The 242,792-nt window shown below is 39.3% G+C and overlaps 6 protein-coding genes and 1 pseudogene across 8 annotated transcripts; 4 read left to right on the forward strand and 3 right to left on the reverse strand.

Annotated features, from left to right (window-relative positions):
- Positions 1-55,418: 55,418 nt before the first annotated feature.
- QPCT (glutaminyl-peptide cyclotransferase) lies at positions 55,419-81,549 on the reverse strand. The gene is made up of 7 exons (XM_045828108.1): positions 81,336-81,549; positions 74,053-74,199; positions 68,030-68,308; positions 63,940-64,116; positions 61,446-61,545; positions 56,961-57,077; positions 55,419-55,735 (listed from the first exon to the last, which is right to left on the reverse strand). The coding sequence occupies exons 1-7, from the start codon at positions 81,453-81,455 to the stop codon at positions 55,590-55,592; spliced, it is 1,086 nt and encodes a 361-aa protein (XP_045684064.1). The 5' UTR covers positions 81,456-81,549; the 3' UTR covers positions 55,419-55,589.
- LOC123812132 lies at positions 57,228-58,415 on the forward strand (annotated as a pseudogene).
- A 19,295-nt stretch (positions 81,550-100,844) lies between the features above and the next one.
- Positions 100,845-167,634, forward strand: PRKD3 (protein kinase D3). 2 transcript variants are annotated; one of them, XM_045827059.1, is made up of 20 exons: positions 100,845-101,013; positions 108,652-109,608; positions 125,963-126,101; positions 127,651-127,782; positions 129,035-129,192; positions 133,815-134,007; positions 137,409-137,486; positions 140,394-140,577; positions 142,269-142,392; positions 144,374-144,451; positions 145,596-145,872; positions 148,472-148,524; positions 149,775-149,847; positions 150,977-151,083; positions 154,925-155,086; positions 155,587-155,685; positions 157,992-158,259; positions 163,782-163,867; positions 164,737-164,933; positions 165,475-167,634. In XM_045827059.1, the coding sequence occupies exons 2-19, from the start codon at positions 109,321-109,323 to the stop codon at positions 164,908-164,910; spliced, it is 2,673 nt and encodes an 890-aa protein (XP_045683015.1). In that variant the 5' UTR covers positions 100,845-101,013; positions 108,652-109,320; the 3' UTR covers positions 164,911-164,933; positions 165,475-167,634. The 2 variants fall into 2 exon arrangements, with proteins under 2 accessions (XP_045683015.1, XP_045683014.1); XM_045827058.1 differs by having other exon boundaries at positions 100,846-101,013; positions 164,737-167,634.
- A 1,519-nt stretch (positions 167,635-169,153) lies between these two features.
- On the reverse strand, positions 169,154-182,658 carry NDUFAF7 (NADH:ubiquinone oxidoreductase complex assembly factor 7). Its single transcript, XM_045827060.1, has 10 exons — positions 182,549-182,658; positions 182,078-182,241; positions 179,463-179,543; positions 178,183-178,293; positions 177,018-177,231; positions 175,639-175,697; positions 174,840-174,950; positions 172,303-172,446; positions 170,027-170,200; positions 169,154-169,505 (listed from the first exon to the last, which is right to left on the reverse strand). Exons 1-10 carry the CDS (start codon positions 182,601-182,603, stop codon positions 169,290-169,292), a joined length of 1,329 nt encoding a protein of 442 aa, XP_045683016.1. The 5' UTR covers positions 182,604-182,658; the 3' UTR covers positions 169,154-169,289.
- A 49-nt stretch (positions 182,659-182,707) lies between these two features.
- On the forward strand, positions 182,708-205,011 carry CEBPZ (CCAAT enhancer binding protein zeta). Its single transcript, XM_045828088.1, has 16 exons — positions 182,708-182,913; positions 184,970-186,465; positions 191,209-191,440; positions 192,028-192,223; positions 193,817-193,905; positions 195,424-195,477; positions 196,023-196,125; positions 196,233-196,301; positions 197,785-197,851; positions 199,048-199,148; positions 199,981-200,038; positions 200,295-200,473; positions 200,870-200,959; positions 204,033-204,094; positions 204,188-204,269; positions 204,679-205,011. Exons 1-16 carry the CDS (start codon positions 182,758-182,760, stop codon positions 204,831-204,833), a joined length of 3,189 nt encoding a protein of 1,062 aa, XP_045684044.1. The 5' UTR covers positions 182,708-182,757; the 3' UTR covers positions 204,834-205,011.
- Positions 203,578-209,457, reverse strand: CEBPZOS (CEBPZ opposite strand). 2 transcript variants are annotated; one of them, XM_045828090.1, is made up of 6 exons: positions 209,368-209,457; positions 207,590-207,640; positions 206,445-206,560; positions 205,361-205,405; positions 204,853-204,937; positions 203,578-203,780 (listed from the first exon to the last, which is right to left on the reverse strand). In XM_045828090.1, the coding sequence occupies exons 3-5, from the start codon at positions 206,557-206,559 to the stop codon at positions 204,855-204,857; spliced, it is 243 nt and encodes an 80-aa protein (XP_045684046.1). In that variant the 5' UTR covers position 206,560; positions 207,590-207,640; positions 209,368-209,457; the 3' UTR covers positions 203,578-203,780; positions 204,853-204,854. The 2 variants fall into 2 exon arrangements, with proteins under 2 accessions (XP_045684046.1, XP_045684045.1); XM_045828089.1 differs by lacking the exon at positions 207,590-207,640 and having other exon boundaries at positions 209,368-209,453.
- A 6,330-nt stretch (positions 209,458-215,787) lies between these two features.
- SULT6B1 (sulfotransferase family 6B member 1) lies at positions 215,788-236,716 on the forward strand. Its single transcript, XM_045828625.1, has 7 exons — positions 215,788-215,974; positions 216,987-217,099; positions 219,507-219,596; positions 227,949-228,075; positions 231,677-231,771; positions 234,611-234,767; positions 236,586-236,716. Exons 1-7 carry the CDS (start codon positions 215,890-215,892, stop codon positions 236,714-236,716), a joined length of 798 nt encoding a protein of 265 aa, XP_045684581.1. The 5' UTR covers positions 215,788-215,889.
- Positions 236,717-242,792: the final 6,076 nt, after the last annotated feature.

Genomic DNA, 242,792 nt, shown 5'->3' on the forward strand with positions numbered 1-242,792 from the left:
CCCCCAAACACACACCTTGGCTTGTAGACTATAAACATTTATCAGATGAGCCCACTTTAAGGTATTGCTAAATTCTTTTGCTGGCAAGGATCTTGATTTCCACCAGGGACAATCTGCCTTAAAACAAGGTCCTTGAAAGAATTTACTCCAGACCCTTAGGGAGAAGAGCTGCCAAGTAGTTTCAGGGAAGAAATCGGTTGCTCTGGAAACAGGTTTTGACAATGGCTCTGTGTGCCAAAGGGCTGAACAGGCAGAGGGCACTGGGTTCCCGCCCCTTGAATGATACTTGAGGCTTTGCTCTCCAAACAGATGACTTCATTCCAACAACAATGGTTTTTTTTCCTCTACAGAAGTTGCCAGTTCATACACATTATAAAATAAATTCTCTCGTTGACACTGGAGTGGCAGGAACTACAAATATTGCTTTTTAAAAAGTGCATGAGTTGGAAAAGGTAAGCTGGAAAAGGAATGGAATTTCTCCCCTTAAAAGAATTTTGTGGTAACCATGGAAACCAATCACCCAATCAGCAATCACTTTGTCAGCGCTAGTAGTGATTAAGGAGGTGTGTGGAGCTATGCCTGACAACTTTATCTTAGAAGAGTTTACCTCAGTCTGAATAAGGTGTTTGGTAGCATGGGTCCCAGTAATGTCTGTCTTCTCTTCCTCCAGGAAGCTATGTCTCCTAAAGGAGGAAAAGCCCCAACAGATAACTGGTCTTTATCCAAAGGTTCACTGGGGTTTAATATCCCATGTCCTCCACCTCCCTTCAATGCAAACACTGAGGAGTGAGCCAGTCCACTTGTCCGCAGTTCAGTTCTGCCTGAGGCCCCATGGGCCATGGCTGTAAACACACTTGAAAGAGGTAGAGAAGGTGCACACAGTAACCCTATTTCATTATTCCTACCAACTCAAACCTTTCATTCCTTGTCTATCTCAGAGGAACTCAACTTTTTCTATAAAAGTCCAGAAAGCATACATTTTTGCTGGCTATGCAGGCCAAATAATGGCTCTCTTTCCCCTCCTCCACATACTCTCCCTCCTCCTCCCCCTCTTCCTCTTCTCCTCCCCTCCTTCCTCCTTTTATTATATCCCTTTAAAATGTAAAAACCACTCTTAGCTCTCAGGTTTGACCCATGAACCATAATTTGTTGACCTCTGCTCTGCAAGCTCTGACATCTCAGTTTAACAGAACGTAGGCCACTGTTTAGTCCGAGTTTCGGTCAACCAATCAATCACCCTGCTAGTTAAGCCAGCACATTAAGTCCAGAATCTCCGATAAATACACCCACATGAATAAATTCAGCCTAACTTCATATTATATTGTATTCTTTTTGGTCTAATTCACTTAGAATTTATTCTCACACATATTCCATACTCAATAGGTTTCGGGTGATACTCTCTTGAAGTACATACTTTCTCTTTATAGGTCAGATTTACATGCGTACTCCTGTACATGATGGGATCTGTCGTAACTCAAGAGGCAATGAAAAGTGGTACTGATGGGGTTGTCTCTCACAAAACAACAGGAGAGATTAAACAGTGTTTTCAGGGAAGGGAGAGATCATCTCAAACTTAGAAGGAGGGATTCATTCTGCTAGCAAGGAAGGTTCAGGAACACTTGGGACGGGTTTAAAATTTTCAGCTTTTTCTGAATCCACCCAGAATATCCTTATTCTGAAACTCAAGGTCCCACTTCTTCCCAATCAAATCTCTCACTTTCACGTAAGAAATGTGGCAAGTCTGTAGTTTCCATTTACACTGTAATTCTGCAATCCATACAATTACATTTTGAATTTGGCTTTTAATAATACTATTCCACCACTATGAAAAGTATAATGATCTTTTATAAGGCAACCATAGGAATTCTCTGATTCTCTAGCATAGGCTGAGAGTTTTAAACCCTGAGCTTGTCATTTTCTTTTTGTTATTCCTCCATTGCAGACTGAAAAAAGCATCGCATCCCATAGTCCTTGCAGTCATTATTACTGCATAATACTCAAGTGCAGCAAGTCACTTTGTCCCCAAGGACTTACTTTAACAGGAACTTTATTCCAAGTGACCATAATTAATACATTAATGATTATGCCACTGCATGCTATAGGCTAATAAAAGTACCCTATTTTCCTTTGGAAAGGAGTTCAGTGGTACATTCAAGGTCGAGGTCATTACCAATTCAAGAATTTGATTATTTATATAGTTCATTTAATAGGACTATTTCTATTAGAATCAGTCTATCCATGGAAGGAAGGAAGGAAGGAAGGAAGGAAGGAAGGAAGGAAGGAAGGAAAGGAGGGAGGGAGGGAGGGAGGAGAAATTACACCAGACATTTAAACAGAGCGGGTTTCATTAGAGAATTGGTTTCACAGGTACTGGAGAAATGAAAGAACAAAAGAGAGGACTAAGATAAGCTAGAGATGACAACTAACAGAAGACTATACAAACCTTAAGAATAGGTGGAGAAAAGAAAGAAGTTGGAATTTTCAAAACCGAGAAGCTCAGAAAAGGGATACCCACTAAGAAGCTGGGGTTTAGTCCTCTGAGGAGGTGGTACTTCCTGGCTACTGATAGAATCTCTCAAACTCAGGGGAGTCCCACGGCCCTGAGGAAAGAGAAACACCTGGCCAAAGTGATATTTCTGAGCAAGTTAGATATGGCTGGTTTTGACAAAGCTAAAAGAAACCAAAGACAAGACCAAATAGAAATCAGAAAGCAAGTCTTTATTCCCCAGCTTCTACCTCCTGTCTCCTTCAAGAGACGGAAATTAACAGAACCCAACAGGAAGTCAACAGGCACATTGTCTGGGATTGTGTTTGACAGAGTCCTAAACATCACAGAGCAGAGCAGAGCATTGAGGGTTTGGGGCTCAGGCAATAGGTCACTGATCAGCACAGACAGTGATGTGTTTCTAGGTTCCTTCTCTTTCAAATAAACCTGGTGTCTTCTATGATGCCTTTCAACTTGTTTTGCCTTTCCCACTCAGCATTTTACAATGCCACTCTTGCCTACCACACCTGGATCCAAATCTCAGACAAGAGAGCCACACCTACGAAGTGAAAATTCTGCTTCTCCACCACATCTGTGAATGACCACAACTTAATCTGAATTTTCTTACCTCACTTCTCTACTTGGTGTTGGCAGAGTGAGCTGAATTCTCAGGTATATCTGTTACCTCAACCATCAAACTATGTTTCTAAAATATATGTTATAGTATATATAAACAAAAGTACAATATCTGCTAAATAGAGTTTACAGACAAACACCACAACAAAAAGTTAAACCAAGGTCAGAGTGAGGCCAAGTTTATAGCACTCTCTATAAAATGAGCCTTGGAGTAACCAAGAAGCACTAGCTTGCATCTATCACACATAGTGATCAAAGTGGCAGTAGTAAAAGCATAATGAGCTAAGGCTCTATGTACTAGGCACTAAGTTATTCATGTGTATTAATCCATCACATTCTTCTATGCTTTGCAGTAGGAATTAATATTATCCATACATTACAGATGAGGTAATTGAGAAACTATCTCACACTAGTTTCATCTTCATATTAAAATATGAGCTATTAATATAATATGTATATCTATAGAATACACATATTTTGATAGATAATGTATGTATGCATATTTCACTTCCCAAGTCACCAAGATAAAGAACTTAAAGAGCTTGACAAACAATGTTGCACTGTGTGATGGGTGTTAGACACAAAGGAAGCTTTTGGCCATTTCTTTGGTCCATTTCCAGTGAAAATAGTGAGCGATGAATTTGCTCCAGATTCTGATTCCAGAACTTACAGAGTCTGGAGATAGGGGTGATCTGTCTTTGAGGCCTCTGTATTTATCATTTCTCAGAACCCAGCTCACAGACCAGGCCACCTGCCAGTATATGGTTAGCACATTGATGTCGACTGACTTGTCAGCCAGGTACCATGTTTTTTTCTAAGTCATAGCTTCCAAGCTATGGGAACATAAAACCACAAGGTTAGCCAAGAGAGCAATGAGACCTTTCTTTGTATACCACGCTAACGGCTATGGATAAAGGTATGCAATGTACTTTTGTGCACGGTAACTGGCAATCCAGAGCAGCACGATTCCTTACAATCAGATGTGTCTCTCTTCCAGCTCTTTTGAATTCACTTTTTATAGACAAGAACAGAATGAGTGAGAAAATGAAGGATATTTTGATATTTGTTAAAGAAATTAAAGCCAAGTTTCCTCCTGAATCATTTTGGAATCTTGCCCAGTGGGCAAAGGGCACATCAAATTAATTCAACTCTAAGAGCCTAATGCTTTTATTAGAAATTCTTAATTTCTAAAAATTGAGCTCAGAGGATTTTTTTCGGTTAACCAGTCATCAGTTAAAATTATATATGTGCCTACAAAAAGTGATGGAAAAGATGATTACATTTGCCTTAAAATTCAATTTTATACTTTCTTCTACTGGGATACAATATAGACTTGCTTCCTCACTACAAACTACTCACTACCAACTACACTACAAATTTGCCTTCTCACTACAAACTACTTTTTTTAAAAAGACAAAATGTATGAAACACGTCTTTTCAACATGGACTGCACACTACACAGGATTTGATCCCTGAAAGCGGGAAGGGACAAATGATATTGGCCCTAAAAATGCCCCAGCTTTCTATCTGGAGACTAGAATGTATGAAAGAAGAACCCAAGTAGAACACAAGATCTCACTCAATTAAAGAAATCATATTAGAGTTTGGAGAGTCTAGACAGCTTGAATTTGCAAAGCAAAGTATCAGAGAGGAGGGAGTTACAAAGAGAAATAGTTCCAGAAATCTGCTTAGGTGGCCCTTGAGTCTTTGGCAGAATATCCAGTTCCGCATATGTGTGGTAAGACTCCACGAAGCCAGGCGAAGAACAACTGTGAGTGAAAGAACAACTAACAAGGAGCTATAAGCTGAAATATTCCCAGAACTCATGCAGTGCTGGGAGACATCCAAGTTCTGACCAGTTATGGTGGAGAAATCTCATTGAACAAGCAGGGCATTTAGAACAGACTCTGAAGTATGGGAGCTAAACTGTCCTGGAGTGAAGCTGCTACAGACCTGCACTAAAAAACAAATCTTTGACAACTGTACTTGAACAGCAGTAAAATTCAAAAATTAAAAAATTAAAAAATAACCCTCAAAAGGATCAAGGTGATCTACACATAACTTAGCTGCCTGCCAAAATAAAGTCCAACAACTATTAAAAGAAGATACCAAAATCCACTCAACAATGTGACATTCACAGTGTCCAGTATCTCTCAAAAATAACCAGCTCTGCTAAGAAGCAAGAAAATGGGAACTGTCATCCCTCCAAAATTTGCTCAATAGAAGCAAATACAGAAATTCCATAGGTGACAGAGTTCACAAAGATATGTAAAATGACATTTTATTTTATATGTTCAAAAATTTAAAAATAAATAGAAATGAAAGAAAATATAATGAAAGTATAAATCAAAGACATGAAAGAGAATCAAATGGAACTTCCAGAACTGAAAAATACAATATTCAAAATAAAAATTTTACCAAGTAAGAGTATCAGCAGATTACACACTAGAAAAGAAAGTATTACTAGTCATGAAGACATCGAAATAGAAATTATATATGCAAATTAAAACCAAAATGAGATTCCACCTCACACCAGTCAGAATGGTCAACATAAACAAATCAACAAACAAGTGTTGGAAAGGATGTGGAGAAAAGGGAACCCTAGTGCACTGTTGGTGGGAATGCAGACTGGTGCAGCCACTGTGGAAAACAGTATGGAATTTCCTCAGAAAACTAAAAATGGAACTGCCTTTTGACCCAGTAATTCTGCTGCTGGGATTATACCCTAAGAGCCCTGAAACACGAATTCAAAAGAACCTATACATCCCATAGTGTTCACAGCAACACAATTTACAATAGACAAGTGTTAGAAGCAACCTAAGTGCCCATCAGCAAGTGAGTGGATCAAAAAACTATGATACATTTACACAATGGAATTTTATGCAGCAGAGAGAAAGAAGGAGCTTATATCCTTTGTGACAGTGTGGATGGAACTGGAGAGCATCATGCTAAGTGAAATAAGCCAGGCAGTGAGGGACAGATATCATATGATCTCACCTTTAACTGGAACATAATCAACAAAATAAAAAAGCAAACAAAATATAACCAGAGTCACTGGAGTGAAGAACAATCTAACAATAGCCAGAGGGGAAGGGGAGAGGACAGTGGGGAGAAGGGTTTTCAGGAACTACTGTAAGGGACACATGAACAAAACTAAGTGGGAGGGTGGAAGCAGGGGAGGGAGGAGGGTTTAGAGGGAATGGGAGGAGGGATGGGGAGGAGGGATGGGGAGAAAATACGGACAACTGTAATTGAACAACAATAAAATAATTTAAATTACAAAAGAAATAGAAATTATATAAAATAATGGCCAAAAATATTCAAAACTGGACATATATATATATGCCTAGAGGTCCAAGAGTGTCAACATAGCTCACACTGTAAAAACATTAGGAAAAACACATTAAGGTACATCATATTAGAATAGCTGAAAACTAGAAATAGAGAAAAAGCACTGAAGGTAGCCAGAGAGGAAAAAAAAAACATACAACTGGCACAGAAGAACAAAGATAAGAAAATCATTGACTTTATATCAGAAACAAAGTAAGCCAAAAAACAAAAATGGCATTCTTAAATGTATTGAAAGAAAGAAAAAAAGTAGACCTAGAATTCTCCATCCACAAAAAGTATTATTAAAAACAAAAGCAAAATAGAGACATTTTCATACAAACACAGGCTGAGAGAATTTATGATTAGCAGACCTATACTACAATAAATGTAAAAGGAAGTTCTTCTACAATAAATGTAAAAGGAAGTTCTCCAGGCTGAAGGAAAATGATAACAGATGGAAACTCAAATATACAAAAGGAATAAAGAACTCTGAAAACGGTTAAGTGTGCAAGCAAATATAAAAGAGATTTGTTTCATTTTTAAGCTTCTTTAAAAGATAACATATAATTTAAAGCAAAAATGATAACTGTATTTTGATAATACATGTATAGGTAAAAGGTATGACAACTGTAACAGAAAGGACGAGGGGGAGAAATGGAAGTAAATCACTTGAATGTTTTTACATTATATATAAAGCAGTAGTGTATTACTGAAAAGCAGACTATGATGGCTTAAAGATGCGTATTGTAAACACTGGAATGACCACCAAGAAAATAAAAGTATAAATATTAGCCAATATTAGAAATAAAACAAATGCTAAATTAATCCAAAAGACTCAGGAAAAGAGGAAATGGAGGAAAGAAAGTATGAGACAAATAGAAAATAAATAGCAAGATGATAAGTTCAATCCAAACATAATAATAACACATTAAATGTAAATGGTCTAAGCACTAAAATTACAAAGCAAATCGTCAGATAAAATTTTTAAAAAGACCCAATTATACCCTGTCTATGAAAAAAAATATTTCAAGCACACTGAAACAGCAACATCAATTATAAACAGATAAAAGAATATATGCCAAGCAAACACTAATCATAAAAAAGCTGGAGAAAATATATTAATTTCAGACAGAGTAGACATCAAGACAAGAAAGATCAACAGAAACAGATACGTTTTCTCATGACAATGTGTCAATCTTCATGAAGGCATAACGGCCCTAAAAGTGTATGCATCTAATTGAAGAGCTTCAAAATATATGGAGAAAAACTAACAGAAGAGAAAAATTAACAAACCTACATGGAAAAAAGATTTCAACACTTCTTTCTTAGTAGAACGAGTAGTTTTTTAATCCAGTAAGGATATAAAGGACCTGAAAATTCAATCAAACAACATCACTTAATTGATATTTTTTTAAACACTACGTGTAACATGGTCAAACATACATTCTTTTCAGGTTCAAATGGAACATTCACCAAGGCCGACGGACCTCTGGTGGGTCCTAAAAGAAGTCTCAATACATTTTAAAGAACTAATTGTATCAAGTATATTCTCTGAGCACAATGAAAAAAAATTAGAATTGAATAGCTAAAATGTAACTGACGGTTCCCCACAATTTTTGAAATTATATAAAATAATTCTAGCCCTGGCTGGGGTGGCTCAATGGATTGAGCACTGGACTGTGAACCAAAGGGTCACCAGTTTGACTCCCAGTCAGGGCACATGCCTGGGTTTCGGGCCAGGTCTCCAGTGGGGGGCACTTGAGAGGCAACCAGACATTGATGTTTCTCTCCCTTTCTTTCTCCCTTTCCCTCTCTAAAAATAAATAAATAAAATCTTTAAAAAATAAAATAATTCTAAATAAACCATGGGTCAAAGAAGAAATGCAAGGGAAATTTATAAATATTTTTAACTGAATGATAACAAATACACAGCATATCAAAATGTGTAGGATGCAGCTACAGCAGTACTTAAAGAAAATGCATAGCTTTAAGTGCTCACATGAGAAAGAACACAATTTTAAATTCAATGCTCTAAACTTCTCACTGAAGAAGCTAAAACTACCTAAATTAAACCTTAAATGCATAAGGAAGGAAATAATAAGAGCAGAAATCAACAAACTAGAAAACAGAAAGCAATACAGAAGTTGTGTGTGTGTGTGTGTGTGTGTGTGTGTGTGTGTGTGTGTGTGTGTGTGTGTGTGTCTCCCTGGGGATTAGCTGTCACATCATTAAGAAGAGGCCAAGGCCCCTGTGATGAGGAACAAAAACCTCCGACCAAAAGTCGAGTGACTGAGTGTGGAAGCAGATCCTCCAACACCAGACAAACATTCAGATGGCTGCAGCCTTAACCAATATCTTTACAGCAACCTCCTAATAGAGCCTGAGTCAAAATCACCACTAAGCTACTCCCCAAAATAATACCATTTACAATAGTATCAAAAAAGGAAAAATACTTAGATGTAAATTTTTTTAATTATGTAAGGTTTCTGTGCTAAAAACTACTTAACCATTTGAGTGAAATTTTAAAGCCCTAAATAAATAGAAAGACATACCATGTTTATGAATCAAAAGACTCAACATTATAAGTTAGTTTTCCTTGAATCCATCTATAAAGTCAACGCAACTCCAGTCAAAATCCCAAGAAGCTTTTAAAAAAGAAATCGCCAGGCTATTTTTAAAACTTACAGTGATATAACGCAAAACACCTAAAATAGTCAAAACGATGTTGAACAGAAGTAACAAATTTGGAGAATTTAAAGTGGCTCATTGAAGCATTAGTGTCATCCCTGAGTTACCATGTAATCTGTCCATCTCTCTAAGGCCACCATGCTGTGAGGAATCCCAAATTATGCCAGGTGGACAAAACACTTGGAGAAGCCCTGAGACTACATGGAGGAAGGGAGAAGGGGAGAGAGAGACAGGGAGAGAGGAAGGACGGGGGGTGGGGGGCTGTGGGGAGAGAGAGAGATGCCCAGCCAGACTCTAGCTCCTCAAGGCACCTGTCACTCCAGCTCCAGCCACTGCCTGACTACAACCTCTTGTGAGACCCCATGCCAGAACCACCCATCAGAGTCCTTTCCAGACGTCTGACCCACAGAAATTGTGGGGTGATTTGATATGCAGTACAAGCAACAGGTGTAACACCCCCAGCAATGTCACACTTGAGACAGTGCTCAAAATCAATGGAAGGAGCTGGTGTAATACCGTCATTCTTTTAACTAAGCCTAGAACTATTCCCCTTTTATCAGGCCCGCTGCTGCTGTGTAGAAATCAGCACACCTTCTTTCACCTGAGACGGACTAAAACCCACGCTAAGGGACTCCCTGTTACCCCAGAATTGAATTAATCACCAGTGAGATGGCCTGGCTCTTTCACAGGAGTGGTGATAGATAAACTGCTAAACCCACAAGCACAATACATCCTTCTTTTCTGCACCCTGGACCCATTCCGAGGCTACTGTAAGAAGAATTTTACCCAAAGTATATGGGCAAACGGGACTTTCCAGAGCCAAAGGGCACTTCAGAAACACGGGCCTGTTTTTCCTTTCTCGGTGAGGTTCATGATGTACATTATTATGTAAGACATGGCACTAGACCAGGAGCTGGCCCAAGCACACTTTGAAAAAGAATTCCACCACAAAATCCATCAATCTTGCTGCATCAGCATTTTGACAGACAAGCTGAACTTCAGGGAGGCCTGCCCACGGGTAGGCATAAGTCCCACCATGGCAGATAATGGGCAAACTGCCTTCACCCTGATCAAAATCTGTCCATGCATGTCTGCTTGGCAGCCAGCATGAAATAAGTCAAAGCAAACCAAAAATGTAGCCACAAAGCACACACACGCACACACAAACTCACTTCTTTCTTACTCACTAGCCAGGGGAAGAGCACAAATAGAAGTTAAATATGTGCATGTGTTTATTTTAAAGGAAGTGTTTATTTTCCAGTTTCCATAGGAAATAAGTGAGCTAATATTATCTTCCAAAAGTAAATACCTTCATGCAAAACTCCCTAAAACTGATACGAGGCCAAGATTCCTGCCGCAGCCTCCTCCTGCCCTCAGATCTCCAAATTCTCACACTGTGGTCTAAAAGCACAGATTATTAACAGAGAGGCACGGCTTTACTTCTTCCCCCAGCTCTTCTGAAAGTTGAATCAAGAGTCTTTTGTGTCCCTCTTGCCAGATCCTACTGCTTGAAACAGCAGATGAAATCTAATGGGAAACCAGAAATGTGAGGACTCCTAGAGGTTTGACCTTGTCAGTTCTCTTGGCCATGGAGAACTTACGCTGCCTATTAATCCCCTACAATCTCCTTTGGAATTATGTAAACCAGGAGGGCTGGAGTCTGGTTTTGGTCGTATTCTTATGGAGCCCTGTGGGTTTTGTGTTGCTGTGCTTTTAATAGTATTTGCCCAAATGTTGTCTTTGGGATTTGTTTGCCCCAGTAAAGGACTGTTATTAAGATCTTATTCACCAACCACTCTCTCCTTCATCAACACTACCAATACACTTTAAACATCATCTGCCTAGTTTCAAAAGAGCCAGATATTTCAAATGTCCATGTAATGATCACTATGTATTTTTTTATCACCAAAGGCACATTTTTCTAGGAAATGTAGTAAGCTCCTGACATTTTGAGGGGACAAGTCGGGAGACCTTCCCCAAGCCCAAAATCTCAGACACAGGAATGTTTATTCAGGCCTCTGGCTCTGTGTCAAGAGTCCTGAATTTCCTTTGTATGTCATCACTCTAACCACATTTTGACCCGGATAAATGCATATAAATGGAGAAAACATAACCAACTACAGACTGATACTCAGAAAAAGATTAAATTCTTAACGATAAGTATGAAGGGAGACCTGAAAGGATTCCAAGCTTTCTGCTCTTAATAAGAATTAAACTCATGTATGGTAAAGACTAGCTGAAAGCATGAGACTGACTACAGAATAATATTAAGGCTCTTTTATCATTACAAATTGCATATTCTGTTGTTGCTCAGTGTATTCGCTGGATGAATTCTAGCCTTGCTACAGATCTTAAAGCCTTTGCATGTGCCTGTCATTACAACATAAATGTCAAAACACTGTACATGTCACCCAACAGATACACTTGCAAACACTTAAAGAAACCAGAATAAGTAAGTCTTTAGGAAAGTACTCAAAAGAGCCCAATGGTGACATGGAAAAATTTTACTCAACCAAAATGCCCAACAAAGGCCACACAATTAAGGAAACGTTTGTCCATTCATTCAACAAACTATAAAGCAAATGTTGAAATTATTAGTGAGTAATCATTGCATTGTAGATGCCACAGTCCCTAAGAGCCCTGGGCACTTTAGGGAACATGACTCCATTGACCCATTTTACACCACTATTTCGGGAAATAATCCTCTTGGACAGCTGAGCACTCGCTAGTTGCAAGCACTGATTCTATTTGTTCAGCAAGTTCCAACATATTGGTACTGGAATGCTAACCTCATGATTGAGTTTTGTCAAGAAATAATAGTAGCTATTAATTATGAATTATTGGTATAACAGCCACTGTCTTCAAAGATTTACTGACAACCCTTGGCTTGGAATCCCAACTCTGTCACCGGTTGTGTGACTTTGGGAAAGACAAATGATCTAGTCTTTTGTTTCCTTGTTTAGAAATAAAATGATATAGCACCGCTCTTTGAGAGTGGTGAGGATAAAATAAGGCAGCACATGGAAAGTGCTGGGCTCTATTGACAGGTATTATTGCTTTTCTTATTACTTCAACATAAAGCCATTGCAGCTGCCTACCATTTGACTATTCACGAACATATAAATCAAATGTAATTTATACATAAGAGAAACATGCTATGTGACTTCCTTTGGTATTCATAATTCATGGTAGAAATTATGCGGTCTTTTTTCCCTAAGTAGAATCTCCACTAAGATGTTCTGTGTGCTCTGTGCCTCCTCACACCTGGGCCCTGAGGTTGTGGATGGATGTGTCATAGCATTCCAGACAGAGAAAGGAATACTCATCGAAAACCAAGTACATGGTGGGCACTGTTCAAGGCATGTATATGAGTTATTACGTTGCTATCTTCATTTTAAAGTTGAAGAAATAGAAGCTCAAATGATTGTGTAACTTGTCCTAGATTCCAACAGTGTAACTGACAGGATTCGTATTTGGATCTATTTAACGCCCAAAACCACACACTTACTGTTATGTTCGGCTGCCCAGTTTAGTTGGTTACCACAGTGTCACACACCATTGTTACAAAAAAAACGTGACTACTGTTTACTACCCACCATGGTTAGGTTTTAAATCAAGCCTAAGGACATAAAACTTTTGACCTCTGCGTCTTAAATAAAAAACCTCTTGAATTAAAACAAAACAATGGAAAATGCCTTAGTAATAATATCCGAAAAATCTTCAGAATGTGAGCTCTCAACTGGCTTTGTTTAGCGGAATGTCCCTGAGCAGAGACTAATGGCCATCTGGGGGCATCAGAGCGGTCAGTTTTGTCAGAGTGGAATTCACGAGTCTAAAGCTATGTGTTCTCTTTTCCTGGTCACTAAGTCATAGTTTAAACCTGTCATACTGACCCTTTTTGCAATTTGTGAACCTTCATCCCAACGGGATTACAGATTCTGATGAGGCTTAGTCTTAAATAGAAAAACAAATTAGTTTCATTCTTTCCATTTAGGAGTCATGCAGACAAAAGAAAAGGTGCCTGACAATACATTTTCTTTGTTCTACTACCCTCTGACAATGCACACTTCTCCAAAAAGCCATGACACACGGCTGGGGGTGGCCTGCCTCTACCATTATCACCAGCCCCTGCCACTTACCAAGGGCTAGCTCTTACTCCAGCACCTGGTGCATAGCAGGTGTTCAGTAAATATTTGTTCAATGGATAAATGAATGACCTGTGTCTGCCCAAATCAGTAAAGGAACTTGAAATCATTCCTTCCTGGTTTCCTCTTGGCTTTTCTTTCTACCTGTGAATCCTGCCTACCAGTCAACGACTCACAACTAACAGGTCAAATGCAGTCCCAACTTCTCATCTTTAAAGTTGTGACACCCACCTACCCCACAGATCTTGAGAGTACCAAAATAGATGAGACTGTCAGGAGCTCAGGGGCCACACTGTGTGCCCCACACCCTCCAGAAAGGAGCAGAGGAACTGTGTCTGATTTTCATCCTTGGGCTCATGTTGAAGTCATCTGAGAAGCTTTAAAAAATAGAAAGTCTAAGTCATGATCCAGTTAAATCAGAATCTCTGAGGACGGGGCCGGAGCACTAATAGTATGTAAATGTTCCCCTGGTCATTGGAAGGTGCAGTCAAGTTTGCAGATCATGAGACTGGAAGAGGCCAAGAAGGGGAAACAGCCCCACACTAGCAGGAAGAAGCATCTTTCTGTCTGAAAAGCGGGTAGGAGGAAGGGGTGCACAATATGGGGCAGCAGCAAAATGCCCTTTTTCGGCCCCATGGCCCTCGCTGCTGCTCTTGGCCAACCTCCACCTCCACCTCCCCCAAGTGGTCCTGGAGCAGGCTGCCATCTCATCTTGGACTGGGCAATGGGAATCCACCCAGGTATCCTCCTCTTTTAAAACAGAACCAGCCTCCAGGTCCTAATCTCAGCCCAGCATCCCAACCCCTCCTTAGAATGGGAAGTTCCAAGTGACAAGACCCAAATGAATATTGATGGATTGTGCATAAACCCAGGGCACTGTGGAAAGTCAGTCCTGAAGACAAGCTGGAGGAGGGAGCATAACCAGAGATTCCAAATGTCAGAGCTCCTTCTGAGGGAGTCACTGAGTCATCATATTGGGAAAAATGCCTTTGAGATCTAGCACGGTTTACAAAATACACACACACACACAATTTGGAAGCTGAAGCCCTAAGTTCACAGTGTTATGGGCTAAAGTTTTATGTCCCCCATAATTTATATGGTGAAGCCTTAAGCCCCCAGTGTGACTCTATTTGGAGCTAGATCCTCTAAGGAAATAATGAAGATTAAATGAGGTCAGAAGGGTAGGGCTCTGGTCTGATAGGATTAGTGTCCTCAGAAGAAGAGACATCAATTTGTGGGTTCCATCCCTAGTTTGCACATGTCTCTGGATTGATGTTTCTGTCACACCGATGGCCTCTCTCTCTCTCTCTCTCTCTCCCTTTCTCTCTCTCTCTCAAATCAATAAACATATCCTCAGATGAGGATTTAAAAAAAGAAAAAGAAGAAGAGACATGGGGAAACTTGGTCACTTTCTTTCTCTCTGCCATGTGAGGACACAGCAAGAAGACTGCTCTCTGCAAGCCAGGAAAAGGGTCCTCACCAGGAACTGACCCTGCCAGACCTTAATCTGAGACTTCCAGTCTCCAGAGCTGTGAGAAGCTAAATGTCTGTGGTTTAAGCCACCCAGTCAATGGTATTATGTTACTAATATGCCAACCTCAGACAAGTCACAACATCCCCAAGCCTCAGTTTCCTCATCAATGAAAGAGAGATAAATCCAACTTGTTCATAAGCATCAAATGAGGTAATGTATGTTTTAAGGGCTCTGTAAACAGTACAGTATTAAATAGGCATTAATCATTCATTAATCTCCATCTCTGTGCTCTCATATTTTAAGCCTTGTGCTAGCTGAGCGTTTACCACATTGTATGAGATTGAATTTTTTTTCTGTCTCCCCTCTAAGACTGTAAAATCCTTATGGCCAAGAGCCAGGCCTCATTCATTTTTGTCCCCGCAGTGCCAAGGCACACAGTCACTGCTCAAAAACTGATTATGCAACAATCCCCAGGTGGCATTAGATACTCTTTCTTAGTGTCCCATAATACCTCTGTACATGCTTCCGTCACTTGCATCAGGCATTAAAGTTATTAATTTTTGTATTTTTCTTACTCACTTGAGTATAAGCCCCTGGATGGCAGAAACCACATATTATCATTACTGTATCCCTAATGACCAGGTCAATGTCTGGTACCTAGTAAGAACTCGGTAAAAGTTGATGGAAAGAAGGAAAATGATGCATTCTGGATATTTGCATCCTTGAATTTCAGTGTTCACAGCTGCCTTGTATTCAATGCACCATCTCCAGGGGAACTAACTAAATGTCCTTTACCCAAATGTCTTTTTTCAAAGGGCTCCTAAAAGGCCCTAGCTCAGGCAGCTTTTTTATCCTATTATCACCAGCAGGGTATCTGAATGCACAGTTTTATCATACAAATCAATAGCATCCCCCAGAGAACCAAGACTAGTCATTTACACCTACAGCAGTTGCTATGCAACCACCCTCCAAAGATCAGGTTGAAAGATCCAGGGTTGAGGTAGTGATTTTTCCCACCTAAAAGGGACTGCAATTTGTACAGAAAAACACACCATTATACAGAGTCACTCAGTCTTCTTACAAAAGGAAATTTAACCACATCAGAAAGTATACTTCCTAGGCCTCCTAAACTATGCATGTATGGCCTTTTTATACACAGATGTGCATATTTAGCTACTGGAACTCAAACACACACTATATACAAATTTATGTAACTTATGAACATTTGTGTATTTGTATATATGTATATTAGAGAGTAAATAGCACTTATTTTATGCCAAAAAGTTCTAGAACAATCAAATCACTCCATCTCTTTTTACAGAAGTAAACTCTTTAAATGAATTTCTATTTTCTCATAGCCAAAAAAATTAGGAAATGCAATATATTTAAAGACAAAAATAAAAGAAATCATATCAAACAGCCTGGATAAAACCTCTGTTAGTATTTGCTATGTGGCTTCCAGATGCTTATACATACACATACACATACACATATATACAATATTCTTAATGTTCTTATGTATAAAAATCTGGAAAATATACATATAACTAAATATATGTGCATATATGTATTTAGTTCATATATATATATTTGCTAGAATGGAAACATATGCCTAGTTTGTATACCTCCTTTCTTTAAAACTTTACACCATATCAAGGATATATTTACAAGTCAACATATAATACCATTTTTAAGGCTGCACAATGTCATAGTTTAAATATATCATAATGTATGTATTTTCCTATTGTGTCTATTTTTCACTATTACAAATAATGTTGTGAAAAGCATCCTTATGCACACACCTTTGAAAATTCATCTGATTGTTTCATTACAGTTAATTCACGAACTGGATCAGAGATTATGCACTTATTGTAAGGTTTCTAGAACACTTACAAGCAAATAACTTAATAGTAGCTATTTATTCCCAAAACCAGGATTTTAAATCAATATAAATGGATCAAATCTTTGTATAACTTTAAATATTTTAAAGTAATAATCCCAGGTTTCGAGGACATATTATGATAAAATGATATTAAGTTTCTCCTCTCATTTTGCTGTACCACCCACTCTGCCCTGCTGCCCTTTGCCAAAGGGACCAGCCTGCCTTTCTTTGCTAAGGTAGTACTTCCTGCCTTCACTCCTGTAGCTCTCCCCGTTGATCTTTCTTACCTGTTGTTATCAGCTGCATTTTAAAACTAGCTATTGATGGCTCCTCCCGGGCTCACAGCTGAGCTTGAGGAATAGCTTCAGAACCCCACTGTGAGATCTAAAGTAGGTTCATGATTTATGCGCACATAAAAGGCAGATGTCCTAAACACATTTAATTTGGAGTGTATCGACTGTTGCCTTCCAAAAGACATGTTGACTTCTGTTCAAACTTCTTTCTTCTTTGTTGAAAAGTTATAAGACTAGTTTCCCCAGCTTCAAACTTGCCTTGTTTTTCAAAGTCAACACACATCCTTCTGCCAGAGTAATCTTAAGTATGCAGCTCTGATCATTTCAGATCCTGTTCAAAACATAAAGGCTTCCCACACCAATAAAATCCAAGCTCCTAAGAATGACATTCAAAATCCCTGCCATCTTACCCCATACCAATTATCAACCAAGTGTCTGCTAAACTCAAGTAATAGCAGATTCCCTTACGATAGCAAGGTCTGAGTACATAGCCTTTGCCTGTTCTCATTCAGGTAGCCTTCGTTTATTTCCACAATCCCAACTCCAGCCCTGGTGCTGAGCAGTGACTCAAAGAAGCTTTCTAATTCGCATGCTTCATGATCTTGATTCAACATGCAGTGGGTGGACTATTGTGACCAAAGATTAGTTTAGTTTTGTTTTGTTTTGTTTCTTTCATTTAAGATGTCAAAGCTCAGAGGCCAGTGTGACCACCCAGAGGCCCCTAGATCAGAAAAGCCTGGACCCCCAGCTAGGAATCCAGAGCTCCCTCCTGGCTCTGCCATTCACGTGTTTTATGATTTCTGAGGCTTGTCTCTAGGCCTCAGTTCCTCATCTATGAAATGGGGATAAATCCTACGCTCGTTCACAGGCTAGGTATAATAAGACAGGATATAATATATGCTGTTGTTTGAAATGGTTCTTAATTATGAAATGTAAGATATTATCATGGACACATCCAGCCGTTCTTTTAACACCACCTGGAGTCTCAGACATGGGAGAGATCAAATAGGGATAAAGAAGAAAGAAAAAAAATTGGCTCAAGGCACATGAGCTGGATGGAGTGAGAAAGCATGAGCTGGCCAGAGGCTGGAGCTGGTTCCTGGTCATGTTATTCTATGCTTTTAAACTCCCCCACACAGCCCGTCCTCCGCCAAAATACATAAACCTCTCTGAATTACACTCCTTCTCTTACAGGAGCAATTGACTACAGTTGGATGTGATTTTCTTTTGTTTGTTTTAATTTATGGATGACTAGGAATGCTGCCCTGCCTCCTTTTTTAAACACCCACCACTCCTCCAACAGAGGTCCTCTTCTGGGGTCTTAGTTTTCTGGTAAGATTTTTTATAAGAATAGTTACAGTTGGAGGCAGCTCCAAGCACAGCCCCAGGCCCTGAGGCTCGTTAAGGACTTGCCCCAGCTCAGCCTGGGGCAGTAAATCACTGATTCCGGGAAGACTGGATTGGTCAGGAGGGCAAGGAGCCCTTTCGCTGGCTCTAGGAAGGAAGGCCGCGCGGGTCTCATTCCAGGATGACAGCCCCCCATAAAGAAGAGTTTGAGGAATAGAGACGGAAGAAACAGACCGATAAATACGCTTTTCACCTTGTAGCCAGCACCTGTTACTTTGCTAACTTCTCAAGGAAGCAAGAGAGGGGAGAACCAGCTTTACTCAAAGATTGCTCAGGAAAGCATCTCGGCTTAGAGTCACTCACTTAAAATCCCCACAGATGACTTCTGTCACACCCCACCTCCCGATGAGGAGGTAGCTCTTCACTGACGCGCCCTGGAGAAGAGCAAATGACAAGATAATGCCTCAACCCTAAGTAGAACAATGGAACCACTTTTGGTTTTTTCCTGATTCATTATCAGTAGAGAACTGCACTTTTAAGACCAGCATTTTCCAAAGTTGCAACACATGTACACCCAACTTCAAAAGACAAAGAGAGTGTGTGAGTTTAAGAAAAGTTGACCACTTCCCTCCCTTGGAGAGTCTCAGTGCATAATGCCGTGCTAAATGCTCTGAAAGGTCCTATATTAAAGAACTGTGTTTATCTAAAATACAGCATTTCCCAGGTTTGCTTGCTCACAGAACCCTTTTATGTTATGTATGTAGGACCACCTATTAGTATTCTGCAAAAAGCATTGCCCTCCAAAAAAAAAGCCTACATTTGGCCATTTAGATTGAAGAGAAAGGTCTGTTTGCCTCCACAGCAAATCTTCTCAGTGTATAATTCACCAGAATAATGCTGACATTCATTCACTTGTCCCCAGTCCGTGGATGAGGAACTGGTGTGGTGACTCTCAACTCTTCTCCTTGCCCCCGACTCCCACCTCCCACCACCTCTCACCTCTCTTCTACCACATCTCCCCAGTGAAGGCGAGCTGAGGGTTTCATCGAGTTCATGCGGCCGAGAGCAAAACAATTAAATGGATACCAGCCAAAGAAATCTGTGAAGCAGATGATAATGTCCAATATACATTCAGAGCATTTTTATGTGGTTCTTAAATGGAAAGAAAGATCTCTCTTCTTTCGATCCTTCTGTTCATAATTTTTAACAAATGGGCTTCCTGGAATAAGCAAAGTTAGAGATGGAAAACAAAGATCTGTCTATGGAACGTAAGTTTTCGTGAAAGAGCGCATCCCTGAGAAAAAGTGCCAGGCCATTTGCAAGACCCAAAGGCAGAACCATTTTAACGTTCTCTGTGGAAAATTGTTCACAACGTATGGTTAAGTAAAAAAGCAAATTACAAAACTGTGTTTACAGAGTGATTCATTTTTGTAAATGCAGTGGACTCAATGTTTATTGAAAGGATAAAATACACATGAAAAGGAGACTGTGAGAGTCGATGCTGAATTGATGGTAGTTAACTCTAAGTGAAGGAATTTTCTTATTTCCTCTCCTTTTTTTTTTGCTTACTTATTTGTTTTAAGTTTTATCAAATAAAAATGATATTTTAACAATAAAATAATATTTCAGAAATGTTCTAATTGACACTTATGTTATCTGTGGAGAAATTTGTAATAATGAAGGCAGTAGTTTTCCTTGAGGAGAGGAAGGACCATGAGACTAGGCAATAAGCATTTGCCATAGACAAGATGAACTATTTGTACAGGGTGGGGCAAAAGTAGGTTTATGATTGTGAGTATGTAAAACACAGAGTTTGTGCTTGTATTAATATTTATTAATTATTGTATTATTTACCATGCAAGCAACTGTAGACCTATTTTTGCCCCACCCTGTATAAAGTAATGGCAGGAAGACAACTCTAAATACTGGGGACAGACAAGTCCTTCCCAAATCAGACCAACCAATGAGTACAGAGGTTTCCAATAAGATCCAAATCTCAATACTCAATACCAAAGCACAACATACACACCTCTGTGCCAGAAACAGAGGTATGTATGGGATGGAGAACTGAGAAGTTGGATTCTGAACAGAAATTAGAGTTTATTACAAAAAACAAAGAGGGAAATAAGCTAAAATAGCACATGGCCACCACAGTCTATGGCCACATTCGATTTATGAAATAACATCAAATCAGCCCCCCAAAAGCCATCTGAGAGGAGGCAGCTGCACATTTATGTTCCAGAGCTGAGACTCTGTCTTCCCCGTGCAGTGCTCACACTGAGCTCGGGTGGGCTTACCTGGTTGGCAGTATCCTTTGAGTATTGCCACACTTCAGTGCCAGTCTTGTAACACCTCCCTGGGGACGACAAAAGCACCACTTTGGAACCCTCCCAGACTTACCCCTTTGCATCCATTTCTGTGGCTGGTTCTAATTTCTATCCTTTTGTTGCAAAAACACTATAAATGCTTTTCTGAGTTTTATGAGTCATTCTAGTAGATTATCAAACCCAAGGGAGTCTGTGGGGACCATACATTTGTAGCCGGCTGGTCTGAAATGAGAGCAGCCTGGGGAACCCCCGAACTGACGGCTCATGTCTGAAGGGAGGGCAATCCTCCGGAGAACGGTCTTCTCAGATTTTATGGTTTACAAAATTGATTGCGAATATTTTCACTTTAAATCTTTTACATAAAATATAAATATCACAATGATTTCTTAAAATTCCTGAGTGGGGCCCCTAAGATAATATATTCATTATGACATGAAAAGGATGAAAAGGGTTTGAAAATGAAAATTTATGCAAATAATTCATTATGGGGTATTTAACCTTTATTTTCATTATATAAAAGTCAATTGGTTTTAATTACCAATGTATTTTCCGTTTTTTTACTCTGGAGTTTTTAAATTAACACTGGGGTTTTGGTTATAATGTTGACAGACGTGGTGATTCATTAGTTTAACTATCCTTACATGAAACTCCATAGTATCAGTGGTAGAAAATGAAAATGAAGTATTATTTAAAGGACTAAAAAGGATAAGCACTTATTCATTTCCTCTTATAAATTAATTGCACTACTAATTGCACTCCTTGTCAACCCCTTCTTCTCATTTTGAAGGATTTCTTTGTTTTAAATCAACCTATTGAAGTATAATTAAAATACTATAAACTGCATCTATTTAAAGTATAGAAATGATAACTTCTGACAAGCGAATACACACATGAAAACACCACTATAACCAAACTACAAAACATTTTCATCATCCTCAAAGATCCTTCCTTTTTTCCACCCCAGACTCCACTGATTTACTTTTTGTCCCTATAGATTTCTTTGCATTTTCTAGAATTGTATATATTCGGGATCATACAGTATACAATGTACGCTCTTGTGTCTGGCTTCTTTCACTCAGCATGACTTAAAATTCACTCATATTACTACATTTATCAGTGGTTCATTCTATTGAATTGCTAAGTACTTTTTCATCACATTTACATACCATTTTTTTGTCCAATCAGCAAATATTGATGGGCACTTGGGTTGCCTTCAACTTTGAACTCTCATGAATGATGATGCCATGAATATTTGTGTACAAATCTTTTCATGCACACAAGTTTTTACTTCTCTTGGGTAAATTCCTAAGGGAGGTAGTCTGGTTTGTAAAGTAAGTATATGTTTAACTTTTTAAAAAACTGCCGTACTCTTCCAAAATGGTTAAATCATTTTATATTTATATGTGCAAATGTTTTGCTCATTTTGAAGCTGAGCTGTGTGTCTTATTTAGTTGTAAGAAAAATTCTGTATATGTTCTGAAATTGAGTTATTTGTCATATATATGCACTGCAAATATTTTCTCCCTTTCTTTTTTCTATTTTTTTAATTTTAATCATTGTTCAAGTACAGTTTTCTCTCTTTTACTCCCACTCCAGCCCACATCTCCCTTTCCACTGCTTGCATGTTTATGCTCTTAATGGTGTCTGTGGGTGAACAGAAGTTTTTTTTATTTTAATGAAATACAACTTACCATAGTTTTTCTTTTGTAGTTTGCACTTCATGTGTTGTATATAAGGAATTCCTGCCTACCCAAAGTCACAAAATTTGCTCCCATTCTTTATTTTACATTTTTTAATGTAGTGTTGGCTTGCACAATTAGGTCTGTGATTGATTTTGTGTTAATTTGTATATGTAGTAAAATAAAGAATGATGTTTTCTCTTTTCGTGGAGACCAGTTACTCAAGGACCATTTGTTGAAAATCAATTGAACACACATGTGTGGGATTATTTCTGGACTCTAGTCTCTTCTCTTGATGTATTTTACTTCTGTTGATCTATATGGCTCTCTTTTCTCAAAAACCATAACTTTATGGTAAATCTTTTTTAAGGCAGCATAAGACCTTGAACTTTGTTTTATTTTTGTTTTTATTTTGTTTTTTTTCCTTACTTGCTTGAGCTGTTTTAGGTTATTTGCATTTCTAAACTTTAGAATCAACAATTCGATTTCTACAATAAGAATTTTTTTGTATTATCCTTTTTATACACACAGGTGAGCAAAAGTAGGTTTATGGTCGCATTGTGACAGTATTCTAAGTTAATAAACTATTGCAACAGTCATAACCTTTATGTCTCTTTCCATGTTTGCCCACTCCTGTAGTGTTGAATTCAGTTTACTCAATATTTTTAAGGATTTTTGAAGCTGGATTTATGAGGGATAATGGTCTGTATATTTTTTTCTCTTTGTCATGCTTTGGTATTGACATTATACTGGCCTCAGAAACTGAGCTGGAAGGTACTCTCTTACCCTCTATTCTCCAAGAGTTTGGGTTATTATTCCTTTGAATATTCCATGGAATTTACCAAAGAAATCATGAGCCTGAAGTTTTCATTGAATGAAAGTTTTTGATCGAATAATTATTTCCTAATGAATCAAATTCATTATTTCCTAATGAAGCTCCTCAGGTTTTCTGTTTTATCTTATATCAATCTTTTAAGGACTTTTGTCTACTTCACCTAAATCACCTCATTTTTGGCATACATCTGTCCACAATACTCTCTTATCCTCCCTTTAATAGCTTAAGATCTGTAGTGATAACTCTTCTTTTCTTTCCAGTATTGGTGATTACTGTTCTTGTTCTTCATCAGTCTAAGTAAAGATTTGTTCTGTTGGGCTTTTCAAAGAACCTGCTTTTGAATCATTTGTTTCTGCTTTGTTGCTCTTGTCTTCATTATTTCCTTCCTTTCTCATACTTCCGACTTACTTTGCTCTTCTCTCCCTAGTGTCTTGAGGGGAAATCGTAAGTCATTGTTCTTTTTTCTTCTCTACTTTAGGCATTTAAAGACACACATTTCCCTCTAAACACTTCTTTAGCTGCATCTCACCAATTCTGATATATTGTAGTTTCATTATTATTGAGTTTAAAATATCTTCTAATTTGCTTTGTGAATTCACCTTTGACCCATTAATGTTTGAAAATGTTTTTTAATTGCAAAATGTTTGGGATTCACCCAGGTATCTTAATGTTATTGGTTTCTAATGAATTTCATTGTAGTCAGAGAAAATACCTATACTATTTCAGTCCTTATAAGTTTATGAAGGCTTTTTGTATGGCCCCAATATGGTGTATATTGGTGAACATCCCATGTACAATAAAACACATGTGTATTACACACTAAAATGAATGTTTATTTTGTAATTGTCCTATTAAAATTCTGGAATTATCTTCCCACTTTGTCAACTTTTGCTTCATATATTTTGAGGCTGTTTTTAGGCACATACACATCTCTGTTTGTTTGGGTTTTTTTCTTTATCATCCCTTTTTAGCTCAAGCAATACTCTTTTTCTTGAGGTCTACTTTACCTGGTATTAATACAACCACCTCCGCCTTCAAATACTGTTTTCATAGCACACCTAGTTTCGTCCAATTATTCTCAAGCTGTCTGGATCTTTATATTTCAAATGCATCTTTCCTAGTCAGACAGAGTTGGGTCTTGCCTTTTTTATCTATTCTGACAACTTCTGCCTCTTAACTGGAATGTTTAGTCATTTAACATCACCACCACGAGCTCAGTCATTATAATCATCTCAGAGACACGGAACTGAGGCCTTCCCTGACAAAGGGATCGCAATGAATTTTAACCTGACAACAGCCACAAAGACCAACACACAAACATGTCCACTTAGGAAAATAAAGAGGGCAGTTTAAATTGATTTCAACAGAATGTTTGAAAACTCAGTAAACTCAAAAGAAACCAGCTGTGAGCTCCCCAGAGGACAAAATTCTCTGTGTGTTGCAACCATTATAATATATTTAACTCAATGTCATTGTCACAGCCCTAACAGCTTAATGGGTTTACTGGGTTCAGAAATCCATTCACTATTCAAACATTTTTGCTTTAAAACTGATGGATAAAACTGAGAAAATAAATTCCTCATGAAAATTGTCTGCACTAGAAATTGTAAAGAGACCAGTAATCATATCAAAAAGCCATTTTTTGTCCTGACTAAAATATATAAATCAATAAATCAAGCAAAATTTGTCTCTTTTCCTGTAGCTCTCAGGCAGTGGAAGTCAGAGGTAAATTAATGGCTTACACTTTTAGAGCTTCTGTTAAAAATGTGATGCAAATATTTTCTATTTAAAGATTCTTCGAAATGGAGAGTTAATTAATGCAAACAGGAAGTGTCAAATTTCTTGCTAATATGCATTTTTCAAAATGAATTTATTGCTTAAAAAAAAGAACGGCTTAAACAAGATTTTTCGGGAGGCTTCTGATTCTCAATGAAAAAATTATTCAACCCATCTTCAGAGGTGCTAGTTAAGATTCATGTCTCTCCTGAGCCTCCAGACTCTTCTGAGCCTCTGGACCGTGAGCGACACCCACCCCACACACATGCCAGCGCACAAAAACCACTGTGCGTGCCAGCTGCAGACCAGACTACAGCCTGACCTCTTGGCAGGTAGAACATAGCTACTTCCACTATTAACTCATCACCCATCATGCACCAGGCACTGTGCTGTGTTTTAAACAAGTATTAGCTCATTTAACTTCTTAGCAACCTTTCACAGGAAACCAAGGGTTAAGGCTACATGACTTGCCAAAGATCTCACACACAGTAAATGGCAGGGGCAAGGTTTAAAACCAATTGTTTTGTTTCCAAAACCTTTGCTCCAAATCTTCATGGTATCTAACTCTAACAACCCCACCATGTTGCAAAGACGCCCATTCCACCACAGAAGATACAAGGCCTCCAGTGCAAATATCCTTGGAAGAACCAGCACAGAAAGTATGATAACCCCACACAAGCATTTAAGATAGAAGACCTAATCATCTCTGAAAGGTAATTTGTTATAAAATCTAAGAGTGCTAGCACCTCAAAAGAAGAAGGGGAGAGGACGCAAGCAAAATTTAAAGTTTGATCTCATCTGAGCTCGAGAGCCTGACCTCCATTTCCCAGATCCTTGGACTCTGGAGGGTCCACATCTGAGTGAAGGCGGGGCCACTTACTGGCTCAGCAAATAGGAGAAGTCACCCAACACGTGAGGAGTACTTCCTTCCCTACCACAACACACACACACACACACACACACACACACACACACACACTGCCTCCACATCTAGGAGCCACAAGAGAGATTATCTTCAGGGACTGATTCACTTCTTTTCTTCAGACCTCGGTTCTCCAAAATAAGGTGGCTCTACCTGAAACGATCTCTAATGTTCCAACCTAATCTGACATTCTGTGCTGAAATAACCATTCTTGCAAGTAGATGATAAAAGCTGTATACATTCTCAGTCCTGCGGACCTACTATACAACAGTAGGACAACCTGTCCCCCAACAAGTCCTCCATTGGCGGGAGTGAGGACAGAGCCCCAAGAACTCTGCTCTGGCCTCTCACTATTTACACTCATCACTGCGCTGATCTCATCCAGACTTGTAAATATTCTGCTCTGTCTCTGGCAAAGCATGACTTATCTCCTGCCCAGACCTGTCCCCTGAACTCCAGACTTGTATAAAATAGCCATCACCACTTGGATGCCTAATAAACATCTCAAACTTACACGTTCAACACTAAGCTTCTGATATTTGCCCTCTAGTGTGCTCCTCCCCATCATTCCCGTCTCAGTTAATGCCAATTCCACCCTTCCTGCGGCTCAGATGCTTGACTCCTCTCTTTCTCTGATATCCTGCATCCAATCTCTTGTGGAATCCTGTTGACACAACTTTCAAAATGTACCCAGAATTCAGCTATTTGTTACCACGTCCAATGCTACCATCTTGGTCCAAGTGACCATCCCTTGTCATTTGGGGGTGCAATATCCTCTAACTGATCTCTTCACTTCTACCCTGCTCCCCCTAGAGTCTTTTCTCAGCAAAGCACCCGGAATTATCCACCTAAAAAAGCCAGATCATGTCATCCCCCTGCCCAAACTTTGCAATCGCTTCCTTTCTCCCTCATAGGAAGAGCCAGAGCCAGTCTGGCCTCGCATGGCCTCTCTGACCTCCTTTCCCTCCCTTGCCCCTCTGTCACTCACCCTTGTTCAGTGACCTTGTTTCTTCATTTGGACTTTACTCTTTCCTCTGCCTCGAATATGCTTCCACAAGTCACATGACTCAGTCAATCACCTCCATTAGGTGCCTTCGTATTGAAAATTGCAACCTTACCCCTGCGCACAGCAGTCCTCTCCCACTGTCACTTATCGTTTGACATTCTACACATTCAGCTGATATTCACTCTTTCTCTCTCCAATGCCTTACACTTTATTGGAGAAAAAAGAAAACCACTTTACTGAAGCATAATTGATATGTACCCATTGCTGTGTCTCCAATGCCTAGAACTGTGTCTGACACATAGTGGACATAAAATATTGCTAAATAAATTGTTTGAGATGAGCAGTATCCCTCTGAATTGTGGGTAATGAGCTAGGAGGAGTTAGTAACCACCCAAGCCTGACAACAATATCTGTGTCCAGTGTGTACTGATAGGTCTTCGTGCTTGTGCAGCACCGAGATGGGCAGCTGGACGCGTTGTTACAGATTGCACATAGCTGACCTGTTCAGTCAGCGTCCCCGTGAACTCTGAAGGAAAACTCACATTCACACCACCACGTCTCGGAAGCACACAACTCCTCGCGTCACCACGAGCCTGTGATCATTCATTTGGGCCTCTGTGGGAGGCATGGTGGACAAACTAATCCCAGATCACCCGGGAACTCCAGAGCTGGGTGTTGCACTCCCACCAGTTAGCTCCCCAAGAACTCAGCCTGTCTTCCTCATAACTGGCACAGAACAGGGACTCCAGGCCCAGAGTCGCTTGAGGTTGACTCCATCAGCGTGTGAGTAGCTTCCTTTTTTATGTCTCTCTAAGACCAAAGGCAGCCAATAATGTGCTTCATGCTTTGCATGATGCTGGGAGTGTGTGTGGGTTTGGCTTTGCACACAGGTTTGATTTCCTCATTTGGGCCATTTTCACACAGTGTACAAAAATCAACAGGATATCGGCTCAGAACGAAGGCTTAGCAGCTGAGACTTGGTGTTCCAATGTCTTCAAGATGAGGTGGCACCTCCAGCCCTGTGAGCTCTCTGGAGGCAGAGGTGGTGCGAACTGGAGGAGATGTAGGGATTAAACAGAGTTTCAAGTTTATTTAACACGTAACGTGGAGCTCTTTGTTTTTACATATCTGTCATGATCATGACCTTCTGTAGACCAGGGACTGGGCCTGGTTTAATTTGTCTTCCTGGGTACCTGGCCTTGTGCCGGGCCCCTGGCATGCTTAGCGAATCTGTTGCATTGCACTCAGCTGCGCGTAGCTCTCAGAAGGATTCTTGTTCCCCCTTTGAGATTAGGAATAATATTCTTTGTGCTTATCATTTCTAAATTAGTTACAACAAACAGGGATTGATTTTGCAATAAGGAAAAAAGCTGATGTCCTTGACTTTTTTCTCTAACAGAATACCAGCTCAGCCTCTGTGTTTCTCTCCAGCACAGCAAAAAAAAATGTCATCAGACAACTGAGGTTTTTGTAGTGTAAGGGAGTGTGTGCTGTGGTAGGAACTCATTACAGAGGCAAATATCAAAAGTATAAATTCATGACAGTCATTTTAACTGAGAGATTAAAGTACCACTGCTGAAGCAAGGAACTCTTCAGAAAGCCACTCTCAGAGAAGAAAGCACAACGGTTAGGATCCAGCCTGTGATGTCAGCCAAACTGGTTTCAAAGCCTGGACCTGACACCTGCTGGCTATGCAAACCTGCAGAAGCTATTCAGCCTCCCCAGCCTCAGCTTCTTCACCCCAGAGGTGGGCATAAAAATGGTGCCCGCTGTAGCAGGTCGCTAAGGAAAGCAAATAAAATAATGCCTTTAAAGGGTGTACCTAGCACTTAATAAGTGATCAGTGTCACAGTTGTTATTCATTGGACCTTCCCACCCCACCACGCCTTAGTCTGCTCCTCAGGCCTTGTTCTTCCCCGGGCTCGGAGGATCACGCCCGTCTTCGGGCCGGGCCGGAGTCTTCTCTCTGAGTGCACTGGTGCTTCTGCACTCCCGCCTCCCCTGATCCTAAGGAGATTCTGACTGTTGTGTGTTTCCTCCCGGCTTTAAGGGCAGGTCCTACTCTCCCCCTTCAATGTATTCTGACACTTCTCTCCTTCTTTCTGCTTTAACTCAACTAGAGACTTCACTGATGAGCTTAGCACAAGGGCTCTGCTCAACATTCCGACAACATTCCCTCTCTCTCACGGAATTTGGGGGGAGGGAATAATCGGGTGGAAAGTACACAGTTCCCATACACCTGTCTCCCCAGTTTTCCCTATTAACGTTTTGCATATATCTGTTCCTATCAATAAACCAATATTGATACCTTATTGTTAACTAAGGCCCATAGTTTACAATAAGGTTCACTCTTAGTGGTATATTCTTCCCTCGTCTCCTTTTTAGTCTGTTCTTTCCACAGATTCCCTACTTCCTGACCTAGTGCCCCCTTCCTTCGAAGGCCCTGCCCTGCTCCGTCGTTTGCCCAAAATACACCTAAGTCTCTGATGCCTTAGCCTAATCCCCTCTAGCTTCACAGGACGATGTATTTTCAAGGCAATCTCTTTACACATTTTAAAGGAGTGGGATCCCCACATACACATTTAACACAAGACTTTGCTGGCCCAGCCTATCCTATCTCCCCTCGAGTGAATCTTTCCTATGCAGAGCCCCCCCGGGGTTCCAGAGTCAACCAGCCTCCACATGTCTAATGAAGGTGGAACCCACAAGGGAGGGCAAATCGTTCTGCTCCTCATACTCTGCTCTGAGATGCATCCTTCTGCCGACTTACTCGCCCACACTCCTGTCCTCATCAGACCGGAAGGAGCAGAAAATGCAACGCACACAAAGGGCTTCTGGCCCCACCTTCCTTTCTTCCCAGAGTTCCCCTCATTAGCTTAACTAATTAGTTAATGAAAGAACACTTGCAGAACAAACACCCTAGGTTTGAAAGGAAAGGCCCATCGATATAAGGTGCTAGTCGTGATGCTGTCATCAGAAGGTGACATTCCCATTCTTCTCAATCTCCCTGTCACTCATGCTTACTAACACCCCAGGAGTCTGTCTGCAGGTTCAGAGATGTCCTCCTAGCAACAGCCCCAGCCCCCTGCCAACACTGGGGTTTGTCAGCAACTCCAACAAGACTAGAAACGCAATACCCGCCAGAGTCATAATGTTTGGAAGCTGATATTTGGGGAATGCATATTGTTTTATTCAAGACTTTCACATCCAATTTACTGGCTGAGTTTCAGGCCAATGGCACATTTAGGCTACATCAACATGAATCAGTTTGACTGAATTCGGTAAAATATGTGTGCATTTAATTCAGTCAGAGAGCTGTGTTCTCTTTATCCACATGACATCAGTGATGAATTCTTCTCTCTTTAATCAGTTGTTTTGACAAGCGTAGTCACAGATTAAGCTACCATTTTGCTTTTCTGCTTTACAGGACCTGGGTTAGGAAAAAAAAATCTTCGGGCACAACTTTTCAAATGGTATTTTCAAATTACAGAGGGGATTTGCCATTTCCTCACAGGCTAAAACACCTCACGGGTGTGTGTGTGTCACAGCGTTCTCGCCCCGGCTTGCACTGCACAAAACTTACAAGCCCCGGTGGAGAATTTGGGGCCAACTTCATCGTTAAATAAACCCTGGAACGCCCCAAGCAGGATCGTTAACTTGTCTCCACTACAGACGAAATGTCCAAACAGCCACCTTCCTTCTGCGGGTCCCCACAAGGGCTCTGGGTGTGCTCCAGAGCCCACCCCCTGGCGTGCGGGGACAATTGGGCCATTATATTTACATCAAGAGCAAGCAGCCAGCTCAGTTCAGCTCTGTACACAGGGTTGGAAAAAAAGGGGGTCACCAAATATAGACCACTGTGACAATTTATTTGTCTTTAGAGTGTTTAAGACACACAAGCAGACCCCAGCAGGTTATAAATGGTCAGCTTTGTGTAATTACCACACAAGTCTGTAAAGTATTCTGTGTGCAGTCGGTTCAGAAGCCCTACGGTGGGTCGCACCAGGTAGGTGGTCTTGACTAGAGCCTCCCTGTATGCGTACATGACAGCCCTGGAGATGAAGGACCCAACACCCTCTCCACATTGCGTTTAAAACAATTTGTATCAGCGTCTTCCTCAAGATGTTGGCTTGAAATTCCCAGTTTTTCCCCCAAAAATAAAATGTTAGAACTAATGACTCTTAAAACATCCAAAAGTTCTTGTCCAAATCTCAAATTTTCAGGAAAGAAAGCTGGTGGCCAGAAGGGTTCGCACACTGGTTGAGCCAGCTCTGTCCTAATTCCGGCTTTACGAGCATTTCGCAGTCCGGTTTCTTTTTAGCCCAGGTACTGCAAGGGATCACCAAACTGCTAACTACAAATGAAATGCGTCCTTGTGGGCCCATAAAGCTATTAGCAAAAAGGGAAGAAAGGAAGGAGGGAAGGAGGAAAGGGAAGAGGGAGGGAAGGCAGGAAGGAAGATTCAGAGCCTGGTTTTCCTATTCATCCTTTATTGCATGTCTTTTGCATAGAATACTGGGGGGTCTCCCTCAACACCCCCTCAACACCCCCTCCCCAGAATCCTCCTGCCTCTATCACAGAGCACTTATTTATTCACAATTCCTGAGGACTTCAACTAGATGGCCTGGCCCCTCATCTTCTCCTGGAGAGGTCAATGTGCCATCTGTCCCTGCAGTTTAGCACTGCATATTGCAGACAGAGACTCCTGGGGACAGTGTCTTAACCCCCAGCAGGAGGAGGCCTCCACAGTCCTGCCAAGCTTTAAAGTCCTGAATCACTGTGAGGGCGAAGTTCCATGCAAAGGCAGCTGCTGCCCAGGAAGACAGGGGTGGGCTCAGTGTGAATAACTGTAAAGGTTGTGTGAGTGACAGCTGTGAGCCTCTGTCTTGAAGACAAGCAGCTAAGGGACAGAAGCGTGGACGGAGAAAAACCAAATCTATACAAACACAGGAATAAGATTGTAAGATCACTTAACTTTGTATTTCAGCACTGCCAAGGACAAAACTAAGAGTAACAGAAGAAACCCAAAGCACCTGGCTCCTGCAGGAAGGGTCTGCTGCCACCTACTGTTGACAGAGTGACCAAGCAGTTCCAAAGTCAGGATGACACCGTAGGTTTTTTTGTAACTGCCCCATCCACCCTAGCTTGCTCTACCCTGCACCCAAAATGCAGACAGTCTCCAATAAGCCCCACAACCCAAGCAGAGTCAAAGTGGCTGCAGCTCAGGAGAACCTGGTGGTAGGAGGGTGTGCCACCTGGCACCCTTCTAAAGTTGTCTTCCTGTTAAGATCCCCGGGGTGTGTCCCCAACCAAGGAGCCCCACTTCTTCCTCTTTCTTATTCGTGGCCTTTTGCAAATGCTAAGCTTGCAAGATAAAGAAGGGAAACACTCTGGACAGGAAGAAGAAACACAGTCTACGCTTCTTTCCATGACAGCTGGGACCAGGGACAAGTCCCTTAACTGGCCTGACCTCTGTCAGATGGATTCTCATCTTTTAGTTTATAGTTTAACCGCCTTATAGTTAGGGGGTTAAATGAGCCACATGAGGGTCCACGGCTTTGAGTTTAAATCTCAGCTCCACCACTTGCTAGGTGGGTAACCTCTCTCCGCTTCAACTGCCTCTGAAATGCAGAATGGGGATAATAACATTGTATCAGTGAACTGAGACAGTGTACATGGGAATTAAATGTGATAAAGAATATAGTCATTAGCTTGGTGCCTAGTGGGAAGTGAAAACTCAATGCATGTTACCAGTCACATGGCCATTATCACCAGCCTCTTCTGAAGGAGAGGAAGGTGAAATGTTCATGTCTCCCTGAAAAGAATCAAATGCCACACATATAATTACCCTTATCACAGGTAGTCTGGATTGCCATTTCCTTTGGTCTATTTCACTCGGTGAAATAAAGGGCACGATCACCCTTATTTCACTTTGGGGTGCTAATGGAATCTGAGAAACGGATATTTGATCTCAATTCTCAATGGATTTAGAACAAAAGAAACCTGCAAAGCTCATATAAACGCAGAACAAAAGTCACCAAGATTTGCTGTGACTACTTTGAATCGTGAGCATCTCCTAGTGGTGCTTTCTCAGAGTAACTCTTAAAAGTTCATCTTTTAGACAGAGAGAGGGAGAAACTACAGCAGTCATTCAGACTTCCAAGGTAGACTGGGCAACACACTGAGACACTTCACTGGCTTGTTTTCTTCCTTCCTTCCTTCCTTTCTTCCTCCCTCCCTCCCTCTTTCTTTCTTTCTTTCTTTCTTTCTTTCTTTCTTTCTTTCTTTCTTCCTTCCTTCCTTCCTTCCTTCCTTCCTTCCTTCCTTCCTTCCTCCCTCCCTCTCTCTCTTTCTTTCTTTCTTCCTTGCCTTATGTTTTCTTTTTTCAGGTTTATTGAGATGTAAGTGGCATATAACATTGTGTAAGCTAAACTATACAATGTAACAATTTGATATACCTATATATTATAAAATGTTTACCACAATAATTTTAGTTAACACACCCTTTGCCTCACATAATTACAATTTTGTTGTGGTGGTTGTTATGGAGATAACACTAAAGCTCTACTCTCATAGCAACTTGCAGGTACACAATACAGTATTCAATACAGTCACTATACTGTACACTAAATACCCAGAATTTATTTCTTCTAATTGAAAGTTTGCACCTTTGACCAACATCTCCATGTCCTGAGCCCCTGAGTCCCTGGCAGCCGCCATTCTATTCTCTGTTTCTAGGAGCTCAATGTTTTTAGATTCCACATAAACGTGAGATCATACATCATTTGTCTTTCTCTGTCTGGCTGATTTCACTTACTGCCCTCAAGACCCATCATAGCACTACAAATGGCCGGATTTCCTTCTCTTGTGAATAAATTATATATGTAGACTCCCACATATTTATCTATCATCCTTCAATGGACAGTTAGGTTATTTTCATGTCTTGGCTATTGTGAATTATGCTGCATTGTTGAGGGGCTTCTTCCCTATTTTTGTTTTAGGGGTTTTACAGTTCAGGTCTTATATTTAAATCTTTAATCTAGTTCAAGTTAATTTTTGTGAGCAGTTCAATATAGGAGCCTGATTCCATTCTCTAGCATGAGAAGATCCAGTTTTCCTGACACCATTCATTGAGGAGATTCTCCTTTTCTCATTAAGTATTCTTGACTCCCTTGTCAAGTATTAGTTGACATATATGCACATTCTGTTGTGTTGGTCTATGTTTCTCTTTTTATGCCAGTACCATACTGTTTTGATTTCTATAGCTTTGTAACATAGTTTGAAATCAGGAAGTGTGATGCTGCCAGCTTTGTTCTTCTTTCTCAAGATTGCTTTGGTTATTTTGGCTCTTTTGTGGTCCCCCCAAAATTTAGAATTATTTTTTTCTACTTCTGTAAAAAATGCCATTGGAATCTTGATAGGGATTGCATTGAATCTATAGATAGTTTTGGATAATATAAACATTTCAACAATATTAACTCTTCTGATTCATGAACATGGGATATCTTTTCATTTACTTATGTTTTCTTCCATTTCTTTCATCAATCCAAGACAATTCATTGTTAAAGGGACAAACATTAAGTTTAATTTCTCTCAGAAAAAGGCACCAGGGAAATTGAGGGCCAGTGAAATTTCACCTCCGGCTTTCTGAGCACAAGATCCACAAGACACATGGTGTTTTGTGTGTCCCAAGCAAATCTGTAAGAAAATACGGCTAACTAGTAAATAGTCTCCACTGTCCCTTTGCTGTCTCCCACTCTTCCCAGGCATAATCAGAGCCCTATGAGACATTAACTCTGAAAGACCTAAGGAACTAGCCTTCAACATGTGGACTCCACTTCTAAGTTGGTCTAATCCTTAGAGAACATTGCTTTCCACTCAGATGTACACATGCATACTGCTATCATGTTCTCTAACTATCCCATCCACACAGCACAAAGATGTCCTTGGCAGTGTTCACAACTTTGTTTGCTGGTAAAAGTAGTGAGTGGTCACGTAAACACCACACATTTACAAGATGAAATATTGTGCAGCCATTAAAGTGTTTGTATCAAACTTGCTGTAACATGGAGAGTTTGTGCTATAACAAAGTTTATAAGGCAGGAGGAAATTTCGTATATGCAGCATGATCACAACCATATTAACAATTCAAATAAAGGGTCTGGCAAGAAACATACTGAACTGTTAGCTGTAGTTTTCTCTAGATAGTAATACTTGGAGTAATTTTTTTCTCAATTAACCTTCAAAAATTTCTCTAATTATAATGTGTTAATTTCACTATAGAAAATGATAAGATAAATTCAGAAGTTAACAGGAATCAAGATGACAACACAGGAGGTTCCCAAACTTCCCTCCTCCCATCACACCAAATACACAGTTACACACAGCAATTACTTCTAACAAGAATCTAGAAACTACCAATGGTATGAAACTAGAAATCAATTCCAAGAAGAAAAATTCACAAAGATGTGGAAATTAAAGCATACACTCCTGAACAATAAGTGAGTCAAAGAAGAAATCAACAGGAAAATCAAACCATATCTTGATTCAAGCGAAAATGAAAAAACTCCAACTATGGGGTGCAGCGAAAGCCGTCCGAAGACAGAAGCTTATAGTGATAAGTGCCTACATTAGACAAAAAGAAAAACTCAAACCACCTAACTTACGCCCTAAAGAACTAGAAAAATAAGAACAAACTAAGCCTGAAGTTACTAGAAGGAAGTAATGTAATTTAAAAATAAATTTTATTAACCCAGAACAAAGAGCATAAAACTCTTTGATGAAATTATACTAGTAAAAATATTGTTAAAACAAATCAATGGGTCTTTATTCCCATTGCAAAGTAGGTCAGCTGGCCACTAAGGGACAGAAAGAAAGAAAGCAAATCAAGCATGGCCTGGCCTCTCCCAAGTAGCTGGCCTCTGGCGGTGGCTGGTGTGTGTGCGCGCCCGGGTGCCGCAGACCCCGTGGGGAGAAAGCAGCCATCTCCTTGCCTGCCAGATGGCCGGATGGATTCCAAACCAAGAAAGCAGCCGTGAGTGAGGGCACTCATCCCAGCTACCCTGACTGAGAGCCAGGGGGACACTCAGAAACGTCAGGCCTGGAGTACAATAATTTCCCAAATAGAAACACTCAGCTCCCTTCCAGTGCCCGCCTGGCACAGATGTGCCTGATCCCGAAACGTCCTGTGCTCAGCATGGCCTCGGGCCCTCCTCTTGGACAGTTAAATACATTCAAATCACAAAATTTTAAAAGTAAAATTTAAAATACTACTAAAATGTAAAACTAAAATAAATTAACCTTGCTTTCCCATCAAACTACTATAACCATTTTCCTTTGACCACCCATATTGTGTTCAAATATTTGTCTATGCTGACTCCTCTTCCTCACTACTTAGAGCCATGGTTCATTTAAGTAGCCATTCCCAAGGGTGGGATTTAAAAGGTTTAACAATTGAAACGGCATCAGTCTCAGTGGGAACGCAGCGCACACCACGCAGACCGGGCAGCGGCCATGCGGAGCCCACACGGCTGTGCAGGGGCCACCCGAGAACCACAGGCCCCACTCCCCTACCTGCAAACCACATTTCCTGGACTCTAAAAGCTTAGCAAAAACCTCCAGTCTAATATTAACACGACGACTAGTATCAGAAATGGACAAATTCTCTCTCCCTTAATTTGCACCACAGTATTTTTCCAGGTCTTCAAGTTCACGTCCTGACTTAGAATGTCAGCCCCACTCCATTCTCATACTTTATATTCCACCTCCCACCCACAGCTTGGAAACCCAGAGTCGCTGCATGATCTCTCCTTCCCTCTTACCAGGAAACTCTAGGATACTCAACAGCTGTCATGGGTTAAACTGTATTTCCCCCCACAGATATGTTGAACTCCTAACCCCTAGTACCCTGGAATGACCTTACATGAAAATAGGGTTATTACTGAGGTAACTAGTTAAGATGAGGTCAAACTGGAGTAGAGTGGGCCCCTGACCCAATAGGATCGGTGTCTTTATAAGAAAAAATGAGCAAAGACACAGAGGGAAGATGATGATGAAAGCAGAAACTGGGGTGATGCCGCCACAAGCCAAGGGGCACCTGGGCCCACCAAAAAGCTGTAGAGGTTCTTCCTCTCCCCTTGGAAGGTTCAGAGGGAGGATGGCTCCACCAACACCTTTATTTCAGACTTTGAGCCTCCAGAACTCGAAGAGAATGAATGTGTGTTATTTTTAGCCACTCTCCTTGTGCTACATTTTTACAGCAGCCCCTCGGAAACCAATACAGCAGCTATCAGCGGACTCTCCAGTTGTTTCTATATCTTGGCTGTTCTACATAATGCTGCAGTGAACACTGGAGTGTATGTGTATCTTTTCAAACAAGTGTTTTTATTTACTTTGGGTAAATGCCCAGAAGTGGAATTGCTGGGTCATGTGGTAGTTCTATTTCTAATTTTTTGAGGAATTTCTACACTGTTTTCCATAGTGGGGGCACCAATTTACATTCCCACTGACAAAGCACAGGGCGTCTCTTTGCTCCACATCCTCGTCAACACCTGTAATTTCTCGTCTTTTCCACCATGTCCACTCTAACAGGCGTGAGGCGATGTCTCGCCGTGGTTTGTGTTTGTATTCCCTGATGATTAGTGACGCTGAACACCTTTTCCTGTACCTGTTGGCCATTGGCATGTCCTCCATGGGAAAACGTCTATTCAGTTCCTCTGTCCATGTTTAAAGTGGATTGACCGGGATGTTTTGCTTTTGAGTTGTGTGAGTTCCTTATATATTTTGGATATGAACCTCTTTCAGATATATAATTTGCAAGTATCTTCTCCCATTCCACATGTTACCTTTTCATTTTTTCATGGTTTCCTTAGCTGTACAGAGCCTTTTAGTTTGACAAAGTCCCACTTGTCCATGTTTGCTTTTGTGGCCTTTGCTTTAAATGTCAGATCATCTAAAAATCACTGCAAGATCCATGTGAAGGAGCCTGTCGTGTGTTTTCTTCTAGGAGTTTTAATGTATTGTGGTAAACATGCTACAATATACAGGGTGGGGCAAAAGTAAGTATTCAGTGGTTCATATGGAAGATAATACAACAATGAATGAATAATAATATAAGAACAAACTCTGTTTTGTGTACACACAATTGTAAACCTACTTTTGCCCCACCTTGTATGCATGTATCAAATCATCACATTTGATTCCTTAATTTTACATAATATATCAACTATATCTAAATAGATCTAGAAATAAAAAAGATTTTAAAAATCAGATTAGCCATGTTGAATCATGTTCCTGTGTAAGTTACAATTTTGAAATTATAAAATCAGCAGACTGTATTACTGGCATGCTTGCAAAACATCTTAATGAATACCTTGCCAAGTGAATAGAAGTTGGTTGTATAAAAATAAATAGATGATAGATAGATAGATAAGTGAAAAGACAACTAATTCAGGTAAAAAACTGTACTCAAAAATATCTAAGTAATTCTTGCAATTAAATAATAAAAAGACACATAAATCAATTATAAAGTGGACCAAAGAGGTATACAGACATTTTTCCAAAGATGTGTGTAAATAGATACATAAGTGGAACTATATGTAGGATGTATACACATGCAGTATCCTTTCAGTGGGCACGTGAAGATGCTCCACATCACTAGCCATCAGTAAAGCCCAACCTCAATGGAAGTGTTTCTCACCTACTGAAATGGCTGGGATCAAAAAGACAGAGAATAACAAGGGTTGGCAGAATGCAGAACATAGTAATCCCCAATATTTCTGATAGGAATGTAAAATAGTATGGCTGCTTTCAAAAACAATTTGGCAACTCCTCAAAAATTTCAATAGAGTCACCACATTACTCAGCAACTCTACTCCCAGCCAAACAAGCAGGAGAACTGAAAACATATGTCCACACAAAATCTTGTACTCAAATATTCATAACAGCAATATTCCTAATAGACTCAAACTAGCAGCAGTCCAAATGTCCATCAACCGATGAACGGAGAGACAAAATATGGTGTGTCCGTCTGATGGAATATTATCTAGTCACGAAAAGGAATGAAGTACTGATACACGCTACAGCAGGACCAAACATGGAAAGCATTGTAAGTGAAAGAAGTTAGTCACAAAAAACCACCTAGTGTATGACTCCATTCTTACGAAATGTCCAGAACTGATAAGTTCAAAAAGTCAAAAAAGTAGATTTGTTGTCGTCAGGGGCCGGGAGCCGGGGGGACTGGGGGGGGGTGACTGGGTGACTGCTGATAGGTACGGAACTCCTTCTGTGCCAAGGAAAACGCTCCGCTGCTGGGGGGCGGTGATAACCTCATGCATCCGCGGCTGTGTTCGAACCGCTGCATTATGTGTGTTAAAATGACCGATTTATAGGACTTGAGTTATATCTCAATAAAGCTTTGAGAAATTAAGAGGACTTAATTAAGTTGTCAAATGATACAAAACATTCAAAATACTTTTTTTTTTTGATGCTTGACCTGCCTTTATTCAAGGGTGGGCGATCCACACACACTGCAAGCCAAAGTGCTTTCAATAATAGTCCACACAATAGCCTACACATTAGGAAGAGTTCGGAAAATTGAGTGACATTGGTATAACTATACGTGATCAATTCCCTTCTACTTATATATATAAATGAAGTTCCTTAGCATTTAAAAATTTTAAATGTTTTTTCAAAAAAGCTGCATCAATAAAGCTACATACTGGGCAGGGGATAAATGTTTGCAAACAATATATCTGGTAAAGAATTTCTGTGTAAGATATATAAAAACTATTACAATCCAATAATAACTCAAACTGCCCAATTTTAAAATGGGCAAAAGTTTTGAATGGCCATTTTATTTTAAAAATATACAAATCCGTAAAAAGCATACAAAAAGATAATCAACATCATTAGTCATTAGCAAAATGAAAATTAAAACCACAGTGTAATACTTCTAGACACCCACTACAACAAGCTATACTAAAAAAAAAAGACATGAACAAAATTGGTGAGAATTTGGAGAAAATGATAGAGTCAAGAATGGACAAACAAAATGTGCCCCATCCATAAAATGGAATATTACCCAGCAACAAAAAGGAAAGAACTACTGATACGAGGTACAACACGGATGAACCACAAACACATTATTCTAAGTAAAGAAACCAGACATTAAAGACCACATGTGGTATGATCCCACTCGTATGAAATTTCAGAAGTGGCGCCATCCGTGGAGACAGAAAGCAGATTGGTGGTTGCTCGAGACAGGAGGTGAAAGATGGGAAACCAAGAAAACCGTCCCAGTGTTCTAAACCAGGTTGTCACTGTGGTTGCACAGCTCAATAAATTTACTAAAAAGTACTGAACCAGACACTAACAGGTGAACTTTATGATATATGTAAATATACCTTGATAAATCTGCTTTAAAATAGGTAGAAAAATTACACTGATCTATGTTCAAAAGAACTGTTTTTCTCCGTTATTTAATTAAATGCTTTTTTTTTTCTGTCATTTTCTAAGCACCTATTACAAGGCCAGTGCTGGATATCTCCCCTTTACTGTTAGTAACTTATTTACTATTCTCTTCAGCCCTCTGAAGTGGGGACAATGATGCCCATTTTCCAGAGGAAGGGACTGAGACTTCAAGGGTAAGTGGCGCCGGCCAGCTCTCAGCAGCAGAGCTGGAATCCCAGCCCAGGTCTGTCTGACTTGGAAGCACAGCTCCATCAGTAAACCACACTGCCGCTCTGCAAAGGAATGAAAAGAGTTTCAGAGAATCTTTTTTCAGCAAAAGAAAGTAGTTGCCGAGGCAACAAAACTCTCAATTTCAAAATAAATCATGTGCTCTCCGACGTGCCAACCCTAGAGAATTGTATTTCAAGACCTTTGCTGCTGACTTAAAACAGGTACCAAATGACTCAAGGCCCAGCCTGCCCAAAGCCAATCCAGCCTCTCAGGTCATGACCTCCAGCTGGTTCCATTGGTCATAGAACAGATGAAATCAGCATCTCCCTTTAATGTATATACAAATCTCCCAAGAAGGTCGTTTAAATGAAAATTCTAGGGCCCTCTGCCAGGCTATTCTGGCCCAGTGGGGCCTCAGAATCGGTAGTTTTAACAAGCCCAGGAATATTGTTAAAATCACAGGCTTCGGAAACAAATGCACCTGAGTTTGAATGCTTTCTTAGCATTAATTAGCTTTGGCCCTTCAGCCAAGGTAGCATCGCTGAGCCTCATTTTCCTGATCTAGAAAAAGGGTTGATAAGAATACTTATCTTTTCAAATTGTTGTGAATTTTGAATTACTCTGTGCTTTAAGAAAGCACTCAGTAAGCAGTAGTGTGGTTTTGTTTTTCACACTTTTGTGTGTCTTTTTTCCTAGAGAGTCTGAATGAATGGAGTTTTGCCAGCGATCCAGATTGAACCCTTTTTCTCAGAATCAGGTCAGCGCAAACATGCCACTGGGTTGGATGGAATCAACCCAACAGAGAAAGCAAAACAGCCAGGCCTGCAGCCCTCAGGCACTGTTGATTTGTGTCCCTTGTGGGAGACTTTAGTATTGGGAGTTGAACTCCATTGACTCAAATTTTTTCCCTTCCGAGCTTTCAAAAACCACCCAGAGGAAAATAGCCAAGAGGAAAACTGTGAGGCGAAGGAGACACCTACTGGCCGCATGAGGCCACTGCAAAGGGCATTTCGGTGGCTCACCGGCTCCCAACATGGATTAAACTTTGCTCTTTACTCCCTCTGCCTTCTTACACAGGAAACGTTGTCAAAGAAATATCAGAGATGTGGACAAAGATTTACACGCACAAGTTTTCACTAGGTATTATTTATAAAAATGGAATGTTGGGAAAACTTAGTGACCCAGAGTGAGGAGTGGGTTAAATGAATTTTTGTACTTTCAAATCATTTTAATAACAGGAAGAAATTCTCACATAAAGATTTTAAGTATGAAACAAAAGTTATAAAACAAAACAAGTAAAGGATAATGATTTTGCAAAATTGGTGTATGCATATGCTATAGAAAGAAATCTGAAATGAAATGTAGAAAATGTTAATAGTGGTCATTTATGAGATTAGTATTTTTTTATATGTGTCTGTATTTTTCAACTTTCATGCACTAAGCATGTGTTACCTTAATGAATAAAAAGTAAAGGAATAAAAATTATTTATTTTACCTAGCTTTATTGTGATATACTGGTAATTGACATATAACATTGTGTAAGTTTAAGGTATAAAACTTGATAATTTTATACACATATATACTGCAAAATTATTACCACGATGAGGTAAGTTAACACTTCTATCACCTCAAATACGAAGGGGGCACCTCAAAAAACAGAATTATCTTCTGGAGTGTGGGCCCCTTACAATACAGGCTTCCCCTGCTAGGTGAGTGTTCTAGGAACCTATCTGTATCACTATACCAGCTGGTGTTGTTGTGAGAGGCTGCGTTCAGCTTCAGTGAATTTTTTGAAGATTTGACATATTTGCCCATTTCATGATGGGTGATTTAAGAGAGCACCTGACCATGCCGCACTGCGTGTTCAGCAGTTTTTGACCAAAAACAGCATGACCCCTGTGCCCCACCCTCCCTATTCAACCAACCTTACCCTTAGCAACTTTTTTATTCCTCTGGGTGAAAAAAGTCCTCAGAAGGAACATTTGGCCTATGTGGAAGGGGTGACACACAAAAAAACGGCAGAAACACTAAAAGGCATCAAAATTGACAACTTGCCCTGGCTGGCATAGCTCAGTGGATTGAGCTCAAGCTGCAAACCAAAGCATCGCAGGTTTGATTCCCAGTCAGGGCACATGCCTGGGTTGCAGGCCATGGCCCCCAGCAACCGCACACTGATGTTTCTTTCTCTCTCTCTTTCTCCCTCCCTTTCCTCTCTAAAAATAAATAAATAAAATCTTTTAAAAAATTGACAAGTTAAAAAACTGTTTTGAGTAGTTAGAAAACAATGTCTCAATATTGTATCAATGGAGAGTTCTTTGAAGGTGACTAAATTTTAAACATGTAAAAATAAATACACAATTTTTTATAAATAAATTCCGGTTTGGGGGGATCCCCCCTCATACTTACAATTTGTGTGTGTGTGTGTGGTGAGCATATTTAAGATATATTCTCTTTTTCAAGTATTTTTTTAATAAGAAGAATCTCAGTGGCATTTTCGGAGAGACCAGGAGCCCCAGGGCAGACACCGGAGGGGCAGTGGTGAAGCTCGGAGGTGAACAGTCAAGACTCGGATCTCAGGACCCGAAGCAGAAAGGCGGGTGTGTGGTGTGTGGAACAGTGTGACCCCCCGGTGGCATTAGCTGCATCTGACCCTGCAGGGCAGTGGAGCAACAGAACGAAAGCACCGTGCCATGCATAGAGATCTAATGCACCGTGTAATGAAGATGGCCCATGATATCAAATACTGAAGTGATGATGTAATGTGATCAATACTGCTTCGATCACAATCATTTTACAATACCATAAAAGTGTATCAAAGTAACATGCCATACACCTTAAATTTACAAATTGGGACATTGTCAAATTTATCAAAAAAGAGAAAAAAAAATGAGCCTATCACATTGTCTAAAAAGTAGGAAGCATTTTGTTCTCCCTGGCTCTCCTTTTACATTAACTAGAGAATTGTCCGACATAAATGGCGGCTATTAAAGGTCTGTCCTGCCGGGTAGGTGAGTACAGCCGTATCCCCTCAGTGAATGTCTGGCTGTTTCCCCCGAGCCTTGCTCCCCAACCCCCACGTTTGGCAAAGCCCTGGTGCTCTCACGCACAACTCTGTGAAATCATCAGACTCCTCTGAGCTTCGGTTCTTCTCGCTGATAAAATAAAGATGACAGTAGCCACCCAGCTGACCCCCCCACACACACACAGCTGCGAGCTACACATGAGATAATGCATTTCTAAAGCAATCCCATGCAAATCACATTCAAGGTCATGGCAGGCAATATCCTCCATGAAGTGATTATGTACCAGATTTCACAAGGTGTTTTCTTACATATTATATCATTTAATCATCACAAAAAGCCAATGAGTGAGTGTAATCCTCATTTTACCCATGAGAAAACTGAGCTTACAATCTGCTGAAAATTGAACACCTACCACATTGCAGAGCCAGCATCTGAACTCAGCTCTGTCTCCTAAAGCCACACTCTTAAATGCAATGCTATCCTGCTGCACAGAATCTTAGCACTTGCAGGGGACCCAACAGATCATTAGGCTGAATCCCTGTCGTTGGCAATTGAGGACACCAAGGCCCAGAGAGGCGACATGACTTGCCCACATAACCACCGAAAAAGCTGCAAACTTCACCTCACAGGACATTAAGATCTGCTGCATGATCACCCCGCTGTGTGGGTCCTGGTCCCCAGGAGCAGGCCGTGGCTTCTGTCCTCAGTTGTCTCCATGCTCTGTTGGTGACCCAAGCCTTTTGGGTCCACCCTATTATCCAATGGCCAAATTACACAGTCAGAACTGAGTGAAACTTTGAACTTCTGGGGAAAGTTAACTTCTACACAATTAGGTTCTCACCACAGCCAGGGGGTGGGGCAGAGAGGTCACCAGTAGGAAGCTGCAAGGTCACCACTCACTCCGAGCCCTAGGTGGAGAGTGCCCCCCAAATTTATCATCTTTACTAGCACCTTTGAGCATGAAAGGCGGTGCTACTAACAGTCACAGTCACCGCACCCCTACAGTAAAGCCATTGTCCCAAGCACTGAGTTGAAGGAGAGGCTACTAGCAGGCAGTAGATGTACCAGAACCTAAGTCGCAGTGTCTGACACAGGAGGCAGAAAGATGGACAAGGTTCGGGGCATCCCTCTGGGTTGCAGTCCTGAGATAATCAAATGATTGGCTCTTTACCAATACCAACTGTCACTTCCCTGGTGCCTTGCCTCAGCCCCTGACAGAAGTGGCTGTAGTCTGCGTCTGGGTAGAGAACTCAGCACCAAAAAAATGTCCCCTCTTAGCTCACTCCAGCTCCAATTCTATGAATGTGGCATTTCCCCAGGAAACATTCACTTTCCCTTCCATTTTGTACGTCTGTGTGAAAAAGAAAAACCATACTCCAGTACCCATTTCCATATCCTAATCAAGAACCATATTAAATTTTTCTGCATCGTGAAGTACAGTGTAGCCTCCCAATCACCAAGGTGAGGAAAAAGACTAATTTAGAAGTCATGCCTCCCGGTGGGACTGACTAGTAGGATCACAGATTTTTCTTTTAATCAGACTGGCTTATTATCAATGCCCATGCACGCAGCAGACTCCAAAGGGCTACTGAATTAATTCTGGCTCACAATATTGGCTCCAATTACCACCTTGAATCTTTCTGGTCCTTGACCATACCTGTCCGCAACCTAAGGTCTCTATGGTCTCTACTGCCTGCCTTTCACACGGCTGCCTTGTAAGGCTGTCCATGACTCCATCGCATCCATTCATTCATTCACTCACTCACTCACTCATTTAATAAAACCTACTATGTGCCAATCATGGTTCAAATCAACAAAGGTCCCTGCATTTATGGAGCTTGCATTCTAAAAGGAAAGCAGTTCATAAAAAGCAAACATATTAAATAGTAAACTATACAGCATGTAAGAGGGGTGGTAAAAGAAAAAGTAGAACAGACTAAGAGAGATCAGGGTTAAAATTTTAAGTAGGGGGTCAAGGAAGACTTTATTGAAAAGTTACATTTGAGCAAAGATTCAAAGATTAAAAAATTAGCCATGAAGGGATCAGGGGGAAAGTACTCCAGGCAGAGGGGCGGCCTCTGTCTGAGTCCTCTGGTAGAATCCAGTCTGGCACGTTCCAGAAGCAGCAAGGCAGCCAGTGTTGCTGGAGCAGAGTGAGCAAAGGGGGAGACTGACTAGAGATGAGGTCAGAGTGGCGTTAGGGGACAGATCACAGAGGGTCAAGCTGGCCACTGTAAGGATGCCGACACTTCCTCTTACTGAAATGAGAAACTGTTACAGGGTTTTGAGCAAAAGTGTGACACAATCTGACTTACTTTCTTAAAGTGTCGCTCTTGCTGTTGCATTAACAATAGACTGCAGGGGTGGGGCAGAAGCAGGAAGACTAGATAAGAACATGAGAGCCTCTTACACTAGTAGAGGCAAGGGATAGTGATGGCTTGGACCAGTGTGGTAGCAGTGAAGGTGGCAAAAGGTGATTGGACTCTGGATGTACTTTGAAAATAGACCTCTCCTGGCTAGCTCCTGACTAATTGGAGGCAGGATGTGAAAGAAGATGAAGAGTCAAGCATGGCTCTTATGTTTTCGGCTGAGCTATAGAAAGAATGAAGTTACCTACTGTCCACTGCAATGAAGAAGACGGCCCGTGGGCCGGGTGTGCAGGGAGATCGGGAGGCCGGTGGGGGCTCGTTGAGTGGGGCCTCCAAGTGGAGCTGTTTAGTGGGCAGCTGGATAACAGGAGACCAGAAGGCTGTGGAGAGCTCTGGGAGTCAGCAACGTACAGGTGGTATTTAAAGAGGAAGGTGAATGAGGCCAACAACGAACTGAGAAGGGAAGGGAAGAGGCCAGGGACTGAGCCCTGAGGCCCTTCAGCATTAACCTGTCTGGAGACCAAAAAAAAAAAAATCAGCAAACGAGCCAGGAAAAGAGCCACCAGTGAGCTGGAGAACTGAGAAAGTGCAGTAAGATAGTTTCTAATGTCAATGGGCGCACAGAAAATTGTATTCTCCACTAACATTTTTTTTTTTTTTTGGTTCTCTGAATCAATTCAAAACACCTCTGAGCACTTTTTCCTTTGCACCGAGGGCCCGACCATTTCAAGCCCTCTCTCTGTGAGTACTGTGTGTGTCTGGTGGCAGCCAGATCGGTAGCCCTGATGTCAGGAAAATGTCTCAGACAGGCAGCCTGTCTGCTGCTTTGATACGCCCCATGTCCACAGGGACAACTGCCAATGCAAACAGATCCTGCAGATTGTGCCATACCCAATGCTTCCACAATACGGAACGCGAGCGCGCTCAAGCCAGCTGCCTGGGGCAAACTGTCAGGGTGTCCCGTGGCTTGTGGGAGCTCAGCAGTGTGGGGAAGGCGCTGTACTGAACCCGGGGAAGAAGACAGATAAATTTAGGGACCCAGAGCATTCTACAACTTGAGATCTGTAACCTCTTGCCCCTACAAGGCTCCTACTCTATCTCCTTGTGGGCAGCATGCAGAAGTTGCCTGAAGGAGGAAACAATGTCGAGGAATTAATTTTTTGTGGTTTTGAAAACACAGAAACATCTTCAAAGCTTCAACTCTACCATCTGATTTACACACTGACTAGTGTTTGAAATGCCACCATAATCAGAGTTTAATCTCTTGATTAAAAAATGTTTTGTGTGTGTGTTTTTTAATAAACCCTGCTACCCATCATTTTCAGCTCAAAATGGAAATATAGTTTGGCGGAGAGAAACAGGAAGAAGGGAGAGGGCGTGGGATCATGAGGATGGAGAGCCCGCCCACCTCCCAGGGTGGAAAATGGTCCAGAACAGGGAAGCAGGAAACGGAACCTCACCACCTGGAGTTTCCCCAGCTGATAGACGTAGGAGGGGGTCAGGTCGATGAGTCAGAAACTCTTTGGTCGATGCCTATGCAAATTATAGGGCAGGGGGAGTGGGGAGAGTGCCTCTTTGTTACCAAAGAGGAAACAGCCTAAACCCAAAGGCCTTGCTGGTGCATGAAGACAAAAGGAGATCTGGTGTGACCCTTCTGAGGGTCTGAGGGCAAGTTTCTCACTTCAACCTGAAGAAACCTCAAGTCCCTCCCTCTCTCTCCTCCGCTCTCTGCTCTCTGCTCTCTCCTCTGTCAAACTTCCTCCGGCCTTCCGCTCTTCACCCACATCTACATCTCACCCCAAAACGTCACCCAGTGCTGAAAAACACTCAGTACTGGGATTCTTCATTCCACTTTATTTCATATCCCATATTTCTCCCCTCTTTCCCTTGGCATTTCTCAAAAAGTCTTTCCGTTGAAGGAGAGAGGTGGAGGGAGGCAAGAGACAGACGGAGGGAGTTCTCTGGACCCACTGAATCTTGTTGCTGTTCTGTTTCTAAGTCAGCCACTCCCCTGAGGGCAGCACTCTCAGAACCTGCTAGAAACGGATGGCCTCCCTTCAGGCTGGCCCTGGAAAAGGCGTCCAGGCACGGACAGCTCACAGCCCTGCCTCAGGCTCCTGCCTGGCTCCTGAGTTTTGATCTCCTGCTGCATGGCTCCTGGGTGATTCCAGAACAAGCTCAGCCTGTTTGGGGAAGGTCAGAGGGCCCTTGTGATCAGAGTGAGGTGAGCGAGGAAGAGTGTGGTAGGAAGTAAAGTCAGAAAGGTGGAGAGGCCAGATCATGTGAGGTCTAGCCAGCCATGGCAGAGGCACCGGATTCTATTTCAAGCGAAATGAGAAGCCACTGGGGGGCGGGGCAGGGGGTTGCTCAAGCAGGAGTATCACCAGGCTGTAATGTAAAAGGACGGCTCCGGCTCCTGTGTGGACAGGAGACTGAGGAAGGCCAGGTGAGAGATTACGGTGGTGTGACCCCCGATCAGGAGCAGCGCTCCGCAGTGGACAGATCAGGACACAGTATAAAAGAGCACAACAGGATTTGCTGATGTCCTGAACTGAAAGAGAGGAGCCAGCAACTGGGTCAAAATTTTTCATTAACTGAGATGTGGGGAGAAGATGTGGGGGAATGCGTGGAACTGTAGTTTATTTTTGCATGTCTTTATGTGAGGTGTCTGGGACATCCCAATGGAGATGTCTAGAGTTCAAGGAGAGGTTGGGGATGGAGATACAAATTTCACAATCATCTGCACATAATTTTAGAGCTGTGGGACTGGATGAGATCACCCAGGAAGGGAGTATAGTTGGAAAAGAGATCTAAGAACTAAACCCCAGAATATCCCCACTTTTAGGAGTCAGGAACACAAGAACAATGCAAGACAGAATGAGAGATGGGGGAGGTGGGAGAACCAGGAGAAAGTAGGGACCTAGAAGCCAGTGGGTGAGTGATCAGCCAAATCATTTTGTCTGAGAATGAGCGAAAGGAGACTGAGAATTCAATCAGAGTTCTAAGCTATGTTATGCAAAGCCCTAGGTTTCATGGAGTCCCCACGAGGGTGGGGCGGGGGCAGAGGGTGTGGGTAGGGGCCGTGGGGGTGGGTAGGGGAGGTAGAGTGGGGTGAATAAGGCTCAGCCAATAGGGTTCCAGGCCTCTCTTCCTGCTTCAACCACACCCCCTCCTCTTTTAGCTTTGGGGTGTTGTGTAAGAGTTCTTCTGAAGAACGGGTTCTATGACTTAAAACACAAAACTTTGAAAACTGTTGGAACACACTCTATCACTAGGAAAGGGACCAGAATGTGGGAAGGGACTCTCTCTGAAGTACTGCCCCCAGGGAAAAATCTAAAGTAGACGGTGATCATTTCTGAGAATTCTTTCAACTCTAAAACACTTGGATGCCTCTTTCTTGGTCCCAGCCCCTGAATAGTCATTTCAGTTCAGACTCCTCCCATGCTCTGACCTTGATGGAGACATATGACCTGGATGGCCCTCATGCATGTGCTTGATAACATTTATGGGCCTTTGAGGAGTGGTGTAAGAAACATCTAGTCGATCCAGTGCTTCCCTAAATGCTTTCATTTTGAGACCATCTGGACTGAAAGTTCACGGTGAGTCAGCACACTCTTCCTTCTCCTGCCCACCCTGATCTTCATCAGCTTCACAGCCTGTCCTCAGGCGGAATCTGGACAAAGGTCTCATGCATAACTGCCAGCCTCCTGTAGCCAAGCAATTTACCTCTCCTGGTAGATATCTAAGGATCCTCCATTTCTTGGGTGTTTCCAGATACTGGAATCTCTCTGTCTTTCTGCCAAGATGAAATGCTAAAAAGTTTAGCCATCCAAAGATGCCCTTCCTTTGGATGTAGTTTTCTAAGCTCTGTACACTTGCTACATAGGTCTAGGGCAGAAACATCATGATCCTCAGGAAAATATGAGCATGGGGGAAGCAATTGTTTACCTTTGACAAATTCTCGGGTCCAATGCCAGGATCCAACTACAAGAAAATGAAGCATGAGCAGCTGTATTTAGAAATCTTCCAATCCAGATTTTTTAAAGCCTGAGGCATAACCTACTCTTATAACTCCTGTGCTTCTTTTCCAAGGTTTTGACCCTCTGTTTTGAGAACTTTGATGGAGTGAGGAGAAGATGATAATGCTACATCCTGTGTAAGATCAGAATAAAGGCAGCGTGGTGCCATGCCTTAGGTTTTTGCATAAGTCACCTAACTCGCTTGCTGTGAACTTCTGTTACTCTTGTCTGCACAACATCCTTTCTCTAGACCTCCCTTTGGGGATCCCCAGTCCCACCTTATTCCTGTGGTCTGATGAAGCTAACCCTTCCCCGATCTATTGGCGTACGCATGAGCCACAGGCCAAAGTCAATCAGTGCGTTGCATTCCCCAGCACAGAGACTGAGTCGGGAATGGACCCAGAGCCCCACTCGAGCCAATGGCAGTCGAGCCTAGGAAAATGTGGAACTGTTGGACAGGAACTCTTTTCACGAAAATCGGGTTGTGGAGATGCGAGCCTGAGGCTACTAGTGTGCCACTTGCCCCCAGGATGAAAAGCTTACCTAAATTTAGAGTCGACTCAGGGGAGGGCAGAGCAGAAAGATAGGAACAGGGAGGGTTCTGGATTCGGCTGTGCCTGAACCAGAGACATGAAGCAAATTTCCTTTTTTATTGGGTAGATTTGAATTAGGTGTTTTGTCACTTGTAACGAGAGGAATCTTAAGTGATTCATCCTCTCTGGATCTTGATATCTGAACCTTTAGAACGAGGATGCTGAAATCTATCAGTGTTTCTCAATGGAGGCCCTAATGGCATTTGGTGAGATGATTCTTTGTTGTGCAAACTGCTCTGAACACTCATTTTTGCTTCTTCAAACAAAATGCTAGAAGCCCCCTTCAGTTATTATGACACCAAAGACCTACCACCCGTCCTACTAGACACACATACATCCCACTGCCGGGGGCATGCACTCTGCCCAGTTTAGAACAAATCAACTAGAAAATCTCTGAGGCCCTTCCTAAGGGGGGGGGGGGCTGAAATTAACCATGTAATGCACCGGAAATCGAGCTCCCTAGAGTCTAGTCTGAGCACCAACTGGGGATAAGTTAGTCTCTGTGTTCACTCACTTTAAAAATGAAGGTACTGATATACAGCTACGTGGATGGGTAAACCGACCAAAGGACCGTTGGGTAAATTACTCATGTGGAATAACTCTAGCATAACCTAAAGTGGATTCTTCACATTCCCAAGGGAAATATTCTAAACACTTTTGAACATCATTTGTCCCAAAGAAGACAATTTCAAAACCCTGAAAATTTTAAAGAGGTCTTCTCATATTCTTAATTCATCTATCAATAAAGAATTAAAATCACTTATAAAGCTATTCTGTGTCACCATTATTTTTCTAGACATCTTTAATCACATCTCCAGCAAGAGAGATGGGCCTAGAAGGTACAGTGAGGGGTGGGGTGAGGTGGGGGGGTTATTTTTTACAAACAAGTGGGTTTTATTACTTCCCAAGTGTTAAGTGCATAGATGACTAGAGAACAACAATGAAATTTGGTGGCTGGCAGTCGGCTAGACTCATTTACTTCTCCATGCCAATCTCAGCTTGAATAATTTATTACGTGTCACTCTTTGTTAGCCAAAACCACAAATGTTAAATCCTTGAACTCCAAGAACCTCTCGTGCCCCATGACGCTCTGTAAACGTAAGAGAATAAATGTTCTATATTCTATAATTTATCAGTTGCAAAATCTACTTTTCATGCCACCTCTGCAATCTTTACGATTTTTTTTGTTTTTTTTTTCTTTTGTGTTAAACCATTTTTTCCCTCTTCTTGGTAATTGTGTGCCCTCGATAGCAAAACCCGAACAAATGGTCTGATCTCTGCACTGGCAGATTCGGAGATGCCGGGGAGTGGAGCGAGCAGGCTGCCTTCCCTGTGCTGCCTTTGAAATCTGAGCGCAGCGAGATGACTTCACAGTGCGTGCGCTCGCCAACCAAACCCAGGCAGAGGGACACAGACGGCTCTTTCATCTCAGCTCTCTTCATAACTGCCATAAATTATGGCTGTTGGATGTAGTGCCAAGATCCTGGGGGCAATTTCCATGTTTAGGAGGATTCAAGGGGCGCGTTGTACCACCCCACCGGCTCACCCAGCGAACGACCACCTCAGCCCTTCTGTGAAACATCGTGGGGACTGTACACGCTGGTGTCTGCCCGACAACCAAGTAGTCGTTTGGCTATTTGAAGGCAGAGAGAGAGGTACTAGGGAAGTCAGAGAAGTGAGACAGAAGGGAGAAGTAAGGGGAGACAGTTAAACCACTTCAAAACTACTTTTAGAGCTTCAGACTGCGTAGAGCGTGGCCCTGAAACTCAGAGTGAAACCTCACTCTTTCATACTTTCATCTTTGAAGCCAGAAGCTTGTGGGAAGGTCGGCTCCGCGAGCACAGACCCAGGCCTTCATGAAAAGCAAATGCAAGTAATTTCCCCAAATGCAATTTATTGCCCCAAATGTTCTTCTATATGAGCTTTACTTTGAATTACCCCGGCTGACACCGACAGTCTGACTCATCTTCTCTTTACATCCTTCATCCCCCGCCATCATTCCTCAGATTTCGGGCTTGCAAAGAAATGGAGATGTCATCTTCAGCAGAAGATGCCATGGCCAAGTCCCATGTGGGGCTGTTTGTAGGTCAGAGAAACGGAAGTGTCTTGTGTTGTGTCCGTCCCCCCTTTCTGAGGAGCCCGTAATCACCTCCAGCTGGGCCAAGTTGACGGAGCGACTGTTCAGTGTTCACGTGATTTTGCTGCAGCACCGTAATGAATGTACCTCTTTGATGGGAGAAAGAAGGTCCTTGAAATAAACAGTTTAAGGGTTTGGAGTTGGAGCTGGAAATATGGGCTGCTTTGTTCTTATGACAACTGCTTCCCCATCTGAAACAGGTCTCCATTTTAAAGGATCTGTCTTTTTTCTTCCAGCCGCAACTCTCAAGCTGCAGTAACAGGCCCATGATTTTTTTAGATGCCAAGCTTATGAATGCTCTTTTATGAATATTCGCCTTTGAACTCATTGCTCTTGGAAAAGAAAAACAGCCCTATGCATTGCAGAGTTGACAGTAATAGACAAACCATACAAATTGTTCTCTTCGGGGTACTGAAAGGCTCCAAAATGCACATAGAAAAATTCCAAATGCAACATAATGTTTATGGAGCACTGCCTCCACAGCTATAATTTTTTTAAAAGTAATATTTCTGGCTGGCATGAATTGCACAGAATATATTTCACAGACTAATATCAAGATTAATACCTTAAAATGCTTCCCTTGACGGCATCATGGTTGCTCTTCTCATGTTATTGCAAACTTTTCGTGAACAGAGTTTTAGGATGGGCCATTTGGAAGGAAGGAAACCTTCACTGGATTAAGCTGTTTCATGTTTTTATTTTTTCCTTTATCTCACTTCAACACATCCTCCAACTTCCTCCTCTAAAAGTAATTCAACTAATGCCACCTCAACAGATTATAGTAGATCTCCTATTAATTTTATTCTGCTTCAAAAGGAACTTATTCTTTAGGTTTATAATTACATATGTATCGATGGCAACTCATGTTTAGGTTCCTTATTAAAACTTTTCATTCTGCTTCAATATCATCCATTAAATCATTTATTTTCTGATGTTAAAAAAAAATGTGTTTTCCTGAACCCCTTTCAAGTGTTTTATCTTATCCAAGAGTTAATCCAGAAAACTCAGCCTCCCTTGATCCTGCTTTGTGGTTTAGATTCTTTAGGCCCAGAAGCACTCATGTTCATTTCTGTCATACCCGTGCTGATGTAAAAACAGCTTTTGCTGTGGCAGAGAAACAGTTCTGCATGCAAATGTGTGCCTCTGGAGCCTGACGCTGTCAGCTGAATCCTAACAGCAGTGCTTTACAAATGCTCTCCCACATGGAGTGAATGGCCTATGGTGATTTCAAGACACAACTGTTGCTTTGCGTTTGGCATTAAGCATATTCTGTGAAGTTGGAGCCAGACTGCTTGTGTTCAAATCCCACCAATACCACTTATGAGCCGCGTGGTCTTGAAGAAGGCACTCTCTACATCATAAAATAGGGTTCATCATACCACCTACCCCTTAGGACTGTTGTGAGGAATGAGTTCATAAAAACATACAAAGCACTTTGGACACTGCCTGACATAGGCAGTACTCAATGTTAGCTCACAATAGTATTTAATTTACCAAGGCATGGCATGCTTTACATAATTTCAGAAGCAGATTTGTAAAATAAAATAAATCCTTGAAAACTCTAATTCTGTAAAATTTACAAACATGAAATTACTGATAATGTTTTATACATGTGTGTATATATATGATTATAGGATTCCACCTGTTCTTTTATATAATTATATAGCTAAAATTACATTAATTTTTTATAAAACTGGAAAGTATGTTTTGGTAAGTAAATTCTTTTCCCAATGACATCTTTGGTCATTGAACTTGAAGCTGCCATTGCTCCCCACTCAGCTGGTCTGTCTGCAGCCCTGCCTGGCCCCAGAACATTAACTCAGTGAGTATTTATTAATTGTCCTCTTAGAACAGGGAGCATGTGAAGAACAGAGGCCTCAGCTACATCTATATGGCAGAATCAATTTCCTAATTGTTTAACAGATCAAATTTGTATTTCTAGATCATTGTTTCCTATAACTAAAGAAAAATCCATGAATTCCTACATGTTTCCAGCCCAAACAATTTTGCTTCCATGAATCAGCTGAAAACAATATGCTAAAAGTAATTAACCCAACTTAAATAACATATAATTTAGCAACGAAAAAATTGTAACTACTGGGCCATGGCTCTGTCACTTAATATTGACTACAGGGGTCACACTCAACCATCTTTTTCTGTCTTCATCCCAACCCAAGATCAAAGCAGCAAGTAAATGCTGGTAGTTACATATATAATTGAACAGAAAAAACAGACAAAAACTTCTGTGCACACAGTTTGACTGTAACTGCACTCTTAAAAATCTGCATTGAAAATGTATGAGGAAAAACTAAAGATTGAATAAAGATTCTGTTAACATAATGGCATTATTGTTTTCTTTTTTCCATTTTCTATTTTTTGTTACTGACTATATTATTTTTAAAATAAAAATGTTAAATTTGTAAAACTCTATAAAAGTTGAACTATACTTTAAATCCTAAATTTTTTCATTTCTACAAAAAATTCACAACATGACATGTAATTCTGAATTAATATTAATTACATAAACCCTATAAAGATTTCTCAAAGAAATTTGAGAATCTTCAAACCACATCTCTGTGTTTGTATTATATGCAATAGGTTCCCCAGTAATAAGAAATCATCAAATCAAGGCTACATATTACCATTATATTTAAGTTCTATTCAGAAGACTGTGATACTGAGTATATAAACCCGATTCAGGTTCATAGTTTCTGTTTTCCTTACATTTCCCCTTTGTATCTCTAGATAAAAACTAACAAGAAATTGAAAGCATTATGTAAATCTAGGATTTATTAATTACATATTCAAAGCTACGTACATAATGAATCCCTGGGATAGAAACGTCCACACAGCATTGATCTGGAGTCAGATTATATATTTTAAATTGTACCTTGACTTTTGAATTCAACAACAGATGCAATTACCACAAACTAAATGAGAACATTACAAATGGAGATATTCCAACACAAAGGCTTGTATGATTTTGTTGAGATTGTCAATGGTTGTTTCATCCAAATTTTCTTCATTGTCATCCATGGTATGCCAGACTTCAGGGAAAGGAAATGCTATCAGATGCAAAACTGGAACACCTAATAAGAAAGAACCAACTTTTAATTAAGTGCATATTTAAACTAGAAAGTGTCACCTGGCAAGCAGGAGTCTGAGTGGGAGCTCTGTATCGTCCATATAAAGACAGCTGGTAAATCATCATCTTCTGTGTACGCCTTACATCTTACTCTTGTACTCCAAGGTCATTCATTCATTCATTAAACAATTGTTAATTAATTCAGTAAATAATTAGAAACCACCTACTATGTACAAGTCTCTATTCTAGAAGTTGAGGTTTCATCAGTAAAAAAGCAAGGCCCTGCCCATATGGAGCTTATATTCTGGTAGAGAAAGAAGCAAGTAAACAAATATAAAAAATAATGTTAGAAAGTGATGTGTTACAAATAATAAGAACATGAGGAAATAGAGAATGAGAGACAGACAGCAGGGCCGAGAGAGGTATTTAAGGTCAGGGAGGGAAGGCCTCTGTGAGAAGCTAACACTTAAACTGAGACATGCAACAAAGGAAAAGAAGCTGTGCAAAAATCTGGGGAGGAGCATTCAGGGCAGCACCACCAGCAAGTGCAAAGGCCCTGAGGTGGGAATGAGCTCAGCCAGCTTGAGGAACAGCGAGGAGCCCCATGTGGCTGGGTGGGAGCAACCCTGATTGGAGACAGATGTAGAAGGTGATGTTGAAGAAGGAGAACAGAGTCAGAAACTGGAGGCCCCTGCAGGTCATGGCAAAGATTTTTGGTCTTGTTCCACTTGATAGCAAGCCACCAGAGCTTGAAGGAGGAAAGTAACATAAACTCATTTACATTTAAAAAGATAACTCTCCATCTTATGTAACAACTAGGGAAGCAAGAGCAAACAAACACTGAAGATCAATTGAGTGGCTACTTCAAGAGTCCTTGCATTCATTTAAACTTGCACCGTTGACATGAAAGATATCGCTTCCTTATTAATCAGAAAACATCAGAGTAACACAGAATGTAAGAATACAGTCTGACTCGATGAAAGTGGTCAATGGAACATGAGCTTTCACACATATTCTAGGTATAGGAAAAAATACATAAATGTGTCCTTAAGGATTCCAAATCCCTCCCATGAGAAAATAGAAGCCATATGCCAATTGTTGGATGACTTAATTATTCGATTAATTACATTCAATGGTTCCTCACTCTTCTAGATCATTGCAAAAGCACATAAAATATAGTAAGTTAAAATGCACATGCACATGTACACATACATACACACACACATTACCTCTTCTTAAAAACGGAATATGGTCATCCTGAATCACACGTCCATAACCGTGATCCTGGAAATACTGCCTCTCCAAAGAATGGTCCTTGAGCAAACCTAATTCATGGAGTTCACGTTCTGCAGATGACAATTAAACAGTAGATGAGTATCTAGTTTTTATCTGATCAATACACAGAACGCATAAGGAGTTTGAAATCTTAGCACATGTGGCTGTTGTTTTTAAAATATGCAGCAGTGAGCACATGACAATAAACATCTGGGCTGAACATGGGTGTGTACATTTTTTTAGTAGTTCTGGGGTGTGAACGGTCACATGTGGCTGTAGCTTTACAAGTGAGAACATCCTTAGAGGTAGAAACTCAGTAGAACAATGGTGAGATAAAGAATGAGAAAACCAGAAAAAAATGGGAGAAGAAAATACAGATGTAGATACTTATACATCCAAGATCCTGTATGAAGAATACTTTAAGGAGAGGCTTCCCTGCTACTTGCTGGGAGAGAAGAACACTAGGAATCCCTTTCAGTGCCTTGGTTTCTGAACTGTCTCATAGAAGCCAGGCAGTCGGGGCAATTCAACCACAGCTCACAGAATTGGGATTCTGCAGGAATCCCAGTGCAGGCCAAGCACAGCAGCGCAAGGAACATGCTGGACGCTGATGGGGGACACCACCATGAGCCTGCACTCTCGAGCCTCTACTACATTTCATCATCCTGAGCATGGCCACACAGAGCAGTGGCATCCCTCTCCAGCGTGGTGTCCAGTGACCTTGACCCTGCTCCTTTTGTGCCTGGTGCTGCTGATTGGCCTGGCAGTGCTGGGGTTTGTGTTTTTTTCCATTCTACCAGCTCTCCAATACTCAGACAGCTTTTCTAAAATGGAAGGAAGATTAGGGAACCTCTCTCAACAGCTGCAATCTCTCCAAGCACAGAAGGGAAAGCTTGTAGAAACTTTGCTGCATGTGGCTGAAAAATTCTGTCATGAGCTTTAGAACAAAACTGGAGAGTCATAGGAGAGGTCCTTGCCCAGAAATGTGGAAATGGCATGGGGACAAATGCTACCAATCCTATGAAGAGAACAAGAGCTGGCAGGATCGTGACTATTTCTGTATTGCCGAGAGCTCAACCATGCTGGAGCTAAACGCACAAGAAGCACTGCGGTTTGCCACGCCTCACAGCTACTCTGAGTTTTACTGCTCTCACTGGATAGGGCTATCCTGCAATGGCAGGGACAAGACCTGGCTGTGGATGGATGGAATACCTTATGCTTCTGAACTGTTTAAGATTATAACAGGTATCACCCCCATAAGAGACAGGGATTGTGTAACCATCCTCAATGGAAAGGTTTCCTCAAAAAACTGCCAAGAGTTGAGGTGGTGTGCATGTGAAAAAATGGTGGCCACAGTCAAGCCAGAGAGACCCCTTAGCTTCTCTGAACCGCTACGTGGAGGTGATTGACTCTCCAGCTGCAACCACAGCTTCGCATTCCCTTCAGAGACACTGAGGACCAGAACAAAAGCCAGTCTCTGTATGTGCTCTTGGTTTCACACTGTTCTCTTTCATATGATCCGTGTCTATACAACAACTCAACAAAAGTTTGAGCCAAGCAACATCAACACAAAGGATATTCGAGACATAGAGAAATGGGAAAAAATCAGAAAAGGCCATCCTTCTGACTGCCACAAGAAGGATTTTCATGTTTCCTCCTCAAGATCACCAGCGCTTCTGAGCTTGGGAGTTCACAGACATATTTACCAGCACGAAGAAGTCCCGATTACATATCATCAGCTGGACCCAGAAACCCACAAATTATCCACCTCCTTGATTTTGAGATGACTTCCTAGTGTTCTTCCCTTTCTGCATCTAATGTCATTTCCCTTTTTCCATGTCTTCCTTAATATTCAGAGGAGTGAGAAACTTAAATGGAGGAAATGAATGTATGTAACATCCTTTGTACCAACCATCCATTAGTCCATGAGAAATTATCAGTCATTTCTCAGACTCTGCTACCAAATACACAACTAATTGATTTTGTTTGCTTAAGTTCTTTTTTCTCCCTTTTCAATCTCTCAGTAAAGCCTCCATCTGCTGTGTCTAAGGCGTGCTTCTCACCAGGCTGGTTCTCTTTATTAAAATCTTAACTTCTTATAAACATATCTCCCCATGCCCACTTGAGATCCCAATGATTGTCCCCTTCCTCCAGGAATTTCTTCCATGACAGAAGTATTCTCCACTCAGTTCCATGTCAGAATTCCTATCCCTGATGCTCCCTTCACAGAGATTGAAGACCAGAACAAAAGTCAGCCTGTTTATGTGCAAATGGAATAGTTTGGTTTTAGTTCGTATTTTCTTCCATTTGATCCATGTTTATACCTTTCAGGTACCAGAGATTTAATAATAATAAAGGTAAATAATGTGGAAAAAAGAACACCTTAACAGGAGATAGGGATAAAGTATATGGAATGGCCACTCTATGGAAGAGGGTTACCTGCTATGACCTGCATTAGTCTGCACTAGTGGTTCTCAAAGTGTGGTCCCTGACCAGGGCTGTCAGCATCATCTGGCAATTTGTTAAAAATGTAGATTATCTAGAGGTCCCACTGATTCGGGAACTCTGGGGATGGAGCCCGGCCGTTTGTGTTGTAACAAGCCCTCCAGGGGACGCACGCTATAGTTTGAGAACCATTGGCCCGCATTCCATCACTCAACGTCTTGTATCATGGAACCCACATATTATGTTACATGCTTACTTACAACATGAGTTCTGTGTTCTGAGATGATAATAGATCACAAGAAGAGGATAAGACAATGGAATAAAACTTATCAGGATAGCTGGGGACTTTTTAATTGCTAAATTTAAAGTGTAAAACTAGACCAAGTTGTAAGTGTGATGTGTTAGGAACGTGGAGAAAGCCCTTACCACCAACACCAAGAAATACTGTGTTTATTGGCACTTATAATTCTTTCATCTTAGGGTATAACTTTTCTTTACACAATCAGATATGGCTTGAAGTGTAAGTACCAGGAGGAGGGGGCAGCACAATGGGTTAAAAATACATTAAGATGCAAGGTACTGATATAAATTCATTCTGGTAGACAAAATAACTGCACAAAATCCTTGAATGAAGGCCAAACCCAATCTTTTTTTTTTTTGAGGCTACCATTAAAATAAGGAAAACATGCTATAAGAAAGAGACCCTCCCCTGGCTGGCGTAGCTCAGTGGATTGAGCACGGGCTGCGAACCAGTGTCACAGGTTCGATTCCCAGTCAGGGTACATGCCTGGGTTGCAGGCCATGGCCCCCAGCAACTGCACATTAATGTTTCTCTCTCTCTCTTTCTCTCTCCCTTCCCTCTCTAAAAATAAATAAATAAAAATCTTTAAAGAAAAAAAGAAAGAGACCCAAAAATCTCATATTAATAATACCAAAATAGCAATTCTTTCAAACAAGAAATGGAAATTTGCCAAAGGCAAGTATCTGAGATGCAGGTCAAGGTTTCTCTTGTAGTATTCTAGATCTGCGTACTGTCAAATTCTGAACTCGTGGCAAAAGTATGAGTTAAGATGGCAGCCCTTTTCCCACTGCTTAAAACTAAAACAATGCAATACTGCTCTAAGAATTTGTGTACCTAGAAAGGGATCCCTAGACTGAAGTTCTTGCCTCCAAAGCAGGCCTCCTGGCCTAGGTTTTATAACAAAGGCCTATCTCATTTTCATCTCTCCCTGATGTCAATTGCTTTTTTTGCTGTGTGGGTAGATAGGGGAGGGGTGTTTGAGTTTTGGGGGCGGGGAAGAGTGGAGGTATGAGGGGAAGGAGTTACTCTCCTTGTCCTTCCCTAAGCCCTGAGTCTCGCTCTTGAGCAGTAGATATCGCTGTTTCTTTGCCTGGCCTGGCCTGACCTGGCCTGGCTGCATCTGCTCTCACTGATTTGACTCTAAACCTACTCTTCAATGACCCTTGAAGGATCTTGGCATTCTCTTGCATCTTGATCTCTTACTCTTTTGGAAAATAGACAGAGACTGTACTAGATTTACCAAAAAAAATCATGTCTAGAAGAGGCAGAAAATAGAAGATGACAAAGGGATGAAAAGGAAGGAAAAACTAAAGAATATCTTCTGGTACCATTTTGAGAACATAACATTCCTCATTAGCCAACATGCTTTGCTTAGTAAAGTTTTCCCTAGAAATACATTTCATATACTCCAAACAGAACTCTGGGAAAATATTTTCAAACCATTTCTAAAAATATGCTAATAAGAAATATAGTATGTCTTCCTATCAAGGTTCAGTTTCATACAGGAAAGTAAAGTGGGCCTACTAAAAGAGATGAATAGGAACAATAAACTAATTCGTAAAGCAAGAAAAAAGTCCAGTGAAGTATGTTATATATTCAAACCATACACTTAAATCATAAAGTTTGAATTTTAAAATGTAGTGTTTGTCAGGAGGAGAAACCTGGTTGACTCTTTAATAACAGCGGTGCTTACCAATTGCTTGAAGTCTGTAAAACCATCTGGCAGACTTTGGAAAAAAGTTAGGAAATGTTGGGTTTGGAGCTCCAATTAAGTCTAGTAAGACTAATAAATCCTAAGAGAGAAAAAATATTATTTAATCACTGCCATCAAAACACATTTCATACTCATCCATGGAAAAAACAACAATCAGTCAAAACTAATGGCAGTTTAATAATTGAGAATAATCTAGGCAGCTGTATAAATAAACAAAAGGTTGAATAACATTGCAAGCTAACAATTTTGAAAAAGTTATTGCATCTTGATTTCTATTAAATGGCAAAGTATAGATTCTTTGTGTCTGGAATCCCAGAAGAATATCACTAAGGATAAATTATAAAGATCACATTTGGATAAGTATTTCATAGATTTAAAAAGAACACATTTAACTTTATTTCAGATAGGAATCCAAGACTGCCTGATCTTCTATTCCATTACAAATAGCCATTTTATCCTTTGTCTGTAATGACACAACCACCTCCAGGAGAACGTTTAGTAACTATGTACTTCTCAAAGCAGCATATAAAAACATTCCTTGACTAGGAGCCGTAGGACCTTATCTATGTCTCTGGATCTCCATTTCCCTTTCTGTCAAACCAGAAGCTCAAACTTGCTGGTCTCTAAAGTCCACTCAGGTCATAAGCTCTACAATTACACCAGTGCCCCTTGAATTGTTTGAGCCATAAAGCATCAGTAGACTTGAGGACTCCCTGAAGACTAACCCCTGGATTAAGAACTCCTGGTTTATGTAGATGAGATAATGTGTGGTAAATATCTAGTGTAGATTCTGGCACATGGTAGACAAATATTTGTAATTTATGATCTTAAACTCATAGTATCTGTTAATTCATGAATGATTAAATATACAGGGGTGGGCAAAAGTAGGTTTACAGTTGTTCATGTGGAAAAAGATATGCAGGTTGTGATGGTTACAATAGCTTTATTAACCCAAAAGAATGTCACTCACAACTCTACTTTGTCCCATCCCTGTATTCATTGAGAAAATAGGCTTGTTTGAAATCAGAAAATATTCACAAGGTTAGATAAGCTACTAAGACTTTGTTTCTGGAGGGAAAACATGGTCTTAACCATCACTATGGATTCTATATTTGCACTGATAAATATCATATTTTTTAGACCATAACACACACCTAGGTTTTAGAGGAGGAAAATAGGAAAAAAAAATTTTTGAAGCAAAAAAATGTGGTAAAATATCTAGTAACATAAATAACATATTTCACCAATGCAAATGTAAACCAAACTCAACAGCAGCATTAACCACCATTATTCCTCCCAAATGGGGGGCGGGGGTGCGTCTTATAGTCCAAAAATACGGTATCTTTGTCCTTCCTACTGATCAACCAGGTCTCTCCTCTTCTTCCGAATCCTTTTTAGCCACTTGGACGGAGGTGACTGAATGAGATGTTGACCGTATTCCCCTGCTCCATTATGAGCTGCCCATGGGCCATAGGATGGAGAGAATGCCAACATGGGATGTGACAGAGCCATAGAGGACATTTAATGTGGCCATGTGGACCCAGAGGGTAAAGGTCGGTCGTAGGGCACAGGACTGGAATGAGCGGAGGGGTTAGGAACAGTCTTGCTGTTCACAAGGTGAAGTGCATCAGTGATGCATGAAGGCGCAGGAAGAATGAAGACTTGAGGGTGGCATGAAGTCCCAAGCTGGAGTTAGTAAGGACTCAAGGTCAAATAGGGAAAGAATTCAAGAACGGGGTGAGGAACTAAGCTGGGGTGTGGGCACAAGAATGGGGATGAAAATGGGGTCAGGCACTGCACCCATCACTTGATAGTAAGAGCAGCATTTTGAGGCAGCATCAAAATGTCTCCACCCCCATGTCAAAAATACCACATCAAAATGTCACATACACACTTGGAGTCATTACAACGCTCCGAAGCCACTGAGGAAATTCCTCACTCCCATCCTCATACAACATCCCACTCCAGCTTCATCCGCCAGACCCTGGATCCTCAGGCTCTAGCCACGTCTCAGAGAAGGGACACTGTCTCCACCTCCACACAGACCGGGGAATGTGCTTCCATTGCACCAAACTGAATCTGACGTCTCCTCAAGCTGATGCTTTATACTCTTGTAACTAAACCTTTTTACGTTTCTGAAAAATTAATTTAAATTTTAAACTTTATGTTGATTTTCACATAAATAAAATAGTTTAATAAAAATAGTAAAATAATATTTTAATATTTAATTTATAAAATATTTAATATTTAATAATATTTTAATTAAGCTCAAATGTAAGTAACTACTAACCCAGAATCATTCTTTTTAGCTCTGGGATTCCTCAAAAACCCAGCTCCTGCCAAGGAATGTTCTATTATAAACACTCTGCTCCAAGGATGCTGTGGCACTTTTAGGTCTTTAATTGGCTTTAGTTTTGGCTTCCTGTGAGGCAGCGCCTGCAGCCGCAGCGCCACAGATACTACCCAAACTAACCATGCCGTGAAGTTGGTTGGTGTCTCTCGCTCCAGGGGGGTGTGGGGTCGATGCCATCTTTGTAGCTAAGTGCCGAGACCCATACAGAGAGTCCTGAGGAGACCAGTGAAGGAAAGCCTCTTCCCCGTCGAAGAAAATCAGCTGGAGTGACAGGTCTGGCTTGGAGTCTGAAACATTCTGGTAAAAAGAACAGTGAAAAGAGAGCAAAATGGCTGGTTAAAAAAAATAGCACACTTTCCTATTAGTGAAGAAAAGGAAGATAACAAAGTGAGTAAAACTAAGACAAAGTTTATTTTGCACCATTTCCTCTCCAAAAATCATCACACCTCTCATCGGTTTCCCCCCTATAAATCTCACCTTCACCCACTTCCCCCAAAAACAGAAGTCATACAGTTTTTTCTAACTCTTCAGAGAACTTTAAGGGGCCATCCAGAGATCCGCAAAGTTTGGCTGAAGCCATCGTACCCGCATGGCAGCTGGACCTCTTCTGCCTAACCCCCTTTCTCTCCCCTCGCTGCCACAGATGTTGAGCCCAGGCCCCTCCCTACGAAATGACCTAAATGCTAAATTCCATGTCAGATTGTGTATCCCAGGAAACCCAACCAGAACAACCGCATATCGTTTTTGCTTCTCCCCTGATTCGTCTGCATTTTTTCTAGTGAGTCTAGGTTCAAGGATCTGCCCTAGAATGCAACAGAGACACAAAGAGTAATAATTACAGCCTCGCCCTTGAAGAAACCTACACTTCAGTTGCGGGTAGGAAAGACAAAAGAAATACATGAGTATGGCCAAATGTGCCCAGGATCACAAACGTAAAATGAAACTCATCTGGGAATTGGATAGAATGAGAGGGTGAATCCTTGGGGTGTCAAAGAAGACTTCCTGCACGAGATGGTATTTCAGGAGAACTTAGGAGTGTGAGCAGGGTTCTGATGACTTTCCACTGTCTGACAACTCCCACCTTTCAGATTAGTCCTGCCAGTAACCTGACCTCCACAATCCACCAGCCCCACTGGAATCCCTAATCCATGGAGTCATTCTTTTTTTTTTTCAGAGTCCTTCACCCCCACGATGTCCTGACTTCATATTCTGCTTAAATTCCAGAGTCAATCATTCTAACCACTCCTTTGAAAGCACACTCAACTCCCATGCCTTGGCAAAAACATAACCCCAAGTCCAACTCCCTGCCTCTTTTGTGTCTGCACTCATGCAGCTAAACTTGGCTGGGGAAAAATATACATCCGTTTGCTCTCTGCACTGCACTAAAGTACTGAGGGAATGTGCTCCCATTGGACCAAACTGATTCTGATTTTTCCTTCACCTGTTATAGATGTAACTTCTCCTCTTTTCTCTGTGAGGATATTAAAAACTGTACCCCTAAAGTTATCTTCTGCTCCTTGTACTCTGTTTCCTCTGAGTTCATTTTTCAATTTGCATTATTTGTTTTGCTTGCTTTCTTTTGTGCTGGAGACTGTCCTCGAATGACTGGTCATCCTTTGTGTTCATTCATGTGAAAGAATAAGGTCCTATAACACTGATTAGAGACACACATGGTTGGCTTCACTTCAGGGCAATCCTGGCCCAGATGGTACTCTCACGGGGATGGTTTGTGTTCTCCAGAGAAGGATTTCCCAGTTTCCCGTGTGCCGGGTATAAGCCAGCTGCTGGCTTTCTCCTGCTGGAGGTGGGGAAAGGCCGGGGACCTCCCTGTTCACTTAGTCTCCTTGATTTCCATGAAGCATCTCAACACTGCCCTCTTCTTTATCTGGTGTCCCCACATATCCAGAATCTCCCTGGTTCAATTTCTCCAGAAAAAAAAAAAAACATTCTCTCCTCTCCCGCAAGAACACAGGTGGGGTGCTCATCTATTTGCCAGGTGTGGGGTGGAAACCGACATATCTAAGGGCTCCTTATATTTATCCACGCTCTCCTTCCCAGCCCCTGCGTCGCTTCTGCATTCCTTACTATCTGTGTGGCCTGATTTGTGAAGGTCTTCCAGTCCTTCTTCAAGGCAATACAATAAATGCCTAATTACCAACTATGTCAACATAGTTGGTGAATTATCTGCAGTCTTTCCCCATCCAACACCATCTCAGCTATTGCCACCCTAAACTCAGTGGCTTCAAACAACCATCATGTGTCCTCCGGGGTCTGTGAGTCAGCTGGGGGACTGCTGACCGAGGCTGGTTTGGGCTGGAGGAGCTCTGCTTCACTGCAGTCACCCCGGTTGGCTGTGCTCCATGTGCCTCTCCTCCTCCTCCGGGGACTGGCAGGGCACGCCCTTCTCCTGGTGGTGGCAAAAGCAAGAGGGAGCCAGCCCACCTGCACAAGTACATTTCTAGCCTCTGCTTGTGTCACATCGACGAGCATCCCATTGGCCAAGACATGCCAAATAACCAAGCCCAGAGTCAAGGAATGATAAAGTACAACCTGCTACAGGGGGAGGGCACAGCAAAGTCATAAGGCAAAAAATGTGAATATAACCTTATTACTGGAGTGGGGAGGGCTGCAAAGACCTGGAACAATAATCCAGCCTACTCTCCAGTCCTCTCCAGGTCACATTCCACCACCACCCACCTCATCCATGACAGCTGAAGAACTTAAAATGACCCCTTCACACCGATTAAGTTAAACTGAAAGAAAAAACCTGGCACTCTCAATGTTTGGATCCAAAACTAGCCCTTTTAAAAATTTGTCTATGTCAGTGATTACCTCTATTCGCAAGGATAAGGAAGAGAATGCACATGTGTTTTTTAATGGGGAATGCTGCCCAACAACTCACTCAGCCCTTTCTACCAAGAGCAAGTATGAACTACAAGGAAAGGCAAGGAGCTCCCCCAGAGAAAACACAGCCACATCACAGCCTGTGCCTTTAAGTCAGACTTCATTTCATTTCATGTCCTTACACTGGAATGAAAATATGAAAAAATGAAACAGTTATATCAGCTTCTGAACTCCCTCACTCAGTTGCTGGGGGAAAAAAGCAGGGTAGAGTTAGGGGGTGGAGGGATTGAGCAAAAAAAAAAAAAAAGAAAAAGGACTCATGGACATGAACGACAGGGTGGTGAATGCTGGGGGCAGAACAACTGTTATAAGGGGACTCAATGGCAATAGGAAAAAATATAATAAAGATTGTATATTAAAAAAAGAATTCATACAAAGAAAAAAAGCAGGGTGGAGCAGGGGACAAAAACAACACAGAAGATCCAGAAAACAAAAAGAAATAAAAAAAACAGTGAAAAAGATACCGAGAGGTTATAAACAGTTCTTGCTTTCTTCAAGTTCAGCATATCCAGCAAAAATAGCACCAAATATCTCTATTCCTTCCATTACAAGATAAACCTTTTACTTCTTTATCCCCATTGTACCAAAGGCTGGCCCCTTCATAAAGCTCTGAGGGGGAAAAAGGCATTCGTTGCCTGTGAACAAAGTTTTTTGTTTTTGCTTTGTTGTGTTTACTTGGTTATGAGTGATATCTGAACAAAATGTCTTCATCTAGTTCAGCACTTTTTTCCAATATACCCTTAAGAACACAGAGACTGAAATAACATCTGAGAGTCCCTGAAGTATTCTGAGCTGAGAGCACAAGAAAAGCTCTGCTATGCTACATAAAATTGAGCCGAGATTCACAGATAATAACAATAATGCATTTTTGCTTCATGCTTTTCCTCTTGCTATGTCTGAATTACTCACTCTCCAGAGCCACCACCTCTCAGATCAGAAGGTTCTGATGTCCTCGGCTCCATAAATGAGAAGAAATAAACAGTGCTCACACAGATGCCTGTACCAACCTTCTGCCGTCTTCATTTCTCACAAAGAAATTTGCACTTAACTTAATGTGCATTCAAAACTAATGAATTCATAATTCAGGTGTCAGTTAATGAATTTACTGCCACATACCTCAGGTTAACAATGTAATCTGCCAATTAATATTCACTCAAACTCATACCATTTTGCAAACAATTAATACAAAATGTACTGAAAGTCTACATTTCAAAATGGCCTTCTCATCCCCCCAAGCACTCTAAAAGTCACTCTGAGTTACTCTAATGCGTTTTATCCCAGGAATCTATGAGAGGGAAATGGGTACCTTCAAGGAAAGGAGTTGTTTGTCTAAGGCGCGAGCAAGTTCCAGCATCATCGCGCATGGCACAGCTGAGTCAGTGGCTCCCACGAACACCCTGTTGTCCCAGTGGTGAAAAAACTTGGAGTCGTAGTGACAGGCGAGGACCAAGTGTCGTCTAGCAGCGGGATTGAGGGTGCTGATGATATTTGAGAAAGACCGATACCCATAGGGTGTCTGACCCAAGAAGGTGTCTACTTCCAAGACCCAGTCAGCTTGAAGTCTCTGGATTCTCTGCATGATGTGCTGATGAGAACAAAAAACAAAACTTCAGATTGAGACAGGTTGTGTTTGTTCAACATCACTTAAAATTTTTATATACTGCCTTTCAAATGAATGCAATACGTGCCTTTTTAATTAATAGCAAGGATGTGTAAAGGAAAAGGTAATCTTCGCCCTCTCCCTCAATATTCCCCGTGCCCATTGTTAATATTATTAATGTTAAGAGTTTGATGTATATCTTCCCTTTGTTTATACAAATGTATATTAACACACAAACACAGACATTTGGCAGAGGGGCGTATGTTTTTATAGGAATAGAATCCTGTTCTTCTCACTTAACAATCTAACCTGAACATTTCTACATGTCAGGAGACAGAGATCCAGTTCGGTGTGTCTAAAGTACACTTGCAATTTTTCTAGGAGGCTAAGAGGGCGTGTTTGAGAAATCAGATATACAGGGACCTACTGGTGTCAACTTCTACTCTATGCTGTTTGAAGACAAGCACAGCATATGGTAGCTCTTTGGGTCCCCAGTGCGTAGCGTGTGCCCCAAGTCCAGCAAATGTAATGAACACCGACAAAAAACACAGATGCTCCCCTGCTAAGGATAATATAAAGAGTCCCACAACAAGGGGATGGTTGGGGGATGGTTGAGGTCCTGCCAATTCCAAGGATCAATAGGCAACTCTGAACCATAGTAACTATCAAGCAGTTTCCCTTCTGCACTCAAGGAGGGTCCAGACCTGTTGCATAAACTGATAAAAATAATAAAGAATCTATTTCCTCATCTCTCTTGGTTATCTTAGGCCTTATGAGCAACACGGCAAACGACGAGATAAAATAGCAAAAGGCCAAGAAACTTCACCATAGGGACTGGAAGGGTCTTCTTTAAGAATCTCGAATTCATGCTGTGAGAAATGATGGGTGAGTTCCTTACTGCTCCATCGGCCCTTTCCTGCCTTTATTTGCCCTTTACCTCATTTTTTCTCACAGGGTTCCATTTATTTTACTTTCTTTTGAAATATTTACATCTTTGCAGGTTGTCTTAAAGGGTCCTTTTTTAAAGTCAAGTGACAAACTAACCATCCACATAACCAGCGATCTGTTCCACAATTAACATCAGTGAGGATGGACCTTGAGATGATAAACAAATAACAGAATAAGTGGAAAAGAATGGGAGATTTTTTTTTCTTCTTCCAAGGAAATACAAAATTTTCCAGCCTTGCCAAGTCCTGTGTGGCCTCCTGCCCTAACTAATGTGACATGACACGTAGGCAAGGGCCTTGGAAAAACCATGGCAGGAAACCTCCAGGAAGAGGAGAACTAAACCAGGGGGGTGGGCGGGGGCGGGGGAACAGCGACTCTGCAGTAGATCCTGCAAAAGCCAAATAAACACAATTTCTCTAGCTATCCACTTTCTGCTCTCTGCCGTGAGGCAGACTGTGGCCTAAGTAGCACGCATACACAGTACCTTACCTTCTTCTCTTGCAGGTTGACAAGTCGTCTTTTCATATAACGGAAAGAAAGGCTTAGAATCTTTTTGAAATCATCATTTCTACTTCATTTATTCTGTTATTCTCTACAATTCTTAGTTTTGGGCTTTGCTCACAGTTGACCATCGGTAAATATGGGTTGACTGTAATTAATAAACTATTTTTTCATTCTTTACGAAATATTTTTATTTTTAATTATAAATTATTCTCAGTGAGAATATATAAAATTATATGGTATAGAACATTAGTAGTCTGAATAGAGACAAGGCACTGTGCACCTAAGACAAGCTTTATACAGAATTTGAAAATAAGTTATCCCGACTTGAGGAAAAACTTTTTTCCATGGAAGGGGTCATCTTAAAAAAAAAAGGCATGTATTCCAGAACATCTGGTATCCAGATGATGAACTGCTCCATAAAATGTCTTCAGCACCAATAGCAGACTGAATGCTTACACAATTAATTGGGATTTAAAAATATATACGTTAGTTTTGCTCAGCTACACAAACTCCTTTCTCAACTACTAATCCAGTCGTGATAATTTCTGATATCTACATGGACAGTAAAATCCTCAAAAGCATCAGCAAATGCCCCAGAAAGAATTTGCCCTAAAATAATCTTTTTTATTCAGTATAAATATTTTTTATTTGCCTTAGCAACTAATTTCTTTATAAACAATCAAACTGGCTGCATAATCTAATTACATCACAAATATCCCTCATTGTTGTGCTTTTGGCTTCCAGGCTTAATCTGCAAACTCTCACTACAATTCTGTGGAGCAGGCTCCCCAAACTACTGCTCTTCTCACTAGAATGCCCCTAAGTGGGGAGTGCTTGGCAATGCAGGGGCGGGGGTTGGGTGGGGGCTGCGAGCGTTGAGTCTAAAGCTGCTGTGCTTCCCTCACTCTGGGGAGCAAAAACCTGGGCCGACTAGCCATACTCAAATGCGTTAGAGTGCAGGCTCTATTGTGGATTATTATATACCTATTTTTCAAAATGGGGAAGACAAAGGGGTGACTGGATGGAGACAGAGAGAAATAAAGATAGAGACTGAGTAGAGAGAGAAAGTACAGGATCTAAAGACAGAGGTGGAGAACAGGAGAAAGAAAGACGAAGAGATGGGGTGAAGAAGGTGGAGGGAGAGAAAAAAGATGAAGGCAAATATGACTCCAGGGTGGGGGGAGGTAGGGGAGAATTTCGGTTAACATTAGTGAATGATCCTGGGTCTAATTGATCAGCTTAAATCCTCGTGTCCAGGTTCTGAGAAACAATGCCATTAGTAGACCAGGTCTGTTTGGAGGAAGCAGACTCTGCTATATTTGCATTAAACTTGCAGACAGACCCTTGTCAGGATGCTGAATCCCACTGCTGGGGGCTTCCCACACCTCTTCCTCCCTGGGTGCGCCACTTACTGCTCTCTCAGTCTCCAAGCCGAGGGCTCTCCCTGCAGGGCCCTTCACTGGGCCACACATGCCTTTCACAAAAGAGGCCATACCTTTCAGCTTCTCTGATGCACTGAGCATTTATTGGGGACTTTAACCCCGAAATTTCCAGCTTGCCTCTTTTAGACAAAGTTTCTGGCTTGCTCCTTAGTGAGACTTTTTCATCCTGATTTTTTAATTTATATTTTTCTTATCTCAGCTAGAAATTACTAAAACAATTAACCCTCAATTTAATGCCTTCAAGTTATTTACTTTACAAATAAATTATCTCCTCAAATACTAATATTCTAAGAATCCAATAGGCAGCTCCAGGCTCATTGGTCAGAGATAATAAGAATGCAGACTAAGGGATCTTGTTCGTATATTCCTCTCTGAAAGAGGATCCACAGCAATGCACATCATTGAGAACTATAAAAATCAATTCACTAATTTTATATCAAGTCCACATTTTTTTTAGATTTGAGAGTCCTGCCTAGTTACAACGCTGAAACTGGGTAAATTATAAAAAATCTAGTCTAGTGCTCACAAAGGCCTCAGAAGAAAAAATAAATTTTCCACCATTCTTGTATAAAATTAGTTCTGAGTAAAAGGTACTAATTCAAATAAAGGTCATTAGTCTAGTTCCCTCATAATAACTCAAGTGCCATCCACCTGATCATCAAAAGTGGAAACCCTTTATCTTTCACAGCTTAGGGGGCAGCTGTCTAAAAACTCATGGTGCAGCCCTGGAGGGCATGGCTCAGCTGGTTGTGTGTCATCCGAGAAGTGAAAGGTCACTTGTTCTATTCTGGTCAGGGCACGCCTGGGCTGCAGGCACGGTCCTTGTCAAGGCGTGTGCAAAGGGCAACTGATCGGTGTTTCTCTCCCTCTCATCTTCTTCCCTTCCCCTCTCTCTAAGAATAAATACAATCTTAAAAAAAAAAAGAAAAAAGCTCATGGTGATTTTCTTCTCAAAAAATTATATCGAACCTCTTAAGTGAGATTTCTAACACAACCACCCTGTTAGGCTCAACACATTCTAAAATATTGTCAATAAATTCCTCATTTGTCACCACCTCGTATGACATAGAAAATATTACAGTAAAAATTTAAATGAATTTGTATTTTAATCACAACAGTATGTGTGCATGTTATTGGTGCCGTATAATCTATTAAAGCTAGGTAAAGGTCAAGATAGCAATAGTTGTGTCCGTGGTCTTCTAGAGGGCCCAGGTGGGGGACCTCAGCTCTGAGCATGCATGTATGTTTCTGGGTACACACAGCCTGAGGAGCAAATTGTATGGGGAAATGAAAAAGATTGAATTGAGTATTAGAGACCTAGATCATTTCTAATGAGGAACTGGGGATTTTGGAAAGCCCCAATAAGCGCCCCAAGCTGCTTCTTAAAAAAAAACAAACAAACAAACAAACAAAAAAAAACCTTAGGAGATGAGACCCAGGGCATATCACTAAAATGAGTGGTATGTACCTCACTCTCTAACACAGGCCCAAGTAGACAGACGCACAGCCAGAGACGCTTGTGAGCGCACACCACCGAGCTACCCCCACTCCCGGCATCCCTTCTCTGGGGGTGAGATGGAGAAGTCAAGCAGTCCGAATTTGGTCCACGTTCTGACCTCATCACTGGTAAGCGTGTAATCTTGAGCAAATTCATTTGGGTCTTAATCTGTAGCACTCCCATGATAGCATTGTTGTGAGGACTGAATGAGATCATCCACACGAAGAACTCCGTACCGTGTCTGACCTCAAAACAGTGCTTGGTGAAAGCCCACCATCATCATTATTATTACTTATTCTGCCTAAAAGGTAGAAAGAACGAAGGTGCTCTTCGGGCCTCCACCATCTAATTCCTTAGGGAAGCAGGAGCTGTTTGGATGGAAAGCAAGCAGTGAATGGAGTAACAGACAGTGGCTGTCTGCGCTAAGCTTGAGGGGCAGAAGCTGTGTGCTGGGTAAAACAGTGGCTGGCCTGACAGCTGCGCTGCTGGCTCTGCAGGGGTCACTCTGTCACAGCACTGGGGCCTGAAGAGTTAGGCAGATATAGTACTGTCGGAGGAGGCTATGAGGGGCCAGTCTCTGTCACTGCTTCTCAAGCTGCCTCTTGAAATGAGACTAGTTTGGGGAAGGAAAAAAGAGTCATTCAGGGTAGAGACCATTAAGGAGGCAAAGAAATATGCAAGGTCTAGCCCAGCCTATGGCTCATTATGTTTGTGTGTATAAGATGCCATATAGATATAGATATCTATGGCATTATAGATATATGGCATTATAGATGTATATGTGCATCTTTATGTTTGTGTATGTCAATGCTACATATATGTGGCATTTTATATGTATATATTTAATATAAATATACAAGTACAATATTTATTTATTTATGTATTGCCATGGGTCAGAGTCAGAAGCTTGAGAAGCGCTGCGCTGGAGAAAGTGGCTGATCTTCACTCTCCCTCCAGGGAGGATACAATTTCCCAAAGGGGAATGAGGGCCTGGGAGGACAGGAACCCACTCCTGGGCCAGCACTGTCAAGCAAGGATGGTCTAAGTTGTTAATGTTTGGGTCCAAGGGGTTGCTATAGAAATGATCAAGCATTGAACATTAGGACAATGTGGTACCCCACACAGAGATTTCACACCTAAATGGGTTTATTAACATGTAACACTACACAAAACGGACATTTACTCTCAGTTGTTTGGTTTTCCCGGTTGCTTATTTTGGTGAACAAAAGATTGGAACGCAGATCTAAACATCAGAGAACTCTGAACTTTGAATATGTTGTCTCTCACGTGAAAGCAAAGCATTAGACAGCCTTCGGGTCTGTGTGCTGCGTGCTCACCTGGCGAACAGCATAGCTTCCGGGGGATCCCGGGTATCGCTCTATCAGCAGTGGTCGCAGGTCATGCTGCCACATGCCAGAGATGCTGGTGCCTTCTGCAACTTGCTGAAGAGACGATGAATTCAGAATGGCTGGTTGGTGATAATTCTGAGGATTAAACAGCATTATTTAACTGGCTCTCATTTTATAATATGTTTAAGACTTACCCTGAGATGTTTCCAATTGAAAAATACTGACTTTCAACCTTGAAATGATAGCTCTTGTTATACAAGCCACATTAAATTAGTCAAATTAAAAATTGACCCCTTAGATCTTGAAGGTTAAACTGATTTTTTGGCAGCTTATTTTAAAAACAAAGTTAATACAATGCTTTGAACCTAAAAATGAATATTTAATACTTATTTCCTGTGTAAGCTTTAATAACTTCTGGTACAATTGCTTTGTAAAACTAAGATTTTAAAATATCAATTATACATCTCCCGTTCTTAAGAAACCTCAATATTTTAAAAACTGTAGACAACAAAACAATATATTCTATTAACATAATTGCTTTTAAAAAGACAGTGTGGTGTTACTGAATAAGCACTGTCTTGGAAACAGAGAAGCTGGATTCAAAGCTGCCTACTGCCTTTTATACGTTGTATTATCTTAGGCAGGTCCCTTAACTTCTCATTCCCCTCAAAAACTAATAAGGGAATTTAAGCTGTGCCTGCATTGTCCAATACAGTAGCCACTCGCCACTTACAACAATTAAGCTCTTGAAATGTAGCTAGTCAAACTGAGATGTGCTTTAAGTATAATACAGACACTAGATTTCAAAGATTCTGTATGAATTACAAAATGTCTCATTAATAATTTTTATAGTGATGACATATAGAAATGATAATTTTTGATATATTGAGTTACACAAAATACATTAAAATTATTTTTACTTGTCACTTTTTACATTTTTAATATAGCTACTAGAAATTTTTAAGTTTCATATGTGCTTCTCATTATTTATTTCTCTTGATAGCTCTAACCTACACCAGTGTTACAATTCCTTTCAGCCAGAGCGCGATGATTCCATAACCCAATAAATAATATACTTTTATCTTCAGATAAAATTATTTTAATATTATTTAATGCCCACATTCTTAAGTACACTGATATATTAGTTAAGTGAAACTTGAACAGATATATAAACATAACATTCAAATTTGTAATTTGGATATTACTCCATACTTTTGTTACTAGCAGTGATGAATCATTCATTCATCCTACAGGCTTGTCAGATACTCAATGACAAAATATTACTCCTCCCCACAGGGAGGTGAATGGTTTGATCAGATGATTTCTTCCCTAAGGGGAATGATGAAGGTAACATAGAAACATTAAGGTCTTGGAGTGCAAAACAGAAATTGGGGCAGACTTGTCTACTCTACAGTCTTTGCAGGGGCCAGTGTTCACTGAATATGTCGAAGTAATCACATAGGTTATTTCATTCCATGTCGCATACTCCATGTGGCTGGTGAGAAACTGTGGAATTCAAGAATGCTTATTGCCTAATTACTTATACTCATCTACACTTGGATATGTCTCAGCGTTACTCTTCAGTATCATCGTGCAAAGGGCATGGGGTATGAGTTCAGACAAACTCTCTCAACCCAGCCCCCTCACCACTCACCAGCTGTAACTCTGGCGAGGTTACTTGCTCTCATTAAGGCTCAATTTCCTCATCTGTATAATGGAGGTAATAACATCTACTTCTTAGGTTAATTAGAATTAAGTGAGCTAACACATGTAAACTGCCAGAGTAAATATTCAATAAGTTTTGGTTCTATTGCCTTCCATCAAACACAAAAGGGTTAAGAGCTGGAAAGACCACTTAGAGATGATCTAGATCAACCTCCTTGATTGATTGATTCATGTTAGTGGAAACTGAAGTTCACAGAAACCAGATGATTTTCCCACGGTGGCGGGAGAGTTACTGGGAAGTCCATGGAAAGATCCCTGTGCTGTGGATTCCCGACCCCGTGCTAGTGCAGCGCTGCCTCCCTCCCTCATCTCTGCACTTCCCATTTACTCCCACACGTTGATGCTGTGCCTGAACATCTTAAGGTTTGTGTTTGTTCACTGGTAATACACTTTTAAATACATTTTCTTAATAAACTTGCCACTGCAGCCTTTAAGTTACGTGGTCCCTCTACAGTCAAAGTTCATCCATGTTAACTTCTAAACAGCACTTCGAGAAGAACGCTAAAGCTAAAAGGCAAACCACTGGAAATGGAAGAAGGGAAAAGAATAAAATGGTGTCAAGAAGTCAGAAGATTTATGTGGTTAATTATTATTTAACCCAGCCAACAGCCAACGAGAGCTTATCCAGTCTCTCCTGCTGAACCACATGCCCCAGGCAGGGGCACTCACCCCAGCGCACCAGGCTTCAGTCGCTCTGGCACCCTCCCAGGCCGCAGAGCAGTGTCAAGCTGTCCTCCGCTGGGGCCTTCGCATCTACAGTAACTTTTCCCTTCCTCTTCACCTGGTGGTAGCTTAGAGGCCACTTCCTTCAGTTTTTACTTGTTTAATGTCTGATTTCATACAAGGTGTCAGCTCCAAGAGGGCAAAACTCTCTTATTTTCCACTCTTTTCCTAGCTCATATTGAGCACTCAATAAATATTGGGTGAATTCATCAAATAAGGAAGTGACAGGTGATTATCTTTCTAAAACTATCTTCACTAAGACTGTGTTTACATAGTAAAGGAAAATGGGCTTTTTGCTGTCATAAAGATCTAGTTGAATGCACAAGCAATTATAAAGACAGGAGGGACAGGTGGCTGCCTGCGGCAAGTGACCAGGAAATGCTATAGTTCAATATTGGTGAGCTTTGTTCTTTTTGAATTTCTAATAGTCAATGCTTGTGATGACTTAGAGTTGGGTTGGCCCAGGGCAGTCATTGTGACGATCAAGAACTACTGTTTCAAAAGCTGTTTGAACTGTGACTCCTTTTCTAATGATTGACATTTTTGCCATCCCACACCCTACTTGGTCGCTGTGCATGAGGTCATGTCCACAGCAAAAGGAAATCAAGTTCATGTTTTAATGGGCAATTTATGGAGTCTTGAAAGAGTTCTTAAGGGATTTCGGGGGGGGGGGGGGGGGGGGGGAGAAACAAAGCAAACAATCCTCCAGGATCTTTAGATGTAACACGGTTGACAAATATCACCCGAAAACTGCTTAATGGATGAATAAAGGGTAAGTTCTGCAAACAGGTCCCCCTGAACATAGAGGCTGGCATGGATTCCTCAGTCTCCTGGGCTCAACCACTTAATTCATGTACTTTCATAAAAAGCCCTCCCCTCTCTCTACCCCCCTGGGAGGAAAGATTCCCCTGTGAAATCACAGAGAGAAAAGCTTCCCAGTCAGGGAAGGATAGAGGGGGGAACAACCACAGTTAATGACTTAAGTCCTTCTATTCATTAAAGCCCTGTATGGAGAAGCATTTGACGTCTCTAACCTAAATGACACTCATTCAATTTTTATGGAGACTCCCTCTCTGAACTCAATAAATATAAATGTATACGTGGAGATGAGAGGAAGGAAAACGAGGAGAAACCTGGAGGAGAAAGTGTGGGCTGGACGTGAGCAAAGTAAATGAGGCAGAAATAGTGTTGAGCCAATGTTAAGTACAAAAGCCCAAATTATTCTAGGTTCAGTTCAGTTCAAAGACCCATGGCCAATTTTCTGTCAGTATAGGAACTCTCAGAGGAATGAGTCTCCGTGACAGCCCCTGCCTTGTCTTTTCACCCAGGCAGAAAGGACAATAAGTCTGCTTTGGGTGACAAAAATCTTTCAGCTAAAAAGTTGTGAACCAGATATCCTGAAGCATCTCCTCCAGGCTAATCACAGGGTGCCCAGCCAAAGAGGGTTTTAATTACATAATTGGTAGGGCTGGCCCAGCTTGCAGAGGGATTTGAGGTTCCAAACCTTTGAATTAAAGGGAGATCGTTACAGAAGCTCGGCCGATTCAATTCCAGTTTCCATCCCCTATGAGAATCTCCCAACAGCACTCCAAGTTAACACCTGTGTCTACCTGTAAATTCAACCCAGCCAGCATTTCCTGAACTGCTGGGATGCCACTGACATTACAAATGCAGTGTGGAAGAGTAGGGACTGAAAAAGATCAAGTTACGTCTTCTTTCAATGCAAGCAGGCATCTATCTAAAAGCAAAGCAGTGTAGGTTTTGAACAATTTAGACTCAAATTCCAGCCCCCTGACTTAAGAGCTGTGACTAGGGCAAGCTTCCTTATCTGTAAAAGGGATATCATAGTACTTACTGTAGTAAATGTTCACAATGGGATATTTTATCTTTTCCCCCCCACCAACGCCCAGCCTACCACTGACCTCCCTGACCCTGCCTTGAAGGCTCTGTTGCTCTTTCCATGGAATCATGGTAGGTACAAGGGGAGATGAATGACTAAGGACTTGTAGAGCCCTAGAGAAGGGGAGCCGTAAGATCTTTTAGAATACACGTGGCTCTAGAAGCAGAGGAATGTGAAATGCTGGGGAGAGCAGTAACAGTTCGCCAGCACTGATCTTGAAGGAGGACTCCTAGGCGAGGACTACCCTCCTGTATGTGGTTGCTTCTGTTCAAAGAATATGTCCCTCCAACCCTAGTATGACTTGAACTGGGAGAGAGAGAGAAGAAATTAAAACACCAAAATGGTTAACAGCAATTATCCCTGAATGTCGGATTATGGGATAATAGTTTTCTTTTTGGTGTACTTTTCTATATTTTCCTAGTTTTCTAAAATGAGCACATGTGAACTTTACAATTGGGAGACTTCAAGAGAAGCCATAATTTTCAATGTGTTGGAACTAATAGCTTCCCTTTAAAAATATATACATATATGGAGCCCTCAACATTTTCGCACCTAAGAGAGGACCAATTTCATGAGATTCTGTTTAATAGCTGGTTGGCGAGGTTGTACTAAAGGAAGATGGTAGTAAGATGGGGGACTGGGGAAGGCAGGATTCAAAAGGAGCAATTTTGGAATATGGGCTAACCCCAAGAATAATGAACTTTAACCTCTATAAAGGAGATTAGGGAAAGGGAGAAATAGGGCATGAGAGAAGAGAAAGTTCCAAAAACAAATTACCTATTTTGGAACTCCATTTAAGGCCCACCCTGACCCAGAGACCAGTAAATAAGCTCTTCCTCTGGCCCTCGAATTGCCCCGGGCAGCCCCACACTACTTCCCTAGTTGGTCACTGTTCCTGAATCATGAGCCAGGACTCATCTTCCCTGGAGAAGGAAGCGGAGGAGGGAAGGAGAGATGAGGGCTCTTCAGTTCACTGGTGCAATTGTGGCCAAGTCTCTTTATCTGTAAGCTGGGGATAAATGTACCCTCACAAGGGCACTGTGAGGTCCATGATACTGCTTCTATGGAGAAATTGCTTGCAAGTTTCAAATAATCAAAATCACCATCTTTTGAACACAACCATAAACTAGGTTTGAACTGCTTTTACATATTACATGCCACTGAAAAGAGACACACCTTTATTTCACGGCCAAGAAGATGGATTTCAAAACCGATGGTTTACCACACCTCACCTTTTGGCAGACCAGTGTACCAAGAGCACACCTCACAGCTAGAGAATGTATATGCCATAGAAAGCAGGAAGGCATGTATTTTAATGGTGACTAATTGTTTTCCCAGGCTGCAAGATGCACTGGCGCCCTGGAGGACTTTACGAAGGCCTACAGCAAAAGGAGGGAGGAGACCAGGAATCGGGAATTACCGCAGCTGAGTTTGCCATTTGTTCCCTTGCTTGCACCATCTTCCTGGAAAGCATCTGGTGTCCCAAGACCGCAGTGATTAGAAGTTGCTCAAAATAAATATAACAGAGACTTGTGCTTTAAAAGACATTTCCCAAAAGTTAAATTCTCGTGTGTTTAAACACTTTAAGAATCCAGCACCTTCTGCCACCCACAAGTACAACCTGCCTGCAAATGATCCCTTCAGAGCCGCGCATTGAAACTGTTCTCATCTCATTTCCTCGGGTCCACTTAGACGGATCAGGAAGACAGACTTGGTGCGTCTCCACAGTCTGGTTCTTCACACCCTCTTTCCAATTTCTGACCAGGAAGGTACTCACAGTGAAGAGAAGGAAAGGATTTGCTTGTGTGCCTCAGTGTTCCTCAATGAATGTTATACTTACTGATGAAGTTGTTTTTCTTATAATGAAATTATTCTTGAGTTGACTTCCTGCGTTCCCACCCAGCTCCCTTTGGCTGAGGGTCTCCGTGTGTACGAGGTCCTAATTCAGCCTAACTCAGGGCACGGAAGTGGGCTGCTCATATTCACATGCTCGTGGTTAGGGGGGGCCAGCACAGGAAAAGGGCCTATGCCTTTTCCAGTGTGCTCTGTATTTCAAACATGTGAGTATATACAGGCATATTGCAAGCATTTAAAAGGTCTCTTCAACAACACTTGAAAAGTTTGTATCTCTTCACTTTGCTGCTTTCTTGGTATCTTTAAGAACATACCATTTTACTCCAATACCATTCACATTTGCACAAGTCCCTAGCAATTTCATGATTTCAAAACTGTTACACAAGAAAGGGAAATAATTGTGAACTACTTACTTCACACAGAGGGCACTTGCAAAGCACTTTTATTCTAAGTTCCTTATATGAAGTTTTCACCTACGACTAAATACACTGCTCTGACAATTGCGTTTAACTCATTTTTAAGACAAAAAAAAAATTAAGTCAGGCAGTTCTTCAGTTCAGTTCCTTGATTTGGAACCCGCTTAAAAATCTAAAAGGGAATAACAATAACACAAGGAAACTTCAACGTCCCCAAGGCGTCCTGGGATGCAGCGGTGCGGGGAGCGTGGGCACACCCCCAGGAGTGTCCTGCATGGAGGCTGCCGGGAGTGGGGCGACCTCTGGCCTCGTGGGTCCCGAGTGGGCAGTGGCATGTCTTTGCGCCCTCCTCTCCCTGCCGGCCACCGCCGGCGAGACACACTTTCTGCGCCTGTCAGTATCCGCATCAGACACAGCCGAAGGGAGGCCAGTGACATCACCCAGCTGCCTAGTCGTCTGCGAGGCCTGAGAGGTACCCCAGCGAGGATGCAGACCCTCGACTCCTCAGGGCGCCCGAGAAGGCACGGCTGCCTGGGCCGGGGATCGGTGCTCCAACCCTCCTCCCTCCCTGCCTAGGTGGGGCTCGCCCGGCCCCAGGTCCCGGCACCTGGCAAAAGCCGCCCAGGTACAATCGCGCAACAGCAGCCCCTCACCTTCTCCTGGGTCCAGGCTGCCGCGCTTCGATTGATCCCCGGGGTTGCCAGGGGCAGGGTGGCCAGCAGCAGCAGCAGGTGGCGGGTGCTCAGAACGCGCGGGTCCCCGCCGCCTGCCATCTCTCCGAGGACGTCTGCCCACGGGTTCCCTGGGCCGCCGGCGGTCACGAGCCCGGGAACGCGCGTCCTTCTCTTTTCCTCTTCTCCACCCTGGGGATCAGCTATGCCCGCCCCCCCCCCGCCCCCCACCGCTCTAGGTCGCCTCCCTACTGCGCTGCGCAGGCTGAAGCCACAGCTCCCCACCCCACCCCCCCTCATCCCGGACCTTAGCAACCCCCGGGCTGGGCTGCTCTGGGAGGCACAAGCTTCCGAATCCAAGGGAACCGAGATGGCTACTTCCTTGTCTTGGAGAGGAAGAGAGGAGGAGACGGGGAAGAGGCATTGTTATCATCCCCAGTGCCGTCCCTGGGGATGGAAAGGGGAGGGAGGCTTCATCAAGTCCCTGTGCGGTTACGGAGTGTTTGCCCACAGCTCTTTTTCCCACGGGGAATGAATGCTATTTACTGAGACCTCCGTAGGAGCAGGGCCCCTGGGTGCTTTCCCCCTGTTCCCTGATTTAATCTTCTCAACCGTGTGTGGTACACATCAACTCCGTTTCAGAGATGTGGAAACTGAGGCTCCCCCTCCTCCGTGCAAAGCCAGAACCAGAACCCTCAAGCAAGTTCAAGTTCTGTGTGAGACTTATGGTTCCGGCTTTGCAGGGAGGAGGGGGGACCCTCAATACCTTTTCTCTTTTTCTCACCCACAGTTACCTTGCCTTATAAAAAGACGACAGTCATACTCCCTAACTGAGATGTGTGGTTGAGGTAATTACCTGAAATAAGATCTACCGCGTCCACAGCGGCCCTTTAAGCAGTCACCCTCTCCAATGCAGGCCCCGGAAAGGAAAAGCTAGACACAACTGAACTGACTTTGTCACATCAAATATCACGGTTGTCAAGATAATCCTAGGGGGAAAAAAAACAATATCTCAATTCTGTTTGTAGGTTTCTGATCTAAGTGGTCAGGACAATTGCTTCCCCATTCTCTTTTCCTTCCACAGTGAGAATCGGGGCGTGGCCTCTGCTGAGTCATGTCCTAGTAATGTATCCATCCCAGGAAAATCAGAGCAGGACGCTGAAACGGACCTGCCTCCCAGACAGCAGAGGTCTGGAGGCAACGGAGTCAGCCAGGACGCCTATGGGCTCTATTTTCTTGGGCTTGGCTGTTTGAGTGAGTGTAAAAAGAGGGGGCTGCTCCGGAAACACACTGTTCTGCCCTCCTCTGGAGGTACAAGGGAAAACAGGGTGGAAGTACCTACTTTCCTGATGTTCAGGATTATCAACGGTGTTCATGTCCAAGAGTTTTAAGTGACAATTGGACTCTTCGAGCTGTAACAAAATTGAATACCTTCTTTGTTACATTCACAGACAGTTCTTCGGATGATCAAACTATCACAAGTCTTAATTGTTTCCGCTCTTATTGCTCAGCTCAATCTTGAAATAGTGAGTTTACTGAATAACAGTAACAAACTGTCTGGGTAACAAACAGCCTAATAGTTTTTCTTACCATATTACCTTTTTATCTTTTTACAATGTGATTCCTATAAAAAGTGGGGGGGGGGAATTGGAAATAGCAAACCTATATGAAATAAAATGTTAAAGATAATATGCTAAGTATAAGCCATTCAAAAAAAGAATAAAAAATGCTTGAGTTAAAATGTTAACACATAATTTGATGATGATTTTCCATTCTGGAGGGTTCACCGAGTTTGGTTATATTTAAGTCAATAAGATGCTGTCGCAGTTTGGGATCTACAGGAAGCAGACTCTGAGACAGAGTTTAGCATTCAGGATGTGTATCAGGGAGTGCCCTTGGGACAAACCCCTGAGGGAGGGAGAGGGAGGAACAGGACTGGCCCGAGAGCATATTTAGCAGGGAAGTGGGCCCTTCTCCACAGCCTCACCCAACCCCAAGGGGAGCCCTGGACCTGAAGTCGCTTGTCAGAGTTGTCCCACGGTGAGTCAGAATGGCTGGGGCTTTATACCCCCCACCTCCCGGGGCGGGGGTGACTTCCTGCAAGCAGCTCTCTGCAGCCAAAGGACCTAACAGCTGGAGGCTGGCTGCCAACAACACTCTAATAGCAGGAGCAGAGCCCTTCCCTGCAGGGGGATCTGAGCAGTCTCCACCACTAATGCATTTGTGTAATATATCTTGTACAAATCTAAAACATTTTACATAAGAAGATGATTTTAGTAAATGGTGTTTTACACATGTGGGCTTTCCTGACAACTTTCTGTAAATCTACAAATCCAACAGGACTCTATTTATGTATCCCTGCCTTCTTTATTCATGTCTTGTCTTGTGCCTCATACACTGTATGCCCTTTCCCCCTTTCCTTTACTTATTCTTTTTTTTTAAGATTTTATTTATTTATTTTTAGAGAGGGAAGGGAGGGAGATAGAGAGAGAGAGAGAGAGAAACATCAATGTGCGGTTGCTGGGGGTTCTGGACTGCAGCCCAGGAATGTACCCCGGCTGGGAATCGAACCTGGGACACTTTGGTTCCCAGCCTGCGCTCAATCCACTGAGCTACACCAGCCAGGGACTACTCATTCTTCTTTTCTCCCCTCCTTCATTCTGGAAACTCTCAGAAATCCCTTATACCTGCTACTTTTTTCACTACTGCAACTTTTCCTTTCTTTAAACTCTTCCAATAGGAGATAACCCATGACTATTCCATTTAATTAAACAGTTCCAGGCCCTGTTTTTCAGTATGGAAAAAAAATGTTCATATGTGCAAGTGATAGTCGTCATCACAAGTGGAGATGTTATCATCTTTATTATTGTGTAGACTCTACTCTGTGATTTGAAGCATATTAAGGTCCCGACTGCTAAAAAAGATCTCCCCCACACAGCTGCCAGGGTAAAATATTCATACACCAAGTCCCACCTGTAAAGTGACACCATTGAACTAAACTAGTAATGACCAGAAGTTTCTATTAAAACAGCAGTTCTCCAAATGTGATCCACGGTCCCCCAGGGAGTTCCCAGGATGCTGTGTGCAAGGTCAAATCAATTTTTATGGTAATACCAGAGCAAGATTTGCTTTCCTCACTGTATTAACTTTGCACTGATGTCACAAAAGCAATGATAGATGAAACTCTGGCACCTTAGCACTTACCAAGACAGAACGCGAAACCGTACTTGTATTTATTTTATTCTTCGCTGCCATGCACTGCAGGGGAAGGGAGAGAGAGAGAGAGAGAGAGACCAGAGACAGACAGGATGATACAAGAAAAAGAGCCAGTCTCACTTAAGAATATTGTTGATGAAGCAGTAAAAATTGTGGTTATTATTAAATTTCAACCCTGAGCATGTCTTTTTTAACAGCTTTATTGAGATATAATTAAATTACATTAAACTGAACATATTGAAAGTATACAACCTGATGATTTTAACATGTGTACACCCATGAAACTATCACCGCAATCAAGAGAATGAAAATATCCATTTCTTACCCATGGGTTATTTAATTGTGTTATCTGGTTTCCAAATATTTAAGGATTTTTCTGCTATCTTTTTGTTATCTATTTCAAATTTAATTCTATCATGGTCAGGGAATGGACTTGGTAAGGATGAATCCTTTAAAATGTTTTTGAGAATTGTTTTATAGCCCAGAATATGATCCATGTAGATAAATATTCCTTCTGTACATGAAAAGAATGTGCATTCTTCTGTTACTGGAAGAATGTTCTGTAAATGTTAATTAGGTTAAGGTAGTTGGTGATATTCCCCTGATCCTCTCTACAATAATTGATTTTTTATCTACTTGTTCTATTGATTACTAAGAGAGTGGTATTAAAATGTCTGATTATAATTGTGGATTTGCCCATTTTTTTGGTTCTATTAACTTTTATGTAATATATTTTTACATTGTCTAATTAAATGCGTACATGTTTAGGATCAAAATTTTCTTTTGACAATTTGACCACTTTATCATTGTAAAATAAACCTCTTTATATTTGATAACATACTTTACTCTGAAATCTACTTTTTTTCTAGTATTAAGACAGGCCTCAGTCTACCTTAAGATTTGTTTCTTTATCCCAGTTTTTGAGCAATTCAACTATGATATGGCTTGATGGAATTTTCTTTGTGTTCTTGTGCTTGAGGTTCACAAAGTTTCTTGGATCAGTGGGATTTAAGTTTTCCTTAAATCAAATTTGGGATCAAATTTGGAAACATTTTAGCCATTATTTCTTAAAGTATTTTTATTCCCCCTCCTCCTTTGGGGATGCCAATTATATATATGTTAAGTTCTTTGAAGTTTTCCCACAGTTCACCAGTGCTCTATTTTTTCTGTTTTCTTTTCTGTGTCTATTTCATTTGCATAATTTCTATTTCTATGTCTTCAGGTTCACTAATCTTTTCTTTCACAGTGCCCAATTGTTGTTAATTCTATCTGGTGTATTTTTGTCCCAGGCATTGATTTTTGCTTTCTCTAGATGTTTGATTCAGATTTTCTTTACACTACCCATGTCTTTTCTTAACATGCTCAACCTTTCCTTTACTTTTTTGAACACATAGAATATAATTATGACAACTGTTTTACTATTCATATCTAATTTATTATCCGTGTCATTTCTGTATCTGTTTCTTTTGGGCTTTTCTGGGGGGGGGGTGGATATGTGGCTATTTCTATTGATTAATTTTTCTTCTGATTATGGGTTGTATGTATCTACTTCCTTGCATGCCTGGTAATTTTTTTTTATTAGATACAAGATGTGATTTTACTTTTTGGAGTGCTGGGCATACTTGTATTTTGTTTAAATATTATTGATCTTTGTTCTGAGACACAGTTGAGTTAGAAATAGTTTGATCCTTTGAAGGCTTGCTTTTAAATTTTGTTAGGCTGGAGCAGAAGTATAATTTGACACCCTCCCCCCCCCCCTTCCACTGAAACAATACCCTCTGGGTATTCTACTTTTTGTCCTTTGTATTTTGAGATGTTCCCACTCTGACTGGTGGAAACACAAAATATTCCTGACTTTGTCCGTGCTCTGGGGCTTGTTCTGTCTGCTTCTTTTTGGTAGTTTATTCCTCCACCTTGGTTAGTTTCCTCCCATGCATATGCAGAATCCATGCTCAGCTGAAGAGACCTACAAAGAAACATTTACTGATTTCTGAAGCCCTCTCTTCATGAAGCTCACTCTCTCCTCCCATATTCTGTTGTGCAAATTACAGCCACCTGACCTCCCCATGTTCTCAACTCTGTCTTTCCATTGCACAGAGACCCCCTGCCTTGTTTGGATTCCTCCTGCCTGCACAGCATCCTGGAAACTCTCTCAAGAGACAGATGCTGGCAAAAGTGTCTGGCTCATGACATTTGCTTCCCTTCTTTGGTTGCTCTCCTGTAGTGCCTGTTTTCCAATATTTGAACATCATTATTTGCTTTTTTTCAAGAGGACATGATAAATCCAGTCTGCTACTCCATCTTGACTGAAACCAGAAGTTGAGAGAATGAATATTTTAATATTCTGCGTGACAAACTGGGAGGTACAAATGAAGTGCTTCTGCCACATACTGAAGGGCAAGTGTCTGAAGGAAAAGCACTTCAACTGTCAGAGATGCACGGCAAACTCTTTTACCTAGGAGAGATAGTACATTAAACCAATAGAATCATTTAGAAAGTTTTTCTTTTCTTTCTTTCTTTTTTTTAAATAATGATAACTGCGTGCCAACCCTAGAGGTGCTGATAAAATTAGTCTGGTGTGTGGCCTGGACATCAGGTGTCTTTAAAATTCTCTGGCTGATTTCAGCAGGGCTGAGAACCACTGCATTCATTACACACTCTGAGGAATACATTAGCAAAAACCACATAATAGGTTAATGTAACATTAGTAATCATATTGTATAGTAGTTATTTTGTAAGGCCCTGAGGGTTAAATGTAAAAAGAGATTGGTAAAGCGGGCCAACCCCAGACAAATTATGGAGCAGGCAGTTTAGATTCAAACCTCCCAACTTTCCCCTCACTTTTTGCCTCTGCAGAGGCGTCAGACCATTTGCCCCTGTAATAGCCACGGAGAATATAAAACGGCCCACATTGTAACTCTGCCCAAATCTGTCCACCACTATTTTCAATAATGGAATGAAAAATTAAAATGTTTGCCTCTGCAATACGGAGTCAGACTTTTGCTGTTCCCTAGAAATCTCAGGAATCCAGATTTCCTGTAAATCTTCCCAAATCCTTTACCACAGATCAGAGGTCAAGTCAAGGTGCCAATAAAAGTTAGGGGAAAAAAAATCTCCCTTCCCCTGGTTTTCTGACCCTGTCCTTGACCAGCCCTGTAGAATAACAGTTCACTCTCTGGAAGTAGGCGAGAACATTCCTCATAAACCCTCATTCCTTTCCCCAGCACTAATCCTGCCTCCAAGCAAAATTCCTTCCCCTTCTTTGCTTTGTCCTAATTTTTTCTTTTAAGATTTTATTTTCTTTTTAGAACCAGAAGGAGGGAGGGAGAAAGAGAGGTAAGGAAACAGCAATGTGCAAAAGTCACATCGATTTGTTGCCTCTGGCACACCGCCGACTGGGAACCTGGGCCGTGAGGAGGCAGGTCCCCGACTGGGATGGAATCTGCGACCTTTCAGTTTGCAGGCCAGCGCTCAGTCCGCTGAGCCACACCAGGCAGGGCTAATTTTTTAAAATGGATTTTTCTCTGTGGGCTCTGAAAACCAAAAACCTTCAAGATTGAAAGAAGTGAATCCAAATTCATTCAGAGACAAAAATACAGAGAATCAAAAGTGAAGAAACAAAGAGAAACTTCCTCGCCTTACAATTCACAGAAAAGACAGCTCTGATCTATACAATACCAAAATTGACTGTAATGTGAAGTTTCAGTCAGTCGATTGTTATGAAGAATATATATACACATACATACGTGTACATACATGTATACACTGTATGTATCTTTAGATACACTTTTTACTTTTTATTCAAAATTTTCTGTCTGCCCCTGACTGGTGTGGCTCACTGGGTTGAAAGTCATCCCACAAAGCGAAAGGTCACTGGCTCTGCTGGTCAGGGCGCATGATGGCGTTGTGGGCCTGGTCCCTGGTTGGCACACGTGCAAGAGGCGACTGATCGGTGTTTCTCTCATGCATCGATGTTCTTCTCCCTTTCTCTCTCCCTTCCCCATCTCTAAAAGTAAATAAATAAAATCTTTAAAATTTTTTCCTCTATTAAACTTATTTTGCATTTTCTAAGATCAAGGCATCGATTTCTGGAATATTCATGTATTTCAGTATAAATAATGATATATGAAAGACAAAAAGCTGTTAGTTTAAAAACTTCTTTCCACTCAAAGTTAGTAGCTAGATTCTTATGGCGTAAGTTAAAAATATGATCAAGGATGTTAGATGTGCCAATACCACGTTTTTAAAGATCCTCTAATTGTATGCATTAGCATGGTGAGAGATATTATTAGTCTCCTCGTTGTTGACAAGAAAATCACAGCACAGAGAAGTTGAGCAGCCTACCCAGGCCGCTCGCAAAGCCGGTGCAGCAGCAACCAGGGTGCTTTTACTCAAACCTGCAGGTTTTTCCAGTTTCAAAGGAGAAAATGTCAGTAGCGAGTAAAATCTCATGTGTGATATGCTGAGGCAAGCTTCTGCTGACTGTAAATCCAGACACCTATGAAATTATTTCCCTTCCCTGTTTTAAGCAGGATATTCGTTTTGTATTGTATTGCTCTCCTTTAATCAGACGTCGAGTACCATATCTATTAAAAGGGGGAAAAGTGAATTTTTTTCAAAAAATGTAAATACTGAAATGTAAATTAATGTAATCTAAAGTCAAGATGGAAGCACTTTGTTTTTTTTTTTGTTTGGGGGTCATTTATGGATTTTCCAAGTATTATATTTATTTATGTTTCAATAATATGAAATTGCGAGGTTTTTCTACTGATCAGACTACACAGATTGTAATCAGGCTTCACTGTAAAAGTACTCTTTCCCTCAATTTTGTAAACTCAAAACAGGATTAATTATGATTGTTAATGAGGCCCTTTCTGACTTTTCGTGAAAGAACAATTGTTTCAAGAGTAATTTTTAAGTCATACCAAAAAAAAACCTGCTTGTTTTTAAGGTTCAGGTTATGCCCAGCAGTCTCAAATAAAAGAGGAAAAAGGGCTCTAGAATCTTTCTCCACAGGATTCAAAAATAGAACTTTAAGAAAGCAAATAAAAATGACACAAATTCACAAAAAATAGCAACAGCCCTTTAAAAGAAAAACAAGTTGTGCCACGCATAGCTATTAATAATAGTATTAGAAAGTTGCAACATAATACCATAATCTAAATTCTGCCTTAAACCACATATGTTCCTATATATACCCTTATTTCTGCTTAAAATTAGGATAAATTTATGCTGTTTGTTTTATTTATATACCTGAAAGCATTAGCAAAGTATTTTAACTGTTTCTGTAATTCAAAGACAGTACAGATTGTGGTCATAAAAAAATATCCTTTCGGCCCTGGCTGGCGTAGCTCAGTGGATTGAGCGCGGGCTGGGAACCAAAGTGTCCCAGGTTCGATTCCCAGCCAGGGTACATGCCTGGGTTGCAGGCCATAACCCCCAGCAACCGCATATTGATGTTTCTCTCTCTCTCTCTCTCTCCCTTCCTTCCCTCTCTAAAAATAAATAAATTAATTTAAAAAATGTTTTAAAAAAATCCTTTCAACCCAACAGTTTATATATACTCCACTGTCCAGACTTCAAAATTAAATGAACTAATCCACCTTCAATTTTAATGTTTGAAGAAGCATTTCAACAGAGTTCATCAGCAGCACCAGGCCAAGAGTGTACCTAAACTTCCCTTAAAAAGAAGCTAAATTACTCAGCATACAGTTTTAGTAAGACAATCGCCTTCTGTCACCGGCCAAATCTTGCTCTTTTGTGATTTTCATGCAATAAGTCACATACCTATTATGGTAAAGACTAAAGTTCGAATTTAGAGATCTGTAAGAAAGCCAAAGATATTAATTTATTTTCACAATTTATTTGTTTAGATTTCCAAGAAAACCTTCTAACAGTTTAGACTGACATCTGCATTTCAAATTAGGAAGAAACAAAATTGTAACTTTAGAAGGTGGGCTGGGAGGAAACTTCATAAGCAAAGGAAGAGGCCATAGGAAAACTGCATCTTCATTCCACTCTGAAGCAAAATGGTCCCCTTCTTTCAAATCTACTCTCAGATCAGAGAAAACAAACACCAACCAGAAAACAAGCTAATGGTTCAGACAGGTAACACATGATATTCAGGATCATACCACACATACAATTTACAGTAAAGATTATTATTTAGGACTTCTAGAGACTGAAAATATGAGGGAAATAAGGCATGGTGGTTAGATGATAGCCTGATTGTACACATCTCTGTGTGCTAGTATTTCATATGTTTATTAAATTATGTAGCTAGTTACATAATGATTGTTTCATAGAGCACACACACATCTTTAGCATATACTTTACATTTGTAAAAGACCCGAAAACATAATCCTTACAAGAACAGGGAACTGGCAGCCTACTATTGCATGTTTTCAATAAAATACAAGGTCTGTCTGAAAAAAGTCCAACCATTGTTAATATGAAAATGGTTTATACAACATTGATATAACCTGCAGCCAAGGAGAGTGGACTGGAATGCACATGCATGAACAATGATGACTTTACAGTACTAGTTATTGGGGGTGGTAGACTCCATTGAGTGAGCATGTGTACTGTGTGGCTATAACACTCAAAATGACTGAGCAAGTTGAGTAACAAATCTGCATCAAATGTTGTGTTAAGCTTGAACATTCCTCTGCAGAAATTATTTAGGTGATTTAGAAGGCCACAGCTATGGGCAACTGATGACTGGCAGCTTCACCACAACAATGCACCCACTCATGCATCAGTTTCATGCAGAGTGTTTTGGTGAAACACCAAATCACCCAGGTGACTCCATCCCCCTACAGCCCAGATTTGGTGCCCTGTGACTTCTGGCTTTTCCCAAAAACTAAAATCACCTTTGAAAGGGAAGAGATTTCAGACCATCAGTGAGATTCAGGAAAATACAATGGGTCACTGATGGCATTTGGGAGAACTGTGTGAGATTTCAAAATGCCTACTTTGAAGGGGACTAAGATGTCATTGTCCTAAGTACAATGTTTCTTGTATCTTCTTCAAGAAATGTCTCTATTTTTCAGGAAGAGGATAACAGGGGAAAGGAGAGAAAGGGTCGTCAAGGAACATGTGTAAAAGACCAATGGACAAAGACAAGGGGTGGGGAGGATTGAATGTGGGAGGTGGAAGTGGGTTAGAGCAGGGGAGAGTAATAGGAGGAAATGGGGACAATTGTAATTTAACAACAATAAAAAAAGAAACAAGAAATGTCTCTATTTTTCATAGTGCCTGGATGGATACTTTCTGGACAAGTCTCGTACTAAATGTCTGAAAACAAATACATGATTATTCAAAGTACTGCCTGACAGAAATACAAGGAATATCTGACTCATCATAGTATGTAATATTACAGCCTAATCAATAATGACAGGTACACATGATCTTCTGTTGACCCTGCTACCTTCTTTGATTATTACCCTCTTGCCCTTTGCTTACACTTTAATGTAATTAATACAATTATCCTAAATGCCAGTTCCATAGTATTGGCCATCCAGGACTTAGTCTGTTACAAAGTGAGACAATTAAGAAAACTATGTTTTGTTAATAAGGTAATTATATTTAATCAGAAAGATTATCTTTATTCTTATATTCTTCCTTCATATTTGATGTTACATTTTTTTAAATTACATAATAGTTTTTAATTATCGTAATTAAAATACTGAGTGTTTTTTGTGGTAAAATACACATAACATAAAATTTATCATCTTAACCACTTTAAGAGCACAGTTTAGTGGCTTTAAATATATTCACGCTGATGTACAACCAGCAGCACCAGCATCCATTCATCTATCGATGGGCCCTTGAGCAGCTTATGCTGCTGTGAACATGGATGTACAAATATCTTTTCAAGACCGGGCTTTCAATTCTTTTGGGTATACATGTACACCTAGAAGTGGAATTAATGAACCATATGATAATTCTATTTTTAAACTTTGAGGAAATGATATACTGTGTTCCATACAAGCTGTATCATTTTACATTCCTATCTAGTGTGCATAAGATTCCATGTACTTCACATTCCTGCCCATACTTGCTGTTTTTCTGGTTTTTGATAGTAGCTATCCTGATGGGTGTGAGGTAGTCTCTCACTGTAGCTTTGATTTGTGTATTTCCCTAATGATTAGTGATTTTGAGGCCTTGTTTTTTTAAAGATGTTTTCCTTTTACTGATTCTAGAGAGAGGGAAAGAGAGGGAGAGGAACACTGATTGGTTGCCTCTCGCACATGCCCCAACTGGGGACCAACTCACAGAACAGGCATGTGCCTTGACTGGAAATCAAACATATGACCTTTCAGTTTGCAGGACAATGCCCAAACAACCGAGCCACATCCACAAGTGCTCGAGGTCTTGGTTTATTTTAATGTTCTTAATTGGCAAAACAAGAAGTTGGCAACTCGAGTCTCAAATTTTTTGTAAATATATTGATCCTTCAAATCTGAAAATCTGAGAACCACCAAGTGTACTCTCTATGTCTTCTTCTCAACTTCCATTTATCTCTTCCATTCGTGGCAGTTTGGCTTTGGCCCTCAATCTTCTCCTGACACCTATCCCACCAGAGTCAAATAGAACAGACCTCCTTTAGTACTTACATGATTAGTGAGAAGCACAAAAGCTCTAGAGTCAAACAGAATCCTGCATCCTTCAGCACAGTACAACCTCAGTGGGTGCAATTTTTGCCCCTTGCCTTTCTGCAGGGTAATTGATCCTTTCCCATAGTTTCATTCTCTACCCTATGCAAAGACTCCCAAATTTCTAGTATTCAACCATGTCATGGGAGAACTAAGACTGTGTAAGGTACTCTGCAAGGGATGTAGAGATGAATTAGATATGACCCCTGTGCTCAAGGAGCTTACAGTTTAGTGAAGGAGAGAGTAGTATAAAGAAGTGTCACAGGTGCTATGGAAGGACCGCATCTGGAGCACAAAGAAAGGAATGGTATTCCTATCAGGCCTGAAGTGGACAGGAATGACATCACAGAAGAGAACTTGAATTGTATGAATCTGAATTATTTGCCAGGTGGAAAAGAGGGAGACAGGTACTGCATGAGCAAAAGTGCAATGGGGAACTGCCAGCAGTCCACCACTGCATGAGGTGCTAGATACATGGAGAATGGGGCTTAGCAATGCGAGAAGCAGGAAGAGGCACAATGAAGGGGGCATGCCATGCCCTAAAGTCAGCACAAGAAAGGCATTGGTGAGCAACTGAAGGATTTTAGGCTCAGGGAATCATAGCATCAATTCTGTGTTTTAGAACTATCAGTCTGGTGGCAGAGTGGAGAGTGGATTAATGAAGAGAAGATTCAAAGCAGGGAAATCTCTTGGATCAGCATTTCAGTAGATAAGGTGAGATCATAAAAGACCTGAACTAAGATGACCATAATGGAAAAGAGAAGAAAAGGGAGGACTTTCAGTCAAGATGGCGGCATAGGCAGACATGACTCACCTCTTCACACATCCACATCAAAATTACAACTGAACTATAGAACAACCATCACTCAGAACCATCAAAAATGGAGTTGAATGGAAGTCTGACAACTACGGAATTGAAGAAACCACATCCATCCAGACTGGTAGGAGGGGCACAGACACAGAACAGGCTGGTCCCTCACCCATGTGTGGTGAATAAAAATTTGGGTGGAATATCTTTGGATCGAGGAGTCTTAGCCCCACACAAGGCCCCACAGCCCAGGGTTCCAGTGCCAGGAAGATAAGTCTCCACAGTCTGGCTGCAAAAACCAGTGGGAATTGAGTTGGAGGAAGAAACTTCTGGATCCCCAAGCAGTTCCTCTTAAAGAACCCACACATAGACTTTCCTGCTCAGACTCACTCCCTCTGAGCTTGAACACTGGGGTAGCAGGCTGAAAGACACCAGTAGTATACAGGAAGGAACTGAAGGGCCTAGCATCAAGGTGAGCAGAGGCTATTGCCCCTTTCCTAAACCCTCACGCCACAGAGCTAACAAGCTGATGCCCTATCTGAGACACCGTCAACTTGGCTAACACTGTTTAACTCACCTTGGAGATCCCCCAAGACTCTGCCCCAACCAACCCCACCCAAGCTTCTTCTCCATATGAATGGCTGGCCTTGGCTCATGAGGCAAAACTTCCTAAACCCTCTCAAACAAGCAACAACCCAGTGCTCTGGGAGCCCCAGGCCCAGCACTAGCAGCAGCTAGTCTAGATTCACAGCTTGGCTCTGCCTGGGAATCTCCAAGCCTAGCACAAGTAGCAGTCATCTCAGATTGCTTCATAGCTCAGGTAGGGTGGCTCCAGGTGAAACACAGGTTGGGGCTGACCTTGGCCTGCACCACCCAGGGGACCTCAGGGCCAGCACACCCAGTGAACAGCTACAGACCAGGTCAGAGTACCACCACCCTACCCCAGCACAGTTGATCCTCCAGGGAGGGTGGTAACTGGTCACAGCCAATCCTTCTCATTGTAGCTGACTGGCCTCAGTAAATCCCTCCCATTGATCTGCCAACAGCAATCAAGGCTCATCCACAAGCAGAGTGTGTACTCAGCCCATGTGAGGTGTGCAACTTGAGTACTCAGCTTGGGTGATAGAGGAGGCTGTGCCACTGGACCCTATAGGACACCTACTACATTAGGCAACACCACCAAGACATGGAGTCAAAGCAGCTCTACCTAATACATAGATGCAAGCACAGGGAGGCTGCCAAAACAAGGAGAGAAAGAAACATGGCCCAAATGAAAGAATGAATTAAAACTCCAGAAAAAGAGCTAAACAATAGGAGATAAGCAATCTATCAGATGCAGAGCTCAAAACACTGGTTATAAGGATGCTCAAGGAACTCAGCAAGGACCTCAACATCATAAAAAAGATCCAGTCAGAAACAAAGGATACACTGACTGAAATAAGGAACAGTTTACAGGAAAACAACAGTAGAGTGAATGAAGCCAAGGATCAAATCAATGATTTGGAAAATAAAGAAAAAAAAAAACCCCAGCCAATCAGAACAACAAGAACAAAAGCATAAAAATATAGGATAGTATAAACAGCCTTTGGGACAACTTCAAGAGGCCTAACATTCACATCATAGGGGTGCCAGAAGGAGAAGAGAAAGAGCAAGAAATTAAAAATCTATTTGAAAAAATAATGAAAGAAAACTTTCCTAATTTGGTGAAGGAAATAGACATGCAAGTCCATGAAGCACAGAGAGTCCCAAACAAGATGGATGCAAAGAGGCCCAGTCCAAGACACATCATAATTAAAATGACAAAGGTTAAAGATAAAGAGAGAATCTTAAAAGCAGTAAGAGAAAAGCAGTTAGTTACCTACAGGGGAAGACCCCATAAGACTGTCAGCTGATTTCTCATAAGAAACTTTGCAGGCTGGAAGGAATTGGCAAGAAATATTCAAAGTCATGAAAAGTAGGGTCCTAACAGCCTAGATTGCTCTACCCAGCAAAGCTATCACTTAGAATTGAAGGGCAGATAAAGGGCTTCTCAGACAAGAAAAAACTAAAGGAGTTCATCATCACCAAACCATGATTATATGAAATGTTAAAGGGACTTATTTAAGTAAAAGAAGATCAAAACTATGTACAATAAAATGGAAAAAATACAATCTATCAGCAATTGAATCTAAAAAACAAACTAAGTAAACAAGAAGAACAGAGTCAGAATCATGGATATGGAGAGCATTTTTTAAAAGATTTTATTTATTTATTTTTAGAAAGGGAAAGGGAGAAAAAGAGAAACATCAATGTGTGGTTACCTCTCAGGTACCCCCTACTGGGGACCTGGTCGACAACCCAGGCATGTGCCCTAGAGCAGGAATAGAACTGGCAACTCATGGTTTGCAAGCTGGCACTTAATCCACTGAGCCACACCAGCCAGGATGCAGAGCGTTTAATGGTTGCTAGGTGGGAGGGGTGTGTGGGGTATGGTTGAAGAGGTGAGGGGATTAAAAAGTACAAATAGGTAGTTACAGAATATCCATGGGGATGTAAAGTACAGTATAGGAACTGGAGTAGCCAAAGAACTTAGGGGGGGGTGATTTCCTGAGGGACTCGGGGGTGCTGGGTGAAGGAGAGTTAAGGGGGGGAATGAGGACAACTGTAATAGCATAATCAATAAAATATAATTTTTTAAAAAAGAGAAGAAACAGTATACCACACAGGAAACTGATGGTATGAAATTGATGGGATTTAGTCACCAATTAGATTTGGAGAACAAGGGAAAAGGAGTTCAGGCTCACCAAGAAGCTTCTGTCTTGGATCACTAAATAGATGGTAGGAGTATGCACTAAGATTGGAAATGCATGCAGGAAGAAGAAAAGATGAGTTCAGCTAGAGACACACTGAATTTGTGATCTTTCTATGGGACATTCAGGTGGTTACAGAAAGAGATCAAGACTAGAGATACAGAGTGAAGCCATATGTAGTGGATACAGCAGATATCTTGTCAGTACCCCCTCCATACTCAGCACTCAGGTGCCTGCCCACCTTAGGGCTTCCAGCTGCAAGCACCTGTGTCTCCAGTGGGAGCCCACAGGATAAGCTGGTCACCTTTGGGGGTAATGGAAAGCAACTGCTCTAGGGTAAGGGGTTTGTTTTGGAGAGTGATAAAACTATTCTCAGATTAGATAGTGTGGTATTGTGTAACTTTATAGATATACTAAAAACTAGTAAATTGCATACTTTTAAAGGGTGAACTTTATAGTTTATAAATTGCATCTGGATTTTTAAAAATTGTGAAGAAGAAAAAATCCCAATGGCTCAACCTAACTAAAACCACTTGGTTCACAGATGTGCCCATATTTTCACACCTATGTGCTTTTGCTCACTGTTGCTTCCACCTAGAATTTTCTTACATCTCCCATTCTTCTCCCCATATTTCCAGATCCTACTCTTTCCTCAAAGCCCAGCTACAATGATCTCTTTCCATGCATTCAGCCTTCCCCAGGTCAGGGGTATGTCTTGTCTTCTCTGACATCTGCCAACTATTTATTTTGCCTCCCACTCTCTTCTTTGTATTAGAGATTTTCCCATATCTTATTTAATAAACTTTAGGTTCCTGAGAACGTTTGTTTTACCTGTAGCTCCATTAAGAGCCTTGCACATACATAGTAGTCTCTCGAAAAAAAAATGATTATTGAATCAATACATCAAGGACTGCAAAGTTTCCAGGGAAATGTAGGCAAAAAGACAAACTAAGTTAACATTGATTTGCCTGCATCTAAACACTTCATCATCATTTAAGGAACTTTGAGACAGTTTAAAACCTAGGGTTATAAAGTCACAATTCTTTCTAGAGATACCTGAGATTTTGAAATTTGAGGTGTATGATCAGAGTACAGATTATAGTCAAATGCTTCAGTTGTTCTAGTCTGACTAACTATATTAGTAATAAAATCAACAAACATATACCCTTCAGGGATTTTTCCTGCACGGGAACACTTGAAGTTATCAGTGTGGAAAATGTGATGGTGATGCCTTCTGGTCAGTTGAGGGTCGGTGCAGTAGGATCTTCCTTTGATGAAGTGAAGAGGAATTCTTTCTATGGCCAAAGGGATTCCTGTTCTTTTTAAACTCTTTGTTATTATTTTAAATTTTCCTCCATAGAATCAAGCTGAGTAACTTTTCTTTCTCTGTGTTGCCAGGATAGGAGGAGTCGTGGAGACCTAGAAAACTACAACTGTTTAATGTGAATAATAATAGCTTACATTTATTGAGCATTCACCGTGTGAATTTTTTTAAATGTTTCCCCACATGTTATCTCATTTAGTCCTTATACATCCCACGGGGTAAGGGCTACTATCATCTAAGTTAACTGATGATGAGACTGAAGCACACAGAGGTTAACCTGCTTATGGTCACACAGCTTGTTAAATAGCAGAATGATGACTCACAACCAGGTAGACTACCTTTAATGCCCTTTATATGTGTAGTGCATTAGGATGAACTTTTTTTCCTCATTTAATTTTCATACAACCCTATGGAGTAAGTAATTATCTCCCCTCATTTCACAGGTAAGGAAATCAATTCTTAGTGAGATTAAGTAGCATGCAGCTACTAAATGGCAGAGCCTACACTGGACTTTGTCTTCAAAGTCCCATCCTAATCTTTCCCTTTCAACTGGCCTTTGAGGGCTGGTACAGTTTCCGGACTTTGAATGTGGGAATCCACTTCCTTAATTCCTCTGCTCTGGTCAGCGCTGGTATGAAAATTAATTCTAGTATCAGTTCCCTAACTAGGTCTATAGCATCTTTGTACTCTTTCTCGGTTGGCTTTTTAAATATATTATAACCAGTTTATAGTATTTCAAAAGAAGGATTTTTTTTCATTAATACTCAATTAAAATGAGATCCAGAAGTACATGTATGTATTACCTTCTCTTCGTTGGAGAAACATACTATTTGCAGCCACAAAAATAAACAGGAATTACAGAGGATGAGGAAGATATTTGGGGTTTTTATTGCCAATTACCTGAATTTTAACTCTTAGGGCACCAAATGAAATCCTAGGTAGAGCATATGCCATAATCTCTCCCTCCAGTTATCAGATTTTTCTAATTCTCTTTTGACTTGAACCATCCTTAACACACCTCTCTTTGATTCACTGTATGTTATAAATATATCTGCATATGTATTTTAGATATATACATATGCTCATATTTGCAGATACAACTCTAACATAGTATATAATCAAATGCTAAATTACATAAAGCCAAAGATAAATGCAAGTAAAGAGAGGTGTTATGTGGAATTCTCACACACAGAGACAAATCCTTACACCTTTATATAATAGCAGCTTGATTCTTTTAGAAAAGTTACTTCCAGGAGAGTAACATGTCTCTTTAAGGACCACGAGAGAAAATGGAAGTCACTAGTGAGATGGGACTGGCTGGAGACAGCTCCAATGAGGTCCTGGGAATCTTGCTGAGAGAGGATATTTGGGGCTGGACTAAAATGTCTGTTGGGAAGTGGAAGGAAGAAAAAGGCAAAGTTAGGTAAGAGCATTCTTTAAAAAAAGAATGCAAATGAGTGAATGAATTTACTTTCAATTTCACAGTGAAAGAATGGCAGAAGAAGACAAAGTGTAAGATATAATTAGATTGAATTAGGTAGATAGATACTACTGAATGTGACCCATTTAACAGTTTCCCATTCCTGAGAATGTTTCAGAAATGACTTTTGAAAAACAGCTTCGGAGTAGGATCAGCGTTACATATGATTTTACTTGTCCCATCTTCGATATAAATTATTTTTAAAATTCCCATTTCTTAACTTTAAATCCTCGAACCGTCATTGAGATTGATGACTTGGCACAAGAAGTAGGGATCCCCTCAACTTACTTTCCTTTCTGTTCTCAAAAACTGCCCTCCTGACCTGTGCTTGGGGATGGAAGGGTTGTCAACTGTCGCCCATCGCTTGTTGCAGTCCATTTGACTTCAGTACTTTCGGGAGAACACTTTGGGGTAAGGAGAATTAGGTCGTTTCTGGGACCATGGCTGGCGGCTGCTCAGGCTTCTCTCGCATAAAAGGTCTGTCATTTAACACAGAGCGCATCTTCCCTTCAGATCCTCACCCGAAATTCCACCTCCGCCACCCTTCGCCGGACCTTCCACCTTGTTTCCAAGCAGGTGGAAGCCCGGGCTCCTGATTCTTGGCTGCACTTCACTTTGACGTAGGGGGACACACTCGAATTTAAAGATGGCCAAGCAGGAGACACAAAACACACTGAACGTAGCTCCTATGCTTTAGGTGGCGGGCTCTGGATGCATCTGCCCAGGTGCGGAACGCGGCGGCGCTCCGCCGGCGGCCCCCAGCAGGGTGGGCAGGAGGGACGGAACTGGGGGGAGCAGGGGAAAGATAACCTCGGGACAGAAACTGTTGTCTGCTTGGAACCCTTACAAGTCCCCGGTGCAAGTCGTCACCTCTCGCTTCCTTGCCACCATCGCCTCCGCTAGAGCGGACAACAAAAGAGAGAAAGGCAGCTCGGTGGCAAGGATTGGCAACCAGCACCGCGCATAACTGGTTTGAATATACGGTGACGCCCCGCGGCCCCGCGCTCACGGAGACGCCGAGATTACGGGGGGTGCAGTACGAGCCCCCCAAAATGCGAGGGGTCCGGCTGCCCGTGAGCGGAGTGAAGACCGCGAGGGACACCCACGCGCGACTGACACCCGCTCGCGCCCGCCAGGAAACTACAGCTCCCGGCAGGCTCCGCGCTGGTGGCGCGCCCCCGCCCCTCGCGCGCCCCCGCCCCGCACGCCCGGGCCCCCCGCCCTCGGGCCTCAGGACGGGACGGGGCGGAGGCGGGAGGCGGAGGGAGGAAGGGGTACCAGCAGCGGGCGGGATCCTGCGAGGCGCGTGAAGCCTCGCTGGCGCCTCGTCTACGACTGGAACGCTGGCGGGCGCGGAGTTTCTCACGGCCGGCCGGGCCCGCCTCTGTAAGTAGTCGCCGCGGGGAGCGCGGAACAGACACCGAAAAAGTTAGCGCCGCCGCGGCCGCCGCTTTGTTCTCGCGGCCCGTGGGGTGCGGCGAAGGCGGCCCCTCCCCCACCCGCCCGCACGCTGCGGCGGTGGCCGAGGCGGGACGAGGGTCCCGCGCTGGGCTGGGCGGCGGCTGCTGGGGCTGGGCGGGAAACTGGCGGAGCGCGATGTGGGAGGCGCGGGCGGTGGACGCCGAGGCGGTTGGGGGCGCCGGCGCGGCCGCCAGATCAGGCCAAGTTCCGGCGTGGGCGCGGAGGCCAACTTGGACCGCGGTCCGCGGGCGACCACCGCGTCCGGCCCCGTGGTCACCTGGTCCCCAGACGAGCACTCGACGCCGGAGCGGCGGCAGTCAAGCCGAGGTTCGGGGGAGTCTTTTTTTTTTCACCTCTCTGCCTTGTACGGGTGTCCACGGGGTGAGTTGATGGTGCTTGGAGAACGTAAACCCCCCACCCCAGTTTCCTGACTCTGTTTACTTTTTGCAAGTTGTTGCCTTGCTCCCAGTTGTTCAGACCCTGGGCGGTGGGGGTGGGGGGGGGCGGGATTTTCTTAAGATGAAACACTGAGGAGTACAACCGTTTCTTTGAGCAATAAAAATAACCCCATACCACTCGGTTGCCTGTTGGATATTTTGTTTGAAGTCGTCGCAATCAGAAGCAGAGGCCCTGCCGAGTGCAGGCACAAGTATAAATCAAGTGACAGATGTGTGTGAGACCTGCAGACTTTTCCGTACACAGATTGATGGCTGGGACATAACTGTTTCTTCCACCACACCCAACCCCACAGGAAATAAGACTATCAGTGTCATCTTTGATTAGAAAGGATAAGTTCCACCCTGAACTACTACTTTGTGCGACCCAGACTTAATGAGCTGTAGTCTTAAATGAAACAAAAACTTTTAAATGCCTTAATTTGTACCCTAGAAAATGTTACTGCCATATTACTTGTAAACTGCTTCTACTTTGTACTTAACGCTGAAGTTCTTACTTGTTTAGCGACTGGTTTTGCTTAGATCAACTTCTGCCGCAGTGAGGGCTGGAAATACCTATGGATGTGCTGCTGAAGGCATCCATAAGGGACCCTACCCAGGTCTAGGCCAGTTTTACATTAGACTCCCTTGTTAGGATCTGGATTGAGAACAAGCTTGGAAATTCAGACAAAAGGAAGCTACAAGTTTTGATAAAAGTATTTAAAACATGTCACAGAAGCCTTCGTGTTCGATTTTGCTTCAGTAGGTAATGGAGACGTGGTCAGCCTGATCAGACGAACGTGGGGTGTTTGACAAGGCAGTTACCACCTTAGGTTTAATGATTTGGTAGATAGCATTTAACTTTTTAGGTGACTCAAGTTCAAGAATGTTCACTGGCTTATATCTTCAAACTTAATTTTTTAGGCATCCCAGTTAGTAGTGAGTCTTTTAAATATACACATTTTGTAAGCTTTCGGTTTTATCCGGTAACCTCTTTAAAATAGAAAATTTCTCTCTTACTGGATTGTTTTTAATTTAAACATTGTCACACTCAAATAAGAAAGAGCCTGATCTCGTTTTGGGATATTAATTTTTAAAAATTATAAAAGAATGGAAAAAAACACATGCAGGAAAAAATGAATAGTGGTCAGTCATTTAAATGCACTTTTCTAAGGGACAATGTTTTATTTTTAAAAGGACATTCTAAAGTTGTTGAAAATATATTAGAGTTAATTGCTCATTTTTAAAAGAGGCTACTGTTACAGAACTTGAAATATGGAGAAATTATTTGTTAATACAAGTTTTAATTGTGTTTAATAATCATGCTTATGATCCAAAATGTTCTGTGCTGATACTCTCTCCAATTATGTAATTCAGATTGAACTTGTATGTGTGCCTCTTTGGGGCAGTTGTCTCATTAGTGGAGAAAACCTGAGGTAATGTACTTAGGAAATGCTTTAATTTCAATACAGAGTAGAAAAAAGTTTTCTCCACTTCTGTGGTTTGTTTATAGTGGCAGTATGTGAGAGAAGTGGTTCTTCGGCTATCAGCCAATCAGGTTTCTTAGATACCACTGATGCCAAGATTGGTGATGAAGATCCTTCAAGTCCAACATAGATTCTTACAACCTGCCAGACGGGCAGCTGTAATCTCATTACTGGGTAAACATCTCAGTGCCTGAGCAGAGGGCAGACCTGGTGAGCTCTCTTTATGTTGTCTGTGACAGTGGGAAGGCTGAGATTCAAATACCATTGCTCCACATGAGCAGGATTTTAGTGGAAACAATTTAGTCAGATGCTGAGCTCTTAGCAGAAAAGGTATTATATAAATCTAAGGCAATAGTTATCTTTTTGAAAATACATAAATGTAAGGATTGCTACAAACTATGCTTTTTATTTATTTGTTTTTAGAGAGAGGGAAAGGAAGGGAGAAAGAGGGAGAGAAACATCAATTGGTTACCTCTCACAGGCAAGTGACCTGGGACCAAATGTAGAACCCAGGCATGTGCTCTGACTGGGAATCAAACCAGTGACCCTTTGCTTTGCAGGACAACACCCAGCTAACTGAGCCACATCGGTCAGGGTCAAACTGTGCTTTTTAAAAGCAACAACAAAGTTATATGAATATTTTTATACACCATGTGATGTAAAAGCAGCATCAGGATTATTGACAAAGTCAAGCCAAGATCAGAGCAAAACATGGACATTGACTTCAGGACACTTCCCCGAGTTAAGAAAGGTCACATGCTGTTTTACATGCTGAAAGAATACTTGCACATATCAACAGGAGAAAAAAAAAAAGACTCCGTTCATTTGCATTCCTAGCACACAAAACTGAATTGAACAGGAAAACCTATTATTACTGGTATAGAGTCATGGTAAATATGGTATTCTGAATAGAAAAAACATTTTACCTTTTCACTTTAGCCTTTACTGAGGACAAATAGAACACTGGCTAAACTAAATCATATGCTTCCTTTTGAAGTATTTATTTTGTCTTCCTGGAATCCTCTTTGCTTCACTCTCTGCTTCCCTGACTCCTACTTATCCTGTAGGGCTCAGCTTAAATAACACTTCCTTACAGGCACACCTTACGTGAGGCCCAAGTCAAAAATAGGTCCTGTTAGTATTGTACTTGGTCATGTCACTTTTTATAATTTGTAATTGCCTCGCTGTTTATGTGAATATTTGTGTAATGTGTGTGGCCCACATCACACTGTAAGCTCCAAAAAGAGCAGGAGCCATGTCTGTTTTGGTCACTGCTCCATAATCCTAGTGTTTCATAATGGTCTGGCAAATAACGGGCACTCGGTAAATATTTGTTGAATAAAAATGCTGCTGTTAGAGCTTCTTCTCAGATGCTTTGCTAAGAGATAATGTACCCGTGGGGGGAGGTGAGGGAGAGAAAGATCAATTTGTGATATTACCATGAAGTAACCCCTCAGTTAAGTGCTCTACACTCCAGGGCCTTACTTTTTGTCTTGTCTGTAATAATAGGGCAAGTGGGGCTCAAGGTATCCTATCTTTTTATTCTATCCCGCAATGGTGACAGATTATATGACCTCATTTGAATGGTGTATGGGACTGAAAACTCCCCGCAAAAATATTCAGGATGTTCCAAATAAGCATATTAGAAATGCCAGTTCATAGATGTTAGAAACCTATACCTAATTGATGTATAATTTATAAATTAGATGTGTACTGTTGTCCCTCTTTTCTAATTAAGGTGTAAAGACAAAATAAATTAGAGCTTTTAGATTTTTTTCATATTTAGTCTCAATACTTTGTACCCTACATCTTGTTGTATCTTACAGAGCAAATCAGAGTTCCATAAAACAAAACAGGGAGAGGAAAAACCAGATGGGCTGAGTGGGCAGAAACTAATATGCCAGCTCATTTAATTTATTCTATTTGTGTTCATGCTGAAACTTTTAAAAATATTTTTTGTTCAAAAGTATAACATTTACATAGTTTATTAATAGTTATCAGTAATCCTGATAACTTAATAAATTGTATTACTAGACAGTTACTATTATTTGGCTAATTTTAATAGATACAATAAGATGGAAATTTAGTGGGAAGACATCTATCAAAAATACATTATTATTATTATTATTGAACACAGCATTATCTTGTATTTTATAGTACTTAACATGCGTAGATATTTTACTACTATTTTAATGACAGTTCAGCTTTTTGAAACTATCAAATCAGGTATGTTAAGGAGCTCATTACCTCACAAAAAAAACCTGTTCCATTGTTAGGTTGTTGGAGGTGGGATGAAGTAGTAGAAAGAACATACCGGTAGGTTTTGGAGTCAGGGAAACTTTTGTTTGAATTGTTGTTCCATCTCTTACTAGCTATGTAGTCTTGGGCAAGCAGCAACTTCTCTGAAACTCTGATTCCTTTTCTGTAAAATAGAATTAAATCTCTTAGGGTTGTTGCAAAAGTCTAATGAAGTATCATATCTTGATTTCATTATTTAGCATAAAATAGCATAATTGTTAATTCCTTCATCTAAACACTATGAAAATTGCCGGAACTTACTGAGTAGTTACTGTGAGCCAGGTGCTGTTATGTAGGTATTTGCACGTCACAGCTCAGTCCTCACAACAACCTGTGAGGTAAGTTAAGTACTGCTGTTGTCTTCATTTTACTTCTGCGCTTTGCAGGATGCTGAGTAAAACTTACCACTTTTTCAGATATTTGAAGTCCATTATTCTATTTGATTTTGTTAAGCATATTTTGTCACATGACCTTGTTTTCACCATTATCTTATTTTTAAAAATCAGTATATCTTTGTCCTGGCCAGTGTGGTTCAGTTGGTTGGAGTGTCATCCTGGAAACAAAAGGTGGCAGATTCAATCCCGGTCAGGGCACATACTTAGGTTGCCGGTTGGAGCCCTGGTCTGGGTGCATGTGGAGGCAACCAATCAATGTTTCTCTCTCACATGGATGTTTTTCTCTTTCTCTCTCTTCCTCTCCCTCCCTCCCTCTCTCTCGAAAAGCAATGAAAAAATGTCCTTGGGTAAGTAAGAATAAAAAAATCGTTTTAAATTAAAAATCAGTAAAGCTCTAGAAAATGTAGACTGAATACAGTGGAAAAGTAGGCTGACCGACGACCAGTATGCACATCTGTGCCGGTGTGTTCTTGGTATCCTGAGGGTTTAGGCCAGCAGTAGTTCTTTTAGTCACCCATTATATTAGCAGCTCCTGTTATACTCCTCTTATTCTAAGTCAGCAATTCTCCATTTCTGGCTGCCCATTTAACTTTTCTAATATTTTATTTTTATTGTATTTTTCATTACCATTTATCCCTCTTATTATTTCTTCCACCTCTACCCCTGCACATTTAACTTTTTGAAATTAAATGCAAAGCTTTACACTCATCCTTGTTACATTTCACTTTAATTTGAGTTTATTTCTCCCAGATTGTAGAATCTGAGGATTTTATAAGCATGTCTTCCATCTTTATCTTATAAATAATATAAAACAGTATAGGGCCAAGGACAGACTTCCAAGGCACTCTCTAAAAACTTCTTTCATCTAAGTTAATATAGAGCAGCAAACTTATGCAACTCACACTCAAGCAACATATGTACAAAAGTCACATGGAAAACCATCTTGAGTACTGTTGTGGTCAGAATACACTTTTTTCTTGCTTTGCCAGTTGTGTGATCTTGGGTGAGTAATCTCTAAACCTCTGTTTTCGCAACCATAAGATAGGCTGTTGTGAGGATTGAAGGAGGTAATACATGTCAAGTGCTTAGAGCAGTGTCTGGCAGATAGAGCTCAGTAACTGTGAGCTATTATTATTATTTCCTTCATCTAAGAAATCTAGTAAACATTCTTTTTCAAGATATAAATGCAGTTGATTTGACATTATTCTGTTTCATTCATGTTGATATCTAGTAATCATTACATTCTTCCCTAGGTTTTCAAAAACCACTCCATACATAATCTATTCTCAGATTTGACTAAGGATTAATATTAAATTTATATGTCTGTAACTTCTGAAATCTGCTTCTCCACTTCCCCAGCCCACAAAACTTGAAGCAGCTCTGGCCCATCTCCAGGCCATGATTATTTCTCTCTTTCTGAGCTATTTCTCCATGGTTCTAGCAGTCAGCTTTGTGATTACACGTGTTTATTGCTTTAGCAGTATGGGATGGATTGCATCTGGACCTGGAGATTTACACCCATATAAAGTTGTTTTAGTCTCTCTTACTCACCAGGCTTGGGTTTCAGTTCTCAATGATCTTCTATAACTGTAGTTGAAAAACTGAGAAAAGATAAACAAAATACAAGTTGAGCAATTCTGCGCTCTCTACATGCTCTCTCAACCTTAACGACATCCTCTCTGAGCAGTGATTCTCTCAGTTCCTTGTTCTTGTTGAGAAATAGTAGGTTTTATGAAATTTGGGTCTGAGTGCCCTCCCCACCTCTTAATAGCCATGGTGCACAAGTTGTTTTATCTCCTTGTGCTTCAGTTTTCTCACCTGCAAAAATGATGTTTGCCCTGTCAGATTCCAAAGAGATATTGTATGAGATAAAGTACGTGAAACATTGCAAATGTTCAAGTGCTCTACAATATAAGGTGGGATAATAATCATTAATTTGAATGTAGCTATAAAAGCTTTTGTTATCTTTAGGCATTTTTCCCCCAAGCCTTAGTTTTTCTTCTCATTCCTGATACTGTATCTGTATGTTTTTGCTGTTCTGTTATGTTCATCCTAATTAATTTAGCCCCAGTAATTATTCTCCAGAGAGTCATTCTGTAACCACACTGGATGCTTCACTCATTTTTATCTTTGGAATTGTTTACAGGTATGTAGATGGAATTTAAAAAGGTTCATCTATTGTGAGCTGTTTTACTTAGCCATCCAGGGGGTGGGGTTATCCTTTTTATGTTTTGAACTATCCTTTTATAAAAGTGTTATACAGATGTAATGGTGCCTACTGTTCTTTTTTTTTTTTAAACCTTTTGAAGTCTTATTATGAGATCACTTTTTGCTAAGCTCCTGACATAAGTATGTTTTTCACATTTCCTGTTGGCCATATAACTGTATAGTGTATCCCCACCAGCTTTCGTAGACTTCTGAAAGATTTCTGTCAACAAAGCAAGTCAGGAATTATATTTCGGCAGAATTAGACTTTTAATATTAAAAAATACTCCTAATTTGTCTCTGTTAGGACAGTGTTATCTATCTGTTGTATGGCTGAGTGGTATATTTTATTTCTATGAGAGTGTCAGTTTTACTTTTCTTTTTTGTCCCTTCTGTTTTTCTCTGTTTTCCCCTTTATAACTCAGTTGTGTGTTGTGAAATAAACAATGTACAAGTATTGTGCAATAAAAGTGTGTGATCTTCCAATTTTAAGTACTAGTGAGGAATGCTGGGGTATTAGTATTTTTGAGCAGGCAGCTCTCCCTGAAGTTACATGTACCGTTAAAAAAAAAAAAAGGCTCCGATAACTAGACCAAAAAAAAGTGGCTACCAATTAGGATATATTGGTGAATTATAAACACATAACCAAAGATTATCATTTTAAAAATTATAGGGATTCTTGCATTTTTAAAATAATGTCAAAGGAGTATAAAATATTAAAAGTTTTTAAAAATTTTTTTTCAGGCTGACTACATCTCAGAAACAATCAGCTTTTCTCGATGGACCCATTCATCAAATGAAATATGCCTGTACTATTTTAAAAAGCTTTGTACTTCATAATGGAAATATTTACCCACCTTAAAAATGAAAATGAGGACATTTGAGAAGGTGATTTAAGGTGTGGACATTTGAGAAAGTACCCCATCAAATCAGTGAACCAAAGGATAAGTACTGAATAGATTAATCCTAAACACCTATTTTTTTTTTAACTGGGAGGATTTCATCCTAACAGAAAAACAACTTTTATTCAGTATGTATTTTCTGAAATTAAAAGAGAGAGACAAGAATAAAACTTAAAAGGAAACAGATGAAGAAGTTTAGAAAGTAAGCAATGTCAACTCTTTTCTGATGAGGATAATTCAATGATGTTATATCCTTTCCAAATCCCTGGTTGTGGTCCTAAAGCCAAGACTCTTTTTTGATGGGACTGATAATAAAGGAAGTAGGACCTTTTGTGAATTCATTTCACAGTTGTAGATCTTGCAGTCATCAGCATGAGTAGCTTAAAAGAGGAAATAAGTTTTCAATTAAATCTAAAAGTACAGTCATTCTTTTCCTGCTGAGATTTTAAAAGCCTCTTCATAACCATTGAAAAAGAATTGACAACTATTTTAAAAGATTAAAGAAAGGCAGATGTCTGCAAATAATTCCCCTCCATCAGCCCAGAAGTCTGTATTACCTGCAACTCTACCTACTGTGCTTCCAGCTCCTTCTTCAAGTTCAAGTCCTAAGACGGGACTCTCCGCCCGACTCTCTAATGGAAGCTTCAGTGCACCTTCGCTCACCAACTCCAGAGGTTCAGTGCATACAGTTTCATTTCTACTGCAGATTGGCCTTACACGGGAGAGTGTTACCATCGAAGCTCAGGAACTCTCTTTATCTGCTGTCAAGGATCTTGTGTGCTCCATTGTTTATCAGAAGGTACTGTGCATGCTGTTTATGTCCGTAGTTTTTTCTAATTAATGCTGTTTCTAAGGTTTTTTATGAATTATACATGCAATGGTGGGTTAACACATATGGATGAATTACTTGTTTATATGAGGACCCTAATTCTCAGCATTGTTAGAAGAGTCCTGATAGACTTTGCGTCTATAAAGTCTGAAGTTTCATAATCTAACAACAGGAGCCTGCCTCCCAGCTTTAAAATACTGCTTATTTAATTGTTCTCTTAAGGGTAGAAAAATCAGCATAAAGTCAAGAGAATTTAAGAAATCTCATCTGATTTCAGAGAAAGCAGGAGGTAGCACAAGGTATCAAGGTAGCTTACCAAGAGGCTGGGACGCGGCAGCACCTCAGTTCCGGGTCCATCCCTTGGTCTTCCTAGGTGCTCTGTGTTCTGCCCTCCTTTCTTTCTTTTTCTTTTTTGTACTTTTCCTTCCTTTTAGATCCTGATTTCTTCTACACTGCCATTTCCTGTGAGTGAATCATATTTTTTCTCTCTCAAAAAACGAGTAATTGAGTTTGAATATGTGACAGAATACATGAAGTTTTGAAAATTGCAGGTGGTTTTGTTTCCCAGCCACCCACCCTCTGCCCTGTAGCATACTCTGTTTTAAGGAACCTCAGATAAGTGCCTTTAATAATCTCAATTTGACAGACTATTGGTTATGTTCTCTATTTTATTATGAAACTGTAAGCATATGGGTAGTGTGAAACGGTTCCATTTTATTTCTAATGGACCAAGCATATGTTTCAAATTTGTTTCAAAGGAATTAGTGTACTTTATTATTTTATTATTTTTTATTTTTCAGTTACCGTTGACATACAGTATTATACAGGGTCTGGCAGAAGTAATGCCTCCTTGAGTGTGGTTGGTAGGGTGTAATATGGGTGTAATAATTTATGGTTTTAATTTGAACATTTCACCTAAAATGTCGTATGGTGTGCTTGAGTGTGATATTGTCATGTTACAGAATTACATACTTACGATTTTGTAAAAAGATATTCTGTAATAAAAGGGGGTATTATTTGTACCAGACCATGTATTAGTTTCAGGTGTACACACCAGTGATTAGACATTATATAACTTACTAAGTGATCATCCCCATAAATCTCATACCCATCTGATACCATACATAGTTATTAGAATATTATTGACTACATTCCCTATGCTGTACTTTATATCCCCATGACTGTTCTGTAACTAGCTATTTGTATTTCTAAATCCATTCACCTTTTTCATACCTCCCCCATTTCTCCTCCCATCTGGCAACCTTAAAAATGTTCTCTGTATCTATGAGTCTATTTCTATCCTTGTTTATTTTGATTTTTAAATTCAGTTATTGATAGATAATGTATTGTCATTTTATCATTCATAATAGTACTTTGTTTTAAAAATCATATCAGTGAGGTTAATAGATTTAGATCAGGCTCCTCATCTTACTATTTTTGTTTCAATTTCTTATGCCTTATATGGTTTGCCATTATCTTCTGATATAGAAGTAATTAACAGTCCAAAAAAATGTTACGTGGTTGGTGAAGATGACCTATGCGTCCTGTGTTTACCTGGACTTTTCTATTTCAGTGTAGTCCATTTGTTTCCAGTGCTTCCTTTCGTAGATCTGTAAAACCATCTACTTAACTGTCTTTAACTATTTTTGCTTTTAATTCCCTTTCATTAAATGTTACAGAGGTTGTTAACATATTTTTGTAACTAGGTTATACTTTTTACTTCAAAGGTAAGATTTTAACTTAAATGTTTCCTTTTTATTTGAGCTCATAGAAACTCATAACCAGTGTTTTGGTAGAGCCTGTGTTCTTTCTTCAGTTTTAAATCATTTACTTCTTATATTTATACAGAGGTTTGCTGATTTTCTACAGGATTACTTTAGAATTAATGTTACTTTATCATTAATAGAGATGTGAGAAGTAGGTCAGATGGGTTAAACCCTTGGGAAACTAGATTAAAATCACAATCCATGAAAAATTAGAGTGATACCAATGGAATAAACAGGATATAGCTCAAAAAAGATAATTCAGGGTAAACTTTATACACATTAAAATAGAACCATTGGTTATGGGTACAGAATAAAATGAATATCATAGTGAACTAAATTTGAACCAATATTGTAGTGACATGAGGATGTGTTTGGAAAAAAAATGTGTAACATACCTATAACGTAAGTATTTTACACATTCCTTTTGATGTGTGCTAGAATGCTAACTTGTTTAAGCACAAAAGAGTATGGAGCTTAGAACTAGGTCAGCTCTATTATTTATTTACTGTTTAACTTTTGTTTTTTACTACTAACTTTTTAAAAAATTTACTTATTTTTAGAGAGAGGGGAAGGGATGTAGAAAGAGAGAGAGAAATATCTATCGGTTGCCTGTTGTGCACCCCCAACTGGGGACCTGGCCCACAATCCAGGCATGTGCCCTGACCAGGAATCGAAATTGCATTGCTTTGCTCTGCGGGACACCAAACCTACAGGGCCATGCTGATTTAACTTTGGACAAGTGATTTCACTTTCCTGGATCACAGCTTCCAGATCTGGCAAATGATTGAGATGATTTCTAGTGTGTTTCCAGCTGTGAAATTCTGAGTCATTTAACCTGAATTTGGTTATCACTGCTAGAGACAGATAAAGGAGAAAGGAGTTTCAAGGAGTGACCTGCTCTAAGTCTTAATGGGAAAGAAATCTTAAGTGAATCGGCTCAGATTCTGGAGTTTTATAGAGAGGTTTCATGGATCCCTAACTCATCGGGAAGATAGAAAAAACACGTCACAAATATCTTTCTCTTGTCTTGGACACTTGCTCATAAGACATCTGCTTCTTTTACCTACATATGTACAGCTCCAGGTTAATTCCCAAGACTCTCATGGGCATACTAGCTTTTCCAGATCTATTTTTAGTCATTAAATACATTTATCCGAACCTTCTAAAGATAGGACACTGGTTAAATTTTAGGTAATAGAAAGATTAACCAGACATTGTCCCTTCCCTCAAAAAGCTTCTAGTCTAGTGAGGGAAACCTATTCACCAATTTATAAAACATGAAAAGTTGGAAGGGAAGTTAAAGGAAAAAGTGCTCTTCTTGGGTTGATAAGGTGTAGAAGGTTTCATACAGAAAGTAGCCTTTAACCTGATACTTAAAATTGAGCATGATTTCAATAATTTGGGAGTGAAGAATACATTCCTAACAAAAGAATCAAAATAAGCAAAGAAATGGAAGAGGGAAATGGGAAGTTATAATTGGTAACATACAATACTCACAATAATTTGTGGTGCATCTTAAACTTTAATCTCCATGCCAATTATTTTGTGATTCTACTAAAATACAGATTTTGAACCAGTAGGTCTGGTATGGGTCTGCATTTCTGTTATGCCCTCAGGAGATATTGACGCTCCTTATCCAAGAGAAGGACCACAGTCAGTTGAAAGTTTGTAGAGGATACAGTCTCTGTTAAATAAAGTAGGACTGAATTCCAGAGACATTTAAATTAGTGGCTAAAAGTCAGAATTGAAACACAGGTCTGTTTTGGGTCAAAAACCTGTACACTCATTTTGCTGTATCACACTGTCTGCGTCTTCCCAATGAAAAGGTCCACACTTCGTTCCTCTGAGAGTACAGATTTAACTAAGGTCCTTGTACAGCAAAGTGGCATGATCAGACCTGTGTTTTGGAAAACTAAAATATGACAACTGCGTGTGAGATAAAGTTGGGAGATTAGATAGGAAGCCAGTATAATAAAGACCTGAACTGAAGCAGTTGGAAAGGGATATATTTGAAGGGGATTGGGAGAGTACCATTGGTAAAACTTGGTATCCTGTTGAATATAGGAAAAGACCAAAGGGTGAGAGACAGGAAGTCTGGATGACTGGATGGCTGGTGCGACTGTTAACCAAGATAGAAAATCCAGAAAGTAAAGTTTTCCTGGGGGAGATAATAGGACTGATTTGTATCAAAATTTATCTAATAAGATAGAGTTCCTGTGTGCTAGAAATTTTTAAAAGGGTCAAAGAAGTGTTTTTCACATAAAGATTGGGCACAAGGATATACATTGGGATCCTAGTGTTTGCTGAGACTCTTAAAAATGGAATCATTGCTGGTCGAGTGGGTCTTTCCCAACTCTGTCTTTCTAAAGAGACACTAACAGGACAGAAAAGTAATGAATGGATCTCTTAGTTTGGAGGACCTGAGGAGAGACCTCTAAAAGTTAGTGAGATAAGCCCAGAGAGCAACCCTACTTTTCAGTTAGGGGAAGGAGGGCTGCCCAAACTGTAATTTTATTTTAATCGTATTTTAGATGTTTTAAAATGTATTTGTAACCTACTAGTGGTGATGCCAAAGGTAGATTCCATCTATTTTATGTTGTTGCTTTCTTTGGTTACCATAGTCACCTTTCTGTACATTACAAACATTGCCAGAGCTTATTGATCTTATAACTGAAAGTTTGTACCTCTGACCACCTTCATGTATTTCCCCCACCCGCTACCCTCCACCTCTGGTAACCACCAGTCTTCTCTGTTTCTATGAATTTGGTTTTTGTAGATTCCATATATAAGTAAGATCATACAATATTTGTCTTTGCCTGACTTGTTTCACTTAGCGTGATGTCCGTAAGATCCATCCAGGTTGTCCCAAATGGGAGGATTTCCTTATTTTTAATGGCTGAATAATATTCTACTGTGTATGGGTTTTCTCCATCAGTGTACACTTAGGTTGTTTCCATGTCTTGGCTATTGTAAATAATGCCACGATGAACACGGGGTTCAGATATTTATTCAAGATGATGACTTCTTTTTTTTCTGGATAAACACCGAGAAGTGGAATTTCTAGAGCATATGGTAGTTGTATATCTCTGAAACCAACAGATTATTTATAGCTGAGCTTTGCTTAAAACTTGAATGTGACCAGAAGTGGTCACTCTTTGAATTCAGTCCAATTTTCATGACACATCCTGAGGGTGGAGTAGGTGGAATTTCTTTTGTTGTTGTTGTTGTTGTTGTTAGCTTAAGCCTAGAATTTAGCTTCCTTTTGTGTGTGTGTGTGTGTGTGTGTGGAAGATTTGAAACACTCCCAATATTTAGGTTACATTGAGATTGGTGATGTCTTACTCATCTTTGTATCCCTAAATGCCTTACACTCGAAAAAAATTTGTTAAAGGACACATTTTACCTGCTTTTAACTACTAAAAATGTGATACTTGATACCGCAAATAATTGATAGTGGTAATTACTTTCATTGATGAAATGATGTATAGTCAGAACAACAAAAAAATGAGCAGATAAGCAGTAGTATTGTTAGTTGTGCCCAACCGATTCCCACTAGCAGTGTAGATTGTTAAATACAGGTTTCCCCACTGTCTAAAAGTAGAGTGTTCCTATGAAACCTTTCATATCTGAATAGTGTAAAATAAAGAAGCATTTACCATTAATTTCTGTAGAAAAAAATCCGAGCATTCCAGACCTGAAATTCAGTGCATGTATAGTGTCTTTATTTCACTCACTGAAACTGAAATGCTAAATTATGTCCAGCTTTACACTAAGAATAACACCCTTAGGAGTTCTCTGAGGCCTTGGGCACACATTTTGGTAACAAATGCATGAAATAAATCTAGATACAGCAGAGACACAGTTCAAAGCTGTGGTAGCTTCATGCTACAGTGCTGGGTGTAGAGGGAGCTTGGTGCCAATCTGTTCTGCCTCTTTAACATCTTGCTGCAAAACAACCACCAAATGCTATTTTCACTTTTCACCTTTTTTCGTAAATGGGAAATCTTCTTCTGGTATCTTTCAGTTAATGGAAACAGGTACTAATGTTGGTCTTTCATAAAAGTGAAGTGGCATTAGGCGAACTTTAAAAAAGAGAAGATGCTTGCATTTAATTTGTAGAGCTCTTTCAGTGATTGTGCAAAAGTCCAGGTTCTTCTAGAAGACTCTGAAATTCTCAGTTATTCACTCTCTGCCTGACTTAGGAGGATGTCCTTAAGATCTATCCATGCTGTGCCAAATGGCTGGGTTTCTTTCTTCCTTATTTTTCCTTAAGACTTTGGACTATTTTATTGGCAAATATTATAAACCTAGTATCTAATTTTAATGCATAAGATTAAATTAAACCAGCAATTCTCCACTGGGGTTATTTTGGCCCTTACGGATAACTGGGAGGTGAGGGAATGAGTGCTACTGGTGTCTAGTGGGTAGAGGACAGGAACTCAGGGATGCTGCTACCATGCACAGGAGAGCCTTCCACAGCAAAGAATTACCTGGCCCAGTCCCAGCTGGCTGTGCCATTGGTTGGTCGGGACCTCATCCAGAAACACCAAGCTTGCCGGTCCCCAGTCAGGGCATGTATCGGAGATAGCCAGTGAATGCAGGGATGGGTGGAATAGCAGAGCAATGTCTGTCTATCTCTGTTTCTCTCTCTCTCTCTCTCTCTTCCACTCTCTCTAAAATCAATAAATTTTTAAAAAATTACCTGGCCCAAAATGTCAGTTATGCTGAAGTTGAAAAATCCCTAGATTAACTGATACAGAAATAGAATTTCTGAAGTTTGGAGAAATTGAAAACTTCTGTTAATACTATTGCAGGATCTTATTGAATTAGTGAATATGAATATCTTCTGGAAAGCTTGAGAGCTTTAAAATAGGATTTTTTGTTTAGCTTAGGTGTGTTTGTTTTAAGAATAGCACATAGGCCCTGGCTGGGGTGGCTCAGTGGATTGAGTGCTGGCCTGTGAATTAGAGGGTCGCCAGTTTGATTCCCAGCTAGGGCACATGCCTGGGTTGTGGGCGAGGTCCCCAGTTGGGGGTGCACAAGAGGCAACCACACATTGATATTTCTCTCCTTCTCTTTCTTCCTCCCTTTTTGAAAATAAATAAATAAAATCTTTTTAAAAACTCTTTAGAAAAGAATAGCATATAGTTTCCATTATAAATATGGATATAGTTAAACAAGGATATAAAATTTTAATCTATATATATATTATTAGATTCCTATATTTTCATGTTGGTTTACAAGACAAACTTAGCAACAAACAGGATCTCTGCCTTCTAGTAGTTTAAAGCTGAAGGGAGTGCTTTTTATACTGATAAAAGCCAAAGAACTAGTGGGACTGGCAATCAGGAGAACCAAGAAAGTAGCCGGATCTAAGCAGCAGGTAGAGCTACCATTGAGCCAGGCACAAACTGGCTGATCACATCTCTCCTGGGAGGCTAATACCAGAGAGTCATATTACAAATGAGCAAATCAGAACTAAGGGAATAGGCCAAAAGCCCTGCCTTTTTTTTTCAGTGATTATTTGTGCGTGGATTCCCAATGTCAAAATTACATTGGTGTTTAAATTTGTACTATTTTTTGCAATTGGTTATGTTTGAAAAGAGAAGGAATAATCCTCCTCCCCATCCCCCCCAAAAAAAGTAGCAGTGTTTTCAAATCAGACAGACCCAGGTGGTGGTATGATTGTGCCATTTTCTTGTTTTGTGATTATAGACCCTTTTCAAGTTACTTGACTTTTTTAAAAGTATTTTTATTGTTGTTAATTGTTATGCAATAATTGTTATGCTATTACAGTTTTCCCAATTTTTTCTCCCTCCTCCCTGACCTCCCAACCCTTCAGCATCCCCCCCCCCTTAGTTTATGTCCATGGGTTGTACATATAAGTTCTTTGAGTCCTCTATTTCTTATACCATTTTTCATCTCTCCCCATCTATTTTATGTCTACTAATTATGCTTCTTCTTCCCTGTACCTTTTCTCCCCATTCCTTCCTTCCCCCGAACTCCCTCCATGTGAAGTCCATTTCTCTGATTCTGTTTCTGTTCTGGTTGTTTGCTTAGTTTTTGTTTTCGTTTTCTTTTAGGTTCATTTGTTGATAGTCGTGAGTTTGTTGTCATTTTACTGTTCATATGTTTATCTTTTTCTTAGATAAGTCCCTTTAACATTTCATATAATAATGACTTGGTGATGATGAACTCCTTTAACTTGACCTTATCTGGGAAGCACTCTCTCTGCCCTTCCATTCTAAATGAAAGCTTTGCTGGATAGAGTATTCTTGGATGTAGGTCCTTGCCTTTTATGACTTCAAATACTTCTTTCCAGTCCCTTCTTGCCTGCAAGGTTTCTTTTGAGAAATCAGCTTATGGTCTAATGGGAACTCCTTTGTAGGTAACTGTCTCTTTTCCCCTTGTTTCTTTTAGGATTTTCTCTTTGTTTTTAATCTTGGGTAACTGGATGATGTGCCTTGATGTGTTCCTCTTTGGGCCCCACTTCTTTGAGACTCTCTGGGCTTCCTGGAAGTCTATTTCCTTCACCACATTGGGGAAGTTTTCCTTCATTATTTGTTCAAATAAGTTTTCAATTTCTTGCTGCTGTTCTTATCCTTCTGGCATCCCTATAATTTGGATATTGGAGCATTTCATGTTGCCCCAGAGATTTGTAAGACTCTCTTCACTTTTTCAGATTTTTGTTTCTTCATTTTGTTCCCATTGGATATTTATTTTTTCCTTTTGTTCCAAATTGTTGCTTTGAGTCCTGGTTTTCTTCCTGTCACTGTTGATTCCCTGAATATTTCACTTTATTTCACTTTAGGTATCTTCATTTGTTTTTTCATTTTTCAACCAAGCTCAATCAGATCTGTGAGCATTTTGATTACCAGGGCTTTAAACCATCCATCAGATAGGTTGGCTATGTCCTCATTGTTTAGTTCTTTTTCTGAGGTTATGCTCTGTTCTTTCATTTGGGCCACATTTTGTCTCTGTGCGCCTGATAAGTTGTAAGGGGGCGGAGCCTGAGGTATTCACCCAGGCAAGGCAACCCTCTTTTGCTGCGCTGCAGTGCCCCTATGTGGGAGGGGCCAGAGAGGGAACAGTGTAGCTGCTCTGCTTGTCCTTAGTGCACTTTCCCTCAGACTCTTGTGTGAAACTGGGAGTTTCTCCCAATGTAGCAACTGCTGTATCAACTCTGTTTCCCCTGAAGTCAGCCCTTCCCACACAGCCCTGCACCTGATGGGTCTGGTTGTTGTTCTGATTGACTTTTTCTTCAATTCCTTAGTTGTTGGGAGTTCCATGAAGTTTGATTTTTCTGGTGCTTCTGGTGGTTTATTGATTTTAGATTGGTTGTTATCCTCCTTTTGGTTGTGTGAGGAAGTGAAGTGTTTCTGCCTCCATCTTGGCTGGAACTCTCAAGTCCAATCAAGACTTTTGATTCTCATTGTATAATCATGATGTCTATCTCAATTTGAAAACTATGGAGATTAAATGCAAAACCCTTGCATTACAGCATCTGGCACATAATTAATGCCCCCAAATAGTAATAGTTAGGTTTTTAATTCTCTTTTAATTTGGAAAGACCATTGGTCCTGTAGTTTCCTGACATCTAGTAAATAACAAAGCATCTATAGCATTCTTCCAACATGCTGACAATTGCTTTACTCTTGCCTTTTGATTTTAGTATTTCGCATATGACAAACTGTTGAAAAAAGTAGAACTCAACTGTTCATTTTATTTGAGAACTGAGATTGTTTTAGGAATTTTTGAGAAAATTAAATGAGATCACCTATATCTGGTGCCTTATATATATTCCAGTGCATAATAGCTATGTTCAATGAACATTAGTTCCCCACCTTCTTGCTTTCATATTGCCAAAAGGTTTAGAAAATACCACTGTGATGCTGCTGCTACTGTATGAACACAGTACATGTAATTAGGGTGAGAAAGGAAATTGCCAGATAGCAATTCATTTTAAGCTATAATGGTGTTTACTGCAAATGAAATGATTCTAACTAAAGTTGACTCTGTGTTTTTAGCTAAGTTAAAACATTTGTTCTTAGTTTTCACCATTTCCATGACACTAGACCTGAAGACTCTTTGCTTATGTATCCTTATTCAGGAGTAGTTTTGGTCTATTCTTTGACCCAAATACATTGTCTTTGTCTCTGCAGACATGGGTTGGGTGTAATTTTCAGGTCCTTTCAAACAAGAGCAAAAACCCCAGCTGTTTCTTTTGTTTTCTAGAAACCAGTTGTCATTATGGGTGGGGTTTTTTTTTTTTTTTCTGTCTTGTTCTTTCTACTACAGCTGGGTTGCAAGTCTGGGTGACAACCTACTCTTCACCCTAGCACTTTTTGTTTTGGCAAAACAGTGGCAGGCAATCGTAAATAATCTGGAGGCTCAGACTGGAAGAAGTGTTTTTGTTTTTGTTCTTGTTTTTGTTTTTGTTTTTGTTTTCAATTCTGCTGGATATTCAGGTAAAGACCTTGGCTAGAATAGAAAATTCCAGGAAGTTTGAATTAAAGGTAATCAGAACTAATAAAAACAAGGAGTGAGGAAAATGAAACAAGATTGCTCTGGTTTGTGTCAAAGAGAGATAGCAAGTGTTAGATGAGGCGCTCCTGGTATATCATCTCCAGAAAATTCTGGGTTGGAGATTAATGATGGAAGTTCAGAATACATTCAGAGTCCATGTGGAGTAATTTTCTCATCGACTCATCTATACTGTATGCCTTCGGTTAGTATTTAGAAACAGAATCATTGAAGTTATTCTTTAAATTCTTTCCTAAAAATGATGTTAAATTAATATTATATTTGTTCCTGGGAAGTAAGTTAGTGTTAAATTAGTTAATTTTGCTCATTATCTAACAACTTTAGTCCTGACCAGTGTGGCTCGGTTGGTTGGGCATTATCCCCGCACACTGAAAGTTTGCAGGTTCAATTCCCAGTCAGGACACATGCCTGAGTTGTGGGTTTGGTCCCCATTTGGGGTGTGTGTAGGAGGCAACCAATCAATGTTTCTCTTTCACATTGATGATTCTCTCTCTCACTGATGATTCTCTCCCTCTCTCACTCCCTTCCTTTCTCTCTAGAGCCAGTAAAAGAAAAAACTAGCCAACAGCTGTTTTTAGTAAGTGCCTGTGAAATACTAAGTTCTAGGTGCTAATAGAGTCATTCAGTAGAGAACATGAAAAGAGAAGGCCCTTGCCCTCATGGAGCTTACTTACTATGATCTGGTTATTAGAAAGATGTACTGCGAAGATTTATTTGGCATCAAATTTAAAAATGATTTGCATATTCAACTTCTAAAATTATTTGAATATAAAGAAACCTGTAATGCTAAGAATCTTGACCTGGGTGGTGGTTATGGGTATGCATGTATGCCTGCGTGTGGGGGGGGGGGAGGTTTATCTTCTAATTAAGATTAGTACATTTACTCGTTATACTTTAATTAGATTTTGTTTTTCAAATAAACTAAATGTACATTAAAATTCTTGAAGGTTTCCCATTGTACTTAGAATAAAACTCATGCTCCTTTTTAAAAAGGTGTATAGTGATAAATTATTTGTTCAGATAATGTTAGATTCTGAAGCTACTTTATTAACAAGTAAAAATTGTATTTGACCACATAGAATTAAAAACTTTAAAACTTCCTACCTCATTGACATTTTACTGACAGGAACTTTAAGCTGTTTACATAAAGAACTTTCAACATATAATGTTACCCAAAGGAGTTATATTTGCAAGTATTGCAACTTCTTACTTATAACAAGTGTGAATGAATAACATAAAAAGTAACTTCTAATATGGTTATCGAAAGATAAGATGATCTGTTTTTTTATTCTTGAAGCCATCTTTAATGCAAAGCAAAGAAAGAGTCTGAAGTGTGCAACGAGAACTCATAAGAGGTGGGAATTTGATAACTTTATGATAAAATTCCATTAGTTTTCCATGTGGACTGGGAAAAGACTTCATTTTGCACAGTCAAGAGTAATCATTGGCACAGTCCGTGAAAAGCAAATCCAGAAAAGCCTGGGGAATTTGGAAAGAGGCCAGATTAAAGGCCCATTTTGCTTCTACCCTGATAGCTCTTGCTGTTTCTTTCATTTCCTCTTTCTTCTTTTAATCAAGGCTGAGGTAGGCTAGGAGAGGAAAAATGGGCACGTCTAGTTTTCAGAAGTTTGTCAACTTCCTTCCACATTTTCCAGTCTCTCTCTACTCTCATTCCCTTATTTCCGAGAGCAGTGTTTCTCAGCTGGAGCACTATCAACATTTTCGGTGAGACAGTCCTTCGTTCTTTGGGCTTTCCTGTGCATTGTAGGCCGTTTAACAGCATCTTTGGCCTGTATCCATTGGATGCTAGTACCTCAAGATATAATAATCAAAAGTGTCTCAAGATATTGCCACATTAAAAAAAAAAAAAAAAAGACATTGCCACATATCTTCTGGGGGACAAAATTGCCCCAATTGAGAACTACTGTCCTAGGAAAATAAATATGGTAAATCATCACTTGATAGGTTCATCATCTTTAAATGAAACAATATATAATGAAACCAATTTTACCAATTATATATTGTAATATATGTATAAATTATAAACCAGAGTTAAATTCCTCATCTCATGAGTTTAAATTACAGCATCTCATCATCATAATGAAATGGCATTATTCAAGGACCTGCTGTAGTAATGATCTATGTAATTTACCAAAGAGTTTCTAAGGAAAAGCATACCTTGTTGTCTTGCTACTTTCATACTGTATAAATCAGACCCTGATACCTCTTTCCTGACCAATAGCTTTAGCCTTCCTCAGGAGCTTGCTCTGGTCTCTTCCTGTTTCAGTTCCTGCTACACAGTGCTGTCAGCATTATCTGTTTTGAAGTACAGGTTTGATCATGTTACTTACCTTGTTCTGGGACCATTGTCCCTCACCCTTGGATATAGGATAATAGTATGAACAACTAGTATTAATTGATCACAGTGCTTAGTGTTTTATAGCCATCATGTAATTTAATTTTTACAAGGACTTTATATAGCCATTGTCTTGTTCTCAATTTGTAGACAAGAAACTGACCATATAGAGGATAAGCAGCTTATCTGAGGTGCTATAGTTAGTAGGTGGCAAAGCTTAAATCTAGTTAGTAGGTGGCAAAGCTTAAAACTTGGCTCCAAGTTTTCTATTAGGATGGCCCTCGTGGGGCTTCTGTGTGCATTTTTACCCTTTCTACTTTCTTCTTCAGTCGCAAAGTTCCACTCACCTTCTCCCAGTTACCTTGTATTTTCTCAACCATGACCTTTACACTTCACTTTCACTTTCTGCCCTTGGAAATCCTGCTTCTCCTTTTTTTATGATTCTACTCAAGTATCACTGTTAAAGTAGTATTCTACCTTCCCAGTTAAAGTTTTTTGTTCTATCTTCCAGAACTTTGTTTATTTTTCATTTTTGGCAGTTCCCTTATCATGTTGTGTAATATTTGTGTTTATTTCCATCTTCCTATTACATTGTAAATTCCTGGAAGACAAGAACTGTTTTGTCTCTGCAAACCACAGGACCAGTGCCTTGCATTTAGCAGACATGTGAAACATGAGAGTTTTTTAAATGAGTTTTATTCATACAAATATATTTAGAGATTTTATGAGGATGGAATGTGGAATCTTTTCTTACTAATCCTTGACAGTTGTTACAACCAAGTTATGGGTATGCTTTATACCCCATTGGATATTGTAGAATTTAATAATAAAAAAATTTAATAGCCCTGGCTGGTATGGCTCTGTAGATTGAGAGCTGGCCTGTGAACCAAAAGGTCACCAGTTGAATTCCCAGTCAGGGCACATGCCTGGGTTGCAGGCCAGGTGCCCAGTTGGGGGTGCGCAAGAGGCAAACACACATTGATGTTTCTTTCCTTTTTATCCCTCAGTAAATAAAATCTTTAAAATTTTTTAATAAAGTTTTAGAGTCAATTTTCCCTCTTTTCCTTTGAAAATTCTTAGTGTTAGATATATTTAAAGCATATCATGACATTTTAGAAATATTTTTTAAAGTATTGTATTCATTTACTTTTAGAGAGAGGGGAAGGGAAGGAGAAAGAGGAAGAGAAACATCATTGTGTAGTTGACTCTTGTACGCCCCCTAGTGGAGGGCCTGCTGTGTCTCAGAATCCAGGCATGTGCCCTGACTGGGAATTGAACTTGTGACCCTTTGGTTCTCTGGCCAATGCTCAATCCACTAAGCCACACCAGCCAGGGCAGTGAAATTTTATAAATATTAATGGTAACAAATAATTGAAAGAATAATTGGTACTATAAACATTTCTGTATTATTTCTAAATATTTCTGTATTTTCCACCGTTTACCCAGGATTTAAAAAATACAAATAAACTCTTCAGTTTCTAATAAGTCATTGTTTTCAATTTTTAAAATTTAACTTATTTAGCTCTGGCTGGTGTGGCTCAGTGGATTGAGTGCCAGCCTGCGATTCCTAGTCAGGACATATGCCTGGGTTTCAGACCAGGTCCCCAGTAGGGGTACCGCGAGAGGCAACCACACATTGATGTTTTTCTCCCCCCTTTTTCCTTCCCTTCCCTTCCCTTCTCTCTAAAAATAAATAATAAAATCTTTTTTTTTAATTTAACTTATTCCAAAAAATTGACACCGTTTTGGAGAGACAGACGGGAATTTTTAATGGAAAAATTAAGGTCAGAAACTAAGAGAAGGCAAGATTGGTATCTATACCTTTAACATATGCCATGAGATCCTGCCTAGCCTGATGCTAGACGTGGGCCACAGATTTGGCTTTGCTTTTGCTCTGGGCAAAGTAAACAAGAAAACATGATTAGGTATCTGATCAAATTGTTCATGTTATAAAACCATCCAGAGAAATTCCTTATATGGGTCCTCACAAAGGACTGTCATATCAAATAGGTGAGCCAGTCTTCAGCAGCATCCTTGCACTAACTGCAGTTATAGTTGAGTGTGAGTGCTCCATATCAGGCCATTCAGTTCAGGCCAGTGACATACTGTATAGCTTATTAAAGGATATTCTATGAGGAGCCAAAATAAGAGTATACAATTCTAAGATTAAGTAAACTTAAAATATCTAGATCAGCATTTCCCAAGGCAGATGGTCTCTCTTAAAAATGGATTTAAAATTTAAACAATTATTTTATAAAACTACTGAAAATTTTCTCTTAAATGATTTTTATTAACTCTAAACAATTTTAGAACACGTACCTTCATATTTTAGTCCTTGGAATACTGATCTCTAAAGTGTCCCAGCACTGTAGTCACAAGATATAGATGCACTGAGATAATATACATAGGGCAAACGTGAACAGGTTTGCGAGTCTGCTACTCTGGCCAGAGGTTTTTGTTGTTTCTTAAGATACCATAATGAATTATGTATTTGTAATTATAATGACTAGATTAAAGAAAATATTAGATAAATGCTGGAGGCTATCAGTGCATTTAGCAAAAATACTGGATTGTTGGAACTTTTGTGACTGTGGTTTGGGAATTGTTGACCTATCCCCATTATTCATTTTACTGTGTTGACGGAAGTGTTCTCTATCTGCACTGTTCAAAATGGTATTGTGTTGGCAGCCATTCAAGGCCCAGCAGGTCCATGGTATTCGCACAGTTGGAATAATATTCATGGAGCCATTGGGATGTCTGGCATAACTTTATTCATGGGTGGGTGAGCCACGTACGCTGCAAGCTGCGTGTCCTTCTGCATGCCTCTGTGTGGTACATGTCATGGGCCTTGCTTCCCAGCATGGCACCCATCATGGCACCCATCCCCTTACATGTAGTCTAACTAGTGCAAAGTCCTTACTTGTTTAAGTCCTAGAGGGGAACAAAGCCGGCGAACTGCCAGAATGTTTCATAACATAATTCTGCATATGCAGGCCCAGTTTGTGTTATGGGAACAGTTTACTGGACCCAGTTTTCAAGGCTAAGAGAACACTACTTATCAGGCCCCTCTAAGGCTATGGGAACACTGCTTCCCTTAGTTACCCAGACACTCAGGTGAGTAAGCCAGACTGCTCCCACTTACCCTACAGGTAGCCAGTAGCTAATGTGGCTATTGAGCACATGTAATGTAGCAAGTGTGACTGAGGAACTCAACTTCTGATTTAATTTTAGTCAACTTAAATTTAAGTAACTGCACATGGCTAATAGCTCACCATGCAGGAAACTCCATTCTAGAGGAGAGGAAAAACTACTTTCCTTTCAAGCTATGTAAGATAGAGTAGCAGTAAGTTAAACTAATATTCTCCATCTGTAACTGAATAAAGAAATCCTATATTTCTAAGAGACATGTATTTTAAGATAATCAATGGTTATATTTAAGTTTGCTTTTCTATTTTGAACTTGAAAATTAACCAGGATGCTTGAAATAGAGTACATGATCGATCTTTTAGTAAAATTGTTAGCAAAAAATGAGTGAAATTGTTAGCAAGTAGACAATGTTAAGCTAAAAACTACATTTAAAATTCTTTCATGAGATTGAGACATTTACTTTAAAAGTAGGAGGCTATAGTTATACTAATATAAGACTATTTTCCTGCAGTTTCCAGAGTGTGGATTCTTTGGCATGTATGACAAAATTCTCCTCTTTCGCCATGACATGAACTCAGAAAATATTTTGCAGCTGATTACCTCAGCAGATGAAATACATGAAGGAGACCTAGTAGAAGTTGTTCTTTCAGGTAAGTAAGTAGTTTTTTTAAATTTCATTGCCTTTTTTTTTAACAAGCCTTATTTTTTTGTACTAAGTGCTGCATTCAATTATACTTTCTACTATAGTTGCTGACTTCTTTCATCTGTAGTGATGGTTATGTGATTTTTACTTTCATAAAAATTATATCACAGATGAGAACATAGGAAAATAAGCCCTGAATTAACTTATTTGAGTGTTACTAAGCTAAGGGAAATATCAGTTGAACCAGAAGAGGAATGGAATCAAAGAAATAAAATAAGTACACTAAAATTCTGTTCTCCTTTCTCCATTTTTATAAAGAGTATGAAAGAAGAGAACTGGGGTTCAGAAAAGAAAATCAGAAAACTAAAAGAGAGAAGTAATGAAGATGTGGAAGAGGCAACTACAGTGCTGGTTGTTTCCACAACTTAAGTCATGCTTCTCGTTGTGCTCAGTGGACATTTTCTCTCCCCTCTTCTTTCCCTCTCTCACCCATTCTTGCCATTCATTGTTTCTTAGCTCCTGATATTTCAGATAGCATCCAATAAAAGGTGTACAGGATTGTTAGTGAGGGTTGTAAAGGAACAAAGAATGCATATGGTAGGTTCGCAAAATTCCTTTTTTGGCAAGGACTTAGAGAGGGAGAGAGTAAAAGAGCAAGAAGAAGGGAGGGGAAGAAGAGATGGAGGAGAAGGAAGGGAAGAAAAGAGAGGAAAGGCAGCCACAAGTCCAGGGTCCTACCAAGAGTTTTACCTCTTTCGAACTCATTTTTGTAGCCTGTTCTTGAGATCCTCTCTGACCATCACTTTTCCTTATGAATCCCTGATCCTTCCCATTGATCCAGCACCTACATCGATCACTCGTCTGCTATACCACAGCCCCAAACATCTATGTACTTCTCAGTCCTTATCTTCCTCTTCACTTTGGAGGGGCATCACTCTCTATCCTCCCCAGAGGTCACGCTCATATCCATTCCTTCTTTGTTACGGACCCTTCATCAGGCCACTGTGGGTACGAATGACTTGTGGAGTAGGTGAGATGATGTCTACTGGGAGATGTGTCTACTGGTCAGGTGCTTACAGAGGGGAGAGGAGACTCTTTCTTAACCACTAGGACTATGGAAAACAGACTGAGAGCACACCCTGAGAGCTTAAGTTAGAACTGAGTACCTTTCTCACAGGAACACTGCTATAAACTAGGTCAGGTTTCACAATTCTATTTATTTATTTACTTATTTACTTATTTACTTATTTACTTAAGCCTTCTAATTGGCTAAAATAGACCTAACAGCTATTTGCAGTCCAGTCTTGCCACTATGAAAAAATGCTTTTGGAGGTCAAAATATCTACCTACAGACTTGCCTTTGGAGCTGGAATTAATTGAAGCTAATAAACTTTCTAAGATAGAGTTTAAAAACCTCAATGTTAAATGCTGAAAATAACTTTATTTTTATGATCAGATGAAAATTTCAGAGAAAAAATTATCATGATCAGTGTTTCTAAGCTCATAGTAATTACAAATATAAAAAGGTTTATTTTAATATTTTTCTTTTCAAAAAGCTTTGGCCACAGTAGAAGATTTCCAGATTCGTCCACATACGCTCTATGTACATTCTTACAAAGCTCCTACTTTCTGTGACTATTGTGGTGAGATGCTCTGGGGACTGGTACGTCAGGGACTGAAATGTGAAGGTATGTGTTCTAAATTTTGTGTCATTTGAAAGAGGACTTCACATTTGCATTCTCTTATCATCAGTGAAAGAATAAGGTCACTAGTTGGTGACTAGGAAGTAAGCCAGGTTTAGAATCGGAGAGGTCTAGACTCTGGTCCTTCCTCTGTCACCTTCTTGATCATATTCTTGGGCAATTTACTAATCCTCTCTGAGGATCATTTCTCTACCTGTAAAATATACTTTACTTCTCTGGTATCATGGAGAGTAAATGGTTAAATGAGGTTAAATGGGTAAAATACTTGTTGTTACACTGTGGCTCAAGAAATAATTTCCTTTTTCTTAAGGGAAATATTAGTCTTTTACATGCAACAACAAAATTGTTCTAAATTAGAATTGGTAGGGAATAGGATGAGGTGCAGATGTCTGTTTAAGAAACAGTAAGGTGCCCTGGCCAGGTAGCTCATTTGGTTGGAGTGTTGTCTTGTACCCCCAAAAGGTTGCAGGTTCAATCCCTGATCCAGGCGCATATGGGAGGCAACTGATCAGTGTGTCTCACATTGAGGTTTCTCTCTTCCTCTCTCTCAAATCAGTAAGTATATCCTTGAGTGAGGATTTAAAGAAAAAAGAAAAAAATAAACTCAGAGTGGAAGGGTCAACATAATTTTTTTGTAAAGAGCCAGAGTAAATATTTTAAGTTTTGCTGGCCATATATGGTTTTTCGATACTACTTAACTCTGCTATTATAGTGTGGAAGAAGATGAGTATGCTGTATTCTAATACAATTCTTTATGAACACTGAAATTTGAATTTCATATAATTTACACAGGTCATGGGAAGGATTTGGTACACAGACCATACTTTGTTGAAGTGCTTTAAGCTGGTAGTTCTCTTACTTTACTGTGCATCAGAATCACCTTGAGGACTTGTTAAAACACCTTTGGTAGGCCCTGTCCCCAGAGTTTCTGATTTAGTAGGTCTAAAGTAGAGCCAAGTAATTTACATTTCTAACAAGTTTTCAGGTGATGCCATACTTGGGGACCACAATTTGAGAACTACCACTCTAATTTAACCTTTCTAAATAAACCTTACACATTTCCTGTTCTTGAATTTGTTAGATCTAGTTTAGCCTGTCATCTGGGTTCTTAATTAGGGTAACTATTGCTGCCAGAGAAAATAAATAAAAGAGGCACCTGTTTTTATATGTAACATATAAGTAAAAATGTTTTTTTTTTTAATTTACTTCATTATTTAATCTTTTAAAATACATTTAGGCTGTGGATTAAATTATCATAAACGATGTGCCTTCAAGATTCCAAATAACTGCAGTGGAGTAAGAAAGAGGCGTCTGTCAAATGTGTCTCTGCCAGGACCTGGTCTCTCAGTCCCAAGACCCCTGCAAACTGAATATGTGGCTCTTCCCACCGAAGAGGTATGTATTCTGAGGTAATAGAACAGCACCACACTAGTCTTTCCTTATGTTGTACAGTGTATGTGACATCATTTTAGAACATAAGTTTTATACTAAAGAATAATAAGATTCCTACAGTAAAGAAGTTTAAAATGTGTTATGGAGACAGGGCTCACCAATAGTGATGAGCTGCATTTTGTATACTTTGGGATCACATTATCACTTGGACCTCACTGCATTACCTTTTAACCAGTATCCCAACTTCTGATCTCCATACTTTACTTCATGTTACATATTACATCTGGATCTTCTCATTACACTATATAATACACAGCTCCCTACCAGAAAACCTCTGCATATTTTATGTTATTGACATCTGTACTATTCACCATTCCCTGAACACATCCTTGCCCTTCCCACTTCTGTTCTTCTCTACCCTACATGTTTTTTCCAGGTCTAGATCAATAGCTACCTTTCCTGATTTTCCTCTTACCTAGAAGTTACTTTATTTTCTGAATACCATAGTACTTTTGAAGGCTCCTAATGGTATATATAGTGCTTATATACTAGATTGTCCTCAAGAAGTTTATGATCTATTTAAAGAAAGCAATGCTCATGTCTTTGGGTGCCCCATCATACCCCCAGCACAATACCTGGTACTTAGTAGGTATACTCAGTGATGAATGAATGAGTGAGTGAATGGTCCCACTGATCCTCAGTGAGATCAGTGAGATATATTGATCAGTACATCTGTTTATCTTGAGAAAGTTGAGGCTCAGAATGGTCAAGTGACTTCAGGAAAGTCATAGAACAAATTAGGAAGTAATAGAATTTAATTCAGAACTGATGATTTTTAAATCAATGGCTTTTTCTTATATGTTGTATCCCTCAAGTGTAAAGGTAGTAGAGAAGAAGGAAACAACTTTCTTGTTCATTTGATAGTACTTAAAATGATTTCCATTCATAGACCTAATCTTAATTAGTTGTATCTATCAAACCTTTGTTCTTCTATAAATTAATGATAAAATCAAGCCTTTGGGCTGTTTTCTTGATTCCCTAGTCACAAGATTTTGTAAACTGAGGAAGCAGAATAAAAACTGAAATTCTTTCACAAAAAATTCCATATCTCCATATTGCTTAGCCCTAAAGTAGAAGATTCCTGTCACATAAGGAACTTAGAATAGTGAGTTATAAACATATGCAAGAGCTTGGGAAAAGATTGATGATAGCAAAGTTAGCACATTGTATACATGAACACAGGAAACTCAGCTGGGAATGTGGACTGTAAGATAGACATACGTTCTTTGAAGACCCCTACAAGGATTTTGGTATGCCAGCTACCCTTAGTTGGATATTAGTAGATTAGGCAATACAGGGACAGAGCAGATGAAGAAGGCATTACGTTTTAATTCATTAGTTTATATTTTATCCTGAAGATGAAAATTTCATAGGGAAGTATAAGAAGTAAATTGACATGTTTGAATTGGTTATATTATGCAGAATATTGTAGAGTAAGTAGAAATTGTAGAGCAGAATGTCAGTCCATGCATGCACTCTCTAAAAGGAAGGAGGCATAGTAAGAGAAGACCTCATGGAGGAAAATTGGGGAAGGAAGAGTGGGAAAAGAAGACACTCCAGAGGAACAGAGGAGATGGTAATGATGAGAAGGGACAAACCTCATATCTGAACCAAAGGGTACAGAGGAACTAATTTCCAAGTGGCTGCACAGTAAGTGCCTCCTAAGTTCTCATGTGCCAGACTTGATGTTGAGGCATAGTCCTTGTACGTGTGTTCTGTACCATGTCCCAAATACCCCAGTCCCAGCAGGACTCCTGAAAAAAGGCAGTCACTAGCTGGCTGTTGATATATGAAGGGATCTGTTCGGAACGTTCTTCCTTATAGGGATATCATATATATTTGATGGTGACTGGCTATATTAGTCTTCTTCCATCTTGTGTGTTTTAAACTTGAGACACATTGAAAGTGGTAGAAGCAGGAGCAGGAAACAGAGTGTTGAGTCACCACTAGAATAGGAAGCCAGGAATGAACAAAGGCCTAAAACATCTGTTTCTGGTTCCCACTGGCTTCTTTGTTAGCTTTGCAGAATGACTGTGATGTTTCTTTTGCTGAAGATGCTCTGTACATAGCAGCATGGATGAAGGGCGTGCCACACTAGAGCAGGACACCTTAGACACAGAGAGTATACAAGTTTCTTTTGGGTTTGACATTCTGTTTGTACTTTTCTTAACTACTTCATAATTTATTTTAGAAAATTTCTCCCTGCGTATGACTGAAAACCTAGCCATCAGAGGCTATATTTGTATTCTTTTTATAGTGCTTTTCTCCGTTCATCTGTCCTTTTCTTTTTTTCTTCTTTTCCATCTTCCTACTTTCTTTAAAAAAAATTTTTTTCCCCATCTCCTCATTTCATTTGTCTCTCACACGTCTACACTTCTCTATTTGTTCTTCTGGCTTCTTTTCCTTCCGTTTGTTGATATATCAATGTAGAATGGCTCAACTTTTATGAGGGTACAGACATTACTAGTTACAAAAAGCATATGAAAGATCTCAGGACCTAGCCCTGGCCCATGTGTCTTGGTTGGATGCAGCTTCATCTCATGCACTATAAGGTCTCAGGTTCCATACCAGGTCAAGGCACACACCTAGATGTTGCGTGGGTCACCGGCCAGCAGTGATCACGGAACGCTGTGGATGGCTTGACGATAAACACGCGAGAAAAAACATGCACAGAGACAAACTAGTTTCTGTGGAGAAGTAGGGACGAAATGGCCACCCCTTCTAGTGAGGAGCGCGCTGATTTACCGTCCATACCTGCTTTTATTGGGCTCATTCTGCATAATAATTCAGGTAAAGTACAGTACTCATTAGGGGGAAGTAAGGAATCATAGAAAACAAAGAACTCTGCCGGTCTATTGAGTTGGGGGGTCAAAGAGCTGTAAGACTGAGGAACAAAATAACTTCCTCCTAAGACCCTTCTCATTCAACTGAGAGCATTCTAAACAAAGAAGGTTTCACAGTAATTTACACGTTTTTTCTTAGGCCTGATCACCCCGGGGAATCCGCACTTCTCAGTACCGAGCTGCACCACCCTGTCATTGCTTCAGGCTTAGGTGGAGCAAGGGAACTAAGGCAACTGGGAGACAAGGAGGTTTTTTCCCAGATGCTGAGAACTCAGGCTATGTCAAAGCCGAGGAGCGAGCTTTGACATCACCCCCTTTTGCTGCAGCCCCCCAAGTCCTTCTTTTGGGGGGCCTCCCAAAGTGATCGTGCCTGGCTTAGGTCGTTCCCCCCGTGGGGAATCTTACCCGTCTTTGGCTAACCGACCAAGCTTTTTGGGGTTCAGTCATGAATAAAGCAGCAGAAGCAGCATTCCTGCCAGGAAGATAAGCTTTTGTCTCCTTGCTGGCTTACGGTTCCAAGGGCGTTCCCTTAGCCTTAGCTAGGCAGGGGTTTCAGCTTCTGATACCAGTCAGGGCGGTTCCCAACACCTAGATTGTGTGTTTGGTTCCCCAGATGAGGTGCATACATGAGGCAACCAGTTAATCGGATTGGGTGTGCATGGGAGGCAGCCGATTTGTCTCTCTCACACCAGTGTCTCTTTCCCTCTCTCCCCTTCCTTTCCTCTCTCTCTAAAATCAGTAAATGTATCCTCAGGCAAGTATTTTAAAAAAAAGATCTCAGAACCTCAGTTCTAGCAGTAAAGATGCATGCAGCTACAATAAAATCTGTATTACGGCTAGATGGGTATTTGGATTTTGTGCTTGCAAACATGGACTGTATTTATTTTTGTATCCCCCATACATAGTATTAGGCCTGGCCTATGGTAATCAATGAACTTGGAATGACTGGGGCGAACCACATTCAACTCACATATAATTTAATATGATTATTTCTTTTGTGTGTATAGAAAGAGCCCTAGTTGCAAAAAACACTTATCCCTCAGGTTGTACAAAATTTTCAATCAGTGCCTTCTTTAATTGTTTTACTTGCTCAAAAAAAAAGGAAAAGTCTGAATAACTGGGACACAGTTAAAATATCAAGGAACTTTTAAAGCGTGATTACTGTGGGTAAAGTCGATTTAGTTAGTCTTGACTCTGCCATTATTTGTATCATCATCGTTAATTGGACTTAAGTTTTTACGTACATATTTTAGTCTTTTTTAAAATAAATTTGAAAAACTAACTTGTTATGAAATATTTTCAGACATTGCGCTCAGTAATTTAATATGAACAGCAGTAACACTTTCTGAATTTATTTACTTTTTCTGTGATTAATTCCTTGGTAAGATTTTTGGAGGAATTTGAACATCTGTTATAAATTGATTTTAAGCCCTTTGTTTTTCATTTGAAAAATGCCATATGTGCCTGGCAAATAATAGCTAGGCAATGAACGTACGTATATGAGGATGAAAATATCCTTTTTTTAAAAAAATCATAAATAGCAAAAAAAGTTTGCACTTTTCTCATTCAAAGGTTGGTAAGTTAAGCTTCCAAAGGAAACTGCCAAGATCCACATTTTTAGGTTTTTGGCTGTAGTGTTTGAAAAAAATGACATTTGTGGTCAAGCCCTGCTCTTAATATTTTGTCTTTAATATTGACTTACGGAAGTTACGTATGTTTCAGTCACATGTTCACCAAGAACCAAGTAAGAGAATTCCCTCTTGGAGTGGCCGCCCGATCTGGATGGAGAAGATGGTGATGTGCAGAGTCAAAGTTCCGCACACGTTTGCGGTTCACTCCTACACCCGTCCCACGATATGTCAGTACTGCAAGCGGTTACTGAAAGGCCTCTTTCGCCAAGGAATGCAGTGTAAAGGTAGGATGGGATATTTTTCTTAATTACAGTTTATAACTGTTTTTGTTAGCAAGTGTGCGTTTCAAATATTGGGTTCGTCAAAAAGTTCGTTTGGTTTTTCCCCATAAGGTGGCTCTAGTAGCGCTTAGTTGTCTTTGACTTCATTTGAAACAATATTGTTAGATTGTATTGTGACAGCTGTCAGATCAGTGTGCATTTGAAAAAACTTATAAAATTGGTGAATTTTTGTATAGTCATTTTAAATATTGAAGATGGAAGAAAAGCAACATTTTTAGGATATTGTGCTTTATTATTTCAAGAAAAGTAAAAATGCAACTGAAATGCAAAAAAAAAGTTTTGTGTAGTGTATGGAGAAGATGCTGTGACTTGACTGATTGTGACAGAGGTCGTTCGTGAAGTTCCATGCTGGAGGTTTCCCGCTGGACTGTGCTCCTTGGTCGGGTGGACCAGTTGAAGTTGGCAGTGATCAAATCGAGACATTAATTGAGAAGAATCAGTATTATACCACGTGGGAGATAACCAACATACTCCAACTATCTAAATCAGTAAAGTTGTTGGTGAAAATGAAAAACGTGCCTTTTATTTTACGGAAAAACTATACTGACTTTTTGGCCAACCCAATATTTATATTGAGAAGTATTAAGCAAAGATACTGATTTTGTAGTTGATAACTTAAAAAGATACCCACAGACAGAAACATTTATTAACAACTACTGTTGTTTTCAATGTGTACTATGTACCTGGAACTATGCTAAAGAAATAGAGTATAAACAGAAAAACTAGAATTTGGGTATCTGAGGTATGGCTGCTTAATACTTGGTAATACAGAAGAGTTGGTAGGCAGGTAAGCTGATATTTGAGCTTAATTAAGTCTTACTGATTCCAAAAACAGATACTACCTAAGATAAAAAATAATGCTTTCTCTTTTCCATTAAATATACATACACATTACAAGAGTTTTGTTACTTTTGTTTTAAATTATGTAGCTAGGAGAGCTGTACAAAAACTGTCATTCCTAAAATAGGTAGAAGATAGTAGAAGCCACTTATAATAGGGGTCACCCGTATTTGCATGCTAACCCAAAACACTGTTATAGTATTTCAGAAACATATTTTAATGAACCAGGTTTTTAATAGAATAGTGGAATAATTTTTCCTGTAGTTAAATATTGTTTTTATGCTTTTTAAAGATGATTTTATATTTTTTAAATCTCATCTCAGCAATGCTGTACAATAGCATGAAAACCAAAACAGAGAATTTAAATGTATTATTAGTCATTAAGATAGGATATGGTGTTACCTTTCTATAATCATATGTACTTGTTTTTCATGTGATTATTTTAACAGTTCTTGCTACCATACTTTTTTACGTAGAAGTGTTTGTGGAATTGAAAAAAACTAGTTTTATCGAAATAAAACATTATATTTGAGGTCTTTGCAACAATGAATTCTGTTCACAATACAAAGTCAAATAATGGTATACAAATTTAACTTCAGTACGTAAAAATAGGACAGCGTTGGGGAACACCAGATAGAGAATAGGTTGTGCGTTTGTTGTCAAGTGTCTAATAACCGTCTAGCAGGCGTAACTACATGTTGAAATTTTATTTCAACAGCTTACTTTTGAATATGAGTTAATATATGTTACTGCTTTAAAATATCAACACTAAAGTATACTGGCAAGCAGCCACTAAGGAATGTTTTGGGAAAGAACATTAATAACAGATGTATAAATTCTAGCCAACAGATAATCTTCCTGAATGTGGTAAAATAGTGCTGCTCTGCCCAGCAGAACAGAAATGTTCTAAAACCATATGCAGAAAAGTACGGTATTTTGTAGAGGAGCTAAAATAAATATGTAGGTTAATGAATTGTGGAATAAAACCAGTTAACTGTCACTGGGTTATTAATTTAATTTCTTAGAGCTCTAAAAGAATAATGTTTTGTGATCCTATTGGTTATAGTTATTTTGTCAGTCAAAATCAATCAGAATTTACTTCAGTGATTCTTGTAGTTTTATAATATGAATTAAAATGCTTAAAAAGTAAAGTAGTTACAATTTTCATTCACTTTTAAAGCTAACAATAAAAAAATAATTTAGTCTTTAAAACAGTAATGCTGGATTCTTTGAGAAAACAATATAATTCCAAGAACAACGCAGTCATCTGTTTATTTTTTACTTTGTTATTTAAGACTACAAGGCAACTTGAGAGCATATATAAAATATAAGAAAGCATAAACAAATTAATAAAACGTGAGCAGGAGTACAGAGAAATAAAAGTGCTTGCCATTAGAACTTCCATACCTGCTGCAGATGGGCCACAAATCTGGCTCTCCATTTTCAAAGGGAAAATGGAAGCCTTGTTATTTGCAAACAAGGAAAATGGGAACCTTACAATTTGTAAAACTTATGAGATAAACAAATGAATTATTTAAGATATATGCAAGATATTAATATGTATGCATTTTTCCAAGGCCTCTCATTTAAAAAGAATGTTATGTGATGCACGTTTTATTATCCACCAAATTATTAATTTGATGGGGCTTTTTCTTTTAAGTCAGGACCTGGCATTACACTTTCACCCAATTATTGCTGGTAGATGTAATTCAAAGGTGGTGTTAGATGGTAGTTTACAGCAATGTCTTTCAATTTTAGTGTCACCTAAAGAGGTTATTAAAAAACACATTTCTCAACCCCGCTCCCAGAGCTGCCGATATAGTAGTTCTGGGGTGGGACACCAAAATTTGCATTTCCATCAAGTTCTGAAATGATGTCAATGCTGCTGGTCTTGGGACCATAGTTTAAGAACCCCTGAGTTACACAGTAGCATTGAACCACTTGTACCTGACAGTGATTTGCAGCGCTATCAACTTGGAGGTTCTTGCAGGCTGGAAAGAACCATTATGTATTAGTGGAAGACCTTGCACATGAGCAGCTCAGCCCTTCCTTACAAGGTTGTATGGGAAAGCCCTCACTGATTCCTAATAACTGGTTGTGGGACCTCAGTCTTTTTTTCTACGTAGGCACTAGGTCCTAATGAATAAACATTATAAATAAGGTCTAACATGTATTGGAAAGTAGTTGAATCAGCCTGAGAAACCTTTCAGGGGTATTCGGCAAGATGAATGTGGGTTAGGGGAAGGAAACGGACTTGCCAGCAACATTTTAACTTCATTTTACGGATAAACTGAGCCCTGAGGAGTTAAAATAACTGTTAAGAGGAGGTCTCAGAATTTGAAACCAGACCTTTAGTCCAAGACCTGAGTTTTTAGTAGAAGAAAACTTTATCTTCATTGTCATTTCTAAAACCCTATTTGTGAGCTATTTAAAGAAAGTCTTTAATCATATCTGATACTGCCTGACTTTTGACATAAATTAATAAGCTGAATATTTTATTTTAGATTGCAAATTCAACTGCCATAAACGCTGTGCATCGAAAGTACCAAGAGACTGCCTTGGAGAGGTTACTTTCAATGGAGGTAAAATTCTTTTTCTTAATTTTCATAAAAGATTTAAAAAGGTCACAATTCTTTTTTGTATGATATTTGTATGGTGTTATATTTGCATATTTTGTTTTTTGACTTCGACTTTTTTCTGATTTAATAATCAAGCAAAATATGGAGATCAGTAATGATATACTTTTATTATTAATTATTCTTTCCCATCTTCCCTTTAGCCACCTACTACTTTATATCCTAATATAGCAAATAACGCTGGATATCTCCTTTCATCTTTAGATGTAAAAAGACATAGTTTAAAACCCTGTTGTTATTCCTAGAACTATTTCGTAGTTCTAACATTTATTGACTGCTTTCTATATGCCAGGAATGTTCTAAATTCACTGCACATACTGAAATTTACACTTAACAATTCTTTGAGGTCAGTACTTACAGATGAGTTAATTTAGGCACAAAGAAAAATACAACCAGTAAGTGGTAGAGTTGGGATTTGAACCCATATGGTGTGACTTCTTAGTCCATGGTTATTAGAACACATTGTATAGCTTCGTTCTCTCTCCATTAAATAATCATTAGCTAAACATTTCCCCTTCTTTGGAATCTTTTTCTCTTTTCAAGATTATATTAATCAAAATGATTATTACCTTTTTTTGGGAGGATGGAGTAATGACTTTAAACATTTAGCGTAATTTTTCTTTAACATTTCCATGACTGGTAAAAATTGAATATAAGGAGTTCTGTAGGACAAAAAACATACGGGATGGAAATTACAACTCCTTAAGAGTTTATCATTTTCTCTTAAGGCATGTTTTTTATGCCTTATTACCTTTTTTTGGAAGGATGGAGTAATGACTTTAAACATTTAGCATAATTTTTCTTTAACATTTCCATGACTGGTAAAAATTGAATATAAGGAGTTCTGTAGGACAAAAAACATACGGGATGGAAATTACAACTCCTTAAGAGTTTATCATTTTCTCTTAAGGCATGTTTTTTATGGTTGCTGTTTAACACCATTGACAGAGCATGATTGGTTTTCTCGTTTTTCTACATTACTGAAGTCTTTTCATGTATTTTCGTACTTTTATACTTATTGACAAATGGATATGCAATACTATTTACATTTATTTTAATGTGTATTTATTTATCTGATTACTAATGAACTTGAGTACCTTTCAAATGTTTACTGGTTATTCTACTATAGAATATAGGGGTTTTTCCACTATAGATTGCCCGTTTACAAGTTTTGTCCATTGTTTTGTTTGTATATTAGTTATTGATTTGCAGAAGTTGTTGATAATTCTAATTCTTTGTCAGTTATATGTGATAAAAACTCCTCTCAGTTGCTGGCTTACCATTTTTTAAACAGCTTTATTGAGGTTTAACTTGTATATGTTGCAATTCAACCACTGAATTTATTCACAAAGTTACACACCTGTCATTACAATCTAATGTTAGAACATTTTCCTCACCCAGAAAAAAAAAACTCCATACCCACTGGTGGCCATTTCCCATTTACTTTTCCCTCCTAGCCCCTGGCAGGCACTAATCATATTTCTATCTTTATGGGTTTGTCTGTTCTAGACATTTCATGTAAATGGAATCGCATAATATGTAGTCTTTTGTGACTGGTTTCTTTCACTTAGCATAATGTTTTCAGGGTTTAGCTACATTGTAACATTTTTTATTGATTAATAATATCCCTCTACATGAAAGTACTACATTTTATTTACCTATTCACCATTCAGTGAACATTTGAGTTGTATCCAGTTTGAATTCATTATGAATAATGCTGCTATGAACATTTGAGCATAATTTCTCAGGACATATGCTTTCATTTCACTTGGGTAGATACCTAGTAGTGGAATTGTTGAGTCAGATAATAAACTCTGTGTTTAACATTTGGAGGATTACCGAACTGCTTTCCAAAGCAGCTGTACTATTTCACACTCCCAGCAGCAGTGTGTAAGGATTCTAATTTCTCTTCATCCTTGCCACCTCTTGTTACTGTGTTATTTTGATTATTGCTCTCCTAGTGAGCATGAAGTGATATCTCATTGTGGGTTTGATTTGCATTTCCCCAATGGTTAATGGTTACTGCACAACTTTTCATGTACTTATTGGTCATTTTTACATCTGCTTTGGCAAAATATCACAACAGATATTTACCTAGGTTATTTATCTTTTTATTAGTGAATTGTAAGAATTCTTTAAATAGTCTGGATACAAATTCTTTATTTGATAATGTGATTTGCAAATACTTTCATTCTGCAAGCTGTCTTTTTACTTTCTTGAGGTATCATTTGCAGAACACAGTTTTTAATTTTGATGAAGTTCAGTTTACTTGTTTTTTCCTTTTGTCACTTGTATTTTTGGTGCCATAGATATCTAAGAAGGTTTTGCCTAACCCGTGGCCACAAAGATTTGCCCCTTTATTTTCTTCTAAGAGTTGTATAGGTTTAGCTGTTATATTTAGGTCTGTGATCTGCTTTAAGTTCATTTTTGTATTTTGTTAAGGAAGGGGTCCAATTTCACTTTTTTACATGTAGCTTTCCAGGTGTCCTGGTACCATTTATTGAAAAGACTGTTTATTCTTTTTATACTGAATTGCCTTAGACCCTTGTAGAAAGTCAGTTGGTCACAAGTATAATAGTAGTGGGTAAATCTTTTACTTTGCTTCTAGTGTCTTGTTTCATACAGAAATTTAAAATTCTAATATAACCAAATAAATTGCTTTTATTGCCTTATGGTTTGTATACTTTTTTATCTTTCTTAAGAAATATTTCTTTATCCTAAATCATAAAGATATTTCCTATCTTTTCATTTAAGAGTTTTAAAACTTTTTTCATATTTAATATAATGTCTTCATTTAGATGTATTAGTATCTCATTAGTATAATACTCTGAAGTTCATTTAAAACTTTGCCAGAACCTTCCAGTCTGGGAACAGATACAGACATGCCAATGGATATTGACAGTAGTGACATGAACAGTGATGGTAGCAGGGGCTTGGATGACACAGAAGAACCATCTCCCCCAGAAGATAAAATGTTCTTCCTGGATCCATCAGATCTTGATGTGGAAAGAGATGAAGAAGCTGTTAAAACAATCAGGTAATACACGTTTAGGTATTGTAAGCCATTGTACTTCCAAATGCAAAGTTGGTCCAGGAGCTTCATGAATGAGGAAGAAGCTATATCTCTTTAAGTGAAACCAAAAATGTAATTTAAAATCTAATTAAATTGTGGCTAATTCTTTTACATGTACCATGGTATTTCAAATAAATTATCACTCTTGCCATCTACTCAAGGGGGAAAGGTATGGTAATTCTGTTTTGTTTTTTTTTTTAAGAGAAAAATGCTTTATTTAAATACAGTTTAGATGTGCTGTCTAGCTGTGGAACAGCTCCCATAAGGTGCCAGAATTGAACCACCAGAAAAAGGCACCAGCTTCACACAGCCTTTACACCGGCAGATTACCTGATGTTAGAAACACGGTGGGAACATGCCTGAGAATGTTACACAGAGAAGATGGTGACGAGTTTGGGGGCAAGTTTTCATATGCACAGTTAATGTGCCTTTTAGCACTTTGTAAAAACAGTATTTGATTATAAACTTTTAAATATCCTGTATGGTAACAGAAATTCAGTATTTTGTATATACAGCCCTGTAGGATGTACTACTTCATAGTAGAATATTAACATTTTGGCAGATTTTGTTTTTCATTGTCAACAAAGATGTATTTAAGAGAAATGGGTCATTTGTCAATCTCACATGGCAGAGTTACCATTTATTCAGTTTGACTTATCCTTAAATGACAGGTCTTTCTATCGTATCATCATTAACTAAAACTCGTTTACCCAGTTTGGAGACTATTGAGAAAACTTAGCTTCCTGAGCATGAATACCTCATAAATTTTTTTCATTTTTTTTTTTAAGATTTTATTTATTTATTTATTTTAGAGAGAGAGGGAGGAAAGGAGAAAGAGAAATATCAATGTGTGGTTGCCTCTTGTGCACCCCGTGCTGGGGAACAGCCCACAACCCAGGCATGCGCCCTGACCAGGAACCAAACCGATGACCCTCTGGTTCCCAACCCATGCTCAGTCCACTGAGCTACACCAGCCAGGGCTGAATACTTCATAAATTTAAGAGAAAGCATTTAACTATTTCAGACTGAAATTCAAAAAGTATTTTTTTCCATACATACTCCCCAGATTGCTCTTTTCTCCAGCTATACTGTTACTGACTTGTGTTTTCAGTGTAACCCATTGTGACTCATTACACTATTTTCTAAATATCTGTAAATAATTCTCTTTTCAATATTTTCTACCAAAAGTACTTTTAGCTATCAACATAAACAACAGAATTTGACTTTGGCACCATGAGAATTTGAGTATAGATATACTTGCTTTTGCCTGGTTGTGAATTTACTAATTTATCATGCTGCCTGGGACAGGAAGCTTTCTCAACAGCAGTCCCCAGTGGGACTCTCTCCCAGGCTCCAGATCTTCTAACTGGGGAAGATTCTTTCTGTCCTGTTCATTGTTTCCTTATGCCCCGTGGCCTCCAGAAATGCTTACAGCAAAAAATGAGGACTTACAGTGTTGTCCTAATCTTCTATAGATCAACTGTGTATCAGCATAACAATAAATTTATTTCCTGAAGCCATTGTTTGTCTTCCTAAGATATTTTGAAAAACTTTAGCTCATTATCTTTAAAAAGGCTTGATTAACTTATAGTATGTGTATGATTTTTTAAAATTGTAATTATTAATACTTATCATAAATATTAAATATTTTTTAGTCCTTCCACAAGCAATAATATTCCACTGATGAGGGTCGTACAGTCCATCAAGCACACAAAGAGGAAGAGCAGCACTATGGTGAAGGAAGGATGGATGGTCCATTACACCAGCAGGGACACCTTGGTCAGTAATCACAGACATTTAAATATGGTAGTGAAACTTTGTTATGTTCTGTATCATGCATTCTTAAATCAAAATGAGAATCAGATATATATATTTGTAAAGATTTTTAAAAGGCAGGATATTTAATGTATTGTGAACTGGTATGGCAGTAGAGTCAGAAAGGGTCCAAGGATAGACCCTTTGCATAACCTTTTGCAACACCAAATGTGTAACCTATGAAAGAAATCATTGATAAGCTGTACTTTATTAAAGTTAAAAAATTCTGCTCTACTAAAGACACTGCCAAGAGAATGGAAAGGCAAGCTACAAACTGGAAGAAAATATTTGCAAGAGACATTTGATAAAAGACTTCTCCAAAATATGCAAAAAACTCTTGAAACTCAAATGTAAGGAAAGAACACAATTTAAAAAATGGGCCCAGTCCTAGCCAAGTGGCTCAGTTGGTTGGAGTGTATCACCCCATACACCAAAAGGTTGCAGATTTGATTCCCAGTCAGGACACATAGCTGGGTTGTGGGTTCGATCCACAGTTGGGGCACATGTGGGAGACAGCTGACCGATGTTTCTCTGTCACATCAGTGACTCTCTTTCTCAAATCAAACATATCCTTGGGTGAAGATAAAAAATCTTTTTATTGTATTTTATTTATTTTAGAGATGGGAAGGAAGGGAGAAAGAGAGGGAGAGAAACATCAGTGTGTAGTTGCCTCGTGTGCACCCCCTACCAGGGCCTGGCCCACAACCCATGCATGTGCCCTAGACTGCGAATCGAACATTTGACCATTTGATTCACAGGCTGGCACTCAGTCCACTGAGCCACACCAGCTAGGACAGATAAGAATTTTTTTTTAAAAATCGGCACAGAACCTTGACATATACCTCACCAACAAAGGTGCACGGATGACAGATAAGCACATGAAAAGATGCTCCACATTATATATCATCAGGGAAATTCAAATTAAAACAAGCTACCAGTATATACCTATTAAAATGGTTGAAATCCAGAACACCGACAACACTAAATGCTGGTGAGGATATAGAGCAACAGGCACTTTTCATTCATTGCTGATAAGAATGCAAAATGGTACAGCCACTTCAGAAGACAGTTTGGCAGTTTCTTATAAAACTAAAGGTGTTTTTATCATATGATCTAGAAATTATACTCTTTGCTGTCTACCATAAGAAGATGAAAATTTATATCCATATGAAAACATGCATACGCATGTTTATATTATCTTTATTCATAATTGCAAAGCTTGGAAGCAATGAAGTAATCTTGAGTAGGTGAGTAATAAGTGAACTGTGGTACATTGAGACAGTGAAATGTTATTCAGCACTAAAAAGCAGTGAGCTATCAAGCCATGAAAAGACATGGAGGAATCCTGAATACATATTATTACGTGAGAAACTAATAAACAGAGTCCACAGACAAGAAAATATAAATGACTCAACATAGCACGATCTTAAGATACAATTTAACATTTCACTAAATACCAGTGAAATTATCTGTATATCAAACATCAAATAGTTTAATAACATACAGCATTCGTGAAGGTGTGAGTACACAGGCACTCTCATGTTGCTTGTTAACCCTTAAATTGGGTGAAATCTTATGTAGGGTAATTTAATACTCTCAGGCAAAATTACATGTAAATATATCCTCTGACCCAGCAAGCCAGCCTTTAGAAATTTAGCCAATAGGTAAATTCCATATCTGTGTGTGTGATACATATATATTTGTGTGTTCATGTATAAAGTTCTCTGAAAGGATTCCCAAAACTTAGCAATATTGCTGTCTATACATAAGGATAGGAATGGTGATGGGCGTATACTTTTCACTATGTACCTTCTATATTTTCAGAATTTTAAACCTAATGAATTTTAAACCTATTAAAAAGTACATGTAATGTACTTTTAGAATGAATAGAAATGGAGAGGTACTTGGGAGGAATCATTATTTGAACTTCAGTTTTATTTTATAGAGAAAGAGGCATTATTGGAGACTTGACAGCAAATGTCTAACATTGTTTCAAAACGAATCTGGATCAAAGTATTACAAGGTAAAGATTTCACCTTTTTAAAGATATGTGCATTAAAATAGTGTGTTTTCCAAATATATCTGAGTAATATTCATTAATTGTTATATTGGAATATACCCGTTAGGACTCTGCCTGATAGTCTTTAGGAGTCACTGTGCAGTTCCTTGTTGTTGAAGTACCTGACCCCTGCCAGTCCATCTCATTCCCCACCGTAGTTCTGCTGCCAAAGGCTGTTCTGTGTGTGTGTGTTCCTTGTTTTTGGTTTGCCTGTCAGGTTGCTGCTGCTTTGCTTTTGGTACAGTGATTTAGATTAAACTGTTTAGAAACTCACACAATCATTGTGTGTCCAGAACAGGCCAACATGGTATTGTTTTTACCTTCCATTTTACCTTAAATCCCAATTCCCAGATGCTGCTTTTGGCTGTCCATCTACTTTGTACAGTATTCTTTGCTTGGCTTGCTCCACATTTTGCCATGTCACTGACTGACACCAAAATGATTATAATTCTATCGATAAGGAAGAGACTAGAAACAAATGACTTAAAGTTAGTTGGGGTTTATTTGATATAACCTTTTTTTGCCTTAGGAAGTGGACTAACCATAAATGATTGTTACAGTTATGTACAGAATCAGACATTCTCATTTGCTGCTATTATGTCTGCTTTGCTCTCCTTTTGGAGAGGTACAATGTGGGGCAAAAGTAGGTTTACAATTGTGAGTGTGCAGAACAGGGTTTATTCTTGTTACTGTTTATTAATTATTGTTGTATTTTCCATACAAACAACTGTAAACCTACATTTGCCCACTTTGTATCTCGCAGGCAGCAGCCAGTATAAAAGTACTGGTTGAGTTGATTTAATGACAATTGGGAAGTGACGTGTATTGTCTACAGCAGCCATTGGCTTCTTAAGTCCTCTCCTTCCTTACATTCTAATGACCTGTGATAGGGAATTACTGACAGTTCAGATACTTCATGCTCTGCCTCTGGCCTTGCTGCACATGCAGACTATTCGAGGAGGATATTCTCACAGGGCTTGACTGTATGTTCCATGGGCCACATACGTGTTTGTATTAATAGCATGTATTAGAAATGCATGTTTTTGGTTAAGTATATTGAAAATAAAAACAAAGTTTTATATTTTCCAATGCTTCATTTTTACTTCAGGAAATTCCACTTTCAGAAATTCTCCGCATATCCTCGCCACAAGATCTCACAAACATTTCACAAGGCAGCAACCCGCACTGTTTTGAAATCATCACTGATACTATGGTATACTTTGTTGGTGAGAACATTGGAGATAGCTCTCACAATCCTGTTCTTGCTGCCACTGGAGTTGGACTTGACGTAGCACAGAGCTGGGAAAAAGCAATTCGCCAGGCTCTCATGCCTGTTACCCCTCAAGCCAGTGTCTGCACTTCTCCAGGGCAAGGGAAAGATCACAGTAAGCAATATGCTTGTTGATGGCTTTTTTCCCCTTCGGTTCTTAAGCATTTTGTGGTGTGGTCATATTTTCTGTATGTATTTTTAATGCTCATTTTAAGCTTTGGTGTTAACAAAGCTTAAAGTTAATTCCTTTATACAGTTAGGTTGGTTATAGAGTATACATGAAGTCCCCTAGAGCCAGGCTCCAGGGTCTGTCTCCCTACATTTAAATCCTGGCGTGGCCAGCTTACTGTGTGATCTTAGACAAGTACTGTGCCATTCTGAAACATTACCTTCTTTACAGGGTGGTCAGTACTAAATGAAGGAAGACATGTAAGATATATATAACAGTGTTTAGCGTCCATCCATGAATTATTGTTGGATTAACTACTAGTATTAGTATTTTGCTTCAGTAACAGGCTATAAAGTCTTACGGTTTGTTCACATCATGCTCATGAAATCTGTGAAGTCAGAAATGCTCTGTTTCTTTTAATCGAATTAAAACATTCGGAAATATTTTAAAATTATGGAAACATATATCCTTGGCACCAACAAAATTTGATCAAGGTTCAATTGAACACTAAGTCAGAAAGCCATAGTATAATGGCACTTTTCCTCCACTGGCATGTTATTTACGGGGAAACATAACTCATTTATTAAACAAATATATATCTAAATTGAAACAGACATCAGCCAGTTTCTAAGTATAATTTATTTCAGTTCAGCTATATTTTGTGCAGCTATTCTTGGCATTATGCTAAGTCCTGAGCTAGAATACAAAAGAAAACAAATTTTAAAGGCCATTTAAGGAGAAAAGACATATATGCACAAGTGTTAGATGGTAGCATGAAGCAGTAGAGTGCCAAAATAAGTAATGCATTACTCAAACTGCATAGGAAGCATAAACAGAGATTTCCTGGTAGAAGAACCTGATTTGGGCCTTGAGCTTGGATCGCAGGTAGGTGAGGACAGGCAGGGCTAAATGGCAGAGGCGGGTGGGGTCGTGTTTCCTAGTTGAGGAGAGAGTGTGATCAAAGGGAGAGATGTAATGAGCAGGAACACGTTTTTGTGTCTGATGTCATTAGAGGATGAACTGATGGATGTTCACAGTGCTTCTCAAGTTTGGAGGGATTGTAGACAGAACTGTAGTATATTTTAATTAAAATCATAGACCTTCTCCCCTATATAATACAGGCACATACACACAAATTATGTATATGATTGGATTTAGGGACCTCCTCCCTAGGGTTAAGGGTTTCTAAAACCAGAACTGGAGAAGGGTTAAGAGTGAAGATTCTGGAGAATGAAACCCCAGGTCTGCCCCTTAGTAGCTATGTGATCTTGGCCTCTGCATTTAAATCTCTCCTACATATGGTGTCAGATGGGTGAGAGATTTATTGGGATGATCACTTAGTAACAAGTATAATATCTAATCACTGAAACCAATATAATATTGTATATCAAGTGTAATTGAAAAATAAATATAATTTAAAGTAGAAAAAAACTGGATTGAGCTAGATAGTACAGGCCTTTGAAACTAAATATTGATTTAAAGTAGGAAACTGTGACTACTGAAAAGCAGAGTTTTAAACACATTAATTTTGTTGATGCTGTGCCTTGTTTCATTAATCAATATTTGAAATATTTTTAAATTGACTAAAAATTGAGTTTTTACAGTCATATTCCTTATTTTTTTAGCTATATTTCACTTAACATTTCCTTGTTAATGGCGTTTTATATTTTGAATTATAAGGGAAATTTTGTATCTTGTTTCTTTGGTTGTCTCCAAGAGTCTGGGTGTTTGATATCTAGTCTCTTGCTTACTTTCCATGTTCCCCCATTCTCTTTTTCCTGATACTTTCTTTACTTCCCAAGTGATACAAACCTTTAAACTTTGTAGAAATATATAAAACAAGAAAGCGCTCCCTATACACATAAAACGTCCCCCCATTCCCAATTGCATATCTCCCTCAGAAAATAATTAATAGTCTGGTGTATATTTATTGGTTTGGGGGAGGACAGGGGAAGGCACCTATACTACCTATACTATATTATATTTTTATAAAAAATGTAGTTATACTCTGTGTTCTTTCTGCAACTTTCTGTTATCCACTATTTCATATGTATCATACATTTCAATGTCAGTATATTGATTTATCTAATTTTGAGATTTTTTATTAAAATAATATATATGCTTCTTATGTTTTAAAAATTACAAACTGTATAGAAGTATATAAAGACTGAAATCTTTGTTCCTCAACTCTGGCTCTCTCACTCACTGGAAGTCACCTTGTTTTTGTTCGTTTTTAATTCAAAGCTACCACCCTGCAACTTACCTTTATCACTTAATGATAGGTCATGGATACCTTTTAAATGTTTAGATAGTATTCCTTCATATAGATGTGCCATATATAATTGAACCAGTTCCCTCTTCCTGAATTAGTGTTGCATGTGTGAATTTTTTTTAACAAATGTAATTACATTATTTTAACTGAATGTTAGCCAGTGTTTTAAATTTCATATACTCTGGGTATTCACATATCAGTAAATATTAATATTGTTAAGTCATATACTAACAATCTTGTTCTTACCTCATACGTCATTCTTATATTTTACAGAAGATTTGTCTACCAGTATCTCTGTATCTAATTGTCAGATCCAGGAGAATGTGGTAAGTAAAAATCACCCTTCCGTGGTATCCTCAAGTTTCACATCCATGGATTCAACCAAGCAAAAATACTGTTTTGGCTCTGCAGTTGACTGAATCCGCAGTTGCAGAGGGCCAACAGTAGTTAAGTTTTGGGGGAGTCAGAAGTATTGTGTTGATTTTCAACTGCATGGGGGTTGTCATCCCTTACCCTCACATCATTCAAGGGTTAGCTGTACTGATTATTGTGTGGCAGACACTGGACATCTTGACACTTTATATACTCAGAAATCTAGTGAGATAGATGTTATTATACCCACTTTCCCAAGAAGAAATTGAGGCTAGGAGACTAAATTATTTGAGCGACTACCATGAGACAGGAGCTGGCTGGGAATTAAACAAGATAGAGAGTCCTGAACTTCATGGAGAATGCAGTACATACCCAAACAGAAGAGTGGCCTTAACTGAAGAGCTGTCGGTGGCATTGGAGAGTGTGTCCCCCTCAAAATTTCTGACAACCACTATTGTTTAAGAAAACAAAAAAGGAAGGAAGGTAGGAAAGGGGAGGGAGGTCGAAAGAAGGGATGAAATTGTGAAGTGGATTGGAATTCCAGATTTTTCTCATACATACTCTTTTTATTAGTCTTTCCAAATTAGCCTAATGTTAATAATATGAACCTTTTGAGTTTTCTTTTTAAACATAGCAAATCTCTTTAATGGTAAAATAGGTAAAACTTTGTTCTTAACTTTTTTATGTTAATTTACTTTTTAATTCACTACTTAATAAGTCTTAAGATTTTTTTAGTCAAAGCATTTTTTTCCAACTGTCTTCTTTTTTTTTTTTTAAGATTTTATTTATTTATTTTTACCAAGGAGAAGGGATGAAGAAAGAGAGGGAAAGAAACATCAATGTGTAGTTGCCTCTCATGCTCTCCCTACTGGGGGACCTGGCCCTCAACCCAGGAGACTGGGAATCAAAGCAGCGACAGTTTGGTTCGCGTGCGGGCACTCAGCCACTGAGCCACCCAGCCAGGGCTCCCAAAGGTCTTCCTCCAGAGTTCATTATACTTGCACATTGAGAGTGATAGTATGAAAATGAGGCTTACTTTTCTAGAACATAGAAAGCCTGTTCATAAAGTATTGTTATGAAAATTAGTTGCCTATGTCATAAAAATGAGAATGTACTTAAGCATTTGAATGAAAAGAGTTAGAGGTGTTGACAGTGCTTTGTATAGGTAAATTATATTTACTGCTTCCTCTTTTCTAAATAATAGGACATCAGTACTGTTTACCAGATCTTTGCAGATGAGGTGCTTGGTTCAGGCCAGTTTGGTATCGTTTACGGAGGTGAGTAGTCATTTGTATATTGTATACACTGTAGGAAAATTGTGAAATTTTACATCTGCCAGATGTTACATCTTATGACATTAACTTACAGAATTAGAAAATTAGTTTCATAGGAGCCTTGCTTTATTCCTGTAGCTCATACATAAAGATATTTGTGTGGGAAAAATAAGTAGTTTGAGGTTTATGTTGGGCTGTTAGGCTTGTTTATTGAAGTATATGCCCTACTGATTTTCCACACAAACAGTGCCATTTCTCTACTGTTTGCTGTGTGACTTAGGATATTGGCAAAGTCGTTTAACCTCACTGTGCCTCGTTATCTTTACCAGTTTAATGGAGTTGATAAAGCTGATCTGCATAGCTCACAGGGTTGTTGGTATTAAATTTAATGTATATAAGGGTATGTACATGAAGCTATGATCCACATTACAAAAGAAATGTAATGTTAAACTCCTGTCATCCCTTGCTGAGAAATTACAGTAATCTCCTAGTTGGCCTTACTGCCTCCAGGCTTGCTCTTAGATGTGGTTAAATCACTCTGGGGTGATTCAGTGAACCTAGAATAAAATTAATCCATTGGTACAGTGTTTCCATCTTGATAGTCTCTGAATACCAGGTCAGGGAAGTTACTCATTTACTTAATAAAGTAGGTTATTTTTCACCAAAAAGTTGATTCAAGTTTCCTACCATTTCAAATAATGAAAAACCTTTTATAAGGCACAAATTCTGTAGAGGGAGAACATAATTTATTTCTCAAAATTAAAAGTGAGTGAAGGAGAAAGAGAAAAATGAGCCCAAGAAAAGAAACTTAAGAGTAAATCCATCCCTGGTTGATATGGCTCTGTGGATTGAGTGCTGGCCTGCAAACTCAAGGGTTGCCAGTTCATTTCCGAGTCAGGACACATGCCTGGTTGTGGGCCAGGCCCCCAGTGGAGTGGGGAGGGTGCAGAAGAGGCAACCACACATTGATGTTTCTCTCCTTGTCTTCCTTCCCCCTCTCTAAAAATTAAATAAAATTTTTTTAAAGTAAATTTATATAAATTTGTGTCTGTGAACAACTTTCTGATAAGCTTGTGTGTATAAGTTGTCAATTTGCTTTTTCTTTTTTGTCTATACTTTTTTTTTTAACTAGGAAAACATAGAAAGACTGGAAGGGATGTGGCTATTAAAGTAATTGATAAGATGCGATTTCCTACAAAACAGGAAAGTCAACTCCGTAATGAAGTGGCTATTTTACAGGTAAAAAAAAAAGTTGTATTGGTTTTAATTTTTGATTTATGAATTTTAAATCAAAGACTGTTTAGTACTGGTAAGGTTCATTTTTTTGTTTGTTTTGTTTTGGTCTCATGTTATGACCTTTTGGCTCTGAGAGGGTGGACATCTGAATTAACTCCTTTAGTCTTTTTTAAAAAGGAAAAATTAGATTACAGTAAGGTAGGAGTTAGGTGGACTGCCATTATTTTGTGTTATGGTAGTAATTTATTGAGAACTCATTTTTATAAGTAAAATCTTCTTTAAAAAATAAAATATCAATCTTAATTCAGGTGCTTAAAATAATTGACACATTTATCATTTTTTGGTGAGGTCACTTTTGTACCCACCCAATTCTCACAGATGACATGCTTGATTATTATAGCAATTACTATAAAAATAAAGACTGCTTAAAAATTGTTTACCTCTTAAAAGTAGTATTTGTTATTAAGTCAGAAGTCTAAAGATTTAATTTAATAGTTTAATTCATTGAGGTATATTTTAAAATATATATTGGCAATGATTTAAATCCCATAAAATAAATTACTCTGTATTATTTTTTTCTTTTTTTTTGCAACATGGGGGTTTCATTTAATAATGAAAATGATGGATATTAACTTTCTGTTCTTACACTGTTACATTCTGATAGGTTCCTTATAGGCATGATAGGTCAGTGGTTTCATTACTAACTTAACAATTGGCCAGTGTCCTATGGTTAAACTGTTGTACACCTTCATTTTGGGGGTAGTACTTTATATGCTAAATGGAAAATATTAGAACCACTGCAGTTCATTAACAAAAATTATATTATTACAGAGAAAGCCTATCTGTGGCAATAATAATTTCTTTCGTTTTTTGACATACAAAGCTGCTTTTTAAAAATTTTAATTTAATCTTTATTATACTTTTTTCCCATTACCATTTAGTCCTCTTATATCCCCCTCCCCCAGCAGTCACCACTCTGTTGTCCACATTCATGCATCCTTTTTCCTTTTTGCTCAGTCCCTCCACCCCTCACCTCCCCACCCCTCCCAATAGCTGTCATCTGCTCTCCAACTATAAGTTATTTTCATTTAACATTTTTATGTTTTTTGGGCGTCATCTAGAAGACTAAAATGTAGCTTTTATCTTTTTAATTTTTCTGATAAATGTGTATCTTAAATGTTTATCTTTTTAATATCTAATATGCAAGTTTCTATTAACTCATTGAGTAGCTTTGCGTAGTATGTAAGAAATCTTGGTGATGTGACAGTTAATGCTGTCTGACACGGACACCAGCCAGCAGTGTCTGCGGCTTTATGGATGAGATATGAGATAAATTCACACGGACTACCAAGTCCTGTAGAGGAAAAGGGATGGCATGGCCACTGCCTCAAGGGGAGAGCGCCCCACGCCCTTGCCTAGGCAGGCTTTTTATTGGGTTTCAGTTTGCACAGGAATACAGGTAAAGTTCATTAATCATTGCCAGGCAATAAGGATCAAACAATAGATAACATACAAAGAACTCTGAGGGCTTATTCTGAGTCAGGGTCTGTTAGCTGAAGGGCTACAAAACTTTGGGAAACAAACTCATTTCTTGTTCGGACCCTTATCATTTAATTGAGAGCATGCTTAGCAAAGCAGGTTTCACAGAATTTTATGTCTTCTTTCTCAGGCTTGATCACCCGGGGAACCCGCCCTTTCTAGCACAGGGCTGCACCGCCCTCTGTCATTGTTTCAGGATTAAGTCAGGCAGAGGAGGCAAGATAGCCAAGAAATTAGGAGACTTCTCACAGACAGAATGAGGACTCAGGTTTTGTCAAAGCTGAGGGGCAAAAGGGGGTAATGGACCCTTGGGGCCTCCACGTGATCGTGCCTGTCTTAGGTCGTTCCCCCCTTGGGGAATCTTACCCATCATTGGCTAACCAGTCAAGCATTGGGGGCCAGTTATGGATGAAGTAAAATGAGCAGAAGTGGCACCCCTGCAAGGGAAATAAGCTTTGTCTCCTTAGTGGCTTATTGTCCAAAGGTCGCTCATTCAGCCTTAGCCATGAGGGGGGTTACAGCTTTTGAAACGAGGAAGGGCGGCTCCCAACAGCTGTGAGTGCCCTCATCTGCTTGTGGGTGAAGTTGAAGAAGACACACAGCTCACTGAACTTGTGCTTCCTTGAAGAAGGTAAGAAAGTTATAAATACATAATTAACTTTATATTTATTATATTATTGGTCACTAGCAGTAACATTTCCCTCACTTCTTTTTCAGAGGAGTGACAATCAAAGATTGGTCTGCAAGCTCCCTCGCTCACTGCAAGGCTGCCTGTTGCAAGGAAAGCCAGCATAGAATATTATTAGCATTCTCACTCTGTAGTAGGGAGTGGATACATTGTTAAGAGATCTTTTTTCATACCTAATTTTGGAATCTTTCTCATTGTCTAATATGCAAAAAATAAATATTAAGGATATACTCCTAAAGCGTGATTTCTTGATGTCACTTTGATCACAAGCACAGAACCTCTTTTCACCTGTGTTATCAATTCTGGGCCACAGTAACTGAATAATGCACATGTAAAAACTGTTATTATATCCTTCTGGTTATTTTCCTTGAAATTGCCCAACTGGGACTAGAATTAAGTGAATATAACATGTCTTCAAGTATAATGCTGCTTGGAATACCACGATGTTTTAGGCTGATTAGTAAATTGGAACGTTACCTTGTTTTAAGTTGATCAGTAAACAATATTTTGTGCTTCTGCATTTTTCTAAACATTTTTTAAAAAGAACCACCATAATTTAGACATTGAGTTAAAAATGACTAAGACACAGTCTCTGCCCCCCAGGGAGCTAATGAGACTACAGAGTAAGATACATACACACATAATGTGGTGTCGTGGGTTAAGCATTGCTGAGCATGTAGAGTATAGTGGAAACAGTTGCAGTAGTCCTAAAAAGAAGTAATGTGAGAGCTAAAATGAAGGCACTTCCAGGGGGAATTGAGAGATGATGGTAGATTTTAAAAACATTTTAGAGATGGAGTTCAGCTTCACAGAGGCAAAAAAAAAAGTTTGCCTTCTTAGCATAATTAGATACCAATAATAAGGGGAAAATGTAACAAAAAATATATTTCTGTTTATAAGAAATAATGAGCTTAATCATTTGGGCAAACAGAGAATATTTAAGATGGAATTGGGATAGTGAAGCCAGATATGTTAAGATTTTAAAATGGAAGCAGAGGAATTTAGATTTATGCCCGGAAATAAAGAGCCATTAAACATTTTTTAACATGGCTGACTTCTCAAATTTGCTTTAGAGGACATTTTATTTATTTTTCTCCAGTAAGATAGGTCACTTTTTATTAGCAGAAACAGTATCACATTCATCTTTGTATTGTCCAACCCTTGTAACATAGTACAGTACTCCAGAAACAGGATGATGGAGATACAGAGATGTTGAGCCTAAAACAGGGAAGACCAAATCAACATGAAGGAGAATCCAGACTTGAGTAAATAAGTACCTTAAAAACAAAACAATCTCTTGAGCAAAAACCTTCACAAATACCGGCCCCGAAGAGCTCTGTGTAATTGACTCGAATCTGGCAATTGGTCCCTACTCATGGACAGCATAAGGTTAATGTCAGAAGATTAAAAAGATGAAAAGGAAAGGTAGTGATAATGGACAAGGGCAGTTGTAGGATCATATTGAGGACACGTTCTTTCCCCTCAGTGCTTAACTCGCCACAACTTGGAAAAATCATAATCTATGATGCTTTTTATTTTCTTTGCTTCTATTATTTTTCTAAGCTGTTTTTCTTTCTATGCCATGTATTCCATACAATTAATCTTGCAACTTTTCAGAACTTGCACCATCCTGGGATTGTAAACCTGGAATGTATGTTTGAAACCCCAGAACGAGTTTTTGTAGTAATGGAAAAGCTGCATGGAGATATGTTGGAAATGATTCTGTCCAGTGAGAAAAGTCGACTTCCAGAACGAATTACCAAATTCATGGTGACACAGGTATTTAACTCTTCTTTTAAAACCAGAGAATAATTTTTCTGACAATAAAAGATAACTGCTTAGTTTTTTATTTTAATTTTGACTTTATCCTATTTTAAAAGTTGTCTTTTATATTAACATTGTTTTCTCTTTATAATTTTTAAATTATAGTTGACAAAGTCTTATATTAGTTTCATGTGTACAGAGTAGTGATTAGACATTTGTATACTTATAAAGTGATCACCCTGGCAAGTTTATGCCCATGTGATACTTACTATACATAGTTGTTAGAATATTATTGACTGTCTTCCCTATGATGTACTTTATTTTTTATTAAATAGCATTATGTATATTTTACATTTTCATAATGTGGGAATTGTTAACCTTGAAGAATAGAATAACACTTTTAGTGGATGACCTGTAGTGGACTTTTCAAGTTACTGTGCCATTTAATGAGTCAGATTAGGGTTTAGGTATAACTTTTCCAGGCATTGAAAAAAATCTGTTTTCTTCTGTGACAGATACTTGTTGCTTTGAGGAATCTACACTTTAAGAATATTGTGCACTGTGATTTAAAACCAGAAAATGTGCTACTCGCATCAGCAGAGCCATTTCCTCAGGTGAGATATTCTCTAAACACCTTCAGTATCATTTTAAGTAGCTGACTGCATTACAAAAAACCTATGTAACAAAAGGGAGTGCTGTAGGTTCAAATATATAACCATTTTCCAGAAGTGGTTTCAGCCTGTTAACTGCCAGTGAGGATTAGTACCTGAATAGTTTGAATTCAGATTTTACTAATTGTATTGTTTATTTTCATTAAGGCTTTTTAGACTTAATCAGATCTCAAGGAATACCTCCTGCACATATTGTTCACAATTCACCTCTCTTTGTGGGTTGGGAATGAAGTGGGGGAGGGTAAACCTTGGTAGCTAGGTGCTCCTTGCTCAGGACAAATTCCCCACAAAATAAAGCAAACCGGAGGGTAACTTTGATTTTGGAGATAATAGATTTTGATATCTAGTGGGCAGTAAGGGAACTCCTTTTGCTCTTTAGAATGTTATATTTCAAACAGTTTCACCAAAACCAACATATGAATGACATTTCCCATCACCACCAGCACTCACATGTATATGAGGATATTGTGTGTACGCCTTATGCGTGATGCATTGATTTTACTCACTTAACTTTCATTTCACTGAAAGATGTTGATCTTGATCCAAATTTATTTCATAACCTAAAAATGGATCATAACCTGAAGTTTGAACAGTTTTCCTGAGGATATATGTTGTAGTACGTACGTTTTTCATTATTATGTCATTGATGAATCCTCCAAATAGCTAGAATATCTGTTGCCAAACTGTTGATGTACATTTAAACTATGTCCAACTAGACAAATGGCTGGAATAAAAGCAGCAAATGGCTATGTGTAAATTCAATTACTATTGTCTTTCAAAGAAAAAGTATTTTTAAAAATTACTACCCCTTTTTAAAGAAGAAATCATACTTTCTTTTATAATGCCTATATGATTAGAAGTGATTCCTTATCACTGTGAGGTCAAAAAGGATTCCCTAATAGTTGGTACAATGTTTTAAATAAAATGCTTCCATATCGCATCTCATTAGATCTTCAGAATAGTATGGGCAAAGGGTGCACAACCCTAGAGCTAAGGCTAAATCTCCAGCTTCGTGGCTTCCGCTTTAGCAATTCCCGTTGTTCCACTAAGAACAAAGGGAAAATACCATCATTTACCTGAAAGTCTTTTTTGCTCAAGTGCTAGCCATGGCCATACTTTGTTATTCAGTTGCCAAACTGCCAAGTCATCTTTATTAATATATTAGCTAAACTGTGGCTTTTAAGAAAAAAAATAAAAAGGATAGTTCATATTTCTTCATGGTCAATAGTCATGTTCTTCGAAGGCTCAAATAGAGAAGTGGCCAAATTCAATGACATAGAACAAATACCATCCTAAAAACATGTATGAAGGTCCATATCCCCCAAATAGTATCACTTGAATATGCCTTCATCTTTGCTGTCCCATCACTCTTTGCACCACTGGCTCAAACAGGCCACATCCCTGCTTTCATTTTATATTAATGCTTTTCTGAAGACATTTTGTGAATCAGGGCATTTCCTCTAAAAGGGCTTGGTATGTGCTTATTCAGCATGAATGCATCATTCATCACCAAAATCTGAACCTCCTACTAGAAAGCAGCAAGATAAGTGTTCTGAGCTTTGCCAGGCTTATCCCACTTCTGGAACTCTGTTCCCAGATGGACATGTTAGTGACATGACTACCTTCAGATACAACTTTAAAAATCTAAACATCTGGTTAGCAATAATTTGTTCCACAAGCATAGAAAAAACACTGTTATTCTTTTAAGCAAATCTCTTAAGTATATTTCAATTTCATTTATTTGCCAATTTATAGTATCCTTGGGAAGAGAGATTCTAAGATTAAGCAAAATAAAGGGTAAGTTTTTAAATATCATAACTTATTTTCATTCAATAAACATTTATTAAGTACTTTTATGTGCCCAGGCACTGTGAGTCCACTGAGAATTCAAAAATGAAACATTATTCTTGTTCACAGATGATGGAAAAATAATCTTAAACTCCAAATGATAAGAAATCAGCATTCTCCATTTCATGAAAAAACTTTGAACACTTACAATACCATTCTGGTATTTGACATTCTGGAAGCTAGAATCCAAAAGTGGTTTTTTGAAAGATGCGCTGTTAGTAATGAATCATAGCTTATAAATGTATTTTACCATTTCCCTCTCCACAGCTATTTCACATTCATAATCAGTACAGTTGGCAAGTATGTTGAAATAACACTATCATATTTAGGGACAGGTATATGTAGGTAGATAGATATGCATATTTAATCATATAAAACTAACACTACCCTTTGAATTCCAGGTGAAGCTGTGTGACTTTGGTTTTGCACGCATCATTGGTGAAAAGTCATTCAGGAGGTCTGTGGTGGGAACACCAGCATACTTAGCCCCTGAAGTTCTCAGAAGCAAAGGTTACAACCGTTCTCTAGATATGTGGTCAGTGGGAGTCATTGTCTATGTGAGCCTCAGTGGCACGTTTCCCTTTAATGAAGATGAAGATATAAATGACCAAATCCAAAATGCTGCATTTATGTACCCACCTAATCCATGGAAAGAAATTTCTGGTGAAGGTAAAAAAAAAAGAAAAAATTTAGCTCTGTGCCTTTTAGTCTAAAAATCTTTGTGATCCTCCATCAGCCTTTTTTTTTGACTTCTCTTTTTTATATCTCCTATTCATCTTCCAAATTCAATTTAGTTAGCAATTTTTTAGCACTTTTCTCGGTTCCCAGGCATAGCACTAATCCAGGCCCCAACTGGCTCATTTTGAAAACACTAAAATCTCTGAACTGTCCTTCCCAGTCACCACTGGGAAATGCCTCTTCAGGAAACACTACTTTCATGTTGCTGGCCTCCCTCTAACCACGCTGCAGCTGTGTCTGTGATTCGGCCCGGGCTTGCTTCTAGCCCATCTCCCACTACTCCCCTATACAGGCCTGGCTGTGTCTCCTCTTCTGCATTATTTTCTGCATTTTGCTGAGGCCTTCCCCTGCCTATAGCCCCTCCTCCCCACTACTGTAATCCTGCCATTTTAGGGACCCCTCAACTGTGGATCATCTACCAGGCTCTTCCCTGAACCCCTCCTCTAACCTGTATAAGATCTACTTTGGCTACTCGTTGGGCATATTTTTTCCTTAAATATTCTGTTGTATCTTTTCATAATCACTTTTTGTATCTTCAGAACTACACTGTAAGCTCCTTGAAAGGAGACCTCTAGCTCAGGTTCTTTATATGTGGAATGAGCTTCATAGTTAATAGACACTCACCAGTTTGTTTTCAGCTCTCCTGTGGACCCCTACTGGAAAGCTTTATACATTTATTTTTCCTGCCTGATGAAGGCTTTTGAGTTTTCTATCCCTGGTTCTGTGTCCAGCAGCAATGACCTGGTTGGCCCTCTTTAGTTTACTGATATGGATAGGAAGAGTATACATGTCAAGCATATCTAGCAGTCCCATAGAATTTAGTAGAACCACTGCTGGGGGAATATCCCCACCTGGATTTAGCCAACCCTTGAACAGGGGGTCTTTTTTGTTATTCCCCAAATATCCAACCAAAGCAGAATGATTGTCCATTAGTATGGGAAAGGTTTAAGGAGCAGCATGTGAAGACCGCAGCAGGCTCATTTGGTAATGAGCCGCGCTGACTGAACAAGTGCGTGGGAGGGCTTAGGGGTATCCCCAAGCGTCTCAGAGCTCCTGCAGCAGTGTGGTCTGTAGGCCTCTCACATCACAAAGGCTTGGTGAGGTTATAAAGTCCTCTGACTCTGTCCCCGAGATTCAGATTCACCAGTTGGAATGATGTTTTAAATAAATGCATTTTAAATAAATACCTCAAGTGATTCATTCCAATGCACATGGTAGGCCACTGTTTAAAGTGGAACAATGAATACAGGTTTGAAAGTGTTTAGACTGAAGAGAAATCCATAATTAAATTCTTATGGAAAAGCTTTGCTAGTTTAGTGGCATGTAGAAGAGAAATAGAACTAGTGTTTGCCACTTAGTTCTTCCTACGTCCAGGCCTTCTCAGTATTTCAGTTGTATCACTACATAAAGCCAGAGGCAGAGTGTAGTTGTATGGCTGCTTTGGTTTTGCAGTTGGTCCATTTATCCAAATAATTGGATAAACTATATGTCAAGATCTCACCAAATACAGAACACCATGAACTTGTTAAGACCTGTTGAGTATGTAACTCAAAACCTAATAACCCTAACCTTAACCTTAAACCTATCCCTGTCTCCTACCCTAACCATAATCCTAACCCTAAACCTAATTTAAAATCAAACCCTAATCTCAAATCTAACTCAGACCCTAATATTAATACTAATCATTCAACCCTAAAACTAACTCTAAAAATTATCCTAACTCAAAACCAATTCCTAAAGGTCATCTAGCCCTTTCCCTGTCCCCAACCTAAAACGTAATTTGAACCTAAACCATAATCTTACAGATAATTCTTACCCTAACCCTAGTGATAAACTCAACCCTCACCTTACCTAAACACTAAACCTAATCCTATGGCAAAACCTAACCCAATCCTAGCCCTTCCCTGAATACAATCTAACTGTAATTTAAAACCACACTGATTTAAAAGCCAATTCTAACCCTAACCTTAACTCAAACTTTAACCATAACTTTAGTCCTAAACCTAGATTGAACTCTTACCCTAATGCTAATGCTACTTTGAACCCAAACCTTAACCTCAAAGCTACTCTAACCCTAATGGTAACTCTAGTAATAAGCTCAAGCCTAACCCTGTGTCTAACCCTAATCCTAAATCTCTCCATAATCCTAGACCTAACCTTAACCCTAACCTCTACCCTAGCTCAAACTCTACACCCTACTCTAACTCTACCCCTTAACCTAATCATAATCCTTACCCTAATCCTAATTGATACCAGCACTCTAACCTTGAAGGTAAGTTTAACTATAACCCTAACAAAAAAAACCCCAACCCTGTTAAGTATGAACTTTTGATATTACCATATTTCACCATGTATAATGTGCTCCCGTGCATAATGGACACCCACGTTTTTGCTCATATTATACACAGGATTATTCCCATGGTATGTAGTCATTATACCCAGGTATAACACCCATCGTTATCTTTCCCTCAAAAAATTGGGCAAAAAAGTGTGCATTATACACGGCAAAATATGTTACCTCTTCAGTCTAACTCCATCTTTGGAGGCAAGGTAATGGCTTTGGCAACTTTTCTAGACCAAGCCAGGGACTAGAAAGCAGTAAGTTATTGAGGGGCGGGGGGGACAAAAAAACCTACAACACCCAAAAACCAAACCCAGCTTGTAATCAGACTCTGTTTTATTGTTCTTGAAATCAAGTTAATTGCTTTGCACCATGTGCTACGTACCATTAAAAGCCCTTTACATGTATTAGGTTAATGCCATCTTCTCAACAACCTTATTTTACAGATGAGGAAGCTAAGGCAGATTATATAGTAACTGATCCCCCATCACAGAGTAGGAGGAAGAATGACTTCAGACCAGCCATGCTGGCTCCAGTCTGTACTTTTTTTTTCCCCTGAGCTTTTAAAAAAATTCATTGGGACCCATTGGTTAATAAAATTATATAGGTTTCATGTGTACATTTCTATATTACATCATGTCTATATTGTGTGTTCACCATCCAAAAAGTCTAGTCTCCTTTTGTCACCATTATCCCACTTTTACCGTCTTCTACCTCCCTCTACCACCTCCACCCCCTTTTCCTCCGGTAATCACTGTATGGTCTGTTTGCTGTGAGTTTGGTTTTTTGTTGTTGTTTTTTTTGTTTGTTTGTTTGTTTTTTTTTACTTAATCCCTTCCCGTTTCACCCAGCACTGCCCCCTCCGCCCAACATCGGTCATTCTATTCTCTTGATCTGAGTCTGTTTCTATTTTACTTTGTTAGAGTGCACATATAGGTGAAACTATATGGTATTCTTTTTCTCTGACTTGCTTGTTTCATTTAGCATAATATCTAGGTCCATGCATGCTGTGGCAAAAGGTAAGATTTCCTTTGTTTTTACTGCCAGGTAGTATTCTATTGTATGAACACACTACAGCTTTTTTCATCCACTCATCTACTGATGGGCACTTGGGCTGTTTCCAAATCTTAACTATTGTAAACATAACTGCAGTGAATATAGGGGTGCTTGCTGGGTCATAAGACAGTCCTGTATTTAATTTACTCCATACTGTTTTCCACAGTGGTTACTATTTTCCACAATCGCTGCACCAGTCTGCATTCCCACCAACAGTGTACAAGGGTTCCCTTTTCTCCACATCCTTGTCAACACTGGCTATTTGTGTATTTATTGATGGTAGCCATTTTGACAAGTGTGAGGTGATAAGATTTTAATGTGCATTTCTGATTAGTGACATTGATTATTTTTTCATGTTTATTGGCCATCTGTATGTCCTCTTTGGTGAAGTGTATTGAGGTCCTTTGACCATTTTTTAATTGGATTGTTTAGGTTTTTTGGTGGAGCTTTTTGAGTTCTTTATACATTTGGATACTAACCCTATCAGATGTACAAGGTCTGTCCAGAAGTTATCCAGCCATGTATTATGAAAAAGAAAGACATTTCTTGAAAAAGATACAAGAAACATTGTACATAGGACAGTGCTGCCTCAGTCCCCTTCAGAGTAGGCATCTTGGGACCTCACACAGTTCTCCCAGTCACCATCAGCTGCCCCATCATCTTTTCCTGAATTTCATCAATGGTCTGAAATCTCTTCCCTTTCAAAGGTGATTTTAGTTTTGGGAAAAGCCAGAAGTCACAGGGTGCCAAATCTGGGCTGTTGGGGGGTGAGTCACCTGGGTGATTAGGTGTTTCACCAAAAACCTCTCCACGAGACATCACACATGAGCGAGCGTGTTGTTGTGATGAAGCTGCCCATCACCAGTTGCTCATAGCTGCGGCCTTCGGAATCATCTGAATAATTTCTGTGGAGAAATGTTCAAGCCCAATGCAAAATTTGGTACAGACCCATTGCTGTACTCACTCAGTCACTTTGAAGTGACGGCCACACAGTACACGTGCTCACTCAGTGGGCATCTCCTCCCCTTACTGACTAGCACAGTGAAGTCATCATTGTTCACTCGTGTGCATTGCAGTCCAGTCTCCTTGGCTGCCAGGTTACATCCATGTCGAGCACCCTGTTCTTATATTAACAGTGGTTGGACTTTTCCCAGACAGACCTTATGTTATTGGTGAATGTGGTCTCCCATTGTGGGGTTGTCTTTTCATTTTGTTAGTTTCCTATGCTGTGCAAAATCTTTTTAGTTTGAAGTAGTCTCACTTGTTCATTTTTTCTTTCATTTCCTTTGCCCAGGGAGATATATTGCAAAAAATGTTGCTATGAGAATTGTCTTGAGATTTTATTGCTGTGTCTTCTGAAGTTTTTATGGTTTCGAGACTTATCTTTCAGTGTTCAGTCCATTTTTAGTTATTCTTACTTATGGTATGGTCTGGTTTCATTTTTTCACACTTATCTGTCCAATTTTCTCAACACCATTTATTGAATAGACTGTCTTTACCCCATTGTTCTTTCCTTTGTCAGATATGGGTTTGTTTCTGGGCTCCCTATTTTGTTCCTTTGATCTGTGTGTCTGTTTTTATGCCAGTACCATGCTGTTTCAGTTACTAGGACCTTGTAGTGCAGTTTCCTATCAGGTAGTGTGGTACCTCCAACTTTGTTCTTTCTCCTGGTTGCTGAGAACTATTTGGGGTCTTCTGTGTTTCCATATAAATTTTTGGAATATTTGTCCTAGTTCTGTGAAACACCCCATTGGTATTTTGATAGGAATTGTGCTGAATCTATAGATTACTCTTGGGTAGTATGGACATTTTAATAATGTTACTTCTTCCTATCAGAGTCTATACTTCTAATCTGTATCTGTATTGCCTCCTTAATAAAACAAATACACTGTAAATTCAGTTAACATTTATGGATCCACCAGGATGTAGCTTCAAGGCCAAGTCCTTGAGGGAAAAAATCCATAACCCTTTATTTCTATGGATTGGAGTGCAGAGTCGCAGGTCTGAGGTGCTTCGTATGCCCAAATTCATGTATCTAAATTTGTCTTTCCCTTAGCAATTGATTTGATAAACAACCTACTTCAAGTGAAGATGAGAAAACGTTACAGTGTGGACAAATCTCTTAGTCATCCCTGGCTACAGGTAAAAAAATCTGTCTCTCTCTTTGGCAATCCTCATTTGAACAGATCGATTTCTTTTACCTAATGAAATCACCCTAAGATCAACAGAGTCTACACTTAGAGTAACATAATTGATCTTTAGTGATTAGTTTGTACTGTGCCTGAGTCTCTGGAAGTTTTGCAGTATATCATTGAAGTGCAGGCCTGACAGGCAGTTAAACTCCCAGGAACTAAAAGCAATGAATTTGCCTTTTGTAGGGCTTTGTGTGTTCATCTCACCTTTTTGTAAGATGAACGTAACATGTTATTTTGTCAAATATATTTTACTTTTAAAATGTCCACCAAAAGGTTTACATTTGCATTGAAAAGGTTGGAAATGCCACTTCAAACATTTGGCTTAAATCCTCCAAAAGTTATTGTGTATATTGGTAAAAAGTTACCCCTAAACTTCAATGTAAAGAGAAAAGCTGTAGAACTATTTTAAAGGGAGTGAGGGGGTAGGATTAACTTCAAAAAAATGCAATCATATTCTCAGGGATTATTAAATTAATCTGAAAATAGATTCTAGCTAAGCACTTTCACCTATTAGAAGGAATAAGTTGTAGGCCTCTCGAAATATAGAACAAAATGTTTAAGTGATTGCTATTAGCTACCTCAGAAGCCTGAGACAGTATTTTTTAAATTTTAGAAACTAGGTAATTTCTTCATAGAGACTCAATTTGAAAACATATTTATCTTTAACATTGATAATTTAAAATATTACAAATGGAACTTACAGCAAGTACTCATTAGTAGGGGTTTGTCAATTACATGACTAGAGTGCTAAGCAAAAAATAAGGGTTGACAGGATTGTTTCTTTTATGGTTCATAACCACTTCATTTGTTTTCTAGGACTACCAGACTTGGCTTGACCTTCGAGAATTTGAAACTCGCATTGGAGAACGTTACATTACACATGAAAGTGATGATGCCCGCTGGGAAATACATGCATACACACACAACCTTGAATACCCAAAGCACTTCATCATGGCTCCCAATCCAGACGATATGGAAGAAGATCCTTAATTATCAATGACCTAAGAACTTTAGTAAGGAAGTATTTCATTTTATGGGCTGATATTTTGTTGCACAACTGTTGTTGGAGGTCGTCATTTGCAAGGATGCAAAGACATGAGGAAATACGATAAGGAATCAGTGACACCAATACTGTAGTTCATAATAAGTAGGTACAAGAGTGGAAAGTAATAAAAACACATAATGGAACCAAGATGAAGCTTTTCATAAATTTTATAGCATAAGAAATAACTGGTTTTTGTATTTTTTCCTAATCCTTCACTTTAGTACAATAGTGGCACTTTTATCTTCCCTTTCCTGTTCTTATATTATTTTCAAAAAAGTACAAAAAGGCAAGCTAGAATCCAGTTATTACATAGCTTGACCAAATCATATGAAAGTTATAAGGTTGATTACTGAACAGGTTTGCATTTAAGTGATGTCAGGCTGCCAGCATGCAGTTTTCTGTAAGGATTTTAAACATTTGTTTAACTGACCATACAGGGATTGAGGGGATTTTACCAGATACCTACAAAAGTAGTGCTGGACTTTTTTACCTTTTTCTTTTTTTTTTAGGTCAGTCAAGACTCCAAAACAGTGATCCCTAACCTTTTTAGAGTTGAAACTCTGAATATCCTCTCTACAACGTAAAAATTAAGTTGTCACCTTCTGTATGTTACAAAATAGCCTCCAAGACAATTTGGGACAACTGACGTTACAAACTGGGAGTAGGAACTGCTGGTCTGAGTGTTGAGTTACTATGTACAATACAGAGTCTGGCACAAATAATGCCCCCTTTTTATTACACAATAATCTTTTATTACAAAATCATAAGCATGTAATTGTGTGACATAATATCACACTCAAGCACACCATATGGCATTTTAGGTGAAATATTCAAATTGCTGTCATGTAAGACATTCATATGCCCTCATATGCCCTACCAGCCACCCTCAATGGTATTACTTCTGCTGGACCCTGTATATCTTCTCATAGCTCAACTTATGTTCCCACTAACACCATTGTGCTGCCCCAGCTGGGTTCCAGCATTCAATGGGTGTAGACCTAAACTGTACTTATACAATTTATATTTATACAGGGTTGACTAATCTGAGGGAGGAAATTAATAAGGCCAGTGCAGGGTCAGTTAAAACTATAGGACAGAATAGCAAATAGTGTCCTTTTTTCATCCCTCAGCTTAATGAAAGGCTTTACAGATAGGTGGAATGTTATTAATTTTTTATAAGTATATTTTATTGATGATGTTATTACAGTTGTCCCATTTTTTTATCCCCTTTATCCCCCTCCCCCATGAATCTCCCCCCTACCTCCTGCCATGGAATGTCTTTAAATCAGCTATTTTAAGCACTTTGAGTTGAGCATGAAACACTTATAAGGGTAGGGCTATATTCTCAGGAGAGCAAATGACAGACTAAATACTCGGCAACATTGCAGCTCCAGTAGCCAGCTAAAGAAATTGTTTTCTACTCAGATATAATACGTAACTCAAGAGGTTAAACTTTGTCATACTTTTTTAAAAGTTACTAATAGTTTCCTCCCCCCAAAGAAGTTTAATATCTGGGACTTACAAAATCTAACCGCTTTTTGTTTAACTTTTTCCCCTCCCAAAAAGAGCAAAAGATTTGGAATCAGAAGATCTGGGTTTAAGTCTTGTAAGTCTTGGCTCCTTTTGCTAGCTTCACAGGTCTGGCCAGGTGACAGTTTGTCTGAGCCTCGAGTTCCTCGAACTGTAAAATGAAGATCGTAATACTTGCCTCTGCCTTTTTCATTGTTTGAAGATTAGATATATATGAACAGAGTCAATAAACTAAAAACTATAAATTTAACTATTACTGCCCACTGAATTAGAGGCAGCAAAGAAGATTGGTCATATATGAACAAAGACTTAGAGCCATTTGAGATCTCTGAAGCTACTCCCTTAACCTAGGACTGAAAACATACTGGAGAGAATAGCAGGAAACACACAGTGTTCCCTAGTTCTGAGCTCTTTAGTTACCTTATCCTCACAACTGCCATGGGCTATGTGGCATAAGGAACCCCATCTCACAGTAAGTGAACTGAGGAACAGGGAGATAAACTAGCTGCTGAAGGTCACACAGTATTTGAACCCAAACAGTGTGGCTCTGGAGTCCCTCTGTCTCCAGGAGACATTCCACGTCTCTCAGTATTTCATTCTCATACATGAGTTTTACAAGTCTAGTTACTTCTGCAAAACTTTTTAGAAACGTGGTTTCCCTAGGATAGAAGATGATGTCCCCAAATTTCTGCTAAGTCTGTTTGTATCAACGTGCTGAAATGGCGTTAATTCTGAGTCACTAGGCACTCTGTTTTGGTTTTACTGCATAAGGTAAAAATTAACTGGAATGGTGTTTGTTTGCTATACTTACACGAGTTATAATCAAATTTTACAAGCCATGAAGTTAATTGCACTCTTTCTGTTTTTGTTGTTAAATGCCTAAGAAGTTTCCTAAATTCATAAAGGCACTGTTAGATAATTTGGAGTTAAGTAATGACTCCAGATACTGTATAACCTCTGTAACCTTTTTTTTTGGTGTTGAAGCCGTGTTTATATAAGAAATAATTGTGAGAAACTTTTGATAATGTACAAAGTAGTCTATAATGACAATGTTCAGTACATTTTTATATTTTTTGTTACATCCCACTTTTTGTAAATACCCTCGAAGAAGCTTAATAATAAAATGTATTTCCATATCACCATGCTTTTCCATGTGAAAACCTCAGCCTGTCTCTCTAGTCAAGGTATCCAAAGAAAACTTTATTTGGTTGTATTATATTCTCAGGCCTTGGTAAGAGAACCATTTTGGAAATGGTATTTGTAAATGGAACTAATGCTATATTTAAGAACACTGATTTTTTTTAACTGCCTAAAATAAAAAACTACTCATTATTATAATTTTATATGCAATTTGAGGTAATTATCTGGAGGTCTTATTTCTTGGAATTAAAGTCTGGAATAATTATAAATTTCCAGGAGCTTCCATCAAATAATCCACTTCTGCCAGAGGACTTAAATAAGCTAAACACCTAATATCAAAGTAAATTTCCTAGGTTTTAAGCTATAAGGCATTGCCTGACTCTTCCCCCTTCATTATAAAAACTATTAAATAATTGAGAGGAGCAAACCAGGGGCATTTGCATCTTACAAAAATTGTCCCAAGACTTTGGGGAAACAATATGAAGTAGCATAAGGATGACTAGGGATGGCCCAAGGCTGGATAGCATCTGGAAAATGAGGCCTCCATCTTCCTTGACTTGAGAGTGAGATAGAGAACGCTGGTCCTGTTCTCAGCTAGGCAGAGAACCAACAAAAAGCAACAGTTCATCACTCTGCCAATGAACTTCCAATATAGTTATACCAGAAGTTCAGGACACATAGCTAATATTCTTTTCCTTTAATCTCACATGTAAATTTGTGTTGCTCAAAAGGCAATTCTTCACAAAGTCCATGTGTCTGGTATTAATATAAAAGTTCTGTGAACTAAGACGAGAACTTAATAGACTAAAATTTGACATCTTGAAAATAAGGGAGAAGCAATTCAATTTAGAAAACTATTCATTCTAGGTAGTCTACAGTAGATTTAACTCATATTTTAAGTACATGTCAGGTTTACTGGTTTTACTGTGATTATTAAACATTTTAAATTCCAAATTCACAGAAGCATGTGGTGTAAAAAAATTCAAATACCTCGAAGGAGAACAAATAGAAAATTAAGTATCTTCCTACCCCTAAAACTCACTTCTAGATTGGGATATTTAATAATGATTATTGGGTATCCCTTCCTTCATATATACAAGTAAATATCACAGAACAGAAAACAGCCAGTCTTCATTAAAAGATTCATTTCTATGGAATGGGTTACAAGCATTTCTTTAAATGTAGCTTTTTTTCCAACAAAAATGGAATCCTTACTCTAAAACATTTTGCACCTACTCTTTTCACTTAATAAATCTTAGAGATCTTTCCATGTCAGAACACACTACATCATTTTTTAAAATAATACATGGATAGTTCTATGTAATCAGTCCCCTGTAAATGACCATTTAGATTGTTTCCAGTTTTTATTGAACCAATTAGTTCATGTTTACTATTTAAAATAAAAATACAGCAACTAGCTTTACTTAAAAAAGGAAATTCAGTTTCGTGATAACTTGTTTCATACCTAAGAACACAATTATTCTCACAGTTAAACTTTAAAAGATCAGTGTTCAGTTATACTGTATATAAAATGGGCCATTTTTATTGACTATGAAGAGATAAAATACTTATTTTACCTGTGATATATGAAATTAATTCCCTTTATTTTGGTTTCTTAGACAGACTTGGGGACAAAAAGTCCAAAGTTGAAATATCACTGCCAAGCAAGTTCACTAAATCCAGCTACAGGTGATGGAGAAGGTTTTGACTTCTGTGCATTTATCTGTTGGCTTCTACCACAAAGTCTCTGATGAGGCAGCAAGGCAAAAAAGTTAAATCTTTCTCCCATCTTTTTGGGGTTCATTAACATATCATACCCCTGAAGTAACTGCTGTCTCAATGATGGCTCGGCTGATTTATCTAAAAGAACCTGAAAAGAAAAGAAATTCTTAGTAAAAATAACAGAAGAAAAGATTTCTAGTTACATGCAGCAATACTAATCAGCTATTCAATAAAGCAGTGCTTAAACTGGTTTCTAATCAACTGCCTCAAAATCACGGGGCACTTATTAAAAACATAGGTTGCTGTGACACAACCCTGTGAATTTATTTGCTTAACCAATATTCCCAGAAAGTCTGAACATACAGAAGGGTTTAGATGTCCTCGGAACAGTTATAAAAGTCATACCTCTAACTGCAGTCAAGTTTTCTTAATGAACACGAACACTATTTGAAAGTCTTAATTCTAAGTCTTACGGAGATGCATGAGTCTAGGGCTGCTCCACCTGCAGGCCATCTGGTGAAACTAAATCCTACACTACTGAAAAGGCTGGAGCTCCAGGGATCTGGTTAATTAATTACAAGAACATTAAGGCCAGGTAAACTTACTTGAAATATTTGCTGGAAATACTGTGAAATTAAAATATTTAATGATAGGGAAATAAATCGTTACCTTTAGCCGGACATCAATGCCCATATTTTTTAAAAACATTTGTTGTGTTACTGGGCCCAGAGAAGCCACGCTCCCCTGTACCATTCTGCGCAAATAACTGAAGTCCACGTCAGCGGTTAGGTCTGCTGTTCCTGGGGCAATTAAGACATCATGAAGCTTGTGGCCACAAAACCCCTTGAACATAATTTTTAAATAAAGTGATGAGTTTTTATCCTTTTATGCTATTATCAAAATTTAAAATACCATCATTTAAACACATTTTATATAAGAACTGTTAAGGAAGACATGGCCTAAGGCACAGGTGGCAAACACAAGGGACAAGGTCTGAATCCGGCCCCCCACCTTGTTTTATCCACCCAGCAGCAGTGCTGAGCTCCTTGCCCCTAGTTAAGGAGTAGTTACATTTACACGGTCCTAACATTACATTCCGCCCTTTGCAGGCACCAGCGAGGCTGATGTGGCCCCCGGTGAAAATAAGTTTGACACCACTGGCCAAAGTCAATGGTACAAACTCTTACTGTGGTAGCACCCATTTCTTCAAATGAGATGCTATGTGGAAAACCCAATATAAAGGATAGTGTTGGAGCACCTGAAGATGTTGCTGCCCTTAACACTTACTTTTATTAATGTCCATGGGTAGAGGAGATCTCATTAATTCTCAGATGGTGTTTTATAAATTCTTAACCATCAACCCATCAGAATCACCTAAGAATACAAGATCTGCCCAGAAAAAGTCCAGCCACTTAATATAACAAGAACAGGGTGCTCGACATGGATGTAACCTGGCAGCCAAGGAGACTGGACTGCAATGCACACGAGTGAACAATGACTTCACTGTACTTGTCAGTGAGGGGAGGAGATGCCCACTGAGTGAGCACGTGTACTGTGTGGCCGTCACATTCAAAGTGACTGAGTGAGTACAGCAATGGGTCTGTACCAAATTTTGCATTGGGCTTGAACATTTCTCCACAGAAATTATTCAGATGATTCCGAAGGCCGCAGCTATGAGCAACTGGTGATGGGCAGCTTCATCACAACAACACGCTCGCTCATGTGTGATGTCTCGTGGAGAGGTTTTTGGTGAAACACCTAATCACCCAGGTGACTCACCCCCCAACAGCCCAGATTTGGCACCCTGTTGACTTCTGGCTTTTCCCAAAACTAAAATCACCTTTGAAAGGGAAGAGATTTCAGACCATTGATGAAATTCAGGAAAAGATGATGGGGCAGCTGATGGCGACTGGGAGAACTGTGTGAGGTCCCAAGATGCCTACTTTGAAGGGGACTGAGGCATCATTGTCCTGTGTACAATGTTTCTTGTATCTTCGTCAAGAAATGTCTCTTTTCCTCATAATACATGGCTGGATACTTTCTGGACAGACCCTGTATGTTCCTGGACTCTGCCCAGACCTACTGAATCAGAACCCTGGAGGTAAGGCTAGGAAATTGGCATTTTAAACACATATCCAGGGTTTTCTTAGGTACAATAAAGTTAAAAACTGAGAACCACAAATGAAGAAAATGGCTAATGGCATTTAGTTAAATGTATTTCAGTTAAAGTATATTCAACAGAATTGATCGTATTCAAAGAACTTAAGGATGGATGTTTAGGAAGAATAAAAAAATACATCTCAGCCCTGGCTGGCGTAGCTCAGTGGACTGAGCGCGGGCTGGGAACCAAAGTGTCCCAGGTTTGATTCCCAGCCAGGGTACATGCCTGAGTTGCGGGCCATAACCCCCAGCAACCACACATTGATGTTTCTCTCTCTCTCTCCCTCCCTTCCCTCTCTAAAAATAAATAAATAAAATATTTTTAAAAAATACATCTAGAGAAGGAAAAAAGATGTTGAAAATCTGATGGAAAAAGTCTCATTATAGCAGCTATGTCAAATCTCCTAAGAAGTACCAAAACTGTTTTTTAAATGAAGGGTAGAAAACTTCAAAAACTTAAGGAAAAATCTTTCCATTTGTATGATTTAGATGCTTACTAGGATCTATGCAAACCCAGATTCTGCCACTTAAGAAAGAATGTAGACAATTCAGATCCTGTTCAAAGGAAAGTTGGACAGTGGATTTAGGCTTAGGAATAAGAGCTAGAGTTAAGAGTAATTATAACATAAATTAATATTAATTATAAAATAATGTAATACAACAGTGCTACACACTGGAGAAAGCAAAAATAAAGACCTTGAAATGGGCTTCAACCCTAACAACTGATAACTCAATGAACCATACCCACCAACTTCGGAGAAGTCACGCTACGGAGTCATACGTACTCTGAAGGTGTCTGTCTTAGTCCCATCGTGACCATAATCAGCAATCAGTGCGGCCCCTCCCATCAGCTCAATGCGCTGAGAAAGCTCCTGGATAATAACACCAGCATCAGGACACACTTCCACGTGATCCCTTGTTTCATCATGCTAGTATGGAAAAGGTGAAAGAAAATACATCACTCAAAAGAACTGTTTCCTTAGGGTTTTTCTGGTTTTCCTACAATGAGCATTTCTTAGTTACAATAAAAATACATTTGTTCTCAATAGGAATTATGGTCTCTACACTCAACTTTTCACATGACATCCTCTTTATTATATAAAGCTCCTTGGTTTTTGATGGCATGCATTAAGCTTACAAAGGCATTTCAATGTTAATCCTTTTTTAAAAAATGCATGTGACCTCCCGACCCTTCAGGTGGCCAAGTACATTGTCACTCCAGTGCCTGCCACATAATAGGTACTCAGAACACTGCGCTGAATGAGCAAATGATGTAAGTCCGATTTTAAAAAGCAGACCATATTAAACAAGTATATCGTGATACCTTCTGTTGGAGCTAAAGGCATCCTAATGATATGCTCTGTTCTCTAGAAACATCAGCTTATGAACTAATACCATTGTGCCTGAGGCCTTCATTTCCCAAGATGTTCAAGTATTAACTAAGTGTCCTCAATAAGTGCCTATCAGCTTAAAAAGTGAAATGGCAATATTAATATGTGCCAACTTGACTAGTACATGTGAAATTTCACTAGCTCCTAGGATAATGGAAAATTTCTTTTTCTTTGTTAAGTAAAACATACACTGACTCTTGCGCTCTCCTAACACCCTACTGAAAATGAAGTACTGCCCTGCCCTGAGATCTCTGCACAGAGATAGCACAGCTCTAACAGGCATGAAGTCAGACAAAGTCAGCTTCTGGTCTCAGCTCTTCCCATTGCTTATCTGAGACAGGTACCTTAAAATCTTGGAGTCCCCTTCCTCATCACACGTGTACTAGGCCTGTGAGGATTAAATAAAACAATAAACCACCCAGCCTCAGTGCTACTTTATTTTTTTATTTTTTAGGCTTTTCTTTTTGTTTTGTTTTGCCCCCAGTGCTATTAAATAAATTATTGTGTCTCACCCTGGCCAGGAGGCTCAGTTGGTTGGAGCATCGACTACAAACATCGTGGTTTCAGTCCCGGGCCAGGGCACACACCTAGGTTGCAGGTTTAGTCCTCAGGGTGTATATGAAGGCAACTAGTCGATGTTCCTCTCTCACTTCAATGTCTCTCTTCCTGCCCTCCTCTCTAAAATCAGTAATAGAATACCCTCAGGTGAGGGTAAATTAAATCAACGTGGCACATCCCAGTGTACCATGCTGACATTCTTACCATCTTAGCCTGCTCTGCAAGATGATGGATTCTATTTCCATTCGCCCTATTCCCATGAGGAAAAATCATCACTCCCTCTGTCATGAGTGAGTACTACTCAAGTCAAGAACTAAAATGAATCACATGACCCAGGACCTGGGGCTTAGCTCTTAGTAGCTTTATGAATTTGTTTCTCACTCAGGCAAAATTAGCCAGAATATGGAAAATAGAAATGTACACAAGCACTTAGGCTTATGTTTTACAAACAAAACTTAATTCATAGATTCATGTTTTAAAGGTCCTATGCTTTTGAAACTGGTAACTTCTAGCCCTTGCTGGTGTGGCTCAGTGGCTTCGGTGCCAGCCTGCAAACTTAAAGGTCGCCAGTTCGATTCCCAGTCAGGGCACATACATGCCTGCGCTGCAGGACTGGTTCCCAGTTGGGGATGTGCAAGAGGCAAACCAGTCAATGTTTCTCTCGCACATGGATGTTGCTCTGCCTCTCTTTCTCCCTTCCCTTCTCTCTAAAAATAAGTAAAGATAAAATATTTAAAACTGATAACTTCTGGGTTGCAAGTTCTTAGTTATGGTCTAAAAAGTAGAATGGAAAAGAAAGGAACGGAACACAGTCTAGAGCCCAAATATTCCTGATAAGGACAGGATTTTTTTTTTAACCTTCATGCATAACCCCAAGATGGGCTCTTTGTGATTTATTCCTCGGAGCCAAGAGGAGTAAAGCACCATTCTGGCAGTCTAGAAACAGAGTTGGATCTGGGTGGAAACAGAGAAAACAGGCACATTCTATCTAGTAATGGAGTTATTTTGAGAATTAAGTGAGAAAATACAGAGTAATACAAAGGACTCAAGAAACTTACTGTTGTTACTTTACCATACACTGTACTACACTGTTTTCAGAGACATCAGCTCTTCCCGTAAATAGACAATTTTGACAGGTAAACAGAGAAGGGCCTTGCTGAGTAAGCCTGTACTCACTTCTCTCTCATTACATATAAAGTCACACGGCTGAGAAATGACTCTTCTGACTCTAGATCCTCCACACTTTTCATTATTAATAAAAAACATCTCACATGTTGTGAGCAACTCCTTCCCCCTGTGTAAAGAAGCTCTAAAATAGTAACTCAGAAAACAAGACCTGGCTGGCAAACTAAGAAGAAGAAACGTATTCTTACTTGTATGAAGGCCTGTGCTGGGGTGGCACAAGGCGCCAAAACGAACCTCAGTTTATCAGAGCCTTGTGGATCAATGTCAATCAATACTTCTCGCCATCCTTGTGGGGTTTTCTAAACACAAAATGAGACGTAAAAACCAATTTTTGCAAGTTCTCAAAACTGTCTTGAGCAAAAATACTAGGTTTTCAGAGCACTTTACCACTTGAAATTATTTCGAGGCTTTACCTCACTTCTTCTAAACCATATGAATAGGCTATTAGATACAAACTCTTAATGTAGTTGAGATAAGAGGTAGAGCTGGGGAAGATAAAATACGCAGTACGCCTCAAAATGGAAAACAGACTTAGGAAGACTAATCAGAAGCTGTTGCTAATAAATTATTACACAGTAATACATACTCTTAGCCTTAGAAGTTATCAGTACACATACATTACCACCAAATCTTAAATCTCATAGAAGGAATAAAGACAAATTTTAATCTTTGGAATTTAAAAATACTTGCTAAAAAGAGATCTTTATTGTACTAAAACCTTTTACCATCTTACATTCTCATGCATCTTTATCTTAGTATTAAGAATTCTTAATAATTATGCTATGAGAATTAAGAATTCCACTTAATATTTCATTACTGCTTTTCAATTATTTATATTCACAAAACATTCCAAATACTGTAACTTCAACCAGTAGTGTTTATATACTAATTAAATAGCAAAAATATTCATTCTTTCACTAAGTAAATATTCATCACTAACAAGGCCCTTTGTTAGTCAATTATAAACATGACTTTTTTCCATCATACCTGAAACTTGTGGATAGGAAGAACGTCAAAAAATTCATGTGCAAGATAAAAGCTGTATCCTATTTAAAAGTGGAAGAGAAAATTAGTGGTTAAGCATTTTTAAGATAATAAATGGGATCTTTTGAACATTAACCAAAAAAAAAAAAATGCCTGGTTCTTTGCATTGGAATCTGTGATGCTTCCATAATCATGTCTACCACAGAACCACCACACTTCACAGCAAAGCTACTCTGCAGAAAATACAGAGGGTCAATTACTATTATTCTCACTTTCCACACCCCAGGATCAGAGTCAAATATCTTAGCTATCAGTTTAATTTCTTATTCATTACTAGGCCTGAAAGAAATCAGAACTCAAATTTGCTAGCTGAAAGAAGACTTGAATTTCCTAAAATCACCCGAGGCCAGGAACAGCTAAGGTGTCTTGCCCAAATCAGACCACTTCAGGTTTGAACTGGAGAGCATCGTGTCAGATTCCTGAAGAGCACAGGTAAGGATGTTCAGAAGATGAGATAATTAAACTAAACCCACCTAACACCGCTTCCTCCAGCCCTTGCTGCCGTGGGCTGCTTGGCAGCAATACTAAGGGGTAGGGCAAAAGTCAAAAGTACAAAAGTACAAAGAGATTTTGTTTGGTTTTATTTTTGCAAAACTACATGAAATTCACTGTCCCTTAATGTTAGGCAATTTTATTTTCTAATACAATGTTGTTTTTTATTTTTATTTTGAGAGAGAAAGGGAGGAAGGGAGACAGAGGGAAAGAAACAGAGATCAGCTGCCGCTCACTCGTCCCCAGCTGGGGACCTGGCCCACAATCCAGGCGTGTGCCCTGAACTGGCAGCCCGTGGCTTCGCGGGATAACACCCAACCCACTGAGCCACACTAGTATGGGCTACAGTGGATTTTTTATAGAATGAAGTTCACTGTACTTGTAAGGGACTTGGCAGTACTAACTCAATCTATTTCAGATATTTCTCAACTTATGTTGGCGTTACCTCCTCAAAAACCTCATTAAGTCAAAAATGCATCTAATACACTTAAACTACCAAACATCACAGCTCAGCCCGGCCTTCTTTAAACATGCTCAGAACCCTTACATTAGCATACAACCGGGCAAAATCATTTCACTGCTGCTGCCCTGCATAAGACAGTATCGTACTGCCTATCAGCAGCCCCAGAAAAGATCAAAATTCAAAAGTTGAAGTGCAGTTTTTACTGAATGTGTATCACCTTTGCACCATCATAAAGGTGAAAAATTGTAAATCGAACCATTGTTAAATTGGGACCGTCTGTATATTGCTCTACAAGGTTGTGATTACATATCACTACTGTGAGAGGCTGTGATCAAAATTCTCTCATTAATCAATGTAAAATCATTACCTTTTGGAACATCCTGCAGATCTCGGTACCAGGAAATTGGAATCCCAGACTTAGTAACACCTTTCATATATACTGGGGATCCAGCACTTCGCTCTAAGGGAACCTTCTCTTCAGTCAGAGTTAACGCTTGAATCTCACTTAATTTTTGGCTCACCTCTACTAGATGTATCGAAATCTCACAGTTTTTCAGCACAGATCCAAGCTGGCTAAACACCTAAATACAAAAAAGAAAAAAAAGGCAAAATACATGTTGAGCAGATTTTACATTTTCTAACCACTGGCCTCAATAGTTTGCTCATCACAGTACAAGTTATAACTGGTTCCAGAGAAATTTGTTCCTTACACAAACCACTCTCCAGCAGTCTATGAGAATCATAACCTTCTTAGAGTTATTAAACATAGTCTATAGAAGAACGGAACAGGACACAATTTGTTTTCCTAATGATAAAATTTAGAATTGCGAATAACAAATGAAAACAGAAGATTTCCGCATCCTCACCAGCACCTGGTTTGTCAGACTTTCTAATTTTGATGGTGTAGTAGCAGTATCTCACCGATTTCACCTTCCATTTCCCTAACTCCCAATGAGTCTGAGCAATTTTTTTGTTTTTATTGGCCATCTGGATTTTCTGTTTCACGATGGGCTTGTTCACATATTTGGCCTGGTTTTTCTGGTGAGTTCTCTGTCGCCCTACTGACTTAAAGGACTACTAGTTCTTTGCTGGTTACATGTATTGCAAACAACTTGTCTAACTTGTGGTTTGTCTCACCACTCTCTTTATGGTATCTTTGAAGAACAAAAAGTTCCTAGTTTCTTTAAAGAACACAGAATTCTTAATTTTGATATAGTAGAAATTATTAATATATTTTCTTTCGTGGCTTCTGTTTTATGTATCATTTAAAAACTCTTTTCCTACTCAGAAGACAAATATGTTCTCCCATAACATCTTCTAAATGTTTTATAGCTTTAGCTTTCACATTCTCCCCCACCGCCGTATTTTAATCTTACAAACAATAACTAATCAATCACTATATTACTCTGGCACTATATTTTAGCTGAGAAATATGAGATTAAGGCGGTGGGACCAAAAGTGAAGAAAATCAACAAGGTCTGCAAACTCAGATACACATATATGAGACTTGAAGACACTCTCTTATTACCTACCCTCAGAATATCTTCTGCGAGGGTACCCCGACCTGGGCCCAGTTCTACCAGCTGGAAAGCTGCACTTTTTCCATTGGCCATCCATTCACTAACAAACCATATCCCTAGCAGCTGTGACAAGGAAAAAAACACATTAAAGTATTACAAGGTATAAAAGCACACCACAATATAAAACTCCATGAAAATGCATACTTTATGTCAGAAAGCAAAATGTTTGCAAACAACCATATGAATTTAATAAAGGAAACTTCACTGGGACTATGTCACAACACATACTAGTTAGGAAGCTTAAATAACTAAAGCAAATAGTTAAAAAGGCACCCTCCAGTATAAAAGGTCCCATGACAAAGACATCACTTACAGAAAGGTACTAGTATTTGAAAGCAAATAGATATATGAAATATAATTCTATAACTAGGCCATTTCTTCACATTCATATGATTTCAATAATTACATGGCTTGCCCTGACTAGTATAGTTCAGGGGGTTGGGTGTTGACCTGCAAACGGAAAGGTCACCAGTTTGATTCCCAGTCAGGTCACATGCCTGGGCTGCAGGCAAGGTCCCCAGTTGAGGGGCACGTGAGAGGCAACCAATCAATGTACCTCTCACACATAGGTGTTTCTCTCCCTCTCTTTCTCCCTCCCTTCCCCTCTCTCTAAAAATAAGCCAAATCTTTCAAGAAAATAATTACATGGCTCTTAGACACAAGCAATGTATTTTTAATGCCTGGATTCTACTTCCTCTTATGTACTACTACTTATTTCTAAATTGATCAAAGGTTATATGAAAATAAACTAGAACTCTTGAAAAAAATGTGAAGTTTCTTACAGGGAGACTTCTACTCTAACTATGGCTAAATCATGTTTGGGGGAGGGGCTTTAGAGCTCATTCTGACCCCCGCAGTTCTTTCTGGGGTACACTCTACCCCTTTCCTCACCTTCGCCTTTGCCTTGCTTCCTTCTCCCACTCTCCTGTGTCATCTGGTTCACCTCTTTTCTTACCTCTTTACCTCCACCTCTTTCCCTTCTCTTTCCTTTTGTCTCTCTCACCTCTACATTCCCTTCTCTACAGCAAAGTATAAACTTTTCGAATGTCCATTTTACCATTTTCTTTCCTCCGTTCCCTTTCTATTACCTCAATATATAAAGTACTAAATAATTAAAGCTTTTGATGAATCACAAAAACAAAGCTGTAAAATACTATTATAGAACAAAACACCTTAATCGGCTGTCAAATGTTTGTGATATTAGTTTCTTTTATAGTTTAGACTGGCATTACCTCCCCAAAGATCTGACTTATTTCAGGCGAAGTAATAAAATCTCCTTTTTCTCCTAGCATGTCACGGTACACATAATATCCCTGAATAAAAACAGAAAATGGAGAAAAAAAATTAATTTGCAAATAAGGCTTTTTAAACACCCCTCCAGAATCTTACATAATGTGCACAACAAAATAATTAATTTTGTAGTAAGAAAGTTCTCTCTTCTAAATAAGCAAGATAAACACAGTATCTTTGCCCAAATTTTACAAAGTGACAGTCATTTTGCAGAACTGGTGGAAAACCAGTGACTTCTTGACTAGAAAGCCAGAAGCCACGCAGTGTCCATCTCTGCCTTCCCCCTCCTTCCCTTTCCCTGCTTCCACCAGGTTCCCACCCCAAATTCTCACACTTTCAGTTTCAAATTAGCCCTGCCTGCTGGCCATGGTGTTTTCTGACCTGGGTGTGGGTTCCACAGAGTATTCTCTTTGTGAAAATTCATGAAGCTGTATACTTGTGACTTATGCATACATCATAGCTCAACAGCAGCTGGGTTTCATTTTTTTAATTGGCCCTCGTTGTCCACACATGCATGCCACTGAAATGCCTTCCCCTCTCCTTTTCCGTTACTTCCTGGCAATCTTATACTCATCCATCAAATCTGCGGAAATGCCACCTTCTCCGATCTCGTCCTCCTCCAGCCTTCCAACCTCAGACTAAATCCAGTGCTTCCTTTTCTGAGCTTATTTATGTATATGTCCATTCTTCACCAGAAGGCACAGTTAGTTGGCAGAGAGGACTGTGTCTTATTTACTTTCATATCCCAAGTTTCATCATAAGGCCTAACCTTCAAGAAACACTCAGGAATTGTTTAAAAATTCCCTATGGTCCTCATGCCCCTTCTTCTACCACCTTACTCATGGCAGATGACCTGCGTTCCTGCCCACACAGGGGTTAAATACAACTTCTCACCTTCCTGACCCCACTTGGCCTCCACCTGCTCCCACTCTTTCCTTGGGACTCAAATATGAAATGCCTACCCCTTCTGTTCTTATCCACACCCGATCCCTCCTGTGCTCTGGATTGATCACAATTCTTCACCCAGTTCTCATGAGCCAGGACCTTTCTCATCACCTGATTGCCTTTCTCCCACAGCTTCAACTTTTCCCTCTCAGCATTAGAAATATAATTAAATTTAAAAATTATTTTTGCCCTGACTGGTGGCTCAGTTGGTTGAAGGGTCATCCCACACACCAAAAGGTTATGGGTTTCAATTCCTGGTCAGGGCACATACCTAGGTTGCCGGTTTGATGCCCAGATGGTGCATGTATGGGAGGCAATCCATGTTTCTCACTCTCTCTCTCCTACTTCCTCTCTTTCTAAAATCAATAAACACATCCTCAGGTGAGGATCCGTGCAGCATCTACCCACTAGCCTTTCTCTTTGCCTTCATAAGCAAGCACTTCAGGGGTGTTTTTAAGTGCTATGAGCCCCTGCGGTAGTACAGTAAAGCCTGTGGACTCCTTTAGAGAATGTTTTCAAATGCGCAGGACATAAAACGTACAGGATTACAAAGGAAAGCAACTGAAAAATACTTATCAAATATTTAAAAATAAATTGGTGATACAGTAATACATATGCTTCTTTATAAGTGTTATTAAAAACCGAAATCGCGCCGAAGGTCAAATAAGTAACAAAGTTCTGAAGCACGGATGAGCACCATGGTATTTTGAGATAGCTGTGATTGATCACTGTCGTGAGGTGATAGTGTCAGTTGTTCCACTGATGCTAACTCAAGTCACAAGTATTGCTGACGCTATTGGTCATTGCCTGTGTTCACAGAGAAAATCTAAAGTCCAGTTAGAAGTTAACTAAAATAACTGCCTTGCCTAAACCTTCAGACAGTGGGCTGCTCCACCACATCCAGCAACAAGCCATACAAACCCCAGAATTCCACAGACCTCACATTTCAACTCAGCGAACGGTGAAACACTCTACAATAGAAGGACTACAGACTTTCAACGAGTGGCTTTGTGGAGCAGACAAGGAAATACAGGCCAGAAAGCTGCAATACTGAACTGCAGAACAGCAAAGACCCAGGCATCCCGTTCTCAAAAAGAAAAACCAGAATATGCTTCCAATGCCTGCTGAAGCCATCCCAATACAAACAACTTTCCAGGCACTAAATTCCTATTTCCAGTCGCCTATGTCCACCTCAAGAGTCCCTAAACTTCATATTCGTATATCGGACCAAACTCTATTCTTCCCCTCCCTCCTAAATCGGCTACTGCTCTTCCTTCTCCTCCATTCCCTTATCCCAGAGAAATGGCTCTACCATCTCCCATCAGCCCAGGTCGAACTGTCGCGCTTCCCTCATCTCATAAATCCAACCGGTTACACTGTCTCCTGAACAGCTTCAGAATTTGTCATCTGTAGGCTAGTCCCGCCGCTGACTTGATCCAGCCCCGAAGCAGCTGACAGATTAATTTATCCCTCTCCAGTTCTGGGGGGCGGCTCTTCCCCTGGAAGGCACCCTGGCAGGGGTGGCTGAAGACGCTCAGGCTCCCCTCCAGGCTCGCACCTCGAAAACCTGCTAGAGCGGGCATGGTCTTCGGGCTCCCCGACCCATACTTACCTTGGCAGGGTTGGTCAAGACCTCCTTCATGTACTCGGCCACAGTGATAGGGCCGGTGGACTTGATTTTGTACATAAGATGCCGCAGCATCGGAGTCACCGGGTTGTTTTCTACCGGCTCTTTCCCGGAGCTGAAATATTTTCCTCTCCAAAGGCAGGGAATGACTGCGAAAAACACACATTAAATAGGACCTATTAAAAACCTTAGTATTTACACGTGCACAGCTGTCTGAGACCTTTCAAAGTGGCTTCGTCAACGCTTAAACTGGTTCAAAGACGGGATAGCAGTGTCCCAGCCGCAGCTCGCACACAAGGTGCAGGCAGGCGAGCACTTTGCCATGGACCTCACAGCCATTTTCCGTCGGACGCTGAACTTGTCTCCGACCCAGAAGCGCCCCTGACGCCACGGACTGAGCTGGGCGCCCCTCGCGGTTTCCACGGCACCCGGGGTTAGGACCGGGCGAACACTTACCCGCTCGCGCCGCAGCGTTCAGCGACCAGGCGCCGGCCTTCGCGAGGGCACACATGTTGAATTAGCCGAGCAACCAGCAGCCTGGAGCCTCCAGCCACCGGGGGGCGGGGATTACAGCCACTTCCGGGAGGGATTACGCCCCTGCCGGAAGTACGGCACTCGGCCTAGCGGAAGGAAACCCCCGACAGTTCCCGCGTGCTTTGCTAACCATGGCTCCTGGCAAGAAACATTTGGAGTTTCACGCCAAGCGGCCCTGGGGTCCTCCCCAGGGGGTGGAGGGTACGGATGAGGACGACGACGACGATAATGATGAAGCCGAGAATGGGTTCTCCATGGAGGAGGTGTTACGGCTTGGAGGCACCAAGGTAATGGCCTTGGGCTACGGGAGAGAGGCACCGAGGCTTGGGGAGTGGCCCCGCACCCCTTCTTTACCATTGCTCTTTACAAGATAAAAGTCAAATCGTGCGCTTTTTATGGTATAGCCTTAGAATGTAGGCTATGCCCTCATTTGGTTGACGTAGTATACCTGGCATTCCATCAAGTCGAAGAGGACTGACGTTTTTGGCCCTGACCTCGTGGCATCAGTGTTTTGAACTCGAGTGGTGTTGGTATTTATATTGTGTTCCCACCGAGTACATGCACATACTCACTGTATACTCAAGAAGTTCTTGGAATTTACACCCTGATTACGGGAAAGGAACGGTAACCAAACTTTTGAATGCATAGTGTGTCAGACGCCGAGGGGATTCGGGTACCCATCACTGAGATAGATGTTCGAGCAAAAACCTGAAGAAAAATACGGACTGAGCCAGGTCGTTTCACGAACAACAAAAATGTCAGTTTAGCCGAGGCAGAGTGAGGTAAGGAGAGAGCAGTAAGAAACGAAGTAAGAGAGTGGGCTTGTACTCTGAGTTTGACGAAACCATTAGAGGATTTGGAGCAAATATGTGACAGAATTTGGCCTATTTTTTATTAAATGTTGTTTTGAGACTAGAATTGGAGGTGGGGCGTGGAGTAGACGGAGGAGAAATGTATCTTACAGGAATAGATTCACAGGTTGCTCTGTGCGGGCATTGTATTTGATTTTTAAATATGTTATATATGTACATACTGCAAAGAGGTTTTGTTTTGCTTCGTATTTAAGGAAAGGATACATGGTGAGAAACCCTTTTCTCTGCTTTTAGCCATGCAATTTACTTTCCAGGAAGCAATATTCTTGTAAGTCTTGTATCTTCCAAGAAAATGCACGCCCATCTGTTATTTTTCACACAAAGGGCACCATACTACATCTGTATATATTTTTTGCATCCTTTTATTTTCTATCCTTCCATATGAAAATGGAAAGTTCTGTCATTGGTTTAATGCCTGCATAAATCATTGTGTCTGTCTTAATTTTCTATCAACCATTTATTGGGGATATGTAAGTTGTCGGTATTTTGCTATTTTCAATGATGCTTCAGCTATAACCTTGAATATGTTTTTCCACATTTGTAAGTGTACATTTAATCTAAATGCATAGAAATGGAACTGCTGGGTCAAAGGATGTGTGTCTTCTGTGTGTTTTGATTGAAGATGGCAAATTGCCTCCTTAGAGGTTTTGCCAGTTTACACTCCCATCAGCCGTGAAGGGAGTCCCCGCTCCTTCCCTAACACCACCTGTCATAATCTGATCTTTGCTTATCTGACAGATTAAAAAATAGATGCATTGTTGTGATTTTAATGTGGATTTCTCTAAACGTTAGTGAAGTGGAACATCTTTTCATATCTTCATGTATTTCTGTTGGGTTATTTGTCACTTCCTTAACTGATGTGTAGCAACTTTTATATCAATTATTAAGCTAAATTAGTTTGATATGAGTTGCCAGTATTTTTTTCCAGTTTTATTATTTGTCTTTTGATTTGTGTATGAGAGGGTGATAAATTTACCCATTCTTTCCATTATGGCCCTAAGTTTGCATCAGATTTGGAAAGGTTTTTCCCTACTCTGAAATTCTTTTTAAAATTATGTTGTGCTTTCTCCCATTATATTGTGGTTTTATTTTTTCCATTTTAAATCTCTGATCCCTCAAGTATTTATTTTTGTGTAGTTTGGGAGACCAGGCAATACCATGGGAGCTTTGATTTCAAAGATACAGGTTTCAGGGAACAAACTGACAGTTACCAGGGAGAAAGATAATAGGGGATAATGGGGGGCATCAAGGAACATGTATAAAGGACTGATGGACAAGGCCAAACGTGTAGGTTCAAGGGTGAGAGGCAGGGGTGGGTGAGGCAGAGGGGGGCATGGTGGGGTGAAAATGGAGATAACTGCACTTGAACAACAATTAAAAAAATAAAAAATACATAGGTTTCACATTAACTTGAAGTTTTAACTGAATTGTTGGATTTGTCATTTATTTTGCGCTTTATGTTTTTCTTCAGCAAGATTACCTTATGCTGGCTGCTCTGGACGAGAATGAAGAAGTTGTAGATGGAGGCAAAAAAGGAGCAATTGATGACCTTCAACAAGGTGAACTGGAAGCATTTATTCAAAATCTGAGTTTGGCCAAGTATGCAAAAGCTTTCATAATTGAAGAAGATGAACCAACCAACAAAGAAGATGCCAGCAAAAAAGCAAACGTATCTAAATTAGGTGATAAAAAACAAAATGCAGCAGAAAGCGAAAGGACATCAGTGAGTAAGGTGAAAAGTAAGAAGAGACCAGAACAACATTCTGATGAGAACAGTGCGGCACCAAAAGTAAAGAAAGACAAACAACAGGACGTCTTTGAGTTTTTTGAGAGACAGGCATTGTTGCTGAAGCCTGGAGGCAAATGGTATGATCTCGAGTATAGCAACGAATATTCTTTGGAACCCCAGCCTCGGGATGTTGTATCTAAGTACAAAACTTTGGCTCAGAAGTTGTATGAACATGAAATTAACTTATACAAAAATAAGACAAATAATCAAAAGGGAGCCTCTTCTACCTGGATGAAGGCAATTGTGTCATCGGGGACCCTGGGTGACAGGATGGCAGCCATGATTCTTCTTATTCAAGATGATGCTGTTCACACACTCCAGTTTGTAGAAACTCTCGTAAACCTGGTGAAAAAGAAGGGCAGCAAACAGCAGTGCCTCATGGCTTTGGATACTTTCAAAGAGTTACTCATTACAGACCTTTTGCCAGACAATCGAAAACTCAGGATTTTCAGCCAGCATCCTTTCAACAAGCTAGAACAATTGTCCAGTGGCAACAGGGACTCAAGAGACAGAAGGTTGATCTTATGGTATTTTGAACACCAGCTGAAACACTTAGTGGCTGAATTTGTGCAGGTCCTGGAAACTTTAAGTCATGATTCATTAGTAGCCACCAAAACCCGAGCCCTTTCAGTGGCTCATGAGCTTCTTTGTAACAAACCTGAGGAAGAAAAGGCTCTTCTTGTACAAGTGGTAAATAAACTGGGAGATCCGCAGAACCGAATAGCCACGAAAGCCTCCCATCTGTTAGAGACGTTGCTTTGTAAACACCCCAACATGAAAGGCGTTGTGTGCGGTGAAGTAGAAAGGCTGCTCTTTCGCTCAAACATCAGCACCAAAGCGCAATATTATGCAATTTGCTTTTTAAATCAAATGGTTCTCTCCCATGAAGAAAGTGAACTGGCTAACAAATTAATAACTCTTTATTTTTGTTTTTTTCGGACTTGTATCAAGAAAAAAGATATCGAATCAAAAATGCTTAGTGCCCTCTTAACAGGAGTGAATAGGGCCTACCCTTACGCCCAGACTGGTGATGACAAAGTGAGGGAGCAGGTTGATACGCTGTTTAAAGTGTTACATATTGTGAATTTTAACACCAGTGTGCAAGCTTTAATGTTGCTTTTCCAAGTAATGAATTCTCAGCAGACAATATCGAACCGATACTATGCAGCATTGTACAGGTAAGTAATCCCCTTCCAATCTGTGACTGTGAGGAATAATGTTATTGTACACACACACAGCAACCCTCTGTGGGGCAAGGGAAAGACTCACAAAACTGGGTTTTAGGCTCCCCTCAGACTTGCTACTCACTAACTTGGACTAAGCCATAATCTTTGTTTCCCTATTGGACAACTACCATATTTGCCATGTGTAATACGCTCCCATGTATAATGTGCACCCACATTTTTGACCCAAACTTTCAGGGGAAAAATCATTTCTTTTTAATTTCTTAATTCAATTTTTTATTTACTTATATTTATAAACAAAACCAGTTATCATATTCCAGAGTATTTTGCATACACATATCATTGCTTTTTAGAGTTACACTTTTAACACATGAAATAACAATGAAAAACATGCAGATACAGAATTACTCATGTATAATATGCATCCTTATTTTTAAAAAATTTGGGCAAAAAAGTGTGCATTATATGTGGCAAAATACAGTGAACATTTTTATTTTGAGAAGTTAAAACAGAAAAATGCATTCTCCCCTCAAAGCATACATACCCTACCACCTAATATTTCAAATTTAATATTTTGCTGTTTTTGTTTTAAATCTTTAGGGATATTAAAGAGAGAGAACTACAGATACAAGTTTCCTTCTCCTCCCACTCCCCACCCCCTCCTCAGTCCTGTATTTATCCTGTCCTTCACACAGCCATTTAGTAACTCACTCATCAGGAATTTAAGTGCCAACTGTATGCTGGGTACTGTTCCAGGTGCTTAGAATATATAACACAGTGAACAAAATTCCCACCACTAAAGGTGCTTATATTTATATTGGGGAAGTCCGATGGTAAACAGGAAAGTTTGTTTGGTAGGGAGGGTTGGTGGTTGCACTTTTGGAATTATTTTTCATACTTGGATTGAGATTTTGTTTACCAAAGTTTACAATTGTCCTACAGTGCAACACTGAGGGGTGATCTTTTGAATAGTGCATCGAGTATACCAACAAGCTTTGTATTTACTCTAATTAATTTTTGTAATTTCTCAGTCACATGTCTTGTGAGAAATGTAATGTAGTGGTTAACTCCTGGACTAAGCCACACTGTCTAAGTTTGACGCCCAGCCATTAGTTTGCAGTGTAACTTTGGACAAATTACTTAATCCTCATTATAGCCCTATTGGTAAACATGATTAATCCCATTTTACTGTGCTACAGTTTGTCTATAAAATGGAGCGAGGAACCTATCTCTTAAGGTTATTTTGAAGATTATGGAACTTTCCCAAGGTTACACAGTTAGAAAATACAAAATGAAGACTTGGATAAGATTAGTGAGTTAATGTATATGTTATCCCATGTAATCTTCATATGTATGTTAAGCACTTAACAGTGCATGACACATACAATTCTCTGTAAGTGCTGCTGTTAGTAATACTGTTCACGTGGATTTCTTCAGTTTAATCCTTTTAATGGCCCTCCACCCTGGGGTTCAGTAATTTGTACAAGGTCAAACAGACAGTTCAAGATCGAATTAGGTGGCAGGTACCCCTAACTTGTGTTGGAGGTCATGATGTTTCATGGCACTGGGGCACTAAAAAGAATCTCAAGGCCTCTGAATAACTTAAGCGTCTGCAACTTTTTTCAAGTAATAAAAGCTTCACTTTTTTAGTTTGGAAAGATTCCAGTGCTGAAAATGTAGAAGTTTCAGTATCTTTAGTTTTTTGTAACTTTCGAGGGTCACAAGAACTTACAGTTTTTAGAAAGCATTTGGAATCTATCGGAAAACATTCTTCTAATACCATTCAACATCTCAGTGTTGAGCACAGCAGTCTCACATCTCTGGAGAGGAAGTCTATTCCTGAATTCTTTAAGTTACTGCTTGCCAAGGGCTCTTACAGATGGATTTCCTCAGAGGGCTTGAAAGACTTCTTAAAAGAATTTACTTCCTCTTGGTTTTATCAAGAACCCTTTAAATAAAAAGTCCCTAATGGTTTGGGATAAAAGAAATGAAGAAATTACTTGGTTTACAAAAAGTCGCTTTATGAAAAGCTTCAGGAACATGCTCTCTGTCAAATGGAGACACATCTATCTAAACTCTCCTCGATGTTTCCACTGATGTGTAATGGAATTTAATGATTAAAAATAGGTTGCAAAATGGATGAAAATGTTGAAAAATTTCAATGTAAAGAGAGGAAATTAAAAATCGAAACTTGAATAATGCAGAATATCAAAATATCACTAATAGGTGCTAGAATTATGGGACTGACAAATGAGAAAACTGGGCATGCAGAGCAGTATGATGGTGCTCCACAATATTAAATACCTTCACTTTTAGTGTTAATAGGGAAAAGTTTGTAGAAAGACTTAGGACAAGAAGTAATGGTTCCATGTTAGCGTGTCTGAAGGATAGTTAATTCCTGGTGTCCTGTGTCTGGAGGTTCACATCAGCTGGAGCATCTCTGACCTCCAGGATTGAGCAGCTAGAATAAAGAGAGAATTTAAAATTTATGTGAGGTAATAGTTGAGAATCCTGCAGAAGAGAGACTTTGGGGAGAGAAGACGTAATAACTTTATAGGGTCGAGTATTTGAAAGGCTGCCCTGTAAAGCATAATTAGATTATTTTTGCCAACTTTATTGAGGTATAATTAGCAAATAAAACTATATTTAAAGTGTAAAATGTGATGATTTCATGTATATATATATATATATATACACATTGCAATGATTACTGTAATCAGGTTAATTAACATTTGTCATCTCACCTAGTTACTACTTTTTTGGGGGGGAGGGGAATGAGAATGCTTAACCTCTAATCTCATCAATGCCAAGTGTGTAGTATAGTATTAACTACAGTCCCCATGCTGTACATTAGACCCTCAGAACTTACTCATTACTGAAAGCTTGTGTCCTTTGACCAACATCCCCCATTCTACCCACCCCCTGCCGCTAGGAACCACCTGTGTTCTCTGTTTCTGAGTTCGATTTTTATTTTTTAAGATTTTGCATGTAAGTGAAGTTACACAGTATCTGTCTTTCTCTGTGACTTATTTCACTTAGCATAATGTCCTACAGGTTCATCCACGATGCAAACAGGATTTCTTTTCTTTTTCCTCATGGCTGAGTGATATTCCATTGTATGTATATATCACATTTTTATCCATTCATCTGTTGACAGACACTTAGGTTGCTTCCATGCTCTGGCTATTGTGAAAAATGCCGTCAACATGGGAGCACAGAAACCTCTTCAAAATACTGATTTCATTTTGTGGGAATACATACCCAGAAATGGGACTGCTGGGTCATGTGATAGTTCTGTTTGTAATTTCTGAGGACCTTTTGTACTGTTCCCCATAAGGGCTGCACCAATTTATATTCCCACCAACAGCGTACAAGGATTCCCTGTTCTCCCTGTCCTCACCAAAGTTCACTATCACTTGTCTTTTTGATGGTAGCCGCCCTAACAGGTGTGAGGTGGTTTCAATTTGCATTTCCCTATGACTAGTCATGTTGAGTACCTTTTCACATACCTCTTGGCCATTTTTCTTCTTTGGGAAAATGTATGTTATTATTGAGGTCTTTGGCCCACTTTTTAAATCTGTTGGTTGTTTTGTTTGTTTGTTTGCTTTTTGCTCTTCTACAAGATTCCTTATATACTTCTATATTAACTCTATTAGATTATGGTTTGCAACTATTTTTCTCCCATTCCATAGGTTACCTTTTTATCGATTGTTTGCTGTGCAGAAGCTTTTGAGTTTGATGTAGTGCCACTTATTTTGCTTTTGTCGCTTGTTGTTTAGGTTATTTTGTGTTATTTCAGATGGCAGTAGTAGAGTAATGATTAGAAATTACACAGGAACAGATTTCAGCTAGAGGTTAAGAAGAAAGAGATTTTCTAGTAAAATTTTGTCCAAAATTGGACTGGGTTCCTAAGACAAGAGTGAATAATCCACAATCACTAGAGATGTTGTATAACCACTGAGCATGGAATGAGCCATTCATTCATTCAATAAATTGTCAGGCACTGAGGTTATAACAGTGAATAACACAGGTCCAATCCCTGTTCATTGGACTTGGGATGGGAGGGACAAAAAGGTAATAGTGTGTTAAACTGTGAAGGACACAAATATGGGTCTGATACAGACAACAGTGGAGGAACCTGTTTTGGGGACTGTGGACATGTAGACAACTGGGGAAGAACATTCTGGGCAGAGAGGATGGCATGTATGGATGCTACACGGCTAGTACATTGGACTAGAGATTCTCTGAAGCTCTCACAGTTCACTTTTCTACTATACTGTGTGGTCCTCACTGGAACCACGTGGAGGAGGCTGTGTCTCCCAGCTAGTAGATGGTGATGCAAGGATGAGAACCTAGATCTAGTGCACTGTTCCCATAGGTCGGTTTTCATTGTTTGGTCTTGGATTAGCTTTTCATGCATGGTTCTGTATCTATAAAAATTATACTGTTAGGGCTCTGCCCTCTTAGTCAAGAGTATGAAGAACCACTTGGGAAAGAGTAAAAAAAAAAACAACAACAAATCTCTCTTTCCTATGATCACCCACCCCTACCATCGTCATTTTTTCTGTACTAGTCATTGACTTGCATTTTACCTCTGGTGAGAAACGATCTCTTATTCTAAAATAAGTACGAAAGTTATCCCTAACTAAGATGAGGTTCGTAGTTGCCTCTGAGCCGTGGCTACTGGTTGCGGAAATGTTTTATGAATAAACGCTTGATCTTATTTTTGTTTTACAGGAAGATGTTGGATCCAGGGTTGATGATGTGTTCGAAGCAAGCCATGTTTCTTAACCTTGTCTACAAATCTCTGAAAGCTGACGTCGTGTTGCGCAGGGTGAAGGCTTTTGTGAAGAGATTACTTCAAGTTACTTGTGAACAGATGCCACCATTCATATGTGGAGCTCTATATCTGGTGTCTGAGATCCTTAAAGCAAAACCAGGTTTAAGAAGTCAATTAGAAGATCATCTGGTATATTTTACCACTGTTTTTTAAATTGAGTGGGTTCTGAAGTATGTTGGTGTTTTTCTACTTTGCTCTAATGACATTAACTTTCTTGGTTTCTGGAGCATGTCAGAATTGAGTCCTGTGCTCGGACAGACCTGGACTTTAGTCCCAGGTGCACAGTTTACTAGGTGGGCATATTGCTTGACCCTTTACTCAAAATAACCGCACTACATGGAACTACAATTATATGAGATAGTTACAGATGGTTATAGAGCTGGTGGATCTCTTGAACTCATTTCAGCCTCTTAAACCCGTTTCCTTGGTTGTGAAATGAACATCATAACACCTGCCTGGTAGAGTTATTTAAAACATGGCAGGGCTGAATGTCTTTACGTAATAAAGTCCTAAAGTCTCAGGGATTCTGGGCTCAAAACTTAACTCTGTTACATTAAGAAGTAAAGATATATTCTCCCCTCGATCTAAATCTCCCTGATGGAACTTGCATGTTTCACCAGAATTGCAATAAGTGTATTTCTTCTTTAAAACTACCTCACGTGATTGAATATAGACTTCCAGTTAATTGATTCAGATTCATTAAACCACTTTTTCAGGAGTCTGACGACGAAGAAAATTTTATTGACGTAAGAGATGATGAAGACACAGAAACATTTACCGATGTGGATGTGGATGCAGATAAAGAAAAAGGTGCCCTGAACAAAGTTGAGACAGAAGAAACTGTGTTGGACAGTGATACGGAAACCAAAAAAGCAGAGTCTGCATCTTGGGTACACTTTGATAATTTGAAAGGTGAGCCTTTTAAACCTTTAAATTATTCTCTTGAGTTTTTAAAAGAGGGATTTGGAAGTCCTCAATATTGCTTTCCCAAAAATGGGAGGTCTCATAACCAGATACATTTAAGACCTTAGAAGTACATTTTTAATATAGTGGATCATTTATTTCTTAACGATACCACAGATGGTAAATATATATTTTTAAATAATTTAAGTCTGCCCTGGCTGGCATAGCTCAGTGGATTGAGCGCGGGCTGCGAACCAAAGCATCACAGGTTCAATTCCCAGTCAGGGCACATGCCTGGGTTGCAGGCCACAGCCCCCAGCAATCACACATGGATGTCTCTCTCTCTTTCTCCCTCCCTTCCCTCTCTAAAAATAAATAAATAAATAAAAATCTTTTTAAAAAAATAAATAATTTAAGTCTTAGAAATTAAAGCAAATACTTTTGGAACTTTGAAGATTTAGTGAGAAAACTGTGGATATGTTAGATACGCAATAAAGCTTCATTTTCTTTAGCTATTAATGTAAAAGTTGGTACCTTTGAACCAGTTTTAGTTTCTCGATTTACCTGTATATGTATTTATGTAAAGGCCTCAAACATGGAACATGTATGAATATACCAAATGTGTGTACATGAAAGTTTTATTTATAAACAAAAGTCTTTGGTTAGATGTTGTGAATTGTGTGGAAGTTTGGTTTTATTGTTTGAACATCATACTCACCCTCTACAGTTTCTTAAAGTGATGTTTTAGGATTGAAAACTTTCTATGAGATAGAAACTTTACATATACAAGTTGAATTAAGTTTATTAATAGAATACTAGGGGCAAAAGAAATCTCAGAAATGCATTCTCTTCATTTGAGGCTGTAAAGAAAAGATTACTAGCCTGAGGATCAAGAAATAGACCAGACCTGCTTCTTCAAACTTGTGGGACTTGGGGTCAGATTACTTTAGCTCTCAAAATTTCGGTTGTCTGTGTAGTAGCAAAGACAAGTCTGGTAGCCACCAGGAAAGTTCTTAAAAGAAACCCGTCAGATGTCTTAAGGCTAAACTGGGGATAATTCTGCAGAAGGATGATGAGCATGACATTGTGAAGTAGACAATTCATAGTGTGTTCTGAAAGATCTTTGTTTTCCATATTTTAATCTCGAGTTTCTGAAAACATGAAGAAAATGTAAAACCTGTTCCAAGTGAGAATTATTTCAGCGCATAATCTAATGATAAATATTTAGAGCACTCTAAAGTTCCAGAAGACTTTAGATCTATTTCATCTTCAGGTCATTTGCCATCTTAACACTTATGACGTAGTTGACCAAGAAATAGGCACTCTTTATTGTTATTTGAAAAGGAGAGAAGTTTTGAAGGGGACCTTTTAGTAGTTGATATAAAATGCTGCCTGATTTATTCAATAGCAAATGCTAGTGTGGGTACTGAGATAAATTCTTGAAGGGATTCGGAGTTAGATGGAGTTGATAATCTAGATAGGATGCCTCGTTAAGAATGTTGGAAATTATATCTCTTGGTAACATCAGTGATAGTGGCTTTAGTGAAATCTTGCGCTAGGAATTAGCATCTGAGAAATTATGGGTTTTTTTGTTGGTCTCAGGTGGCAAACGGTTAAACACATATGACCCATTCAGTAGAAACCCTTTGTTCTGTGGAGCTGAAAATACAAGTTTTTGGGAACTCAAAAAGGTAAGATAATTTCAGTTTGTCTTTTGATTCATTTTTATGGTATATTTGTCCTCATGGACTTAACACCTTGAAGTATCCATTTTTCTTGCAAGTAACTAATATAGTTGTTATTTAGACATGCACTAATTGTCATAAGGAAACAATTTGAAGTATGTCAAACAGCTGTAATACTTTATAACCCATATTTCTTGTTGCCTCTAATAAACATTAAATTTCCACATTTATACCTTTCTGCACTCACATATAGAAAATTCTTAAATAATGTACATGCAAAATAAGGAGCTTGTACATGGCTATAAATAAGGTTTGCTTTTTTAGGTAGATTATTGCATATAACAGCTCTGTAAAATTGGGGAATTTTGCTTTATGCATTAGATACCCCTGAAAAGTTCTGTGATGAAAATACTTTTTACAAATTACTTTATAAATGCATAGGAGTAGCTCCTACTTTGTGGTTTCTCTTGTAAAGCAAATAAGTCTCCCTATACCGTGGCACTCCAAGTGTGGGCACAGATTCCTGGCGGTCCTCAACCTTTTTTCAGCAAGTCTTCGAGGTTACAGCTACTTTCAGAATGTACTGAGACAGCATTTACCTTTGTCACTATGTTCACAGAGGCATGGGTGGTACAAAAGAAATGATGGATGAAACTTGCTGCCTTAGCACAACAAAGACTAACACTAAGATACATTCGCATCTGTTATAATCTTTACTGTCACATACTTTCAGTTTTAAAAAAGCCAGTATCATGTAAGAATGATGAGGCAGGAAAAATTACTGATTTTATTATCTTGACTCTCACGTACATTTGTTTTTAATATCCTGTGTGCGTACACAGCAAGAACGCACGTTCTGCTGCACACCTGAGTGTGAAGGTTGTCTCACCTCCCAAGGACAGGTATCTGTGCGGTTGCTGGAAACTCAGCTAACTACTTCTTTCATGAAAGACTGGCTGAACCAGACTCTGGTTATTCAGGCTTGGGTATTTGAGAGCCATTGTCTTGAACATGAAGAAAGTCTACAATTATGTGAAAGGCTCTTAGTAAATCCTCTTTTTTCAACTATATATCTGTATGAGGCCAGAGTTTCTTTATATACTTCAACTAAGATAACATGGAATGTGGAAGCAGATGTGAGAATCCATTGTATTCTATTAAGCTAGACATTAAGTAGATTTGCAAAACTAAAATAATGTAACCCTTCTCACTAATGTTTATTTGTTCTTCAAAAGTTTTCATGAAATACATTATTAATATATGATAGGTTTATCGTTAATAGTAGACTATTAATATGTGATAGGTTTACTGTTATTTTAAGTTGAAATATTTTGGTTGTAATTTTTAACTAGGTAAATAACAACAGATACGTCCCACTTAAATTAAGGAAGCTTAAGCAGCCCTGAGACCAAAATATTGAGAATCACTCCTATTGTATTTGCCTAACTTCCAAGTCTTTGGATTTTCTTACGTAATCAATTATTGTAGTAAGAATTGACCTCCCTCACCTTTTTTTTTTTTTAGCTGTCTGAACATTTTCATCCCTCTGTGGCTCTATTTGCAAAGACTATCCTTCAGGTAAGTCTAAAATGTTCAAAAGAGAGAGAAAGAAAAGTAAGTGATCTAGTTTAGATGATAAGTAACTGGTCGTGCAGCATTTTCTCCACCACATAGAATCATGTGCATTTGCCTGCTGTTGTAAAGGAGCAACGACTTGTTTAATACAGAGCAGCAGTTAAGTCCTCCCACTCTGAGATGAATGGGAATACAGGGGTTTAGGAAACCACACAGTTATTTAGCACATTCTGGCATTTCTCCTGGAGACATGTTGCCCTCTTATTTCCTCTTTGCTACTACAGGGCTTGGTTCCTGGCTAATGGTTAAATGACCTATAGTATTAATATTATTTCTTTATTCATATAATCAGCAGTATATCATAGAATATGTATGAGTGTGTTTGATTTCTTTAAGTAAAGAATAATATGCATGACAGAAATATCGAAGAGTCACTTACTGCAGTTTGTGCCTTCTCTGTATTATAATAGATGCTTACAGTTTCCTACTTTTTCCTCATCTGGGTACATGCATATAATTTAAGTTCTGAAATTCCCCTCACCTTTCAGGGGGATTATATTCAGTATTCAGGGGACCCACTGCAGGATTTTACACTAATGAGATTCTTGGATCGATTTGTGTACCGAAATCCAAAGCCACATAAAGGCAAAGGTATGCTTCTACTTGATGAATTATTTGGTTTTCAGTGTTGACGTTTAATAAACAGTATGAGTGTGTGACTAGGTTTTACACTACACTGTCTTGATTTTACATTTCAGAAAACACAGACAGTGTTGTGATGCAGCCAAAAAGAAAACATTTTATGAAGGATAGTCATAGTCTTGCTGGTAAGTGTTTATAGAGTACTTTATAATATTTTTTTTTAGATTGTATGTATTTATTTACTTGAGAGAGGAGAAGGCAGGGATAAAGAGAGGGAGAGAAACTTTGATGTGTAAGAGAAACATCAATTAGTTACCTGTTACGTGCCCCCACATGGTCACCTGGTTTGCAACTCAGGCATGTGCCCTGACCAGGAATTGAACCAGCGACCTTTTGGTTTGCAGCCCGGCACTCAGCCCGCTGAGCCACACTAGTCAGGGCTATAATAATTTATAAAAGTCTGGACTGTTGAAACTTACAAGATAGTACAAGTCAGTAACATATAAAGTATGTTATTTGTTCCACTGTTAGAATAAAACCTAAGCACCAGAGACATTAGCCATCTTTTGTTCCCAAGAATATGTAGATATTTCTAAGTCCAGTGTCTGATTGGACCTTTTTTTTTTTTATTACACAAAATTTCAGTCATATCCTAAATAAATAAATAAATGGTATGTTCAACTTCTCCCCCACCCCCTTCCCAGTGGCCATGACCAGCTTTAACAGTTATTAATATTTTGCCATTCTGGTATCATCTGTGGCTTTATCAGTGAACCACCTCTACACCTCCGCTCTCCCCGCCCTAATATATATCATGTATTTACTATCTTTTGTACTTCAGACCATCTTAAGCTCTCTAATATGAGCTTAGCAGAAAGCCTGCACAGTTTCATTACAGAGCATCATGTTAATTGAGTGGTAACAGTCTACTTCTATGGGTATTTACCCATCTTGGGGTCCGAGTCTTTGTTTTTCTATTCAGAGCCAACATTTCTTTGCAGTCAGACTCCAACTCCTTTCTGTTCTAAGGCTAAGGTGAAAACACACCTTATAAATCATTGCCTTTCCGACTTACCTCACAGAGGTCCAGAGGTGTGAAAAGACCTGCCCGAAGTTAATAGAATTAGAAGCTAAATTCCCTTTTAATCAAGATGATTCAGAAATTTTTATTTTGAAGATGGAAAACTAATATGCTTGTACTCTCTACTTTCATTTTTTAGTTTTCCTCAGCATTAAGTAAGAGTGTGGATAATTCTATGTTTGCTTTTGCTTTCCGTTCCCAAAATGACAGGCATTGTCATTTTCTGAGATGAAAATGGCAAGTTTTTAAGTGATTATTCATTAAGAGAACTTTTTGAATTTTTTATCTCTTGGCATTCAGATCTGGGATGCAGTTGGAGGACAGTGAGAGAGCCTGTTCTTCACTGCGATGTGCAGTTGGCTAATACTGCCTGCTTCTCCTGGCAGCCGGCCATCAGTTTCAAATGCAGGCCCCAGTCCACACAGACTTTCCCAGAGACTGTCCTCTGCACACTAGGTTCCCGTCTGCTCACCTTCCTTTCATTGTGAGACTTTAGAATTGTAGGTATGCTGTATTTAGTCTTTGAGCTTGAATAACATTAAAAGGATTTCTTTAATAAATTAAATTTTTTAACTGAATTTTTCTAGTGAACAGCAAGGAGTTCCTTGCAAAAGAAGAAAGCCAAATACCCGTGGATCAAGTGTTTTTCTATAGGTAATATACTTAATTCAGTTTGGGGAACTGTTAAAATTTAAAATTTAGAATCTTTTTTTTTTTTTTTAATTTTTATTTATTTATTTTTAGGGAGAGAAGGGAGGGAGGGAGGGGGAGAGGGAGAGAGAAACATCAATGTGCGGTTGCGGGGGGTTATGGCCTGCAACCCAGGAATGTACCCTGGCTGGGAATCGAACCTGAGACACTTTGGTTCCCAGCCCGTGCTCAATCCACTGAGCTACGCCAGCCAGGGCTAGAGTCCTTAAAATGCTTTGTTAACATAGGCCAATCTTGAAAAGATCAAAGGACCTATCAGTATCCATTTTTGTGAAGATTATTTATAAATCAGTCATTTTGCTAATATTAAGATATCTAAGTGGAACTGAAACAAGTAAATTTGAGAGGTGTGTTTTTAATTAGCTTAATTTTTGTTTTATGAATCTTGACTTTAGGGAACTTAACCTTTAATTTCCTTTTTTTAATACAGTAATTTTCTAAGAGTCTGTAAGTCTATATTAGTCTTAATGTAATGATAGACAACTCATGAGTAATAGCAATTTATTAGTTTTATTACACAAAATTGTTTTGTGTTTTAGTCCTACTCATGTTTTAGTCCAAAACATGACTCTAAGCAGAATTAGCAAAATTCGCTGTGTTACTAATAAAGTCCTGAACCTACTGGTATTTACTAAATGCCTCACAGTAGTAAAGGAACTGTTCTCTCATCTGTTACTTTGGTTTGATTTGATTTGTTCTGTTGATGCTTTTTGTGTGAAGAATTTTAAGGGCATGATCCCATCTGCAAAATGCTAAGTTTTATTGTATCCTAATATGACAGTAGGTCTGATAAAAGATTGTGAATAGAAGTCAGCACATTTTGTGATATTCTAATACTTTCATCATTAGTGTTGACCCTGAAACAACGTTTTACACGTGCCATTTAATTAGGGTGAATTCAGGTGTTTTTATCAGGAACCAAACCTGAATATTTGAAATTTATACTTCACATTTTAGAAGTCTCCAACTGTTTTGTAGAATTCAACTTTTTTCTACAATAAATACAAATTTTAGTCATTTATATCCTACAGAGTTAACAGCATTTACACTTGTTTTGGTGAATGGTCATAGGTGCTTTAGTTATAAGAAGTAGTCCCTTTAGTAAAATTATCAAATATGTGACATGAATTTTATTTTAGGTATTATAAAAAAGTCGCTGTCATTAAAGAGAAGCAAAAACGGAATGCAGACGAAGAAAGTATAGAAGATGTGGATGATGAGGAATTTGAAAGGATGATTGGTAATTTGTTGACTCTTCAATTTGTAAAATAATTTATTACGTTAGTGGTAGAAGTGACCTTAGTTTAAAAAATCACTTAACTAAGAATACCATGCAAATCACAAGGGAGAATTAAAAAATATTTTGGTGGGATGATAATTCACAGGACAATTCATGGAGGAAAAATTATATTTGCATGAGTATTTTTTTTTAGATTGATTGATTGATTGATTTTTAGAGAAGGAAGGGAGGGAGATAGAGAGAGAGAGACATCAATGTGCGGTTGCTGGGGGTCATGGCCTGCAACCCAGGCATGTGCCCTGACAGGGAATCGAACCTGCGTCACTTTGGTTCGCAGCCCGCGCTCAATCCACTGAGCTACACCAGCCAGGGCAAGGAGTATATTCTTAAGGCCAAATCTTTTATAAAAGAGAAACCATTTTTACTGTTCCTAATCTTCCATTATTGGTAGCAGTAGTCTACTATTTCATCTATTTTATCTTTATACTCCATAGAGCTAGAAAACCATAATTGAAATTTAGACTGAAACAAAAAACATGGGAAATTAGAAAGAAATTGAGTCCACTTCAATAGCTCTAATGAAGTAAAAAGGACTGTGGTTGCTAACTATTTCATTTGATATTTACCCTCTTGCTATAAAAGAACTGTAGATAGAACCTGAAATTAACTGGAACCATTTTAGTTTAGGAATTTAATTAAGGTCAGTATAGTCACAGTTTTATTTTAGTGTTTGTCATAAAAAGAAGAATCTTGACTGTTAATTGATTTAGAAGACATGTCAATTTTGTTATTCTTTGCTACATCTTACAATTTGTGTATTGTTCTCTGGCAGATACATTTGAAGATGATAATTGTTTCACCCCTGGAAAGGATGATCTTGATTTTGCTGGGTAAAACACATTTCTTCAATATGTTTTTTTTCCCATTGTTTTCTCAGCATTTCCCAAATTGCCCCTCTTGAATAAGCTTGGGAAATAGATCCAGTACTTCCATTTTGGACCTTTATAATGCATATTAAATAAAGGCTCTGAGCTTTCTGTTACTCTCCTTTTAAACCTGTTCATAGCCTAATACCCTGGTAGTCATCAAACCACATTTTAAAAAACAGCTTCCTCTTTTGCATTACAAGTTGTTGTTTTTCTTCAGCAATGTGAAAAAGAAAAAAAAAGGAGCTAAGGGTGAGCCAGAAGATGAAGATTCAGAAGAGAGTGATGATGACCTCGATAACTTGGATGATGATGAAGTGTCTTTAGGAAGTATGAATGACGAATTTACTGAAATTGATGAAGATGGAGGAACATTCATGGATGTGCTGGATGATGAAGGTGAGGGCATTCAGCGTAGGCCGTTTTTAAAATACAAGACTGAAACAAACTATATCTTCCTTTCTTTTTCAGCATAGGCTTGTTTCTCTGTTGAATATTTTTTAATATTACTCAGTATTCAGATTAATACTCAGGCCAGAAATGTAAAGAGGGCCTTTTATCCCTCACATTTGAAACTGAAAAGTGTTTTTTAAAGCAGTTGAGTGCTGAGTTTTGGACTTACATTTTAATCAATAATTAGGCTATTTGCGTGATACCTGTTGAGCCATTAATGTTGCTTTTTAAAATATTATTAGAATAGTAATTAGCAGTTTCTAAAAGACAGTATTCATCATCCTAACCCTAGAGCAGTCCTATTGTTTTTAAATTACTTAATAGCACTTTTTTTGGTAACAGAACTTAATGATGAAGTTGGCTCCAAAGTCAGTTCTAAGAAAAGCAAGAGGAAAGGTGCAAATGATTTTGACTTTTCTGGATCATTTCAAGGTAAGAAAGTCCATTTAGTCTCTTTGAAATGTAAGCAGTGTGCATATGAAAGATATTACTCATTATTATTTTGGGAAATTTTCTAAATTGTTGGTACAATTTAGTTTATTTTTACAATGGAAGGTAAGTTTTATGTATTTTAATATGTAAAAATTATTTCCCACATATCTTCAATTATTTTCCTACATTCACACATCTGAATATCTCTAGAGGATTTTTTTCATTCATGTTTAAATCACTCAGTTATATTTAAGCCCTGCATTTTCCATAAACACCTTTTGCCTTTTCTCAACCAACTCTTTTTCTTTGCCATTTGGCCCTTCTGAAAAATCCATGGTCTTCATTCATTAACTTCATTTTCCTTTTTTATGAGATCTCTCATCTTGTTGCCATGACAAAGCAATTCTAATCTCAAAAATATCTTACATAAAACAGATAGGAATTCTTTCTGCTAATTTGTTCTCTGACATCTTTTCAAGTATATCATAACACATTATCCATGTTAGTGTAAGACTTATAAGGTGCTAATAAAACACCATTATCAGATGACAACTGTAAGTTGTTGATAAAAATACAGACAGCACTACAATAAATATTTCATCCCATAACCGTGTGGATTAGTATGTAGGCCTGCACTTTTTTTTTCATGCTTTGCCTCTTTGGCTTCTGCTTACTAGTAAATACTGATGAATAAAAATAGACTTGAAAAGTTAAAAATAATTAAAACACTTAACAGCACTTTATTAAAATTAAATAAGAAATACTAAAAAACTTGACATTAAATATTTGACAATAAATATAAAAATAAAAACTATACATTGGTAGTAGTCTCAAGAGTTTTATGCTTACAAAATTTTTATCAGCTCCAAAAGCTGATAAAATACTGCTAACAATCAGTTCTCTTATTTAGATTGATTTACCTAATACATATTTAAATTATAACATGCATTTCAGATTTTTTTGATCAAGTGATGTCACATTAATAGTATCATATGCCCAAATATAAGGCAAACTTTTCCGCAAAATCATCTTAGAAATGTTGCTTATCTCCAGTCCTGCTGAGCCTGTCATATTAAAAAATGCTTTCTCAGCAACCTTATTTTTAATAATAAAGTACTATTTCAGAAGACAATATAGTCTGAAAGAATCTCACATCTCAGTCAATAATAGTTTTGGATGCAAATTCAAGTGTACATGACAGAATTGCTTAAAACAAAGAAGTAAAGGAATTTCACACAGACTTGATTGATCCTGAAGGATTTCCCTTACATTGACAAATGCTGGATAAAGAAAGGAAACTGTCTTTAAGAAGGCAGCACAGCAAAAATGTTAACTAATCGAAGTTATAGGTATATACCTATAAGATGAATGAAAACCAAAAAAAGCCCTTTTCTAACCCTATACCAATGAGCATTTTAGCTTAAAATAAAACATTCAATAATAGCATCATATATAGTTCTTCAATAATATAACATGCATTTCACCTTGGTAAAAATTGAGATGAAATGCTCTAGAAACTATTTTATCACAAGTGGCTCCAGTATAGTCACACAAAGACTTGTACACAATTGTTAATAGCAGCATTATTCAGAATAGCCAAAAAGTGGGGACAGCCCAAATGTCCAGTGACTGATGCTTGGATAGTAAAATACGGTCTACCCTTGTAGTGGGACATTACACAGCAGTAAAGTGGAGAGAAGTGCTGATAATGCTGTAATGTGGGTGAGCCTGAGAATTGTTACATGCAGTGAGAGAAACCAGATATGGAAAACCACGTATGATTCCACTTATGTAAAATAGCCAGAAAAAGCAAGGCCTTTGTGGGTGCAGTCATGTGACTGACTACAAATGGGCATTATGGATCTTTTGGAGTTGATGGAAATATTCTAAAATTGTAGCTGAACAACTCTGTAAATTTACTGAAACATACTGAATTATACACTTAAACAACTGGATTTTATGACATTTTATTCCTAAATACAGCTGTTTGTTTGGTTGGTTGTTTTTAAGTGATTCCAGGCTCTGGAAAATTTTAGCTCTTAAGAAACTTTCCTGAAAAATCTTACTTGAAGATGTTATCCTTCTAACCATAATTCAGAAAATAAATCAGACAAAATCACAAACTTACAGATTGTTAATGAGCTAGAAAACTAAGTCAAGCCCTGGCTGGTGTGACTCAGTGGATTGAGCACCGGCCTGTGAACCAAAGTGTCGCTGGTTCAATTCCCAGTCAGGGCACATGCCTGGGTTGCAGGCCAGGTCCCCAGTAGTGGGTATGTGAGAGGCAACCACACATTGATGTTTCTCTCCTTCTCCCTCCCTTCCCCACTCTCTAAAAATAAACAAATAAAATCTTTTAAAAATATATGAATAAGTAATGATGATTCCAGTAGTGCCAGCGACATTGACATCAAAGGTGCAAAGAGTTTGCATAATACTGTTTCAGGAAATGAGTAAAAAAGTTTCTCTAGTTAATGTATTTTAGATAGATGGATTTTAAATGTGTGAATTAGAATTTAGTAAGTATTAAAAATAGATGTTTTACTATTTCATCTATTTTGAAAAGTTTATATATTCAGAATGATAACATGAGGTATTTTTAAAAGAAAACCACTTTATTTTGAATAGTATAAACAAAACTTTATTTATAATATAATAAACATACCTTCAATAATTTCTTAATAGTCCAAAGAATAAAACCTTTGGATTAATTAGAATTTACATTTTGCCTTAAATACTCCAAAATCCATCCATATTGGTTCTGGAATTTTAATCTTGCCTGATACTATGAAATAAGGTAAACCTTGATCACTGGCCAAACCTGAAAGGCAAGAAGACATAAAAGTCATATGAATCGTTCTGTTAGGATACAACCTTTTTAAAAAATAGTGTATACTAACTCTTAAATATATTTCTGTCTTTAAGTGCCAGCTACCTAATGGTGCTAGAAGATAATTGCAATTGTGTATTTTAGCCCAAATATAATTTTTTTTAACAAAACCGTATTGAAAGATTTATATTTTTCAAAAGTCATTGGATTTACAATTTAACAATCTAGGCTTATACTTTTTAGGACCCAGGAAAAAAAAGAAAAGAAATCTCAGTGACTCCAACCTATTTGTATCTGCTGAAGAGGTAAGGCTAATATACTATTTTAAGAAGTTAGCTATTCGACATTGTTTTAAGTTTTCTAATAAGTGTATCTCCTCCCCCCGCTTTTTTTTTAAGTTTGGCCACCTATTGGATGAAAATATGGGGTCCAAGTTTGACAGCATTGGCGTGAATGCCATGGCCAACAAAGATAATGCAAGTAAGTAGCTTGAACTTTTTGTGGAGGTTTTTTTAATAGCCATACTTAGAACCTCTGAAGATTATATAGTATGAGTTGGCTAAGTGAGTTTATAAATGCTTTATAGACATTTTGATTTCTTCTGATACTGATAGTTACTAGCTTTTGTTCTTTTTGCTAGTAAAAGTGTTCAGGGGAAATAAAATCTTCAGAGCATTTGTTCCTTTCCTACCCTAGTCGTTTATTTATAAAACGGTAATCTTTGATATTAAATGTGGAAGGAAAATAGCAGATTTGCATAGTGGGTGGGAAACAGCTGTAGGCCCCAGGCAGACCAGAGGTTCCTGTTACTCGGCAGGTGGTTCTGCGGGGCCTCCCAAGAGACTGCAGTGTGGTGTGTTCATCTTCCTTCTCCCCCTCCCCCCCAAAGGTGTCAAACAGCTTAGATGGGAGGCTGAACGCGATGACTGGCTACACGACAGAGATGTGAAAAGTATCATCAAGAAAAAGAAGAATTTCAAAAAGAGAAGACCGAAAACTATGCAAAAAATTAAAAAGCAAAGAAAAGGAGTGTTCTCTAAATAAATTATAAAATTCTACTTACTCCTAACTTTTGTTGTTCAACCATTTTTCTTCATCTTGCTCTCTGATTCCATACATTCCAGAATATTCAATGGATTTGTAATAAACTATAAATAAAAATAGTCGACATTTATTAAATCATGTAAAAATGTTAAAATTAAACAATATTGAGAAACATCAAGCTTATTTTCTTTCTTGCTACATATTTCATGTAGAACCGCCTGTAGTAATCCTTGTAATGGACACTATTAGGCAAATACTGTGCTAATTACATAATATTAAGCTGTGGTTTGATTCCATCACCACCACAGATATCCAGCCCATGAGCTAACTGCTCTTGTTTTGGTTACTCTTGGTGAGAACTTACTCTGTGTTCTCAGAAGGGGCTAAAATGGGGATGAAGAGTATCTTTCTCCTTTTGGAAACTGACATCACACAATAAAGTCATTTAGCTCTTAATTGATCATAAAGAAAGTTACTACTTAGTTTAGATAAATACCTACAGGATGAATGAATTGCCTGAAACATACCTTCTAAGATGGAGGGAAATTTCTTGCTCATTGTTTGCCTGAAATCTGATGAAAAATATTTTTTAATTAGACATGATTAGAAATTCATTGTATTAACTCATAGTGCTAGCCTTAGGGTCTACAAAATAGGAATTCTACAGATTAGAAATTTTTCTTAGTCATTACTTCTCTTAATCCAGGAACTATATCCTGAGTCTAAATTGTACTTGCCTTATGTATAGCCATCTGGAGTTATTTTGTAACTCTGAAAAATTTTAGCCTGTATATTCAATGTAAGTTATTTAGAAATACTTAAAAGTAATTTTTTAATGTGCAATGCCCTTATGTAACTATGAATTATTTTTATGGATGCAACTTTACCTTGTTTTGGATTTAGAAATAAGACTTCCCAGTTTTTAAAGTTGATTTTAAACTTCATTTTGCTTTTAAGTACTGTTTTGCGTGTTTTCCTTTATATCCTTACATTTTAAAAGTGTGGAGGCTTTGTGAATACCCAGTGTTATCATGGAACACTGGTGTTCCAGTGAAGCACTTTGAAGAAATAAATGACACCTTTCAGAGTTGGCCACCGCTCAGGGCTGCTTTGGTGGAAGAGAAAGCAGCACTTCCTAATTAAAAATGTTTGAGCTCATATAAAATTTAGCCCCACAAAATGTCCAAGCACTTTTAGTGATAGCCAGTGCCACTGGCTATGCCTGGAAAGGGTTTTCAGCACCCAGTACTGATGCAGACAGAACTCACTGAACCTAAGAAACTGATGATTTTGACAATTCAACTCCACTACTCAGTCTGCCAAACGATGAAATGCATTTGCTCCCTGTCTGTGCTCCCAAAAGAAGCCTGGCTAAGGACACCACTCTTTGCCCTCCACTAGTAAGACTTAAGGGACGTGGGAAATCTTTAGTCTACAAACATTAATTTTAAAGAGGAAATTAAGAATAACAATACCTAGCTTCCCCTTGTGGCCATAAAAATGTCTAATAATGCTGAATCTGAAGCAGTTTCTCTAAAAACGTCATTTAGCACAAAAAATGTATTAGCCAACTGCATACCCCCCACAAAATAACTTCTGGTCTATGATTACCTTGGCTTGTATCCATCTTTTTAAATAAAGCATATGCTCCAAAAACGCCGAAAAGTTCCACCACTAAAACTCCTTTAAAGATCTTCCTTGCCAGTGGTTCCAAAGTGCGAGCCATCCTAAGTTTAAAAACAAATACATGTAAACGTACGTGAGCATGTTCAGACGTAGTACCGCTTCTATAAAAATTACTCCAATTAATTCCTACAGTTTGAGTGGTTGGCTGTATAGGGAAAACCCCCAATGTTACTGATTACTTATTTGTATTAGAGACGCCCCATGTTCTTAGTTTTCGATCTCCGTGCCCAAGGGCAGCAATGTTCAACCACTGTGCTGCAAGAAAGTTTAAGGTGTGATAACCAACTATTTAGTCAGGGGCACTGACCTCTTTTCCCTAAAATTGTCCCATAAAGAAATGACAACAGCCAACACAGTAACCAGCTGGTATGAATGAATAAAAATTATACCTATAAATATACCTTTTTTTAAGTCAGATTGGCAACAATATATCTTGTGGTGTGCCGCGGAATTTTAATAATTAGTTTATGTGTTTTGTGAGATGAAAAGTGTTGAAAGTCGCTGCCCTCAGGGCGCAATGAACCAAAGATGTGATTGGACAGAGCAGAGAGGAGACTGGAAAGCATTGTAAAAACAACTGACAATTTATGGAATTATGATTTTAAAACTGTCTAAGTATATAAAATGGTGGGAAATAGAGTAAATAATTCTTTAGCTGAACTAGGAATCAAGGTATGATGTAATGGGAATGGTATATGAAAGCTTGTAAAATACCCTACAAAAGTAAAGTTATTCTGTAAGTGGTTGTACATGTTTATAGCTGGAGCTTTTCATTTATTTATACAGCATATCTTGAACTCTGTGCCACCATCCAGGCATTTTATGCAAAGCTGAGCAATAACAGGTTCTTGTTCCTGAACAGCTACTATTCTAACAGTATTTTCAGCTCACTACATCACCTAAAAGCTCGTTAAAATGCACATTCCTGGGTCTCAACCTGCAATTCCCCAATCCCTAGATTCTGATTTAGCAACTACAGGGTTGGTGTCCCAATAATTTGCCCTTTAGCAGGTAACTCCAATTAACATTTACACGGGAGGCCACAGGACCAAATGAGGAAGAAAACTGACCTACATCACCCCGTAAGTGGCAAGACTAGATTTTAGATCTTGATTCTCTTCCTGTAATTAAAAGAAAAGTTAATCAAAAGAGAGGATTTGAGTCTTTATTCTTTCTCTAACGTAAAAGTTAAGCAAGTTAAAGAGCTGTATAACAAGGAAACAGCATATATGACTCTTACTGCATATGTGAACATAAACCCAAGTTTTTACTCGGCCTCCTTATAACCCTAAAGTCAAGAACAACAAATGAACTATAGTTTTGAATCTCAGTATTTGATATTATCCTATGCATGCTCTTTGTCACATTGTTCTCTGTCCCTTGTGCAGATGGTGTATTCACTCATACTCAGCAGTCCCAGCTCTGCTCACCATCAAGCATTTACTTCTGACTCCTTCTCACAATGCCCAAGGGTGGGGGTAACTCAACACCCTACCTTTGTAGGATTATCCTACTAAAATCGTTATCAGGTGTCCCTGCTCCACAGATTCCCTTCTCTCATTTTGATAATGTGATCACCCTGGGGACTAAAAGATTAAAACTTTATTATTCTTACCTAAAAGAAAAGAAGTAGAGGAAGTTAAAAAAAAAAAAAAAGGAGGCGGAGGAGGAGGAGAACCTACAACCATTAGGCAAGTGAGTGGGTGGGGAGAGTTGTTTTGCTGTTTACTACAATGCTGGATATTACTGATGGGGAATAAATCCTGATGAGTACAGGGAGCTCTCCTGGAGTTATTTTAATGTTCAAGGGGTGAAAAGAACAAAACAAGGCCTGTCTATAGCTGGACCCACAGTGTAAGGAATCCAAGTAAAACTTTGTTTTGTTTTGTTGGAGAGGGTGAGGTTAAGGATTCAAGCAGTACAATCCAAGTAACACTGTAAAATAAAACATTTACCATTCTTGAAAATGTGTGTGTCTCTCCCACACACGTGTATACACATTTTACATTCCAAGTCCCTCAGCTCAGGAGAGGTGTTTATAACGACTGATAAGGCCCATTTGCAAAGACCGACAAAGGCACACTGTCCACAACAGAGCTGGGTTACTAACTGGCAGAGGAGCAGCAAAAGTAGACGAGATTTTGGAGAAGGGTGGAACTTAGGTGAAGTTTAAAACCCAGCCGCCCTCTGACGGGCTCGCAGAAAAGCAGGGCCGGCCGTGCGCCACGGGGTTAACATCTCACTGGCCGAGAGGCCACTAGAGGCACACAAGCTAAGACAATGGTCAGTGTTGCATCCGAAACCCCTCAACCCGTGCACCAAAGCTTGAAATCAGATCGACTCCGTGTGTCTCTAGGCAACATGATTTCACACAGCAAGGTCTCTCACAGATTAGATGTTGCAGAACAAGGTTTCTCAGCTACGTCTCTGGGTTCAATTAACAGGAGCCGTTTTTTTCAGGTTCCCACCGTCAAGAACCAAGCAACCTGCGAGGCGCCGGCCCTCAGGCCGGCTACCCACGATCCTCGGCCCCACGCCGCCCCGCATCACCGAGGGGCCCTGCTCCCACCGTCACCCGGTGCACCGTAGCACTCGATGCTGCCCAGTGCACCGTGGCAGCCACAGACCCTCAAGGGCCCAGGGCCCCAGGAAGTTCCAGCCCCGCCTGCGCCTCCCCGGCCGCGCGGCCAAGGTGGCCGAGCGACCCGGAAACACTCGGGCTGGTCCCGCACTCGCTCCAGCGGACTGGAGACAGTGACACCCGAGTGTCCTCAGCGCGGCCCCAAAACTCTAGAGAGGTCCCACCAAAACCTGCCGCACTCCCGGCTCCGGGTAGCCCAAGTCACACCTGCAAACCAGAGCCCCGCGCCGCTGTCTCTCCCGGATCGCGCACACGCAGGTCTGCGCTTGAGAGAGGCTCGGTAGAGCCCCGCCCCTCCCAGCGTTGGCCCCGCCCCTACCTTAATTTTTTATTGCACTCTTGCTAGGAGCCTGTTCTGACTGCGGACTACATACATTATTTTATTGAATCCTCAAAGTAACTCTATGCTTTGAATATCTCATTTACAGAGAAGGGGAAAGGCTTACCCTGCCCACAATCACACAATAAGAGACAATTCATATTTTAACCAAGGACCCCAACTCCAAAGCCTGTGCTCGTTGTCCTGCACCCTTCAACCCAAAGTCCGATAGTGTCCAAGAATCAATCAGCATATTGGCTTCACCTGGGAGCTTGTTAGAAATGCAGATCTACTGGATCAAAATCTACATTTTAGCCAGATCCCTACTGCAAATTAAAATTTGAGAAGCACTGCCTCTAATGCCCACCAGGTAGGAGGAGGAAGAGGGGGAAGGGGAGGAGGAGAAAAGGAATATAAAGGTCTATTAAGGCACCAGGTGCAAAAGAAAGCCTGAACTACCCCAAATAGACACAGATCTGCCTTCACTGACAGTGTAATCTAGCGGACAGCATGCCATGCCTGCAAATAACTAATGAAAAGCTCAGTGATTAGGGCCTTGCTTCAGACCAGAGAGATCCGTGAGCTGTGAGAGAAGGGGTAATGGCTGGAGCCGGTTTTGTCAGTTGCCAAGGAAAGGAAGTGCCCCTGAGAAGCACTCCTCGATGCCCCCAGTTTTCCTATCCAACCCCCACATGTCGTTCATTTGCGCAACTAAACTATCATAAGTAGTGGGAAATGTGGATACGTAAACCACATTCATTTAAAGATAATAATGTCATTATTAATCAAGATCACTCAGGTCTACACAGACCCAGAGCCCCAATCTCTCCGTGGCGTCAACTTTTCTCGTGACCTCTTCACGTTTGGGTATGCACAGTCTTTTGACCTCCCCCGTTTGCTCTATCGAAACTGCGTCTGGCCTGACCCTCCATTCTATTAATATTATGTATCTGACTTTCTCTCAAGCTTTCCTCATAAGATCTCTTTTTATTGTGTCTGTTATTGTTTTTGCTGCTATAACCCATTTTTCTCAAACTTTTTCAGAACTGTGAGTCATCGCCTGTTCTGCTGAGGTTCCCCTCTCCTCCACAGCCAGGACATCTTCAGTCTTTAGATATTCATTCCCATTCAGAGATTCACCCACAATAAATATTTCTCATTTTAAAAGCAACTGCTATCACTTCAACAATTTGTTTAAAATATATATTGTATATTTAAGTGACATGATATTACTCGATGCCAGGCCCTGCTTCAGTGTGAAATGCCAGGGCATTGGCATTAAAGGGACCAGGATGACAAAACAAGATGAAAAGGTCTTTGAAATGGTTCAGACTGAAGAAAAAAAACAACTTGATAACAAGGATGGAAATGATTCCACAGAAACTCAGTCACTTCCACTGGGGCATGTATATAAAGTAACTTAAGGGAGGTTTTTAATTGGAGTGGGAGTTTCCCAGTATCACACAAAACTTGACATCCTCATGTTCATTTCTTACACATCCTGGACCTCACTATAGATTTCACAAACATGTTTTGAGGTAAGGATCATTTGGCCACAAGGTTTAGGGCCGGAAATGTTTAGACTCTAGTGGAGACTCCGGTCAAGTTGATTCAATCTTTGATCAGTGAATTGGGGTAGAGGGCAGAGGGTTTGGGGGGCAGGTGGGAGAGACTGGCAGCAGATTTTCAAAGTGCAACCGATTCTCACAAGTGTCGAGTGGAGAAACGCACAAGTAGCAGGTAAGAGGGCTATGCCTGCACATAATTGGGGTGAGGGGTAACTAACCTGCTCCAGCTCCAACCCCAGAGGCAAATGCTCATGCTCCTCCATTGGGAAGTCTAGTCGATCCTCCTCCAAGTCTCCAGTACCCTTCCCAAAAGTGTCCTTTGAGGGCTGTGCTTTCCCAGTCAGATCCTGATTTGCTAACTCTGGCAGAGGGAAGCAGATGGTCAACAGGAAATTCTCCTTACTGCATCACACCCCAGGCGCAGAAGCTGGCCTAAGTCCCAGTCTTCTGTAGTGGTCACAGGTGCAAGGGCCGCAGTGACCCCACGTTAACACTACCTAGGATGTTTGCTGTCCATTCTCTCACTGTCAGCTTGGAGAGAGAGCAGCTAGCTAACTTGGCTGGGATCCCCAAGGTAAAGCTCATTTAATTACCTGACATGAAGCTGCAGAGATTAGTCTAGATTTGTGTAGATGACCCATTGACGCTGGGTGCCAAATGGCACCTACAGACAAGAGAGCCCAGGATCTTGGAATGGCCCAGGTTTCCCTTAGATGGCCACAGGACACAAAGAGAAGTGGAGCATTACAGCTGCTAGGGACACTGTCCCCAAGGCAGGGAAGTGGGGACAGGAGCCTTGTGCAGCCAGCTGCCAGCACTGGAGTGGAAGGGTTCTCCATTGCCTTCAATCCAGAAGGCCAACGTGTTACTAGACAAACGACCTTAGATCCTGAATGTGTCCAGCATCCACTATGTCCTGGACTCCATCCTGCCTTCCTGGTATTCAACTTCTGAAGAGGGGAGCCAGTTTAATAAACGCCCTATCTACAAAGAGGATACACCCTTCTCCCTCCCTACAGGAGTCCAAGGTAAATTTCAGTCCTGAACTTCCTTTGCTAAAACAGAGGCAGAAAGCACAAGTCTATGAAAGGGTACCCTGCTACACAGACAGGAAGACAGAATCGAAGGGGCCCGTTTCCCTGCCCCTAAAAACCCACCTTGGGCCAGTGGGCACACCGGAGCCACGTGCTACTTGATTCCCGGTTTACTAATCAGACTTGATTTCAATCTCCCTAGACCTTTTTTTTCCTTTTCTTCACCTATTCTCTCTCTCTCTCTTTCTTAGTTGATAGCCTAGAAAATAACAGAAAGGAGGTAAGTAGGAATGATCTTTTTAATCCCGAAGAAAATGCTTTAAATAAGCCTCCTATGCTGTTGCCACCAAGGCCATGAGCCAAGCCAGGCCAGCGCTGTCTGAGAGGTCCACCGCCACTTACCCCGGATCTGAATGGACCCAGGAGCTGAACAGCAAGCTGGGATTTCACAGAGCATGAGGCCCACCTGCACTCAACTGCACACCAGTGCAAATGCGTCGTGCAGTCTAGGTGTTTCGCTATCATTCATGTGGCTGTTTCCTCCCCTCGTGCATCCCAGACCATTAGAGCTGAGTATATGGAATTACAAGGTTGACAGGTTGCCCTGAGCTGAGGGAGACAAACAAGAATTAGAGCTCATATTACAATTCAAAACAGCCCCTGAATCCTCCTATAATTACAGGCATTAGTGTCAGAACAGGATCCAGTCACGCTGTCTTTTTTAATGTTTTACCCACTAAATGCCAGAGAAAGGACAATAACAACGTTTGGATTAATGTCTTAAATTCTACCTTCCCCAGGAAAAGACTCTTTATAATGGAAGGTACAATCCCACTAAGCAGCTTGGCAGAGAGACCAGTCCTACCCCACTTTCTTTGGGGGCAAGGAAATTCTGAAATACACAACCCTCCCGCCTCCAGTGAATAGCATCTTCTTATTATGTAAGGTAACAAGACCTCGAAGGGGAAGTGCTGCATCAAAATTGAAAAATAGTTAGACACTCACACATTCTAATTGTACCTTTTTACAATCTTAAAAAAAAATCATGCACTGATCAGTGTGACTCGGTTGGTTGGACATCATCCTGCAAAGAGCAAAGTCACTGGTTTGATTCCTGGTCAGGGCACATGCCTGGGTTGTGGGTTCGGTTCCCGATCGGGGCATGTATGAAAGGCAACCTATCAATATTTCTCTCTCACATCAATGTTTCTCTCCCTCTCTTTCTCCCTCCCTTCCCCCTCTCTCTAAAATAATAGAATAATAATAATAATAATAATAATAATAATAATAAAATAGTCACAACTTTAACAAAACCCAGATACTTATTCCTTTCTTCTCAAAATGGAGATTAAAAGTTGCCCTCCCACATCCACCAATGCCCCAGTAAGATACTTTCAGTGACAATATAACGTTTCCTCAATTCCATGATGTATATATTTCCATTTCTGGAATTGGAATGCATCTTACAATCTGTGTACATTTGACACAGTGATTTCTCAAAATGCTATTATTAAATAAAGTGTTCTAGAATCCAGGAAATTTCTTTCCCTTGGGGTCACAAAAAAATGTCTCTCCTCAGAAGGTAAGAGTTGTTTTTCTGTTTTGTTTTTCCTGGAAAAGTCCCGTGGCCTTGTTTCTTGTAGCAGATGAAGAAGTGCCAAGAATGCAGTGGTGCTACTAAACCTGGGACCTCTAAGAAGGATCTTGCTGCAATTGCCTTTTCCCCAGGAAACTCAGCCTGCCTTCCAAGCCCAGCTCCTTCAATAGCTAACTCGACTCAGCTCCATAAAACTCCAATGAACCTATCTGGGCAATGGTAACACTAGTAACACTGGTTTCATTCATAGGGCTGTTATGAATATGAAGTTACATTCGATCATCTATGTAATCTTACCAGCCTGGCAGGGTGTCTGGTACATACAAGTGATCCATTTTTGTAAGCTATTATTAAATGATATTAGCTGTTATTTTAACCGATACATGAGTAGCTATAGCAGCTAAGTAACTATGCATAACTAGGAGTTAACTTCTTTTTAGCCTAGGAATTAATTTCTTAAGTTTTAAGCATTAGTTAGAGAAAAGTAAATATAGCTTTTAAAAAATATATGTTCCTGGAGTTAGAGGGGATAAAACTGGAAGAAGAATAAGAAGAATGATGTGGAGAAGAGAATGGTAGAGAAAGAAGAAAACTCAACATACAAGGGTATGTTCAAAGACACTTGAGTTAAGAAGAGGACAAAGAGTACATTTTGACCCAGAAAATGTAATTAGGATATAGGCTAAATTACTGTAACAAAGACACTAAAAATTCAGTGGGTCCTACATGGTAGACGATTGTGTTCTTTCAAATACTGTTGAGAAGGAGGTAGTTTATTTGCAGAGTGGCTTTATTTCATCAGGTTGCCCAGTGAGCCAAGTTTCTTCTATCTTGGTCTATCGCCCCCTGGAAGGCTGTTTTTCTCTGAATTTGCAAATCTGGCTGGCTAGCATCTGTCTGTCCTGCAGATGTGAGAAAGGGGAAAGAGAAGAATTAGAGAACAATCAACTTCCTGTGTTAAGGACATGGCCAAGGAATTGCATGCATTATCTCTGCTCAACTCCCACTCGTCCCAGGGCCGTACCAAGCTGCAAAGGAGGTAAGACTACAGTTCAATTCATCTAAACTTTCAGAGGTATCCACCATGCGGCCTATGGGCCGCCTGTGGCCCAGGATGGCTATGAATGTGGCTCAACACAAAATCGTAAATTTACTTAAAATATGTATTATTTATTTATTTATTTATTTGCTCATTAGTTTTTCTCAGTGTTTTTGTATTTAATGTGTGGCCCAAGACAACTCTTCTGCCAGTGTGGTCCAGAGATGCCAAAAGGTTGGACACCCCTGAAAGGAAAAGAGACTGCTGGGGAAAAGCTGGATAGCAGAGAGTGAGCTTCTCACTCTAGAAATTTTGACCGGCTGGGAAGGAGCTCGGAGCACAGCAGTACCAGTGCATTCATTCCCCTTGATAAAACATCTCCCTTCTATGAACCACACAAGTCTACTGTTAAATAGGTCAGGAGGAGCAGCTGTCATTAGCCCCATTTCACTTGGTCCTTGCATGTGTATTATGAGCTCAGAATAACACAACTAGCAAATGGTAGAGTCAAGATTCGAACTCAGGTCTTCAGATTTCTAAATTTACTGAGCCAGTAAATGACAAATTGGAGCCTGGTGTCTAGAATTGCCCCCAAATCATGGACTCTCTTCCACCCCATTACTGTCTTGTCACGCCATGAAGGATGAGTGTGCAAAGCTATCAACTGAAGACACCTGAGGTTTCATTCCATGAATTGCTTTTTGCAAATACGAATATTGTATGCCTGATTCAATCAAATAACTATTTGTTCCATATTTAATATCTATTATTGTCTATTAACAGATTCCATTCTTACTTTCACAGGGAGGGTTGCCTATAGTGGTAATATAATCTACCCTTGGGGTAATATTCCCTGATCCTCAGCCTGTTTTGCACCTGTGGTTTGTGTTTTGTTAGAGGTGGGTATTCACAAAGGCTGGGGGTGGGGGGTTGCATGGGAATTAAGTGACTTCCTCCTCATCTGAACGGGAGGAGCACTTTATTCCACCTCCTGAGAAGCTCTATTAAAAGCTACCACTGCTCCTACAGAGCAGGTTCATTAGCAGGGAGCCAGCATGGCCACTGATAAGTCCAAGTTTATTGACTACATTGATGAAGCTCTGGAAAAATCCAAAGAAACTGCACTTTCTCGCTTGCTTTTCACCTACCAGGGGATTCCTTACCCAGTCACTATGTGCACCTCAGAAACGTTCCAAGCCTTGGATGCCTTTGAAGCCCGAAGCGATGACATAGTACTCGCATCTTACCCAAAGTGCGGTAAATAACTCTTTCTACAAGGCCACTTTTACGTAGTGAGTAGGTTGGGCAGGGTGCAAGGCAAAACGGGCAGGAAGGCAGTTAGTTCATCTCTGCTGGAAGCTAGCCAGGAGCTGGTGAGGAGGATGGCCAAGGTGGGTGAGACTGCAGGTTGTAGAGTCACCAACTACACCTGCTAGATTCACAGACCCTTCACAGACCGGGGTCTGAGGAAGGACGCCTGTGTGACGGGGCCGAGGCGGCTGCGCTGGGCCGGGCCGGGGTGGGAGGAGACAGATGCTCGGAGGGGCTGGCGAACAGAAACAGGACGCAGGGGGGTCCAGTTGCCATGGAGCACTGAGAGTAGTAGCGATTTTTCATCTTGATTTTGCACTGAAGAAAAAGCACAGCTACACCCATAATTTATATGATTTCCATGTAATCAGTTACTTTTTCAGGATAAAACACCAGCCCTCCAGTTTCTCAAACCAGTCTTACAATCATTGATCATCGATGGAGGGTAAAATATTAAGAATATAAATTATCCAATTTCATACCATCAACTTTTGATTTTTTAAACCATTACTTTATCTCTAAGTGTTTACTAAAGCCAACTTCATTTAATATTTCGCTTTCCCTTCACTGATGCTGGGTTTTTATAAGAGCAAAGTTATATCCTCCTATTGAAAATATTCATTAATGTAAAATAACATGTGATGTACATTGAACAGTTATTGCCACAGCATAACATTTTTCTTTAAAGAACATATTCTAGATTCAGAAAGAAGTACTATCTCTTGTTAAAGGAGAAATCTGAGAAATAAGTTTAATTTATATTAATGTGAGTAAATAGTGTTTTCCACAAACCTTTGTTTCTTTGCACAGCCCGGGTTACTTCAGACATAGAAGAGCCAACTGCACACATCAGGAAATGGTGGCAGACTTTAATTTTTATGATGCATTTGCTAAAGTAACATGCCTTTACTATATCAAGACTCCTTAATGAGCTTTGTATGCCTGATTTTTCTTATAGGTTCAAATTGGATTCTTCACATTATTAGTGAGTTAATATTTGCTGATTCTAAAAAAAAGTATGAATATCCAGAATTCCCAGTTCTTGAATGTGGGAACCCAGAAAAATATCAGGTTAGTACAAAATAGCCTTTAAATTTATAGCAAATTATTAAAGAGAGATTTCTTCTGGTTTGGGTATCTTTGAGTTTTGTGTTCAGAAAGTATAATACTAATAATTATTGCAACTAATTGTGTGCTTATCCTATCCCCAACACTTTTCAGGGATTGTTTCATTTTATTACGGAATAATCTTATCACCATTTTACAAAGGGAAAACTGTTAGAGACTTGCCCAAGGTCATGGGGGGTATAAAAGGCAGGGCTAAGATTTGAACCCAAGTTTCCTGATTTGAGTTCTTAACCTCTACACAGTATAGCCAGCTTATTTAAAACAAAAGAAGAAAAAAAGAGAAAGAGAGAAAGAGAGAAAGAAAAAAAGAAAGAAAGAAAGAAAGAAAGAAAGAAAGAAAGAAAGAAAGAAAGAAAGAAAGAGAGGGGGAAGAAAGAGAAAGAGAGAAAGAAAGCTTTAGTAAAAAGGAAGACTTTAAAATCGTCTAAATTAACATTAAAATGCTCTGTAAGGTGAGTGAGACAAAGGTTGCAGTTCCAGGGTTCCTGGAAAATGTGTTAACTCAGCACAGTATTTGGGTTTGGAATATCTGCAGTTTATCAGAAGTGTCTATATTTTTTTCTCCAGGTCGTTTTAAAAACATTTTTTGTATTTTTGTAATTTCATCATACCTAACAACACAGATACTTTTCTATGCAATATACCTTTTGCTTTAAAATGGAAGTGAGAGGAAGAACTCTACATAAAAGTTCACTTTCCAAAAAACTTTTCTAAAGTACATGTATTTTCTTAAATGAGATGTAGCTATATCTAGTCTTTACATTGCTTACAGTATATGTTTATCTAGTTTTGTTACAATTAACTCTCATTTCCCCTTGGATATTTTTCTAATCCTTTTAGGAACTTTACTGTTTCTCATATGTCTTTGTGTGGTTTTTGGCCATGCAGTTTGTGGAAAAAGGACTCTATCACTTAATCTGAAAATTACCACCTGTGTGATTTTTCACAAAGGGCTTAAAACCTCAAAGCTATTGTTAATCTCTAAAATGGGGGTTACCATGTCTACCTGAGAGGATTACTGTGAATGAATATAGAAGTACATCCAAATCTAAAAAGTGCAATTTTATGTAAACTAAGTGGTATGACTTCTAATCACCAATTGGACCCATATCATTGATTTAAATTGTTTTAATTTTTAAAACCTCATTTTTTGCCTCCTTGCTTAAGTTGAAATCTCCACTACGTTTTTACAAAGCAATTGACTATAAATATCAGAATATCATTTTATCACTTGAAATTATATGACCAAGCAGTGAGTAACCTAGCCTACAAGCATGGAAATGAATATTTGATACGTTCCCCCTTCCCGCCATATAACATATAATAAAGATCCGATATCAAGATAAAACCCTGAACCCTGGCAGATTAAACAGGTTACAACTCATTTTTTAAATTCTCGGTAGATCATTTTGTAAAGGACATAATCGTCTACCCACTGTGCTGTACACCTGAAATGAATACAAAGTAGTATTAAATGTAAACTGCAATTGAAAAATAAAATAAAAAAATAAGTAAAATCATCAGTAGAAGTATCTTACAAAAAAATAAAAAAAGAAAAAGAATCAATCACTGAGTCCTTCTACTGACAAGAATTTCTCTCATAAATTATTTCTCAGATATTTAAGTGACTGCATGTTCAGGTTCTTTTGGACTATTTAATTGAATGGAGTTTTGTTTGTAAAATGAAATAGATCTAGATGTTTAAAACGGATTCAAAGGAGCTATGAAAAGACTTGAATATTTTTGTTAAAGACCTTGAATGTAGAAGAGATCCAAATTAATTGAAAAGGTAGATTGCACATTATGAGCTTTCTTGAACAAAATATTTGGTATGATTGTGGGAAAAGGTAAATTTTTTTTAAATGACCAAAAAATGATAAGCAGTATCCAACAAGGAAGTTCAAAAAGAAAATTCTAACTATTCATTTATGATTCTCCATTCCTCATACCCACAAAGGAAATAGAAATTAAAAAATTTGAGGAGGAAGAGGAGAAGACACAGCAATAGTAATGCTTAAAGCTACCATTCAGCCCTGGTTGGTGTGGCTCAGTGGATTAAGTGCTGGCTTGCAAACCAAAGGGTCACTGGTTTGATTCCTAGTCAGGGCACGTGCCTGGGCTGCAGGCCAGGTCTGCAGTGGAGGTAGGGGTGTGAAAGGCAACCACTCATTGATGTTTCTTTCCCTCTCTTTTCTTCCTCTCTTCCCCTCTCTCTAAAAATAAATAAAATCTAAAAAAAAAAAACCCAAAACAAAACCACTACCATTCATATACTAAACTTAGGAGTAATTTACTATAAACACATAGACACTCACACACATGCTTTCAACTTATTGTATATATTTTTAAGAGAATGAAACAGTTCCCATCACCAAGGATTTTGGCAACTCATCTCCATTATGACAAATTACCTGGGTCCATCATCAAGAATAAAGCCAAGGTGAGTGTCCTTTCCTAGTGGTATTTCAGTTTGAAGTTTTTAATGTAAAGTGATTGGCTTTCTGAACTATATGATGAGTTTGCTACTCATCATAGAATTTTAATAAATGAAGTGTGAGATGTGAGTAGTTCTTTGGTTGTTTCTTTCTTCAGATATATCTGTTGTAGTAACATTCACATAAGTAGAATAATCAACTATGATATAAAACATACATATTTTAAAATCTGTTTTATAGTGAAGAGATTTCAGCTCTGGGACATTTAGCAGTTAACAAAAGAATACAACCTAGGAAAATGAGCTAAAATTATTCCTTTGGTTCTATCTGGTGAGCAAGCACTATTTATCTAAAGTCTGATATTATGTCATTTCAGATTTTCACATGTAATAGCAAGTTTCATGTCATGCATAAATAATTGTAGGTACTTTGGCTATTCTTAGTTGTTTAAAAATCTTATTTTATTAAATATTACTGATCTATTCTTACAATTATTAGTTTTTACCCAATTATTTTTGTTTTCACCTGGTCTCTTCCTATTTCCTTATTTCAGGGTGCCTCTTTTCTCTGTCTCAAGAGCAAAAATGAGAATTAATCAAAATAAGGATTTAGATTCTTTTTGTTGTTGTTGTTCAGTTATAGTTGTCCCAATTTTCTCCGCTGTTCTACACTGTCCCACCCTCCCCGCAGCTCCCTTAGGCAGTCCCCACCCTGCTGTCCATGTCCATGGGTCCTTTATACATGTTCCTTGACTAGACTCTTCCCCTTCTCTCCCCTGTTATCCCTCTCCCCCATCCCTTTGATCACTGTCAGTTTGTTCCTTATTTCCATGTCTCTGGTTCCATTTTGCTCATTTTTTTGCTTTGTTCACTAGGTCCCACTTATAGGAGAGATCATATGGTATTTGTCTTTCACTGCCTGGCTTATTTCACTTAGCATGATGCTCTCCAGCTCCATCCATGCTGTCACAAAGAGTAGGAGCTCCTTCTTTCTCTATGCTGCATAGTGTTCAATTGTGTAAATGCACCATGGTTTTTTGATCCACTCATTTACTGATGGGCACTTAGGCTGTTTTCAGCACTTGGCTATTGTAAATAATGCTGCTATGAACATTGGGATGCACAGGTTCTTTTGAATTGGTGTTTCAGGATTCTTAGGGTATAATCCCAGCAATGGGATCACTGGATCAAACCCAGTTCCATCTTTAGTTTTTTGAGGAAATTCCATACTGTTTTCCACAGTGGCTGCACCAGTCTGCATTCCCACCAACAGTGAATCAGGATTCCCTTTTCTTTAGCCATGCAGAAGCTTTTTAATTTGAGGTAGTACCATTTGTTTATTCTTTCCTTTATAGCCCTTGCCCTAGGACATATGTTGGCAAAAATATTGCTGTGTGGGATATTTGACATTTTACTGCCTATGTTGTCCTCTTCGACTTTTATGGTGTCAAGACTTACATGTCAGTCTTTTATTCATCTTGAGTTTTTTTTGATATATGGTGTAAGTTGATGATCTAGTTTCTTTTTTTTTTTTGCATCCCAACACCATTTATTGAAGGAGCTATCTTTACTCCATTTTATGCTCCAGCCCACTCTGTCAAATATTAATTGACCATAGAGACATGGATTTATTTCTGAGCTCTTTATTCTGTTCCACTGATCCTTTCGTTTGTTCTTATGCCAGTACCAGACTGCTTTGATTACAGTGGCCTTTTAGTATAGTTTGATACCAGGTATTACGATTCTTCCTGCTTTGCTCTTCTTTCTCAAAATTGCTGAGGTTATCTGGGGTCATTTATAGTTCCATATAAATTTTTGAAATATTTGTTTTATATGTGTGAGATATATTATTGGTATTTTGGTAGGTATTACATTGAATCAATAAATTGTTTTAGTTAGTAAGGACATGATGATGTTAATCCTCCCAGTCCATGAACATGGTATATGCTTCCATTTATTTGTGTCTTCCTTAATTTCTTTCTAAAGTGTTGTGTAGTTTTCTGAGTACTGGTCTTTTACTTCCGTGGTTAGGTTTATTCCTAAGTACTTGATTTTTCTTATTCCTATATTAAATGGGATTTTTTCCTTTAGTTTCTGTTTCTGATATCTCATTGTTGGTGTACAAAAATGCCTTTGATTTCTGAATATTGACTTTGTATCCTGCTGTTTTGCCAAATTCATTTAATAGGTTGAGTTGCTTTTTGGTAGAGCCTATGGGGTTTTCTCTGTACACTGTCATGTCACCTGCAAACAATGTCAGTTTTACTTCCTCCTTTTCAATTTGGATGACTTTTATTTCTATTTCTTGTCTGTTCATTGTGGCTAGAACTTCCAATACTGTGTTGAATAGAGGTGGTGAAAGCAGACACCTTGTCTTGTGCCTGAGATAAAGCTTTTAGTTTTTGTCCATTGAGTATGATTTTGGCTATAGGTTTCTTGTACATGGACTTTACTTTGTTGAGGAATGCTCCCTCTACTCCCACTTTGTTGAGTGTTTCTATCATAAATGGGTGTTGTACCTTATCAAATGCTTTTTCAGCATCTATTGATATGATCATGTAATTTTTGTCTTTCATTTTGTTTATGTTTATTACATTTATTGATTTGCAAATATTGTACCATCCTTGCATTCCTGGGGTGAATCCCACTTGGTCATGGAGTATGATCTTTTTAATGTATTGCTGGATCCAGTTTGCCAATATTTTGTTGAGGATTTTAGCATCTATGTTCACCAGAGATATTGGCCTGTAGTTTTCCTTCTTTGTTGTGTCTTTACCTGGTTTTGGAATTAGGATGATGCTGGTCTCATAAAAAGTGTTCCGGAGTCTTCCCTCTTCTTGAATTTTCTGGAATAGTTTGAGAAGGATAGGAGTTAGCTCTTCCCTAAATGTATTGTAAAATTGTCCTGTGTAGCCATCCAGTCCAGGGCTTTTGTGTGCTGGGAGTTTTTTGATTACTGCTTCAATTTCACTAGTTGTTATTTGTCTATTCAGGCTTTCTGCTTCTTCTTGATTCTGTTTTGGAAGATTATATGTTTCTAGAAACTTGTCTATTTCATCCAGGTTGTCACACTTCTTGGCACATAGTTGTTTGTAATAGTTTCTGACAATCCTTTGTATTTCTCTGGTATCGATTGCAATTTCTCCTCTTTTGTTTCTGACCTTAATTATTTGGGCCCTCTCTTTTTTTTCTTGATGAGTCTAGTTAAAGATTTGTTGATTTTGTTTATCTTTTCAAAGAACCATCTCCTGAATTTATTGATCCCTTGAATTGTTCTTTTAGTCTCTATGCCATTTAATTCTGCTCTGATCTTGATTATGTCTTTCCTTCTACTCACTCTGGGCTTTGTTTGTTGTTTTCCTCTAGTTCTTGTTGATGTAGGGTTAAGCTGTTTATTTGCAACTTTTCCTTCTGATATTCCTAAGATGCAAATGTTGTTACATTTCATGTTGTCCTGAAGTTCCCTTAAACTATCCTCATTCTTTTTGAGTCTTTTTGGTTTCCTTTTGTTGCTCTGCCTGGGTATTTCTTTCTACCTTGTCTTTCGGCTCACTGATTTGGTTCTCTGTTTCATCCAGCCTGTTGTTAATTCCTTCTGGTGTATTATTCATTTCAGATATTGTATCCTTCATTTCTCCCTGGTTCTTGTTTGTAGTTTCTATGTCCTTTTTCATGCTGTCATAGTTCCCACTCAGTTCCTTGTAGTTATCACTGAGTTCCTTGACTATCCTTATAACCATTTTTTTGAATTCTAAATCTGATAAATTGCTTGCCTCAATTTCATTTAGCTCTTTTTCTGTGGATTCCACCATTCTTTTCAGTTGGGGGTTCATTCTTTATCTCCCCATTTTAGGTGGCTCTTTCTGTTTATTTCTGCATCTCAGGATGCTCTGCTTTGCCTGCCTGTGTTTGTGGGATGTACTTCTGTGGCAGGAGTTCTGTGGGCCTTAATGGTGCAGCCTCCCTGAACTCCTGATCTGGATGCTCTAGGGTCACCCTTTATTCAGTTTGTGTGGGCTCTCCTGTTGGTGGCTCATTCATTGGTGGGTTCCCCTCTCCAGCTGGCTGACTGGTAGTCGCACCTCCTGCCACATCTTGTATGTTGTTGTACATTGTGTATATTGTGCTGGTTAACAAAGCAATATTGCCAGAATGCTGAACCCATGCCAACAACAACAAAAACCCCCTACCACATCAGCAATATCAACAACAATTGAGCAAAGATTAATAAAAGTTGAGATTTAGAATATTATAAAGTAGGAAAGAGAGGATATGGGATGCTAAAAGGGGGGAAATGATTTTGAGTGGGAAGAGGGGAGAGAAATAGGAAGAGTAGGGAACAGAAACCAGGCAAAGAAAAGCAGAGAATAAAATTTAAAATGTAAGTGAAACAGGGCATGGTGATGGCAAAAATAGAGTACGAGAAGGGAAGAGTATACTACGAGGTTTGAAGCAAATAAAAAGGCATTGAACCAATGGGAACAAAACTGCAAAAAAAACCACAGCAGGGCCAACAACAGTGACAGATGAGCAAAGATTAATAAAGGTGGAAAGGGATAAGAATATTATACAAAAGATGAAAGTGAACATGAGATCTCTACAGTAAATAAAAATGATTTTGAGAGGATGGGGCAGAAATACTAATAAGAGGAAGGAATAGAACCCAGGCTAAGAAAGGAAAAAAAAAATCCCTAACTCAACTGATCAAAGGCAGAGGTAAGGCAAAATGGAGTAAGACAAGGGGGAGAGTAGCCAATGGGATTTGAAGTGCAAACAAATAGTGAACAAATAGGAATACCATTACAGCAATAACCATGATATCCTCCCCCAAGGTGAGGATATTTATTTCCCAATATTAAAAGGCTGCGTGAAAAGAAAAAAAGAAGAAGGAAAACACAAGTTCTGAGGAAAAGTGAGGTGAAGTTCATCTCAGCTGTTCGTGTTTGCCTTCTGACATCTCTCTGGATCCGTCCCTGGTTTTTTATCTGCTCAAGGTCCTGGGGTGGGTCATCCAACTTCCAGCAACACCACCTGTTTCTTCTTCACCTGCCTCTAGAGGGAGCTTCTGTTGCGATGGAGAGGCTGAGGCCTCTGAGTCTCCCCTGCGAGGTACTGTTCCATCTTCTAGGAAAACTGTGGGTGGGTACTCCTGCCCCTATACCTCCCTTTTTAGTCTTTCCCAGTTTATTTCCAATAATGTATAGTTTCTGATTACATATTGTCCGTTTCACAGGGTAGGGGACAATCTGTGTAAGTGTGTCAGCTCTCTCCTGCTTGGTGTAGAGGGCACCTCTGTGTGCCAGCCCAGGCTGGGCGGCGCCCTGAATCCACCTTGCTGCCCTTTGCGGCACACTCTCTGAACTCCCTGCTGTGATGGCCACAGTGAAATAGGCCCTAGAACGCAGTGTTTTTTGTCCCCATGTGAGTCCCTCAAAATGGGCCCTTTTAGGCATTTGGCTTGCTGTCTCACTCTTTTGGAAATGCCCCCTGCAGAGTTGTGAGGCCTGCTGAGCCAGTTTTGCAGGTCTTCCCCTGCTCTTGCAGGAGGTGGGGGCTGGGCTCCACCTTCCCTTGCTGGAGGTCCCCCCCCCCCGCAAAGGGGGCCCAGTCTGTTCTCAAATAACCTCAGGCGCACAGTTCCCAGCCCACTGTCCTCACAGTATGCTGTGGCCCGCACTCTCCACTCTGCAGCGCTGCACCGCGCTGGGTCCCAGACACCACCTCGCTTTGCACCTTTGATCAATCTGCCCAGTTGTACTGAGTGGGAGCAAATCACACCCGATATCCTCCCTTGTTAGCCTGGCAGCTGCCTGCAGGGGTCCCTGTCCATGTTGACTCGGCTGCCCTTTGAAAAAAAAAAGTCTCTCTGTGCGCTCCTGCAGCCCCACTGGCCCTTCTCCTCCTCCACCAGAACCAGGTGCAGACAGTATCTCGCTCACTCTCAGGTATTCTCCCGCCACTGCTATGGGTGTGTTGCTAGCTGTGTGTATGTGTTGCCTGGTTCTCCCCACCACTTTATGTATCCAAGTCGCTCCCATTCCAGGCCTGGTGACTCCTCCCGCTGGGAGGGGAGGGAGTCCCTAGGCTGCTGTCTCTGACCAGGCTCTCCTCAGATGCAGGTGCCACTCCCAGGGACTTTTCCCATCCATCTATAAAACCTCCTTCATGCAGTTTTGAAGCATCATCTGTACTCATTGGCTTCCAAACTTCATATCAGCTAAGACTCCGTTGACAGTTCACTTTGGTTTTTGAAAATCAGCTAAGCGTCCGGGTTGGGTGCAAGAGCAAGTGGACCTACTTGGCTGCCAACTTCTGAATCTGGGATTTAAATTCTTGAGTGCCATAAATAAGACAGAGAGGATAGTGCAATAATAGCAAAGAAAGTAGAAGGAGGAAAACAGCTAAGATAACTACAATGGTAAGAGGAAGGAGGGGAAATAATGGAGGAGGAAAGAAATCACTAGGGAAGTGGAGGCTTAGAATTAGTGCCTTGTGGCCAGGGCATAGGATTCTAGCAGCTCTGAATTGGAAAATACCTTAAAGGTTGTCCACTCCAGTCCCCGTGAAGGGTTCGAATTCCACTAAGTGGCTGTCTGGACCGTGAGTGGTGAGCCCCTCTATCGCTCACACCGGCTTTGGACAGCTCTGTTAAAGTCTTTCTATTGAGAATCTCCCAAATCCCAAATATCACTCTAACATATAATCTCTCCAGTTTAATGTAGCTAAATATAATCACCAATCTAGGTGATGCTTTTGCCTCTAATTATTGCATAAGAAACAGAGCTAAAGTAATTTAGAAAACATTTGGATTTGGTGTGAAACAGTTTCACTGTCGCAAGAATAGAAGGGCAAGAAAAGAGAGGCAGCCAAGGGCAGTGGTTGGTGCCGTGGGCTTGTCCACACTGCAGCTGGCGCTCGCTGTTCAAATCTATGACAACTGCTACAAGCTGAGGCAACCAATAAGTGGTAGTCAAAGCCCCAAATATAACACCCTCAAGGACAAAAATCTGCTCTATCTGGATTCAGGGGCAGGGGTGCGTTGCAGATCTAAGTGAAAGACGTAGACCCCAGCCTGCTTATCTGCATTCAGTTGTACCCTGTTAGCGTTAGTTCATTTCTTTAGACTGACAAGGTGTTTTGAGATCCTGATTCCCTCTCGGCTTCATGTCATCTACAAGTTTGATAAATACAGCTTCTATATTTACCTGAGTCGCTCATTAAAATGATGGCCTTATTGGGACAGTGGAAATGTCATAAAAAAATCTCTAGCATGTTTACCTTAGTTATTTATCTCCTTTGCACATGAGTTTTATATGCCTAATTGCTTCTTTCAGCTCACAACTTCCATTTTATAGGAGAAATAATTAGCAACAAATTTACTAGAAACTATGAAAATAAACTAGAAACTAGTTTAGAAACTATGAGTATTTCTAAGAAAAACTTGGTGTTGGCAGTGACTTGTTCTTTCGAGAACCCATATTGCTGCCGGTGGTTACTTCTTCCTCTTTTCTGCGGCCCCAGATTATCCACTTCAGTCAATTCTAGAAAACTTCCTCCAAATGGAAGTCAGGCTCACAAATCTGTGCTTTGCAGATCCATGCCTACCTCCTGTCTGAATCTGAAAAGACACCTGCCAGCTTCCAGTCTCCTGACGTGCTGTGCGTCATCTCAGATTCCTCAGTGACCATCCACAGCACTCAGTACTGTATTCTTCAGTTCCCTCGGTTCTTGACGTAGAATTTGCCAGGATAGAAGGCCTAACTAAATCCACTTGGAGTGGCCGGAAGTTCTCCTGTAATCTTTCGGTTTGCTTGGGTTCCACTTTTCTCTTTACAATGTGTATTTCACACTTTTCACTCCAAAGAATAAATTCACTCCTCATCAGAGAAGATAGGTTTAAGGTAGGAAGTCAGAGGTTCTGCTGCATCTACATCACCCATCGCAGAGAGTGGGCCTGCCATTCTTTGACCTTCTCCCGCCAAACTTAAACTTTATCTTAATTGTCCTTAATATTATTTTGCATTTTTTACTTTGTTTAGGGGTTTAACCTTTCAGACCATGGGCTTGTGAGGTCGCCCTCATTCCTTTTGTACATCTCCTACGTATGCCTCTTCACTGTCCAAACTCATGATCAGAAGTCCTCTCCTATAACACTAGTTCTTTCTTTTCTTCTTTCTCCCCTCTCTCCAGACTTCCCTCACTATCACCTCCTATTCCTTGGTTTCTTACCATCATTCTTTCTCTATGTGTTAAAAAACTATGCAGCCTACAAGAGGATGCATGATATTGCTCACCCATTCACTTTTCCAAAGTTCAAAACTTTGTTCTAAATTGATTAACTTAGTTTTATCTCCCTAGATGTTGGTGATATTCCGAAACCCTAAAGATACGGCAGTATCTTTTTTCCATTTCCACAATGATGTCCCTGATATTCCAAGCTATGGCTCTTGGGATGAATTCTTCAGACAGTTCATGCAAGGACAAGGTATGGCTGTTGGTGAAAGAATTCTTCTTACTTTGACAGATGACCACATAAATGTGAAAATTCAGATGTGTTTTAGGGTAAAGAAAGAAAGGAGATTAAGATGGATCCAGGAATCAAAAATAACTTTTCAATGAAGTTTTATAGCACCACTAGTCTGTGCATCAAACAATACATTACTCTTTTTCTTTTTTTAAGATTTTATTTATTTATTTCTAGAGAGAGAGGAAGGGAGGGAGAGAAACATCAATGTGTGATTGCCTCTCATGCCCCCAATGGGGGACCTGGCCCACAACCCAGACATGTGCCTTGACTGGGAATCGAACCAGCGACCCTTTGGTTCTCAGGCCCACACTCAATCCACTGAGTCACACCAGCCAGGGCTACATTACTATTTTTAAAAGTGATTTAGACAATTTATATATTGACTATGAGTATTGAGTGGCCATTCAGATGTGGGACAAAGGCTTCTAACAGAGTCATACAGAAAAACATTTCTAGTTCATTTCTCTTAATTCTCTAACACAGTGATAAAAACTATATATAACCATAATACTGAGTAACCACAATATTTGTTTGCCAGAAAAGAAATAAATTTTTGTTAGATCACCTTGATATTTTACTTCTGGTTGTTGATAACTACAATTCTGAAGTGCCTACTAATGCTCCAAGTTTTAAACTAGGTGTTATATATTCATGATTTCATTTAAGACCATAACAACCTATGAGTAAGGCAGTATTGGCTCCATTGCACAAATGAAAAAATGCATCAAAAAGTCAAATCACTTGCCTGCCAATGGTCCCACTGCTTGTAAGTGGCAGCGACTCTACTTCCGTGGGTACAGTGGCCACAGATGAATAAATGCCTCCTTTTAGTGGGGGCTCTGTTGAGTCTTTGCAGTGTGGAAGGTAGAATTAATGCCAGGTGAGCCTAGTGGAGAAGTCGTTGCTAGGGCCCTCTAAGAGGACCACTTTTAAAGGTGATGAGCACGGCAGTGACATGGGGTACCAATTGGCTCCTTAGAAAAGATGAAATATTGGGACTTGGATGTGGGAGTAAAAGGAAAATGCACAGAAGGTGCTTAGGAAGCAACACTAAGAAAACTCTGGTTTGTCTAGTAACCACTCACTGAGACAGGATGGAGTCGGGGCAAGTCTGAAACATTGTCCCCTTAGTAACACAAGAGAACATCCAACCACGAGAAACCTCATCATTTGGATAATCTGTTTTAGGGAACCTTTGTTGGCTTATCCATCCTTTGACCTAATTATTTGATGGACAATAATTAGATATGATGGTGATAACCTGGATGGAATTTCTGCCTTGTGAATTTGATAAATTCAACTTAAGGAGGCAGCTGAATGCACTCGTAAACATGTAAGGTTGGAATGAGAAGGCCTGGATCTGGGGTCTACCACTAATTGTTATATATTAGTATTTAATATTATACAAAATAAAATAGCTACTGCTTACTGAGCAGTTACTACATGCCAGGCACGACATGTTTTCCCTAGCACACACTGTTTAACTCTAATTCTCATCAGACCCTATAAATATAATACTGTTACTATCCCCATTTTATGAAGAAAGAAATAGAGGCATAGAAAGGTCACACCGATAAAAAAGTAAAAAAGAAAAAGAAAAAAGAAAGGTCAAGCAGCTATTAAAAAGCAGAGCTAGAACTGAAACTCAGATTCAAAACACTCCTTGCCTGGGGGATTTTGAGGAATGCTTTTGATCTCTCCGAACTTTGGTTTTTCTTACTTGTAAAGTACACATAAGAGTATCTGACCTACTAGAGGTATGGCAGCATAGATTTTGTTTGGCCACACAAGGTCTAGTGTCAGACTGTCTTTGACATGTACAGTACCCATAACTTACTACTTGTGTGGCCTTAAAGTGGTTACTTACACTCTCTCTCAATTTCCCCATTAACAAAATGGGCATAAAAATTGTACCTGTCTCATTGGATTGCTCTAAAGATTGAAGTGTAAAGTATATGCATGTCAATTAATACTACATTTAGAAGAGCAGAAATCCTGACCACAGTGGACTAAACACATCGGATTTTCTTTTTCTCACCTAACAAGAAGTCTGAAGGTAGGCAACTGGTTCAGCAGCCCAGCGAGGAAGGCCAGAACCTCTGACACTCCCTTGGACTCACACTGTTGCTTTTCACACTGTACTCTCAAGTTGGCTACTGTCTCTCTAACCATCACCTTCAGATCATGAAGAACGCTCACCAAAACAGCAATTGCTTTCCAGCAGACCCTCAATCCGTGGCCCCTGCTTGTGTCTCACTGGCCAGACCATTGTGTCACCAATCACAGTTCTTCTAAGGGAGTCACGAAAGGGGTTTGGTTAGCAACAAATAAGGGAGTGTATTGGATAAAGGGTAAGAAACTTACTGTATTTGCCACAACAAATAAATCATATAGAAACTGCCTGGCTGAAAGTAAGGGCTTCATGATAAGGATGATAACTACAGTAATTATGAGATTATTATTACTATTAATGAATTAATAATAGCCCAAATTTATTGAATTGGTGCATACTATTGATTAGGCATTTGACATGTGTGAATTCATTTAAACCTCACACACCAGACACCACTCTACAGATGAGGAAAGTAAGGCACGAAGGTCTAGGGAGTTGCTTGAAGTCACGCAGTTAGTAAGCGGCGCAGCCGATCCATGTCTAACTCCACACTGTCCAGTATGGCAGCCGCTAGTCTCATGTGGGAACTGAGCTCTTGAAAGGTGACACAACTGAGAAGTTAATTTTTAAAATTTTATTCTATTTTAATTAATTTAAATTTAGGTTTAAAAACTACTCAATGCATTTACTGGAAACTTTTAAAGTAAGTTTGGTACAAGTTGAATGTATGAATCTACTTTTCCAAATATAAGTTTTGTGAAGTCTGAAAACATATCAAGTGATTCAGGTAAAAACTTAGCATTCAAATTAAAATTCTCTATAGTGCAAAACAATCACTAGCTTTTAAGACTTAAAATACAAAAACAATGTGTTATGATTCATTAATAATTTTTATGTGGATTACATGCTGAAGTAATATTTTGGGGTACATTAGGTTAAATAAAAGAAAATATTAATATCAATTCCATATGTTTCTTTTTTGCTTTTCTTAATGTGGCTACCAAAACATTTTAAGGTTGGGAAAAAATAAAAAAAATTTAATTAGAAGTGTGGCTTACATTAAAGTTCCATTGGATAATACGGGCCTAGATAATATCTGTCTCATCATTTCTTTCTGGCATTATCTCTGTCAATTTTCATGTATCCTTCACTATTTCTGAATTATTTTATTCACCTAAATATTCATGAATGTCTATAGTTGTTATCAAACCATTGTACAGCTTGCTTAGTTGTGTTATTATTTGTGAAGATAAAATTAATACAAATCTAACAACAGGACCGGCTTGTGCCACTTCCTGTGGAGCATGGATTTGTAATAACTTACAAACATGTTGTTTGAGCTCACTCATATATAGAGAGCACATATTTTAGAGCATGTATTAACCATCTATCATTTTAACCTCAGTTATTTAGAATTCCTTAAGAATTTTTTTCTTGTGTTTTCAGTTTCTTGGGGAAGCTATTTTGATTTTGCAATTAATTGGAACAAACATTTTGATGATGAAAATGTTAAGTTTATATTATATGAAGACTTGAAAGAGGTAAGATTACAATTATTGATATTCTATAACAAAATTAATTATGAACTACAACACAGAGCACTTATAATGTCTTCTTGTATGAATACATACAGGGTCCAGCACAAATAATGCCCCTTTTTTATTACAGAATCATAAGCATGTAATTCTGTAACATAACAATATCACACTCAAGCACACCATATGACATTTTAGATGAAATGTTCAAGTTAAAGCTATTAATGATTATACCCATATTATTGCCCTACCAACCACACTCAAGCAGGCCTTACTTCTGCTAGAAAAACAGAATGTTTTGTATATATGATATAGTGCTAGGGGAAAAAAACCAAACAATGCATAAGTGCTTAGGTTGATTATTTAACAGAAATAAATAATGCTTAGCAATGTATTACCAACAGTTTCTGCTTTATTTTCCTTTTATCATACATGGTCCAAATTGGAAATATGAAAAACAATAGGTAGGTCTTAACTGAGATTTAATTGAACACGCATTTGGCTGTGAATTGATTTTTCCATGTCATTTGTAATTGTTTATTCACAACCATTTAGTGACTGATTGCTCCGCAGTGTTCTAAGTCCTGGTGTTATACCAGTAAGACCAGACAAAGTTCACTGCTTCAGAGAAGCTCACATTCTCATGGGGGAAGGAAAGAAGACAGGGCGATAAATAATAAACACAATAACAATGAAAATGTATATAATATGTGAGGAGAAAAAAAATGGTGTAGCTGATTAAGAAAAACTGGAAATGCCTGGGGGTGGGAGATTAGGATGCTGGACAAACCCCAGTATAATATAGGATGGTCCGGGAAGCGTCATGGAGGGGATGCGATTTAAGGAGAGATCTGAAGGAAGTGAGGGAATGAGCCAAATGGGTACCTGGCACAAGTACAGGTAGAGAGAATGACTGAAGTAAAGGTCCTGAGGGGGAGTTCTGTATGAGTAAGGGACAGGAGGGAGGTAAGGGGAGAGTAACCCATGAGATCACCACCCACGCTGGGTGGAGTATGAGGAATGTTATGACAGAACTCTGACCTCACTTTGGCCTCTGCTCTGAGTAAAATGGAAAGCCGCTGTAGGATTCAAGAAGAGCAGTGATAGGAGCTGCTGTGTTTTCAATAGGATCATCTTGGCTGGTATGTGAGATCAGACTGGGGAGGGGCCAGGATAGTGCTGGGGAAGCTGTGAGGTGGCGCCAGCCAAGGGAAGACGGTGGCTCGGACCAGAAGAAGCAGTGGAGGTGATGGAAAGTGGTTGCATTCCGGGTATATATTGGAGGAAGACCCAGCAGGATTTGCTGCTGCATTCAATGGGGATAAGAGTAGTGAGAGAAAAAGAGGAATCAAGGTGAACTCCGATATTATTGGCCTAGCTTACTGGAAGGATTGAATTACCATCATCTGAGTAGGAGATGGCAGGTGAAGTAGGATTGTGGGGACAACTTGGGGTTTATTTTCGGGTTTGCTGTGTTTGAGATGCATGTTAGTCACCAGTCACCAAAATGGAGAGATCTAGTAGGCAGTTGGGCATAAAACTCTTGAAGGTAAGAGCTCTGGGCTACAGATATTTGTGAATCACTGACACACAGACAGCATTTACAGCCGTGAGATTACCTACCTATGCATGTAAGTATGCGGATAGAGAAGGGAAGGAGAATGAGAACTGTGCCCAGGAGCCCTCCAACGAAAAGAGTTGGGGGCGAAGAGGAGGAATCAGCAAAGGAGACTAAGCAGGAGTGCCTAATGAGGCAGGAGGTAACCAGAGCCCGGACCCCCAGTGAAGAAAGTGTGTTAATGGGAAGGGAGAGTGTCAAAGGCTCAAATGCCCTCTAACTGAATTGTGTTTTTAACACACGTCTCTCCTGTCTCATAAAAGGAAAGTATAATACACTCTAACTCTTCGGTTTACGGGATGCATTTATATAACATGGAAGAACATAGCTATTTCGTCTCTTCTCCGTCTAGTCTAGAGTTATGTTTCTGAAGCTTGTCCTCCATAGAATGCTGGTGTTGCCCCAGCTATTAATAATTCTTTCTTGGGGGTTGGAGGAAAGTCGCTTGTTGAGACTGATTTCGGAACTGCTGTATTAGATAGCCCACTCCTTTGGGAGATTCACATCGCATTTTGCATATTAAAGACTGAGAGACTCTGTAGGGGGAAAAAAAGTCTTACCTCTGTTTAACCCAAAGGATTCCAGGCTTATTTGACCTCAACCATTCACCCTTCTTTTCTTTTTTTATGAAACATCTATAACCATCCTGAGTGAGGTATATGAGTGTTTTGTAGAATATAGTTTAAGAAATTTAATGCATCTCCCCTGTCAGGGATACTGTTGGGGGGTAAGGGTGAGGTTCATGATTTACAAGGGTATTTAGACAAGATAAATTTAAAAATCCTTTCTATTTATTATTCTAAATATCATACTTCCTTGATGACATTAAACATTAGCTATAAATAGGATTCAGAAGAAAAGAGAATTCAAATGAGCATATATGAATACATTGATTTTCTCAGCTATATTAGACTGATGCTTTTTTAAAAAAATGACTATCATCTTAGATAAAATGCTAACCTCTTAATTAATGTTTAATGTCATTATTTATATCCTAAGTAGTTTGAAAGAATTATAAATTTAAACTATAAGGTAGCATTAATATAGAATATCTTCTAAGGACATCTCAACTATTTATACAGAGATAGATATCAAAGTAAATCTGAGTAGAGAGATAAACAGATGAATTAAATAGGCTTAATAAATCCATTCTGTCTAAGAAATCCATCTTTGCTTATGGCACAATTGACACTGAAAGAAAGTTATCTTTTAAAATTTTGTTTTCAGAATCTGGCTGCTGGAATAGAGCACATCGCTGAGTTCTTTGGATTCTCTCTCACTGGGGAGCAGATTCACACTGTTGCTGCTCAGAGCACCTTCCAGGCCATGCGAGCCCAGTCCCAGCAGACACACGGGGCTGTCGGCCCGTTCCTGTTCCGCAAAGGTGAAGCTGCGTTGGTTTCTAGGACATCTGTCAATTGGCCTGTAAACAAGGCCATTCATATACTCTTCCTTAAATATGACCGGTTTTTCTTTTTCTCTCCCTCAACAGTAAGTCTGGCCACAGTTTAGGGCCGGAACTGGCAGCTTGTAATATCTTTTAGAATACTAAGTTCCTTTACCTTTCTGCTTGTCACCTTCTGATGACAAGGGAGCAGCTAGGGCTCCACCATTATGTTAACATTAGAGGATTGTTTCATTAAAATAAAAAGGGAAAGGCAAGAGACAGAATCCTGTGTGTCACCTGAGTGAGACCCCTTTTAAGAGCATCGCTGGAAGCCTCAATCTGTGACTTCTTATATCCCCTGGCCACCTCTCACTGCGCCCTTGGCTGGGAAATGTGATTTTCGAAAGGTGGACACAAAACCCAATTAAAATTAGGGTTTTGTAAATGAGGAAGAAAAAGAAAATGATATTGGATAGGCAACTAGCTGTCCCCAGCACTGATGATTTTAGTAAATTTCACTGTAGCATTCCAATGCCCTGTGGAAATTTATGATGGCATAGTTTAGGGATTGCCAGTTTATTTTATTGCCTATGTAATGAAAGTATAATGCGATTTAGAGGCAGCACACATCACAACAGCTATTGATTATTAGGCATCTATTCATGTGTTTGGCGCTTGCTGGGCTTAAATTTTATAGCAAAAAAAGATATTGAATCCTTAATTTTACAAAGTGGGCAGCATGCTCAGAAATATTAATTTGTCCATTGTCACAAAGCTAATAAATGATGGAGTCAGGACTTGAACCTAAGTTTGTTTGACTAACTCTATACACTTTGTCAAATACAAACCTACTTTTAAAATCCACTGTGAATGGAACATGGATTGTAACTCTGACTTTGGTTTGAGTCCTGACTTTAGCCCTGATTTTTATGCCTAGTCTTATGGCTTTAAAGAGGGGAAAATGCAACTTTTCTATACATTGTTAATCAAATACCATATCGAATAGAAAAAGCTTAACATAAATAATGCAATAACAAGATTTTTACTACTATTTCTTGTAGAAAATTCAGAAAGCACTGAAACATGTGAAAAAGCATTAAAAAGTATCCACATTTCTCCCACCAGAGGCAGGCTGAACTTTTTGGCATATTTCTTCCAGCTTTATTCTGTGATACTTTATATAATTGATGGCATGTGTAAACAGTTGTGTTTTATTTTATTTCCTTCATATATCTAAGCATTTCCTCATGTCTTTAAACCCTCCTTTATGAAAGAATAAATTTCAATGGCTATGCAACAAGGAACTCATAACTTCCACCCAAATCATCAAAAGATGATAAAGGAAGAAGTAACTTCCTTTAACATTGAAAAACTAGTAAGAAAAACATATTCTAGTCCCAGGAAAAATAATCACTTTTTGCAAAATATTCAGGATCTGAGGACTTAAATACTCCTTAAGGAGTATTTAAGGTATTTAGAAGACTTTAAAGAAGAATAAACTGACTCTGAAGAAACACCAGACATTTAGGTCCTGAGTGTGGGGAGAGAGTTGGAGACGGGAGATTACTGAGCCCAAGGGTCTGCTCAGTGATATAAAGAAAGCATGTCCCCAACCACACCACAGATGGGGAACCCCCCCCCCCACCAGTGGATATGGTTAATTTTATAAGAGGAATTACATTAGTTTTTTAAGACTATATTTTCCATGTGCCTGTTTTCACATTTCAAAGTGAAGCACTACACTTCAACATGGTAAACTTAAGAAAAAATATTCTAACAAGTGTCTGAGTCTGCTGCTTTTTTTCTGTGTTGTAGGTGAAGTTGGTGACTGGAAACATCTGTTCAGTGAAACTCAGAACCAGGAAATGGATAAAAAATTCAGAGAGTGCTTAGCAGGCACTGCCCTAGGAGCAAAGTTGAAGTATGAGTCATATTGCCAATCTTGATTCTGGTCATTTCTTCAGGCCTGGGTATTTTATTTTCCTTAATAATAACTGAATTTGAATAATTAAATAATAAATTGGTCAAATAAACAAATAATCATAGGTAAATAACATGTAGGGGTAAATAATACAAATTTAACAATAATGATAACATTTGAAGTTTTTAAGCAAAAACTTAAGTTTATTCACTTTTTGAGGCAAGGACAGTTAGCTACAAAAAGGATTTGTAAAAATCTATCAAACATGTAGATAAAATAAAGGCTTTTTACATACTAAAGAACTGGGAGAAATAGTCTCTAACATATGTGCACTATAAGAAATATTAGAGCCCTGGCTGGTGTGGCTCAGTGAATTGAGTGCTGACCTATGAACCAAATGGTCACTGGTTTGATTCACAGTCTAGGGCACACACTTGGCTTGCAGTCCAGGCCACCAGTAGGGGGTGTGTAAGAGGCAACCACACATTGATGTTTCTCTCACTCTCTTCTCCCTCCCTTCCCCTCTCTAAAATAAACAAACAAATAAATAAATAAAACCTTAAAAAAAGAGAAATATTAGATAAAGTGGGTATAGGCAAAAGGAACATGATATAAGATGGAAATTTTAATCTACACAAAGGAATAAAGAGCACCAGAAATGGTGAATATGTGGGTATATATAAGAGCTATTTTAAATCTCTTTAAAAGATCATTGCCTATTCAAAGTGAAAATAGTAACAATGAACTTTGTGGCTTATAATGTATATAGAAGAAAATGTATGACAAAAATGGCACAAAGGGTGGGAGAGGAGGAAGAGAAGTATACTCTTTTACATTTTGGAAAGAAAATTGATAAAGTCATATGTCTATATACTTTACAGTCCAGCAATTATATACTTAAGGAAAAACCCTAGAGAAATTTTCCCACATTTCCATAAGAATACATGAAGGAAAATGTTTATTGCAGTATTATTTGTAAATAGGGAGAAATTTACAAAGTAAACTGAAAGGACTAAAGAAAATAAATTCACAGATGAAAGAGGAGACATTAGATTGATAACAAAGAAATAGTAAGCATCATGAGGAAATACTATGAACAATTATACAACAAACTAGAAAACCTAGGAGAAATGAAAAAAATATTCTTAGAAATATACAACCTACCAAGACTGAATAATGAAGAAATAGGAAATCTAAACAGACCAATTACTAGTAAAGATGTTGAATCAGTAATCAAAAACCTCCCAACAACAGAAAGTCCAGGATCAGAGACCTTGATTCATGAATTCTACCAAACACTTAAAAATTAATACTAATCCTTCTCTAAATCTTTCCAAAAATAGAAGAGGAAGGAACTCTTCCAAACTAATTTTACGAGGCCAGCATTACTCTGATACTAAAGCTAGACAAGGACACTACAAGAAAAGAAAATTACAGGCCAATATCCCTGATGAAAATAGATGCAAAAATTCTTAACAAAATATTAGCAAACAGAATTCAAAAATACATTGAAAGCATCAAGTGCAATTCATTTTAAGAATGCAAGGATGGTTCAATAAGTGTGATACACCACATTAACAAAATGAAGGATAAAAGCCACATGAGACCCTGACTGGTGTGGCTCAATTGGTTGGGCATCGTCCTGCAAAGCAAAAGGTTGCCAGTTTGATTCCCAGTCAAGGCACATGTCTAGTTGTGGTTTGGTCCCTGGTCAGGGGCACGTAGAAGAGGCATTGTATAAGAAACATCAATTCAACTGATTGAATCGATGTTTCTCACCTTAATATTTCTCTCCCTTTCTCACTCCCTTCCCCTCTTTCTAAAAACAGAAACCAAAAAAAAAAAACACAAAAACCAAACAAACCCATATGACAATCTCAATAGATGCTGAAAAGCATTTGACAAATTTCACCATTCATAATAAATCTCTAAACAAATGGGTATATAAGGAATGTACTTCAACATAGTAAAAGTCACATATGATAAGCCCATGGATAACATCATACTTAACAAAAACTGAGAGATGTTACCTTAACATCAAAAAAAGGCAAGGATGCCAACTCTTTATGCTTTTACTCAACATAGTACTGGAAGTCCTAGCCAGAGCAATTGGGCAAAAAAAAAGAAATCAAAGTTGTCCAAATCAGAAAAGAAGTTTGTAGATGAACATGATATTGTGTATGTAAAACCCTAAAGACTCCATCAAAACAAAACAAAAAAAAAACTATTAGAAATAATAGGGGAATTCATTAAAGTTACAGGATACAAAATTAGTATACAAAAATCAGTTGCATTTATATACACTAATAAAAAACTATAATAAAGAAATTAAGAAAACAATCCCATTTGCAATAGCATCATAAAGAATAAAATAGGGATAATTTAACAAAGGAGATGATAGATCTCTTCACTAAAAACTGAAGACATTGATGAAAAAAATGAAGATGGCCCAAACAAATGGAAAGATGTCCCGTGTTCATGGATTGAAAGAATTAATATTGTTAAAATAGCCACAGTACACAAACCACTCTTCAGATTCAATGCTATCCTTATCAAAATTCCAATGGCATTTTTCATAGAAATAGAAAAAACCATCCTTAAGTTCATATGGAGCTATAAAAGATGCCAAGTAGCCCAAGTGATTTTGAGAAAGAGGAACGAAGCTGGAGGCTTCACACTTCCTGTTTATAAGCTATATTACTCAGCAATCTCCCAATGTAGGAAGCTACATTTGCTAGTTACAAAATTAAAAATACTTGATACATGCAAGATTCTTTTATCTGTATGTGATTAGTTGTACTGTTATACCTTAGATCTAAAGTCATTGTGAGTGTCAAAATTGAAAAATAGATCTATGGCACTAACTATAGGTCAATAATCAAATTGGAATTCACAGAGAGTTACATATTAAATGAGGCCATCACTGAAAATTAATAAAAGTTATCAAAGATGCTTTTGCTCTGCCTATGTATCTACGTTATCTACGTATCCATTCCACTAAACACAAAGTTGCTTTCTTCCTACAAACACACTGTCCTTAGAAAACTAATTTCTGTATTAATACTCAAGGACACAATATTATTTTTGGCCATGATGTATTTCCAGCACAGTGCTTCACATTTGAGGCACTCAAAAATTTTTTATTGAATAAATGAATGAATGAAGGGATTTATTTCCAAGAAGTGTGTCTTTAGTATATCAGATCATGCTTTTGATGTAATTATCAGAAAGTCAAACACAAATTAGTTTATAGTAGAGAGAAAAGGACAGAGGGGGCTCTGATCAGTCTGAGATGGGGCTGGCTTCAGGTGAGACTTGATCTGGGGCTCAAATGAAGACATGATTTTTAATCTTCACTTCTCAACTATAATCTCTCAGTGTAGGCTCCATTTATAGAGAGGCTTCTCCTTGCTCAGGACAGTAATCACAAACCACTGTACACATGTCTAACAAAAAGGTTCAGTAAGAAATTAACATGTAATTGTTAGAATGAATGGTGGGATGGAAATCGGGAGACCTCCACAGCAGCTGCTATCCAAAGTTCAGGACCCTGCCACTGCCACTGCTACTGCTGCCAACACAGATGCTCAGATCCTTGGAGAATTGACAAGGAACCTGTCGTCCAGCCCTTGCAAACACTCCTGAGCATGGGAACTTACTTGTCAGCTTGTCAGCCAAAAACGATGTCCTACCCTCACTTCCATCTTCTAAATCTTGTACCTGTTGCTCACCAGTCATGGGCAGAGCTCCAACTATATCCATAACTTCAACTCCATGGAAATTTGGAAAATCTGTTTTTAACCTTCTATATGTTACAACCCAGGAGATGATGAGACAGCAAGGAATGCTGTGTTTTGTTATGTATAATGCACACCCCATTTTTGGCCCAAACTTCAAGAAAAAAACCTTTTATTTTAACTTTTAAATTCAATTATTTGTTTATATGTAGATACTTGTTTTTTTTTGTATTGTAAAGGGATTTTAGTATTTTTTAACATTATGGTACAAGAAATTTTATATAACAAATAATTACAAAACACAAGAACAGATACAAGGTATTTCAGGTACTAACCATGTGTAATGAGAACCCTTTTTTCCCCCTCAAAAATTTGGGCAAAATGTGTGTATTATACATGGCAGATATGGTAAATAGAAGCTGAATAAAAATGAACAATATCTAGTACAGCCCACTCCTTCCACCAATAATCTTGGAAGCAAACCACAACACTACCTTCCCGCCTAACTCATTCCCTTCTTCCAAGGAAAACGTGCCCATCCTAGCCTTTAAATCTTTATACTCGTTGTAACGTGATGTTCCTTCCTCTTCTATTTTAGTCACAATCCCCCTCTAAGACACTTTCGTGTAAAGACCACCTTATAAAATTAACTACCTTGAGCAAATTTCATATAAAAGGAAAGAGGAAAGCAATGAAAAGTTAGTGAATACATACAAAAGCAAAGTAAGTGAAAAAAAAAAAAACCCCATGCATAGCTTCTGTGGTCCTTTATTTTGCAACTGGTCGTGAGACCATAGTTGGTGCTCACAGCTTCCTTATTCATTTGTTCCCTTTGCCCTCAGGTGTCTCCCCAGCTAGTAGGGTGGTACAAATCAACAACCCTGAAGGACCTGAAGGCAAAGTCCTGCTTGTGTTGAGCAGCTTTGGACTTCCATGAACACTTATCATTGAAAACAGGATTACTAAAGGAACCCCAGAGAAGTCCCTGACTCCACTGTGTGGCTGCATCACTATTTCCCCTTCGCAATTCATATCAGTCTCCCCAGCCAGTTCAGTAATCCCCTTCTTTTCTTGATGACTTAATGACACGATGAACCTGCAATATCCAGATACAGTTTCAAGCTCCTGTTCAAGGAATTCTGTGTCCTCTAGTGGAGACAGAGCCCAATGTCACAGGAGCAGGAAGCACTTGATTTGCAAGTGTATGGTAAGGTCTACCTGTGGGAGACAACCCTTTAACTTCTCCTGATTCCCAGTCTTATGGCATGGAGAAAAACCAGCAACTTGGTTTAGAGCATATACTGCACTTACAGGGCAGTATTCCCAGCTTGCTAAGTGTTGGCTCCTACCTGGGGCTATAACTGAGTCTTCAGTACTCCAGCCCACTGTCCTATAAGGCCAGCTGCTTTTGGGTGATGAGGTTCATAATAAAGCCATTGAACTCTATGATAGTCAGTGTACTGCCTCACTTCTTTTTCTGTAAAATGGGTTCATTAGTGAGGGATACCATGACGGTGAACAGGTATTTAGAATGCCCAACAATGATGTTGCTGGCAGAAGCATTACAGGGAGAAAAAGCCAATTCATAAGTGAAATACATGTTTACTCCACAAATACCTGCCCACTCCATGATGGAAGGGCTCCCTGCAAGCAGTCTGTCACAAAGTGGCTGGCTGGGCCCCCTTGGAGTATGGTAATCCACACGGAGGGACCAGGGTTGGGCTCTGCTGTGGGCGCACTGGATGCTCAGCAGCCAAACTAGCTTTGATGAGAATTCCGTGTTGATGAACTCACACATATCGTGCATTCTTGCCGTCACATCCTCTTCATTGCTTTTGAACTACCACCTGGGGAAAAGATGATGTATTCAAGGAAATCTTCTTGCCCATCTGCTTCTCAAAATCGTCTAAGAAATGGCTGTCTTTGGTGAACATTCACAAGAGAACCCGATATGCTCAAACTCTGTGTCCAGCGCTACAAGGAAAATGTTGTGTGTAGCCATCGATACCCTACAATATGGGGAGGGGCGGGGATGTAGAAGAGAAGTGGAAAAGGGCTCTTAGAGCCAATGCCCAACATGTGGCGTACACTTGGGGTCCATCGTGGGGCCACTTCTCTCATTTACTCTAGCTAAGATTTGATGGCACAGACTCCTGGTTTTAATTCTAGCTCCCTGCTTACCAGCTGTGACTACTTAACTTCCCTGTGCTTCGTCTCAAACCTGTTTTCTCATCTGTTAAATGGGCATAGTAATGGCACGTATGTTGCCATATTGTTGCGGAGTAAGTTCTCAGCACTCCTCAATCACGTGCCAGTGAGCCAGTATTACTCTGGAAGTGTTTCCTAGTCCATTTGGTGAGTAGG

This window comes from Phyllostomus hastatus, unplaced genomic scaffold, assembly GCF_019186645.2.
Source record: "Phyllostomus hastatus isolate PE091 unplaced genomic scaffold, TTU_PhHast_1.1 phas_scaffold_78, whole genome shotgun sequence".
NCBI lineage: Eukaryota > Metazoa > Chordata > Mammalia > Chiroptera > Phyllostomidae > Phyllostomus > Phyllostomus hastatus.

Excerpts from the sequence above, each read along its gene's own strand:
- QPCT (XM_045828108.1), bottom strand. The coding sequence starts at position 81,455 with ATGGCAGGCGGCGGGGACCCGCGCGTTCTGAGCACCCGCCACCTGCTG. Across the intron at positions 57,078-61,445 it reads TTACAGACTTCAAGCAATTG|AACGTGAACTCCATGAATTA; the intron begins GTAAGCACCGCT and ends TGTCATCTGCAG. Across the intron at positions 55,736-56,960 it reads TATTCCGTTTTTAAGAAGAG|GTGTTCCAGTTTTGCATCTG; the intron begins GTAATGTGTGTG and ends CTTTCTTATTAG.
- PRKD3 (XM_045827059.1), top strand. The coding sequence starts at position 109,321 with ATGTCTGCAAATAATTCCCCTCCATCAGCCCAGAAGTCTGTATTACCT. Across the intron at positions 155,087-155,586 it reads CCAAATTCATGGTGACACAG|ATACTTGTTGCTTTGAGGAA; the intron begins GTATTTAACTCT and ends CTTCTGTGACAG. Across the intron at positions 158,260-163,781 it reads GAAAGAAATTTCTGGTGAAG|CAATTGATTTGATAAACAAC; the intron begins GTAAAAAAAAAA and ends TCTTTCCCTTAG.
- NDUFAF7 (XM_045827060.1), bottom strand. The coding sequence starts at position 182,603 with ATGTGTGCCCTCGCGAAGGCCGGCGCCTGGTCGCTGAACGCTGCGGCG. Across the intron at positions 178,294-179,462 it reads TAAGTCAGATCTTTGGGGAG|CTGCTAGGGATATGGTTTGT; the intron begins GTAATGCCAGTC and ends TCCTTGTCACAG. Across the intron at positions 172,447-174,839 it reads CAGCACAGGCCTTCATACAA|CATGATGAAACAAGGGATCA; the intron begins GTAAGAATACGT and ends TTTCCATACTAG.
- CEBPZ (XM_045828088.1), top strand. The coding sequence starts at position 182,758 with ATGGCTCCTGGCAAGAAACATTTGGAGTTTCACGCCAAGCGGCCCTGG. Across the intron at positions 191,441-192,027 it reads GTCAATTAGAAGATCATCTG|GAGTCTGACGACGAAGAAAA; the intron begins GTATATTTTACC and ends CCACTTTTTCAG. Across the intron at positions 192,224-193,816 it reads ACACTTTGATAATTTGAAAG|GTGGCAAACGGTTAAACACA; the intron begins GTGAGCCTTTTA and ends TGTTGGTCTCAG.
- CEBPZOS (XM_045828090.1), bottom strand. The coding sequence starts at position 206,559 with ATGGCTCGCACTTTGGAACCACTGGCAAGGAAGATCTTTAAAGGAGTT. Across the intron at positions 205,406-206,444 it reads AAAGATGGATACAAGCCAAG|ATTTCAGGCAAACAATGAGC; the intron begins GTAATCATAGAC and ends ATTTTTCATCAG. Across the intron at positions 204,938-205,360 it reads ATTTCCCTCCATCTTAGAAG|TTTATTACAAATCCATTGAA; the intron begins GTATGTTTCAGG and ends TTTTATTTATAG.
- SULT6B1 (XM_045828625.1), top strand. The coding sequence starts at position 215,890 with ATGTGCACCTCAGAAACGTTCCAAGCCTTGGATGCCTTTGAAGCCCGA. Across the intron at positions 228,076-231,676 it reads ACAGTTCATGCAAGGACAAG|TTTCTTGGGGAAGCTATTTT; the intron begins GTATGGCTGTTG and ends TTGTGTTTTCAG. Across the intron at positions 231,772-234,610 it reads TATATGAAGACTTGAAAGAG|AATCTGGCTGCTGGAATAGA; the intron begins GTAAGATTACAA and ends TTTTGTTTTCAG.